The sequence below is a fragment of the Cryptomeria japonica genome, chromosome 2 (genome assembly GCF_030272615.1).
Source record: "Cryptomeria japonica chromosome 2, Sugi_1.0, whole genome shotgun sequence".
NCBI classification, from domain to species: Eukaryota; Viridiplantae; Streptophyta; class Pinopsida; order Cupressales; family Cupressaceae; genus Cryptomeria; species Cryptomeria japonica.
Genome location: NC_081406.1, coordinates 326471625 through 326759982, shown reverse-complemented (window position 1 = coordinate 326759982; position 288358 = coordinate 326471625). Strand labels below are relative to the sequence as shown.

Genomic DNA, 288358 nt, shown 5'->3' with positions numbered 1-288358 from the left:
TCATATGATCCCATACAAATTATCCTACGAGTCGATGAAAATTGTCATATGGTACTTTGTGTTTCTGGGTTAAAAAGCAAATTTCTTTCTTTGAGTTTTCTCAGTCAATTTTCATCATACTAACGCTGACCCTGGCTTGTTGTTCGTCTATTTGAGAAATTTTCACAGCCTAAATAGTTTTTGCAGAATGCTTGTCGAAGAATATGCTTGTCAAACAAAGACAATATGACTACTAATTCGTTGTCTTTGCAAGTTGCCTGAGGAGATTTGAGCAAACATTGTGTATTTATTAAATTCATTTTTTAGGCTCTTAACTTTCTATATGGTTAAAGAACAAATTTGTCTTTTGCGTTTTAAGAAAATTCTGCGAGGTAGGAGAGTATGCTCTTGTCTGCATAGACAATCAGAAATCCAGACCCTTGAGGCATTTTCTTTAAGTTTGAGATTTGTATATCTTTAGTGGGCCTACCCTCCCGAGGAGCTAATAACTCTAAGCCATTACGGTCAGTGAGAGGGGAACGAACCAAGTGGGAATGACTAAATGCCAAGTACTCCAACCCACTATAAAATAAATGTGATTTGATGAAAATCAAGTCAATGACAGTGCTCTGGAATAGCTCTCCTCTGTACGTTTGGGTATATTAAACCTTGGTTTTCAAGGCTGGGAGACCTCTTAATTAAGTTTATACCTCGACGTGCCGAATAGATCCCTTACTAATTCCAATTAAAATTAGAAGCTACTCGGTTCACCTCTGAAAGGGGGGATAATCTTTGTGCAAGAGAGATAGTAACTCTCCCAAGATACTTGTCATTTCATGCCCCCATTAGCGTTTGGAGTTAGCTAATACAGCATTGAGAATCCATTGTGTGAGACTCAACGACTGTATTCTGATTAGCTATTGGGTGTGTACCTGAGTCTACAAGCAAAGGTTTTCTTCTCTCACCAATTTCCATAGGGTTTGTATGTTGTGATTGGAGTCATTATACATATTGCATGTTTTATGTGTTTTCATCCCTGAAACTAAAACTAAAATTGAAATACCAAAACTGGAGAAAACACTAAATAAATCAGTATTCAAAACTCTGTCCGTGTCAAAAACTAGTTTATCTTAGTTGAAACTTTGTTTGTGTCAAAAACTAGTTTATCCTAGTCGAAATTCTGTCCGTGTCAAAAACTAGTTTATCCTAGTCGAAACTTTGTCGATGTCAAAAACTAGTTTATCCTAGTTGAAACTCTATCCGTGTCAAAAACCAGTTTATCCTAGTCGAAACTCTATCCGTGTCAAAACTAGTCTATCTTAGTCAAAACTTTGTCTATGTCGCAAACTAGTCTATCTCAGTTGTCCAAAAAAAAATCAGTCCATCTCAAAACTGGTCGTCGTTAGTCATTAAAAACTCAATCTGTAAAATTTTTTGTCTCTGTCCAGTAATCTTTTGTATGAGTCTTCTGACTTATCATCCTGCTACATATCTCTATCGTACGAAATTTAATCCGGTCTAACAATTTGTCATCTAAGTTTGCATTTTGTGTCGTACGAGACCTGAAAAACTATCGTCCTATTTAGAGAACTGTCATTTCACCTTTGATTCTATGTCGTATGATAAAAGTTTGCTTTCATCAGTTTGTCGTTTCAGACTTACCCATCTATCGTACAGTCATAGGAAGCAAATCGTACGAAATACTGCTAATATCATCCTAGAGCTATTAAACTATCGTCTGGTCCTATAAAACCTATCGTACAAATCTCTAATTTTGTCAGTCCAAAATAGTCAAACTTACCTGGAACAGTCTACAGCAAGCATAAAACTGGTTATCATCATTCTGAGCATAAACAAATCTAAACAGTGCACTTCTGTCGTAGTGTTGCACAATTTTTTCGATCATCTTTCAGCTAGTTCAATCAACCATTTATCAAACTTGAGTGACTTAGATAACGTCTTACACATGATAGATCGTTCCTAAAACTAGACCGAGTCTTAGTCACTTCTCTTAAATCAAACTAGGTAACTTAGATAAACATCTTACATAGGATAGATCGTTCCTGAAACCAGACTAAATCTTAGTTGCTTCTCTCAATCGATACGTTAAACGAACAACTAGCTTTAAATTTGATCTTGACTTCTGCATCACAAACAATGTTAGGTCACATCAGTCAATAAAAATGCCTATTCAAACCAGAAGTTCTCGTAAGAAGGCTGCCGAGGGCAAAGGATAATCCTTTTCATATCAAAATAATTCATTTTACGTAAAGGATCCTCTCACTTAAACCTTCATCATCAGATGTCCTAATTTATGATCAGTCATTGTCTCTCACCATATCTAGAACAAAACAAGAAAGACAAGCTGCTAAACACAAAATTTATGATGATATCAGTATCCATGATACCGATAGTGATTCCTCATCAAGTGAATCAGAAGCCTCTGAACCTCCATAAACTAATATACATAAATGTCAAAAAGATAAAAAGATTTCCAAAAAATGATGAAGGTTATCATGGCTAGAGAAAAAGAAGACTATTTTCTAGAACTGGCAAAGCAAGGAGATAAACTTCCTACTAGTTATAATGTTGAGACCCTAATCACTAAAGAGGAAGAGACACCATTAGCAATGGTAAACAAGCAATTACAAGCGTTACAAACTGAGATCATAGAACTAAAAAACAAGGATAAATCACCAAAACAATATTCTCTGGACACAATATGCCCATTTCCATTTGACAAAAAAATTTACATGCCTCCATTTCCTTCATGAGTGGAGATCCCAAAATTTGACAAATATGATGGTAACTCAGATCCCCAAGACCATATCAGAGAATTTTGTGCTTTATGTATGGAGTTCATGCACGACCAAACATATCTCATGCGCCTTTTCCTGAGAAGTTTAGGAGGGCAAGCTATGGAATGGTTCTCAAGCCTACCTATGGGAATAAAGACTTTTGAAGAATTAATCCAACTATTTCTACAATAATACTCCTATAACATTCATCACCCAGTCACTATGATAGAGCTTTGCAATACCAAACAGAAAACAAGAGAGCCCTTTCTCACTTTTCTCCAACAATGGAGAAAGTTGTTCTCTAGATATTCACGGCCTATTCCAGATTCTGAGAAGATGGATATCTTCATCAACAACTTAATCCCTAAATTGAAATACAGTATCCAAATGCAAGTTCATCCTTCATTTAACAAAATGGTAGATAATGCCCTTAGGATGGAAGATGTGCTTATAAAGAAAGGAGATATCTCACCTTGGAAAGAAACACAACAAGCTTCTAGCTCCAAAGAAAAGAACAAATATTGGAAATATAGCAAAGACAACAACAAAAATATTGTTAATGATGGAGTGGTAGACATTGTTAAAGCAAAATCAAAATCCATGATATTTAACTTGGCTAGTGGCACACAAGCACTCAAAGCAGCTGAAAACATAGCAGAAAATCCTTTGAAGAAAGTAAAAGAATGGTTTAAGGAGAAACCTTGGGTTTCGAAACCTAAACGTGACTTCACTCCTCTGGAGGAATCATACGAATTTGCTTTCAAATATTTATTGGCAAATGATCTGATAACCTTACCAGGCAATTCTAGGCCATATGATCCAGAAGTTAAACCAAAATGGTGGAGAGAAAATGAATACTGCGAGTACCATCGAAACAAAGGTCATAACACAAACAATTGCATGAAGCTTAAGCATGAGATTCAAGATCTCATTGATGCTAGCAAAATTGTTGTTGGAAATCACACAACTAATGCTGATCACAAAGCTTTCAAAGATCCCTTACCTGTTTATGAATAAGGTGATTCCTCAAAGTCAAAAGGAGGTGCCGAAGTTAATTACACTTATACCAACAATGACAATTTGATCAACATGATTGAGTCTTCTCAACCTGAATATTGCAATGTGATTATAATCAAAGATAAACAAAACAAATCATGAAATGCAAATGTTGTGACCCGCACTCAAAATAAAGTCACTCTCCAAGGAGCTAGTTCTTCAACTCTTTCTCAAACAACATCAAACCTACCAACCTTGTCAAACAAACAAAAAGATACAACATTTTATAAATTTAAACAGCTAACTTCATCATCATCCTCTGGATATAGCATTGTCGAGCAACTGAAAAGAACAAATTCTCAAATCTCCATCTTTGAATTGCTCAAAATCTCTTCTACTCATAAAGAGATCCTGGACAAAGCATTGGTCACAACTAATGTCCCAAAATATATAGATATCAATCAGTTTCAATCTATGGTGGGTCACCTGACTTCGCCTCATTATCTTACTTTTGTTGAAGAAGATGACAACTTGTTGAATCACCCACATAACCAGCCATTGCACATTGAAGCTATGATCCATAAACACCAAGTTAAACATGTTTTGATAGATGGAGGCGCTGGGTTGAATATTTGTACCTATAATCTTCTTACACAACTGGGCTTTTCTAAAAATGTCATTGATCCAGCCAAGAAAATAACAATTAAAGCTTATGATGAAGAAGAAAGAACCTTTTAAGGTCTAGTACTATTACCAATTAGAGTAGGACCTGTAGAAAGGGATGTTATTTTCTAGCTGCTAGATCTTCCTCTTTCATACAACATCTTACTGGTCAGGCCATGGATTCATGAAATGAAGGCAGTTCCATCTACATATCACCAGTTCTTAAAATATCCTTATAATGGGGTTGAAGTCACTATTTCCGCTGATACAAACTCCCCTTGTAATGGATTGGCAAAGAGGGATGATATCTTTGTGCCTCATAATAGAGCAGCCTCTACAACTGAAAGTTTGGAAACCTTGATGAAGGACTTAGAAAAGAAACTAAAAATCACAGATACTGGCATGGATGGATATAAGGTAGAACCAGTACTTTCACTCATTTCTCTTCCTCCCTCATCCAGATAGTCAAGAAAACCATCAGAGGTTATGAAGCCACAAACTTCCACTCCAAATGTCATATATGACGGTCTCTTTGTACAATCCTCTACTTCCCTTGCAGATGAAATAGAAGAGGTTGTTGTTCTCAAATGACTTTTCAAAGAAGTAAGACATTGTGATATTTCTTCGACACGGTATGGTGATTCAATGCATGGGATATTCGGGTACTGGTCCTCTGGGCAAAAAAGAAGAAGGCATTATTGAACCCATTCATCTACAAACAAAGTCTACAAATGACAAAGTTGGACTAGGATACAATCCAAGAAAGACATCAGACCAAAAATATGTTTCTAAGTCTAAGTGGAAGGAAAAGACACTGCCTTCACTAACACATGAAGTAAACACATAATAGACTCAAGAAGAGTATGAAAAAGAACAAAAATAAATTGCAATCAAGAGAGAGGAAACAACCAATGATCAAGTTCCAATGGTATCATCTACAACATTACAAGGAGTAGAAGTCCCAGAGGATATGAGAGAAGAGGTAGAAAGAATCAGGGAATTGTTTTCACCACTAAAAATTCCAGTCACATACAATGGTAGACACCAAGTGGATGATTCAGAAATGAACTCGAACGAGTATGAATGGGGTCCAGATCATCTCTCAGATACATCTAGTATAGAAACTCCAAAAGAGTCCAATGATATCATGAATGAAACTCAAGAATTGATACGCTTAAAGCTACAAATAGAGATAGAAGAAATTAGATTAAAAAGATAGGTAGACTATGAACGAAAGTTGAAAGAAGGAAGCACATAGGAAAATTCTTCACCTACTATGTCTCTCTCTAATAGGACAGAACAAATCAGGTATGGCACTACACAAGAAGAATTAGAAGCTACAGAAATAGAACCATTCATTAGTCCAGAAGAAGCTGAATGGGGTAGAAGACATAAATTCATAGAACCATCAAGGTTATGTAAACAGGTATGTTAGATACAAGTGATAAATGAACCGAATCATAAAGGAACTTGCAACATTAAAGATGTAGGTATTGACACTATACATAAATTCACTCAATCACTTGAAGAAGAGTCAAAAATTCCTCTTATGACTCTGATGACTTTGACAATAGTCCTATTGATAACAATATGTATACAACATCAAACTCTGACTCCTCTGTCATGGATGTCGGGAATCTATCTACTGATCTTGGTACTATCAAACCATGCTATGTAGTCCAATTTGGCGTAGAAAACGGTGCTACGAGTAGGTCTATTGGATTTGTTCAACTAAATATTAACATGTACTTCAATAATCATGTTGTAACTAGTCCTGGTCTGGAGACATTTACGCAAGGTAGTCTTCTAGAAATCGACTTGTCGGTCCGAAGCTATGATGATAATACCGTGAACTCTCTTGAACCTGTCCAAACCTTATCTTTGGTACATCCTGAACTTATTGACTGTAGTCTCCAAAACCAATCTATGAAAGTACCTATATTTGCCAATGATTATACGTTAGCCTACTACCTTAATGCAGTTGAACCAATGGACTATTCCACCAGTGAACATAGTGAGAACATGACTGAAACAGATATCAAATATCTTAGTCGCCAAAAAAAAAAAAGATCTGATGGCGAAAACCACATTGTGGTGGTGTCAGAATCAAAAACAAAAAAAATAAAGGACGTACCTAAGGGTGAAAACCTCTCTGAGGCACTTGAAGGTGAGTTACTTGATATACTGCCAAGTCATTTCCAGGAAAGGTCTTCTATATTGATTGAACCAACTCAGCTAGTGAATATTGGGAGTCAAGAGACACCACATATCATCCACTTAGCTCAATCATTATTAGCAGAAGAGTTGAGAGATTTCAACAATCTCTTCCTAGAAAAGAAGATCAACTTTGCATGGACATACTTTGATATACCAGGTCTAGATCTTGATCTTATCATGCACCATCTTTCTATTACACCAGGAGTTAAACCAGTCAAGCAAAAACTCCGCAAGATGCACCCTCAGGTGGCACTATTAGTCAAAGCTGAGCTATAAAAATTGCTAAAAGTTGGATTTATCAGAGCTATAGACTATGTTGAATGGATATCAAACATAGTACCTATGTCAAAGGTAGACAAGTCTATTAAGGTTTGCACAAATTTCAAGGATATCAATAAAGCATGTCCAAAAGATGATTTTCCATTGCCTAACATTGATATGATAGTGGATATGACTCCTAGATATGAGATGTACTCACTAATGGATGGATTCTCTGGTTATAATCAGATCAAAATAGCTCTTGGAGACCAAGAAAAGACAACTTTCACCTGTACATGGGGAACCTTCTGTTGGAACATCATGCCATTTGGGCTAAAAAATGCAGGAGCAACTTACCAAAGAGCAGTAACTACTATCTTTCATGATATGATGCATAAGAATATGGAAGAGTATGTTGATGACACTTTAGTGAAGACTATGAAGAGATCCACACATATTCAAGAGCTAGGCCTCATACTAGATAGAATGGAAAAATTCAAGCTCCGGCTAAATCCTAAAAAGTGTGCATTTGGAGTGACATCTGGTAAACTACTTAGTTATATTATTTCAAAGAAGGGAATTGAGGTTGATCCTGAGAAGGTCCAAGCTATAATGGAAATGCCACCTCCAAAGAATATCAGTCAAATGAGAAGTCTACAAGGACGTCTTCAGTCAATCAGATGCTTTATTTCTCAGCTAGCAGAGAAGGCTCAACCTTTCACAAAAGTATTAAGGAAAGGGGTAATCTACAACTGGGATCAAGAATGTGAACAACACCTTTAACAAATCAAAGAGTACCTGTCCAATCCACCAATATTGATGCCACCAATTTAGGGTAAACCATTGATCTTACACATATCAGCTACTGATTCATCATTGGGGGCACTTCTAGCACAACAAGATGAAAATAAATTAGAGAGAGCTATATAATACATCAACGGAACATTGGTGTCTTATGAAATGAACTACACTATAATAGAAAAAGCATGGTTGGCATTAGTCTTTGCATCAAAAAAATTGAGACGCTACATGTTAGCACATTCCATAAAGCTAGTAGCTAAGATTGATCCGCTCAAATATCTTCTTTACGAAGCAACACTTACAGGAATATTGGCTAAATGGGTCATGGTTCTTACAGAGTTTGATATTGAATATGTGGAACACAAAGCCATCAAAGGACAGATAATTGCAGATCAACTTGTTGATGCTCCACTTGAAGACACTCAACCGCTGCATATAGAATTTCCAGATGAATCAATAATGCACCTTACTCAACAATCATGGAAGATGTTCTTTGATGGGTCTTTCACGCAACATGGTTTTGGTGCTGGAATACTTTTTATTACTCCTCAAAAGTATTCAATCCTGAAGTCTTATAAGATTATTTTCCCTTGCACAAACAACATTGCAGAGTATGAAGCTCTAGTAAATGGGATCAAGTTGGCTATCGAATGGAAGGTTATGGAATTACACATCTATGGAGATTCTTAGCTAATCATCAATCAAATCAATTATACATATCAAACTCGAGATGAGAAACTAATGCCTTATAAGAGAATCGTGGATGATCTCAAGAATTATTTTACTTTTGTCTCATTCCAGTAAATTCCTAGATCAACAAATAGAGCAACAGATGCTATGGCTACATTGGAATCCATACTAGAGTTACAAGAATCTAATTTTTTCTTTGAATTCCTGGTGGAAGAGTTACATTACCCTGCCTATGATTCTCCTGAGTCCCAAATGGTCTATTCTATTATTGGACATGACTCATCTCGCTATAGCCATATTTACTCTTATCTACGAGACCAAATCATCCCAGAAAATCTTACCCGTAATGAGAAAAGGAACCTAATCTGAAATGCTTCACGGTACGTAATCATTGCTAACGACCTATTTAGGAGAGGTTTGTATAGTACTTTGCTTAGGTGTCTAGAAAGTGAAGAGTCCCAATGTGCATTATCGGAAGTCCATGAAGGTATTTGTGGATCTCATTCAAATGGTCTTACTTTAGCTCAAAAACTACTAAGGGCTGGCTACTACTGGCCAGACATGGAGAAATACGCTATAAAGTTTTCTAAAACTTGTGAGGTGTCAACTACATGGGAATCTCATACATGCTCCAGCAAGGGATCTCATACCCTTCATTACACATTGGCCTTTTCAACAATGGGCCTTTGATCTCATCGTTCAAATATATCTTGCATCATCCAACAGACACAAGTTTATCATAACTGCCACTAAGTACTTCACCAAGTGGGTAGATGCGGCTCCGCTCATCAAAGCAACCGATAAAAAAGTAGCTCTATTCATCCTTAACTATATCATCTATAGGTATGGGATACCTTCATCCATTGTAACTAATAATGGAGGAGAATTCAAGAATAAAGATCTAGATGAGCTCTATGAGAAATTCAAAATCAAATAGCACTTGTCATCCATATATTACCCTCAAGGAAATGGACAAGTTGAAGCATCTAATAAAAACCTGTTGACTATCTTACACATAACAGTGAACAAATATGGGAGGGATTGGCATCTGTAGCTCAATCTTGCACTATGGGCTTATAGAACAAGTATTAGAACACCTACTGGGGCTACACCTTTTTCTTTGGTGTATGGGTCTGAAGCAGTATTATCTATTGAAGTGGAAATACCATCTTTGAGAGTTTCTTTGCAAGGTCTTATTACTTATAAAGACTATAGAATATCTAGATTGCAAGATCTCGAGTTTCTAGATGAACGTCGACAAGTGGCGTTTGATCATCTGAGAGTATATCAAAAGAGAATATCTAAAGGATATAACAAGAAGGTTCGACAATGAGAATTTCAGGTTGGTGACCTTGTTCTGAGAGAAAATCCTAAAAATCAATAGTTTCGAGACAACAAAGTGAAGTTTGAACCCAACTGGCTGGGTCTCTGCATTGTTACTACAGTCTTTGGCTCTGGTGCCTATCATCTTTCAACATCGGAAGGAGGACAACTCTGTGAACCGATTAACACCATCCACTTGAAAAAGTTCTTCACTTAGTATTCTCTGCTGCAACAACCTATGTAGTTGAAAAATGTCCTCAAAAAAAAAAAAAAAAAATGATTTGCCAAGCAGGTGAAAACCTGGCAAATAGGTGCCTCTTGTACTCAAATGCTCCATCTATAAACGCAACGTTGGCATTTTCCACTTTCATACATCTTTGTTTTTGCTTGTACATATTCTAGTCGCTTTTGTGACATTCTGGTTCTTTTAGAACCCTCATGGCTTGAAACTGAGCAATGTCCTAGTCTCAGGGTAATCGACTGAGCAATTTACTTGTCCTAAGAAGTATCAACCAAGTCATCATTCTATCAGTGATACCCGGTTGTCCAATCTGAGTCAGTCACCTATCTCCTAACTACTGAAGAGTTTTATCACTGAGTACACAAGCAAAACAACATTACTGAAAACAATCACTAAACAGTTTGAGATATGCATGAAAATTTTCTTTTTGTGTTGTCTTTTATATTGGTTTTCGATTATTATTCCCTATGAGTAAATCGAGGAAGTCTATCTTGACTAAGAGGAGCAAGGATTGGGGGCATAATATTTTCTTTGTTTTTTGCTTGTAGGATTGAATCTGATGATCTGGAAACATCTAATCAGCTGGGTGTCTGTGATAAGAGCCTTCACATCAAGGTGAAATCACCACACATACCTCGACTCCACTTATTTGTATGCTATAGGGAGGTTGGCATCATTTCTTTGTCTGTTTTGAGGGAATTTCTTTAAATGTGCAATCTGGGTCCATGCGTAATCTGTCCAAGGATATGAACAAAAAAAGGGTCACTGCAGACAAGATAATTAATATTTCACATGAAAAAGGAAGGAACTCTAATCTTCCTGCTATGTTTGTAAATGCTCAGTGATGAATATTAAGCATTTCAAATCTAGTGACTAGTTTTGAGTTGCATTCATTTTGCATTTTCTGCATTCCGAGTGATTTCTGCATGATAATAATGATCTCTTTATCTTCTGAATGAGAGTTTGAAGTATCATCATTTCTAAGCTAAGTGGTTTCTTTTTCATCACTTCTCCGATTGAGTACTTGTGTATTGAGATGTTAGCTACATACATATGCATTTTATATAGATTTATACATATTCATTTGCATTCATATTATTGCATAGAAAAATAAAAAAAATTGGCATTAATCATTACTCATTTTCATTATTTATTTGCATATGAAAAGAAACAAAAATAACATCCATATCCATTTGCATTACATACATCTATACTGAAAAAGATATGCATACATATAGAATAAAGCATATAGAAAAGCATCTCATAAATCGATCGACACAAGTACAATGAAATCAAATCAAGATCTCGTATATATAATCATCAATATCTCGAAGTACGTGATATAACTATCATATACAATCTCCCATCAAAGCAAGAACCATATGGGCTACAAAAAATGGAGTATCTAAAAAAATCTAAGAGCTACAAAACAATCTATCTCTCTGCCTCTCCCTCATAGCCAGGTGGTGGAGGAGGTGGAGCCTATTGACTGACATCCTGTCTCGGTGCCTGAGCTCCCTCAGATCGAGCCATATACTAGGAATATGGAACAACCTGCTGCACTACAGGAACTGCTACGCTATAAGCCGCAACATAATAAGTTGTCCGACTAGTCTAGTGTAAGACCTCCTGCTGAAGAGCGTCTCGCTCTACCCTTGTATCTACAACTTGATGATCGCACTTTGCCCTAAGCTCCACCAGCTATCAGTCCCACTCTGTAAGTTGTGTCTAAGCCACTATCAACTATGACTGTAGGCCTACTAATCACGCTCTCATTGATCGTGCTACATCAGCTTCTCCCTGCTCCCTCACAGGCTCTCCGCCTCCATCTCCACCTTTGACCCCCCTACTCATCTCTCCTCTACCTCACCTACTTGGGAGATACTTGCTACTCCTCTCCTCCACCCTCTATTGTCCTAACTCCACTCAATCTGACACCAATGGCCCCTAGGGATTCTCCCTCTCCTCTCTGCTACTATCTCCCTCCAGCTGGTACCCTGCTACTACTAGCACTAGGATCACCACCTGCCCGCCTTAGAGCCTCTGCTCTCCATCCCTACCTTTGTCCCTATCTCGGTACCTGTGCAGGGGCATCATCCTCAATCTCCTCTATCAGAGGTGCCTGCTCTACTAGATCTATGAATCTAGGGAATGGATGCTGCTAGAACCAATCCCTGTACTGGGGCAATACCCCCGCATCTGCAATATCCTCCAGATAATCCCACCTAAGCCATGACAACCCTTTCAAATCCTGCATGCCCAAGGCATATGATAATCTAGGGCCCCATCTCCATCTCTCTTTGTCTGCATAACGCATGTATGCAATAAACTTATGCGAGATCCCCCATGGCCTACCATACTGCCTCATCACCCATGTAACAACAAGGCGCTCAACCACTGTCACTGATCTGCCAATAAGAGGACAAGTCATGAATAGATCTCTGCGCACAACTCTCCAGTTGTCCCAAGGCTCAAGACCCCTGTATGGTCTCTATATGAAAACTATCAAATCATATAGTTGTCATCTCCAGTACTTTGTCTTGCCTAGATGGGGCTGAGTAACGTATCCAAAGTATTTGTAAACAATGGGCTGCTTTGGATCTCTGGCATCATCTACAATCGATCTGCAAACTGGGAGGTGCTCCCAAGCCCATACCTATAATATCAAAACCCCTGCAACCATACTCTTTCCCTCTCGGTAAACTACCTCATGCATCTCATGATGCATATGCACCAGAATACAAGAACCCCATCCTAATCTCTAGGGGTGCTCCACAAGCCTCTCTAGCATCATGCCCCAGCCGCATAAGAAACCCTGTTGTCCCTATCTGGCATAAGGAAACAAACAATAAATCCTTCTAGGACACAAGCCAGTGGAAACTGCTCACTATACCTCGCCATCATGTCATCCCAGCTGATAGACTGTGTAAGGATGTCCTCATCATGAAAAATCTGCCTCAGAGCTAGTAGGCCAAGATGTTGTGCCAAATCATAATCCACCTTATCCCCAACGAATGGAATCCTGAGAATCCTATATACATCCTTAGGAGTGATAGTCATCTCCTCAACTGGAAAATGAAATGTGTTATGCTCAGAATGGAATCTCTCAACAAGTGCAGTGAGCATCTCGTGATTCACACAAATATCTGGTATTTGTAGAAGGTGAGTAAATCCGCACAAATCAATATGTGCTTTGTCTATATCAGATAACTCACACACTAGTCTCATAGTCGGTGGATAGACACATCTGAAAAGAACATGTGGTAGTCAAACATGCAAGAATCAAATAATAGAGCATCATAAAGTCCTTCAAATTGTGCTATAAGACAAGTTAAAAATCATGCAAATCCAAATACATCAATTGCAACATCAAAATTTCATGTTTGCACCCTTAAAAATGCTCACTGTTTATCATGCGACATTTCACAAAGTAGATAGAAAATCGTACGAATCAGGAATACGTATAGGACGACAAAAGACTCTAATATGATATAAAACAAGCTTTCGTAAGACAAAATAGTCTCTTTTACACACACTCTACGATACAAGGGGAGTCTTTAAACGACAAAACTAAGGGATTTAAATGACAAAACAATACAAAGAAGTTTGTCGTACAACACAAGATGTCATCTCACATGACAAAACGATAATGATGGACTATTACAAAGCTAAAAATTCAAAAAAATCAACAAAAAAATTCAAAATTGATGAAATAAAAGGCATAAGATTAGTCACTTACCGCTAGCTCATAGTTCTGAGGTCAATTATGATGTCTCTAGTGCTCAAATCGGTGCTCCTAGATTGGGATGACCATTTTTCTTCGCAGAAGGCTTTTTCAAATTTCAAACTTGGATAGGTTAAAATGAATTGAAAATGACACTTTGACCCCTTATATAGCCAAAACCCTAATTTTTCAACTTGCTCCGATGGACATGAAAATTGCACCCTTAGCTAATTTGCCCATCCTGATTCCATTTTCAGGATTGAAATCGAAATCTGAGATCGTTCTTCTAGTAAATTTTGCACAACTACAACCACTTAGCACTGTCCTCACATTCTCATTATTTTCTCCAATTTACGCTCAATTTCTCATCAATCATCGCTAAATCTTCAAATGTTCCTTTGACTCATTTTTTGTGCTCAAATCATTATCATCACCAACAATTGCCTAAAATTGTTAACCCTCACTATCTTTCACTTTTGCTCCCGAGGGGGCATACTCGTGACCTTATGACCTCACATCTTCAATGTCAAGAAATTTTTTCAAATCTTCATCAAAAGTCGAGAAAAAATATTTTCAACTAAAGAAAATCAAACAAATTCTTATTGCTAAGGGGCATCTCAGCTTCATTGCTTCATATCAAGTTGGGATTTCTCATTCATCTGAATCGAATCAATCGCTAGGGGCATATCAGTTTCATCGCTTCAAATCAAGCTGATATTTGTCTTCATCTAAATCAGTCTCTTAACATTAATCAATTTCATCGCTTTTCATCAAGCTGATTATTCATTTAAACTCAATCAAAAGTTTAAAGAGTATCTTCGATCACATGCTCAATCTAAGCAAGTGTTTAGTTTTATTGCATCAAATTAAGCTGGACAATTTATCTTCACTCATCGTGTCTTGATCCATCAAGTTCAAGATTGATTTTATCTTCACTCATTGTGTCTAGTTCAATCAAGTTCTAGATCAGTAAGATCCACTTCTTGATCAATCAAGTTCAAGTTCGGTATCTTTCCTCTTCATCGGTCCTAGTTCAATCAAGTTTAGGATCGGTTTCACTTTAATCAACTCTGTTGAGCTTCATCACTTCAAATCAAGCTAAACACCTCGCTCTTCATCTGGTTCGCGATCAATCAAGTTCAGAATTGGTATCTCCTAGACACATCAACTATTCTTTGAACCAACGCATTGCTCACACATTAATTCAAAGAGGGGCAAATGTAATACCCTAAAATTGGTCACCTAAACCATGGGCCCCTAATTTTGACAACATCACCAAGGTCCTAACCAAAGGCAATTAAATCAACTTTGAGCACACAATTAATTAATTCTTCAATTATCAAATATCACATGGCAAATGAATTATTCTATATTAATTAAATCATTCCAAGAAAATCATTTTGATCAATTATCCTATTTAATTTATTAAATATCCTAGCATATTTAATTAATTAATAAATTTTCCATTTAATCACAAAAAAGGAATTAATTTATTACAAAAGAGGAATTAAATCACAAAGCAAGAGTTAAATTGAAAATAAAATAAAAGAATTGAATTGAGAGAGAAATCAAACTTGAGATATTATTTATTTCTTCTAAATTGAGAACTTGAAATTAGAAAAGCAATTAAATTGAATTATTAATCATTCTCTAAAATTGGAACTCAAAGCTTTTGAGAAAAGAAGTTCAGTTGCTTTGAAAAGACTCTTTTCTTGAATAAATAAAAGAATTACCTATTTTTATCTCAAGTGCATGGAATTAGTTGAATTTTATCTCTAATGCAAACTCAAACTTCTTTTCTGAATTCATTTCAATTAAATTATAATTGGAATCTATCTCAAGGTTAACTGAATTTGATCTCTCAATTATTTCAATTATCCTAAATTGTGCTTTTTCTTGATCTCTCTTGTGATTCTCTATAAATTCAGCCTTCATCTCTCATTCAAAACACCCTGGAGATTTATTTTTATTATACAGTTTTTGCTCTAGAGTCATTGAAGATTTTTGTGCTTTCTTTTTGAGATTATTGCATCCTAGTTTAATTTCTTTTTGCATGTTTTCATGATTGCTTGAATTCATATAGCTTACTATTCATCCATCTAGCATAATCTTGCATCCATTTAGCTTAATCTCATACTCAAATAGATTAAATCCTTCATCTTGGTGAAGTCTAGTCACTGGTATTGCTTATACAAATATGAGAGCAATCTTATACTCGCATATTTTAGAAGGAAATTAGTCGATTTGTTATGGTTTTCATACTCATGCTTATATCTGTCTAACCATACATGTAATGACTTAATTGAAGTGTTGTGTCTTACAGCTTACAGACTTATTCCACTTTTTTCACACACACACCATTAAACATAAGAAAGTTCAATGTAATAAGGTTGTTGATGCATTAAGTAGAAGGTAGCTAACAGTTCAAGAAGTGCATATCAAAAGCATTGGAGTTTTTAGTTTCAAAGGCCTATATCAAGATGATGAAGACTTTTCTAACATCTACAAGGTTTTCCAAGAGTTTAAGAATCATTTTCATAATGAATATGCAGATTTTACTTTGCAAGATGGTTTTTTATTTAAAGGAGGACATCTTTGTGTGCCAAGAGGGTCCATGAGAGAAAACATGATGCAAGAGAAGCACAATGGTTGCTTAAGTGGTCATTCTGGGTTGATCAAAACCTTGGAACTTGTTCAAAGATTCTATTATTGGCCAAAGATGCAAAGGGATATCATAAAGTATGTTGAATGATGTGTTGTTTGTCAAAAGGCAAAGAGAACCTCTTCTAATGTTGGACTCTATTAGCCATTACCTATCCCAAACCGGCCATGGGCGTGTGTAAGTATAATTTTTGTTGTTGGTTTACCTAAGACCAAAACTGGATTTGATAGCATCTATGTTGTAGTAGATAGATTCAGTAAAATGACCCATTTTATTCCATGTAAGGTGACTCATGATGTAAGGTGACCCATGATGCTAGCCATATTGCTCATTTATTTTTCAAAGAAGGCATTAGGATTCATGGTTTTCCAATCAGCATAGTGTCAGATAGAGATACCAAAATCATTGGTCATTTTTGGAAAACTTTATGGTAGAGATTGGGTACTAACTTGTATTTTAGCTCAACATGCCATCCCCAAATAGATGGCCAAATAGAGGTGGTAAATAGGACACTTGGTAACCTTATCAGATGTTTGACAAAGGAGTATGGATAAGCTTGGGATCAGATCATCCATCAAGCTAAATTTTCTTATAATGACAGTGTGAATTGATCAACCGGTAAGAGTCCTTTTGAGGTAGTTTATGGGATTCATCCAAGAGGTGTGTTGGAGCTTAGAGACCTTGGAAGTATGGAGAAAAGGAGTGGACATGTTGTTGACATGGCTCAGTCCATGAATGAGATTCATGAGCAAGTTAGGAAGGCTTTACAAGAAATCTCTCAAAGGATCAAGGACAAAGTGGATGAAAAGAGGAAGAAAGTACAATTTGTTGTTGGTGACTTGGTAATGGTTCACTTGAACAAAGAAAGGCTTCAAAAAGGTGTCCCTAGAAAGCTTCAAATGAGGAGGATTGGACCTTGTAAGGTCTTGGCTAAGTATGGGAAAAATGCTTACAAAATTGATCTACTCGGGGACATAGCTTTGTCTCCTATTTTCAATGTTGCAGACTTGGTGCAGTACAAAGGCATAATTCCAGAGGAAGACACTAGAGTTTCAGATGTCTCTCAATAACTTTCAAACTTGTCTTTACCACCTCCAACCATGCTATAATCCGAGAAGGTGTTGGATTCAAGAATCGTTAAGAAGACTAGGCACACCACCTACATGGAGCATTTGGTTAAATGGCAGCATTTTTCAGAATCTGAGGCCACTTGGGTACCTAAAGAAGACTTTCCAAAGTTTGTAATTAATCTCTCTTTGTTTCCAAAAGGAGTCACTTGACTTCTTTCTCATTGGGGGAGTATGGTGCAGTAGCACCTACATTTCTTGATGAATTTTCACAATTTAGAGTGAATAATACTCATTGGGTCAATGAGTGAATAAAGGAATAATGAAAGGTCCAAAAGTATGTTTTAAGGTTGTTTGTAGTTTGATTGTCTTTAGTTTTATCTTATTTTCTCAGTTTTGGCCAATGTGCCTTTGTAAGCCTAAAATGGCATCATATAGAAAAATTGTGTCAAACTCCTTGTAAGGCCTCATAAGGCTTTTGGAAATTTTTGTTTGATGTTAGGAAACCATCCTAGGGGGTTAAGAGTGTGTAGATATGCAGAAGTTACAAAAATGCATTGTGGAGCAAAAGTTGTCATGTTTGCTTGACAACATTTTGCAACAATGTGTGCAATGTTTAAAAAATACTCAAATCTGTGGTTAGAAGTCCGATGGGTGGTTGGTTGTGAGTGAGTAGGTATATATAAGGCCTTTAAAATCATTGTAAGTGGGTTGGAAGATCCATATAATCAAATTACTCAATAAGCAACTTCAAGCATTTTCTTGTTTTTACAAAATTTGGCAAGTTGCTTATTGCAGTCCGTACTGGATGGATTAGATTTTATATTGTACTTTCATGGGGTACTTAGTCTATGCTAGTGTGGTGCTTAGAAAGTAATTGTGACATTTATTTGTGCAGATTTAACTAGTGTTTTGAAATTCTTTCTTATTTTACTGCTCTTGGCCCGAGCAAGGGGTTTAGGTCCAAAAGAATGGCTCCAACTTGAATTTCCTTTGTAGTTTCTCTATGCCCTTAGGGATTTGAGTGATGGAGTCTGTAAATAATGTAAATATTTCTTTTTGTGTCCTAGAAGTTGCTAGGGATCATTTTTCCATCATGCTCTAGGCGAGCTGTGCCATAGCCCGACTAGGAGCATGAATGCTATTGTCAATTTTTCTTGCAGGGGTGATCTAATCTAATAGTGCCAAGTGTTTGGCATTGAATTTGAGTATTATATAGTGCTCTAGTATGAGTAGGGAGATCTGACAAGGTGTGAAGGACAATAAACCACATTGGAGAAAGCTATTAAGCCTAAAACCCTTCAAAAGAGTGGATTTGGGGGTAGTACCTATACGGACAAATAAGACCACCTCATCCCCTAAATCCTGAAGAGTGTCCAAAAGGGTATCCGAATCACCAAATATTTTAGAGGGTCATTTGGAAGATTTTAGCACAAAAGAGGAAAAATCATGAAGATAGGGCTAAAAGGGGCTCATAGGGCTACTAGGTCTTGAAAATAAGAACCTATGAAAGCGATAGAGAAATGAATGGAAACAAACTTCAAAACCACATGGTAGGAGTTTTTAAACCATCTCAGACTCCTCCTAGTCCCCTACAAGTGAAGGATAAATAATTTGACATGTTGATGGTTGGATTTACTCCTGTGAGTCCTAACCTTGATTGAGTAACAAGAGAAAACTCACTGATAGAGAGTTCTCAAAAGGAGTTTGGGAGGTTGATATATGTTCAAAAAAGGAGAGAAGGGCATAGGACAAACAAGGAAGCCCACAATGAGACCTAATTCTAATGTATAAGTCAAATTGCACTTCTTTGTGAAGTCTCCCTATCAGAAGGCCTCTCAGATGCTCATCCAAAATTGTAAGGAGAATATCGGTGCCAAAGTGGTTGATTATTGGAAAGATCAAAAATGGGTGGACCTCAGATCTATTAATCCCAAACTCAAGCAAGTAAATTTAATGATCAACCATGATGTCTTAAATACCATAAGGGAAGACCACATGGTGTGGAGTGGGACTTCCTCAGGGATTTATTCGATCTCTCCTACTATCCTTTTACTGTCTCAATCCCAAGACCCTACTCCTTGCTGGGCTAAAGATTGGTATCCAGGTTTGATTCCTAAAATCAATACTTTTTTGTGGGTCCTTTTACCACTCCTATTTGGGGGATTTTTTTTTAAATGTGGGGGTTGAATTGGGTTTTCCCAGAGGAGATGCAGGATTGCTTCAAAAGATGGCACTATTCTACCAATAACATCAGCATTAGAAATCTGTGGAAGTTTTATTTTGCCCATATCCTCTGGGGGATATGAAAAGAGAGAAATAATAGAATATTCCATAATGATATTAACACCTCTAAAGTGGTGTGGGTCAAGATAAAAAATAACTGTGTTGAGAATGTGATGGCCAGGGGGGTGCATTGTTGTAGCAATAAGGAGGACTTTGATGTTCTCAAAAGATGGAATATCCCAGCCTTTTTGGGCTCCAACATCAACCAAATCAATAGAAGATTGTGTTGCTGGTCCTTTCCCCCCAATGATAGGTTTAAGGCCAACTTTGATGGTGTGGCGAAAGGAAACCCGAGACCTGCTGGTTGCAGTGGTGTTATCCGAAATGGGGCTGGCTTTTGCACTAGGGCAGTTGCCTATCCCTTGGGAATTCAGACCAATCATCTAGCGGAAGCTATGGGTGCCCTTCAATCAATTAAATTAGCCTATAGTTTAGGGGTCAAAATGCTATGGCTAGAAGGTAACTCTGAAAACATTATTAATTGCATTCTAGGTAAATATCAACCTTCGTGGACTATCAAAAACATCATAGATTCCACCAGGGAGTTGCTTCAGGGGTTTAAAAAATGCTACATTTCCCATTTTTACAGAGAGTCTAATAGGAGTGTTGACTCAGCTACCAATGAGGTAGTACGAAGCGAGAAAATTATTACCTAGAATGGCGAAGGGGAGCTACCGTGTGTAACACGTGATATCTTAACTTTTGAAAGATTGCATGGTAAGAAGGGTCAGATTTGAAATCATTTCCCCATGTGTAAGGAGAAGTCGTGGTAGAAGGAGCTAGTTTTGTAGGAAGCTGAGAAGGAGGTACAGTAATCATTGCAGGTTCACTTTGCATTCTTTATGGGTGTTTTTCTCCCTCTTGAACAAAAGCATAAGAAACTCCTACAGAATTCTAGTGGTTTTTCACAAAAAGTTTGTAGCGAAGAAAGGTATCAGTTGGAAATTACAGACAATTGATATTAGTATTATGGGTGGAAAATGAAAGAGAATGGAGGCTACCACCATTGATAAATGGAGAAATCGTTCGTAGGTCTGGGCGGTGCTTCAAGCTACCAAGATGACTGATTTTATGGAGCACATGCAGGAGAAACAACCCAAAATTACAAGAATCTTCAAGAAGGACTGGAACAAAGGCACATTAACCATAGGCAACAGGAAGCTCAAGGTGACTAAAACTATGATTGCGGAGGCAATAGGTCTCCCGATGGACGACATCAAGTTCTACAGGGATAGAAAGATTTCAAATGCTACCATGAAGAAATTTTCGAAGGATGAGGAGGAGAAAGCTAGACTAGTGAAGGGCAGGGATACCTAATTCTCACCAAAGGTAATTAAATTAATTTGGTGAAGGGTTTTTCTTTCTATAATGGAATTTATCACTCTCGATGGTAGATACTAGGGTTTACAACTACCATTTTGTCTTACATAATCACTTTGGGTATTGTTTATGGTGAAAATGGAATAACAATATTGAAAGACTAAATGAATCAACCATGAAACCCTGGCCTAACAACAACAAAGATCCACATAACATATGAAGATTACCTAAGACAATGAAAATAAACAAAATCACAAATATTATACCATCACATGTCCAATAGGGTTTGAATCTCCATTCTTCCTATCTCCATTGAACTTGCTTGATATATTTTCTCTCAGATTTTATGTGTGCTCAAGAGCTCAACAAAGAACGGAAATGTGGTTGCAAGTAGGTTTGATCGCATATGAAAATTTGAAAGCATGGTTGAGGAGGGTTGATAATGAAATAAGCATCTCCTTATATAGAAGACACTGTAAGAAATAGAGGGATAAGATTGAGAGGTGTAAAAGATAAATGGTCGGCTAGGATTAGAGCGTAGGTAGTGTAGGAATTAAGAGATGAATGGCATGTATCATGGGTAGAAAAGGATAATGAAGTAATTAAATAAATAAAGATTTAATTAATTAATAGAAGAAGTGGGATCAATTAAATAAATAAAAGTATTTATTTTATTTAGGAAAGAGATAATTTAAATAAATAAATGTATTTATTTAAATGAGAAATAAGGCTAGAAGAGGATAAATGAATTAATTAAATAAATAAAGATTTATTCAATTAATATAAGAATTGGGCTTAAATAATTAAATAAATTAAAATATTTATTTAATTAGACAGGACAATTTTAGGTGTCTATAGGTATAAAGATAAAATTTCTATTTCATATTATCTTTTATGCGCCCTTAATGCTGGGATCAAGGATGATATATCCAACCCCAATATAAACCCAACAATGCATGAAGGTTTGATGGTGATTCTGTATAATCACATCAAGAACACTACCGTCCAGTTGAATATACCTGAGGTCTCCGAGTCGAAAGAGGATTTTGATGACTCTGATGATGAGGAAGGCGAAGGCTATGACACGGAAGCCGAGACAAAGGATAACCCCCAAATTGTTGGGTCGAGCAGGAAAAATAGAAAAATAGAGTAGGGGAAACAGAATAAAGGGTCGGCCAAAAAGAAGTAGAGAGGGGAGGATGAGGATAACTGGTATGAGGAGGATAATGAGACTGACAACAACATAGATACTGAAAGCGAGGAGGTCCAAACCCTCGTGAGCCAAAAGCAGAAAAGGAAGACTCCTAAAACTAAGGATGTGGGAACCAAGGACTGGTCACCTCTCATGAATGAGTCTAAGGATAAAGGCCTGATGGGGGAGGATACGACCATGAAAGAAGCTTAGAGCTCTAATGTCAGGGAGGTGGGACTGGAAGTGAATCTTGAAACCGCAAGTGACAAGACCCAAGAAGAGCATCACCTATATATTGACCTCTACATCAATAATGACATGGATAGCTTCAAACGGGTGCTCCTCTGGATGCAAAAGGAAATTACTAGCATTAAAACCAAGCAAGCCCAGGAAATAGGGAAAATCGATACTTTACAAGCTTTAGGCTCAGGTAAATTGAAATTCCCTCCTAAATTGTCTCAATGAGCTTACCAAAGCTATTGGTAATGCAGAGGAGATTATCAATTCTAATCGAAATAGCTTTCTTAGCCTGAAGAACAGAGCAGGGGCCACTGATAGAATTGAAGAGGCTTATACCAAAATTTATTCGATCAATCCAATCCCACCATTGGGTGCCACATAGTGCCATCGGTGTGGACTAGATTTAGTGGAAGACGATTCAATGATATTGAACATGGTTTGTTTTGGCATTTTTTTCTTTTTCAATCAAATCCAATCCCACCATTGGGTGCCACGTAGTGCCATGCGTGTGAACTAGATTTAGTGGAAAATGGTTAAATCAAACCTATGTGATTTTGAACAAGGTTTTTTTTGGCACTTATTTTTTAATGTGGCCCAAAAGCGGGACTCCCTTATGTGATTTCATCCATAGCTAATGGAAGTTTCAAGTGTAGATCAAGAGGATCTTTCATGAATTGGAAGAGGCTTCAAACAAAAGTGAGTCAATCAAACCCAATCCCACCAATGTGTGCCATGGGTGTGTTGATTAGGTTCTATTGTGACCACATCACACATCGCCCCATCAAGATGGGGACCCCCCTTTTTTTTAGGTCTTGCCTTCTCAAGGAATGGTCTCTCTCTCAATGCTCTTTTCTAGTTAGTGGAGTAGAATAGATTAGCAGGATGAAGGATTCAAGATTGAGCAAGTCAAGCTAAGTTAGGTGAAAGAGTCAAGTCAAGAGTTAGTCGTGAGGTCGCCTACCTTTCCCTAATTAGAGGATCAAGCTTCCATTAAAAGTTGTCATTGGACTGAAATTCACCTAAATGCCTTGATCCGTACCTTGCTTAGACCCTAGAGCAAGATTTTTTGTTTTAGGGCCCATCCTTTTGAAGGTCACGGAGAGAATTTCCAATATAGGTGTTCTTAGGGGGTAAAATTGATGATGTTTTTACATCAAGGGTTGAAAAACTTAAGATGAGGTAAAAGGGAGTGGTGAGTTTTAGGTCCTTGTAAAAGTCATAAGGTGAATCGCCAAATCTTGTCATATAGGTCTTGTTCTTAGGGAGGTCATAGAGAAAATTTTACCCATCTTGACCTTGTCCTTGGAAAGGACGGTGAGCGAATTTCTCACACCTTGACCTTGTCCTCTCAAAGGACGGTGATCAAATGCATCTTTTGGACCTTATCCTTAAACAAGTCTTGGTGCGATCTGTTTTAGGATGTGTCCTCATCAAGGAATTAGAGCGAATTATGTTTTGAAGCTTGTCCTTACCATGGTCATAAGGCAAATTCACCTTTTGAAGCTTGTCCTTAGGAAGGTTTTAGAGTGAAAAATGGTATATAGGTCTTGTCCTTACAAAGGACATTGGGCGAAATTGATTTCAGTCTTGTCCTTGCTGATGATAGAGTGAACTAGAATGTGTTTTGGAGCGAACTTTATTAGAATCATGCCTTGTCCTTAGAAAGGTCATGGAGCGAACTTGATAATTATAGAGCTTGTCCTTGGAAAGGACATGGAGCGAACTGCTTGTTTTGACCTTGATCGCCCAAATAACATTAAGCAAATTAATGAGAACATACCTTGCAAAGGTCAGCCAATGAATCTTAATACAGGTCCTGTCCCTAGCAAGGACAGAGAACGAAAATTTCGTTTATATCTTGTTCTCTCAAAGGCCAAAGAGCAAATTTATCATGAATCTTATACTCTCAAAGGACGATGAGCGAACTTTATTTTAGGTCCTGTCCTTGGGAAGGACAGAGAGCAAATTTGTGATATAGGTCCTGTCCTTGGGAAGAACACAGAGAGAACTAAATTATAAGTCTTGTCCGTAGAAAAGACATAGAGCGAAGTCACTACATAGACTGAATTACATATAACTTGCATGAGATCCAAACCGAAATTTTACAAGGTAAACATTTAGGTGCCAAGAGTAATTCGAGTTGATGGAAGGGAGAATAACCTTTACCAAGTCGGCCAACATTAGGAAGGGTAATTTACATTTTTATTTTTACTATATCAAGTCGGCCTTGTATCCTAAAAGACATGTCTCTACCCTAGGCCACATATATAAAGGAGTTCATAAGATCATTCTAACATCAAATCAAAACATCATCTTGTCCATCAATGAATTTTGTAAGCAACTTGAGCAAACTTCTCCAACAGTCAGTGAATTAAATCATTAGTAAGGCGAATTCACCAAAGAAACAACATCAAAGTCGAAGTCTAGCAGATTGGAAGGCAAAATTCATCATTTGAGCAACAAGAGACTAAGGAGACAACGAATTTTTAAGTATTAGCAGTCACACCATTAATCACATTATGAGGTTAAAGTTCTCAAATCATAAGTAATTTCATCATTTAAGTTGATATAAGGTCAAGAGCAAGTCTGATTTAGGACTAGTAATGATTTTGTTAAAACCAATTAGACCCTCTTAATGCATGTAGTAATTGATTTTATACTTTAGATGCAAGGTTTAGTTCATATGTTTCAATGTATTAATAATTCACCAAGACCCTAACTTAAGCATCTCTCACAGGTAAACAATGGCAACACATAAGACAAGTGGATCATCCTCAAGGTAGGCCCTCATCAAAGAAGATCAAAAGAGTGATGACTTGGAGACCAAGATTACATCCCGGTGGAGCAACATTGGAGATACAAACCTTGGCAACTTCAATGTGAGGAAGTTTTGTGAAGCACCATACATTGGTAAACCATCACCTATAGCCAAGAGGATAATAGAGAGAAGAATCATCAAGGCAACCGAATTCCCTCCTGCAGTTAGATGTCATGAATTGATGATCAAATGTGCCAAACACTATGATTCACACTCAAGGACGATTGTAGCCGAGGATGGAACTGTTCTTGCCTACCTATCAGAAAGAGCCATAAGTGAAGCCTTCCATCTACTAGAACAAAGAGACATGATTTATAGAAGCCTAGAAGGAGCCAAATAAATTTATGAAGATGAGCCTGATGCATGCCTATCAATCATCAATAGGGATTGGTTGCAAAAGAGTAGACCTCACCTGAACAAGATACCTAATGGGCCACATCGAATTGAATTTCACGAAGAGTTTAGGGATTTAATCACCTTGCTTGGCCAAGTTGTAGGTGCTCCTCAAGCCTTTTGTTTTGACAAATGAATGTTCTTTTTCATTCAAATAATTATTCAAGGAAAATGAACGATTAATTGGACAAGAACCATTAGTAATTGCCTAGATGTACAATTGAGAAGGTTGATTCCTACCAAGTCATTCTGCATGAGCTCATATATCATATATTCTCTAGCAAGGAGCTATGAATATGTGGGGCTACCACATAGAGTCAAAGTTGGAAGAGGGCCTCGAGAGATAAGGGTTTGTGATTCTTATGAAATATTGCACCACCCACCTAAACAACACTATAGATTGGTCAATGATACTTTCACGATCCACATCATCGGGACTCTACAAGGTGGGATCCATCAAATATTGTCTTCGGAGGCATGAGAACTAGTCAAACAATATGGTGCATGTTTTATTCAGTTTCCCAAATTCACAAATATAAGGATCCAAGGATCTCCTTCTCCTCCTTATATGTTGCCATGCTATCCCATAGACATGATGGTACTTCTCGAAGTGGCAAGACAATTGTTAGCATGTACTAGATCCTTGAGGTACAAATATGGAGTTGTCATCACTAATCATTTCACTTGGGAATTCAATAGAAGTTTGTCCTTCCCTTCAAATTGTTGAAAGTGTCAAGCTAGACTTATCTCTCTATTTGTTTACTCCATTTGCTTCTAGAGATAACTTTGATCCCTATGGCAATGTAGAAGAAACGACTGGAAGAAAGCATAGGCATGTGTTCCAAGTAGAAGATTTTTGGATGAACGCACAAGATGACTTCGAGATAAAGAAGAAGATGCACTCTCGGTTGGCTCTTGATCTCATCAGGAAATGCAAAATCTATAGAGTGGTCGATCAAGCACATGATAGTGCTTGGTATATTCAATCTACCTATGAGATGGAAGATAAAGAAGTAAAAATTGATTGGAATGTGTATGCGGGAAAAGCGGGTCAATGAAACTTAAAATGTGAAAAATGAACCTCAAAGGGACTTATCCACACACCCACAAGACTTCTTGGTGTAAGCTATGGAGTCATGAAGGATGACTCAACTTCCCAAGGTTGGTTCCATGGTTCTCTATCTCACAAGGTCCCTCAAACCAATGTCTTTGCTCTCAGATTACTGAGCAAAGTGGTTTAGGGATGACGAATGCAAGAACGAGGGATGCTTTTGTTGATTTTAACATGAGAATGCATCCTATCTATGCATGATTCTATAAATGCAAAAAACTACATTATAAGATGACAAGATTAGTATAAATACTATCCTAACATGCTATATTAGTTGTATTATTTAAGCTAATGATAAAGGAATTATTCTAAGATGTTTATTAGATTAATTTCTATTGCAAAGAGAGAGTAGATGTGCTAAAATTGAGCATAAGTATGATACTAAAAGCTTGTGTGTAAAATGGAGGAATGAGAGCTCTATTTATAGCAAAAATAGGGCAATGGATGGTCAGGATTGAAAGAGTTAATCAAGGGTCAAGCTTGAAAGATGATCAATCCATGTTTGCAATTTGCACCAATGAAATGGTGACAATTGTCAACATAAGACTGGTTGAGAGAGGAGGGTGGAAATATTAAATGTTTGAGAAGACCTCATGGTTACCCTAGGTGGTAAGGGTTAAGGTTAGGTTAGGAGTATCCAATGGATAAAGCTTTTACCCAAAGGATAAACTCTTGTGCAAAGGTTAAAGAGATAACCATGGTCAAAGCAATGAATGCTTGATGAGACCCCTGGGTTAGATGTGGGTTGAGTTTAGAGAAAGTCTCTAATCATGTTGGGGGGTTGAGTTAACCATTAATGGTTTGGAAGACTTTCAAAGTTAAGTTGTTGAAGTCTTTAATGGTTTTCAAAGACTTTGAGGGTTTGAGAAGTGACTTCCCATTGCTTAGGGATGTGACAATAGTTAGGAGATGGGTTAGGCTAATTTATAAGTGATTAGAAGAGTCTAGAAGGGGGTTTAGGAGGCAAGTGGGAGATGTAGGATTTTGCAAGTGGATGAGGAATAAAAAGATTTAATTAAAATAAAATGTTTTATTTCAATTTAGTTGCAATTTGGGAAATTGAATAAATTAGATTTATTCAATTTGGGGTAAACTATTAATTAAATATAAATCTAATTAAAAGTAGAGAGAAGGGGTTTAATTGAATAAAATGATTTATTCAATTAAATGACATAAGTGAATTTAACTAAGTAAATTGAATAATTTACTTAATAAAAATAGAAGAATGTAGGTAATTTAATTAAATTAGATTTAACTAAATAGAGGAATGAAAATAAAATATTCATTTAGGAATATGGTCATTTTTATACGTCTAAATTTTGCCCCTCTTTGAAGTGACATGTGTGCACATGTTAATTCAAAGAAAATGATGTGTCATGTGATTTATGATCAATTTTTTTAATTTTTTTTTTATGTTGTTTTGAGATATGTCATGCCCCAATTTTGATAATCAATGCCTTAGATTAGATAAAATGATGTTGATAATGCTCCCTCGGGAGATGAATCAAAAATTTTGAAAATTTGATTTAATTTGATAATTTTGTTTGCATTTTAAAATTTTGTCAATGTGGAATGCGAAAAGTTGATTCATCTCCCGATAATAATGTTTGTTACGGTTAGACGGAGACCACGAGCAAAATACATGCCCCATCTCCAAACCCTAATTTCAATTCACCCTATAAAAGGGGAAAAGTGCGTTGTTTTGTCTCATTTGTGCTTGTTGACTTTGGAGATAGTGATTTTTGGAGAAGAGTCAACATGCCGATTCCATATTCTACTCATCGATTCGAGCGCGTGCGGAGGTATCGGAGGCCCGCCGCATATGGACCACCGGTAAGTCAACCTTTTGACCCTTTTTGGATTTTTTATTTTGTCATTTTTGGTACTTTTTTTGAATTTTTCATGCGAATTTTACGTTTTAGCGTGTCGCGTCAAAAGTGTAGTGCATACGAAAAATTTCGTAGCGCATAGGGTTTTAACGAATAGGGTAGCGTCTGAAATTTTTAGGCTAGCGCATAGTAAGGTTAGGGTAGCACTTCAGGTTAGGTTAGCACATCGGGTGCATAGGCTAGCGCAAAAGGTAAAACGGGTAGTGCATAGGGTAAACCTAGCACATAGGGCTTGTAGGAGGTCGCATGGGTAGGGTTAGATAGCGCGTAGGTGTAACCTAGCGCATAGGGTTAAATTTGTAGCGCGTGGAGGGGATCGAATAGCGTATAGAGGGTCTTAGCGCATAGGGTTTTTTAGAGGGCACTTTCAAAGAAAAGGATAGCGCGTAGGGTTTGTTTAGCGCACAGGGTTGGTCGGGTGGCGTGTAGACAAAACAGGTTAGCGCGTGAGATGTAGTTTGGTGCATAGATAGGATAGGTTAGCACATATAGAAAAAATTTTGATGGGAAAGTGGGATTTGTGAATGAGAAAATTTTGTAGGTTGATGTCAGGTTTGCTACGATAAGTGAATTGTTGCCAGTCTTTGTGTCTGCTGTCATTTATGTGATAAGTGTGTCCAATATGAGTTTTGATACAACTTGATTTGTTTTGCGATGTTGCAAGTTGATATAGATTTTGATATGATTTTGGATATGTTGTGGAACTTGATTTAAATTTGTTCAAAGTTTTTCAAGTTTTTGGATATGAATGTGATTGATATGAATTTGTGGAGCTTGAGTTGTGTTATAAACTGATATGGAACTTGAGTTGTGTTACAAGTTGATATGGAACTTGAGTTGTGTTACAAGTTGATATGTTTGTGAAACTTGAGTTGTATTACAACTTGATATGATTTGATGGAGTCATATGATGTAAAACTTGATTTAGATTTGTTCAAAGTTTTCAAGTTTTTGAGATGATTTTGATTTTGATATCCATGTGTTTTATGAGGGAACTGATATTGGACTTGCATTATTTTTTACAGGAGCGTCTTGGAGTAGTATAGTCGCGTGAGCAATTTACGAGACCATGGTCATTGATACCATGATTGACATAGGGAGACAGGGATATTATTGACAGGTGTGGTTTGACCTCTTTGCTAGATATGCCTCGGTTTATCGTAAACCAGGGTTTATTGACAGTGTTGGTAGAGAGGTGGCATAGTGACATGAACACCTTTCATTTGGCTACAGGCGAGATGACAGTGACACCCGAGGATTGCTACCAGATTCTGCGGATTCCTGTAGTAGGTGCACTGCTACCTTATGAGCAGACAGAGGAGGGTGGGACCGAGGCACTACGCCGGATATTCCAAGATGATACTATTTGTGGGTACGAGATCCCATGGCAGGAGTTTTTGGATTTGGATTACACTCCTCTGCCATCAGATCTAGGAAGTTCCATTGGTGGTTTTCTATGTCCCAACCGTAGGTCGAAGGGACTGTCCATTGGATGAGGATTAGTGTTGGAGGACATGGTGATGCAGGGTCGTCATTTTACATGGGGATTAGCTATGCTGGCCCATTTATATAGGGATCTGCATGAGGTAGTGTACCTGGGTAATGACAGTTTATTAGCTGGTGTGACATTGCTTTAGGTATGGGCATGGGAGCATATCCCCGCAGCGAGGCCATTGGCAGATAAAGATAGGCTTGTTGGATGTGCCTACGCATATGGGTACAGAGGGATAGTTGTCCAGTGCAAGCTGGGAAAACTAGAGCATTGGAGGAGAGTGCTGGATGATATTGATATGGTCATCTGGCGACCATATACAGGGTGTGAGGTATGGGTTGAGGATGGGATGGAGATGTCACATGTCTTCATGTCCAGGTATCTGATAGGGCGGACGCCCTTTGTTATAGAGAGATTTCTGCATAGTCAAGTGTTGTGGCAGTATGGGCGACAACAAGGCATACCACAGGGAGCATGACTATATGCTCGATGGAGACAGGATATCCTAGATTAGGGTCCTATGATTGACAGCACGACGGCAGTAGAGGAGTTCTTTCAGTTAGCTGGCCAGATTTGGGATTATGCCCCTGAGATCATGGATGCAGGGATGGCTCACGAGTTTGTAGGACTCTTTGCAGCACGAGTAGTAGCCAGGATATTTGATCTAGCTGAGATGATTCCAGCATTCGATGATGATGAGGAGGTAGATGAGGGGGCAGGTGATGGAGGAGGAGGGGATGGAGGAGATGATAGAGGAGGTGGGAGAGGTCGACGAGCAGTTAGAGGGAGATTAAAGTTGAGGAGGAGAGGAGATAGGGGTGGAGACGGTGGTGGGAGGTGATACGGGTAGAGAGAGTTGTGCGGAGGGTGGTAGTGGATAGAGGGAGAGGGGGTTTAGTGATCAGAGCTAGAGAGGAGGAGCAGGTTGAGGAGGTGATAGCAGCAGTTGGAGGGTATGAGGACGTGCGGCGACCGACTCAGAGGAGGAGGTCAGATGTGTTACCTCCACCAGCGCTGAGGATAGGTAGAGGGACAGGCGGTACCCCTGTAGATGTGGATTCCTACGCATGTGGAGGATGCACAAATTAGATCGCCATAGTTGTTAGTGTAGCATTTCCAGACACAGATGCTGGCATAGCAGCGTCAGATTACACAGCTGACTACAGAGCGAGATACTGCTTTGGAGCGGTTGGGTTGAGCTGAGGTTTTGGAGAGAGCAGCAATAGGTGGCTCGATGAGAGACACCTTGAGAGAGCTAGCTTTGACAGTCAGGGAGGCGGAGTATTATAGGAGGCGGTGTCGAGGGAGCACCGAGTGCAGAGTTTCATAGAGTCGAGATCTAATCGATCCCGAGAGACTGGGTCGCGGTCAGAGAGCAGAGGCGTGATAGGGCCTTCTAGACATGATCCACCTGGAGATCCAGGGGCTGGGACATCTGCTGCGAGACCGTCTCCTTCAGGAGATAGTCATACCCGAGAGACATTGTCTCTATTGCATTTTGATCATTGTATTGTATGACATATTTTGTATATTGACCATTTGAGATATATAGATGACACCATTTTCTTTGATCCTCATGTGATGTGTTATGGATTATGCATTCTATATGCTTTGGTTTATTCTATGATGATGTAATACTTAGATAGATGCATGTGATGTGATGGATATGATATGATAATGCATGATGCTGTGAGATGTTTCTTGAAAATAAGATGTATGATATGATATGCTATGAGATGTATTTTAAAAATGAGATGTATGATATGATATGTTGTGAGATGTATCTTAAAAATGAGATGTATGCTATGATATGCAACTAATTGTAAAATGAGCATCCTCATTTTGTAGTTGTCATCCCTGTATAGCCACATTTTGTTTGCTTTCGATATATGTATCATCATTAAGCATTGATTTATTTTGGGATATGTTGAAAATTTATACAAGCATAATGGTATAATTGAACCATAATAACTTGAGAAAAATTTACATGGTTTTTGATTTTGCAAGATAGCACAAGCGTCAAGGTATAATTGAACCAGAACGACCCGAGTGTGGATTGCGTATAAACAGGCAAGATTAAACCATTTGTATGCGTAAAGTTGATTCATGTCTTCAGTGATATGTTGTGAATCACGTCTCGAGACAAGTATTTACACAGTATAGATGATCGCCTCACAGACAGAAAACTAAAAAAAATATTGGAGTCTCCTGATGTTCTCTAGCTTTGAAGCATTGTGAAGAAAATTTCAGAAGATCCAATAATTTAAAAAGTTCAAGTGCAAAATAGTCAAAAATTTATGCAAGATTCTTTATTTGATACTTCAGAAAATCATCCATCAATTCTTTGTGAATTTTACTCTGCGATGAATGGTTTGCTTTGTGATTGTGCGAGTTTTGTTTGCTAGATGTGATGTTCTGAGTTTGCTTCTAGTTTTTGATGGCTTGAACATGTTGCAAGTTTTGACGAATATTGCCCCTAGCTAAGGGTGCCTCTTGATGTGGATATGTACAGTGATTACCAAGCCATGGTAAGATGTGATGAAGGAATATGTTGATAAACCGGGATAGTGACTACGCTAAGTATGTCCTGAATGGATATGATGATAAAAATGTCGGGCAACGACTGATAGTGTTTTAAGGATATGGATAGAATGGTATGGATATAGATAGAGGAGATGTTCTCTCACAATAGCACCTGTTGCCAAGTTTTCACCAGTTGCTTTTATTGTACCTTTTTATTTGTTTTTTCTTGATTTTTTGATTGTTTTTACTTTTTCTGTGCATTTAGACTACTCAAGTGTAGTATTTCTTCAAATGGATGTTGTTGGTGGGTTCATTGAGCACATCTCCTTCTAAGGTAGTTAGTTGATAGGCGCCTGATCCATAGGCTGATATGATGACATAGGGACCCAACCAGTTAGGTTCAAACTTCCCTTTCTTTTCCCGGTCCTGTTGATTTCTAGGATTTTCTTTGAGTACTAGATCACCTATTTTGAAGTTTCTAGGGATGACCTTGTGGTTGTAGCTTCTGCACGTGCATTGCTGATATGCTTTGAGATGAGTATAGGCACATTGGCGTCTTTCATCTAGAAGTTCAAGTTCTTGTAGTTGGTTAACTCGATATTCTTCATCTAGGATTAAGCCTTTTAGAGAGACTCTGAGAGATGGAATTTCTACCTCTAAGGGTAAAATAGCTTCTGATCCATATACCAATGAGTATGGCGTAGCCCCTGTCGGTATGTGGATGCTAGTTCTATATACCCAAAGTGCTGGATTGAGCTGTACATGCCAATCTTTGCCTGCATCATTCACTATTTTCTCTAGGATTTTCAATATTGTCTTGTTGGATGCTTCTGCTTGACCATTCCCCTGTGGGTAGTATGGTGTAGAGAAACGATGTTGTATTTTGAATTTTTCACATAGTTCCCGAACATCTTGGTTTTTGAAAGGTTGTCCATTATCTGTGATGATGGAACTTGGAATACCATATCTGCAGATTAGATAATTAAGGATAAAAGAGGCAATTTGTTTCCCAGTCACTATGGTCATGGGGACTGCTTCTATCCACTTGGTAAAGTATTATGTTGCAGTTATAATGAACTTGTGTCCATTTGAAGATTAGGGATGAATTTTGCCGACCAAGTCTAGTCCCCATTGACAAAAGGGCTAGGATGTCGTGAATGGTTGCAATTCCTGTGCTGGTGCATATATTAGATTGCCATGGATCTGGCATTTAGGGCACTTCTTTGTAAAGTGATAAGAGTCTTTTTCCATTATCGGCCCGTAATATCCCATTCTTAGAAGCTTTTTAGCAAGAGTAGTACCACTTGAATGTGTGCCATAGATACCTTCGTGAAACTCGTGTAAAGCGGAGTCAGATTCATTACGATCAAGGCAACGAAGAAGAGTACCATCTAGACCTCGATGGTATAAAGTATCAGCAGTGAGGGTATAATGGGCAGCTTGTCAGATAAAGTTACATTTTTGGTTTCGGGATAGGTCAATGGGTAAGATATTGTTCTTAAGGTAGTCATATATCGGTCCATATAATGAAGAATCCGATCTGGTCAAGGCATAGATAACATGGGATTCAGAGTGGTCATAGGCTGGGGAGAACAGTTGCTCTACCAAAAACTCGTAACGACTCTATTGCTCTAGAATTTGTAGTAATGAAGCGATAGTAGCCATTGCATCAGCTGCTTTGTTGTCCAACCTTGGTATTTGTGTGAAGCTGATGTGTACAAAGTACTATTTGAAGTCATCCACCATTCTTTTGTAGGGTAACAACTTGTCATCTTTCGTCTGATAGTCATCATTGATTTGATTGATAGCCAGTTGTGAATCTTCGTAGACCTTTAGTTCTGTGATTTTCCATTCTACAACTATCTTGATTCCTGTGACCAGTGCTTCATACTCAGCAACATTATTTGTGCATGGAAACATGAGCCAATATGATCTTGGTATAGTGTGTCCTTCAGGAGTGATGAATAGAATGCCAGCACCTGAACCATGTTGTGTGTAGGATCCGCCAAAGTATAGGGTCCATTGTTTGGTAGAAATAGCAAGAACATCCTTGTCCAGAAATTCAACCTCCATAGTTTGTTTTCCTGGTAGTGGCACTTCAGCCAGCTAATCTGCAATTGCTTGTCCTTTGATAGCTCGTCATTTTGTGTAGTGGATATCAAATTCACTGAGAATCATGACCCATTTAGCCAATCTGCCTGTAAGAGCTACCTTGTTGAGTAGATATTTGAGAGGATCAATTTTTGCAACTAACTTAATTGTGTGCGCTAGCATGTAATGTTGGAATTTTTGAGAGGCAAATACTACTGTTAGACAAGCCTTCTCAATGAATGTATAGTTTAATTCATATCCATTCAAAGTCCTGCTGATGTAGTATATAGCTTGTTCCTTGCCTTGTTGATCTTCTTGTGCTAACAATGCCCCCAGTGATATATCTATTGTGGAAATGTAGAGATTGAGTGGCTTCCCTGCTATCGGTGGCACTAGAACTAGTGGGTTCATCAGATACTGTTTGATTTGATAGAAAGATTATGCACATTTGGCTTCCCATCTGAATAGTACATTTTTATGTAGCAAATGGTTAAATGGGAGACTTTTATCTGCTAGTTGAGCGATGAATCGCCTGATAGATTGGAGTCATCCTTGTAGCGACTTGAGCTGGCTAATATTCTTTGGTGGTGGCATCTCCATAATGGCTTGTACCTTTGTTGGATCCACTTCAATACCTTTAGCTGAAACTATGTAACTGAGTAATTTGCCTGATGTAACCCCGAAAACACACTTCTTAGGGTTGAGTCTGACTTGGAATTTCTCTAATCGATCAAAAATATTTGCTAAGATGCTTAAGTGTTCTGCTGTGATGAAGGATTTAGCTAGTAAATCATCCATGTAGTCTTCCATGAAGGTATGCATCATGTCATGAAAGATTGTTGTCATTGCTCGTTGATAAGTTGTGCCTGCATTCTTTAGGCCAAAAGGCATAACATTCCAATAGTACATTCCCTGTTCTATCTTGATCTTCGGGGGCTATCTTGATTTGATTATAACCTGAAAAACCGTCCATTAGTGATAACATTGCATGGCCTGCTGTGAGGTCTACAATTATGTCGATACTAGGCAAAGGAAAGTCATCCTTTAGACAAGCTTTGTTGACATCTCTGAAATTAGTGCATATTCTGATACTACCATCTGGTTTTGATACTGGAACGATGTTGGAAATCCATTCTGCATAGTCGATAGGTCGAATGAATCCGACATCTAATAGTTTCTTTAGTTCAACTTTAACCATGAGTGCCACATGGGGATTCATCTTTCATAGTTTTTGCTTAACTGGCTTATCTCCTAGAGTAATGGACAAGTGATGCATGATTAATTGTGGATCAATCCCGGGTATATCTGCATATGACCAAGCAAAGTTGATTTGTTTTTCTTCAAAAAAAATGATAAATGCTAATCTTTCTTCCTCTGTCAGAGATTCTGCCAGGGGTATGTTTTTGGCTGCTTCTGTAGTACCAATGTTGATTGATTGAGTAGGCTCAATCAATATAGGTGATAGCTCATGATAATGCCTCAGAAGAGTGTCAAGTCTCCCATCTTTGGGTGCCTTAAAAAGGTTTTCACCCTTAGATGTGTCCTTTATTTTAACTTTTTTGTGATCCATAGCTGCCATTGACTGGTTTTCAGCAATAGATCCGTTATTTGATTCATTTTTGCAATTGAGAGACTTGGCACTCGCAGGATTGTAGACGTTGTTACTTTGTTTACTGGTAGAGTCTATTTCTGGGTTAACGATACACAAGTAATGGATAATGGATTCATCATTTGGGAAAATTGGTATATCACATATTTTAGGTTCGTCCCAGTCTATGAGGTCCGGAAAGACAAGTGGTAAGGAATCATTTGGCGGATCCAGTTCTGCTGCTGTAAGTGTCAGGATAGAGGTTTCATCGTGATTGGTTTGGGTGTTAAAGAAGTCAAGGATCCGTATAGACTTGTTCATAATAATGTTGCTCGTTTTCCTTGGCATCATAGATATTTTGTGGTCCAAATTCAAGTAGTCTAATTTCTGTGCTATGTTCTTCTTGAGAAATGGGTGTATGACTGCTATTTTCAGCAAAATCTTTAGTAATATTAGAACAGCTACCCCATTCATATTCATTGGAATCAGTCTCAAAGGTATCATCCCAGATTCTATTAGTGTTGTGAATTGGTATGTTATATGGTGAGAATAGGTCTTTGATGATTGATACAAGTTTGATAGTTTTCTCTGATTCTGTGTCAGATCCTGCTTCTACCTTTTGTATTTGTTCATATATTCTCCCTCCTTGGGGAGGAACGTTGTTATCAGGAAATGATGCTGCTTTGTTGGATATTGGTTCTTGAATATGATTGACTTTTGTAGATGTTGTCTTCTTGTGAATGATGGGCTCCCCTTGATATTGCTTCCTTTCTTGATGTTCACGTTCCTTACGAATTGTCTCTGCTGACTCAAATAGTGCTTCTTGCCAGGATTCTTCTTTGTACTTCTTCTTTGCTTTCCACTGAGGTTTTTGATATTTGTGTGGTACCTTCTTTGGTCGTAGAGTGAGTTCAAAGCCCAATCCCTTTTTGTCTTTACTGAATTGTGAAGGAGGATCCAATGGTTTTGTGACGCCTTCCTGGCGTTTACCAATAGGTCCTTTGCCATTATATCCTATTTGTTGCATGATTAAGTAGCCTTTTCCATACATGTGTGTTGGTATAACCACTTCCATAGCAGCTGCTCTGTTATTTTCTTCTTCATCCTTGTATAACCAACTGAGGATATCCTTTTCCTCGGATTCATGTGCTAAAGTGCCGAGTTGAATGAATGTACCATCGAACTTAGTGATGGGCTGACTTGCTTGATGTGTTGATGATGTAGGTAATCCATGAGATCTAGGTGATGCGGGTAAGTTAGCCAAACACATGGGTTCCAAAGAGTATTCCCCCATGCCTTGTTCTTTGATTTTCATTTTCTGCTTGAAATCTCTAGGTAATGATTTAGACTTCTCTTGTTGAAGATCTGGTGTTGAGGAATTTTGTTTCTCTCTATTATGTGGAACCAAACTATCCTGAGCTTCCCCCATTGCATTACAATGTTGAAATGGATTGTGATCAGCAGATATAGAAACCTCCTATCCATTATAGAGGAATTTGACACACTGGTGATACGTAGAAGGCACTGCTTGCATTTCATGTATCCAGGGTCGACCTAATAAGATATTGTATGTGAGGTCTATGTCTAAGACCTGGCACATAGTATCTCTTTGTATCGATCCAACTTGAATTGGCAACACCACTGTTCCTTTAGAGGATCTTTCCTCATCATCATATGCCTTTACAGTAATCTTTTTGCGTGGATCAATACACTCCTCTGAGAAGCCTAATGCACATATAAGTTTTAAGGTACATATATTAAGTCCAGCTTCTCCATCTATTAATACTTGTTTTACTCAGTGTTTATAGACTATGACTTCAATATGGAGAGGATTATTATGCGGATGGCTCAATGAGATATTATCGTGCTTAGAAAAAGTGAGATTATGAGGCCCTGTCATATGAGTGACCATGGCTTGGAATTTGTCAACATCCAGATCTTGAGGTACATTCGTTTCTAATAGCACTTGTTCTAATATGTCTTTGTGTTTTGGTGAAAGTTTCAGCAACTCCAGTATAGATATTTGAGCAGGATTTTTGTGCAGTTGGCTGACTAGATCATATTGAATTTTGGATACGGTGTTCGTTGTTGACATATGTCCCTTCAAGACATATTTTTGAGCTCGGGTTGTTACATTGACTGATTCATGATCAAGCTTATCTCGGATTGTGATGATGTTTACTTGATTGTCTACAACTGTTATATGATTGATTGTGTTATTGTAGATGTGATTGATACGAGCCCCACGTGTATCATTTAAGGTTGAAGCTCCATCTTTGTTGTAGTTTGAAAGAGGATTTTTAAAGGCTCCATGGTCACCATTTGTCTTGAGACCATCCACCGTTAAATCACCTCTATCAATCATGTCCTGAACAATGTTTTTCAATCTCATGCAATCATTTGTTTGATGACCTTTGTTGTGATGAAAATCACAAAAGTGCGAGTCATTCCACCAAGGTGGTTTGATTTGTGGTTCATAGTTGTAGATTGTTGGTAAAGAGATAATTTTGTTTGCCAGGAGTTCTCTGAATGCTGACTCCAGTGATTGTCCCAGTGGTGTGTAGACACATTTTAAAAAATTGTTGGTGTTACCTCGTGAATTATTATTAGGTCCTCGATTTGTGTGATTGTTTTGAGCATTGTTGGTGTTGTTGGTGTTGGGTTGACCTTGATTGGTATTTGGTGTGCAAGTGTTAGTGTCTAGGTTATCACCTTTGGGGTTCTTTGTAGCTTGAGGATTTCCTGATAATGCGAGCACGAGTTGCTTGGATTTTGGATCATGTGATTCATTGCCTCCTTCGTTTCCATTGTTTTTGTTTCTGGTCCAGAATCTGGATTTGTCTAAGTTGTTGTTGTTCTGATTGTTGTAGTTTGATGAACTTGTTCCTTCTTTGAAGAATTTTAGTGTTCCCTTCTTGACACATGCTTCTTCTACTTGAATGCCATTCTTAATCAATTTAGAGAAAGATGGTATGCATTGGAGTTTGAGCCTATAACTCATCTCACCATTCAAGTTGTCGATGAAGATTTCCATTTTCTCTTTTTCAGGGATATCTCGAGGATATCGTGAAACCATACGCCGCCAACATTGAAGGAATACCATGAATGTTTCATTGTTTTTTTGTTTGGTGTTACAGACGTCTAGCATGGTGATAGCATGTTGAATGTTATAGGAATCTTGAGTTATGAATTTGTTGACTAGTTCATCAAATGATCTGATAGGAGGTGTGATTTTGGATAACCATTCCATTGTTTGTCTTCCCAAGCTTCTTGGGAATAACCTCATCAAATAGGTGTCATCGTGAGTAAATTCAAGACTCATGGTGTAGAATTCTCGAACATGGTCACGGGGATCGCTTTTCCCATCATACTTATCAAATTTGGGAACATCTGAGTTTGGAGGAAAAGGTACCATGTTCAATCTTCTGTCAAACGGATAAGGACAAATTTTATTTAATGAATACCGTACTGTTGTCCCTTGTTGCATGTCTTGCATTTGTCTTTGTAACATTTGCATTTGTTGAGTAAGAGCAATCAAAGGCGCATTATTTTGTCGAGGGAAGATTTCTTCCCTTGCATTAATCCTAGGTTGAAATGGTGTATGGAACGACATGTTTTGCTCGGGGATGTGTTGCTCAGGGATGTTTTGTCCTGGTGTATTTTGTTCCGATATGCTTTGTTCAGGAATATCTTGCTCAGGGTCACGTGCTTCTCCTTCTCGTTGTTGTTCTTGATATTCGTAATGTTGAGATTTTGTTCTAAACATGTATGTGTCAAAGTCTTCAGGAAGTTTAACCCCTTTTCTTGTAAGCATGAGTAGGTATTTTTACTTGTCATTTTCCATGAGTCTTTCCAAAAGTTTTTGAAATGAAGCACTTTCTTGACATTCTTGAAGAAGTTCCTCAAAAATTTCTGCGTCCTCTAGATTCGAATGCTCGAAAGGATTTGATAATCTCGTATTCATGTTGGATTCTGATTGCATTTCGCTTTGTTTGTTTTGTTGAGAGCGAGTAACAATAGGCATCTAGTAGAAGCTTTCTATGATAAAGGGGATAAAATCCTCTTCGATGTGTTGCTCAAGGGTTGGTGGCTCAAATCAGGGTATGTTGTAAGTGATGCACTCATCGGGAAAGAATGTAGGATTGATCTTTCCTCCACGATTGATTTGTTGACTAAATGCAGATTTTTGGCAGAATGCTCTAGTCTTCAAAGGTTCTTTGTCAAATTCACTGGATTTGTTCTGAATATAGAGTCGTACACGGCGAAGAAATGTTCGATGAGATTTGAAGAGTTGGTGATTGATGTATAAAAATTTATTTCTTTTGGCAAATTTCGAAGGACTTGGTTGTTGTTTCTTTAACTTAGTGTTACGATAAATATTCTTTCTTCTCAGAATATGTGGATTAGTCATGCACAAGCGATCAATAGTTCCTTTTGAGTTGGTTTGGACTCAGTTTATCTTGTTTTAGAAACTCAAGTTTTACTTTATCCAACTGAAGGTTTAGATGCCCCCTCATGACAAAGTGTGTCAAATGATATGGAAAAAGTCTCCCAATATGGAAACTTGATTTGACAACTTGGAGTTTTAAAACAAGTGCGTTTAGGATAAAATTTGTGTGATAAAAAAGGACCTATTTTCTACATGTGATGATGTCTCCTAATTTTGATAGGATAGATATGTTTATCGTGCGACCAGTTTTAGATGTTTGGACAACTTTTGTTTGATACAAAATTTGCTTTTAGAAATAGCTTTCTAGGTCTGTTCTTGATATTTTGATCTGATGAAGTTTAAGTTGATGAAAAGAGGTTGTCAAAAATGTTTTCAAAATTTTCTAAATTTACCTCTGTTTTGCCCCTTGTTTTTCTGGTCTTGACCATGCGCTAAAGCAGAGACCCTATGCGCTACAAAAGTTTCTCAAAGCGCCAAGGGAAAGACCCCATGCGCTACGCTGCCTCAGTCTACGCACTAACTGTTTCTGATAATAACTTTTATTTCAGATCTTATTTCAAAATATCATGCGCTAATATGAGCCATCGATGCGCTACTGTTTATGTGCCACACGCTAAAGCTTAATTTTGACACGCTAAGCTGATGCTTCCACGCGCTACACTATTTTCAGAACGCGCTAACTGTAACTGCTTGTTTTTAAATTTTTGTGAAGAGCTACTGTGAATATTTTACGTGCTAATGATAAGATGTGATGCGCTAAGTTATGGTTGATACGCGCTAAGATGTTGCTCTTATGTGCTAAACTGCCCTGACTTGATTATTTTCTGCGATTTTGGTTTTTTGCCTTAAGCTTTTAATGCTGATGGATGATTTTTTGAAGTAACAAATGAAGACATAGCACCAAATATATAACCATTTTTGCCTATTCTAAATAGTAAGTGTATGTTATGCGAGGATGTGTTCAAATCTTCAATGTTTCAATAGGTTTGGTTACAAAGAATACACTTCAAAAAGACTCTTTATTCAAGGGTTGTAAGTAATACCATAGCCCACTAGTCTCGATACTCCGTCAGCTCAAACAGCCGTGTCACGCCCTAGAGGGCGCCCATTTTTTTGCCTTTTGCTAGAAATTAACTCAAAGTGAATTGCTTCACAATTGAGTAGTTATCTTGGGAGATATATGGTGAGTGATCTTGGGGGCAGATTCTTCCCCACCCTTGCACTATGATATTACAAATGTCTGGTTACTGACTTGGCTCAAGGTTTCTAATGCTAAAGTTCATAATCAAGCTTCTTGTTTGGCCGGTAGTGATAAACTCCCTCAAGAGGCTTCCCAACCTTTAGAACAAAGGCTTTACGTTCTCAAGGATACTGGGGGAAGGCTAATCGTTGCGCACAACCATTGGAAAGGACTTTTGTCACTTTCCACATTTGATTTTAGTGGGTTGGAGCACTTGGCGTCAAAGTCGTTTCCCACTTAGGTCATTCCCTTCACACAGGCCATGAATGGCTTTAAGAGTTTTTCAACCCCTCGGGAAGGCAGGCCTGCTAAAGGATGTAAATGCAGTATGATTGAAAGCATAAGAGTAGGCTCGCTTTTTGATCACCCAGTTACGGGGAGAGAATATACCTTCTACTTTCGAGACAAGGCAAACAAGGTTCTTTTTACCTTTCAAATCAATGATTTTCTAAGATCTATATAGAGATGTTGCTCCATGAAAAAATGGTGTTCTTTTTATTTCCTTCAAAGCAATGATTTTCTAATCTAGGAAAATAATTTGGTCAACAAAGCAAAATTTTGATCTTGGTGGTCAACAAAACAAATCGATAAAAGGGGAAGGACTTTCCTCTTTGATTGTAAACAAAAATTTAAAGTGAGGTTCCTTTTTCTTGCAAAATGTAAAATTGATCCTTTTAAGCACCAAAGGATGGTGAGATTCTGTTTAGCCTTTGCTTGCAAAAATAAAGATTGTTTTGTTCCTTTTAGAATCCAAATTGAGAATTTTTCTCCTAGAAAAGCAAGAAAAGATTGTTGTTGTGGTTTGTTTTACAGCCCAAAGTAAGATGAGTTCAATTTTATCCAACAAGAATTAAAATGACTCTAAATTTTAAATAACTTAACTAAGCTAGCAAAAATCTAAAACTATTTGTAATTCTACAAATAAAATCCCGCTCTACCTGCAAGAAATTGTCAGTCCTGCAAAAATTCCAATCAAATAGTTAGAAAAATCTGGATTTTGGTGGACTTCTACAAGTCTAAATTTAATTTCGGTTACAATTTTCTTTTTGTTTTCTGTCTGTGATGCGCTACAGAATAGACTGTACGTGCTACAGGATGACTATGATGCACTATCTGACAGACCCGATGCGCAGCTCTGTTTTTTGGATGCGCTACTCTATTTTTCTTTCGCGTCAAGAACTACAGGAAAAGTTAGTAAAGTCGATGCGCCCATCTAAGAACTTCACGCCCTAGAGTATAAACCCAACACGCTAAATAATGTACGGTATGCGCTATTATGTTAGCGAGATGCGCTAAATAATATTCTCCACGCACTAATTTTTGTTTCCCACGTACCTGCAAAAGTGTATATTTTTTAAAACCGATTTCATTAATGGGGTTTAACCCCACGGTGGGCACCAAAAATGTATGCGGGAAAAGCGGGTCAATGAAACTTAAAATATGAAAAATGAAGCTCAAAGGGACTTATCCACACACCCACATGACTTCTTGGTGTAAGCTATGGAGTCATGAAGGATGACTCAACTTCCCAAGGTTGGTTCCATGGTTCTCTGTCTCACAAGGTCCCTCAAACCAATGTCTTTGCTCTCAAATTACTGAGCAAAGTGGTTTAGGGATGACAAATGCAAGAACGAGGGATGCTTTTGTTGATTTAACATGAGAATGCATCCTATCTATGCATGATTCTATAAATGCAACAAACTAGATTATAAGATGACAAGATTAGTATAAATACTAGCCTAACATTCTATATTAGCTGTATGATTTAAGCTAATGATAAAGGAATTATTCTAAGATGTTTATTAGATTAATTTCTATTGCAAAGAGAGAGTAGATGTACTAAAGTTGAGTATAAGTATGATACTAAAAGCTTGTGTAAAATGGAGGAATGAGAGCTCTATTTATAGCAAAAATAGGGCAATGGATGGTCAGGATTGAAAGACTTAATCAAGGGTCAAGCTTGAAAGTTGATCAATCCATGTTTGCAATTTGTACCAATGAAATGGTGACAATTGTCAACATAAGATTGGTTGAGAGAGGAGAGTGGAAATATTAAATGCCTGAGAAGACCTCATGGTTACCCTAGGTGGTAAGGGTTAAGGTTAGGTTAGGATTATCCAATGGATAAAGCTTTTACCCAAAGGATAAACTCTTGTGCAAGGGTTAAAGGGATAACCATGGTCAAAGCAATGAATGCTTGATGAGACCCCTGGGTTAGATGTGGGTTGAGTTTAGAGAAAGTCTCTAATCATGTTGGAGGGTTGAGTTAACCATTAATGGTTTGGAAGACTTTCAAAGATAAGTTGTTGAAACTTTTAATGGTTTTCAAAGACTTTGAGGGTTTGAGAAGTGACTTCCCATTGCTTAGGGATGTGACAATAGTTAGGAGATGGGTTAGGCTAATTTAGAAGTGATTAGAAGAGTCTAGAAGGGGGTTTAGGAGGCAAGTGGGAGATGTAAGATTTTGCAAGTGGATGAGGAATAAAAGGATTTAATTAAAATAAAATGTTTTATTTCAATTTAGTTGCAATTTGGGAAATTGAATAAATTAGATTTATTCAATTTGGGGTAAACTATTAATTAAATATAAATCTAATTAAAAGTAGAGAGAAGGGGTTTAATTGAATAAAATGATTTATTCAATTAAATGACATAAGTGAATTTAACTAAGTAAATCGAATAATTTACTTAATAAAAATAGAAGAATGTAGGTAATTTAATTAAATTAGATTTAACTAAATAGAGGAATGAACATAAAATATTCATTTAGGAATATGGTCATTTTTATACATCTACAGAATGAAAAGGAAGTTACTGATTTGAGAGAATTAATGAATCAAGTTTTAACTTGCACACGAAGATGGGTAGATATTCTATTAGATAGTTCAAATAACCAGAAGACATCTGGGGGGGGGGGAGTGAATCAGTTGTCATAGATTACCAGAACATTTAGCAATTAAAACTTTAATACCAGAACCCAAAAGATCAATACCAGAATGCTTAAATCAAATACCAAAATAGCAGATAAACCAACTAAGCATAAACAATAATCAGAGAATAAATACCATCCACATGACACCAAGATTTATACATGGAAAACCCAGTAAAGGGAAAAACCATGGTGGGAAGTCTACCCATAGTTAGATAGTACTTCTGCAGTAAGTATGTGAATTACAATTGAGGGGCCTGCACTTGCAGGAAGGCCAACAACCTAGAGCGCATTGCTCATCACAAAATGAGTCTCACTAACTACATAGAAATCCAGACTACAATCCGAAAGAATGAATGAACTACAAAGATAACATCTCCTATGCCTTAGTACATTTTTGGTTAAGCTCAATATCAGAGGACTGAATCCTCTTAAATAAACCCAACTCGATCTCCAATGATCGATCAAATCCTCTGCCTAAATGATATTACATTATTCACATATTACATATCCATATCCATTTCCTATGACCATGATTATCTACAATGAGATCTTACATCATATATATACAAACCCTTGACCATAAACAATTAGGTTGGCCACCAGACAATAAACCAATTACATAATTACAAAACATGTCGGCCTTAGACCAAACAAATAATATGCAACCCATAAGACATCTCAGAAACACGTCGAGAGGTCCAATCCACACGTTATATTGCCGATCCATAACCTAGATACACTAGGACCCAATATAGGTCCACATGCTAAAGCAATTATCTCAATCTGCCAAGTCTCGAACATGATCACTATCAGCATCCTGAATCTTCACTAGAAGCCGCACCAACACCACTTATGCATATCATCAAAGATCTTCAATAAAGCTCTGTCAATGAAACCCTCGCCGGAACCACAAACCAAGCTTCTAAGCAAACAAGATAGCATCCGATCACCAGAACAAAAACCAACTGACTGAATATGAACATGGGGAAGTCAATTCCATAACCCAAACATATTGGAGCATACTGGATCATGCCGAATCCAAACCAACTAAAAACCACACAACCTACCGGGACCAGAAGAGTGCCGGTAAAGCATCCAAAATAGCTAGTGTTGACACCAATGACAAAACATCAATGCAACACATAATCAATTCCTCTAAATGGCCAACAATCTCCCCCTTTGGCATTGATGGCAACACTAGATGTGAAAAACATCTAAGTACCAAGAAATGTCAAACAAGTCTCCCCCAATGGAAGACAATCAACAATCTCCCACACAAAGATATAGCAATGAAGTTTTGAAACAAAGACCAATCTCCCCCTGTGAATGATATCTCTGTAAAGCTCGGTTTTTCACATATATCTCTCCCCCTAATGTATACAACTCCTTAAGTTTTTCACATCAATATCTCTCCCCCTTTGACATCAATGCCAAAAATCTGACAAAAATATCAAAGCAAAACATAAATCATTGAATCACAAGGCTAACTACTCCCCCAGAGCAGTAGCATCCCCACATCAGTGTCGAAATGAATAGTATCTCTGATAATGCATACCAGATTGATGCCAAAAAGCATCAACCGGTTCTCTATCGGAGGGGCACAAGCCCCTAACCTATCTCTCAGGTACTCAAATAATTATTTAGGCAAAGGTTTAGTGAAAATATCTGCAATCTGCTCTTTAGTGTTCACATAAACTAGTTTGACTTCATTTTCTTCCACCCTCTCCTTCAAAAAGTTATACTTGATAGATATGTGCTTTGTCTTAGAGTGAAATACCGAATTCTTTGATATGTCAATAGTAGCAAAGTTATCACAGTGAATAACTACCTGTCTAGTGCAATGCACTTTGATATCCTTCAACATTTGCTTCATCCATAGAACTTGTGTACAGTTAGTAGCAACAACAACATACTTAGCTTCAGTAGTAGATAAAGAAGTACGTGATTGTTTCTTACTAAACCATGAAGCCAACTTCTTTCCAAGAAAGTAAGCTCCACCAGAAGTACTTTTTTGATCATCAACATCTCCAGCCCAATCAGCATTTGTATATGCACATAAAGTAAAGTCATCATCCTTAGGGTACCACAAACCATATTCAGATGTACCTTGCAAGTATCTAAAAAACCCTTTTCACCCCTCTCATGATTTTCTCTAGGATCACTATGATATCTAGATGCAATACAAACAACATTCATTATGTTAGGCCTAGTTTGAGTCAAATAAAGCAGACCTCCAATCATATATTTGTATCTTGTAGGATTTACTAGTGTAGAAACATTTTTTCTTGTCAATTTTTCACTTGTAACCATAGGAGTACTTACCGATTTAGAATCTCCCATACCAAATTTCTTCAACAATTCCCTAGCATACTTAGTTTGACAGATGAAGATATCTTTATCAGTCTGAGTAATCTGCAAACCTAAGAAAATTTTCATTTCCCCAATCATAAACATTTCAAATTCTTTCTCCATATTCTTAGAAAATTCTATGTACAACTTATCTTCACCTCCAAAAATGATGTCATCAACAAATACATCAATATTCAATATGTCATCATCAGTGACCTTATAATATAAATTAATGTCAGCATTACCCTTAGTAAAACCAAGCTTCAAAAGATATTTATCCAACCTTGCATACCAAGGTCTAGGTGCCTGTTTCAATCCATATAAAGCTTTCCTTAACCTACAAACCATGTTTGCATCATCTGAAAGTGAAAAACCTTCAGGTTGCTCAATATAAACTTCCTCATCAATATCCCCATTCAAAAATGCACACTTGACATCCATTTGATAAACCTTGCAATTTTTATGGGTAGCATAGGTAAGAAATAATCTTACAACTTCAATCCTAGCTATAGGTGCAAAAGTCTCACCATAATCAATTCCTTCCTTCTGAGAATATCCTTAGCAAACCAATCTAGCCTTATTCCTTACAACTTGACCATCCTCATTCAATTTATTCTTAAACCCCCATTTAGTTCCAATAACATTCTTATTTTTAGGTCGAGGAACTAAAGTCCATGTATTATTCTTCTCAATTTGATCTAATTCTTCTTCCATAGCTTTCAACCAACATTCATCTTTACATGATCATATAGCTTCAATCCTAGCTACAGGTGCAAAAGTCTCACCATAATCAATTCCTTCCTTCTGAGAATATTCTTTACAAACCAATCTAGCCTTATTCCTTACAACTTGACCATCCTCATTCAATTTATTCTTAAAAACCCATTTAGTTCCAATAACATTCTTATTTTTAGGTCGGGGAACTAAAGTCCATGTATTATTCTTCTCAATTTGATATAATTCTTCTTCCATAGCTTTCAACTAACATTCATCTTTACATGATCTTACAGCTTCAATCCTAGCTACAGGTGCAAAAGTCTCACCATAATCAATTCCTTCCTTCTGAGAATATCATTTACAAACCAATCTAACCTTATTCCTTACAACTTGACCATCCTCATTCAATTTATTCTTAAAACCCCATTTAGTTTCAATAACATTCTTATTTTTAGGTCGGGGAACTAAAGTCCATGTATTATTCTTCTCAATTTGATCTAATTCTTCTTTCATAGCTTTCAACCAACATTCATCTTTACATGCTTCAATTATTGATACCGGTTCAACTTGAGAAATTAAACATACCTCATTAGTTGCTAGTCTTCTTCTTGTCATCACTCCATTGTTCTTATCCCCAATGATCTGATCTTCTAAATGATTCGATCTCACATACCTAGGAGTCTTCTGACTCCCTGTTCCTCTTCTCGGTTCTTCAGTTACTATTGAATTTTTTGATATTATCGGAGTATCTGGTTCAACATTTTGTTCTGGTAAAGGTGCTACCGGTTCAGATATAATCATTTCCACTACCGGTTCTTGCTCATAAACTCTGATTTGACCTCTATTAAGCTCATCCACCTTGACATTAGCACCCTCCATAATTATCTGCAATCTCTTGTTATAACATCTATATGCTTTTCTTTCATTAGAATAACCAAGAAGAATTCCTTCATCACATCTAGGATTAAATTTGCCAATGATATCATCTCTCCTGATATAACATTTAATACCAAAGATTTTGAAATACTTAACTATAGGTGTATTGCCAAACCATAATTCATAGGTGTCTTACCGGTTTCTCCTTTGATATGTACTCTGTTGAATGTATAAACCACTATGCTCTCTCTCTAGTAGATATGAGGTAGACTAGCTTCCATCATCATTGTGCTAGCAACATCCAAGATAGTTTTGTTCTTCATTTCCACAACTCCATTCTGCTGAGGTGTCCGGGGAGCTGAAAATAGGCTCCTTATACCATGCTTCTCGCAAAAGTTATCAAACTCACCGGATGTGAATTCTCCACCATGATCTAACCTCAAACACTTAATCTTCAATCTTGTCTCAGTTTCCACTTCAGCCTTAAAGATTTTAAACTTTTCAAAAGCCTCAAATTTCTCCCTTAGAAAAGTAACCCACAACATTCTAGAATAATCATCAATGATTAGCATGAAATATCTATTACCTTGAAAACTTTTAACTGTAGCAGGGCCACACAAATCAGTATGAATAAGATCAAGAACATCATTAGATTTATCTTGTATACTCTTAAAAGAAGTTTTGACCTATTTACCCATTTGACATTCTTTACATACCGGATTATAGGGCTTAACAATCTTAGGTATATCTCTAATTGCCTTAGTTGAACTGATCTTTACAATGCAATCAAAATTTACATGACATAGCCTTTTATGCCATAGCCAACTCTCATCAATTTGTGCAATCAAACATGTCTTCTCACCGGAATTCAAATGAAATATATTACATTTTGTTTGTGTACCAGTTGCAATCTTCAAACCAGATCTATTAATGATTTTGCATTTTTCATCCTTGAACTGTAATTGAAATCCCTTATCCACCAATTCTCTTACACTCAAAAGATTATGCTTCAAACCTTCAACAAAATAAACATTATCAGTATTGTGCTTACCATCCAATGATATAGTTCCTTTTCCTTTGATCATACAAGCTTTGTCATCTCCAAATCTAACTAGACCGCCATCAAATTCTTGCAAAGATAGAAAATTCTTTTTATCTCCATTCATATGATGTGAACATCCACTGTCAATTACCCATTCATCCTTGTCTTCAATTTTAGCAGCAAGTGCCTTCTCTTTAGGTACATTCTCTTCCAGTGCCGGAACATCTTCCTTGATAGCCAGTAACACCCATTCCTTCCCATTGTCGGAACCACTAGCAGAGTTTTTTGTCGGTTCATCATCAAAATCAGTCACACCTTCCTCATCCACTATGTAGCGTGATTTATCTTTGGTTTTCATGTACTTATACTTGTTCTGATATATAGGGTTAGGCTTAAATGATCTTCTAACTCTCTCTTTAAATCTTGAATTCCTTTCAGGACATCTAGATGCAAAATGACCAATCTTATTACATGCAAAACATTTAAAAGGTGTTTTTCCTTCATACTTATTTCCTACTGGTCCTTTACGTGCTCTTCTAGCAAATAGTGCTTCAAGTTGCTCAAACTCATCATCTTCTCTCTTCATATCATCCAATTCTTTTGTATATAAAATTTTTCAATCTTGCTTACTGGTTGATGATGCAGATATATGAAAAGCAGGTTTAGACTTCACAGCTCCAGAAGGTCCAAATTCTTCAAGCTCAAAAGCAGATAATTTTCCAACCAAGGTATCTTTGTTAATAGAAGTATTAGCCATTGTTCTTAATTCATTAATTACAGTAGCCTTCATCTTGTAAGTCAGTGGTAAGGCTCTTAAAACTTAAGAAACAATTTCATCTTCACTCTGAGTTCCACCACAACATTGAATTCTCATAACAATTTCATTTACCCTTTCCATGAATGCAGTAATCCTTTCATCTTCTTCCATCTTCAAGTTTTTATATCTAACTCGGTAACCATCAAGTTTAGCAATCTTCACAGTAGGGTCACCTTCATTAAGAGTCTCCAACTTATCCCATATAACCTTTTCAGATGATTTGTCAGTTAAACCCATTATTTGTTGATCAGAAAGTGCACACAAGAGGGCTTCTCTTGCTCTACAATCATTCTCTAACTCCTTATCTAAGTTTTCTGGAGGAGGATTGTAAGATGTTGGATTATAAGGTGTAACGCCATTCTGTGATCTCCCAAATTTCCTTGCCAAGACATCTCAGATGAGTCTCCATTTGAATCTTCCATAATGTGTAATTTGTTCCATCAAGCCTAGGAATATCTCTCTAAAAGATAGTTCCAGATGAACTAGATGAACTTGAACATCAAGCCTAGGAATATCTCTCTGAAAGATAGTTCTAGATGAACTTGAACTATTAGTCGCCATAGGATCTTCCTCAAGCGGTTAAGCTTTCTGTCGAGGACCAGAGCTCTGATACCAATTGTTAGACAGTTCAATAACCAGAAGACAACTGAGAGGGGGGGGGGGGTGAATCAGTTGTCACAGATTACCAGAAAATTTAGCAATTAAAATTTTAATACTAGAACCCAAAAGATCAATACCAGAATGCTTAAACCAAATATCGAAATAGCAGATAAACCAATTAAGCATAAACAATAATCAAAGAATAAATACAATATTCAGCTTTTGCGCCAATACCATGATGTCTTGGCATATTCATATGATGATCTAAAATCCTTTCAACCCAAGGAAGTGCAGCATGACATTCCTCTTAAGCTTGGTGTAGAACCTTTCAGACAGAAGCAATGCCAGTATAATCCGAAGATTTCAGGTACCACTTTTTGAAGTTCAAAAAATGCTTGATGCTTGGATTATCTTTCCCATCCATCATTCAACATGGTTGGCAAATATAGTGTCGATGCATAAGAAGAATGAAGAAATACGTATCTGTGGTGATTTCAGAAATCTTAATCAACTGTCACTCAAGGACAATTATCCTTTGCCAATCATGGATCAAGTTTTGCAAAGGGTGCCAAGTTTTGAAATGCTATTTATGCTAGATGGATTTTCGAGATACAATCAGATTGAGGTTAGTGAACCTGATCAACATAAGACTTATTTTACTACTCCATGGGGTACATTTGCCTATAGCAGAATGTCTTTCGAGTTGATCAATGCAGGGGCTATTTTCCAACGAGCTATGGACTTGACTTTCCGTGGTATTGTGGGAAGGTATATTGTAGTGTATCTTGATGATCTTACTATTTTTTCTAAAGACCGTGAGAATCACCTTTTTCATTTACAAGATGTACTTGAAAGATGTCGCAAGCACGACATCTCCCTTAATCCCAAGAAGTCAGTTTTTGGGGTGACTGAGGGAAAACTCCTTGGTCATATTGTTTCCAAGGAGGGGATAAAAGTTGATCCTGAGAGGGTTAAATCTATTTAGAATCTCCCTTTGTCGTCCAATAAGACTGTTGTTCATTCTTTCTTTGGTAAGGTAAATTTTCTGCAAAGATTCATTCTTGACTTTGCAGAAAAGACTCGTCATATTGTGGATATGATGAAAGGAAAGACTACTTTCCATTGGAATTCAGAAGGTAAAGCTGCATTCAATGAAATCAAAGATGCAATTGCTCATGCACCCATGTTGGTATGCTCGAACTACACCAAGGAGTTCATCATGTATAGTTATGCTTCCGAGCATACTATGTCGGCTATTCTGATGCAGAAAAATTCAGAAGGGATTGAATCTCCTGTTGATTTCATGAGTTGTCCTTTAAATTCTCATGAACTCAAGTATTCCTCTATTGAGAAGAATGCCTATGTGGTTGTTAAAGAAATTAAGAACTTCCGTTTTTACATCCTAAATTCTCATACCGTCGTGTTAGTTCCTGATACATCAATTAAGTCTATCTTAACACAACAGGAATTTGGCACAAAGAGAGGAAATTGGATTGCTAAGATCCAAGAGTATGATTTGGAGATTAAGCCTACAAAGCTTGTTCGAGGAAGAGGACTCTGTCAACTGATGGCGAAAGGTTTTCCAAAGGAGCGAGAATTAGATGTTTCTGAAGATCTTCCCAAGGTGTTGTTTGTCAGTACTACTGATGAATGGTACTCTAATATAGCAGTTTTCTTGACTTATGGTGAATGTCCACATTTGTCATTCAAGGAAAAAAGAAGTATCAAGTTGAAAGCTGTGAACTTTGTATTATGGGATACTGTTTTGTACAAAAGAGCAATTGATGGTACTTCCCTCCGTTGTGTTGATAAAGCACAACAAACTAAATTGCTGGAATCTTTCCATGACAAGGCTTGTGGAGGACATTTTTCTGCACCAATGACTGCTCACAAAATTTTAAGAGCTAAGTATTATTGGCCTACTCTCTTTCAAGATGCTTTTTGATGGGTGCGTAAATGTATACATTGCCAGCAGATTGTAGGCAAACCAAAGCTTGTAGCGTTATCATTGAAGCCAGTTATTGTTGAAGAGCCTTTCCAGCAATGGGGCATTGATTTCATTGGTGTGATCAATCCTTCTTCAAGTGCAGGTCATTCGTATGTCCATACTACTATTGATTATTTCACCAAGTGGGTGGAAACAATACTGGTAAAGAACGCTACCTCTGAGATAGTATGCAGATTCCTCAAGGAGAATATTATTTCTAGATTTGATGTTCCATTCAAAATCGTGACTGATAATGCAGCCACCTTTTCTTCCTCTGAAATTTCACAATTTTGCTTTGGATATAGTATTTTGTTAACTCATTCATCCGATTATTATCCCCAAGGTAATGGTCAGGAGGAATCTAGTAACAAAAATTTGATCACTATTATTCACAAGCTTGTGGAGGAAAATCAAAGGTCCTGGCATAAGGCTCTTTTTTTATGCTTTATGGGAGGACAAAATTACACCCAAAAGGGTTATTGGTATGTCACCATTTCAACTTCTTTATGGAATCAATGCAGAAATACCCATCACTTTGGAACTTCCTGCTCTCAAGTTGGCTAAAGCAATTGAAGATCAAACTTATGAGAATGCTTTAGACAAAAGGATCATGTATCTTTCTCAACTGGAAGAACAAAGAACACAAGTAGTGGACCGAATTGCTCAGCATCAACAACAAGTCAAAGTTCTTTTTGATAAGAAAGAAAAGCAAAGAGGATTCCAAGTTGGTGATCGTGTTTTGCTTTGGGATAAGCGAAGAGAACCGAAAGGTTTACATTGCAAATTTGATTCTCTTTGGCGAGGACCCTTCACTATTCACCGTGTTGCTGGAAAAGATAGTTTTATCTTGGCTTATCATGATGGTACACCATTTGCGTTGCCTTATAATAGTCAGCATTTGAAGCATTACTTTAAATAAAGGTTCGAGGTAACTTCTTGTAAATTGTCTTTTTCTTGTTTGTTTTTCGTCTTTTGTTTGTTTGTTTTTTGCTTTGTTTGACTCTGTGACCCAATGGATAAGAGGAAGGCACTTAGAGTTCTGGATTCTTTTCTTTCACAATCTTGAAGGATAAATGAAAGAATTCCCCAGTTAGAGCCAGTTATTATCCTCATTTTTGTTTCCAAAAATGAAGGACCATTACATAAAAATTTTGTGAAAAATGAAAAAATTTACTCTATGACACGCTTCCTCGAGGCAAAATTTCAACTAACCCCTGGATTGGCTTAATCCTCAGTCCATCCTCGAACTATGTTTGAATTTCGTCGCATTCTAGGTTCGTTTGCTATGTCTTTCCTTCAATTTCAAGTTTTAAAATCCCGACTGCAGGTGGAGAATTTTCTTCAAACTGCAAGTTTTAATGATGTCCATGGTTTTGGTCTTTGTAGGGGAATTTTCAGCTTATTACATGTGCACTTTTATTCAAGGATGAATACTTGTAATTTGTTTTAAATTTCCCCTTTTGTTGTTTTTATTATTTTTATTGTTTTTTTGGCTTGTTTAGTTAAAATAGGGATTTTTTGGCTAAATTACAAGTAAACTTGTAGTTCTCTCCAAAAACCCCTACTTTAATGGTTTTTACATGTAATAGGGATTTTAAACCCCTATTACATGTGTGCAAGTAAAATATAACTTGTTGTAGGGATTTTATTTCCCTTTTACAAGTAAAACTTGCATTTCTCTCCAAAAAACTTGATTTTGCCTAGTAAGTGAAAAAGTGCAATTTTAAACTTGTCTTTCTCTCCAAAAAAACCCGATTTTGGCTTTGTTGTTGAAAAAGTGAAAATTAAAACTTGTTATATTCTCCCAAAAACCCGATTTTTATTCCTTCATGCAAAATCGAACTTGTTGTTTGGTCCAAAAAACCCAAATTGCAAGGAAAAACGATTTTTGAAGATTTCAAAGCAATTTTTTGTGGAGAAATTCAAGGAATAAGGAGGTGATTTTATAGCAAGGTGATTTATGTGTCTTAAAGAACATGTTGCTACTATTTTAGTGATGATTAACCCTTATTTTTTGCCAAAACGGTTTACCACGTGTTTCTTTGGAGCTACATTTTGGGGGACCAAATCTCTACGAAGTTGCAATCTCCTAGTTCGTTTTTGCCTTTCATGCCAAGGCATTGAGGGTTAAGGAGGATTCAAGCATTTTCCATGCCATTTTACACTCATTTCCTACCATGTTTTTTCATATAAGGCATTTTTTGCAAAAAGTGGCAAGGGTTTGGGGATTGCAGTTTGTTTCTTTTTGTTAGTTTGTCTTCTCCATTCCAAAGATTGTTGCATTTTTGGAGAAGCATTTTCAGTTTGAAGAAAGGTATGTTCTCTTTCCTTTCTTTCCTTCATTTTATTATTTTCTTGTTTTCTTAGTTGCATTTTTGGAAATTGTTGTTTTTCCCCCCAAAAATCGGTTTTTGTGAGAGAGATCTTCCCCTTGGTTGCAATTTTTGGATTGCATTGTTCTTCCCATATTCCCTCTTTATTTGTATTCAGGATTTTTAATCCTGATTACAAGTTCGCTGGAAATTCTTGTTCTTCCCTTACAATTAAGGAATTTAATCATTTTTGGTTAAAATTCCAAGTTGAAAAGATGTGAAATACCCCTCCCTTTCAAATTCGGGTTTTAAAAACCGGATTACATGTTGAAGAGTTCTTCCCATCTTCATGAAAATGACATTTCCGGATTTTTTCATTTCTATCAATTCATGTTTCCCATATCCGTACTTTTCATTTCCATTATTTTTCGCAAATCAAAATCTCATTTTCCATCCATTTCTCCATTTGCATATTTACAAGTGCACTTGCATTTGGGTTTTAAAACCGCGATTACATGTATGTTCTTTCCAACTTGTATACTTACAAAAATTTCCCCAAGATCCGAAATTGGTCAAAGTCAAGATTTTCCCATTTCTATATATTTCCCCTCTTCCTCTCACAAAATCGTAAAGTTCAAGAATCGAAGTTTTTCCCATTTGAAGAAGGAAGAATGATATTTGCAGCTGACTATGATGTTGCCTTAACTCTTTTAAGTCTTCATCACAATATTCCAAGTTCTCAATCAATGTCAGATTTGTCGGCATCTCCAGTTTCAAAAAAGATGAAGTACAAATATGACAAATATCTGAACGAGGTAGCACCTTCCCAAGTTTCTTCCCCTTTGGATCGTATCAGAGATACAAAAATAGGGCACGTGGATATGTCAGAATTTGTTAAGAGGGTGGAAGATCCACAGGATAATAACTTGCAGTGGCTATTGGATAGCCATATCCATCATGCATCTTTTTTTCCGGTGGCTGCCCTAGAACCTGAGTTTGTTCTCGCCTGCGCCCATCATTTTGACAAAGAGTCGAGTCATAAAAAATGATGATGGCGAAGCTATAATCCGTCTTGATGCAGATACGATCGAGAAGGTCTTCATAATACCTCCTGCACTTGTTTACATGAAAATCTCCAAAGAAAGTGCAGCAAAGTATTACGTGAAGAGGGAAAAAGATTGCAAGCGACATATCAATAGGTAGATCCAAGAGCCACGAGCCTCCTTCTCAAGGTGGGCAAAGTTGTACCACTGCAATTTCAAATGGGAGATTGGAGACACCATAACCCTTCTCAGCAGGATGATGGGCCTTGAGCATTCCAATGGCTTTGAGCCATGGATGTACCAGTTCATCATGTTCATAAGGCAGTCTCATCACATTTCATGGGGAGAAGTCATCAACGATGCCTTGTGTGAACAACTTGCAGCAGTCCCTACTACCATGACTTTCTTCATGAATTCGTATTTGGTATATTTGGCAACATCACTTAGACACTTTCCAGGTCTATCTACCAAGGGTGATCACTCACTTATACCAGTTTGGGAATATTATGACCAGTTGTCGTTGAGACCCAGCAGACTGCATTTCAGAAGAGTCCAAGATGCATTCTTCGGATATTTCATGGGTCAGTTTGACAAAAATCTCAGGAACAAGAGAGTATCAGATGAAGCATGGGAAAGGGTGTGTGAATATGGGTGTTTGTTTCTACAGTTTCCCACCTTCACCTATATGAGAATCAGATGCTATAGTGGTCAACCATGTATGCTTCCCAGATACCCAACTAATAAGATTATTCTTATGGAGTTGGGAAGACAGATCATGGTTGTTCACACCTTTCAGTCTGCTAGACACAAGGTTGGAATGGGGATCTCTACCACAAATCCACTGAAAATTGGTCGGTATTCCCTTGTCACATCTGTAAAAGCTAAGGCCATGAGACTGAATTGCAGGAAATCAAGCTCAAAAGGTTTAAACCTAGAGCTGATATTGATTACAGGGGTATGAAGGAGAAGATCAAGAAATCCTTTGTGCATATGCATCGCATTGAGGACATCTAGGTAGATCTCCGCACAGAAGCCGAAGTTTATGAGAATGGATTACTGCACGCTCACTATTGAGCAAATTGTTGATTTGAACTTGGTGGATATCCCACAAGGGATGATTGATGATGGGCACATACTTGATCCTGAATACATTTCGCGGATGGTTGAGAAAGCTCCACTTCCTTTGATCTAATGGTCGCATAAAGAGTGCATATCCATCCTTGAGAGATTTCAGCCTATCTTGGCTAACACTAATGCTTGGTTGAAAAATAATGTTGTTAGACTTATAAAAATCAAGGTTGGAAAAGAAGATGATTCTATGGGGCCTCTTGGATGTAAGTCTGAGATTCAGGTTGACAACAAGGAGGGTGCATCATCTTCGAGTACAAGAATCAAGTTGCGAGTAAGTCATGCAGTAGTGCTTCCTCCTGAGGAAACAACAGTTAGTGGGAACGAAAAATTACGATTTCATGTTCAAGTGGTTGATCTAGATAATTCAGAAGAGGGGCAACAATTTGATGATGCTCCTAAGTTTCCAGTTTCAAACTCGCCTCCTGAGATTATTCCTCCAGTTTCCATTGAGACGCCTCTTTCTCCTCCTGATTTGTTTGTGGATGAATCTCCTCAGAATGCTATTCCCATTTCAGCATATGAGTCATCTCTTGATCATCAACAAGAGACCGTGTTGGAAATTCCTGAAAATATTCCTACTTGCATCCAGTTATCAAAAATTGATACTTCCACTTCTGATTTTGAAGAGTTTATGAGGCAATCTTCATGCCCATTGGTAATTGAACAAAACGTGGTCGCTATCCAAACAGATATTCCTCCCAGGATGACCACGGTGATTCAAATAGAAACTGCTTCTCCTTTGCCTACAACTGCTAGTGAAGGGGAGTTGATGACTTTGCCTCCATGGCTTAGTTCTTTTACTTCGAAAAGGAAGAAGCAAGAAATCTTACCTGATGCCTTTGAATATCAACAACTGAAACAGTCCAGATCCAAAGTTGCTAAGAAGGCCAAGACTATCTCCAGAGTAACTGTTGACAACAACAAGATGAAGGTAGCTGAAATTGTGGAACCTATTGCAAATAAGCCACTTGAGGAAATGTCAGCTGCCGATTATAAAGTTACAAGGATAGAGTTGGGCAAACAAACGCATGAGGTCATTAAACATGATGCTCAGTTTTCTGTTGCTTCGCTGGTGCAAAGGTGTGATGAGCTTCTAGCAAAGAAAGACAAGCTAGAAGAGGAAAACCGACAACTTATGGTAGTCGTTCATAAAATCACAAAACATGCTGCTGAAGGGAGTAACTCCATAGGTTCTTCTGGTTCCCAAGAATCAATTCGTGGAGTGGAAAGGGCTGCTCAGAAAGTACAAGCACTGGATTCCTAGGTTGATCAGCGTCATGATCTATGTGCACAGGTAATGAAAGACATTTTTCAGATGATGTCTAAGTTAGAGACCATTGATGAGAAACTGGATCAGACTTCTAATGCTTTCAAAAAGAATCTGGAAAGTGTTGAAGAAAGTTTAACAATCTAGCGTACCATGCCCCAACAACAGCTGAGTGTTTTGCAGGAGCATGCCATCATCTCTTCCAGGGTCATGTACTTGGAATTTGAAGAGCTCCTGGAAAACAAGGCCCTTGTTCTTAAATCCCTCATTGAGGAGATAGGTGATGCAAAGAGATTTCAGGGTGAATTTTTCCGAAATATTGTCTCACATTGTGAAAGGGCCTCTTGCAACATAATAAGTCGGGATGGAGAGTTGATTCCAGAAGAAGAAGTTATTGATGATTTACAGATGAGGATTCATAATGAATGGAGGAGCGAACAATACTCGGCCGCTTCAATTCAGATATTGATGAAACACCGAGCCTTTTTGCATGAAATCCAGACTATCCTGGATAAAAACAACTATGCGCTCCTCTGGTGTCATGACACTATTGTGAAGACCATGGTTGTTGCCAAGAACACCCATGAACCGAATCCCGAGGAACTACAAATGAGCATTCAGAAGTTTAAAGGATTTGTGTCTTCACGTAATGCAACTTAAGTGTTTTTCAACACTTAGTTGTATTTTACCACTTTTGTAATCTTTAGTTGTAATTTTGTTTTGACAAGTTACATTTAAAAGTATTTTTTGTAAAATGCAAGTTACACATTACTTGCACTTTTGTAATTACATGTAAGGCAACTACAAGTTGTGTCCAATCAGGACTGTAGTTGGAATAAGTCTTAGTTAGTTATTGAATAAGTCTTGGTGGTTGAGAGAATCTCTCAAGTTAGTTAGGATCCTCCCACCTTTTTTTCAAGGCTCTTCTTCTATAAATACTTGAGGGGTCTATTGTAATCTTTATCTTTTGGAAAGCAAGCAAAAACTCTGCCAAATTTACAGCAAAGAAGTCTTTGAGCTTTCATGTGTAAATTCAAGAATTGAAAGGAATAGAAGGAAATTGCTCAAGCTTTGAGTCTTTGCACTACATTCTTGAGTTAGTGTTCTATATTATCTTTCTTGCAAGTGTTCCTAAAGAGCTTAATCACATCTGATTTGCAGTCTTTGTGCTACAAGTAGTTGAGTTTAATATAGATTAAAATAAATATTTTGTTGAGAGAAGCTGCAAGTCTTTGTGCTTTCACTTGTTCTTAAGAGAATTTAGGAGTATATTTTGTGGGAAATAGTTGTGAGTCTTTGAGCTTACACTACGTCACATTGTTTTAAAGAAGAAAAGAATAGTGTTTTTCAATTTTTGAGCTGTCATAACTTGTTCTTTATATCATTAGTGTAGAAAAGGGTAGATAGGACTTCACCTAATCAAGTCTTTGAGCTTGATATTGTCGTCTCGTCCCGAAGGAAGTGACGGAAGTCTTTGCGCTTTCAGGAAACTTCATTTCCTTTCTCTCATTTCATTTGAAAGTGGTTATTGTTGTTTATATTCAATTGCTATCATTTTCTGTGAAGAAAAAAAGATATTGTCTTTCTTGAAAGAAGAAGAAAGATTGTTGTCCCATCTTATTTTATTTTCAAAGTTGTAGTTAGATAGGGGGATCCTTCCTTTAATTAGAAGAGTTTTTACTCATGTGTTGTGGTTGAAACCACAATTTTGTATATTTCCCCAAGTGCACGAAATTTTCAACCAATAGACCTCAAGAAGTTATTGAGAGAAGGAAAGCTCCAAAGATGTCTAAAATAATAAGAGATGATGCAGGTTCCAGAAAGATACAAATTGTCACTCCAGCGGTAGATAAATATAAAGATGAGATTATTGCAAAAGAATATGATTTGGAGACATTCGACTTAGGTCCACTCACTTCTAAGCAAGCCATGGAGGAAGCAACTGATTCAGTGAAGGCGGTCAATGAGAAATTAAAGGCCGAAATAGAGAAGAACAAAAGATTAGAAAAAGAGGTGAATGCATGGAGGAACTATGCACAACAATTTCAGAAACCATTGACACATCAAAGTCCAGTAGCCACACCACCTCCCTTGCTTCCCGTAGAGTCAGTTGATCACATGGAAAGAATGAATAACTCAGCACAACTTCTAGAGGTATGGATCAACAAATCCTTCACAATGGCTAATGAATTTGTAAGAACATGATGAAAATACTTGGTAGAGCCATTCGAGTTCTTGAGATAGTTCATAACCTCATGGTGACAGTTGATGCCTTCACTCATACTAAGGATGTCACCATTCCATTATTGCAAGCAATAAGGAAAGCACCTAGACAGATGTTGACACACAAAGGGATATTTAGAAAAGAATCAACTCCTAATCTATTGCAGTGGTCAACCTTGCTTCAAATGAAGAATCTCCTTTTTGAAGATATGAGTAATAGATGTAGTCAAGTCGAAGACACCGTTCATCCTATTCATGACAAGATAATTGAGGTGATATGCATCATTCTTGATAAAAGGGTGGAAATTGAAACAGATGTGGACATTCATGAACTGGAGGGTAAGATAAAAGTTATCTTTCAAGGAGAAGGTGGACCGATCATAGAGAGAGTTAGATCTTATGCATATCACTATGTTCCTTACTGATAAAACAAAAGAGCTTGAGCATGGATGGGAGGTCACACTTCTTGTAGCCTTCGACGAAGTAATCCACCTAGAAGAACGTATGAAGAATCTACTTGAGATCCAACTGCTAAGGTTGAAAGCATGATGTCTACATCCATCGAATATGCCAGAAGGGAGAAGGAGAAAGGGAACAAAATTCTAGAAGAAAGTTTGTTATGAGTTCACTTGGCATTTCATTTTTGTATTGGAGGATGCTTCCTCAATTTCCGTGTCAGCACATGTTGTCTTCTTATTGGTTGATTCATGATGATAATTATCTTGATAGGGTTTTCATTTGTATTAAACCCTAATTAGGGTTTAGGTGGCGAAATCTCAACCCTTGATCTTCATTCAATCTCGGCCCTTCATTGTATTTGGGAATCCTATATAAGCTCTAATCATTTCATTTGTAATGGTTAACAATAATAGAATAAGCAATAATAGCAATAGAGTAGAAGAGAGAGTAATAGTGCTAGAATATTGGCAAGAGAAAGACTCAAAGAATTGTTGTTGTTGTTTGGCTTTTGGATGAATGAAATATTGAAGTTATAGTGTTTTTGCTCAATCCTTGAAGCTTATTGCATGGTTCTTTTGTCATCTCCAATCAATCCTTTATGTTAGTTTTAGTGTTTAGATTACATGATGGAATGTTGCATTTGATAATATTGTGAACCTCGTTATCCATACCACTAGCTTTCTTGTTGATTGTAAGCAAGTCTTGTGTGGTCAACTGGAGCATTTGAAAGTTTTAAGTTCAATTATTGCTTAATCATTGATATGCATTCAATTGATGGTGTCTATGGTTAGCAGTGATTTGAAAATCTTCAAACATCCTTAGAAGATTGCACTAGTTCTAGTGGAGTTGTGTATGGCAAAGCTATAACTAGTTGAGTTTCACTTGTGTCACTTCTTCATTCATTCATAGCTTAGAATTCCTCTAAACCCTCATCCTTTTGTCATTTTTTTTGGGTAATCATTTAGTAGTCTTAAGAGAAAACACCATTGCATGCCATTTGCCAATCACTTCGTGAAATCTTTTCGAACCATAAATACCCCTTGAAGAAACAACACTCACAACGACCAACTAAGCTTATCCACGCATAGTGATCCTACATATATGAACCTTGGAGTCTTTTTGAGTGATCCTTAAGCTAAATCTTTAGCATCCAAGAGATTTTATTCAAGAGAGGATAAGATACTTATGGTATTTTATTCTGTGTTCGCATGTGCCTAAACAACACATCAACAGGGTCAAGTGAAAATGGTTCAATCACACCTATGTGATTTTGAAAATTGTTTTTCTGGACTTATTTTTATTTTGGCCCAAAAGGGAGTCCCTTATGCGCTTTCACCCAAAGCTAATGGAAATTTCAAATATAGATTAGGGAACTTTAAGAAATTCTCAACATCTACAAGATGAACTTGACAATGACTCCAGTATGAGTTATATTAATATGAACCTAGTTGTATTGAGGTATTCAATGATTTGAATAGCCATTTTCTTTTTGTCTTATTGTGTTGGAAAAACAGAGAAGATTATGGTGTTTTTATTTGTGTATTTTAAATAAGAACATGGTGTTCATATAACCGTTAATAGTATTTTGCATTCAACTATTGGATCATTCAAGTTAGATATAGAGGTTAGATATAACAAGATTTATGGTTACCCATATTTATGATAGTAGAAATTTGTGATGAAGTATTTTTAGCTTAAGAGCATTTTTGCTGAATTTGTTGACAGAATTAGGAGAGTTCCTCTGTAAGTTGTAACTCTAGTTTACGAGTCCAATTTTTTTCAAATCGTTCTCAGCATGCCTTCAATTTTATGGCATCCTCCTGTATAATTGGTGTCGTCCAACAAAATCTAGCCAAAATAAAAGCATCAATATATTAGAAGCCAAGGACTGGTAGGGGCTGACTTTTAAAAACTCCAGGCTTCTCAATTTTGGGTATAAATTTTCATTGATACAGTAATTTGTCACAACTTTTGTGAGTAGAGGCCATCCTAGTTATCTCTACCTTTAGAGAAAAGCATTTCAGATACTCTTAAATCAGCTAATAGAACAATATGTTAAAACGATAACCTGGATACAGTGACAGGTTCAAGTTGGTTCTTATCCCTAGGCAATCGCTATTTGTGAAAATTTTTCTCAGATTGGCTCTTGGAAAGCTTTAGAATTGAGCTTCACATTTATCAAATTGAATATTCTTTAAATGGACCTAACCACACCCAAATGTTTGATTTCCTGCATACTTCATGCATGCAGGAAATATTCTTTACCAATTTGAATAAACCACTTCCAAAGTTAACATTTTATCTTACAGCAAAAAACTTGCATAGACCTAAGGCTGTGGACTCTATGTCCTGCAATGCTCATCATGCTACCAGTAATTCTGCACTTAGGTCTGATTTCATTTCAGTGAGTCCCATTCAAGTGCCGAGATTCAATCTACTGCGACGTTTCATTGCCAGCACTTTTGGAAGGTAGTCCATGTCCTGCAAATGCATTCCCTTCAATGAGACAGAAATTAACGTTTAAAACAAAGAATTTCAATAGTTGATTTAATAGAACATGGTATTGAGACTTTTCAGCGAGTACCTAGTGTATCCATGCTTGTGTTCTCAGTGTCTGTTTTAATACGTTTCGCAGGTGGGGATTTTGATTGATCTTTGGACTCGAGAACTGACTCAAACAATATTTTTTTAGTGTCATCTTTCAAAGTCTTGCCAACAACTGGAAGTGATTCGTGCACAGATTTGGAATCTGGATGTTTTAGATAACTCTTCTCTTTCTGCACTGTCTCCATATTCCCAGCAGGAATAGTTCCAAAATCAACTACAACATCAGAAGACTGTACCAAAGAACCTATGAGAACAGAGAGGTTTTGACTCTTTACTGAGTCGTTTGTTTTCTGTTGCTCTTCAAGCATCTTCTGCAGATATCTTCCGTTTTCTTCTATCTGCAACTGCAACGACCTTTGGATCTGCACCAGTAAATACACCTCACTTAAAACTTAATCCGACAAACCTTTTATGTGGTACGTGCCCTACAATAACCAAAATATTATAGCCATAAATAGGTACCTTAAGCTGCTCGTGTAACTGCTTTTGGACCTCCATCTGCTCCCCCAATGTCTCCGTTATTTGCATTCCCCTGCCCCCAAAAGAAAAAAGGGTCATATGACATAAACTGCTATTAAGACAATTTCATGCGGAGACTGCACTACCAGTCAAGAAAACACATAGCAGAAAAACATTTCTATATACAACAAAAGTATATGCCAATATTTGCATTTTCAATAAACTGCATATTGGAAAACATTTCTACATGCAACAAAAGTGTATGACATTAGATACAATTCAAAAACATAATATATGAAAATAGTCAAAATTTTACTGCACAAAATTTACTTAAAAAGGCAGACAACCTTTAATATCAAAACACAGTAATTCCCTGCTTAAATCTATTTCAGAATCCTTTACTCAGGTATTCTCACCTTTCACTTGTTTTGAAGATAAATTAAAAATACATACAATAAATAGCACATTTTAAGCAGCGTTAGTATTCACATTCATGCTTACAGGCCAGATCAGATTTTGTTTGCAGTTCCTTCACCACATGTCAAGTCTTATCTAGCAAAGAGAAATGTAAATTGTAAAATACGTGTTCCATCAGGAAGAGGGTAAGAGAGTATCTCCGTAGATGTATGGGTGTAAACTCCATTTTTGCTTCACAAAGAGACTCTCAAGTTCTTAGAAATATAAAATTCAGATTTGCTGCATCAAAAAAAAAAAAAAAAAAGTGAAAATGAATACCATGAAAGAAATTTTGTTGTGAAATGTGTTTGGGTTATAGAGTTTTCAATAAGAATAATGAAACTAATCAACAAATGCAGTCAGAGGGCCTCAGGGAGAGGACCATGGATTGAACTTCTACATTAGCCAAGCACATTCGAATAACTAATTCAGATGAGGCTGATGGTCGAACCCAAGAACCCAAGCCATCCTAGAAAAACATATGTCAACATGTTAGGCAGCAGCCCCATCTATCTTCCCAACATAGGAAGAGAGCCTCAACCGTACTCTCTGAAAGAACATAAAGTTGAGGAAAGAAAGAAGCAATAAAACAATGACTAAAATAGTGAAAAATGTCATCCAAATTTGTAGCAAATAAGTGCTGTGCTGCAGGTACTTGTTAGCAGATCTTCAATGAAGAAATTTTGGATACCCTCATGATTATGTCCTAATGCTAAACAACATTGCATAAATCACACAATAATGAAAACTACAAAATATGGAAACATAACATATGATACACCTTCAGATCAGTTTTTCATTCCTTACAAATACTTAAGAGATAACCCCCACAAATGATTTTAGTCACAGCTGCACAGAAATTCACTGTATTTAATATGTTACAATCTTTCTATTCTGCAATTATCTTTACACTAATTCAGCTAAAAATCTAATCCACCAAAAATCAGCCTTACAAAAAGCATCCTTATCACTTATAAGGATGAGATGGAAGATAAGTCTAAATATTTATCTACAATTTATTTAGACTAATTAAGCTAAATAAAATACTTCAACTTTAATCCTCAAAAGTGAAAAACAAAATAGAATAACTCGAACTACTTCAACTCTTTCCACACGTTGACACTAAAAACCTATGTAGAAGTTCCTATCCAAGCTTAAAAACTCAATAGTAGACAGCCTATGATCACAATTTTTATAGGATATCTATGTCAGAGAACTGCGCTCTTTTAGCAGTCTATTTTTATGGTTGCTAGAAGTTTTCGTATTCCATCATAATTTTTATCCTGTCTGACTTGAAAATGGCACCATTCAAATGAAAATTTCTCACTTAAGTTAAAAAGGGTTGTGATAAAAAAATTATTTGGCATAGTTTTTCCCAGAAATTGTGTTTTCAATAAGTATGTACAATAAAGCTTGGGATCTCTAACTTAACCCCTTACAAGAGATACCTGATTACCAGTCTCTAATTTTTAGTTAATTTTGTAGAAAAAGTCAGTTCCCTATTTTCATTTGATATTCTGTTTGCAAGTCATCTGTTACCACTGTTGAGAGTTAATTGACAATCTCAAAGTAAATTTCTGTTAAGAATGGGGTGAATTTTCAGTTTAGAGAACCTGTGATGGAAAAATTGAGGTAGAAAACCCTATTTTCATTTGATATTCTATTTGCAAGTCATCTCTTACCACTGTTGAGAGTTAATTGACAATCTCAAAGTAAATTTCTGTTAAAAAATGGGGTGAATTTTCAGTTTTGAGAACCTGTGACGGAAAAATTGAGGTAGAAAAATCCAGTTCCCTATTTTCGTTTGATATTCTGTTTGCAAGTCATCTCTTACCACTGTTGAGAGTTAATTGACAATCTCAATGTAAATTTTGTTGCATATTTTGTCATTGAAGTCAAAGGATGATAATTCAAGATCGTATAAAACTCAGAGGATTACTCAAAGTAATAGATTGTGCTGCTTGATTGTCTGCTTGAGGTGATTGAGCTGCTTAAGCTAGTTGAGCTGGTTGGTTGTGTGTTTCAGCTGCTTGGTTGGTTGGTTGAGGTGCTTGGGTAATTGCTTGAGCTGCTTGAGCTCCTTGCTAGTTTACTTGAGCTACTTGGTTGGTTTCTTGAGCTGCCTGGTTACTTGCTTGAGCTACTTGGGTATCTACTTCAGCTGCTTGTCTGTGTGTTTCAGCTAACTGCCTGTCTGGTTGAGCAGCTTGTGTGTGTGACTAAGCTGGTTATTTGTCTATGTCAGCTGCCTACTTGTCTCTTCTCTGTCATGTTAGCTCAACATGCCATTGGTTGAATTTTCAAAGAGGACAGTTTCTTTGGAATTGTATTTTTATTTGGTATGTTTGTTTGTGGAAATGGAGTCCAATTCAAAATATGTTTTTGATACATATAGTTCACGTTTTTGTCAGTTTCAGCTTAATGATATTACTCGCATTAAAATCATTTATTTCTCATCTCCTTTTTCGGTGCGGCGGCTTGAGTTGTTTTTGTAATGTTTTCGAATGGGGCATTAAAGTCTTCCACAGACTACTTATGTGCTCTATTATTAGTTCACGAGTAATAGAAATATTCAAATATTTTTTTTCTATTCCATCGTGGGCATCCATCTCTCCACGTTTTTTTATGTATGGGCTGAATCAATGCATAGTTTTGATATTTAGTATTGTGAGATGATGCACTGCTACTTTTAACGTTAAAAGGTAGAGAGGCGGACATGGTCAAACTGCGAACATATAGCTTCTCCTTTTGAAAAGGTGAGACGGCATTTGCAGAAGGGCGCATTAGAAAGCACGAATTCTATGTCATAAAGAGAATGCTAATGATAGGAATTGCGTCTACCAGGGGAAGTGATGATGATCTTTACGAGCTGCTGACTGGGCTATCTCGTCTACTGAAGATAGAGGCTACATTTTAGAACATAGTGTGTAATTTTTTTAGTGTGAAGTCGGGTAAAGTTTTTGACTGAAAAAAAAAAACTTAGTAGTGCGATATTACGTCTGAGAAAAAATAGTGAGCTAATAATATAAAGCAAGAGTCAAGGCTGCGATTGATCATGTATGCAGAAATAGTGTTTTCTTTAGGGGTGGAGTGTAACATTTTTAAGGAAGATATCAAAGCCTTTTGGTGAGATGAGACAGTTGAGGACAGAGTGTGTGTGTTGTAGATCAATGAAATTCTGTACAGACATATAGTCTCTTTGCAGCATGACTGAAGAATGATTTGTTGCAATTTTGAAGAAGGTTGTGAAAAAGAACATGTGATACTGTGCCAAGCATATAAGTTATAAAATCAAGCTTATTAGGAGTCAATAACTGTTTTCAGAAAGGGTTTGTAATATTTTTGTATGTGTTTAACACATCTTAGTTGGTGCTCAAACTGTGGTTGGTGCCATAGCTGATCGGAGTTGGTGCTCTCTATGTAATTTGGGTTGGTGCCCATTTTGATAATAAATCTTTTGGTATGCCGTGGTTTTTTACTCGAAAGGGTTTTCCACAAGAAACTTTGGTGTGCTCGTCTTTTTATTTGCTCTCATTTCTTTATATCAGTTTGATGTGGTTTTACGAGTTAAAAAATTTAGAATACTGATTCATCTCCCCCACCACCCCGCCCGCCCCCCCCTTCTCAATATTCTTTGTGTGCTCTTCAATTGGTATCAGAGCGAGTTACCTTTGGAAACAAAGTTTAAAAGCTTGGAGGTTGATCCTGACAGCACACAATGAATTCTCTTTAAGGACTTGCAACTAATAGAGTGCCCTTGTTCGATGGCTCGAATTACGCTTTATGGTGTGTGCGGATGAAAACCTATCTCATGTCTCTTGGTTTTGATGCTTGGAACAACATAGTTTCTAGTTATACATTCCCTCTAAATCCTCCAACTGATGTTGATGGAAAGAAAACTTTTGAAAGCAATGCCAAAACCATGAATGCAATCTTGTGTGGATTATCGGAGATAGAGTTTGTGAAGGTTATGCACTATGATACAACTAAAGCTATGTGGGAGAAACTCCAAAATGCATATGAAGGAGATGAAAAAGTTAAGAAAGCCAAACTTCAGACTCATAGAATGCAGTCCTGAAAGTTTGAAGATGAAAAAAGAAGAAAAGGTGGCTGCTTACTTGTTTAGAGTTGATGAAGTTGTGAACTCTCTTAAGGGCCTTGGTAAAAAGGTTGATGACAGTGTTGTTATTCAAAAAATCTTAAGGTCTCTACCTTTAAGATTTGATGCAAAAATTTCAACTATAGAAGAAATGGTTGATATTGACAAAATGTCTATTGACAAGCTTCATGGCATTTTGACAGCCTATGAGATGAGGACGAATATTGAATCTTCATCAAAGAGGGAGACTGCCTTCAAAGCATAGAAGAAAGGTAAACAAAAGAAACAAGTATCAAGTGATAGTTCAGATGACGATTCCGATTTTGAAGAAGCATTGTTCATGAGAAAGTTGAAGAAGGGTTCTGGTAAATTCAAAAATAAGATGCCTCTCAAGTGCTTTAACTATGGTAAGGCAGGTCATTTTGCAGCTAAGCATCCATTTGTTGATGACAACAGTTATGAGAAAAAATCTAAATAGAACAACAAAAAATATAAAGGAAAAGAGAAGAAGACTCATAAATCAAAAAGGAGTCTATATTCGAAGGAAGAAAGTGATTCATTTGATGTGAGTGATGAATAATCTCAGAGTGAAATTATTTTTCTTGCCATGGAAGAGGCACCTGCTAAAAATCATATTCAAGAGAATGAAGAACCTGGTGAAGAAGAAGAAGAAAGAGTTGATTTTGAGTTAGAGCTGATAGTTGCCTTAGCTGACATTAAAAGATTAAAGAAGAAACATCAGAATTTGAAGTTGTTGCTCCATGAAGAGAGTGAAGAAAAATTAAGGAAATTTCAAGCACTTGAAGGCATTGAAAAACTCTTGGTTGATTTGAGAATCTAGAATGAAGAAGCAAAGAAGATTGAAGAACTAAAAAATCAGATCAAGCTAAAAGAGGAAAGCTATGAGAAACTTGAAGCTGAGATTGTTTCTCTCAGATAGCTAGATAAATCTTCTACATTGCTGAACCACAAGAGTATTAATCAGAAAAGCTCTATGTCATTAGATGACACATTAAATTCACAAAAACAGTCTTCTGATAAATGTGGAGTTAGCCTTGAAGAAGGTCAATGTTCCATATTTGCAAAAGAGGAACAACAGACAAGTTTGGGTGGAACTTCAAAGGATTTGATGTCCAAAAACAGACATAATGCTCTCAATATGTCTCCAATCTCAAGGCAAGCACATCTAACTAGGTTTAACAATTCTTTCTTTTATGGTTATTGCTATGCTTGTAATTATTTTGGACACAAAGCAATTAATTGTAGAGTGTCTATTAGAAATGATTTCAGACTCATGAGAAGAAATCCTTTCGCTCCATTAAGAAATTACAATGTTGTATGTTACAATTATAATAACCTTGGTCAGAATGAAAGAGATTGCAAAAGTGGTATGGCAGATTTTTCTAAGGAGGATTCGAAGGTCAAAGCAAAGGGAAGTACCTAAGTTTGGAGGAAGGAGAAACAAGTTCCAACAGAATCCCTAATTGTGCAAACAGCTCTTCTTGCACAAAATGAAAAAGATATTTGGTATGTTGATAGCAGCTGCTCTAGACATATAACTAGAGATAAGAGTAAGTTCTTGACTCTCAAGAAATCTAATGAAAGCAAGGTGAGGTTCGGAGTTAATTCATCAGCAAAGGTAGCATGTAAAGGTACACTCATGTTGAATGATGGCAAGACAAAAGTTGAGAATGTGTTGTTTGTAGAAGGTCTGAAACACAATTTGTTGAGTGTTAGTTAGTTATGTGATCAGGGACATAGCTTAGTTTTCAGTTTAGATTGTTGTAAAATCAATAAAGATGGTGTTCATATTGCTGATGCTAGTAGGGCAACTAACAATTTGTATATTCTTGATGATGTTCAGAGTGAAACATGTTGTTTAAGTCAGCTTGATGAAACATGGCTATGGCACAGGAGATTGGGACACATGAATTTTGATTGTCTCATTCAGATCGGTTGAAAGGAAACCGTTAGAGATATGCCTCAGCTACTAAATCTTTTGACACTGTTTGCAAAGAGTGTCAACTTGGCAAACAAACAAGAAGATGCTTAAAATCAAAGGAGTATTCCAGCACTAAAGCTCTTGAGTTGATACACACTGATTTGTGTGGTCCTACAAGAACTGCTACTATGCAAGGTGAGAAAAATTTTATGCTCTTGATTGATGATTATTCACATATGACTTGGGTTAATTTTTTGAAGGAGAAGTCAGAGGCTCTTGAGAAGTTCAAGGCTTTCAAAACCTTAGCTGAAAATGAGAAGGGTCTGAATATCAAATGCCTACATTCAAATAATGGAGGAGTGTTTACCTCCAATGATTTCATAAGCTTTTGTGAAAAACATGGAATAAGGAGACAATACTTAGCTGCTAGAACACCTCAACAAAATGGTGTTGTTGAGAGGAAGAATAGATTGGTCCAAGAAATGGCTCGTAGCATGATGAACGAGTCCAAAGTGAGTGACTCCTTTTGGAAAGAGGCAGTCCATACTGTTGTCTACATTCAGAACATAGGGCTGATTAGAGCAAAACATAACAAGACACCATATGAACTATGGAATGGTAAGGCAGCCTTAGTTAAATATTTTAAATTTTTTTGGCAACCCTTGTTACATTAAAAGAGATGAAGACAATCTTGGTAAGTTTGATCTTAGAGAAGATGAAGGTATCTCTTTAGGATATTCTTCCAAAAGAAAAGCTTATAAATGTTTTAACAAAAGATTGCATAAGATTATTGAAAGCACTAATGTTAAAGTTCATGAGATTTCTAATGCTTGTGAAAAGTTGTGTTGTCCTCATTTTTGTTTCCAAAAATGAAGGACCACTACGATGGAATTTTTATGAAAAATGAAAATTATTACTCTATGGCACGCTTCCCGAGGCGAAATTTTGACTAATCCTTGGACTAGCTTAATCCTCAGTCCATTCTCGAACTACGTTTCAAATTTCGTCCAATTCTGGGTTCGTTTGCCATGCCTTTCCTTCAATTTCGGGTTTTAAAACCCAGACTGCAGGTGGAGAATTTTCTTCAAAATGCAAGTTTTAATGATATTCATTGTTGTGGTCTTTGTAGGGGAATTTTTTATCACTTACATGTGCATTTTTTATTTCAAATATGTCACTTGTAATTTATTTTAAGTTTCCCATTTAATGTTTTTATCTTTTTGTTGTTTTTTGGTCATTTTTAGTTAAAATAGGGGTTTTTTAGCTCAACTACAAGTAAACTTGCAGTTTGTCCAAAAAACCCCTACTTTAATGGGTTTTACATGTAATAGGGATTTTAAATCCCCATTACATGTGTGCAAGTGTTTAATACTTGTTGTAGGGATTTTATTTCCCCCTTACAAGTATTTTTAAACTTGCAGTTTGTCTTTTAAAACCCGATTTTAACATAAAGTTCATTTTTGACAATTTTTAAACTTGTCATTTGTCCAAAAAAACCCGATTTTGGCTTAATGAGTGAAAAGGTGAAATTTTAAACTTGTTGTTTTATATCCAAAACCCGAGTTTAAGCATGAAAGAGGAAAAAGTGCAAATCGAACTTGTCATTTTATATCTAAAACCTGATTTGCTTCCTTTTGAAGAAATCGAACTTGTCATTTGTTTTTCAAAACCCGAAATGCAAGAGGGAAGCGATTTTGGACTTTTTCAAAGCGAAATTCATGGATGAATCGTTGGATGAATGAGGCGTTTTGGGTTTGTATCCTATCTTCTTGCATTTTTGGAAATCTATCATGCCATTCCAAGGACAAATTCGCTGGTTTTTACCCTAAAAACAGCAACCACGTTTTTTCCTAACGTGAATCATTAATGCCACGTTTTGAGGGGTTGAATCTTTAAAATTTCGCACACTCCTAGATCGTTTTGATCTTTCTTCCTAAGGCGTGGAGGGTAAGAGAAGGTTCGCACCATTTAATGGTGCATTGAATGTGTAATGTGTAATGAATGCCACGTTTTTCACAAAAACGTGACTCTCTTGGCTGCGTTTTAAATCCTTTGGCATTGATACCTCTTCAAACACCTTTGGTATTATTGCTTTAGCAAATACCTTGATCGTTTTGCTGCAACAAACTTGAAATGAACACTTTCATTGGCATTTTACTCTTGCAAGTTTAAGATTGCTACCATTTTTGGGGGCATTTTCACAAAAACGTGATAAGGGTTTAAAAGTTCAGTTTTGCTTCTTCATCTCAAGAAGTATTGCATTGTTGGAGAAGCATTTTGATTTTCCAATCAAGGTATGTTCTTCCTTTCTTCTCTTCTTTTTATTTTCATGTTTTCTTCATTTTTTGTTATTAATTGCATTCTTCACATGTGTTGTTCTTCCCTTAAAATTGGTTTTCATAAAACAAATCTTCCCTTTGAAATGCAATTGTTAAATTGCATTATTCTTCTCAAAATTCCATCTTAGCTAGTATTCGGGATTTTTAATCTCGATTACAAGTTCGCTGGAAATTGTTGTTCTTCCCTTACGGTTGAGAAATTTAATCATTTTTGGTTAAATTTCCAAGCTTGAAAAATGTGAAATACCTCTCTCTTGCAAATTCGTGTTTTGAAAACCGGATTACATGTTGAAAAGATCTTCCCATTTTCATGAAAATGACTATCCCGGATATTCCCATTTCTATCCATTCACGTTCCCCATATCCGCACTTTCCATTTCCATCATTTCCCGCAAGTCAAAATCCCATTTTTCATCCGTTTCTCCATTTTCGAATTTACAAGTATACTTGTATTCGGGTTTTAAAATCCCGATTGCATGTATGTACTTTCCAACTTGTATACTTGCGAAAATTCCCCCAAGATCCGAAATTGGTCAAAGTCAAGATTTTCCCATTTCTACATGTCTTCTCTCTTCTTCTCACAAAACCGTGAAATTCAGAGATCGAAGTTTTACCCATTTGAAAAAAGAAAGAATGATATTTGCAAATGATTATGATGTGGCCTTAACCCTTTTAAGTCTTCATCACAGCATTCCAGGTTCGCAATCAATGTCAGATTTGCCGGCATCGCCAACTCCAAAGAAAATGAAATACAAATATGATAAATACCAGAATGAGGTTACACCTTCCCAGGTCTCCTTGCCATTGGATCGCATCAGGGACACAGAAATAGGGCATGTTGATATGGCAGAATTCATTCACAGGGTAGAAGATCCACAGGATAACAACTTGCAGCGGCTGTTGGACAGCCATATCCATCATGCGTCTTCTTTCCCAGTGGCTGCCCTAGAACCTGAATTTGTTCTTGCATGCGCCCATCATTTTGACAAAGAGTCAAGAGTCATAAAAAATGATGATGGTGAAGCCATAATTCGTCTTGATGCGGATACAATCGAGAAGGTCTTCAAAATACCTCCTGCACCTGTTTACATGGAAATCACCAAAGAAAGTGCAGCAGAGTATTATGTGAAAAGAGAAAAAGATTGCAAGCGCCACATCAATAGGTGGATTCATGAGCCACGTCCTTCCTTCTCAAGATGGGCAAAGTTGTACCGTTGTGATTTCAAGTGGGAGATAGGAGACACCATCACTCTTCTCAGCAGAATGTTAGGCCTTGAGCACTCTAATGTCTTTGAGCCATGGATGTATCAATTCATCATGTTCATACGGCAGTCGCATCACATTTCATGGGGTGAAATCATCAGCGATGCTTTGTGCGAACAACTTGCAGCGGTTCCTACCACTATGACCTTCTTTATGAATTCTTATTTGGTATATTTAGCAGCATCACTTAGACACTTTCCAGGTCTTTCTACCAAGGGTGATCGCTCTCTCATACCAGTTTGGGAATATTATGACCAGCTGCCTTTGAAACCTAGCAGACTACATTTTAGAAGAGTCCAAGACGCATTCTTTGGATATTTTATGTGTCAGTTTGACATGGATCTCAGAAATAAGAGAGTATCAGATGAGGCATGGGTCAAGGTATCTGAGTATGGGTGCTTATTCCTTCAATTTCCCACCTTCACCTACATGAGGATTGGGTGCTATGATGGACAACCATACATGCTACCAAGATACCCGACCGATAGGATAATTCTTATGGAGTTGGGTAGACAGATTATGGCTGTTCATACTCTTCAGTCTGCTAGACACAAGGTTGGAATGGGGATCTCCAGCACAAATCCGTTGAAAATTGGTCGATACTCCCTTGTCACATCTGTGAAGGCTAAGGCCATGGAGGTTGAATTGCAGGAAATGAAGCTTAAGAGGTTCAAACCTAGAGCTGATTTTGATTATAGAGGTATGAAGGAAAAGATCAAAAAATCCTTTGTACATGTTCATCGCATTGAAGACATCTGGGCAAATCTCCGCACAGAAGCTGAAGTCCTGAAGATGGATTACTGCAGGCTCACTGTTGAGCAAATTGTTGACTTGAACTTGGCAGATATCCCACAAGGGATGATTGATGATGGGCGTATACTTGATCCTGAATACACTTCACGGAGGGTTGAGGAAGCTCCACTTCCTTTGATCCAATGGTCACATAAAGAGTGCGTCTCCATTCTTGACAGATTTCAGCCTATCTTGGCCAACACTAACGCATGGTTGAAAAGCAATGCTGTTAGACTTATCAAAATCAAGGTTGGTAAAGAAGATGATTCTACAGGGCCTCTTGGACGAAAGTCTGAGATTCAGATTGATAATAAGGAGGGTGCTTCATCTTCAAGCACAAGGATCAAGTTACGAGTTAGTCGTGCAGTAGTGCTTCCTCCTGAGGAGACAACTACTCGTGGGAAGGAGAAATCACGGTTCCATGTTCGGGTGATCGATCTGGATAATCCAGAAGAGGGGCAGCAATCTGATGATGCGCCTAAGTCTCCAGTTTCAGACACGCCTCATGAGGTCATTCCTCCAGTTTCTATTGAGACGCCTCTTTCTCCTCCTGATTTGCTCATTGATGAGTCTCCTCAGAACGCAGTTCCCATTTCAGCATACGGGCCTTCTCCTGAGCAACAACGAGAAAGTGTGTTGGAAGTTCCTGAAGATAATCCCACTTGCATTCAGTTATCAGAAATTGATACTTCCACTTCTGGTTTTGAAGAATTCATGAGGCAATCTTTATGTCCGTTGGTAACTGAGCAAAACATAGTCGCTATTCAAACAGATATTCCTCCCAGGGTGACCACAGTGATTCAAACAGAAACTGCTTCTCCTTTGCCTACAGCTGTTACAGGAAGTGAGTTGATGACTTTGCCTCCATGGCTTAGTTCTTTCACCCCGAAAAGAAAGAAGCAAGAGATCTCACCTGATGCCTTCGACTACCAGCAACTCAAACAGTCCAGATCCAAAGTTGCTAAGAAGGCGAAGACTATTTCCAGGGTAACTGTTGATAGCAACAAGATGAAAGTAGCTGAAATTGTGGAACCTATTGCAGATAAACCACTTGATGAAATGTCAGCTGCTGATTATAAGGTTACAAGGGTAGAATTGGGCAAGCAAACACATGAAGTCATTAAACATGATGCTCAGTTTTCTGTTGCTTCACTAGTGCAAAGGTGTGACGATCTTCTTGCAAAGAAAGACAAGCTAGAAGAAGAAAACCGACAGCTCATGGCAGCCATCAATAAAATCACAAAACCTGCTGCTGAAGGGAGTAACTCCATAGGTTCTTCCGGTTCCCAAGAATCGATTCGTGGAGTAGAAAGGGCTGCTCAAAAAGTACAAGCACTGGATTCCTGGATTGATCACCTTCATGATCAATGCGTGCAAGTGATAAAAGACATTTTTCAAATAATGTCTAAGCTGGAAACCATTGAGGAGAAATTGGATCAGACTTCTAACACTTTCAAAAAGAATCTGGAAAGTGTTGAGAAAAGTCTGGCAATCTGGCGTACCATGCCCCAACAACAGCTGAGTATTTTGCAGGAGCACACCATCATCTCTTCCAGGGTCATGTACTTGGAATTTGAGGAACTCATGGAAAACAAAACCCTTGTTCTTAAGTCCCTCATCGAAGAGATCAGTGATGCAAGGAGATTCCGGAATGAAGTTTATCAAGGTATTGTCTCACATTGTGAAAGGGCCTCTTGCAATATAGTAAGTCAGGATGGAGAGCTAATTCCAGAAGAAGAAGTTCTTGCGGACTTACAGATGAGGATTCATGGTGAATGGAGGAGTGAACAATTCTCGGCAGTTTCAATTCAAGCATTGATGAAACATCAAGCCTTTTTGCATGAGATCCAGTCCATCCTGGATAGAGACAATTCCGCGCTCCTCCGCTGTCACGACACTATTGTGAAGACTATGGTAGTTGCTAAGAACACTCATGAACCGAATCCCGAGGAACTACAAGCGAGCATCCGGAAATTTCAAGGATTCATGTCTTCACAAAAGGCAACCTAAGTGTTTTTCAACACTTAGTTGAATTTTCTCTCTTTCGTAATCTTTAGTTGTAATTTCGTTTTGACAAGTTACATGTAAAAGTAATTTTTGTAAAATACAAGTTACACATTACTTGTACTTTTGTAATTACATGTAAGGCAACTACAAGTTATGTCCGATTAGGACTGTAGTTGGAATAAGTCTTAGTTAGTTAGAGTGACTCTTAGTTAATTAATGAAGTCTCAGTTATTTATTGAAGGAGTCTTGGTGGTTGAGAGAATCTCTCAAGTTAGTTAGGATCCTCCCACCTTTTTCTCAAGGCTCCTCTTCTATAAATACTTGAGAGGTCCATTGTAAATATATCTTTTGGGAAAGCAAGCAAAAACTCTGCCAAATTTACAGCAAGAAGTCTTTGAGCTTATGTATGTGGATTGAAAGTTTTTGAAGAAATAATAAAGAAGGACTACTCAAGTTTTGAGTCTTTGAGCTACATGTTTGAGTTTGAATCTTTTATTTCTTCTATGCCAAGTGTTTCTAAAGGAGCTTAGTCCAATCTGATTTGAAGTCTTTGAGCTGCAAGTAGAGAAGATTAATTAAAATAGGAAAATCTCTAGAAGGAGCAGCAAGTCTTTGAGCTTGCGTCTATTCTTGAGGAAAATTACTGTTTGATAAGAAATAGCAGCAAGTCTTTGAGCTTGCATTAGTTCTTGTCTTTGTGTTAAAAGAATAGATTATTTCAGTCTTTGAGCTTGCATTAGTTCTTGTCTTTGTGTTAAAAGAATAGATTATTTCAGTCTTTGAGCTGTTATCTTTTATTCGTTGTAAAATTTAGTATAGCAAAGGGTAGATAGGACTTCCAATAGTCAAGTCTTTGAGCTTGATATTGCTGTCCCGTCCCGAAGGAAGTGACGGGAGTCTTTGAGCTTTCAGGAAACTTCACTTCCTTTCTCTCATTTTACTTGAAAGTGGTTACTGCTGTTATTCAATCGCTATCCTTTTCTGTGAAGAGAAAAAGGATATTGTCTTTCTTGAAAAAAAGAAGAAAGATTGCTGTCCCATCCAATTTTATTTTCCAAGTTGTAGTTAGATAGGGGGAGCCTTCCCTTAATTAGGAGAGTTTTTACTCGTGTGCTGTAGTTGAAACCACAATTTTGTATATTTCCCCAAGTGTACAAAATTTTCAACCAACAAGTTGCAAGATTGTGATGATAGTTTGCAAAATGACAAAGCTGAAAGTGTTGATCAACAACCTTCTTCTAGTATGCAAGCTGAGACAAAAAATAATAATGCTGGAAATACTACTGAAAATGGTCAAAATGAAGGAGCTGATACACATCCAAATAGCGAAGCAGCAGATAATCAGTTTGGAACAGCAGATATATCAACTGGATATACACCTTCTCATGATCAAAACAAGACAACGATCAAAATCTCTCTGAAGACTTCTTCCAAATTTGTTCAAAAGAATCATCCAATCAATCAAATTATTCAAGAGAATAGATCTAGAGCCACAAGAAGGAATGTTAATTATTATGAGGATGAAGACATCTCCTTGTTGTCCATGATTGAACCAAAGAGTTTTGAGGGGGAAGCAGAAGACAAGTCCTGCTATGAAAGAAGAGCTAGATTAGATTCAAAAGAGTGAAACTTGAGAACTAGTCCCGAGGCCTAAAGATAAGAATGTGATTGGTACAAAATGGGTCTACAAAAACAAGTTAAATGAGGATAGCCAAGTTGTGAGAAACAAGGCAAGACTTGTGTGTAAAGGATATGCCTAGAAGGTATTGATTTAGATGAAATCTTTGCTCCCATTGCTCGTTTAGAAGCAATCAAAATGTTTATAGCCTTTGCTTCTTTTAAAGGTTTTAAAGTTTTTCAAATGGATGTCAAATCTGCCTTTCTGAATGGTAATTTGAATGAAGTTTATGTAGAACAACCTGATGGATTTGTGTTATCAGAAAATCAGAAGTATGTTTGCAAGCTAAAAAAGGCCCTTTATGGCCTTAAACAAGCACCATGTGCTTGGTACGATAGGCTTGATTGTTATTTACAGCAGCAAGGATTCAAAAGAGGAATAGTATACAACAACGTATATGTGAAAGAAGAAAGTAATCACATGCTGTTCGTAGTACTCTATGTTGATGATTTTATTTTTGGGAGTGATTGTGAGAACATGTGCAAAGTGTTTGCTACCAACATGAAGAAAGAGTTTGAAATGTCCATGTTGGGTGAATTATCTTTCCTCCTTGGCTTACAAATTCATCAATCTGAGAAAGGTATTTTTATTTCTCAAACCAAGTACATTAGAGAAATGCTTAAAAGGTTTAAGATGGAAGATTGTAATCTAGTAAGCACTCCTATGGTGACCGACTGCAAACTTAGTAAACACGATGTTTCTCCATATGCTAATCAACACTTTATAGGTCTAGGAAGTTTATTGTATGTTACAGCTACTAGACTTGATATTATGCAAGTTGTTGGTTATGTTGCTAGATTTCAAGCTACTCCTAAGGATACTCATGTTCATGTCGTTAAGAGGATCTTTAAGTACCTTAAGGGTACTATGGATTATGGGCTTTGGTATTCTAAAGGCAAGGACTTTACACTCACAGCCTATACTGATGCAAAATGAGGTGGTTCAGTTGATGATAGGAAGAGCACAAGTGGGGCTGCATTCTTCCTAGGTGGCTATCTTGTCTACAACTGAAGCGGATATTGCAGTTGTGTCTTGTTGTACACAAGTTCTTTGGATGAAGCAAACATTGAAGGATATTAAGGTAGAATTTAACCATCCTATATTTATTTTATGTGATAACACGAGTGCCATTAATATTTCTAAGAATCCTGTTATGCACTCTAGGACTAAACATATTCCTATTAAGTATCATTTTCTGAGAGAACAAGTTACTAATCAGGAGCTTAAGTTGGAATATGTTTCAACTAAAGAGCAAATTGTAGATTTGTTTACCAAACCTTTGCTAAGAGATGCTTTTGAACGTTTGCAACAGAAGTTGGGAGTGATCTCACTCCACCATTGAAGTATTGTTTTTCTTAGGGGGAGTATTTATTGTCACATTTTATGCTCCAGTTCAATTTTGCTGATTGAAATCAATCATTGATGTCAAAAAGGAAGTAGTAATTAAAGGGGAGAAGCACTGTTTTGTTTTCAAAGTAGTTGCAGTTCAAGTTGCCATCAATGACAACAAGGGATATTGTTGGATATTTTGTCATTGATGTCAAAGGATGATGATTCAAGATCGTATAAATCTCAGAAGATTACTCAAAGTAATAGATTGTGTTGCCTGGTTGTCTGCTTGAGTTGCTTAAGTTGTTTAGCTGCTTGCTTGGTTGGTTGAGGTGCTTGGGTACTTGGTTGAGCTGCTTGAGCACCTTGCTAGTCTACTTGAGCTACTTGGGTGTCTACTTCAGCTACTTGTCTATGTGTTTCAACTACTTGCCTATCTGGTTGGGCAGCTTGTGTGTGAGACTAAGCTAGTTGCTTGTCTATGTCAGCCGCCTACTTGTCTCTTCTTTGTCATGTCATCTTGACATGTCATCGGTTGAATTTTCAAAGAGGACGGTTTCTTTAGAATTGTATTTTTATTTCATATGTTTGTTTGTGGAAACGGAGGCCAAATCAAAATATGTTTTTAATACATATACTCCACGTTTTTGTCAATTTCAGCTTAACGATATTACTCGCATCAAAATCATTTATTTCTCGTCTCCTTTTTCAGTGCGAGGTCTTCATTTGTTTTTGTAACGTTTTTGAATGGGGCATTAAAGTCATGCGCAGACTACTTATTCGCTCTATTATTACTTCACGAGTAATAGACATATTTAGAGATTTTTTTTCTATTCCATCATGGGCATTTATTTCTCCACATTTTTGATGTATGGGCTGAATCAATACGTAGTTTCATATTTAGTATTGTGAGATGATACACTGCTACTTTTAACCATAGTTTTAAGACTCGTGGACTCGCCACGGACTCGCGAGTCCGTGGGAGCCACGAGTCCATATGAAAGACTCGCAAGTCTTTTGCTCGGACTCACGAGTCTTTCATATGGACTCACGTAGCCTAGAAAACACGCCATTCAAGCAATAAAATTCAGTTTTTTGTTTGTTTTTTTCCCCTCATTTGGCATTTTTGCTTGGTTATAACAGGTTTGTAGGGTTTGAAGGAGAAGAGGAAAGAAGATAAAATCAGAAAAAATTGAGCTATATTAGGAGAAATACAAAGAGGAAGATGTCTTCTCTTTAGTTTGTTCATTGTTGTTTTTCACATTTGGAGTTGGACATATCATTATATGTAATTTTGTAAGCATTTATAAACTTATGCTGCTATTATACATTTTAGAGTTGAAACTATGAGTATGAATGATGAAATTTCAAATATTGCGTGTTTGTAGATCATATGACATGTGTAATGTTTTAATTATGGCTCTTATGTTCTCTAAATGCATTAATTTCTTTATGTTTTTTTTGTAAAACTACGGTTTTGTTTTTGCCGAGTCTTTCACGAGTCTTTCACAAATCCGAATCCGAGTCCAAATTTTTGGTTTGCCGAGTCCGTGGCGAGTCCGAGTTTTAAAACTTTGCTTTTAACGTTAAAAGGTAGAGAGGCGGACATGGTCAAACTTCGAACATACAACTTCTCCTTTTGAAAAGGTGAGACGACATTTACAAGAGGGTGTATTGAAAAGCACAACTTCTATGTCATAAAGAGGTTGCTAATGATAGGAGATGCATTTGCCAGAGCAAGTGATGATGATGTTTATGAGCAACTAACTAGGCTATCTCGTCTCCTAAAGATAGAGGTGGTGTTTTGGAATGTAGTGTGTAATTTTTGCAGTGTGTGAAGTCGGGTAAAGTTTTTGATTGAAAAAAAAACCATAGTGGTGCGATATTACATCTGAGTAGAAAATAGTGAGCTAATAATATAAGGCGAGAGTTAAGGTTGCGACTAATCATGTATGCAGAAATAGTGTTTTCTTTGGGTGTGGAGTGTAATATTTTTAAGGAAGATATCAAGGCCTTTTGGTGAGATGAGACAGTTGAGGACAAAATTTGTGTGTTGCAGATCAATGAACTTCTGTAGAGACATATAGTCTCTTTGCAGCATGACTAAAGAATGATTTGTTGTAGTTTTAAAGAAGGTTGTGAAAAAGAACATGTGATACTGAGTCAAGCATATAAGTTATAAAATCAAGCTTATCAAGAGTCAATAATTGTTTTCGTAAGGGTTTGTAATATTTTTGTATGTGTTTAGCACATCTGAGTTAGTGCTCAAACTGTGGTTGGCGCCATAGCTGATCGGAGTTGGTGCTTCAAGGAGAGTTGGTGCTCTCTATGTAATCTGGGTTGGTGCCTATTTCAATAATAAATCCTTTGGTGTGTTGTGGTTTTTTCCCTGAAAGGGTTTTCCACGAGAAATTTTGGTGGCCTCGTCTGTTTATTTGCTCTCATTTCTTTATCTCAGTTTGACGTGGTTTTACGAGTTTAAAAATTTAGAATATTGATCCCCCCCTCTTAGTATTCTCTGTGTGCTCTTCGAATTTCTATTAAAAACGGGGTGAATTTTCATTTTTGAAAACCCGTGATAGTAAAATTGAGCTAAAAAATAAACCTACCTATTTTGATGTTTTTATTAGGATGCAACTACATAGTTTTTGAGTCAAATTCATTGTTAATAAACTTACCTATTTCTGACTTCAAAACAATAGGTATCTTGTGTCCAAGTTAGGCTAAATTAAAAAGTGGATTTCATTAATGGTAAGAACTGAGGTCTTGTTGATGTGTTTTTTATGCACATACGAACACAGAATAAAATACCAAGGTATCTTATCCTCTCTTGAACAAAGTTTCCCCGAATGCTGAAGATTTCGCCGAAGGATCAATCGGAGCAACTCTAAGGTTCTGATATGTAGGGTCTCTACGTGTGGATAAGCTCTTGCGGTATGATGTGATTTTTGCTGGAATCACAAGGGGACTTACATTCGATGTCCCGAGCATCTGATTTACTTTGGATATCACTGGAACATGCAATTTCACTGGTCCTTGATTTTTAAAAAGGAAAAAAAGATAAGGGTTGGAGAGGAATCTAATTCTAACACTAAGAATGTAGGAGCAATGGATGACCTTTGATGAAACTCTAACTAAGTCTTGCTTTGACATGCTATGATCATCTCCATAAGGTTAGTGCGATCTTCTAAGGATAGCTCTATGATGTTCAGATCACCGCTACAAGCATAGACACCGTCAAGTTGATGCATATCAATGAAGAAGCAATAATCGAAGTTAAGCTTAAGTTGAATGATTCCAGTTGACTACGCAAGGCAAGTTTGCAATCAACAAACCGCTAGTAGTATGGATATACAAATTTCACCATTGATCATACAAATTTCTTCCATTCATCTAATAACATGAAATTAAACTTGAGAAGTATAGAGACCATGCAAATTGTAGAATCGACACATAGAATTCACCATTCCTTCAATGAAGTTTAGATGTCTTTTGCAACAATGTCTTGACAACAATCTTTGCTTTCTCTTTCTACTCTACTCTAAAATGCTATCTACTATTGAGCTACTAATTATTGACTATCTCTCTTTTGCTAACTCCTAACTATTCTCTGACCATTAACCTTTACAAATGAAGAGCCAGGGCTTTATATAGAGAGCCCTTTACAAATTGACGGCTCTGATTGACTTAGAATCAATGGCTAGGATTATAGGATAGAAACCCTAATTAGAGTTTGTTATAAAAAACTTCCTTAGCCAATGAGAAAATTACATTCCAGGAGTGAGGACCAATAGGAAGCAGGGTTACGTACACCGAAGTTTGTGCCATCTCCGATGAGTCAGGTACATTGAATCTGGACATGCTGAGGTGGACCAATCTGGCTAGAGGAATGATGACTGCGATGCCACCTTGTCTGACATTTGTGTCTTGGTTGATCCTCCTTTGTCCTAATTTGATGAATGATGTACCTCCTTTACTCCCATGTGCTTGATGAGGCTTCCTTACTGTCAAGTCTTCTTTCTCCTCTGGTAGCTCATATTGCTTTGAAGAGCCTGTAAGGTCCTCCTTTGTCATCATATGGTTCCTTTGTGTAGTAGAATGAGGTCTTGAGGCTAGCTTGCAACTGCTCGAACACTTGAAGTCTTCCAACGTTTTAAAACACCTTGAGTCCTCCTTTATGCATTTGGAACGTCCTTGATGGTGATGGGCTTAGAATAGGTCGTCCTTGTCCTGGCCTAATTTTCCTCCACCTGCAAAACAAACCAGAAGATGATTAAGTACACATGATATATTTATCTCACAGAGCATTTTCTACCTTAAATCATCAACAAAAGGGCATTAGAATGAAATTCGCTCAAGATCCTCCCTAGGGACAGGCCCTATAAGAATTTCGCTCTGGACCCTTTGGAAGGGTCAGGAGCGAAATTTGCATTTGAGCTCAAATTTCATCATCTCCTTGCCTTGAACTTCTCTTGACCTTTGAATCGCTTTCTCCTAAAGACATCATTGATTTGACCTCCAAAAAGATAAAAAAAGAGGATTTCGCTTTGGACCTTGGCCAAGGACAGGACCTATAAAGAATTTCGCTCTGGACCCTTTGGAAGGGTCAGGAGCGAAATCCATGTTCTAGGCTTGACTCTTCATTCCTTCAACTCCAATCCACCTCAAAAGGCAAGGACACATCACTCCACTCCCATCCACGCCATAAAAATCAAGGACTTGACCTTCTCCAAGGGAAAAAATAGGTGTTTGCAAGAATTTCGCTTTGGACCCTTTGGAAGGGTCAGGAGCAAAATTCTTGTTTTAGGCTAAAATCCTTCACTTCTTCACATTCCATCATTTCAAAAGGTAAAGACATGTCAATTTACCCCCATTATGCCCAAGGAACTAAGATGTTGGTCTAAACAAGGAAGAAAATGAGGTTTATGGAGAATTTCACTCTGGACCCTTTGGAAGGGTCAGGAGCGAAATTCCCAATCTTGGACAAAATCCTCACTTTTCAATGCTTTCATTCACTTCCTAAGGCAAGAACATGTCCATTTACCCCCACTATGTCCAAGGAACAAGGCTTTTAGTCTAAACAAGGAAGAAAATGAGGTTTATGGAGAATTTCGCTCTGGACCCTTCCAAGGGTCAAGAGCGAAATTTCCATTCTAGGTTGATTTTCACCATTTCATCACCTCAAACCTCCTTTCAAAGGCTAGAACACATCAAAGCCTCTCAAACCATGCCTTAGAAGTCCAAAACTTGGCCATGACAAGGAAGAAAATGAAGGTTATGTGAATTTCGCTCTGGACCCTTTGGAAGGATCAAGAGCAAAATTCTTACTTGGGCTCATTTCTCACCTTTTTCCTCCCTTCTTTGGCTTGGATATAACTTCTTAGGCCTCCTTCCATCATGATCAAGTGAATTTTCTCCTCAAGTTGGCATCTAGTTCAAGATTTTGTGAAGAAATAGGGTCTTACAAAAATTTCGCTCTGGACCCTTTGGAAGGGCCAGGAGCGAAATTTGCATTTTGGGTTTATTTCTGACTCCATTTCCCACATTTCTTCATTTAAACAAGTGAATTGCCTTCAATAATACCTAGGACATGGATTAGCTCATGGCTTTAGGGAATGTAGAGTGTCTTATAGAGGAATTCGCTCTGGACCGTTTGGAAGGGTCAGGAGTGAAATTCCTATTCTAGGCTCAATTCACCTTCAAACTAACTTGACTTTGTCTTAGACTTGATCCTAGATCCATATCCTTGCAAATTTGCTCAACCATTCAATGATTTAGGTGAAGACTTTAGGTCCTTTGTGAAATTTCGCTCTGGACCCTTTGGAAGGGTCAGGATCGAAATTGAAATTTGCTTTGGACCCTTTGGAAGGGTCAGGATTGAAATTGAAATTCGCTTTGGACCCTTTGGAAGGGTCAAGAGGGAAATTTGACATTTTTAGCCTCTCTGTCAGGATTCATATATGGAATATAACATTTAAGTCTTCTTTCTTATACTTTAAGTTATATTCCATATATATTGTCAAGATGTTTGAGAGTGGTTTCGGACCTCTAGGAGTTATAATGCAAAATCTTGTTTTTGGAGGATTCTTCAATTTTCTAGACTTAGTCAAATTTCAGGATCAAGATGACATTCCAAACTTAGCCAAATTTCAGGACATTTGAGGATCAGGATGACATTCGAGACTTCTTAAGGCGAATTCGCTCTGCCCTTGATGTAAGGGATGGGACCTAGGAGGACATTATGCATTCAACCAAGGTTTGATTTAGCAACTTGAAGTGCGACCGGATAGTACACAAAAAAACACCCTAGGAATGATCTAAATTACCCCTAATCACTCAATTGACCTGACCTCTTGAGGAGATCCACCTGACTCAAGCAGAGCCTGCTATCCTAATGATCTCTCTGACAACTCTCCAAATGCAAAGGCTAATAGACAAGACCAAGCGACCAAACAAACTAAACTAACCCTAGAAAGCAGAAAGTAGGGGTCCCCATTTGCAATGGGGCGATGTGTGAATACGTCACAACAACTCTATAGAAAGAGAGATTCGTGACTCAAAATTGGTAGTTATATTGTTTCCAAGTAAGAAATCAGTTCAACATAATCAAAGACTGAATTTCAATAATAATAAGCTTTGTATAAAGAGAGATTCTTGAGAAGAATGTATTCATTCAAAAGTGAGAGTAGCTAAACTCTCCTTACACACATACACACCCACACATGTACACAACAACACATGCACATGCACACATACACACACCTGTGCAAATGTGCATGCCCACACACCAAACACACCCACCCACACACAGGACTGAAACCAAGAAAGTGGGCACATAAAAGCAGTTAAGCATCTCTGAATTTCAAGAAGTTCAAGAAACAAAATCACGTATGGATTAGAAGACATTTTTGGTCACTATCACCATGTAAGCACCAAATTTCATTTAACTGCTAGCAACTATCTAAACAATCCATAGAAACTACTACCATGAAGTGCTACACATTCTATAGTATAGCTATTGACATTTGACTGATTTTCAGAGCTGACAATAATTTCGTTGTGGCCTTGCGTAGAACTACAAAATCTTTGATAGTTATGGTTGCATGCAAGATTTTATCTATGTGAAAGAAGACTAGTTCTTTAAAAAGTAACTTTGTAAAGTGTAATTTTAGTAGAGTATGTTGAGATTTGCAAAATGATGGGCCATCAAGATTTGTGTAAATTCCCAAGGCATCTCCCTGTGTTGGGGATGTTGGGATTGTCAAAATTCCATGGTTCACTTGTCCTAAATTTACCCTAGAATTGATCCCTAAAGGTCAAAAAGATCATATTCAAAAATTGCCTAAGACCAAAATGTAAACCCTTGTCTCTTATGTTCAAGCGTTATAATCCTTCATTGATTTGTTCACCCAATTAGGCTCCTTTTAAGTCCTGTTTTATGTGTGCTTGATCGTCTTCTTACCGGCCCCATTTATTAGCCATACTATTTTCAGCTGGTTTCCCTTTGTGTCAATAAAAAGTCTAAGTGTTGGGGTATTTATCTTTGTGATTATTTATGAGGACCCCTTGACCTCCTTTTCCTAGTTGAAGTCTTCATGTGTGAATAGAAAATGATTAAGGCTTACCTCGCGCCCCCACAGGGGGTAACCCTTAACGGTTTAGACCCCATGGGAGCGCGGAATGAACATTCATGCACTGGCTGACAATCAACCCCACGCCCCCACACGGTGAACAATGATGATTGTGGATAGACCATGGGGCTGCAGGGTAAGTAGTTAATGTTGAGTCCATCCCACCCCGCGCCCTCGCACGATTGTTGACAGATAGGATATGAGGATCACGAGACTGTGAGGTGTTTGTGGTGGGACCAGTGAGTGGAAAGGATAGTCTTACCCCACACCCTTGTGGGGGTAATGACTAAGTATGTAGGTAGGCCACAGGAGTGCGGGGTAAACGACACGTGTGTGTGTGCCCGGCTACAAAGGATGGTTATGCAAAGGCTACCACGATGGAATGCAACCGCCAACTCATAAGGTCAAAAGAGAAGTGATTAATCTCAGTTGTTCAACAAGTCATCATCGACGGTCCAGATTTAAAAAGCAAGCACGGCTACTAATTTTAAAAAAGGGGAGTTTGTGTGCTTCGACATTAATTGTGACATGATTGAGTCTTGCACTGTTGTTTGAAGGCACCAAATTCAAAATCTGATCGCTTCTTTGTTCACTTTGCATGCAAATGATTTAAGCGCAAAGCTCTGCATCTTCGAAGGCGTTTTTAGATATCTAGCCAATGTTTCAAAGGACATGCCAACCAGTAAGTGATTCTTATCTTCTTTGTGGCATATAGAGTTGAAATTGTTGGTGTTCTTTGGCTCTGTATTTTGTGTAATTGTTGAGTTAGATCGATAGCAAACCCCTAAACAACTTAATCAGCCATAATGCCTAAAAAGGATGAATCCTCACGCAAAAAGAAAGAACCCATAGTTAGTAAGGATGAGTCCACTGGTGAGAAGGAAAAGAAAAGGGCATACTAGCAAGATATAATGGATATCCTACCTGATTCAAGTTGGGAGTTGGGAGCAAAGAAGGAATTTAAGGATAACTACGCTAGTTGCAGAGATGCTCATGTACCTATTTTTGGGTGGAGCTTACTTTTGTACTTTTATAGAAATATGGATATGCCTATCCTGTTGTCAAACCCTTGGTATTTTAACGTGGCCAAATTAATTGTTCCAGATGTATTCATTGAGGTGGATATGATTATGGTTTTGGCAAGAAGGTATGACCGTGCCACTAAAACCATTAGGATAGGTGATGGCATAGTCTTGATAGACATAAAGAGGATGGCCATTATTGCAAGTTTTGACTTAAGTAGACAAGCTTTGACACAAGTTGATCTGGTAAAGTTTGAAAAGAATTATGAAATGCATAGAAAAACCCTTAGAAAGAAGTGCCGCATTACAAAAAGGAGGAATGGGATAACAGAAGGGCACCAATATTTGATTCAAAGAAAGAGCCTTTTGAGCTCACAAAGTTTGAGGGATATTTTGTCAAAACATATTATGCCCTGTGTCAAATATCAGGGATAGATGCACGAGATAGGATGCCAACAAGGTTAATCCTAACGGCTATGAGAATACAAAATTCAGAGGTCAACATTGAATATGACTTTGGTTCCTATATTGAGAAGAAACTTCATGAAGGACTGATGAGGATAAGGGAAAATCACAATGTGATAAATTTTAAGCATTATTCACTTTTGCACCATTTGATACTATATCAGAATAGGTTTGAGTGGAGTAAGGAGATAAATCTGAAATGTTTTGATGATAATGGGAAGCCACTACCTCTAGAATGTTAGAGTTATATTTTGGATAGTAGATGCAGTACTGTAGAATATGTAACATTTCATGAATATTTTGTGACAAAGGTAGTGAATTGGTGTGTCTTTGTTTTTGAGAGACTGTCTTTTAAGATTATGCAATTGTTACGGCCAATAGTAGAAAGGCTTGATTTGGAGAGTGAGCTTAATTTTAGTGACTGCTTTTTATTCTCTGGTTACACAATCATTCGGGTGTATGGGTGTCCTCAAGCACCACATGTATTGCCAGCAATTGTTTCTCCCAGCTTGGCATTTTTGGAATTTATGTGGAAGCTAATGTAGATGGACAAGTAGTTCTTGGAAGGACAGAGAAAGGGTACTTACATGCCTCGTTGCTCAAGGTACTATGACTTCTCCATTGGATCAAAGGCATTGGAGGAAGTGCAAAATCATTTCAACAATGTATATAGCTTGAAGTTTGGAAAGCTTAGGAATTATGATCCTAAAGGATTCATGGATTGGCTAAAAAATGTGCATTTGAGCAGAGATCCCTACTTTCATGAAGTTTACTATGCAGAAGATGTGATAAGGAGTTGCCCTTGTATCTCTAAAGTAGTACAAAGAAAAAAAAAGTGGGGAATACTCTTAAATATTGAAATAGAAAAGAAGAAATGGGATTCAAGCTTCTTGGGTTTTTATTCTGAAGAAAAGAATGAAGTTAAACGGATAGAGTTCATGTTGGATAATTTTGAGCAGATATATAATGAAGGTATGGTAACCAAGCAAAAGGAACCAATAGCAGAAGAAAGACCCGAAGTTGTGCCTCCTATGGTAGAGGAAAGGCTAGAGTATGTGCCCCCATGGTTGAAAGAGCTAATGGATAAAGGCATTAAAATTGTGATGATTGATGACCAATCAGTACATGAGCCACTTCAAAAGAAACAAAAGACTATACCACAGCCTCCCATAGTGCCCTATGAAATTTCTATAGAAAAGGGAGAAACCGAAGAAGTTACCCATATAATATCTGACACGGTACCAAAAGAAAAGATTGATCAACCTCAAAAATCACCTCCAAGGGAGAATGTCATAGGGCGGGTACCTCAAGACTGAATAGATGCTCATGCATCGATGATGAAAAAGTATGATAGCATCTTCTCGATTCTTAGTTGATGATGAATTTATCAAGAATTCAAAGTTTAAAGGCTTTTGGTTAAAAATGAAAATGAAAAGGCGGAGTGAGACGGAGAAAACAAATAGGTTGGGGTTGGAAGAGTCAGAGCATAATGAAGTAACCACTCTTCATGAGATGAATATTGATGATATAACTCCTGAAAGGCCAAGGAAAATGGTGCAGGAGAGTGGAATGTTATTAATTCCATCCAGGAATTTGGAGGAAATGTTCTTGTTCAATCAAATTAGGCAACAAAAGGATCCATTATTTGCTGCAGAGTTTAATGGTGAAGAGGTGTTAGTGGCACAAGATATCACCCAACACTTAAAGCATTATCTCAATGGGTAAGGGCCAAAAGGACACAAAAACCACAATTGTTGATAGGTGTGGAAGAAAAAAGAGAAAATGTTGTTATAAGGACATTGAAAGACACCACAATTGTGGAAGTGTAAAGATCTCCCTTAATTTTTTTTTATTTTTCCCAAATTACAACCAACACAACACTTGTTAAGGTTAGGAAATGAAAACTAAATGCTGCTGAAAGTAACCCTTCCACTTTCTAATCACCGAAAGCCCAAACTGGGAGGGTGAAAGCATACAATGTCGAGGGGATAGTTAGATGACAATAACTGAAAATGATTACAATACTCAGGCAGCAAGCCAGCCCCTTCTGCTTATACAGCAGGATAGTGAGAACAATGCAATCACTTGGCAGTAACCAACCAAGGACAAGCCCAAAGAACTGAAGAATGCAATCACTCAACCGCTTGTGCAGCGGGAGGACTAGTATGGAAATTAATATCAAATCCACTGCTTATTCAGCGGGAGGACAACATTACAATCAACTCAACTACTTATGCAGCGGGAGGACAAAATTGCAATTTCAAGATAGGTGACTAAGCCAACCTCTTCCACTTATGCAGTGGGACAGCAGAAAGCCAAAATGTTGTTGTTAGTACTACTAACCAACATTACAATGAATATAGAATTTGACAACCAAGTGCTGATTAAGAACTGAAAGTTGCAACAAGACCTCCAAACATCCTCTAACAACTCAATCAACTCACACTTTTCAAAAACACAACCAAAATCCAACTTTTGAAAATCTGATATATAAGACAGCAAGCTAGAAATGCATAACCAGCAACACCAATCCACACCAAAATGCTCCTAACTCACTTAAATCACCCCACACCGCACCCAAATTGACAATATGCACTAAGAGACCAAGTACAAACTGGAATACAGCAACAACATGACCCAAAACCAATTGCACGCATCCCAATGCACCTCCCTAACAGGTACGTCTAGGCTGGAAAATATGATTTGCATTTGAAATTTGAAGACTCAAAACAAGGGGCTAAAAACTTACAAATCTTATCGCCTAATGCATAGAAATATTTAGAGCCAATACCCAGAATCATCAAGAGCCCGCACAGAGACTTAGGAGTGAAAATATGCTTCAGCCATGACGCCATCTAGCAACTAGGAAACACACAAACTCATACCAAAAACAGAAAACCAACTGATGCAAACCATTCTCAATATGCTCTATCTATTCCTCTGAGCGAGAAATAGTCTCTCCACAGCTAGGTGCTGTATCTCAAGCACGAAACTGACACAGGCTAGGAAGCTCGCAACTTCAAAGCACAAGTCTGGCACAATTTCGGCAGCACTTTGTTATACAAATTTCATGGATAGCCAAAATGAAAGCCTAAGGCTCCAATTTATAACTTTTGCCAAACCAAATTCAAATTCAAATCCCTTAACATGTCGCCCAAATGCAATTCATTTCATTTCACCTCCTAGGCAAAGTTCGCCCAATGCTAATTCCACCACAAAATTGCCACTTTTTGATAAATAATGGTTTAATAAAGTATAAAGTGGATGCTCAAAAAAATGACTTTAGAGGAATAATAAAGTACAAAATCGCCCCATTCACTTAAGTTATATTTTTCAATAAAAAATCATATCGAACCCCATAAATCAAAACACCAATTACACCTAGGCCAAATATAATCAATTTATTTATGAAAAAATACTATTTCCCTTCCAAATATTGATCACTGCCAAAAAGAGCTGAGACTAAGTCAACTAACTTGAACAACTAAACCTGCCAAAAATAGAACTATCAGAAATAGTACTTACTAAAAATAGAAAGTCTAGGAAACTTCACCAAAAAGATTGTTCTTCGAACCCCGTGGCTCAACTCGAGAAACCCATAAAAACCCAGTAGTCATGACAACTGACATCGACTTACTAAAAATAGTAAGTTTTGCAAACTCCCTTGAACTAGTTGCATGTCAACCACTGCGAAGCTTACAGAAAACCCAGAAGGAAACCTCAATCCATTCTGCCAAACTCTCACTAGAACATCCCTGAAAACTGCGAGAAGTCCTCCTAGAAAATAGGAAACCCTAATTTCTACTTCTAGTTAGCTTATGGGTCTCCGAAATAGGCTAATGGCTCACTAAGCTACCCCTCACTGAGAAGGGGACATTATAGGAAGCTGCCAATATTACAATGCATTCAACAATGTTTGCTAAGGATGCAACGAAGCAACAACAAAAGGAATTCGAAAGTATGAAGCAAGAACAAGTTGAAATAAATGAAGCATACAATAGATTGTATATGGAGAATATACGGTTGAAAAATGCTTTAGGACTCAAAGAGCCTTCTCCAATTCCCTCAAATGTAATGATTGTATATCAATCTCCAATTGCCAAGGGAGATGTTGAGAAGCTTGAGGAACAAATTAGTGATTATGAAAAGAGATTGAAGAAAAAGGATAACTTATTTTTTCAGACAAGAGTAGTGGCAAAGGATAAAGCTCTATATGTTATGAGGAGTACTTGTTGAAGTGTGTTTTGTGACCACACCCAACACAAAATAAAGTTTACAAACGGCTACTTTATCCTTTCTTGATCAAAATCAAATGTATGCTAAGATTGCAGGAAGATCATACATTGACTCCAAGCTTCCAACTACGTACTAGCGACTTTACTGCGGATATAGACTCGTTTGGCTTTGATGTGTGCTAGTAATCCAAAGGGACTTACATTTGAATCATTCTTTCACTTCTTTGTTATCGTTGGAACTTCATCATCAGATATAGCAATTCTGTGGTGCTTCTGCTTCAAACGAACTGAATTGGAATAAACAAAAAAATTGAAGGGGAAAGGGTTTACAAAGACTAAGCTAAATCTAGGAACTCAGTAGATAGCAATGTTTAGGATAGGATCAACCACACTTCACTTCTCCAATAGGAGACAACTACATGAAGTAGGTGCAATCTTCAAGGGTTGTCGAAAGATTTTAAATCATTAATGAATACCATCAAAGAACAATACTCATTTCATAATTTAGATTAAGCACACACATAAAATAGCTCAGTCCAACCTTGCACTATTGGTAACATTCAGCTATCAACAAAAGGTATGAGCAAGCAATCTTCTCCTTAACACACTGTAATCAACCTCATTCATCTAAATGCTTGGAAAATAAAATCCTAATCTAAGTGAGGAAGGAGAAACCATGCAAGTTTTGCAAAATAACTTAAGTGAACACCATCAGAGAAAAGTGCATCACTGTTATTATCTCAATAACTTATCACAACAATTTCAAACAAATCTCCCTGCTTCACAAATGAAGGGGTCACCCCCTTATATAGGCCTCCAACCTTGATTACATGCAAACCCTAATTAGAGTTTGGCCCAAAAGATTCCACACACATGATGCAACAAGGTGGGAATAAACATTAATGACCCATTATGCCCATTATCAATTATATACATTCCTACCAAAAATGGCGTCCATTGTGCATTAAATGCACCATTTCTTTCAAATTTGCCCAACATGTAATAAATGCTCCATCATGCAATTAATCACCCATAATGCTCTGAATGCTCCAACATCTACAAAATCAGCCAAATGCAATAAATGCTCCATTATTTCGCCATGCATTGACTCAGCGCCACTTGGTCAAACACTTGCCAGCAGTAAATGTGCCATCATGTCACCATGCATTCAATAGATTCTCGACATGCAGGTGGACCCCACTGTCATAGGAACTTCTATAATCTTTGGATTGCGCTTCATTAATACAGAATATTATCTTTCCATGTTGCCAACTTATCCTTTACAAGAATCTTTCCATTCCATGCTCAGAAAAAAGATATTTCGGAAGATTTTCCTATCTTGGAAGAATTTTAACAATCTTCCACTTCTAAAGGATTCCTACACGTCCAAAATTTGAGGAGAGAGAAAATCCCTGGAGAGAATTTTATCCTAGAAGAATTTTTTTGTGTTTTTGAATTCATCTTGTCCTAAGGGAGATTCTTGATCAATTTGCCACTTTTACTATTTTTTAGGATTTCTTTTAATTGTTAGTTCTAGAATCTGGGAGAGAAAATTCTCTCTTGATCATTTTTTTACCTTGATCTTGAAATTTCTTCTTTCTGGGCGTACTTTGAGAAAGGAATTTTCCAATTTTTTCCTTGTCATGGATTTCACTTACAATTCATCCTTGGGTGTTGAATCTAGATGGTGAAGGAATCTTAGTCTTGGAGGAAAAATCCTCCACATCCTTATTCTAGCACTCCCATACTCACCTTGAGTGCATTTTCGGTGTGCAGGAGGAATATTTGTCTTGGAGAAAATTCCTCCAAGACCTTGTTTTAGTGCTCACAATCCATACTGGGCATGATTTTGATGTCCTGCAGGAATTTTGTCTTGGAAGTAAGATTCCTCCTAACCCTCTGTTTAACACTCCTATCAAGACTTGGGTGCTAGAATCATAGCATGCAGGAATTTGGGGTTGGGGGGGGAATTCCTCCACAACCCCAATCTAGTGCTCTAATCCCTTGCATGGGTGCCAAAACCATGGTGTGAAGGATTTCTACCTTAGGAGGAAAATTACTCCATGATGTCTCTTTGGCACTCATCCTCCTAGATTGGGCGCTAAAAGCATGGTGTGGAGGATTTTTGGAGTTGAGGAAAAATCCTCCATGACTCCATCTTGGCGCCTTGACCCTATCCTTGGGTGCTAATCATACCATGTGGAGGATTTTTTCATTTTTCTTGCTTTTTCCTCCATGAGGTCACTTTGGCGCCTTCTTTTGACTTGGATGCCATTTTTGCCAAGGTAACGGATTTTCTTGACTTTCTTCCCTGACTTAGCTATTTGTTTGCTCATTTTCTAGATTTGGATGCCAATTTGGGATTGAAGTGGATTTTCCTCTACCTTAAAAGATTTTTCGTGCTTTTTCCACTTCAGGACAGAATTCCAGACTTTCGCCATTTGATAAACTATCTACTTTTTCAACTTTCCAGATTTAGACAAATATTATCAGGAATGCGCTAGCTCCAGTGTCGAGACCCCTACCTGTTAAGAACTCGCCAAAAAAAGACTTACTAAAAATAGTAAGTACTTCAAAACGTCAAAATTAGGGCAGATTGGGATAGGATGACACTTACTAAAAATAGAAACTGATAAAAATTGTAAGTTTGATTTTGGCAAAATAAAGACAATCCAGGAGGCAATGAAATTTTCTAAAAATAGAAAGATGCTCAGAATTTGCTCAAATTTCACTAGTAGCTTCCTTGAAGAGTCCCGATTTCATTGCAACACTCAGTTTTTCCAAAACCCTAAGGAAAAGACCTCAAATCTAAGTCTGAAGGGCAAAATCCTAAAATAAATCAAACGAGCTCTAGACTTGGCCAAATTTACTCAAACGACTTGCAGACTTGATCAAATTTCATCAGAAACACTTGCAAACTGAGGAGACCGTTGTGAAAAGACCCAAAGAACCAAAACCAAAAGACCAAAAGGACCTAAAAAGTAGGGGGTCCCCATTTGCAATGGGGCGATGTGTGAAAACATCACAACAATACTATTATGCATTTGTTCAACATGATTTTGAGTAAGTTGGATTAGGTGCATAATTGTTATCAGTTTGTGTTACTGTAATATTCCCTTAATTTTTATTTTATTTTTCAATAGCAAGATGACAATCACACCAATCACCCGTTAGGGTTAGAATAATGAAATCCAAACAACTGAAGCAAACCCTACACCTTTTGATCACCGAGAGCCCAGACTGGGAGGGTGAGAGCATATGGTAGCAGGGGGATCGTTAGTAATAATCTGCTGAAGTGTTGAATACAATAATGGGTGGCAAACTAGCCCCTTCCTCTTATCCAGCGGGTGAATCAAGAAGCTTGGCGGTAAACCAGCCAAGAGAACAACACTCCCAGAACACGAATCACTCAACCGCAATGTTCCAGCGAGAGGACTGAATACACCAAACAAGCTCAACTCAACCACTTATGTAGTGGGAGGATCATTACAACAAACATCACTCAACCGCTTATGCAGCAGGAGGACCATTACAAACAGATATCACTCAACCGCTTATGCAGCGGGAGGACTGAGTAACAAATAAAAAAAATATAGGCGGCAAGCCAACCTCTTCCACTTTCCAATGGGAATGCTTACAATCCAGAAATGGTTAGTAGTACTACTACTTAACCTTACAATATAAAATAGAGAGATAGAATAGAGAAGTAATGTTGTCCAATGCTAATAAATTTCTTCAACAGTTACTAATTCCCAAAAGATCCTTCAACAAAAAATTTATGAAATCCTAGGATCAATAACGCACAGACCAGAAACTTCAAGAAACTAAGAAATGCTCAATTCTCTCTCCAAACTCACCCAAAAACACCCCAAATCACTCCCAAAACAACTAACTTACACTACAAAAGGCACTCCCAAACACCAACTTCTGGAAATCTGTAATTTTATGACAAGTTCAAAACCCACCAAATCACTCATATCTTTCTCTATACTCAACGGAAAACCCCCAAACTAGATGCAAATGAAAGATACAAAGAAGGCGATAAGGATAGAATAGATAAACAGCAACTAACAATGCCCCAAACCCAAGACACACAACCCAAAGCACCTCCAACATAGGGTGTATCAAAGCAAAAGTTCGATTTGCAAGATAAATTCCAATACACCACGAAAACCAATGCAAACTTACAGGAAGAATTGCCTAGGGCATCGAAAACCAAGGAGCCAATACCCAGAAGCAGCAGGAGGTCACATGGAGGCTTATGACTGAAAATATGCTTCAGCCATGACTTCCCCAGCAGCCTGGAAACACACCAAAACTCGAACTACAGCAGAACCAACAATTCCACACTTCAACAAACTCGCAAATATCACTGAAAGGACAAGTAAAACAGCTAGCTACTGTCTTGCAAGTACGAAACTGCACTTAGCTAGGAAGGCTCACTTCGAAGCTCAGATTTCAATTGCCAAACTGGCCGCATAACGATGCAATTTCATAAGATACCAAATGAGAGGCCAAGCACCTATATTTATAGATTTTTCCCTTTGAAATTCAAACGTAATTGCTCCCAAATTCGCCCAAATCTCATTGCATTTCATTTCACTATCATATGGCGTCCAATTTACATTTCATTTCATTACCAAAATGGGTGCCCAATTTGTAATTAATCAATAATTAGACAAGTTCGAACTTGCCTAAGTCCTCAAACAATAACTTAAGGCATTCTTCAAATTTCAACGCCTAACTTAGGAAAATAACAATATAGATGGCAGATAAATATTTTCCCCTAAGTTGCCCACAATACAAATAATCGGTAATAAAAATAATTAAATATTAAACCTTAGGATAAGGAATTAATATTTAATTAAATAACTTATAACTCCAATACTGATCAATACCAAAATCAAGGATGAAGTTGTGCGATGAAGACCACTGAACTGTGCTGAGTCAGGACCCTGTCTGAGGCTGCTAAAAATAGAAATGCTCAACACAGCCACTTACTAAAAAATAGTAAGTCAAGAAATACTGCTCTAAAAAACATGATCTTCGCACCCAGAGAAAAACCTTGGAAAGCTCAATAGAACTACATCATCCAAACAGCAACCCTAACTTACTAAAAATAGTAAGTCCGTACTTCACCAAAGAATCAAATGCACGTTATGCCACCTTGGAGTTCATGGAAAACCCAGAAGGAAACCACAGACAAAAGTGAAGAATTCCCTCTTGATAAACCCTAAAAAGCTCGCGCAGAACTCCACAAAAGTTGGAAACCCTAATTCTCCTTTCCAAATAGCCTACGGGTCTCCGGAATAGGCCAATGGACCACTGAATTCACATCACTGAGAAGGGGACATTACAGTTACAGGGCATGCAACAATGCAAGAGCTTGTTGTTTATATTAAGGTTAGTGTATGACCAATGGCAGCCACAGGTTCATATTCTACAAAACTTGGTTATGGCTACACAAAATCTGCCAATTGCTCCTGCTTCAATCATGCCAACAAATAAAATGGTGACCATGCTGATAAAAGAAGTTCAATTTTTAGAAGGAACAATCAATTAAGGATAAAATTGATTCATTTCACACATTTCAACATTGGTCCATCTCGAGAGTTGCTTCATAAAGAAGTGAAAGATCTTGAAGAATGGAAAAAGGAATTTGATATGGTCACTACAATCCTTCAGGCAATTGATGAAGGTCATCAATTGCAAATGCCTGTATATCATAGTGTCTTGGATAAAGTCATTGCTCCTGATATCAAATATGGAAATTTTGTAGCAGATACAAAGAATGTATTGGATAGCAAATGTAGAGAAAGTCCAACCCGAGTACAACAGATATAGGATTACAAATTGCCCTCTAATTTTTCCATAGCACAGTGGCATGAACAATATTGTGTCATTAATGATGACTAGGATAGGCACCATAAGGTAGGAGGGAATGACTACACTCTCAATTACATATCAGCTATTTACATAAGGACCTTGCTAGATCCAAATATGATCGCAGGTGCCTTACAATCATGAAATGGAGTTGAGTGCGATTTGATGTGTAGAATCAATCGGTCACTAGATTTCAATGCCTTGGTGATTAAAACTCAAGTTACCACCTGTCAGTTCTCTTATTTTCTTTGCCTTCTAGTTTCAATCGCTTTTAGTTCAAGTGTCCCCACTGCAACATTGTAGTTCAAAGAGTAAAAGGGGAAATGAATCATCAGAAGGAGCTCATGTTTCAAGGTTTCAGAGTACGTCTTTCGATCCAATTCAGTTAATGATGCAGCATCAACTTCGAGATTTGCAATTTCTTTGCATTTTATTTCCTTTGCTTCTTCAAGCGGTGCTCTCATTTTTCGATCACTAAAAATGCTTCAAAGAATATCCTTCTATTATATGTAATTGTCAAATGTAAATGTGACAAGTGTACATTGATCCGAAGCTTGTTTGCTCCCATGTTGCTATAAATGGGAATTTAGGATCAATTGTATGGGTTCTGAATTTTTTATCTAGGTGGGTAGATATAGTGCTTAGTATTAAGTCATAGAGAATAGCTGTAGAGAAGTAATATGCTTATGTGATATTGCAGTCATTTTGAAATAGAAATGGAAATACTGCAAAATTGTATCCGAATTGTAATCTCAATTCTCATATGAATCAATATATCAAATATATCTTGATTTGTCGTTGCAACTTCTTTGTGATTGTGCAATGTGTTTATGGGTTTCTTTTAGTGAAAGAACTAAATTCCGTTAACACGTTGTGGTTTTGAGAGAGAAAATCAAGATCTGTAAGTAGAATTTTGTGGTGTTAATTGCAAATACATTTATGTAATGCATGAATGTACGAGGTCAAATGATTTGAATTAACTCTATTATGTGAGGATGTTTTTTATTTTCTTCTAGACTCTGTTTCCCAAGGATTTAGGCATCGATCTCTTTAGGGGTTCACACTATGTTTAGAAACAATTCAAATCATAATCTCTTTTAATTTTTGTTGTAGAAGTAGGTTTAAAGTAGATTTCCTACTTCCAATTATTGAAAGAATGTTGATAAACCAAGAATATTACCAAATTCAGAGTTATTCAAACTTTCCTTGGTATATTTTCATTAGAAGTTATCTTCTATAAAAAGCAATGTCTATGCATGATTTGAGTTAGATCTTAAGGCATTGTATAGGGAGACCCACCTTGGTTCTACAGAGCATAAAGAGTAGGAGATATCAACTTTGGTTTGATTCTCGTTCGTTGGCCATTGACCTTAGAACTTGTAGATTGAAGATTGGTAAATTCATAGGTGTTTTAGGATCATCAATTGGAACAACCAGCTAACTAGCGACTTTGATGTGGAAGAGATTTGAAATAGTTTGTTAATTCTATCCTAGAGTCTCTGGTATAAATTTGTTGAATCATTACATCGAAAATTGGCCCATCCGTATCAACAACAATTTGGCAACTCTATTGGGGAATTTTTATGGTAATTGTTCATTTTCACATCCAGTAGTTTGCCATGGGTTGTAAGAGTTACATTTAAGTCGTCTGTTGTTTAGTTTATAAGGGTTTCAAAAGTCTAAAGTCTTTTTTGTAAAATGTCCCTTTATGAGGGTGGCAACTCAAGTCATAATCTTTGTGCCGGTGATGCTTGAGCATATTATAATATTTTCATGAGTGAGAACTAGGTTTATGTGTCAATGGCGTCAAATCCTAGACACCTAAGTGTTAAGGTGCTTTCTCCTATGCATGGTCAAAGGTCTCTACATCAAGGACCACCAATCAAACCGCTGAATTAGAAAGTGATGACCAAGAGATGGGCAGCAAACGAAACAGGTAACCTTGCACCCTGTACATCTTTAGATCTACCTTCCAATAGTATAGAAGTTACTTTATATACACCTGCAATTGAGAATGACCATCCTCTTTTCGTTTCTGACAAAGGGAAAGGAAAGTTTGATCTATATTTTAGTGAGTCTCATCATAATCCTTTATTTGGAGCTGATTCAGACAATAGTGAAGATATGGATATTATTAACCCTCATTCTAGATACCATACTTTCCCTGACGCTAGTAGGGGAGAACCACGTGAAACCATGTTTCCTTTTCATTTTGACCCTAAGAGAATTAGGCAGTTCCAAGAAAGTATAGAGGAGAAAGCAAGACAACAGAGAGCTCAACAGGAACTTGAAGATAATATGCTTCAGGAAAGAGCTGCTAGTATTTTACACAGATCTGATGTCCAAGAAATCCCTTGGATGTCAAATATCTCATCATTCATCCCATCTGGTTCACAACCTCCCACTTTTGCTAATTTTGCAGATGCTAACACATGTTTTGTGTCTAGTAATACTTCCAGAGAACTTGCAGATGAAGAATTGAGAAAAGTTGAGGAAATCATAGCTCATGTAGAAAGGATGCAAATGTCGAAAGAAAAGGAATTGCTTAGAAAGTTGTTGTCCTACAGTTCTATGCCTCCTGTTTTACCACTTCAACTGAATGCACCTTTTGTGAGTACATCTAATGTTTATATTGGGGTGGTGAATCCTTCAGCACCTATTTCCTCAAGTGTTAGTGCACAAAATGTCTCACAAACTGTACAAAATGTTCGACACGTTCCTATCACTAATGTTGTCACATCTAGTCAACATATACCATTAGCCGGTCCATCTTCTTCCCAGCCACAACATCATAGTATTCCCACATTTGCTCCTACTGTGAGTGTTACTTTAATTTCTACACCCACATCACAACCTCTAATAGTTACTCAAAATCCAGCATCTAGTCAACCACCAAACATGAGTCATGTTGGGTTTGGGAATCAACAATATGGGTATAACCCCTATACAAATCCTGCGTCAATGTATTATCTGAATCAGGCCTGGGTGAATGCCCAACAGCAGAATGTCTCGCAAAATGCCCCAATGCAATTCCAACAAAATCCACTAACTGGTCAAAATATCCCTCCACCTCAATAGAATGTTCAAGGTGTTGTTGCCCAAAATGTTCAGCCGCCTCAAGCTAACCAACAACACCAAAATGCACCTAACAAAAGGCAAAATCCATTTGCTAGAGCACCTATACAATTAGATAGGTATAGGCAAATTGATTTAATAGGGATACCAGGGTATCCCAATGCAATAAGTAATGAGCCAAGAAATGCTGTTCCTAAGTTCTCTGGTGATAATGCTATATCTAGTGAAGACAACATAAAGGCATTTGTAAATGTCATGGACAATTTTGAAGTTGAATATGAAGATGTGTTCATGAAACTTTTTATGCAATCATTAACAGAAGATGCTAGAGACTGCTATAGAAGTTTGCCTGATGGGTGTATTGGCTGTTTCAATAAATTTAAAAGGATGTTTAGGGATCGGTATGTGGATCATTCAAATCCTAAGTTTGCATTGCATGAACTTACAAATATCAAAAAGGGGCATAATGAGGAAGTGGTAGATTTCAATGTAAAATTTATTTAGTTATTTAACAAAATGCCTATTCCTTTGAAACATGTTGTTCCTATGTGCTTAGTGTTTTATGTTGATGCATTTGATCCAAAAGTAGGTTATGGGTTGAGGGCAAGAAATCCTCCAACTTTGAATGATGCATTTAAGGCTGCTCTGAATATTGAAAATAACAGAAAAGTTAGGAAAGGCAGCAAGAAGTGATGATGTCAAGATTCTTCAAAATGCAACAAGATATCACAATAAGCAGCCTAAGGAAGAGGATAAGATGGACAAGGTAATAAGTGCTTTGAAGGATTTAAATTACAAGGTATCCAAAAATGAATAAGGTTTATCCCATGATAGACCAAACCATCAAAGGCATGACAGGCCAAGGTTGCATGATATGCCTTACAATACTACTTGGTGTGATGGAAAGCCTTCAAATATCAACCAAAAGGCCTCACCTAGCAAAGAAACATTTGATCCATTGAAGAGGCCCAATGCAAATGTGGTTGAATGTGATAACCCCTAAGGTATCACCTGATATAAAGTTATTTAATAATGTTAAGATATGAACCAATTATCTTAGATTATTGCAAATACATGGTTAATACGATAATACAAGTAATATATTAAATAGAGAAAAATATATTTAATATATAATAAAGGAAAGTGTGATTTAATATGTAATGTATTTAAATATATATATATAAGAAAATGTTATATATTATTTAAATATATAATAAAGAAAGTGTATTTATTATACATGTAAAAATATATAATAAAGAGGAAATTATTCATTATTTAAATGCATTCAAAGAAAAAAGGCAAAACAATGCATAAACTCCTAATAGACTATTAGGAGCCCTCCCGATCACCCAGCATGAAGTGGTGCGAGGGTAATTGCAGCCTGGGCTACGATTACCACCGCACCCCTTCATGTGGAAGGGGACCTATGGAGGGGTACAACCCTTCACGGGGTATTAAGGAGGGGAGGCAGCCACAGCAGTAAGAAAGCAAAAGGAAAAGATGGAAGGTAGAGCAGGAGTAATATTCAAGGAGCGGGACTTCTGCTATGAACCAATAGGTAAGGGGTAAAGTATTATCATTTACTAAGTATTATTATTACTTAATATGTTAATGTTAATTAATATATATTGTTCACTGAACATAGGTAAGGAATATGTAAGGCAATTAATTAAGTATTATAATTAATTAATATGTTAACGTTAATTATATATATTGTTCATGGAACTTAGGTAAGGAATATGTTAAGGCTATTTATTATATGCATTAATGGATACAATTAATCAATATACTAATCTACACACTAAAGAATGATTAAGGAATATAGATGTGAATAAACAAGATGTAATGCATATGTTAACAATGGTAGGGTACATTTGATATATATATGTTAAAGAATACATTAGGAATACATGTTAACATAAAATGTGGATTATGAAATAAAATAGTACTAAATTATCAAAATGTATTATAAATGTAAATGTAAACACATGTTGGAGGCCATAGGGAGGAAACTCCCTTAGTCTAAGGGAGGGATTATGATAATCCCTAGGGCAATATATATACTGAAGGTTGATATGCATATATAGGGCTTAGTTGATTAAACACCAACTAAGAAGAGACGGATCTGGCCGGTCCCCTCTGAGGACTTGGATGATGAAGGCATCACCCAAGGCAAGGAATAGACAAGGGTCTTCCTTGAAGGGCTTGGGTGTAAGAGGTTACACCCAAGATAGGATTCGAACTCAACTTCAATTTCCTGAAGGGCTTGGAACCAAGGGGTTCCAAGAAGGCGAGCTTCACAGTCGCCTAAGGACATACTTTCATATGGCATTCGTATCCTTTTTTTAGATAAAAATTATGATCATGCTAATTAAGTATTAAAAATAGATTGTGAATTAAAATGGTTTATGTATATATATATATATATATATATATATATATATATATATATATATATATATATATATATATATATATATATATATGTTGTGTTCTAACAATCTGTTTTGCAGGTTAATGATCTCTAACTAGTAGGGACATTACAGTGGTATCAGAGCATAATCCTGCCATCCTGTGGGAAAGGTTCTTAGTTTATGATCACCTATCAAAGGAAGAAAGGAGCAAAAGCGATGGCTGATCAATTGGCCAAACAGTTCCAGATCTTCATGGAACAAACCAATGAGAAGTTTGAAAGGATGAGCCAGTTAATCCTCCAAAGCACCAACAACAACAGTAGAGATATGACAAACCCTAGAAGAGAAACACACTCTAATCACACAGACAACGAACGATCACCCCAGAGTTCTAGGCAAACAATTCCCGAATTTCTCCCTAGGGAAGAACATGAGAGGGAGGAGGAGGAACCAGCCACACTTGGGGTAGAAGAAATCGCCCAAATTTATGCTAGATTGGAACCAGAAGTTCAGAGGGTGGTATCCTTCAGGGACTTCTGTGAGTCCAAGACTAATGAAAGTAGGAAAAAGAAACCCATGGGTAAAGACCTCAGAGCTAAAGTCAACAAAATGTCCCTACCCTGTTTTGACGGATCAGGGAAGGATGTTGCTCAAGCCTGGGTACAAAATCTAGACACCTACCTTTCATACAGTCCCATGACCGAAGGAGATGCCATAAAATTTGCCATACTACACTTAACCGGAACTGCCCATAATTGGTGGCATAACGGTCTCATCACCCTAGGACATAAAAATGTCTCCACTTACAATGAGTTTACCCAAAGGCTCATCAGCCGTTTCAACCAAAAAGACTCTGAATGGTACTTCCAAGAGCTAACATACCTTAAGCAAGCAGGGACCATTGAAGATTATATAGATCAATTCCAAAACTTGTCAGTAATGGTCCTCGACCTATCCCAGAAAAGACTTACCTACATGTTCTTAGAAGGCTTGAAGGACCCCATTAGGAATTTTGTTAAACCCCTAGAACCACAAAACTTAGGGGAAGCCATTAAGAAAACTAGGATGGTTGAATTTAGTGCCCCCAAGAATGCCTCAACCAAAACTCCACATAGGAATGAGGGACCCTAGAGGGACCGCCGGGAAAAGCCTTGTCACTTGTGCAAAAAACCCTGGAGTTATAATCACCGATGCAAAGAAAGAGATGAACTCAGGGAGAAGGGGCTATGCTTCAAATGCAAGACCCCATGGGTGAGAGGCCATGAGTGTAAAAGAGGACAGTTAAATAACACCGAGGAAATACAGGATGAAGGAAGACCCTATAAAAGAACCAAGTTTGAAAACAACATACCCAGTACCCTGGCAGTCATCACTCAAGGAAATGAGAATAGATGTTTCAAACTCAAAGGGATTATCAAGGGACAGAAAGTAATCGCATTAGTAGACACCGGAGCTTCACATGATTTTATTAGCAAACATTTAGCAACAAAGAGAAGACTAAAAACCCAAGAGTTTGAAGGTTTTGAATTGATCATGGGCAACGGAGTCATAGACAAATGCACTAAAGTTATACCCCAATTCGAAGTCACCTTGGGAGGACATACCATCACAAGAAACTGCTTTGTGGTAAACCTGGAGAATGACATCATTTTGGGCATGCCATGGATAAACTCGTTGGGACGGTTTACCATGGATAGTCCAAATCGGGAGATATGCTTCCAACATGAAGGGAGAGAAATAATATTGAAGGGAATTCCTGACGGCTCTCCAAAAATAGTATCATGCAACAAAATGGAGAAAAATCTTAGACACGATCAAGGAGAGTGGGTCGCACAATGCGTGGTCTTGGATAAATCTCCAACCGAAGACCAGATCATTCAAAATGATATACAACCTATCCTGAGAAGACACAAAAAGGTCTTCGAGGATATTCCCCCGGGATTACCCCCAAAAAGGGGATTTGAGCACTCCATTGAATTAGAGGACGGAGCAAAACCTGTCATTACCACTCCTTACCGCCACCCCCACAAGTTCAAAGAGGAGATTGAAAAAACCATAAAAGAGTTATTAGAAATGGGACACATCCAACCCAGCAGCAGCCCTTTTGCCTCGTCAGTAGTATTGGTCAAAAAAAAAGATGGGACACTGAGAATGTGCATAGATTATTGAGCCTTGAATAAAAAGACTATAAAAAATAGATACCCAATTCCGAGGATCCATGAACTAATGGATGAACTCCATGGAGCAAAATACTTCTCCAAGATCGATCTAAGGTCAGGGTATCATTAGATCCGAATGAGGGAAGAGGATATTCCCAAAACAGCATTCAGATGTCACTATGGACATTTCGAGTTCCTGGTTATGCCATTTGGTCTCACTAACGCCCCGGCCACTTTTCAGTCATGCATGAATCATACATTCAGACAACAATTGAGGAAGTTCCTTCTAATATTCTTTGATGATATACTCATTTACAGCAAAACATGGGAAGAGCATCTCCTGCACATCGAAGAGGTATTGAATATTCTTGAGTCAAAATCGTTGTACGCTAAAGCCTCCAAGTGTGAATTTGGGATGAGAGAAATCATCTACTTAGGACACAAAATTAGTGAGGCAGGAGTAAGTTTGGACAAAGAAAAGATCAAAGCCATCAAGGAATGGCCCACCCCTAGAACCTTAACCCAATTAAGGGGATATGTGGGGCTATGCAGCTACTGTAGGCGCTTTGTAAAGGGGTTCTCCAAGATTGCAGCACCCCTCACCGACCTAACTAAGAAAGGGGCTTTCGCATGGAATGACCAAGCCCAAGGGGCCTTTGAACAACTTAAGATAACCATGAGCTCTTGCCCAGTATTGGCCATTCCTAATTTCTCTATTCCTTTTGAACTACAGTGTGATGCATCAGGGGAAGGAATTGGGGCCGTACTTATGCAAAAGAAACATCCCATAGCTTTTGAGAGCCGAAAACTCACCGACGCAGAAAGACACTACTCTGTCTATGACAAGGAGATGCTGGCCATAATGCACGCATTGGCTAAATTTTGCCAATACCTGGTCTGTGGTAGGTTTGGTGTAAAGATTGATCATAACAGTCTACGCTTCTTTTTGAGCCAAAAGGATCTAAATGACAGGCAACAAAAATGGGTGAGCAGAATACAAGCCTACGATTTTGATATAGAATATGTGAAAGGGGTGAACAACGGGGCAGCAGATGCACTATCCAGGAGAGCTCATATCAACACCATTACCAGTATCTCAAAAGACTGGAGGGAAGAGATCCTTAATGAATATGACCAGGATCCCCAGACAAAGGAAATTTTAGCCGAGAATCTACCCAATGAAGATTTCAGGATTAAAGGAGACCTCATTTTGTATAAAGGGAGGATATACTTGACCCCTCAGACCAAATTCAAAGGCAAAATTCTCAAAGAATTTCATGATAACCCCCTTGCAGGACACCCAGGATACTACAAAACATATAAGCATATTAGGGAACAATATGCATGGAGGAACCAAAAGAGGGATATCCAAAAATATGTCCAAGAATGCTTAACATGTCAACGCAACAAAACTGAACTTACCCACCCAGCTGGATTGCTTCAACCATTACCTATTCCTAATCAAAAGTGGGAGAGTATTTCTATGGATTTCATAACAAGGTTGCCAAGGATACAAGGGAAGGATAGCATTTTCGTGGTAGTAGACAGACTCACGAAGTATGCCCACTTCCTCGCAGTCTCCACTGAATATAAAGCCCACCAGATAGCAAACCTATTCTTCAAAGAAATTTTCAGACTCCACGGCCTCCCTCTAAATATTATCAGTGACGGAGATAGCAAGTCTATTAGCCAGTTTTGGCAAGAACTCTTCAGAATGGCGGGAACAGATTTAACCCCTAGTACCAGTTACCACCCTCAAACCGATGGGCAAACAGAGATAGTAAACAAATGGATAGAGGGCTATCTAAGGAATAATGTTACAGGACAACAGACTGCTTGGATTAAGTGGTTACACCTAGGAGAACACTGTTACAACACGACTCACCACATGTCAATAGGGATGAGTCCTTTCCAAGCCTTATACGGCTATGAGGCCACAAGCTTTGGGGAACTAACAAACCAAGAAAGAAAAGTACCTAGAGCACAAGATTTTGTGCAACAGAGTAAAGACATCCTGAAGATCTTGAAAGAAAATTTACAACAAGCTCAAAATCAACAAAAGCTCTACGCCGACAGGAAGCATGTAGAACGGACATTTGAGGCTGGAGATCTAGTATTCCTAAGGTTACAACCATATAAGCAATCATCCCTCAAGAAGAATGGGACGGAGAAACTGAGACCTCGATTTTATGGGCCCTACCAAGTCATTCGAAGGATTGGGGAAGTAGCTTATGAGATTGAACTTCCCAAAAGCAGCAAAATACATAATGTGTTCCATGTCTCCCGACTCAAAAAAGTTCTTGGGCAACACGTGCCTCCTTGCAGTGAACTACCACCCCTAGATGATGAAGGGAAACTCACCTTGTACCCTGAGATCATTCTAGATACACGGCAGAAAGAGCTTAGGAACCGAACACCTGATTAAATGGAAGAATCTCCCAAACGAGGATGCTACTTGGGAAAAAGAGGAAGATCTAAAGATGCTTGAGGACAAGCAAAATTGAGACGGAGGGACTGTGATAACCCCTAAGGTATCACCTGATATAAAGTTATTTAATAATGTTAAGATATGAACCAATTACATTAGATTATTGCAAATACATGGTTAATACGATAATACAAGTAATATATTAAATAGAGAAAAATATATTTAATATATAATAAAGGAAAGTGTGATTTAATATGTAATGTATTTAAATATATATATAAGAGAATGTTATATATTATTTAAATATATAATAAAGAAAGTGTATTTATTATACATGTAAAAATATATAATAAAGAGGAAATTATTCATTATTTAAATACATTCAAAGAAAAAAGGCAAAACAATGCATAAACTCCTAATAGACTATTAGGAGCCCTCCCGATCACCCAGCATGAAGTGGTGCGAGGGTAATTGCAGCCTGGGCTGCGATTACCACCGCACCCCTTCATGTGGAAGGGGACCTGTGGAAGGGTACAACCCTTCATGGGGTATTAAGGAGGGGAGGCAGCCGCAACAGTAAGAAAGGAAAAAGAAAAGACGGAAGGTAGAGCGGGAGTAATATTCAGGGAGTGGGACTTCTACTACAAACCAACAGGTAAGGGGTAAAGTATTATCATTTACTAAGTATTATTATTACTTAATATGTTAATGTTAATTAATATATATTGTTCATTGAACATAGGTAAGGAATATGTAAGGCAATTAATTAAGTATTATAATTAATTAATATGTTAAACGTTAATTATATATATTATTCATGGAACTTAGGTAAGGAATATGTTAAGGCTATTTATTATATGCATTAATGGATACAATTAATCAATATACTAATCTACACACTAAAGAATGATTAAGGAATATAGATGTGAATAAACAAGATGTAATGCATATGTTAACAATGGTAGGGTACATTTGATATATATATGTTAAAGAATACATTAGGAATACACGTTAACATAAAATGTGGATTATGAAATAAAATAGTACTAAATCATCAAAATGTATTATAAATGTAAATGTAAACACATGTTGGAGGCCATAGGGAGGAAACTCCCTTAGTCTAAGGGAGGGATTATGATAATCCCTAAGGCAGTATATATACTGAAGGTTGATATGCATATATAGGGCTTAGTTGATTAAACACCAACTAAGAAGAGACGGATCTGGCCGGTCCCCTCTGAGGACTTGGATGATGAAGGCATCACCCAAGGCAAGGAATAGACAAGGGTCTTCCTTGAAGGGCTTGGGTGTAAGAGGTTACACCCAAGACAGGATTTGAACTCAACTTCGATTTCCTGAAGGGCTTGGAACCAAGGGGTTCCAAGAAGGCGAGCTTCACAGCCGCCTAAGGACATACTTTCGTATCGCATTCGTATCCTTTTTCTAGATAAAAATTATGATCATGCTAATTAAGTGTTAAAAATAGATTGTGAATTAAAATGGTTTATATATATATATATATATATATGTTGTGTTCTAACAATTTGTTTTGCAGGTTAATGATCTCTAACTAGTAGGGACATTACATTGAAGGTAACCCACGGTGTGTTATTTGTAATACGCCTCATTCCCCTGCACAATGTGCCATTGATCCTAATGAAGCATATGCTAGCCACAGAGAAGATAATTATGAAGAGGATCATAAAGTCAACATGCTCTCTGACCGACTTTTTGTTACAGAAATGGATATGCATCATCTGAGGAAGATGGGATGGTGTTTGATGTTGATAGTTGAAGGAAATGGATTCAGGGTTTTCATCAAGAGATTTTTTCAAATGATAAGTATAGGAGATCCAATTGGATGATCAATGCCACTGGTTTTCAACCGAAAGATGTTAATCTGAGGAGACCTTCAGAAGAAGAGATCAAAGACCTTACTATAGCTGCCATTGCTCAAGTAAGAAGTGACTATAATATGAGAAACAAGAATGTTAATGTTGATCAAGGTAAGCCTAGTAGCTTGTTTGTTAGAGAAAATCAGATTATGAAAAAAGCTCCACCTACAGTTCAAAAGGAGGGAGATAAGGGCAAGCTGCCCAAAGTTCAATAGACTCAGCAGTATGTTCCAAAAGTAAACCAAAAGACCAACAAAACGGACAAAGAAATCTTTGTGGATGTTGTTCCAAAGCTTGAAGTCTCCATTGAGAAAGAACTTTTTTCTAAAACTCAGATAAGTAAAGCAGACCTTCAGTCTATTCCAAATATTCCTGCATTTGATATAATTCCGACTTTATCCTAGATAAAAGTCTTAGTCCCTTTATTGGAAACGATGAAAGTTGAAGAATATAGGAATAGTGCAGTACCTTTGATTTCAAATATTTCAAGTAAACCTTTAGGAAATCAAAGTATTGTGAGTACATCTGAACAGGTTAATAGACATATTAATGATGTAGAAACTGAAGTCATGAGAGTCCCCGAGGTAAATTTAGGAACAACTATAGCTAAATGCCCTTCCCAAATTGACCCATTCTATTTAACCTTATTAATTAATAACAAGCTAGTCAAGAATTGAATGATTGACTCAGGGGTTGCCATTAACATAATGCCTATGTGAATCATGAAGGAGTTAGGATTATGGGTTGATAGTACTTATGGGAAATGCTATACAATGGATAATAGGACAGTCCCTATCATTGGTCTCATAAAGGATCCTCAAATGAAGTTAGCTAAATTCCCTGAAGCAGCATATAAAATTGGCATCACTGTTGTGGATATCCCTCAATATGGGATGCTATCATCAAGACAATGGACAGCAGCAGTGGGTGGCAATGTTCAACTAGATTTATCTTATGCCACAATACCAGTTAATGGGAGTGAAGTAAAGTTGGATAGAGAGTCAAGATTCCCAGTGATAGCGGAGCATATTGATCCAAATAATCTGGTTTGTTTTTGTGACATTGATATGGGTAATTTCGGCATTGAGCCCTCGCAACCAATGCTACAAAATACTGATCGGATCAGTAAAGAAGTTTGAAGTGATCATGAAGGGTTGTGGCGGATGTATTTTGATGGAGCTTGCAGCAAAGAAGGGTCAAGGGCAGGTGTTATTTTTATTGCACCAAGTGGAAGAACGTTAAAATACTTCTTCTTGTTGATTTTCACATGTACCAATAATGTTGCAGACTATGAGGCGCTGCTGTTAGGTCTTAACCTGACAGTGAAGCATGGAATTAAGTTGTTGTCTGTCTATGGTGACTCAATGTTAATTATTTCACAGGTAAGATCAAAGTACTCTTCAAAGAACAAAAGGTTAAAGTAATATAACTTTGTTGTTTGGGATTTATTAGAGTTTTTTGACACCTTCTCCATAGATTGGGTGGAAAGGTCAAAGAACATCATGGCAGATTTCTTGGCAAACATTGCTTTAAAGAGTGATGACATTACTTTAGCAGGGATATCAAAGATTGAAGCTAAATCTAGACCATCAATCCTTGATAATATATGTAACTGGCAAGTTTTCAATGATGATGATGATCTTTTAAAGTTTCTTCAATGCATAGATGAGTATGAGACTCAAGAAATTGATTTCAATGCTTTTGTAGAAGTCATTGATGGCAAAGAGATTGTTCTTGGGAATGAAATAGTACAGTCGAAAACAAGCAAGATCCCTAAAGATTTGGTAGCACTGGAGAGGGAGTTTGATGGGAATGATAGCCAAACAATAAAATCTGCATCAGTTAACAAGGAAGATTTGGAGGAGGTAAACTTAGTGACTAAGTCATCTCCTAAAAAGATATACATTGGTAAGAAAATCAGTCCAAAAATTAGAACAATGCTTATTACATTGTTAAGAAAGTATAAACATGTCTTTGCCTAGTCATATGATGACCTAAAAGCGTATAGAGAGGATGTATTCCAGCATTAGGTCCCTCTTAATCTTGAGGCAAAGCCTTTAAGGCAAAAGAAAAAACCTATTAATCCAGTATTGACACCAAAAATGCAAGAAGAGCTTATGAAGCTAAGAGATGGTGGAATAATAAAGCCAATCAGACATTCTACTTGGGTCTCAAACTTGGTGCCTATCAGAAAGAAGAATGGAGACATAAGACTGTGTTGATTTCAGAAATTTGAACATATCTTCACTAAAGAATAATTACCCACTCCCTAACATGGAACCTGTTGATTCCCAAAACCATAGATTGGAAAACTTAAGGGTTTGCCAAATCCTCAACTAATCCAAATAGCCTTGGCCAACGAACAGGGATGGTCAAAGACCAAATCCCTCTACACTTACGGCTCCACTGAACCTAGGTGGGTATACCTCTTCCTCTCAAGCACAAAAGAGATTATTTAAAGTGGATTTAAACCTTTTAGCAAATTGCAAAAATGGCAATTGTTGTTCTGCAATTTATGCTTTATTGAGTGCTTTAAGTAGATGCCTTTGAAAAGAAATGAAAATGATTATAATAATGTATTGAGAATAAGAATGCTTTCAGAACTTAAAAGAAATATGTAAAGATTAGTTCATATAGAAATTAGGAAGAATGTTTCTTTATCAAGGACCTTGAATGCATGGCCAACCAAAACCTTAAAAGATAAATAGCATACCAGTGCCTCTATCCAAGGGTATTTATGACACTTTGTGGATAGAAAATCCTATCAACTCCTAAGACACTATTAATCATCAACTATGAAAGTTTCAGTATGTGTTACACAACAATGAAGAACCCAATCTCACATTTAACGTAACAGCATGTGATGGCACATAAAAGCAAATCATATGGCAGATTTATCAAGAGGACAAAATAACTCATCAACACAAAAAGTATGCACAATACTTAGGAAAAGAAACAATGAACCTTCATATATTAATGCTTAAGAGATGATTGTATACACAAGCTACACTTGAAAATACTCCATTATAGTTTGTTTGCATAAAAAGATACCCCTCTATTCTATAGACTTCCCTATTACATATAACTTACAGTCCTGCCAGGCAGTATGTCTTTTTGAATGCTAGGTCCCTTTACATACAAAAAATGACTCATTATAAATACTCATGCTTAAGAAATACGAATGAAAAGACACACCCTTTCATTATCCTAAACAATTAACTGAACATTAACTAAACAGCCTAACTAAAACATCAATTATACTACAAACACAAAACTAGACAATGACTTAAGGTTTTCGATCCAGCCGCTGTCCCCACTTCTGAATGTGCCGCAAATAGCCTGGGTCTTCGCAAGTTGTTGCGTTGAAGATCGCATCCCTGGCTGAATTCTCGATCGTGTAAAATTTCTCTAACTGGTCAACCGTGTCATTCATATCAAGGATATCTGTTTTCGCAATGGTTTGGGCTGCACTAAGTAAAGACTTACACTCAGAAAGCCAGATGGTCTTATCTTTAATTACTCCTGCATCATCTACCAAACGGGGAACCCCACGTTGAACAATCTGCTGGCACTCATCAAATTCAGACTTCAATTCCTTTGTAACTTCCTCATGCATAGCAAGCAAACCTTGAACCTTCTTCTTTACCTTTTCTTTAGTTGATGCATCCTGTAACAACAGTTTAAGTCTACCACAAATTCTGGTGTGTGAAACCATGTTGTCCATGCTCATCTAATATACACCCCAGAACTCATCCAACGCCTTCTCCATATTGTCATATCTCTTACTCAGCAAAACACAAGCAATGTCAACCCTGATGCTCTTCATCTCCCTCTTCAACTTGGTATGCTCATAAGCTAATTTTTCAAATTTCTTCTTCCATTGACCTCTTGAATCAGTAATTTGAGGGATCGGATGCCCACTCCTCTTAAGGGTTTCTTCATATAAGGCCTTGTATTTATTCTTCTCTGCTATCTCATGCTTCATCTAGGCCTTGTTGAATTTTGAAATATTAATACCTATGTCAGTCGTGACCATAGGATCTACTTCTCCGACTTTCAAGGTCATCATGTGACCAAAAGCTTTATCCACATCTATGATTTTTGGCCTCTTATTTGGAGGGTATAAGGCCCACAGCAACATTTCTTCCTCATTTGGATCATACCTTGATCCAATAAAAATATCTTTCACTCCTTGGATATTCAATTTCATATCCTTATTGTCCGAGTTCAACAAAGAATCAAAGATGAATGAAGCGCTCAGGTCCCAACCTGGAAACACAATTATTCCAGCCTCTACTAGTAATTGCCTCCCCTTTTGTGGGGTCATAGTCTCAACTTCTGTGTCGATATCTTCTTTCAACCTCTTCTTCATTTTTGCCTCATTTTCAGGGGTAATATTTGGCATTGCTTCCCTTAATTTCTTACCCCTGAAATGGTACAGGAAAGATTTGAACTCTTTAGACTTTATAAATTGATCATCCGACACAAAAGAAACATGCTCTGTGATTCTTTCATCTGTTTCTGCATTCAGTGCAATGATGAGCCTATCATGTGCTTCTGGATCCTTTTCTTTCTCAGGTGCCCAGAGCTTGGAAACAACTTCGTTCTCCCCTGAATCACTTTGGGCTGGTTCTTCCTCTATGTTTTCTAATCTCTGCCTTCTCTCCTCTAGTTTTTTCTCCAAGGTCTCCATAACATCCGCCAGCTCTACCACCTCCTTATTTCTACACATGTCTTCAAATTCATCCTCCTGATGAAGATAATCTCCCAACTCTTGCCTCTTCCTCCTAGCATGGATGTAACCCTCGGGATCATAGTGTGTTCTAGATATGTGCTGGAACAGGTTGTATTCATCCACCAGCTTCCTGTCAATAACTTCATATGCTTTGGTAGACACAACTTTAAAATCCTGAAAATGAAGTGTACCAGGGAGGAAAGCTTGCTTGTGTGCACCTCCAAAATGCTTAGCATTAGAAACACTTAATTGCCTTACAATTTCCAAAAAAGCAATCTTGTCTAGTGCAGGCTTTGGTAATACATAGGGATAACCCTCAAATCCGTAGCATCGAACAAAAGTGAAGTTTTGGCATGAGTACCAATCACCCCAATTGTGATTAACCTTTGGACTCTTGTGCTCGTGAGGCCTAAGAAACTTCTTAACATCCTCAAAAAATGATCCCTGCAGAGGCTCACCAAAGAGTAAGAAAATTGGTTTAACAAAGAATTCCTCAAATTTTAGGTAATGAGAATTCACATATCTGTAATCCTAGACAGAAACCCACAACTGCACCGGTTGATCTTGTCCATTCTTCCCTATTGTGTTTACATTCAAACCCTCTGGCCACTATCCCCTGAATCTCCCATAAAATAAAATAATATGCATTAACAACGAATAATGCTTGAAATGCTTGTCTGGATTATCTTTCAAGTTCATGAAGCCTTCATGCAGTCTGTCTACCAGGTACGAAGTAAAATCAAAAGCTGTAGGCTCATGTCTCTAGATATCTGCTGCTAAAACCAATGGTCCTATGTTTGCCACATCAGGAGCTTCAACTCCTCCAACCTGGCCACAAGCCATATATGTATACTGTAGATACTTCTTGAAAATAGCCATATCATAAGGAGGACCATCTTCCTCTATTAGCCTCCCCTTTTCCGCTTTGTGGATAGCGAGGTTCCAACCCTGATATGTAGTATCCATCTTTTTATATTCCTCTTCCAAATCCACAAATGATAAAGGCACACTTGCCTCTAGAACCACTCCAAAAACTCCCTGAATTGTGGCTATTGCAAAGTGAACAAAAGCAGTCCCATCGGGCAACAAAATGCATCGTTTGTTTGCATCATAATGTCTTACCAGGAGCTTCAATAAGTCAATATTTACAAAGACATTAGGTACCACAAGTTTACCTAAATCGGTGCTCCATGGGTTTGAAATTGGCATAGGCTCATCCCTGTGGAGGTAATGAAAGAGAAACAACTCGTGCCCACGCACCGTTGTGAGCACATCTCCAATCTCTTTGTATCTGTCCTCCAACTGGTCGCGAATAGGCAAATTCACCTTAGCTCTGCGTGACCTAGCTCCTGGAGAGCCCATCTGATCTATCATATCTTGGTTTAATTTTTTTCGAGCTTCACCAACTTCACCCTTCGATTTTTTCGTCGTGGTGTTGGACACTTCAATAACCTTTCGCTTTCCTTTTGAGCTTGACCCCTCCATCTCTATAAATTTCTTTGCTCTATGCTCAGTAGCTCAGAATATTTTCTCAACAAACACCTGATATCTTTTGCAATAGCTCTGTGCGAAATGCTGTTATGCAACACTGGTTATATATTCCAGGAAGTCCAATCTTGTACTTAATTACCACAATCTTGATGGATTTGCTTCGTGTGGCAACAGACCTACCCAATAGATGCATTTAATGGAAACCATTCTGTAAATTTTTCACATCAAGACCTCCAACGGCTAATCGGCGAGACTTTTCCCGATGATTCAATTGCTTGGCGCCATTTGTTATGACTTTACTGCTTTTCACCTTCTGATCGGCACAAGTTATCCCGACCAACTTATCGGGTCTCGGGATAACAATTTTCTTTCTATCCCGATGGTTCACTTTATCTCGATGAGCACTCCTTCAGCTTCGGCTGTGCCTTTTGATTTAATACTCCATCGGCATAACTTTCTCCGATGCTATCGCCTTCGGTTTTCTTTTACTTGACCTATCGGGTATCGGCATATCTCATCTTATGTCTCTCCGATGCCTCGATGATCTTAGTATACCAATCCGCATTCTGACTAAGGCCCCTGCGTTATCAGCATAACTCACTCCGAACGACTCCTAGCAACTCACCATCCGCCTTAACAGTCCTATCAGGACTCGGCATAGCATAAAATTTCTTCTTCCGATGTCCCGATGAGTCCCCACTTAATGTTGCTTTATCGGTATAGCCTATGCCAATATCTCCGCAGGCAATTCTATCTTCATCGAGGATCGGAATAGCCTTTTTCTATTCCTCCCGAAGTCCGGAAAAGTCTCCGATGCACCTTTATACTTTATACCTCCGGGTTTGCTTTATCGGTATAGGTAATACTGATAGTTCCGCACTCCGATTCTTTAAGTCATCAGGGATCGGCCTAACCATTTTTGGACTACTCTGATATGGTCCTTTTCTCCAATGGGCCCGCCTTTGGTTCCCCTCAATCATCGGGTATCGGGATAGACTTTTCTCATTACTTCCGATCTCCCGATACTATAAGTCCATGATCCGCTTTGCCTCATCGTCACAAGTTACACCGATGGCTTCATAGGTTATTGGTATAACAATTTCTACGTTTTGTCGATAAGCCGATAGAAAACAACCTTCTGCTTCATCGGAACAAGATATTGCAATGACCCCCGATTAAATAAATATACCCCGGTACTTAAATTTGTCAAAGACACATTGATCAGTGTCAATTAAAATAATAAATCATTAATCATGAATTATTATTTGTAAATATTAATAAATGATAAATAATAAGTATTATTATAAATCAAGTAAATAATAAAATGTTATATATTAATCATAAATTATTATTTATATATTAAATCATAAATTAATGATTAATGTTATATATTATACATAAATAATAAAATGCTATATATTAATCATATACTAATGTTATATATTAATCATTACTATTTTACATCAAGTAAATAATAGAATCATAATATTTTTGTAGATAAACAATAAATGATAAATCAAGTAAATAAATAATAAATCGTGATTCTTTTAATAAAGAGTACCTTATAATAAATAATAAAATAGAAAAGATTAAATGTTAAAATATAATGATAAAGGTAATGGATAATAATAAAAAGCATGGATTAATAAACAATCATAATAAATCAAATAGGAGTATAACAAAGGATGCACGTAAAAGATAAATTAAAACAAACACAGCAAACCCAAAGCGTGACATCCAAAGGTCACGACCACAAGACATGGCCGCAAAAGCATATGAATAGCACGTCTGGCAAACACGGATAGGGAAAGAGGAACAGCACGGAGGAGGGTGGAAGTGCGAAGACCAAGAAATAGCCATCTCTACCAGCAAGGCAATCACGCGACCAGAGCACGGGGTGTTCGACGCACACAGGCAGACTCTTGGGAAGAGCGTGGTCAATTCTACACCTAGCCACTACCAGTTAAAACGCAGGGAAAGAAACTCAGTGCGGACGCCCCAGAACCTAGTGACAAGGGAAGGAACAAAGGGTATACGCCATTTCCAGAATCCACAAGTAACTTAAGCATTAAATATGAAAAGCATGGTTACCTTAGCCACATTAAAAATCCAGAGGGAGATTCGTAACGAATCTATTAGAGGCAATATATATTGTAGAGGTTAGTCATATGCATATGTCAGAGATAGGGAAGCTTGAACAGAGGTGGGATCTCTATCAGGTTTGAGAGCACTCATTAATAGAGATCCTCTAGAGGCTTTAGGCAGATATTACCAAATTGTCCCAACTGAGAAAAAGTTCTCAATAGAGGGTTGGGTCAATTAAGGTAAGATCAACCTAAGAAAGATTTCTATTTCTTATGTAGATAGCAATAAATCAAAGAGCATTTAATGGTTGAATATGTAGAATAACATATATTTACTACTGTATAAATAGCACACATGATTACCTATCCAGCATATTCTGGGAATACTAACGTTTATTTGCAGGTCTTAACTATCGAATAGGCAACTCCCTACTAGGGACATTACAGTGGTATCAGAGCCTAATCCTGCCATCCTCTGGAGTTTATGTTAGTCTACCAGAGGACAAAGAAACCCAACATGAACGAATTCGCCAATGAGATGAGATCTTATTTGGAACAAACAAATCACACCCTGATTAAGGAGATGAAAGAGTCTAATCAGGCCATCCTACAAGCTTTGAAATCTATGGGAAATTCAACCAATAAAGGGCATACTACCGATAAAAGGGATACTAGCTCTAATCATTCAGAGAATAATAATGAATGCTCAACATCCAGGGTGCCTCAACCCCAATTCTTACCTCACAATGAACCATCTCAGGAAGAGGAGGGAATAGAACAACACAGAATTAGCACGGAGGACATTGCCAGAGCACATGCCGATCTAGACCCTCATATCAGGGAAGTGGTATCCTTTAGAGATTTCTGTGAGGACAAGCGTAGGGAAGTACCCCGGAAGCATAAGAATAAAGGACTCCAACACAAAGTGAATAAAGTATCCCTTCCCAATTTTGACGGATCAGGGAAACTCACAGCCCATGCATGGTTACAAAAACTAAATACCTATTTCACTCTAAGCCCCATGACAGAAGAGAACGCCCTCCAATTTGCGATTCTCCATCTAGAAGGAGCAACTCATGAATGGTGGCATAATGGACTTGTTTCCCTAGGTCATCAAAGTATTAACTCCTACGGGGAATTCTCTCAAAAACTTACCAACAGATTTGATGAAAAAGACTCCGAATGGTATTTTCAAGAATTAGTGCTCCTCAAACAAACTGGCACAGTGGATGAATTTATTAGCCAATTCCAAGAATTATCTGTTATGATTCCTGACCTACCCCAGAAGCGACTAACTCATATGTTTATAGAGGGGCTCAAAGACCTAACCAAAAATGTAGTGAAACCATTCGAACCCCAAAATTTAGCCGAGGCTATCAGGAAAGCAAGAAGGGTTGAGTCTAACCAATCCAAAGAAAAGGCAAAGGTCTACCCCTCCAAACCATCCTACCGAAGAGATGGTTCAAGGAAAAACAATTTAGAGAAACCATGTTATTTATGTATGGAGCCCTAGAGTGCAGGACATAGGTGCCAAAAGAGGGATGAATCAATGAAGAAAAATTTATGCTTCAAATGTAGAGAGCCTTGGGAAAAAGGGCATCAATGTAAGAGAGGCAGAGTAAACCAAATAGAAGAATTTAGCAAGAGGGCTAAGACCGACGAAACAGAGGGATCACTAGCAGTCATCACTCAGAACATGAATAGACCTTTTTGAATTAAGGGAACTCTTAAAGGACAGAAGGTGGTTGCCTTAGTAGACACAGGTGCTTCGCATGATTTCATTAGCCAACACTTGGTGGCAAAAAGAAGACTAAAAACCCAAAACTTTCGAGGATTTAAGGTCGCCCTTGCAGATGGATCCATAAATCAATGTACAAAAATAGTCCCTCGAGTAGAAATCACTTTTGGGAAACATACAATCAAAAGAGATTTTTATGTAGCAAACATACAAAATGATGTTATCCTTGGAATGCCATGGATAAATTGTTTGGGGCGGTTCGTTATGGATTGCCTTAATTTAGAGATATGTTTTGAGCATGAAGGGAAACAAGTAATCTTAAAGGGCATGCCGGATGGGTGTCCCAAGCTAGTGTCTTGTAATAAAATTGAACAAATCCTTAGACATGATCAAGGTGAATGGGTAGCCCAATGTATGATACTAGGTAAAACTCCTTCAGATGAACAGAGAATTCATATAGATATCCAACCCATCCTTGAAAGATACAAAAAGGTTTTTGGAGACATTCCACCCGGCCTTCCCCCAAAAAGAGGTTTTGAACACTCTATTGAATTAGAAGAAGGAGCAAAACTAGTGATTACCACACCTTATAGACACCCCCACAAGTTCAAAGAGGAAATTGAGAAAACCATTAAGGAGCAATTGGAAATGGGTCACATTCAGCCCAGCAGCAGTCCTTTTGCCTCATCAATGGTGTTAGTCAAAAAGAAAGATGGAAGCATGAGAGTGTGTATTGATTATAGAGCCTTAAATAAGAAAACCATAAAAAATAGATATCCTATTCCTAGGATCGACGAGTTGATGGATGAACTACATGGAGCTTGTTATTTTTCCAAGATTGACTTAAGGTCAGGATACCATCAAATCATAATGAGAGAGGAAGATGTGCAAAAAACAGCTTTTAGATGTCATTATGGGCATTTTGAATTTTTAGTGCTTCCATTTGGACTTACGAACGCTCCAACCACCTTTCAATCTTGTATGAATCACACCTTCAGGCAACAATTAAGAAAGTTCCTTCTCATATTTTTTGACGACATTCTCATTTACAGCAAAACATGGGAGGAGCATCTCAAACATATTGAGGAAGTGCTGAATATACTAGAGACAAAGTCACTATATGCCAAAATCTCGAAATGTGAGTTTGGCCTTAAAGAAATACTCTACCTAGGGCATAAAATTAATGCAGAAGGGGTGAGTGTGGATGAAAAAAAAATCAGAGCCATCCAGGAATGGCCCAGACCCAAAACTCTCACACAACTTAGAGGTTTTGTGGGGTTATGCAGTTATTACCGACGATTCGTAAAAGGATTCTCCAAGATAGCAGCCCCACTCACAAACTTGACCAAAAAGGGAGCTTTTTCATGGGGTGACAGAGCCCAACAAGCCTTTGAACAACTCCAGGAAGCCATGAGTTCATGCCCAGTATTGGCCATTCCTGACTTCTCCATACCATTTGAACTACAGTGTGACGCATCAGTGGAAGGTATAGGGGCTGTTCTTATGCAAAGGAAACACCTGATAGCCTTCGAAAGCCGCAAGCTCACAGAAACAGAGAAACATTATTCCATCTATGATAAAGAAATGCTGGCCATAATGCACGCCTTAGCAAAGTTTTGGCAATACCTGGTATGTGGAAAGTTCCTGGTGAAAACAGACCATAACAGCTTGCGCTTCTTCCTAAGCCAGAGGGACCTAAACGATAGACAACAAAAATGGGTGAGTAGGGTCCAAGCATATGATTTTGATATAGAGTATGTTAAAGGGGTTAATAACGGAGCCGCAGACGCCTTACCCGAAGACCTCACATCAACATTATCACTAAAATTACAAAGGATTGGAAAAGAGATATAATAGCAGAATACACCAAAGACCCCCTGACCGCCGAGATCATGGAAGGGAAGATGCCTAGTGAAGAATTCAGAGTTTGGGATGGTGTTATCCTCTACAAAGGTAGAGTATATCTAACACCTCAATCTAAAATAAAAGACACCATTCTGAGAGAGTATCATGATAGCCCTCTAGCTGGACACCAAGGGTAATATAAAACATACAAACATATAAGAGAAAAATACTCATGGAAGGGATTAAAGAAGGACGTTTACAAATATGTACAGGAATGTATGACATGTCAACAGAATAAAACAAAATTATCACATCCGGCAGGACTATTACAACCACTCCCTATCCCAAGCCAGAAATGGGAAAGTATATCTATGGATTTTATAACAAGATTACCCAAAGTTCAGGGGAAAGACAGCATTTATGTAGTGGTGGACAGACTCACAAAATATGCTCATTTTTTTCCTACCTCCTCAGAGTTTAAAGCACAGCAAATAGCAGAACTATTCTTTAGAGAAGTCTTCCGCCTCCACGGACTTCCCCAGAACATTGTAAGTGATAGAGATAGTAAATTCCTTAGCAAGTTCTGGCAAGAACTTTTCAGGTTAGCAGGAACAACATTAACACCAAGCACCAGTTATCACCCCCAGACTGATGGGCAGACAGAGATAGTAAATAAATGGATAGAAGGGTACTTAAGGAACTATGTCACGGGCCAACAAACAAGTTGGATTAGATGGTTGCATCTGGGAGAATATTGTTATAATACCACCCACCATTTGTCTATAGGGATGAGTCCATTCAAAGCACTATATAGTTATGAGGCCCCATTTTCTTGGAGGATTGAACACCCAAGATAGCAAAGTACCTAGCTCTCAAAAGTTTATCCAAAGGAATATTGACCTCATGAAGGCACTCAAAGACAATTTACATCATGCCCAAAATCAGCAAAAATTCTATGCAGACAAGAAACGGGTGGAGACATCATTTGAAATAGGGGATCTAGTCTTCTTGCGATTACAGCCATATAAACAAACATCCATCAAAAGGAATGGAGCAGAGAAACTCAAACCCCAATTCTATGGACCGTACTGTGTAACACGGAAGGTAGGAGAAGTCGCCTATGAATTAGAGCTTCCCAAAGATAGCCGAATTCACAATGTATTTCATGTATCCAGGTTAAAAAGAGTTTTGGGACAACAAGTGGTACCATGTGAAACATTACCCCCACTTGACGATGAAGGACAACTTATTCTAGAGCCAGAAGTCATCATTGATACTAGAGAAAAAAAGTTGAGGAACCGAATCGTGAAAGAGGTCCTAATCAAATGGAAAGGACTACCCAATGAAGATGCTACTTGGGAGAAGGAAGAGGCTCTTAAAATGCTTGAGGACAAGCAAAGTCGGGAGGGAAGGACTGCAATGACCCCCGATTAAATAAATATACCCCTGTACTTAAATTTGTCAAAGACACATTGATCAGTGTCAATTAAAATAATAAATCGTTAATCATGAATTATTATTTGTAAATATTAATAAATGATAAATAATAAGTATTATTATAAATCAAGTAAATAATAAAATGTTATGTATTAATCATAAATTATTATTTATATATTAAATCATAAATTAATGATTAATGTTATATATTAATCATAAATAATAAAATGTTATATATTAATCATATATTAATGTTATATATTAATCATTACTATTTTACATCAAGTAAATAATAAAATCATAAAATTATTTGTAGATAAACAATAAATGATAAATCAAGTAAATAAATAATAAATCGTGATTCTTTTAATAAAGAGTACCTTATAATAAATAATAAAATAGAAAAGATTAAATGTTAAAATATAATGATAAAGGTAATGGATAATAATAAAAGCATGGATTAATAAACAATCATAATAAATCAAATAGGAGTATAACAAAGGATGCACGTAAAAGATAAATTAAAACAAACACAGCAAACCCAAAGCGTGACATCCAAAGGTCACGACCACAAGACATGGCCGCAAAAGCATATGAATAGCACGTCTGGCAAACACGGACAAGGAAAGAAGAACAGCACGGAGGAGGGTGGAAGTGCGAAGACCAGGAAATCGCCATCCCTACCAGCAAGGCAATCACGCGACCAAAGCATGGGGTGTTCGACGCACACAGGCAGACTCTTGGGAAGAGCGTGGTCAATTCTACGCCTGGCCACTGCCAATTAAAACGCAAGGAAAGAAACTCAGTGCGGATGCCCCAGAACCTAGTGACAAGGGAAGGAACAGAGGGTATATGCCATTTCCAGAATCCACAGGTAACTTAAGCATTAAATATGAAAAGCATGGTTACCTTAGCCACATTAAAAATCCAGAGGGAGATTCGTAACGAATCTATTAGAGGCAATATATATTGTAGAGGTTAGTCATATGCATATGTCAGAGATAGGGAAGCTTGAACAGAGGTGGGATCTCTATTAGGTTTGAGAGCATTAATGAGTTCACTCATTAATAGAGATCCTCTAGAGGCTTTAGGCAGATATTACCAGGTTGTCCCAATTGAGAAAAAGTTCTCAATAGAGGGTTGGGTCAATTAAGGTAAGATCAACCTAAGAAAGATTTCTATTTCTTATGTAGATAGCAATAAATCAAAGAGCATTTAATGGTTGAATATGTAGAATAACATATCTTTACTACTGTATAAATAGCACACGTGATTACCTATCCAGCATATTCTGGGAATACTAACGTTTATTTGCAAGTCTTAACTATCAAATAGGCAACTCCCCACTAGGGACATTATAGATATCCCGATGGTATGACTTTTTCAAGAACGCGCACCGTGTTGAGTATTTTTTAAGCGCTCCAATGCATCCGCCCTATGTTTCATCGGTATAAGATATGCCGATAATCCTTCCTTTGCTTGCCAATACTGTTTCATCGAGATTACTTATGTCGATAATTGAAATTTTGCAATCCAACACAAATGAGCCATCCATCCTGAATATTGGTGATCCCAACTTTTCCCATAGGGCCTGATATATACCAAAAGGCAATTCTAGATCATACCATAATGACTTCTCTGCTGACAAACATTTCCATAATGGGTTCCTTGTGCAGTCTATACTTAGTGCATGCCCTTAGTGTGCCCAAGTGATACCTTGATACTCCTGAAACAACTAATCCTTTTAGAGAACCTTTACCTGTGCTGATAAAGCTCCTGCACATACAAACCAGCAATAAATGCTCATATAATAAAAGAAAAAGGCCTCCATATAGCATAAAATATTTTGTAAAAATATGTGCTAACAGAACCCATGCTATAAAAGGTGATAGGGTGTGAGTTATCTTCCATGATGGATGGCTTCTTTGGATACAATCAGGTAAAAGTCAAGGAGTTTGAACAATATAAGACTGCATTCACAACTCCTTGGGGAACATATGCATACATAAGGATGCCATTTGGGTTAACAAATGTTGGTACAACATTTCAGAGGATCATGGATGTTGCATTTTCAGATATAATTGATATTATTATGGTGGTTTTTCAAGATGACCTAATTGCTTTTCCTAAGAAAGTTGAAGACCATTGTTTCCATCTTGAGAAAATATTCACTAAGGCTCTAGAGTACAGGATTTCATTAAATCCAAAGAAGTGCAACTTTGCTATTACAAAAGGTAAGTTACTGGGTCATATTGTTTCAAAGGAAGGAGTAAGAATAGATCCAAAAAGGGTAGCAGCAATAGACAAAATACCCATCTCAAAGTCCATGAAAGCTATACAATCTTTCTTTGGTCAACTTAATTTTGTTAGAAGATTCATCTTTAACTTCGCTGAAATTGTAAAGCCCATTTCCAAGATATTAAAAAAAGGAGCTAAAATAGATTGGACAGCTGAAGCCATTGATGCTTTTGTGGCTATCAATAGAGATATCAAGGAAGCGCCAATTTTGAAATCTCCTGATTTCAGTAAACCATTTCAGATCTTTTCAATTGCCTCATTTTACACAGTTGCAACTGTCATGCTTCAGAAAAATGATTAAGGGTATGAGCAGCCAATAGCATTTTATGGTAAATCCCTTCAAGTTGCAAAACTGAAATACAATATAGTAGAAAAACAAGCTTATGCTTTGGCCAAAGATATCAAGAATTTTAGGCCTTATCTTGTAGGTGCAAAAGTTGTTGCTTATGTGCCTAATGCAGCTGTAAGGACATTTTTGTTCAATCAAAGGTAACTGGTAGAAGGTGCAGATGGATCAATAAGATCCAAGAATTCAACATTGATATTCAGATCACCAAATTGGTTAGAGGGCAGGGATTGGTTAAGCTCATGGTAGAGGAGAATCTCGAAGCTTCATAGGTAAATAGTGTTTTAAGTAAAGAAAATATCTTTTGTAGTTTGGAAATGACTTCATGGTATACAAATATTTTGTATTTCTTGAAGCATATGAGGTGTCCAAAGGATTTGACTGATAATCAGAAGAGGACATTGAAGTTTCAAGCATTAAAATATGTTTTCATTAATGGGGACTTATTTTGGAAAGACAGGGATGGTGTATTGTTGTTACGCTTAGATGTGCATCAAGATAAGGCTATGTTGAAGGAAATGCATTTCGGTGTCTGTGGAGGTCACTTCACTACTAAAACTACTACTCATAAGATTCTTAGGGCAGGATAATATTGGCCTACATTATTTGTAGATGCACAAAAATATGTGAGGAAATGTCAGGCATGTCAAAAGTTTTCAGGAAAGCTAAAATATGAAGGTGCATTGCCTCTAAGACCCATGCAAGTAGAAGCTCCTTTTCATCAATGAGGAGTTGATTTTATAGGAGAGATCAATGACAAATCAAGTGGGGGACACAAGTGGATTCTGGTTGCAACTAATTATTTTACCAAATGGATAGAAGCTATCCCAACAAGAAAAGCAACTAGTAAGGTTGTAATTGATTTTTTAATAGATCATATCAAAACTAGGTTTGGAGTTCCAATTAGGTTGATCATGGATAATGCTATGTGCTTTAGGTCAGAACATCGCATATGGTATAGCTGTGTCTTATTCTTCGCCATATCATCCACAGGGGAATGGCCAAGCCGAGTCTAGTAATAAGGGTCATGAAGATTATAAAAAGAGTGTTAGAAAAGAATAAAAAGAGTGTTAGAAAAGAATAAAAGGGCATGGGACTCGAAACTCGAGATGGCATTATGGACTAACAAAGTGAAGTAAAGAAAGTTGCAGGAAAGTCGCCCTTTGAACTTGTATATGGAGCGCAAGCTAGAATGTTGATGAACAATTTGTTACCTGTTTATAAATTCATTCAAGAAGAAGACATTGACATCCCCAAACCTTTGGAAAAAAGGATGGAACAACTAGCGGAGCTTGATGAGATTAGATCACAAGCACAGAGGAAAAATGCTAGGTTACATCAATAAGCAAAGTACTTATATGATAAGAAAGCTTCAGACTAGGATTTATTGTTGATGATTTGGTCCTAATGTGGAATGCCAGAAGCCAAGACAATGATAAACATGGTAAATTTGAAGCCTTATGGCCTGGCACATTTGTGGTTACTAAAAAACATGGTGAAGACTCATATTACTTGCAAAACATGAGTGGAGAAAACCAAGAACTGCCAGTGCATGGCCAATTCTTGAAGCAATACTTTGCTTGAAATCATAATCCATGCATAGTAGTTTTAGTGTACATGTTTGTATATATTCCTATGTGTGTCTGGTTTTGCTTGGTGTTCTTTCGGTCTAGTATGTCCCCCAGAGTCTTCTGGAACCTTGCATTGATCTGAGAGATCAATCACTCCCAACTAGAGCCACTGTTGGGATTGTCAAAATTCCATGGTTCACTTGTCCTAGATTTACCCTAGAACTGATCCCTAAAGGTGAAATAGATCATATTCAAAAATTGCCTAAGACCAAAATGTAAACCCTTGTCTCTTATGTTGAAGCATTATATTCCTTCATTGACTTGTTCACCTGGTTAGGCCCCACTTAATTCATGTTTCATGTGTGCTTGATCGTCTTCTTACCGGCCCCATTTGTTAGCCATACTATTTTTAGCTGGTTTCCCTTTGTGTCAATTAAAAGTCTAAGTGTTGAGGTATTTATCCTTGTGATTATTTATGACAACCCCTCGACCCTTCCTTTTCCTAGTTGAAGTCTTCACAATCCCATAGACAATGATTAAGTAAGGTTTACCCCGCACCCCCGTAGGAGGAGCGTGGGGTGAACATTGATGTAGTAGCTGACGGTCTACTTTGCACCCCTGCGTGGTGAACAATGATGATTGTGGATACACTGTAGGGCCATGGGGTGAGAAATTAATGTTAAGTCCATACCACCCCACACCCTCGCACAATTGTTGACAGATAGGATATGAGTACTGTGGGACTGCAAGGTGAGGTGTTTGTGGTGGGGCCAACGAGCAGTAAAGATAGTCTTACCTCGCACACCCGGGGGGGTGTCATAAGAAAAGTCAGCCATCCTTTCATTACATTACTTGCTGATTTAGTGTTTTATTTATACTATTAATTATTCTCATTGCTTCTTTATGAACAGTTGTTGTCCTTGTTGGTAAACACAAAGCATTGACTTTCATCTTTTAAACAAATCACTATCATTAAAAAGATGTCCACATTATCATGAGTCGTCGCACATTGAAGTGTAACAGCCATTCTTTATGAAGGGAACTCGCCATCTTGATGGAAGATAACTACACACATAAATTTTGATTGTTGCATTATGATATTAATTACTTTATACTAACCGCTGTCCAAAGCTCAACATAGTATAATAATGCCTATGTTCTTAAACTTTCATCAATGACGGTGAATATTGTTATGGTATTCATTATGACCTAATCGGGGTCATGACAATAGCATTCAAAAAGAGTTCAAACTTCGGAGCTTGGATCAACAGGTTGATTGGGTGAAGCATAGGGATATTGTTGACCTTCAGCTTATTGATAACCCACTCTTTGAAATGAGTGTTGACTGGACACTTGATAATCCACTTTTCAAGTTGGGTGAAGGAGTTCTTTCTGACTCCGATGATAAGAGTGAAATTGATTGCAAGATTTGGGACCCGAGTGTAGTTTTCAGTAATGTTTGGTCTCAAGATTGGAGTAGTGGGTCAATTCCTAGAGTTAGTACTACTGCCCACTTTCCAATCAGCTTACATGAGTTCAGATTCTGATCTACATATGAGTTGGATGGTTTCTTCAGTACAACATATAGGTAGTTCATGGTCAAGGATTGATGGTAGAGATGATTTCATCATAGGAGATGGGTTTTCAGCTACTCCCATATTCATGACTCCTATGTGTTTAGTGAGATTTCAGATTATTTACTGTTGTCTTAGTTTTTTCACATTGCTTATGTTGATCTTAGTCTATGGGCAGATTGATTTTGAGCTCTTGCAGATTTCAGTACAGTTAGTTGTGGGAGATCTTTCGGGTATGGTTCAGTTATTTTACACTTCCACTTAGGAGAGTATTGGCCATTGCAGTCACTTTTATATGTTAGTATGCATGCTTCCAGATGATGATTGGTTGATTGCAGCAAGTTGGGTTTGTTGGCATATTCGAGTTGCTTCCCTTGACACTTGGAGCTTGTCGATGATATGATTTCAGTTGGTGATCACAAAGACACTACTTGATTAGCTGATTTCATAGTTGGATATGTTTACATCTTCTTTACTAGTCCCTTGACAGTGATAGATCAGTTTCTTGTTTGGGACTTCATGAGGAGATATACTAAGGATTATGGTTTTGGGCTGAGCATATATTCCTTTTAGTTGCCCAAGATCATGTTAGTTACCGGGATTGCAGTTATGGATTTTTCTGGAATGCCCCAACAAGAGATGTTTCATGTTGTGATCAGAGTGGCGCAGCGTCAACATGGTGGCTCCTTCCTGAGGATGACTTTGGACCTTGGGATCATTCTTGGTTACAGTATAGATAAATTTGATGATTTGGGAGTTGTGATAGCATTGCTTGAGGACAAGCATTCTTTAGGAAGGGAGGACTATAATGTCCTCATTTTAATGCCTTCCTATTCTTCTAGGATCGACCAATTTCTAGGGTTTCATGGAGGTTTCTTCACAAGGAGTTTTCCTATATTTTTGGTGAGCTTAGTTCTTAGTTTCAACGAGTTTTGTTGACAATTGCTATTTATAGTAAGTGCTTCTATGCCACCAATCTTTCTAGGTATTTTTTGGTTTGTTCATTTTGGTACCCAAAGAACATTGCTATTTATAGTAAGTGCTTGCATGGCACGAATCTTTCTAGGTTTTATCGAGTTTGTTCTCTAGTCCCCAAAGAACACTGCTATTTATAGTAAGTGATTGCATGGCACCAATCCTTTTGGGTTCTTTCTCTTTGGTCCTTAGAGAACACTGCTATTTATAGTAACTGTTGCATGGCACTAATCTTTTTGGGTTTTTCTAGGTTTGTTCTCTTTAGTCCTTGGAGAACACTGCTATTTATGGTAAGTGTTTGCATGGCACTTATCTTTTTGGGTTTTTTCTCTTTGGTCCTCGAAGAACACTGCTATTTATATTAAGTGCTTGCATGGCACTTATCTTTCTGGTTTTGTTCTCTTTGGTCCTCAAAGAACATTGTTATTTATAGAATGAGCTTGTGTCGACATTAGTTGTCACCTTACAGATTCAATTGGTTTTGGCAATGTTACTATTTTGGGATAGTCGATGATTACGTTAATGATCTTGACGACTTATGGTCCTCGGAGAACACTACTATTTACAGTATGAGCTTGTATTGGCATCAGTTATCTTCTAATAGCTTCAGTTGGTTTAGGTAATGTTATTATTTTGGGATATTTGATGATTTCATTGATAATGATATCTTGACAACTTATGGTGTTTTGAGGTATTATTTGAATAACGTTAAAGTATTAAAGTTAAATTGTATATTCAAATTAACGTTATTTAAATTTAATAAAGTAACTTTGTATTGGTGCCTAGGAAGTTATAAGGTTTCAAGTGATTTAATGAAGTAATTTTTAGAAATGGGCACAAACATAGGGAGACATAAGGAGTTGATAAAGTTAAATTTAAAAGATTGCACCCTAATTAGGGAATTGAGCTTGGAGTTTATAAAAAGGTATTTTGGAGCTCATTTGCTCTATGTTGAAGATTATTATCTCTTGTCTAAAAACTCTTGTGGTTCTGGAAATTGGACTTGGTTCATCTCAGCCTTTCAAAGGACGAAATCCCTCCTGAAGAAGTTTGACTATGGTAGTGGAAGATCTACTTTGGCTGATTGTTGGAAATATCATATAGGTATTTCACATGTGCATTTAGTTGAGATATTTTAGTGGTTTCTTTCAATGAATGAAGTGCAGGTTTATGAAGTGCAGGTTTCAAACAATCTTTCTTGGCACTGAATATTTTGACGATTTGTGAACCTCTTTTTGGCGTGAATTTTGGAGACTTAATGACTTCTTGTTTGGAAATTCTATACATATTTAAAGAGCTTAGCAAGTTTACAAAAGCCTAAAGAACCTATGGCTTCCCTAGGATGCTTGCAAAAGCTATTGGATATTGAAATATCTTATGTGGCTGATGACTGATAGAAATTTGTACTGCTGCAACAAATCAAGTGTCAATGAATGGTCATTTTGAGGGGTGGGCGTATAGGGTGAATATCTTTGAATGATTGAAGCAACTGTCCTACATTTCTGAGAAAAAAAATTATATTTACTGATTTATGTTTGTGAAGTTTATCTGCTGATTTATGCTTCTGAGTGTTGTATGTTCTTTATAGCTTAGTCTCACAAATAAAAGGTCAGATCTGTATCTTATTTCTGTTTGCAGCCATTTTCTATTTCATTAGTATCTTGAAATGATTGAACCAGAGCAACTGCAATTCGATTAGTTCTGGAGAAAATTCTGATCTCATCAGCATTGGTGTCATTTGAAACATTGTCCTTTTGGTGTTTTGCAAATGTTATTTATTGCTCAATCATTTCATGCATAACTGGGAAGAGATCTGTTTAAATACAAACAAACATTGTATTGTAAGCATATTGTTTGACAAAATAACTTTGAGTGGGAAAGGAAAAAGAATTAGTGGTGAACAGGGTAGGCAATTACAGTGCTATCAGAGCTCAGAATTTCCTGCCATCCTGTTGGTCAGATTCAAAAAGTAATTTTCAGATTTTAATAAGGCATCAAATGATAGATTGGGGTTGACCAAAGTAATTTATGAGACAGGCAGCAACTTAGTTTGGAATCACAAACAAGGAAAAATGTTCTCATCACTTTGGTTTGATTAGAGGGATGCTTGACCATTGTAGAGCAAGCACCTCCTGATTTGATGCAGATTTCTCTTGCTCCTACAGTGACTACTTTGAGTCAACACAAGTGGTTGAGGCATTCGGATAGTGAGATAAGGCTATTGGTTACTAGTTTGATGGAGATCACCACAATCTCAGCACCTCAATAACCCTATGAAGATAACACAATGAAGGAGGTACTTCAGCTAATTGTGATAGTTTCCAAGATCTTGGGGACATCAGAAGTCATCACTTTTCTAGAAGGGCTGCCATACTAAAAACATTTGCAGGAATCAGATTGAGTAATCTTATGCTAGATTTGGGATTGCATGATTTAATACATATAGCATGTTTCACCATTTCTTGGTCACAATCAAGATAGAGCACAATGATGATATGATTGCAGCCATGAAGACTATTATGGTTATATCGATTAATGAGACTAATACTATTTTCCAACCCCTTATGCCTATTTTGGTAGCTATTTCAAGGCAAGAACATGATATTTCTAAAGCTGCTTATGAGTTGGTCAACAAGGTGTTCAAACAATGCGAGAGAAAGCTGAAAACCTTCTTGGAAATTAACGAGGCTAATGCAGCAAAACTTGATGGAGAGATTAGCATGGAGCTCGAAGGCCTTCAAGATGATTCTTTAGTTATGTGTGCAACTGCTAAGCATGAGGAAGTGTGCAATGACAATGTCTTCACAGCAGTATTTGATCCAATTTCAGACTTATCTAGTGATGCTACTGAGACTAATGATTTCCATGTATCTTGTAATGAGTTCACTAGAAGAGCATGGTGAAAACAAATTTTCAGATGAAAGGGATCAAGAGAACAAATGTAATGATGATTCCAAATCAACTTTGGATGATGGGCATATTGAAACATGTATGATGATGCTCCCCAATCAGCTAATGGTGATGATTCTATATCTTATTCTAGTGATGATGCTTATGATAGCATAAGTACTTATGAGTTGAAGAATAAGTTGTTCATAGGGGCAACCAATCACGAGGAGTATGGTGAGCACTTTTTAACTGAACAAAGCAATCAGCCCTTTAGCATTTGGGATCCAGGTGTGATAGCACCTAAGTATGATGAGGATCCAAAATGGGATGAATTTTCTTTTGATCCTAATAATGTTTTGGTTTTAGAGCACAATGTTTACATGGAAGATGGCATTGATGGTGCTGATGACATGACTGATTTATCATTGCATGTTGTGGATCTTCAGCATGGACATTGTGGCATTGTTAATTTAGATTCACAATTCATTGTTGAGGATGATAAGGAAGAGGCATAGCCTAGAAGACTTTGATGCCAAGTATGATAGTTCTGATTTTGGTATTCATTATAACAGCAATACATTTAAATACCTTGCATGGTTATGATTTGAAGAATGAATTGTTGGTGACAGCTGAAAATGAGATACACACTTTATCCAGATTGGATGACATTAGAAGCCTAACTGAAAAATTCATATTCACAACACCAAGAGACAAATCTGAACAAAATGTTCCCCTTGCAGATTTGCACACAGTCAAGAACACTATGGAAGGAGTAAAATCAGTTTTCTTACACATGATGCATGATAGGGATGTTGCCACCAAGTTTGCAAATGAGACTTTGTCTTTGAATAAGCAATTAAGGGGAGAGGTTAGTGAGCTCACCATTGAGTTTGATTCCACTAGGCTTTCTTTTAAAAGTGTCCAAGAGGCACTTCTTGAAGCAAATGATCAGCTCTATGAGGCCAAACATTTCAAAGAGCTTGAGAACAGAGAAATGGCCAAGAAGATCAGTTAGGTAACAGAGGATTTTGATAGCATTCAGGAAGAGTTTGAACTTGCACATTGTCCCATTAAATCTGAAATTAGGAGCTTGGATCAGAAGGATGATTGGGAGGAACATAGGGATATTGTTGACCTTCAGCTGATTGATAACTCACTCTTTGAAATGAGTGTTGATTGAACACTTGATAATCCACTCTTCAAATTGGATGAGGGAGTTCTTTCTGACTCCAGTGATGAGAGTGGAATTGATTGCAGGATTTGGGACCCGGGTGTAGTTTCTAACAATGGGTTTGGACTTAAGATTGGAGTGTGGGTCAATTTCTAGAGTCAGTGCTACTGTCCACTTTCCAATCAGCTTAGACATGAGTTCATATTCTACATGAGTTGGATGGTTTTTTCAGTCCAGCAGATGGGTAATTCATGATCAAGGATTGATGGTGGAGGTGATTTCATCATAGGAGATGGGTTTTCAGGTACTCCCATATTCATGACTACTATGTATAAGTGAGATTTCAGATTATTTACTGTTGCCTTAGTTTTTTCACATCGCTTATGTTGACCTCAGTCTATGGGCAAATTAATTTTGAGCTCTTGCCCATTCCAGTGCAGACAGTTGTGGAAGATCTTCTAGGTATAGTTCAATTATTTTCCATTTCCACTTGGAAGAGTATTGGCCTCTGCAGTTACTTCAAGATGTTAGTACGCATGTTTCCAAATGATGATTGGTTGATTGCAACGAGTTGGGTTTGTTGGCATACTTGACTTGCTTCCCTTGACACATGGAGATTGAATGTCAGTGATATGATTTTAGCTGGTGATCACAGACACTACTTGGTTAGCTGATTTCAAAGTTAGATATGTTGACATCTTCTTTACCAGTCCCTTGACAGTGATGGATCAGTTTCTTGTTTGGGACATCATGAGGAGATATACTAAGGATTATGGTTTTGGGCTAAGCATATATTCCTTTCATTTGCCCAGGATCATGTTAGTTACAGGGATTGCAATTATGGATTTTACTGGAATGCCTCAGCAAGAGATGTTTCATGTTGTGATCAGAGTGGTGCAGTGTCGACATGGTGGCTCCTTTATGAGGATGACTTGAGACCTTGTGATCATTCTTGGTCACCATCTGGATCAATTTGATGATTTGGGAGTTGTGATGGCATTGCTTCAGGACAAGCAATCTTAGGGAAGCAAGGATTGTAATGTCCCCATTTTAATGCCTTCCTATTTTGCTAGGGTTGGCCAGTTGCTAGGGCTTCCTAAAGGTTTCCAATTTCATAAGGAGTGTTCCTATATTCATGTTGAGTTCAATTCTCAATTTCAACGGGTTTCATCGATGGTTGCTATTTATAGTAAGTGCTTGTATGCCACCAATCTTTATAGGTTTTTTTGGATTTGTTCTCTTTGGTTCCCAAAGAACACTATTATTTATAGTAAGTGCTTTCATGGCGCTAATCTTACTAGATTTTTTTGGGTTTGTTCTATTTGATCCTTGGAGAACACTACTATTTATGGTAAGTGATTGCATGGAATTACTCTTTCTAGGTTCTTTTGAGTTTGTTCTCTTTCGTCCTTGGAGAAAATTTCTATTTATAGTAAGTTCTTGCATGGCACTTATCTTTCTCGGTTTTTCTAGGTTTGTTCTCTTTGGTCCTTGGAGAACACTACGATTTATCGTATGAGCTCATGTCATCATCAGTTGTCACCTTACAGATTCAGTTGGTTCTAGCAGTGTTACTAATTTGGGATAGTCGGTGATTGCATTAACGATCTTGACAACTTATGGTCCTCAGAGAACACTACTATTTACATTATGAGCTTGTATTGGCATCAATTATCTTCTTATAGCTTTGGTTGGTTTAGGCAATGTTACTATTTTGAGATAGTCGGTGATTAAATTTATTATGATATCTTGATGACTTATGGTGTTTTGAGGTATCATTTAAAGAACGTTAAAGTATTAATGTTAAATTCGATATTTAACTTAGCGTTATTTAAATTTAATAAAGTAACTTTATATTGGTGCCTAGGGAGTTATAAGGTTTTAATGATTTAATAAAACAGTTTTTATAAATGGGCACCAACATAGTGAGAAATAAGGAGTTGATAAAGTTAAATTTTAAAGATTGCACAACCCTAATTAGGGTGCTGAGCTTGGAATTTATAAAATGTTATTTTGGAGATCTTTTTCTCTATGTTGAAGATTATTATCTCTTATCCAAAAACCCTTGTGGTTCTAGAGATTGGACTTGATTCATCTTAGCCTTCTAGAGGACAAAATCCCTTTTGAAGAAGATTATCTATGGTAGTGGAAAATCTACTCTGGCTGATTGTTGGAAATATCATATAGGTATTTGACATGTGCATTTAATTGAGATATTTTGGTGGTTTCTTTCAATGAATAAGTGCAGGTTTCAAAAACTCTTTACTGCCATTGAATATTTTGAGGATTTGTGAGCCTCTTTTTGGCATGGATTTTGGAGACTCGGTGGCTTCTTGTTTGGCAATTCTATACATATTTAAAGAGCTTAGCGAGTTTGGGAAAGGCTAAAGAACTTATTGCTGTCCTAGGATGATTGCAAGTGCTATTGGATATTGAAATATCTTATGTGGTTGATGACTGATTGCAATTCGTACTACAGCAACAAATCAAGTGTCAATGAAGGCTCATTTTAAGGGTTGGACGTAGAGGGTGGATATCTTTGGATGATTGAAGCAACTGTCCTGCATTTCTGAGCACAACAATTATATTTACTGATTTATTATATGAAGTTTATCTGCTGATTTATGCTTCTGAGTGCTGTATGTTCTTTACAGCTGATCTCGCAAAGAAAAGGTCAGGTCTGAATCTTATTTTTGTTTGCAGCCATTTTCTATTTCATGAGTATTTTGTAATGATTGAACCAAAGCAAGTGCAATCAAATTAGTTCTGGAAAAAATTCTGATCTTGTCAGCATTGGTGTCATTGGAAATATTAATGAAACATTGTCCTTTTGGTGTTTTGCAAATGTTATTTATTGCTCAATCATTTCATGAATAATGGGAAGAGATCTGTTTAAATAATAAATACAAACAAACATTGTATTTCAAGCAAATTGTTTGACAAAATACCTTTAGGAAAGGAAAAACAATTAGTGGCAAACAGGTTAGGCCATTACAATTTAGTTCGAAAAAAAGGACATTAAATGTCTACCCTTGTACTACCTTATCTTCTTATAATACTCAATCAAAAGACTAACATTATTATGCCAGTGTCAACCTAAAAATGTAAAAGGCAACCCTCTATTTGTAACATGAAGAGGTGTGCTTGAGAGTGATAATAAAAAATTTCACTCACAAAATAGATCATATTCCCAAGTTAAACATGGTAAACTCAGCTAAAAAGTAAACAATGCAAATAGATGACTGAAGCCTAAACCATACTCAACTATGACACTAGTATTATATCACACATCATGCTGAGAATTCAGAAAATTGTCTGAGTATTTCGTTAAAGCATGCAAGCAGTAGAAGCATTAAATTATAGGAAAGGAAACAATCACCATGACATAGTTTGAAAACTGAGACTCAGCTAAAATTCAGCAGCCCAAAAATTTCACTTGGACTCAGCCTTCAGGGAAAAAACTCTGCAAATAATATAAATTAATTAAACACACAAAAAACATAATGCAAGAGAAGCATAAAGAATGAATTTAGAAAATACATAAATCTAGTCTAATGACAATAGCATAACTCATAATCAGGACTGGCTCAGCAAACAAAAAGCATAAATGAAATTCAATTAATCAAAGATTCAACAAAGAAAAATTGATGAAACTAAACAACATGGAAATACTAATAAAAATAGGGAAAAGAACGTTGTTTTTGTCATTTCAAGCCAAACAAAGTGAAAAGAACTCTTCTTTTCTAACCAGTGTAGGCCTAAAAACAGTTTTTATTCTTTTCTTTTTTAGACCAAAGCAGGGATCTGAAGGCAGCCACTGCCAACAGAGCCGAGGGACAGCACCCCCTGCATGATCCCTATCATGATACAAGGTGAGGTAAAAGGGTGGAGCCCCTACCACCAAACCCAGGTTTAAGGCATTTGAGGCCACAAGGACCTTCATGGTGCATGCCACTTTTCATTATTTTACCACTTTTAAGTTTTAAACAACCATCAATAAATCAATTCAAACTGCTGAGATCCAAGTTGTTGAAGACAAACATGACAAAAAGTAAGGATTTTTTGTAGGGTTTTCAGCAGATTCTTTAGCAGCCGAGTTCTCTTGTCAGACTCACTGAGCCCAAGCAAGTTTCAACAGAGACCTGCCAAGTAAATCACCAAATACTTGAGTTTCTACAGTGGACTCATCTTGTGAATTTTGGGCAAGTTACTCATCTGCTGCAGAAAATTGCAAGTCATGAGCAAGTTACTGCTCTGCTGCAGATATTCACAAATCATGGGCAAAGTACTGGCTAAGTTTTAAACACTGATATATCCATATTGATAATAAATTTATTCAGTTCCTCCACAAAATCAAATTGCAAAGCATCATCATAAATGATCAAAGTCTCTTCAATAGTTCCACCTGATAATCAAGTATAAATGAGGAATCAGCAATCTAGGATACTATGTGTCACCTTCCAATCACAGTGCTTCTCATTATACTTGGTTGTTGCAAATATAAAATTCCAACCTGATCACAACAGCATTAAGCAAATCTAGATCTTATTGAGGCATATCATCTCCACAAAGCTGGTAAACCTTTACCTGGTTCTACTTGCTAAGCAAACTACTCGACCACCTTTGACCTAAGTTGCCGGTTCTGGTTCGGGCTTGGGTTCAGGTTCGAGATTCGGGTTTGCATGTTCTGCCAAATTTTTTTGGGAGGGGTTTGGGTTTGTTAGTACAAAAACATATGAAATAAAAAATATATGCATACATGCAATAGTAGTTATGTTCAAAATACACCACTATGCTAATAGTCAACTAACATCGCAAAATACACCACCATATTAATAGTCAAAACTCGATTGTCATGATGTATATAACAAACTGATGGGTGCGATGTGTGAACATAGTAGCCTAGTTGCTGCCTCTTGGGGATGTTATTCCCTTCATCTTGTGGAGCCTTGACCTGAAGGTGGATCATTGATGGGTTTTGCGTAGGGAAACTCAAGAAAAAACCATGTTTTGATGAGCTGTACAGTTCCAGGCACGTTTTTTCAGCAGCAAATCATAAGCAGACCCATAGGTTGTTGTTTAGAGCTGCAAACTGACTGTTTTTGATCCTTCAATGAGTCTTGGTATGAGTTGGAGCTAATATTTGAGGTGCTGGTAAGGTTGAGGCTTTCTAGTGTGTTGTTGATAAATTTGGAAATTAGCTGGGTGAGCTTACTTGCTTTCCTACCTGATACAAAGTGTTCCCTATCATTTATTGGTCTACAGCTATCCATTCCTGCATTTGGAGGGGTCTATTCAATGCTGGGTGTGTTCAAAAACTTATTGCAGACTTGTAACTCACTATTTGCTGCATATTGGAGACTTTGGGAGGCATACCTTGAAGCATGAATGTCCTGAGGGGGTGTCATACAATTCATAGCATCAACTGAATTTAACATATCAGACCTTTTTGGCAAAAAAACACTCACAAAATGTTTAAAAAATTGACTTCAGTGCCAAATTCCTCTCAGGTTCCTTGAAATTCTCCAAAATTCTGCCCAGGTTCTTCCCGGGTTCGCAGGGCCGAACCCACAGGCTGTGGGCAAGACCCTGGCCGAACCCACAGGGAACTGGACCAGCACCCGGGGGGTCCACCTGCAGAACCTGGTAACTGAGCCTTTGACACCTCTGTGTGCCAATTGGTGGAAAGTGGTGTTATAAATTGATTTGGGAACACATTTCAGTAGTCATTAGACATTTTGGAGTAAAGTTCACATAGGCAGACCAAAAAATATATTTTTAAAAGCCACATCTCACAATAGACATTACAAGATGCATCTATCTTGTACAAAGTGCATCATAGCCAAACATGAAAATAAGAAACATGGATTATACACTCCTCAACTCCAACTAAAACTTCAGAATTAATCTCTATAAATTCCTATGCTTCTCCCACTACTAAGCATGGCCATGATTGTGTTCTTGTTCTTAGCAGAATTTCAATAATGGCTACAGTAGCCCTTGTCAAAAGTAATCTGAACTATAGATACTCCAAGATTTCCATTCAATATGGAAGGACTCACTTTGGTTTACAAGATACCATTGTTTTAAATTAAGGCACCAGATTTATAGGTCGGACACATTGTAGGAAAACCCTTAGAAGTTAGAACCATATGATGAATCGAAAGGTATCAGTTAACTGCACCATGTTTCCATCCCCAAATTGTCGACCACATAAAAGCAGTGAACATAATGATGGCACATTTCCTCATGATGCACAATTTCTAAATCTGATGCACGTGGAATTAAAAACTACCTTTCATTCAAAACAAATACAACAAAGCTCTGCACTGCTCTACAGAACACCACCATCATCAAGCTCATTTAGTGTTTTAGCCTCCAAAGCATGTTGCTGTAGCTTACCATGTTTTGCAGAAACAGAATCTCAATCAACACAAAAGGAATCTCAGAAAGCAACAAAGTTTAATGAGCAGCGCCAGCATATTCAACAAGTAAATATTTTTTTTATAGAAAACCAATGTCAAACTAAGCAGTGCCATGACCAATATTAAACACCACACCAATAATAGGTTAGTGCAGAGTTTGCTTCACCTGCAAAAAGTAAAGGAAAGCATGTCCTCACAAGAAGATAGTTCTTTGCTATGGACTATATGCATCACTACGCAGGTGAGAAATAATGCCTTCAATCTCCTTTGATAATGGGTCATCCCTTCCCACGGTCATCTGTAATATCTATTGTGCCTGGCTTTATCTTTTTAACAATTTATGGTTTACCCACATTAACTTCAACCCACTTGTTGGCTTGGCTCCTTTAATACTGTGCTTTTCCATAAAATTTAGCTTGTAGTTTGCTTTGAATCTTATTTTTGCTCCTCCATGCTGTTTCTGCTGGCTATACTTTCAAGTCTAGTTGACCTACTATGGTAATCTGTGGACATGATAATATATTTTCTCTAAATATAAAAATATTGACCTTTAGTGTTGTACATTTCTAGTCATTGCATCAGTATTTTTCAGCACATGATTCTCATTAACAGAAACCTTACCCGTATTCCTCAAATTTCTAAGGTTATCATATTTGATTGCAGATTTCACTTCACTTGCTACTGCTTTCTTATATAAAATATTGGGTAATCCATGAATAATATCCAATTTCTTCCTTTTTTTTACCACGATTCAATTTTTTTTCTAGTACATATATCATCATTAAGAACAACTTCTCTTGTTTAAGAAATATACATAAAAAATTGAATACTTGATACTCAGACGAATCCACTGAGGTACAAGCTTGAAGCAACTAACCATGTGGTTTTGCACAACTCATCATGTTCAAGGAAAACCAACAAAATCTATAACATGAAAAGCCAACGAAGAAATTTAAAAAACAAGGCTGAAAATGACTTCAACAGACAAAAGATGCACAATATAAGTCAGCATTGCTTTCATATCTACTACTTCAAAATAAATGAATAATGTACATCATATATGAAAATGAGTGCAGATTAGAGACACCGACACATATTCTAAAGAAACATACAGGGGAGCACGTGGTAAACAAGGTGAAAGACCAAAAAATTAGCAAACAAAATATGCTTACATTTTTAGGTCCAAAACTGCTACATTGTCAGAAGAATTGTTTTCCTCATGTCCAGCACTGCAAGAAGTTTTGACTGGTACCAGAAAAGATTATACGGATAAGCATTCTCAGTAGAAGTAGCAAAATAAAAATAATTTGGTGTCACAACCCTTTTTATTTTCATATCTATTATTATCTACCAGTCTAATTGATTTTTAAATTTATCAAATCTTATTACGTAATTTAACCTTAGTTATTTATTAATGACTTCAAACTAATATTCTTTTATAATTATCAAATAAAATACTTTTAACGCACAGTTCAATAAGATATAATTTTAACCTGATCTTTATATTTTTTATTTATTTATTGCCTTGCACTTAAAATTGGTGGTGGTGGAGAAGTGTTAACAGTATCATGGAATTTGAAGGATTTTCTATTTTAAGGGGGGAAGAGCATTTCAAATAAAGAAAAAGAGTTTTGGGGTGCTTTGGGTTGATGACATTTATAAATGGAGATCCCAACAATAGTTGAGGGAAGGGGGCTATTTCTTTGAGGTCTTACGCTCTGCTGGAAAATGGCATATACTTCTGCATTTTCTTTCAGAGGTGAGGAGATGAGCATTAGAGTAGGAATCTTTTTGGTTTATAGTGAAATTAATATCAGATTATGGATCATGACTGTGCCATTAGTCAGAAAAAGGTTTATGGAGAAGGGAGAAAGGGTGCGCGGTCCTTATTCATTTCATAGAGGTACTTTGGGAATATCAATGAGGATGGAGATATAGTGTCAAAGATATCTGTACAAAAGATCTATAGATCGATTTGTGAGGTAGGCCAAAGTTATGTACTAATGCATGTCAATAGGAAAGGAATGCTTTGATTTTCCCTTTCTTTAATTATTTTAGGCACTTTCAACAGCATACTGCCTTAAGTGCTCTGGGTTAGTCTTTAGACAATGTAATGCTTTTATTGTTGCTTAAAATTTGAAGATTCTGTTTTATCTTTTACTTGTACAGATCCTTTAAATTTCTAAGACCTTATCAATAATTTTCATTTGTATGAAAAAAAACAATGTCTTCCAATCAATCTAGCTGCATGCAATACAGAATGGGAAGTTTAGTTTAGAAAGATAATTAGTCAAGGTTAAGTCTTCATGCATTCTCAGTTTCAAAACTTGTAATTAATTCCAAGGGTATGGACGAACCTTCTTACTTTTCAATTTTAGAATAATTGCATTCTTCATTAAGAGGAGAATGCTGGTTTAAGTAAATGCCTGATACGGTTTCATATTTCTTTCATTATCATAGATTGCATGAATACCAATTCTCTTCAGTCATAGCAAGATTTCTGCAACCAAACCATTCTCAAAGGGATTTTGAGCTGCCACTCACTATCACCCTCATCAAACTGAAATCTAGATAGTCCAGACTGTATCATTATTCCAAACTAGAAAGACAAAAAAAATGGCATAGGGCAAATAGTCTCTAAACCAATTTTACTATTATTAAGTCACGTAAAGCACCTATTTCGTATTACAAAATTAATAATGAATGGTAACATTATTTGAGAATTCTTTATTGAATATATATAAGAATTGAATAATATTAATTGCTCAGATGGTTTTTGCTCTGCTTGGGTTTTTGGCTTTTTTCTGCATACTACTATTTGTTTGTGTCAGTCTTCCATCATACTGCATCGGTCTTGCGTCACACTGCATTTGCTGCAGGATTTTAGTTTTATAATGGCCTTAGCCAGCTTCATACTAGCAGTTGATGTTGGTGTTGATGTTTTGGCATCTGGTGTTAATGGCTCCACTGAACAAGCAACCCCAAAAATTTGTGCCGAAAGTTTTCCACGAGGTACACCTTCTGATAACCCAACAGATGTGGCTTTACCCATTCTGGAATTTGATTCTACATGTCAATGGAGAGCCATACACTTATAGGTTATCTTGTTGGGAGGGTCTTGTTGATGTGTGTTTTATGCACATGCAAGCATCAAAATAAAATATCAAAGTACTTTACCCTCTCTTGAACAAAATGACCTCAAATGCTAAAGGTAAGATCAACTAAAATGATTCCAATGTTTCTACAGTCAGGTCTTGACAAGTGCGTAACTCAATGGTAGATGTGAATTGTTGTTTTCACTTGGGGACTTACACAATTGTTCGAATCAACTTTGCTTATCATGAATGTGGAATGGGTGTGTAGATAACTTAGGATTTGGCAATGTAGTTTTGAACTTAATTCTAACAAGACTTTCTAAAAAAGGGACAAAAAGGAACAGGGATAGGAATTCTATTCTAAACCTAGAATGCAAGAAGTGAGGAATAAATTCAGTGGAACCAAACTAGGCAAGCTCTCACCATCAAATCGAACAGATTTTGACACAAGCGTAGAGCAATCATCTAAGGTGTATTTCATAGATTTTCAAATTACTACCATCAAACATTGATACCATCCAGGTTGATGCATAACAATGGACGTATAATAATCGAAGTTAAGCTTACATAAATTTCTAGTTGACCACGTAGGGCGCACTTACAATCAGCAAGAGGCTAGTGGTATGGATTAATGGATTCCACACAAATACATTCAACAAATTCTTTCATTCAATCTAACAAACATTGAAAGCAAATTCTAATATAACTTGGAGGAATTGAGAACCTTGAATGCAAAACAATACTTAAACAAAAATCACCATCAAGTCAAACAATGATTTATATTCAAATCTGCAACATCTACCAACAATTCTCAAAAATCTCTCTTACAAATGAGAGGCAATGAGGTATATATAGAGTCTCGCACAAAATGGATGGCCAAGATTAAATCAAAATCAAGGGCCAAGATCATGCCAACAAAACCCTAGAGTTGCCCTAATTAGGGTTTACATAAAAAATGGATCCACCAACATATGGCCCAATAGAAAGATATCTAGTCATCAAATAGGGAATCTTCTAGAAGATTCCATCCTGCATCTCTTTCTCTCACAGCATAATCCAAGAACCTAGCTAATACAAAATCTAACTCCTCCATGGAAATGCAGGGTAAGGTATCCTGTTGTAAATCAATCACGTCCAACTCATCCGAGCAAGCATCCAATGTGTTCTCCTAATCTGGCATGAGCTTTTGTGAATTGTGAACATGAATCAACAAAGAGACCAGGTCATCTATCGGACTCTTCTTCAAAGAGTCCAACTGATTGAAGTACATGAACTTCATTTTGTCTCTCAATTCTGCTAAATGTAAACCAATGGCTTCACTGACATCAACTCCCAATAACTCCTCAATCGAGGCAAGGATCTTCGACTGAATATCATGAATTGATCCTTCCATCTCTGCACAATTTTTTTGTGCGCTCTCATAAGTTGATTTCTTTATGGCTAATGAACAGTACCAGCCATGGAAATTGTATCTATCTCCATTATGCACAATATTCTCCCTGATCAATGTGGACAAAGGAATCCTCTTCAAAGCTCTAAGGCGTGGAATAGTGTTCTCCTGAATAAGTCAGAATTCCTCCCAAACTCCCTCCAAATACTGTATCCTGAATATGAGTCATGTTGTCCTGTCAAAAGCTTGGACAAAATGAGTAAGGAAATCATCCACCTGTCTCTTTGTATCCTCAATCCGTTTCTCCACCTCCAAGAGTATCTCTCGCTACCTCATAATGTGTATGTAGTCCACGATCAATTGCAATAGAGGAAATAAGGGTGGGATTCTCATGCCTTATCCCTGCAATATACTCTCTAAGTCTGATATTCTCTTCTTCGCACTTCTCTCTCTTCTCTATCTCCCTATCCAATCTCCCACTGATTGCCTTGAGGGTATCACCAACCTCCTGAAATTCCCGCTCTTTTGTAGTACGGCCAAGGGCAACTGAAGAAATATGGAAATCCATGGGAGTAGCAATGTTCGTCGTCACATCTCCAATAGTAACGGCCACCTACGCAATCCGCATTCTTGTCTCATCTCTAGCTATGTGTGACAAAATCTCATCTTTCTTAGGTTCTTTCTCCTTGTTTCTCTTAGCTAAGAAGTCATCAATGTCGTCAATAGGTTGTGCCTCTACCATCTTCTTACTTTTCTCCATACTCTTTATCAACCAATCAGAAATAACGGCACTCTCCATACCATCATCGAGACACATCTCTCAATCAAGCTCTCTCAATGCCGAGATAACACCATCATCATCATCATCAGGATTATCCCTAGTCAAATCATATACATTCTTCCCCAAACTAACCTCCAAAAGGACAGTAGGAGATCCCGACTGATCATCATCCTCATTAGGTGGAGCAGATGTAGCTGTGGCATGTAAATCCTGAACATTCTCTAGTAATAGCACTGTGTTGGAACATTGCTCAGACTCTTTGCTCTGTTCTGGCACTTCAACTTCCTTGATTGATGAGACACTGAGAAGAGGTGAAGGAATGATAGTCTTGTGTTTCTTCTTCTTAACCTCCTCAATCTTCTTCCCTCTAGCCTTGACTTCCCCTGGAGTGTTCTTCCTTCGTTTAGGAATTTGACTCTCCTCATCTGCATGAATCCTTATATCGTTGATAGTCCTTTGATCATCTTCGGAAGCGGATTCCTCCTATTTCATCCTTTCATAAGTGAAGGTAACACCCATGTCAACTAACTTGTTCATCTGATGGTCTACCCATCTTCGGGAGAAACTCAAGACCTTTCTCATCAATACATTCAAATCTGTCACTTCTTGTTCTAACCAATTAGGCAATAGAATCGCCTTCTTCATTTCATTCTCATATAGTGGATGCGTGTAATGTCCCCATTTTCGGAAAGAATTAATTAATTAATTAAGTTGTCCAAATAATTATTATTTTTCATGGATAGCTTAATTAATTATTTTAATTAATAATATTAAGTTAATTATATATACAGTTATCAAATAAATTAAAAATTAAAAGATGACTTTATATTTAATTAATTTAATAAAGTGACTAATTAAATATTATTTCATAAAATCACTTCTAGAAGCTTCTAGATGTTGGAGTGAAAAAGTATAAAGGGAGATGTAGAGGAAGCTTCAAGGCAGCTTGGTTGTTGAATTGAATATTGATTGGGTTTTGTAGAACCGAGGGGTTTCTGCAGATCTTCATCTTTGGGAACGAAAACTCCCATAGATTGTTTGAGGAGGTGATACTTCAGTCATCTCATTGGTACTTAATTGAGGCTAAGGGCCAACTAGCTAGGGTACAATTTTGGAGGAGACAAAGGAAGATATTTTGGGTGTGAAGTCTTCATTGGTGGTGCTACATATTTGCCGATTACACCTTCCAGTTCACTGAGTTTATCTCAGTCATTTCAGACCTGCCACAGCTAAGGAGGAACACACGATTTTGCTCATAGAAGATCACAAGGGCATCGTCTTCACTTTCACATTGGAGCGCTTTCTTAGTGATGAATCAATAATGGTTTTTGAAGCTTGAGAGGGGCATGGAAGTTGTTAGTTATTTATCATTATTGTCTGAGGATATCGGAATAGGGGCGGCTAGGAGAAGGCCACGATTTGGCTACAGGCAGCTCTCTCTCCATTTGGTATCGCTTTCTTCTTCAACAGCCACCTTAGGCGATTTCGTTGAAGCATTTTGTGGAGATTGAAGGCACTTCTAAGGTTATTTTTCATGTCTGCCATGAGGGTCGATCAGACCTATTGATCATCTGATTTTTATTCATTACTCATCACTGGAGGATCAGAATTATGTGGGCATTGGTGCATTGACATTGTGTGATCGAGACTATCAGTCCAATAACAAATTAGGAGCTGAAGACTGCTGGATCACTTTATTTTTACAGCTGCAACTACAAGGACAAGGCGTCAAACTCCAAGGAGGGCAATTTTCATCTTAGAGTTCACCAAAATTCCTAAATAAATTCTGCCATCATTGTTGGAGGTATCTCTTCAATTCGCCATCAGCAAATCAGGTTCTTAATCGTTGTTTGCCTATGAAATATCAATTTTTCTGAGTACCTAGTCTTCAGAAAATCAGGGGGCAGCCATTAGAATACCTCATATGTCTATTTGGGTTGAGTAATAAATGCTATGGTGCCATTTGCTAAGTCTAAAATTGTAATCAGAACTTATTTGACAGTAGTATTGAATATTTGCTTATTCTGAAGCATGTATGGCAAATGTTTGTTAAAATGTCCATTTCCAATTTGAAGTACATTTGAGGTATATTCTTAATGATTTGTTGCTTATACATCTTGTACATCAATTGCAATTAGTACATCATGGATTTCAGTATGTATGAGAGATGTTTGACCATTTTCCTTTAAGTTTTACACCTATATTAGCAAGGAACATTACAGGTTAACACTCTTAAGGAAATCTGAAGATTTCATCAGTCATATGACAAGTGAACACTGCATAACATGCAAGTTATTCTTGTTGTTCAGACTGCATAACACACAGGTATACAAACTAAGTCTTAGATCAGCAGGTTGTCCGCCAATTGTTTGAAAATATTCCTTGCATTTGGAGTCTATCTACTGTAGGGGATATTACAATGCGTATGATCCTTGTCATCTAATATCTGATCAGGAACGAGGAAACGTCCACACTTCCTCATAAAATCCACTAACATTCTGGACCACATTCTTCTTTTCACTGCTTGCTCATCCATCAGGCTGGCCCAATAATCCTCTATGTCTACCTTGTGGATGAACTTATCTCCCCTGATCCTTCCAACTTTCTTATCTGGATCAAATCTTTCTCTTTTCTTATATGTTGCAAATCGATAGAATGCAAGTTCTTCAACTATTGTGCTAGCTGTCATGGCAGATTGGCAAACCTCTAATGTCTTCCCTACAGAACTAGGAAAATTTTGACATGCCTATTCTATGTTTATCCTTCTGGATGAAATCAAACTCCAGAAGTTGTCTCACCACTTCAAGTAATATCATTCTGTTTGTAGGATACCTAGGAAGCCTGTAAGGTTCGGATTGAAATCCATGAATCCTTAGGTATGTGAAAGTGGGAAATTGTATGTACCATGATCCATATTTCTCTATCAGCTCTATCGCCTCCTTGGACAACCTCCTGTGGATTCCACCTTGCAACATCCGCGTTATGTACATAGTGAATGCATCATTCACTCTCTTATAATCTTCAATTTGATACATGTTCAACTGTGGATAAAACTCATAACTCCTAAACTGTCCTTGTCCATTCCCGACTTCACCTCTACATATCAATCCTTTGTAGGTAACAAATCGTGCAAGTAGGTACCAAATAGGAAGTCATGGCGAATGACCTAGATCTCTCCACATTCCTCAACTGAATATCCAGATTGTCACTTATAATTTTTGACCAATTGATCAACGTTCCTTTCAAACAATCCTGGATGAAATAGAACATCCATCCATCATATATTGCACCCTACGGCATCCCCATCACTCAGTTAAGCAGGAATACTAAATCACTATATTCATCTTTGAAATCTATGCACATGAGTGTCTTGGAAGCCTTGGAATGATGATACCTAGGATCGAACATCCATTCCTTGTTCACTACGGTTTTGCACGCATCCATCTTCTTATATCTTTCTTCATATTCATCCTTGGTTCTATCTTTCATGTCTACTCCACGTGGAATTCCAAACACCTCAACAATCGCATCCTCAACAAGGTAGGCAATGATGGCACCCTTAGGAGTCTTGATCATTCGGGAGCGAGGATCATATCATCGTGCACACTCCGGGATTAGCTCGCTACACTGTATGGACTGCAGAAATCCAGCGGCCTGATAAATGCCACTCTTCATAATGTTCACATAAGTTGGGGAAGGAATCTGGCTTCCAAATCCGACCATCCATTGTTGCATCTAGCCCATGTTCAAGAAATACATGTTCATGTCTGTAATCTCCTTCCATCTGGATGACATCTTGGATTTTGGATAGAATCTCGTCTCAACTATCTTTTGTTGTTCCTTCCATATGCTAATTCCCGACTTCAACATTGCACCTGTATGAAGCTAGAAGTTAGACAAGTTTATAGATGGAAATCAGGTATTTTATCCATATTTAAAATGAATTCTGAAAATAGAACGAAAATATGACAAGGTTAGGGTGTGAAACCCTCATGAAGTTCATTAAAATCATCAATTTTCAAACTTAGAAAAGTCTAAAGACACCTCCTTATACTTAGAAATTTTATCCAAATTAGAGTGCAAAGGAGTATACCGGATCGGGAAATGAACTAGGAAAGGTGTGAAAAGTAGTGTTTTCACACAAAAGTTGTCTGAGAACACCTTCCCAATTCAACAATGGCTGCCAGCAAGTCTAAAGACAACCTGCAACTCTATAAATCAGTCATTAAGATCATGTTGCAATCGTGTGTTTTGCAAAATTTGATGAAAAACAACTTTCTCATGATGAAAACAATCAATTTCGGGCATACATGTGTGGCTGGTAAAATAAAATTTTCTGAGGACAAGTCTGAAAATGGTGGTTTCAGACTTACCAGCACCTTGTAAAGTGAAAAAAAAAACCCTGAAAATGACCGCGAAAAGTCAAAGGAATGAGCTCCAAGCAAAATCACCAAGGTAGGTAAGTGCATGGAAATGGTGTTTTTTCTTAAGACAGCCTGCAACAATGGATTCTCAAGCCTGCAACAGCACTAAAAGGTTCTGAAAATGCACTCAAAGTCCTTCCAAACAGCCTCTAGGCAAAATCGCCAAAGACACAAATGAGCTGTCAATGAAATACATGTCTGAAAATGACGTGCCCAGCCAACAATGGAGGTAGAAAATCTTCAGCAACGAAGAAAAACGTGCAGGTATAAAGTCAATAATGGTAATTTCCAGCAAAGGCGCCACCCAACATGAAGAAATTCATCCAAAAATGAAAGCAAATGACCTCCAAACAAAAATCGCCCTTCTCCAAAAATGGCGCCACCTTTAGTAAAATCGCTAAGTCTGAAAATATGTCTTCAAAAGCTCTCTAATGGCTGCCAAACTCAAATCTGGAAATTAAGCTTTCAACAATGGCGCCACCAAAGACGAAGGAGATACACCAAAAATTGTGTCAAATAAATTCTAAAATAAAATCGCCCCCTTCCAACTATTGCGCCATCCTCCACAAGTCTGAAAAATCTGCAAATAACCTCCTCCGATGGTCTTCAAAATAAATCGCCTAGGCTGGAGAAAAAATGAGCAATGGAACAATCTTCAGCCTCAATGGTGTCAACTTGACATGTTGAACAAATTCGCCAGCTGGAGGAAAAAAACCGCCTAAGTAAGCAACACACTTGGCAAATATAATATTACTATAATGCTGGTCACCTTCCTTTAAACTTGTTTCACCTTGAGCTCTTACCACACAAGCAATGTGGGATAAAACATTGTTACTTATACTTGCTTGGGGAAAATTGATTTGCTTCTAGAAGGTGAAATTCATTAAATGTTCATTGCAAATGATTTATTAATTGTTTTTATTTTTTAAATAATCGTCATCACTTTTAAAAACAATTAAATTGGGTCACTTTATTAAAAGATTTTAAAATTTGATCCAAAATTGACCCATGGGCAAAATCGACCCCTATTTGGATTAAAAATAATTAAAATATTCAAAAATGCACATCTAGGGGAAAAACAACCCCTATTAGGATAAAAATCCTAACAATAATTTAATCAAACTTGCACAAAATTGTCTCCAAGGGAAAATCGATTCCAATCTGGAGTGAAAATTCCAATTCAAACTTGCCACTTAGCACAAAAAATCACCTTGGGGGAAAATCGACCCCTATCTAGACAGTTATCCAGACCCAAAAATCATCAAAATCATCATGGTGGAAATTCACCTAAAGTCTGGAATAACTATCCGGATAAAAATCCTCAAAATCTCATCATAAAAGTCCTGGTGGAAAATCGATAGGCATCAGGAATCATCATTCTAGTCCTCATTAAAGTCATCCGCAGTCCTAGTGGAAAATCGTGGGTTGTCAGGAAAAATTCCCACTTAGTCAAATTTTGGGCATTTTGGTGGAAAATCGCCCCATGTCTGGACAATGAGTGGGGGCAAAATTAGGTCAATCTGAAATCCAGTGGAAATCCACCACTAGTCAGGATTTTGAGTGGGGGAAAATCATGGGTCATCAGGAATGTGGGGGGAATGTCAGGAATTTTGACATTTTGACCCTTAGAACATGGATTTTCATCCAGAATTTAACAGTTTAACCACTCAAAATCATCTAGACACTTACAATTTTCAATAAAACGCTCCGGAACTTAGGCAAATTTACCAAAATTTGAGCAAAACATAAGGGAACCTATCAGGATAAAGTGCAAAATCAACTTGAATAACTTCCTAGGAGCGAGAAAACAACTCATAAAGGTTCTGAAACGCTTAGGCACTTAAAAATCACCGACAAGAACATTCAAAAACACGTTAATGCTCAAAAGGTTTATACTTAGACAAAATTAGGATCATTTAAAATCTCAACTTTACGTACTTGATCTTATAACTTCAAAAACCCTAAACGACAATTAAGCATGATCAAAAATCCGAGACTCGGGCACGGGAAATCAAAATTGCCCATTATGCTACCAAAACCCTAAACTAACCAATGCAGAAAGCAGGAAAGAAGGGGGTTCCCCATTTGCAATGGGGCGATGTGTGAAAAGGTCACAACAGGTCCCCCATGAAAGCATACTTCGGGATTGGGTCACCAAGGCATGGGCCCCTCATGATATCCGTCTTGATGATGTCCAAAACCTTACCAAAGGCCTCTTCCTTTCCCCTTTCGTTGAGGTCAACCATGTTTAGGCCATTTTCCAAACTGACCCACAGTATGTTAGGTCATCTTTGCTTGTGTTTCGACCATGATCTTGAGATTTCTCTGTCTCTGATGACAAGTAGCTTCAAGTACCCATTTGGATAGATTTTCCAGGTCTTCCATTACCATGTTGGCATTTTCTTTATGCTATTACTTCTTCCCTTGAAAAGGTTATTTGTGTCGAACCAAACCGATTTTATCATGCTCGACCCCAAAAAAGGGCCTATATTGAAGTAGATTTGTTTCATGACCTCAAAGACACGATTGACATTCAAATAGGAGGTCTTAGCCACACCCAGAGTGTGCTCTATCTAAATTTGTCTAATACATGATTTTGTTGTCAATCATCTGAGCACAAAATTAAAGATTGTTCGCTAGTTGTTCTGAGGGCCAAAACCCCTCTTAGGGTTCCAGACTCTCCGCATGCTTCTAAGGTTTCTAAACCAGAAGAAAAATGGATGATGATGATGCGCAAGGGGAAGGCTACCTCATCTAGCAATGTGCCCAACAAACCCCAAGAGCCTACTACTTTGCAGCCACTGCCACTAGTTTCACACCCTTCTGAGAAGGGGAAAGAAAATGTTAACATCATCACCGCTAAGGTTTTTGTTCATCCCTCTATTGTGTGAACTCCTCGGCCAACTTCGGTGTGTTAGGAATCCCACAAATACTGAGAGGGGGGGGTGAATCAGTATCTAACCGGTTATAAGATTTTCTTAACTTAAAACATGTAAAGCATATCAATACTGTATACCGGTAAATAATAAATAATGCAATAAACAGAAATAACAGCAACCACATGAAAAACACACCATAACACAGTAGTTTAACGAGGAAACCTGGTGTGGGAAAAACCTCGGTGGGATTTGTGACCCACAATATTCACTTACTGGCCAATAAGAGAATATTACTGCTACAAGAGGGGCCTGCACATGCAGGAAGGCCAAGTGCCTAGAGCTCACTACTCAATTACAAAATGGGAAGTCTCACTGACTTACAAAATGGATTATATAAATCCAATGTCTTGTACTGCTTCAAAATAGCATCTACTATGCCAGATCCAGCACCGGTTTATAGCTCTGCTTCATACATAAACCCTTAACCTATAATTCGCATAATAGGTCTGCCTTATTTCGCCTATATTTTTCCTCCCTTCTATTACAAAATGTTCTACAATGATCTCTTATATATATGAGTCATTTTACAACTTGCCAAGTCGGCTTACAATGATTTTACAATAATTAACAAAATATATTTCAAACAAAATTCCTCTCGGCTTCAGTGCCAGTATGCTTCATTTTACTGTCGGTGGTCTTTGTGCCAGTGTAGAGTCTGTCTATGTTGGTGCCGGTAAATTGTCTTGCCAGTGTCATAGGATTGTAAGGTTGCCATCTGTTGTCCTCATTTTTGTTTCCAAAAATGAAGGACCACTACATGAAATTTTTGTGAAAAAATGAAAAATTTTACTCTATTCACTCTTTATCCAGGTTGGAATCACTGTTATTGTAATCTTCCTGGAATTGTTTGGAATCATTATCTGGATAATTATTTGATTTAAATAATCAGAAATCTGCTTGGTACGATTCTGATTTGGCTATGTATGAACATTTATTTCCAGTACTCTTTTCATGTACTTGTTCTTCAATTATTACTTGCTGAAAAACTATCAAAAACACAAAAATAAACAAACCTTCTGCAACTTCTGTCTATTCTCTAAAACCATTAAAGGAAACACAGGAAAATATAGTTTATTAATTTAAAAACTACAGCAGATCAGCAAGGGGATCCATCAGGGATCTTTCAGTGGTATCAGAGCTATCATCTTGCCAGCCTGTAGGGTTTGTGTGGAATTTTCACATTAGGGTTACATTTTATTCTATGCATCCGAGTAGAGAGGAAATACACAGGTATTATACACGCAGGGTAGCTCAACAAGAGCGTGAGAGTGGAATTGAACAGGTACCCAGTATGGCGGATGAACAAGGGGATGCTAGACAAAATCGGATTGAGGATGAAGAACGGGAGATGATGAGAACTCTCATCACTACACAGCCCAAGATAGTCCAGACACTTGACAGATTACAGGAAACCTTGGCACGAATGGAGTTGGATAGACATAGGTGCAGACATGGGCGGAGCAGATCAGTTTCAGTGGCAGGCAGTCAGCATAGCCATCAGTCCCATTCATCATTTGGGAGCTCCCTTCATTCCTCTAGGCGGGAACGTCGTTGTACACCTGCTACGGATAGACCTTTGCTTCCTCAGTTTGTACCAGGTGAACAGCCAGCACAGGTAGATCCACCAGAGGTTGGGTTCCACGAGTCAGTTTTGGCAACCACAGCTGAGTGGAGAGCCCTACCCCCACAGGTTAGGGATGTTTTCCCTCTTCCCCAGTATTGTGCACAGCGTAGAGATACAGCTAGGTTCAGAGGAGATCGTGGTTATAGACCACCACAGCAGGAGAACTATGACCTCAATAGAGCTACTGGGAAGATCACATTGGCTACATATGATGGCTCTGGTGATACGAGTGTACGAGCTTGGGTGCACAAGCTGGACATATATCTATCCTTGAGGCCCATGCCTGAGCGTGAGGCTATTCAGTTTGTTGTGTTTCATTTAGACGGGATTGCATATGATTGGTGGCACCATGGATTGGTCACCCAGGATCACGCCTTGGTACGTTCCTATGTCGAGTTCACTGAACGACTCATTACACGGTTTGACTGTAAGGATACAGAGCTCTACTATAGAGAGTTGGCACATCTTAGACAGACTGGGAATGCAGAAGCTTATATTAATGAGTTCCAGCGTATTGCGGTTATGGTACCTGATATGCCCCAGAAGCGGAGTGTGATGTTATTTACTGAGGGATTGCAGGATAGACTTAAGGGATTGGTACGTGCTTTCCAGCCAACCACTCTTAAGGAGGCCATTGATGTGACATTGAGACTGGATACCGTTCCCACTTCTTATCAGGCAGATAAGAAGCCATTCAGGGACTCTCGGCCTGCACGGAAGGCCAATACTTCACTAAATAAAGGAGGGTCATCATCTAGACCCCCTTGGATGAATCAGGAGACGAGGAACGAATTGAGAAGGAAAAAATTATGCTTTTCCTGCAAGGAACCTTGGGAACCAAGACACCGTTGTATGGGTAAAGGAAAGGTTCATTTGATTGAGGTGACATCTGAGTTAGGGGATGAGGAGGTACCCGACACTGACACTGAGGATAGCATGGAGGATGTTGAGCAGGTGCAGACATAGTTGGAGTTAGATACCCCTGAGCCTTTGGCGACAGCCAAAGTAACTATGGCTACCCTCTCCAATTATCCTAAATTTCATGCCTTTCGGTTGAAAGGTACATTGAAGGGCAAGCGGGTCACGAGCTTGGTAGACACAGGTGCCACGCATAACTTTATTGATAAGAAGTTAGTGGAGAGGCGTGGATTACAGTATGAGGAGTTTGGTGGTTTTGGAGTGAAGGTGGCAGATAGTGCAGTTTTGGGCTGTACTAAACGGATTCCACAGCTTAGTATTCAGATGGGGGATTACACTCTGACCGATGATTTTTATGTGCTTCCATTAGAGGATTATGATGTGGTCTTGGGCATGCAGTGGTTACAGGGTATTGGGCGTTACATTATTGATCACCACCGTATGCAGTTAGAGTTCCTTTCTAGGGGGAAGAAGACTATCTTGAGAGCAGCTTCAGATGGTGGACCTAAGGAGGTGTCTTCTCGCAGGATGGAGACTATTATTAGACATAATGATGTGATTTGGGCTACACACTGTTTGGTGAAGTCCAAAACACCTACACCTCAGGATGGCAGGGTATTTCATGTTGATATTCAGTCAGTGATGGACCGTCATGGGAGAGTATTTGGTGACATACCTTCTAGGGTGCCTCCAGATAGAGGTTTTGAGCATGGTATAGAGATGGAGGATGGAGCGAAGCTAGTGATTACTACCCCATATCGTCATCCTAGAGCCTATAGGATGAAATTGAGAAAACTATTCATGAGTTGTTGGATATGGGTTTCATTCGGCCTAGTTCTAGCCCCTTTGCTTCTTCTGTAGTGCTTGTTAAGAAGGATGGGACTCTACGGATGTGTATAGATTACAGAGCCTTGAACAAGAAGACAATCAAGAACAGATACCCTATTCCACGCATTGATGAGTTGTTGGATGAGCTTCATGGAGCTATCTACTTCTCTAAGATTGATCTTCGTTCAGGTTACCATCAGATATGTGTACAAGCAGAGGATGTACACAAGACTGCCTTTCATTGTCACTATGGGCACTATGAGTTTCTGGTAATGCCTTTTGGCCTTACCAATGCACCGGCCACTTTCCAGTCTTGTATGAACCATATCTTCAACAAGCAGTTGAGGAAGTCGGTTCTAGTGTTCTTTGACGACATATTGATTTACAGTTGTACTTGGGAGGACCATCTCAGACATGTTGAGGAGGTGCTTAACGTTATGGAGAGCTAGTCTCTATTTGCTAAGTTATCCAAATGTGAGTTCCGACTTAGGGAGGTTTTATATTTGGGCCATGTGATCAGTGTTGATGGGGTGAAGGTGCATGAGGAGAAGATTCAGGCGATTCGGGATTGGCCCCACCCTCAGAACATTACGGAGTTACGTGGGTTCCTTGGTTTATGTGCTTATTACAGAAGATTTGTGAGAGGTTTCTCTCAGTTGGCAGCACCTTTGACAGACCTCACAAAGAAAGGGGCGTTCAGATGGACAGAACAGGCACAGAGAGTCTTTGATAGACTCAAGGAGGTTATGAGCACTTGTCCAGTTTTGGCATTACCTGATTTCTCGCAGCCATTTGTCCTAGAGTGTGATTCGTCAAGTCTGGGCATGGGAGCTGTGTTGATGCAGAAGAGACATCCCATTGCCTATGAGAGCCGGAAGCTGCGAGATAATGAGAGGTTGTACTCTAACTATGATAAGGAAATGTTGGCTATTATGCATGCTTTAGCCAAATTCAGACAGTATCTTGTTGGCAGCAAATTTGTGGTAAGAACCGACCACAACAGTTTGAAATATTTCCTAGATCAGACAGAGCTCAATGATCGACAGCAAAAATGGGTGAGCAAGATTCAGGCTTATGATTTCAATATCGAATTCATAAAGGGGAAGAATAATACTGTGGCTGATGCACTCTCTAGGAAACCCTCACTTGCTGCCCTATGTTCATTGAGCGAGATTTCAGCAGATTGGAAGGCTCAACTTTTGGTTGAGTATTCCAAAAATCAGCATGCTTGTGAGGTCATGGATGGTTTGATAGTGGATGATAGATATGGTGTGGTAGATGATATTATCTATTACAAGGGCAGGGTTTATCTTGTTCCGGGTTCACAGTTGAAGGAACAAACTTTGCATGCTTTCCATGATACTCCTACGGCAGGACATCCAGGGTATGTTAAGACTTACAGAGTGGTTCGACAAAGATTCTCTTGGAAGGGTCTCAAAGATGATGTTGTGCGGCATGTCCGTGAGTGTATGATTTGTCAGCAGAACAAGTCAGAGCATACTTATCCTGCTAGGTTGTTACAGCCCTTGCCTATACCGGAACAAAAGTGGACTGGGATTTCTATGGACTTCATTACAAGTCTTCCTCGGGTGCAAGGGAAGGATTGTATCTATGTGGTCGTGGATAGACTAACAAAATATGCCCACTTCTTTCCCATTGCAGTTGATTTTACAGCATCTCAGGTGGTTGAGCTATTTTTCAGAGAGGTGTTTAGACTCTATGGTCTTCCCAAGACCATAGTGAGTGACAGGGACAGCAGATTCATGAGTTCCTTTTGGCAGGAACTTTTCAGGCTAGCAGCCACTAAGTTGACACCTAGTACTAGTTACCACCCTCAAACAAATGGACAGACCGAAATAGTCAATAAGTGGGTTGAGGGATATTTGCGTAATTATGTGTCAAGGCAGCAGAAGGCATGGGTACGTTGGTTGTATTTGGGCAAGTATTGTTATAATACTACGCACCATATGTCCATTGGTATGACGCCTTTCAGAGCTCTCTACGGCTATGAGGCATTATCCTTCATTGACTTAGCTCTGAGTGACAGTAGAGTTCCTTTGGCTCGGGATTGGTTACAGGAGAACCAGGATATCATGAGATCTCTCAGGGAGAATTTACAGTACGCACAGAATCAGCAAAAGATATATGCTGATCGGCATAGGGTTGAGAGAGCATTTGAGGTGGATGACATGGTTTTCTTGCGCTTACAGCCATACCAGCAAAGCACCCTTAAAGGGGGGGGAGTTGAGAAGCTCAAACCACGTTTTTATGGACCATTCAGGGTGCTCAGGTGAGTTGGAGAGGTTGCTTATGAGGTTGAGTTACCACCAGGCAATAAAATTCATAATGTGTTTCATGTATCTTGCCTGAAAAAGGCCCTTGGACAGCATATTACAGTTTCACCCGATTTGCCTCCCATGGATGAGGAAGGTAAATTGACTTTGGTTCCTGAGGAGATTCTTGAGGTGAGGGAACGACGATTGAGAAGCCGAGTGATTCGTGAGTATTTGGTACATTGGAGAGATCTTCCCATAGAGGATGCCACTTGGGAGGGTGAGGCCATTTTACAACATCCAGCATTACAGTTGCTTGTGGGCAAGCATCTCCGAGAGGGGAGGACTGTCATGTCCCCTCTTTAGCTTTGTCTAGTAGAGACGTGAGTCAGCTTATTATGGGGTCTTGTAGGCTGACAGTGATGGATAGAGGCTCAGTGTGGTTTTTCAGTGTTTGGGACTTGGTCAACTGGTAGTAGTTGATCAGTTTGGAGCAATTCCTTATTTTTAGGAGGCAGTTCCTACGTTTATGGAGGGTATCCTTACTATTTAGGAGGTTATGATCATACCCAGGGTTGGGTCTCCTTGAGATTATTCCTTGGGTTTAGTTTCAGAGGATTTGGGTTTGTTTCCTAGTTTCTAGGAGCATCCCTAGATTTTAGGGATGAGATTGTCAGTGGATCCTTGATTTCCGACTTCAGTCACAGACAGGTGGCAGGTTGGCTTTCTGGTTTGTGGTGTCATTTGAGCATTTTGCAGCTATTTGGGTTATATTTTTAATATTTCCTAAGTTAGCGTTTATTATTTAAATAAGGCTATGTTTATAGCCATTTTGGTATAATAAGGGGTTTTTGGCCTCATCTGGATGCGTATCCCTTGGTGTAATAGCTCGTTGGAAAGGTCTTGGACTTTTCTAAATATTTCTCTTTTGACTCAGATCCTTTTGGTGAACGGATTTCTTTATATTTGAAAAAGGATCGTTTTTCTATGCACTTGACAACTTAAAATGAGAAATATAACATTTTAACCCTAAACGCCACATTGAGTCACTTTTAGGGTTCGAGCTAAGTGGGAATGTGTTATAAGGAAGTTGAGACCTAATTCTTGGTAATTTTTTACACATTTTCATCTTTGATTTGGAGAATTTGCTCTGGAGAGCGATTCAGCATCTGGGACAAAAACCCCAGGGTCTTGCCTGTCTGGGATGTAGCCCCCAACACAGTGGTTATTGGTTCTAGCATTCAGTTTCAGTGCCTTGGAGTTGGTACGACATCTTTCTGGAGGATTCAGTGGACAAAGTTAGGGTTCAGTGTGGAGGTTGGGGTTTCCAGCTTGGCATCACCTAACAGCCATACGGTTGTACCTTTCAGCCATTTCTCTTCCCACGTGGAGCTATGTAAGAGCGTTGGACATTTGCAGCAGCTTCATTCTTGATTGCAGTATTCACTCTTTATCCAGGTTGGAATCATTGTTATTGTAATCTTCCTGGAATTGTTTGGAATCACTATCTGGATAATTATTTGATTTAAATAATCAGAAATCTGCTTGGTACGATTCTGATTTGGCTGTGTATGAACATTTATTTCCAGTACTCTTTTCATGTACTTGTTCTTCAATTATTACTTGCTGAAAAACTATCAAAACACAAAAATAAACAAAACTTCTGCAACTTCTGTCTATTCTCTAAAACCATTAAAGGAAACACAAGAAAATATAGTTTATTAATTTAAAAGCTACAGCAGATCAGCAAGGGGATCCATCAGGGAGCTTTCAGTCTTTCCTTCAATTTCGGGTTTTAAAACCTCAACTGCAGGTGGAGAATTTTCTTCAAACTGCAAGTTTTAATGATATTCATTGTTTTGGTTGAAATAGGGGAATTTTTAGCTTATTACATGTGCATTTTTATTAAAAGATGTTACTTGCAGTTTGTTTTAAACTTCCCTTTCTTGTTTTTGTCTTATTTATTGTTTTTTGGTCTTGTTTAATTAAAATAGGGATTTTTTGGCTCAATTACAAGTAAACTTGCAATTTGGTCCAAAAACCCCTACTTTAATGGTTTTTGCATGTAATAGGGATTTTAAATCCCCATTACATATGTGCAAGTATTTCTAACTTGATGTAGGGATTTTATTTCCCTTTTACAAGTAATTAAAACTTGTAGTTTGCTCCAAAAAACCCGATTTCATGCATAAAGTGCATTTTTGACAATTTTTAAACTTGTCGTTTGTCTAAAAAATCCCGATTTTGGCTTGGCAAGTGAAAAAGTAAAAATAAAACTTGCAGTTTGCTCCAAAAAACCCGAAATGCAAGGAAAAATGGTTTTTGACCATTTCAAGGCAAATTTTGTGGAGAGATTGTTGGAGGAAGGAGGCGTTTTGGTTTGCATCCTATTTTCATGCATTCTTGGACACCTTTCGTGACATTTGGAGGATGCATTGACTGGTTTTTCACCCTAAATCAGCAACCACGTTTTTCTTTAATGCCACATTTTGGTTGATTAAATCTTCAACAAACTGCAAACTCCTAAATCGTTTTGCCCTCTCTCACCTAGGCGTGGAGTTTGGGAGGAGTTTCAAGCTATTTAATGATACCCTCCAATACGCAATAGTTGCCACATTTTTTCCTCCACGTGAATCATTATGGCTGCATATTGGAAGTGTTTAATACCATGAATCTTCAAGGACATGAATCGTTTTGGCTTGGAGTACCAAGGCGTTGAGGGTTAAGGAGTATTCAAGCATTTTCTATGACATTTTACTCTTGTTTGCGGCCACGTTTTTCCATATAAGACGTTTTTTGCAAAAATGTGTTAAGGGTTTGGCATTACGGATTACTTCTATTTACCGGTTTTCCTTCTTTCCAAAGATTATTGCATTTTTGGAGAAGCATTTGCATTTTCAAGAAAGGTATGGCTTCTTTCCTTTCTCTCCTTTATTTCATTATTTTCTTGCTTTCTTAATTTTCTTTCTTAGTTGCATTTTTGTAAATATGTGTTGTTCTTCCCCCAAAATCGGTTTTTGTGAGAGGATTTTTCCCCTTGGTATGCAATTTTCGAATTGCATTGCTCTTCCCAAAAATTCCCTCTTTACTTGTATTCGGGATTTTTAATCTTGATTACAAGTTCGCTGGTAACTCTTGTTCTTCCCCTACAGTTAAGGAATTTAACCATTTTTGGTTAAAATTCCAAGTTGAAAAGTGTGAAATACCCCTCCCTTGCAAATTCGGGTTTTTAAAACCGGATTACATGTTGAAGAATTCTTCCCATTCCACGCAAATGACTTTCCCGAATTTTCCCATTTCTATCCATTCATGTTCCCCATATCTGTATTCCCTCATTTTGCGCAAGTCAAAATCTCATTTTTCGTCTGTTTCTCCATTTTCGAATTTACAAGTGTACTTGTATTCGGGTTTTAAAACCCCGATTGCATGTATGTCCTTTCCAACTTGTATACTTGCGAAAATTCTCCCAAGATCCGAAATTGGTCAAAGTCAAGATTTTCCCATTTCTACATATTTCCTCTCTTCCTCTCATGAAATCTATAAGTTCGAGAATCAAAGTTTTACCCATTTGGAGAAGGAAGAATGATATTTGCAGCTGACTTTGATGTTGCCTTAACCCTTTTAAGTCTTCATCACAGTATTCCAGGTTCACAATCAATGACAAATTGCCTGCATCTCCAACTCCAAAGAAAATGAAATACAAATATGACAAATATCAGAATGAGGTTGCACCTTCCCAGGTTTCTTCTCCTTTGGATCGCATCAAAGACACGAAGATAGGGCACGTTGATATGGCAAAATTCATCAACAGGGTAGAAGATCCACAAGATAATAACTTGCAGCGGCTGTTGGACAGTCATATCCATCATGCATCTTCCTTTCCAGTGGCTGCCCTAGAACCTGAGTTTGTTCTTGCATGCGCCCATCATTTTGACAAGGAATCAAGAGTCATCAAAAATGATGATGGTGAAGCTATAATTCGTCTCGATGGGGATACAATCGAGAAGGTCTTCAGAATACCTCCTACACCTGTTTATATGGAAATCTCCAAAGAAAGTGCAGCAGAGTATTATGTGAAAAGGGAAAAAGATTGCAAGCGACACATCAATAGGTGGATTCAAGAACCATGACCTTCCTTCTCAAGATGGGCAAAGTTGTACCGCTGTGATTTCAAATGGGAGATAGGAGACACCATCACTCTTCTCAGCAGGATGATGGGCCTTGAGCATTCCAATGTCTTCGAGCCATGGATGTATCAGTTCATTATGTTCATACGGCAGTCACATCACATTTCATGGGGGGAAGTCATCAGCGATGCCTTGTGCGAACAACTTGCAGCAATTCCTACCACCATGACCTTCTTCATGAATTCTTATTTAGTATATTTAGCAGCATCACTTAGACACTTTCCAGGTCTTTCTACCAAGGGTGATCACTCACTTATAACAGTTTGGGAATATTATGATCAGTTGCCAATGAGACCCAGCAGACTGCATTTTAGAAGGATCCAAGATGCATTCTTTGGATGTTTCATGTGTCAATTTGACAGAAATCTCAGGAACAAAAGAGTATCAGATGAGGCATGGGTCAAGGTGTCTGAGTATGGGTGTTTGTTTCTGCAATTTCCCACCTTTACCTATATGAGGATAGGATGCTATGATGGTCAGCCATACATGCTTCCGAGATACCCAACCGATAAGATAATTCTTATGGAGTTGGGAAGACAGATCATGGCTGTTCACACTTTTCAATCTACTAAGCACAAGGTTGGAATGGGGATCTCTACCACAAACCCATTGAAAATTGGCCGATACTCCCTTGTCACATATGTGAAGGCTAAGGCCATGGAAGTTGAATTGCAGGAAATCAAGCTCAAAAGGTTTAAACCTAGAGCTGATTTTGATTATAGAGGAATGAAGGAGGAAATCAAGAAATCCTTGGTGCATGTTCATCGCATTGAAGACATTTGGGTAGATCTCCGCACAGAAGCCGAAGTTCTGAAGATGGATTACTGCAGGCTCACTATTGAGCAAATTGTTGATTTGAACTTGGCGGATATCCCACAAGGGATGATTGATGACGGGCATATACTTGATCCTGAATACACTTCACGGAGGGTTGAGGAAGCTCCACTTCCTTTAATCCAATGGTCACACAAGGAGTGCATCTCCATCTTTGACAGATTTCAGCCTATCTTGGCCAACACTAACGCATGGCTGAAAAGTAATGTTGTTAAGACTTATAAAAATCAAGGTTGGTAAAGAAGATGATTCTACGGGGCCTCTTGGACAGAAATTTGAGATTCGGGTTGACAACAAGGAGGATGCTTCATCTTCGGGCACAAGGATCAAGTTACGAGTCAATCGTGCAGTAGTGCTTCCTCCTGAGGAGACAACTGTTCGTGGGAAGGAAAAATCACGATTCCATGTTCAGGTGATCGATCTAGATAATCCAGAAGAGAGGCAGCAATCTAATGATGCTCCTAAGTATCCAGTTTCAGACTCGCCTCATGAGGTCATTCCTCCAGTTTCCATCGAGACGCCTCTTTCTCCTCCTGATTTGCTTGTGGACGAGTCTCCTCAGAATGCAATTCCCATTTCAGCATACGAGCCATCTCCTGATCATCAACAAGAGAGTGTGTTGAAAGTTCCTGAGAATATTCCTACTTGCATTCAGTTATCAAAAATTGATACTTCCACTTTTGGTTTCAAAGAATTCATGAGGCAATCTTCATGCCCATTGGTAATTGAGCAAACCGTGGTCGCTGTCCAAACAAATATTCCTCCCAAGATGACCACGGTGATTCAAACAGAAACTGCTTCTCCTTTGCCTACGGCTGTGACTGGAGGGGAGTTGATGACTTTGCCTCTGTGGCTTAGTTCTTTTACCCCGAAAAGGAAGAAGCAAGAAATCTCACCTAATGCCTTTGATTACCAGCAACTCAAATAGTCCAGATCCAAAGTTGCTAAGAAAGCCAAGACTATCTCTAGGGTAACTGTTGATAGCAACAAGATGAAGGTAGCTGAAATTGTGGAACCTATTGTAGATAAGCCACTTGAAGAAATGTCAGTTGCTGATTATAAAGTTACAAGGATAGAGTTGGGCAAACAAACGCATGAGGTCATTAAACATGATGCTCAGTTTTATGTTGCTTCATTGGTGCAAAGGTGTGATGATCTTCTAGCAAAGAAAGACAAGCTAGAAGAGGAAAACCGACAGCTTATGGCGGTCGTTCATAAAATTACAAAACCTGCTGCTGAAGGGAATAACTCCATAGGTTCCTCTGGTTCCCAAGAATCAATTCGTGGAGTGGAAAGGGCTACTCAGAAAGTACAAGCACTGGATTCCTGGGTTGATCAACTTCATGATCAATGTGTACAGGTAATGAAAGACATTTTTCAAATAATGTCTAAGTTGGAAATTGTCGAGGAGAAACTAGATCAAACTTCTAATACTTTCAAAAAGAACTTGGAAAGTGTTGAAGAAAGTTTGACAATCTGGCGTACCATGCCCCAACAACAGCTGAGTATTTTGCAAGAGCATGCCATCATCTCTTCCAAGGTTATGTACTTGGAATTTGAAGAACTCCTGGAAAACAAGACCCTTGTTCTTAAATCCCTCATTGAGATCGGTGATGCAAAGAGATTTCGGGGCGAAGTTTACCGAGATATTGTCTCACATTGTGAAAGGGCCTCTTGCAACATAGTAAGTCAGGATGGAGAGCTGATTCCAGAAGAAGAAGTTCTTGCTGATTTACAGATAAGGATTCATAATGAATGGAGGAGCGAACAATTCTCGACAGCTTCGATTCAAGCATTGATGAAACACCAAGCCTTTCTGCATGAAATCCAGTCTATCTTGGATAAAAACAATTTTGCGCTCCTCCGTTGTCACGACACTATTGTGAAGACTATGGTTGTTGCCAAGAACACCCATGAACCGAATCCCGAGGAACTACAAGCGAGCATCCGGAAATTTCAAGGATTTGTGTCTTCTTAAAATACAACTTAAGTGTTTTTCAACACTTAGTTGAATATTCCTTTTTTGTAATCTTTAGTTGTAATTTAGTTTTGACAAGTTACATGTAAAAGTATTTTTTTGTAAAATGCAAGTTACACATTACTTGCACTTTTGTAATTACATGTAAGGCAACTACAAGTTGTGTCCGATTAGGACTGTAGTTGGAATAAGTCTTAGTTAGTTGGAATAACTCTTAGTTAGTTAATGAATTCTCAGTTAGTTATTGAATGAGTCTTGGTGGTTGAGAGAATCTCTCAAGTTAGTTAGGATCCTCCCACTTTTTTCTCAAGGCTCCTCTTCTATAAATACTTGAGGAGTCCATTGTAATTATCTTCTTTTGGGAAAGCATGCAAAAACTCTGCCAAATTTACAGCAAGAAGTCTTTGAGCTTATGTATGTGGATTGAAAGTTTTTGAAGAATAATAAAGAAGGATTACTCAAGTTTTGAGTCTTTGAGCTACATGTTTGAGTTTGAATCTTTTTATTTCCTCTATGCAAAGTGTTTCCAAAGGAGCTTAGTCCAATCTGATTTGAAATCTTTGAGCTGCAAGTAGAGAAGATTAATTAAAATAGGAAAATCTCTAGAAGAAGCAGCAAGTCTTTGAGCTTGCGTCTATTCTTGAGGAAAAATTACTGTTTGATAAGAAATAGCAGCAAGTCTTTGAACTTGCATTAGTTTTTGTCTTTGTGTTGAAAGAATAGATTATTCCAGTCTTTGAGCTGTTATCTTTTATTCGTTGTAAAATTTAGTATAGCAAAGGGTAGATAGGACTTCCACTAAGTCAAGTCTTTGAGGTTGATATTGCTGTCCCGTCCCGAAGGAAGTGACGGAAGTCTTTGCGCTTTCAGGAAACTTCATTTCCTTTCTCTCATTTCACTTGAAAGTAGTTACTGTTGTTCATATTCAATCGCTATCCTTTTCTGTGAAGAGAAAAGGATATTGTCTTTCTTGAAGAAAGAAGGAAGACTGTTGTACTATCCTGTTTTTATTTCAGTTTTAGTTAGATAGGGAGAGCCTTCCCTTAATTAGGAGAGTTTTTACTTGTGTGTTGTGGTTGAAACCACAATTTTGTATATTTCCCCAAATGTACAAAATTTTCAACCAACAACATCAATGACAAAACCTTCAATCACCTACAATATCTCATTGGAGTGTGCATTTGCCAACAATCTCCCCCTTTGGCATTGATGGCAACACTCATGAGAAAAATCCAAAAATTTGTTATCCAAAAGAGTCTGCCAGAATTGTCTTACCAAAAATTTGTGTACCAAAAGAATATGTGCTCCCCCTAAGCTGATGAGTCATTTGCTGGTTATTTTTCTCATTCCACTACCCCCCCTTGGCATCAATGACAAAGGTTGTCAAAGTGTCAATGAGTGTGGTTTCTTGTTTCATCCTTGTAACCAGTTGGTTACAATCTGAAAAAGATCTACCAAAACCAGATTCAAGCTCTCAATGAACTTTTTGTTGTCTTTTATTGCAGCCTCAGTCCTCTGAACTGTACCAGGTGTTGCATTTGCTCTGCTGGTGTTTTTTGTCCTTGAATCAAAGCATCAGATATTTCTTTTCTTAAGGAGGCAAGGTAGTCCAATTTTGGACTAAGTCTCCATTTTAGATCTTTAGACTTTCCTTTTATTCTTTCCTTCCCTCTTTCCAACTTTAGTAGTTCTTCCTCAAAACCTATTATTTTCTGCTCAAAAACTGATAATGAATCAGATGAATTAATGAAGTTATCAGCTAGTTGATTTATTTCCTCCTGTACCTTGCTGATTTTCTTGTCTATATCTACTGTCAAAAAGTTAGTTTTACATGTATCCCTGTACAGAGTTTTAAATTCCTTCAGTGTACTACATAGTTCCGGTAAAAGAGTGTCAAATTGTCTTGTACACTTCTTTATTTCCTCCTCAAAAAATTTGTGTTTTTCTTTCTCTAGTCTCTCCTTGAATGCTTCCTCTTTTATTTGTTCAACTGTCATAGTGTTGTCAATAATATACTTAGACAAAGTGTCAAGTTGACCTAAAGAATCTTTATTATCTATATTACACTTGGGTGCTATCATTTTCAAAATTGGAATTGTGTTATCAATTGCCTTGTATGCTTGTGAGCTACACTCTGTTATCTTCTTGATGGAATCCAAAAGAACTTCTGTTACATTTGTTGATTTGAAATCTGCAATGGAAGAACCAACAATCTGTATATCGCCGGTGGGAGCAATTTACTTGCTTGTGGTGACCTCTGGTAGGTCAGTTTGTGTTTGTATTTCTTTAAGCAAAGGTTTGGATTGCTCAGCTAATGTCGGTGGCACTGTCTCTGTATGAACCTGTTCTTGTGAAGGAGCCTGTTTCTCAGTGTTGTCACCTGTCGGTTTACCTTCTAAGCTATCTGTTACCGGTGGCTCATTAGCCATATCTGTTTTCCTTGTTGAATCCTTATCTACCACAATATTGATTTTTTGAGTGTCAATGTCCACTGTGTATAACACCTCAGAACTGGGATTTGTGTCCTCTTGTGGTGTGTCCATACTCTCATTAGCCGGTTGATTGTCTGTGGTAACTACCAGTGGAGTATCAAGAGGCGGTGGGGATAAGTTATCTGTTATTTTTATGCTAGGTGGTCCACCAACCTTGCCTTTTCCCTTATCCTTATCCTTTTGGTATACTTTGATGGGTTTAGGATTTCGATATTCTTCCTGCTTTTCCTTTTCTACAAGGAATATGTCCCATGCATTAGCTGTTTCCTCTGCAACCTCATTCACTCTACCAACCATAAGTGCTACATGCTGGTGTGCAGTTGAAAATACTGACTGGTTAGCCTCTGAGATCAGTTTATCTATCTCATTTGGTGAGTTAACTGGATATACAGCAAGAAGTTTTTCAATTTTTATTTTCTTATCAAGCTCTACAACATCTTGCCTTCTAGCTTCAAGTCTTTTGAACAGTTCTGTCGGTAATTCATCCACAACTTGCATTAGAAATTTCTTGTAAATGTCCAAGTGTAGGATTACATTGTTTTCAACTTTTTCCTTGTCATCAGTTGATAATGAATCATACAATTTATTGATGTTTTTCAGCTTTCCATCCTCTGTTATTTCATTGAGAAGTTTGTCAATTGGAGCAATGGTTTGTTGAGTCTTCTTTTTGGGGGTTAACTTCTTCTTTGGAGTCAATTTCCTAGCTGTGGGCCTTACTGCCTGTTGTTTTTGTTTGGTTCTTCTAGGAGAAGGTGTGGATACCGGTGAAGGTTTCCTTTTTCTCACAACTCTTTTAAATTCAGCTGGTATATCACTTTCTGAAGAATTTCCAACCGGTGAAAGGTGAGTTTCTGGTTGAAGTGTTTCTAACTCATCTTCAGTAATACCAGTTTGTTTGAGTACATCATCCTTAATAGCTTTTGCTTGCCTGGATCCTCTTCTAACTGTTGCTTCAACCTTCTTAACCCTTTTCTTTGATTGAATTTGGTTTTCAATAGTCTCAGCACTGCCAAATACCTCTTCTTTAGGTTCCTTAGGTGCTTCCAGGAGGGCTTTTGCATATGTTTCTATTATGTGGTCATTAGTTTCATACCCCATTTCAGAAACCCAAATGGTTCTTGGGATAATTGCCTCCATCCAAATTTCATCCTTCTTAATAACAAAACAGATTTCATCCTTATACTTATTTACAATTTCTTGTGATAGTCTGACTCTTGTCTTCATCCGGGCCTTCAATGCCTAAAAGTACTCATCTATGTTCTTTTTTCTGTTCTCTTCCATGTTGTTTAGTAAATCTGGCAACGGTTTGCCTACCGATATATCAAAACCAAGATTTCTGTTACCTATACCAGGTACTTGTTTGGTTATGTGCAGCATTAAACAGACAAGTAGGTTTCCAAATCTGAATGTCCCCTTTTTGTCTTTCTTAATCTTTCCCAACTTGTCAATTAGTTCATCTTTCAGCCATTCACACACATCTATTTTTGCATTATCATTAATCATGTCATAGGCACTCTTTATGCATAGGCTTTTAACCAATTTGCATGTGTGGTTTTGTAGCCTAAGATCATACTAATGAATCTGACATTGATATCTGTTACATCATTTACCCTTAAAGATCTCTTGTCAGATGTTGCGTCAGTTAGGTTAATCACTAGATCATTTGAGACCTTCTTTGTTTTATCAGGCCTGTTACTGGTGGAAGGTAACCCTGTCACAGCTTTTACTGCCTCTTTAGTGATTTTGTGAACTGAGTCCAACCAAAAGAATGCACCATGTACCCTGCTTAAAACTATCCTTATAACATCCTTAGGGAAATCTGGAATACTGAGAATTTCAGTGAAACCTAGGGTTTCTACTATCTTGTGTTCAGGTTTAACTTTACCGGAATCGTCACAGATTACTGATTTATACATCTTCTTGATTTCCTCATCACCTTATTCTTCTATGTGACGATGTATGTACATTCTAGGGTCTTCAGCAAAAACTACTCCTTTAGGGATTTGAGAAAAAGCACCAACATTATCATCTTTCTTGGCAATTTCGAGAACTACTGAAATACAGGTCTAGGGCGTTTAATCACTTCGACAACAGTAGGGTTTGCTATGAATTCAGGAACAGATGAAAAAGCCATGATTATAAAAACCTTTATCTGCCTTAGGAATGATTGCTTGCTGAATTGCTTCACTTCTTTGCTCGGAATGCCTTTGCTCAGAATTTTCGCGCTCTCGAAGGTTTGAATGCTCGGTTACATGAAATTGGAGCCAAAACACTTGATTTATAATGTTAATTTGCCAACCACCACATTTAATGCTTGCCGGTTAAGTAATGACTTAACTTATCTGCCGATATAGAAGTAATTTCAACTTCTCACCATCAATCGAGGGAATAATAGCATATTTCACATTTGATTGCCAAACCCTCACTCAAGGGAATTTTCTTCAGTTAGATGAAGAGTCTCCTGCTGGAGGAGTGTTACTTTCTTCTGCCGGTGGAGTGTTACTCTGTTCTGCCGGTGGAGGAGTGTTCCTATCACCATTTAGATTTGATTTCCCGATCCATTGTTTTGAGAATTCCTGCTTTACTTCTTCAACCTTTTATTTACCTTTCAAACTAGGACCTTTGTTATTTACCGGTGAGGACTTGCTTCTACAAAATTTTGCAATATGTCCAATCTTGTTACAGGCATAACAAGTCACATTATTTTTCTGAATAGCTTTTCCATATCCTATGCCGGTTTGTGTTCTGCCTTGATTAGATAAGTGTCCAAATCTTCCACAAACATAACATCTTACATTCATTCTGCAATTCTCTGAATTATGACCAACTTTATTGCATTTTGAACATTGACCGGTGGGTGTATTGGTATTTTGATAATTTCTAGATCTACATTGATTTGCTCTATGACCATACTTGTTACAGTTAAAGCATTTGCCATTAAATTTATAAGCAGTAGGTTGTCTTACCGGTTTGCCTTGATCCTGTGTGTTTGCAGTACTGTTGACGTGTCTGAAATCGCATTGCTGCAAACTCCATACGGCCAACGCAGAATAGAATAGCCAACTGATTATCCTACTGTCTCTTGAGATAAGGAAGTCTAATGTTGTTTTCTAAGTTTGATCAAAGGAGACAACCTCAAGGTTTCTTTTGTCAGGTCTTGACTGCGGGATCTCTCAGTGGCTCGATGTGTTTATGCTGGAAACACAAGGGGGACTTACATTTAACTGGCAACAAGCTAGTCTGCTGTGATTCGCGAATTATGCAATAAAGAGCAAAAGGAAAGGGTTAGGAGATCTAAAACTAACAACACGAGTATGCGGGTAGACAGATTCAACATAACCAATTCCTGCTTGGCCAGAATAGCTCACAACCTTGCAGGAACGGTGCAATCTTCAAAGGGACTTGGAATATTTTCAGATTGGAGACGCACGGCTAAGCACCCAATTCTGGCGCAGCTCAGACGGACACCTGCAATTGAACTAAGCACAATCGAAGGCTCAGGTTAACCACACAAAAAGATACACAATCAATATATCCTCAGTGGTATGAGCCCGAATCTATCAAATACCTGCACACCCAAAATAGAAAGATCTATCTAAAATGCCGAAAGAAACCATGCAAACAGGATGAAAACAAGACAATAAACACCAAATCAACGTTTATATATTGATCTCATCTGCCTATTACAACAATTTCTGCAGCATCTCTATGCTACTGCTAAGATCTAACCTATTCTAACTCTAAAATCTAACTATCTAGCAATTTCTAACCCTTTCTAACCTTTACAAAAGAAAGGCCTCTACCTTTTATAGATATTACAATTTTGAATTAGAGGCCAGGATGGACTGCATCCAAGGGTCCTGATCTGTCTTCCAGAAGCTGACAGCCTTGACCCATGCCTAATTAATTCTCAGTTATCTAACCAGCAACTATCTCAACTACTTGCCACTTTTGGCTTTAATTCAGGTTTATCCGGTCTTCTTGGTGGTTGGGAATAGTTATCCACAAAAATATCTTGCACAGGACCCATAGGCAGTTTACAATAAAGCAATTTCAGCTTTTTAGGAATTGAATTCCTTGAATTAAATCCATCTGTCTCCTTTTCTCGAGAATGCATAGACTGAGTGTTCTTTTGCCTTTTGCCTTCAATTTCGCCAGTGGACTTCATCTATGTTCAACGGCACGGTTCCCAATGCTCGGTTGCTCTTGCGCTCCTGCATCTTTTCTTTTCCAATCTTCAGCCCCTGGCCTTGAATTGCGATCCTTCCTCAATTTGCGTTTCAAGTCTTTCTCCTGGTTCTTCGATGACGTCCTGCGATCAACCAATTTCATTTCATTAAATCAATTTGAAAAAATTAAATATTTTAATTTTAACAAACATTAAATTTAATTACGACGTCTGGCTTGAGAAGCTCTTTGCGGGATGTATCTTGAAAATGCTTCTCTTTCTCTTCGATTGTGAAATCTGATCCTTGGTCTTTTACTTCTGCGTGATTTTACCTTTGGAGTCTTGGATGTTTTAAATGGGTTTATGGCGCGATTCTGGAGGTTTGGAGAACTTCTGCAGATTTTAAAATTCTAACTCTCATGCTTTTCTGGTAAATTTCGGAGAACGGAGGGCACCTTTTGAAATTTGCAAAAACTTCGGACCTTTGCCATCCTTCTGCAAATTTCGGAGCTTACATATATTTCACAAATTTGCGATTTTCAAACATTTCGCCCCTAGGGTCCGAAAATGGACACTTAAGTGTATTTTCAGAGCTTTTCACGTTTTTGGCAAACTCTCATTTTCGGAGCTAAACCACCTTTTGCAATATAAGTGAACTTCGGACCTAAACATGTTTACAAAATCGGAGTTTGAAGGCGTTTTTACAAATTTCTGAGTTTTCGCGATTTTAAAATGAACCTCGGAGTTTCGGATGCTAAACGTCTTTGGCGAATTTACCCAGATTTCGGACCTGAAAGCGAGTTTGGAAATTTCGCGATTTTAATGCGAACTTCGGAGGTAGGGTCCGAAATTGGGCGTTTAAGTGTTTTTCGGGGCTTGAAGCGCTTTCGTCAATTTTCGGACCTAGTGCATCCTTTTATATTTCGCGTTTTTAAACCCAGGGGTCCGAAAATAAATATTTCAGGTTTTCGGACCTGAAGCGTCCATTTTAAAACTTCGCGCTTTCTTTTATTTTCTTCCAAGGGTCCGAAAAGAGGGACTTAAGTGATTTCGGACCTGGAGGCGCTTTTGTAAAATCGCGTTTTTTAACATTTCGGCCCAGGGTCCGAAAATGGACACTTAAAGTGTTTTTCGAACCTTGAAACACTTTTTTGCGATTTTGTCATATTTAGAAATTTCGGCCATAGGGTCCGAAAATGATGTTTAAAGTGAATCTCAGACCTTGAAGGTCATTTGGCAACTTTAACTTTTTCAACTTTGGCTTCTAGGTCCGAAATTGAGCATATGGAATATAACATTTAAAGTATAAGAAAGGAGAAAGACATATGGAAATGACATTTCCATATGTCTTTCTCCTTTCTTATACTTTAAGTTATATTCCATATATACTTTCAGGATGTTTGAGAGTGGTTTCAGACCTCCAGGAGTTATATTGCAAATTCTAGTTTTTGGAGGTTTCCTCAGTTTTCAGAGTTAGCCAAATTTCAAGATCAGGATATTCCAGACTTAGCCAAATTTCAGGGCAGGACAGAAAGGCACAAACTGGGGGGTCCCTATCCAAGACGGGGATGGGTGTGCGATTCGCACAACAAATGGCGACTCGGCTGGGAAATGTTCCTGAACATTTCAAGGATGACTATCCGGATCGAACCCGAGAATCTCTGGTATATACCCCACAAACAACCCAAATGACAGAAGATAGATTCAAAGTAAAAATGAGGTCGCAAACTGAATCAAGTCACCAACCTTGAAAAAATCGAGTGTGTGCAGTGAAGTTCATTCAAGCCTAAAGAAGGTTGAGATATCATTGTTTAGTTAATGCAAGTTACGTAGAGCGACTCTAACTTCAAAAGCAACCTGGATAGAGCCCCACTGCCAGCAAGCGTCTACAGCCCCGACGGAGTTATCGCCTGTAAGCTCACAGAGATTGCTCTGTTTCCGATAAATTTTCTTTTTGAAAATCGGCAGAGGTGTCTGCATTCCCAAAGCCAAGCAACTTGATATTTCTTTGCTTTTCAATTTCTTTTCTCTTGATTTTTCTCTTTTATTTCATTTTTTCACCTTGGCTGGTAAGCAGTAAAGCCTACGTGGGATTGAGCGTTACAGTGGTCGCTGAAGCAGAGCTTCAGAATTTTTTCACTTGCAGTGACCTCCCTTTGATAAAACGACAGACTTAAGCGCTTTTAAGCGTTTAAAAGTGCAGTGAACACAACGTTGGCAACAAGACGTAGTAAGCAACTAAATTTTTAGACTGACTAAGCCTTAAACCAAAATGGACTGACTACGGGGGCAACCGTCAATTAGGCGCTCTACCAAAGTTGGCATCCAAGAAATGAGCCGGAAAAAACTTCCTGACTTCGTACACCAGAGCTGGGAAAAGCAAACAAACCCCCATTCAAAAACTGACAGGGAGACAACCCCCTTCCGAAAGGACACCTACGCTACGGAAAGCAAACTAAACCAAAGCAGAAAACAGGGAAACTAAGCTAGAAGTGAAAACAAACTATTCACAAAACAAGAAATAAAACCTAGACTAACTATGTACAAGAAAAGACCGACTGTACAAAAGGCGGGTTATATACATGCGTTCCCGACCCGGGGTGATTTTTCAGTATATGCAGCAGTAACAGGGTAGTGGGAACAATTCTCAGTTTAGCGTGCTTGTCTTTGTATTCTGAAAAGAAAATTTTCAGTTGGCCATTCTCGAATTTAACCAGGACATCGAGCAAAATTATTAATTGAGGGAGTTCATTAGGTCCGTGGTTAATCCATTTACAGGTTGTTTTTCCAGAAAATTCAAAATTAAACGGAAAATTTTCAGAATTAACAGCAAGAGGGAAAGAAACAACCTGGCGGGTTTCCGAGTCATGCAGAGTTTTGTACGGTGAGTTGTGTGGCGGGAAGGCTTCAACAGTTGTATCAGGAGGTCGCCATTGGTGGTGCAGCATCTCGATAGCGTCCAAAGTGTGCAAATCAGCATCAGATTTTTCATTGGGTGGCGGGGGCTGAAAATTAGTCTTGAAACCGAACTCGAACTCAGGAAAGAGAGGCGCATTGTTCGTTGGTGCATCTTCATATCGTGTAAACAATGCAGCCTTATGCACTTCTGCCAGCACGCCTTCAAACAGCAGGGATTGTTCAATTAATTGGCCCTCAAGAACATCCTCGACGAACTCTTGGACTGCATCGTCCATTTGTGGGGCTGCTGCAAATTGCTCTTTAACTTGTGGCTGATCCATAAAGCTCCCTTGATCGTCCTCTTGAACACTGTTCTCATCAGTTGCAGGGATAACAAATTCATTTGCTGCCTTGGTCTGATTGACCGGTTCATCTTGCTTAGCAATTGGCAACTCCATCCTTTCACCATCGAGGAGTGCGGCGCTGCATGGATTTTGCATTCATCTATACTCGTCTGCAGCAAGGTAGGCACTCCACACTTTGCTGGTGGTTCTCTCCTCTGGTTCTTCCGGTAGTCCAAATTGGGCTTTGACTTGACTAACTGCTTCTATGCATAGCGAGCAGGTGAACTCTGAATGTGGGGTCCGGTGAATTCTGCACCACCAAGGTGACAGCACGTTCTCCAAGCATAACTCCTCTTCGAGACCAAACTGATTCTCAATCAAATTCTTGAACCTTGTAAATTCTTCGATGCTGGACGGAGGACTCAAGATATCCGGCTGTACAGTTGCCTCTGGTTTGGGGACATCCCAAAAGAATATCTGCCCCTGCAATGCGAGCTCGACCCTTGACAAAAATGTCAAGCAATTCAATTCATCGTCCGCTGTGGTGTCATGAATTCTGCAGTGAGCCGCAGATGCAAATTTGGACAGCTGCCTGGGATATAGCTGCAGACTCAGCTCTTGCTGGATTTGAAAAATTTCGGACTACAAATAGCCTTCATGAAGCGACTGACTCAACATACTGACTCAGAAATATTTTTGGTGTTTTCTGGTTTTCTGATTTTTTGGCTTTTTGGGTTTAACAGGGATCTTGCATATCCCGAATATAGCATTTAAAAGGTCGATTTGACTCAACTTGCTGCAAGGAACTGTTAAGGCGCCCTCCCCAATTTTGTTGTGTGCGGAGGGTAAAAAAAAGCTGCAGGGTTACTCTTTACAAATGCAGGCTGATAATTCTGTTGACGTGTCTGAAATCGCATTGCTGCAAACTCCATACGGCCAACGCAGAATAGAATAGCCGACTGATTATCCTACTCTCTCTTGAGATAAGGAAGTCTCTAATGTTGTTTTCTAAGTTTGATCAAAGGAGACTACCTCAAGGTTTCTTTTGTCAGGTCTTGACTGCGGCATCTCTCAGTGGCTTGATGTGTTTATGTTGGAAACACAAGGGGACTTACGTTTAATTGGCAATTCTATGAATAAGTTCCTCGGAACCTTTTACGGTCTTTCCATCAGGTGATATTGGCTAATTTGAAGCTGTTTTAGCAAGACTGCAGATTTTCCGAATAGATAAAAAAGGGGAAAAGGGAGAAAGGATAGAGAGAGAGAGAGACATGAACTGTAAATTCTAACTAGGACAGCAGATCCAATTAAGCAGACAGACACCTCCAGGAAACTAGATTAGGCATCATCAGTCATTCAAACGCAATGCTTGCATAAACTTAGTGCAATCTTCAAAGGAGAAACCAGATTTTCATATTACCAAATACGATATTAGAACTTCTACATTCATGGTATATATATTTGATAATCGAACTGAGCATAAAATGGTCCAGATTAACCATGCGGAAAGGAAAAGCAATCAGCTATCCTCTAATGGTATGGACTGTGAAGGCTCTATCAGATGCTTGATTAAAAAAACTGCTATGCAAAATGAATAGACATAATTAAAAGCTTTCAAAATTAAGTGAAGAAGGAGACCATGCACTCACAAGGAAACTTGAAAATAGTCTTAATCCATTGTATTAATTCTTGCAAATTCCTTCAGAGCTTTCGCAACAATCCAAGAACTTCTTACAAAATGAGGGAAAACCAGTCCCTTAAATAGGCCTCAAAAAGGGATGAATGGCCTGGATTAAATCTAAATAAGTGGCCCAGATTCACCATAAAGCAGGGCTGCCCATACCCATAAATGGGAGGCAAATATCAACAACTACCCCAAAATGGGCAATAACTACCCAAAAAGGGATAATTACAACAATTGGAATAATCCAAAAAAAAGGTGTATAAAAAGCTTTACAATTTGTTGACCAGAAGTCAACTGTCACCCTTCTAGGACAAAAGTGCACTTTTAAGATTTGGAGGGAAAAAAGCACTTTTGAGAAACTACTTTCTCTATTTTGCTTTCACACTCTTTCTTTAGAAACTGGTCCTCGTCATGCAGGTATTCCCGCCATAAATCACGACCTGCCGTTCATTCCTTGCGAACGTACTCCTGAAATTTGATACATAACTGGAAGAGGAGACTGAAAGGTGGCATGGGAGGGTGGCGAATTTTGTACTGCATGCCCTCGAGATACTGGTCTACGTGCCTTAAACCGTCCTTCCAGCTGGAGCGATTACGCTCGAAGCACAATATGTCTGAATGGAACTGACCAGCAAAACTCAAGTCTCCAACGGAATAAGAAACCCTATCTCCCCCCAACCTTTCTTCCCAGTCTGGCCGGATTACACTGTCGGATAGGTCATTTATCCATCCTGAAACCATTGATCGGAGGATGGTCTTACCTAGTTCTTGCATGTTCCCCAAAATTACCTCACATGCGTCATTTTCTTTGTCAATAATTTCCTGGGCGTCGTTCTTCATGGTGACGGTCCAGTACCATTCCTTGAGAACACTGATGCCATGGGGATCTAGGATGTCGGACAGTGTGGGAATCTGCGTATGTGTCCAAAAAAGAGCTCTCATCCAAAAAAGAGCTCTCATGAGGGGAAGGGTAGAGGCCGCTACTTCGTGCATGTGAAGGGATTCCCTCTTTACCTCCAACAGCCTGACTAGAGTGAGCTCTCGATGGAGAGCCATTTCCTTCACCTCCCTAAGGATCTATTCTCCCTTTTTCTTGATGTCCTGCATCCATTCCTTGACGGCCTTTGCGGTATCCCGAATTCCTTCAAATTCAGTTGTGGTCCTTTGTGCCAATGCCATTGGGGGAATATGGGATTCGGAGGGGTTGTGTAATGGCCGTAGGAGCTTATCGATGTATCCCTCGGCTTGTTCAGCACGGGCCCGATACATATCCTTTTCCGCAGTGATCTCCTCGAGCTGTCTGAGTATGTTCTGCACTGAATCCTTAAATTCCTCCTTTTCCTGCTCTTTTGTAGCTCGTTCGATGGGGACAGTCGTAATGCTATAATCTGCCAGTGTTATTTGATCTGCTGGCTTGTCTACGGGCGGGGTGGCAATATGAAGAGTGCGGTTCCTTTGCTCATCCCTGGTTACCTTAGAATATGCCCTTGGTTTCTTCTTCCCTTTAGTTTTTGCTTGATCCATTCGTGAGAAGATATCCTCTAGATCGATGGGTGCTTTGGTGGCGGCCCTGCGCTGAGCTCTGGCGATCAACCACTCTTGAGGCACTGTCTGGGTTGATGATAGGGTCAAGTTAGCACCCTGTTCTCCTATGCTCTCAATCGGCTGACCACAAATTAGCAGCTGCCCCGCCATCGGAGGGGTGAAAGAAGGAGGAAGCTCCTTGCTTGCAGCTGAGTTTTCCCCTATTTCGCTGAACAATTGTCTGACATCCTCCTGTGAAGGCTTCTCCTCGGTTCTCTCGGGCTCATGAATTTCGTCTATCCTTTGTTCTCCTTCGACGGTCGAGTCGTCCTTGGCTGTATTGAGGAGTAGCAATTCGTGATGGCTCTGCTGGGTAGGTTCATGCACTTCGACCCCCTAGGTGGATGGGATTTCTCCTTCCTTTATTTGGTCACCCAGTTTGGTCAACTTGGGGCCTTTTGGCTCGGTGTCCGGTATATCAGGTGCAGGAGGATCATTGGCCTCAAATGCATCGATGTCGCTCTGGGAAGGCGGAGCAGGTACGCAATCCAACTCTATGGCATCGTCGAACGAACTGGGTTCCTTTGAAGATGAAGTGGCCTCTGGCCTCCTTATGGGAATCTTCTCCCTTCTTGTTCTTTTGGACGTCCGAGTCCCTCTGCAAGCCTTAGCTTTCTTTCTTTTCTCTGGTTTCTCAGTTGATGTCCCTTCGTCTTCGGAAGACTGAGAGTCAAGACTGCCCATCAAATGGTAAGTGAACTGGACCCCCTCATGGACTAGCCTCTCGATCTGATGATGTAACCACTGATCTGTGTATCTTGCTGGGGCTACCATAACTGATTCGAAATCCGTGATTGGGTCCTGAGACCAATCAACGTCTGGCAAGAGGTGTCTTACTGCTTCGAATTCTCGGACTTGGAGGCAATTCCCTGAGTCCGTGAGCTGATCTAGGACCTGACGGTATTCAAAGAGTCGCATCTGCTGCACACTTAACCTAGAATATTCCCGTCGCCTGACTTCGTAGTCATCGAAGCAATTTTTCCAATAGTCTTCAACTGACTCCTTTGCTCTGTATTTTCGACCATAGGCCCTTTTTGCCAGATTATCATGATCGAAGTATTTTCTTGGGAAATGGTCCTGGAGGCCATAAGAGGCTAGCTCTGCAAGGGACTCCTCTGCTAGGGTGGGGGTTCTCAATTGGACATCATGGCTGCCTATGATCATAGGAAATGTGAATCCAGCCTGCTTGCTCTCTCGAAGTAATATGCTGGCGGGGCATGATTGCCTTGCCACCTCCATGAGGATTACTTTATCGGTTGGGTATCGTGGAAGTCGAAGGGGGGCACCATCGAAGCCAGCTATTTGGATGTAGGAAAACCTTGGGAACTGAATGAACCAGGCTCCATACCTCTGCACTAAAGTGGTAGCTTGCTCCGAGAGCCTTATGTGTAACCTCCCTGCATTAGCCTGACCAGGCGCATTGTGAAGGCGTCATTGACACGTTCATACTGACCAACCGCGTAAGCCGGGCTGTTCTTTTCCATTTGAGCTATATCTTGGTAATGCAGCTGCGGGTAGCAATCATAGACCTTCACCTGACCAGGCCCATTCCTGATCTCACCTTTCATTATTAATCCTGGCAGTGGCTGGTTCTTTGCGAACATATAGACCAAATAGGAGGTCATGGTGAAGTACTTCTTTGTTTCAAGCTCAATCAGCTGAGCATGGATGTTATCGCTTATGATCTGGGCCCAGTCAAACTTAGACTTTCCGGCAAAGACCTGCTCTGTAAAATAGAACATCCACTCTTCAAAGTAGCTGGACTTAGGAAGTCCCATGACTCGGCTGAGTAAGGTGACCATATCCCCATGTTCATTATGAAAATCACTTCTGGGGGTCTTTTTCACAATCCTGGTGTTCGGAGGCCTTTTCTCCTTGAACCATTCTTCGTTAATCAATGCCCTGCATCGGGCCGGATTCATATCATATGCCCCTTGTGCTTCGTCTATGGTTGTAGCTGTGGGATTATTTGGAAAGGGGATATCAAATGCATCACCGATAGCCTCAGGGGAGAAGTCGGCGATAGTCATATTTTCCAGAAGCACTAATCTGGACTTTGGTTCGTAATGCCGAGCAGCCTCTACTACTAATTCATAGTTCTAGATTGCTGGAGGAAAACCTGCCGCTTGGGCGATGCCACTTTCCACCATCTGCCTAGGCCTGCCATATGCGTTGGGTGAGAAGACCCAATTCCTGAAGTCCTGAATATCAATGTGGCCAAGGTCGGTGTCACCAATGTTGTCCCAGACGCTCTGGACCTTCGACTCCCTTAATCCTCCCCTCTGATATTGATACTTCATTCTTTCAACCTTCCGCGGGATGTCCGATTTGGATGCTCGTGAGGTTTCGGCTGCAGCGGGTGTTTTTGATGATTCCACCGCCGATTTAGGCATCTATCCTGCACAGCCGGACGTGGATTACAAGGTGATATAAGAACGATAATGCGGGTTAGATAACAAAAGAAGTGCTCCAGCAGGCCGAGATTAGTTTAGAGTTAGTCCGGACATGGAGCAATATCATTTTAGCTAACAATTTGATTAACTTTAACAGCATCATATTCTTGAAGATTTGTGACTACGCATTATCACTTTCGGATTTTGGATTAATTTTCAACAGAGGCAAAACATGAGAATTTTCTTGAATTTGAAAAGAGATGCAGTTTTTGGCTAAACCTCGGGAGTGAATTCTAAATTTCGAATGTTTCGAACAACGCTTTATGAAAAAAGAGATGTAGACTTCAAGAATTCAAGCATTGCGATCAAATTTCGCGCATTTGCCTACTTGATTTACACAATTTCAAATGACCATACGCGATAAAGCGTACTTACCTAATGGGAGCGGATGGCGAGAGATTACCCGACCTCGTCGCGTGAAGTGAACGGACGATCCTGCAAAGTTTGAATCCCAACGGTTATCCCTTTGATTTAATTTTTCATGGTTTGGCGGATGAAAGGGAATTTATCAATTTTAAATGGTTTTATCCTTGGCAATCTGAATTTAAATGGTCGAGGGGGGGGGGGGGGGGGGGTTGATGCAGCGTCTTACCTTCTTGTTTTCGGATCTTGGAGAGTTCTTTCAAATTTTGAATTGCATTCTCTCTTCAACTTTGGATTTTGACGAATTTGGAGGTTTCGGAATTTAAACTTGGCTTCACTCGGCCTGCACGAAATTCGGAACTTGGACGTTATTTGCAACCTTGGAGATCTCAACCCGCTGGCGAATTTCGGAAGTCCCTAGGGTTTAGGCGAGCTAGAGACGCTTTCGGAGCTGGAAACACTTTCGAAGTTCTTCAAAAAACCTTGGACCTGAGCGCCCACTTTAACTTCGGCGAGTTGGAAAACTCGGAGGACTTGCCGCCTACGTTGGGTGCCCGTTCAAACTTCGGAGGTTTGGTTTTTAAAGCCTCTCGCACTTCAACTTCGCGATTTCGGACCTAGGGTCCGAAAATAGCACTTCGTGATATTAAACTTCGGACCTGGGGTCCGAAAATAAGCTTTGCGTTTTTAAACTTCGGACCTGGGGTCCAAAAATAAGCTTCTTAAGTGATTTCGGGTGTTGGAGGCGCTTTCTTCGCGAGGAGAGCTTTCTTTAAATTTCGCATTTCACTTCCCCAGGGGTCCGAAAATAGGCTCTTCGCGATATAAACTTCGGACCTGGGGGCGCTTTTAAAAGATGTCGTATTAACTTCGGACCTGGGGTCCGAAAATAAGCTTCTTAAGCGCCTTTTCGGACTTTCGGACCTAATGCGTCCTTTTTTGCTTTTCGCCTTTTGTTTAAGCTTTCTTCGGGGGGGTCCGAAAATAAAGATTTTGAGTTTTAAACTTCGGAGGTTTTGGCACGTTTAAAAGATTTCACGATTTAAGCTTCAAACCTGGGGTCCGAAAATAACACCTAAGTGATTTTCGGACTTTCGGACCTAATGCGTCCTTTTTTGCTTTTCGCCTTCTGTTTAAGCTTTCTTCGGGGGGGTCCGAAAAGAAGATTTTGAGTGATTTTCTGGGTTTGAAGCACTATCTTCGCAACATCTTAAAAGAACTTCGGATTGCTTTCGAACCGAGCAGGGAGCATCTGCTTTGAAATTTTCGCTCCAGGGCCCAAAATTCGGCCTTTTAGACAATTTTGGAAACTTGCACAGAACGTCGGACCTCCCACTAGCTTCGCCAGGCTCCACAAATCTGGATTTGGGAGGCATTAGAATACTAAGGCACTTGGCTTGGCGGGATCCGTCAATTCCTACCATCCTATACCTATCCAAGGCAATCTTCAAAAAAATTGGAACAAAGCTCTTGGCGCTCACGCCCGAGAGCTAGACTAGTCAGGAGGACTCATCGCCTCATTACTTCAACGTCAATCAGTTTACGGATTGGTCACGAACTCGCTCGAAGAGACACGAGAAACTCTGCTTGGAACCTCAGGACAACGATCAAAAGCTTAAAACAGGAAAGGGGACCCTGTCGCCGACAGGGAGCGTGTGCAACGCACAACAAGTACCGGAGCTTTCACCAGCTTCAAAGCCAAGACCATTAGTGTCACCATTAGGTTTCCGATTCTTCAACAAGTCACCAAGTTCTTCTGAGCTTTTCTTGAATTTTTCTTTGTGTTGATTTGCAGCAACCAGTTCTCCTTCCAAGATACCTTTTTGTCTCATGAGTTCATTTGAGTCATTCTGTGCATGCATCAGATCTGTCTTCAACATATCATTTTCATAACTAAGTCTTGTGTTTTCATTTGCAGCATCATTCAGTCTTCTAGTCAAGTCTTCTTCATTCTTCTTTCTATCTTCAATTTCTTTACAAAATCTCATAGTCATATCCTGCATCTCATTCTTTGTTGTCATGTTTTCTTGTTTCAGCTTATTCATCAGATCACTAAGAGTTTCCTTTTCATCATTCTCATTTTGCATCTTTTCACAAAGTTCTCTTCTCTTGTTCCTTGCAATGGTAAGATTTTCTTTAAGTGCTTGAATAATATCATGTGCAGCCTTTAGATCATCTTCAAGTTTGATATTTTTCAATTTTTCTGCATCATAGTCTGAGAGAGCTGCTTCTAATTGCTTCATCAAGTTTTCCATCTCTACCGGTGTCAAGATCTTCCTCAAGCTGTTAAGCTTCTGAAAATAGAGGACCAAGCTCTGATACCAATTGTTAGGATTCCCACAGATACTGAGAGGGGGGGGTGAATCAGTATCTAACCGGTTATAAGATTTTCTTAACTTAAAACATGTAAAGCATATCAATATTGTATACCGGTAAATAAGAAATAATGTAATAAACAGAGATAATAGCAACCACATGAAAAACACACCATAACACAGTAGTTTAACGAGGAAACCCGGTGTGGGAAAAACCTCGGTGGGATTTGTGACCCACAATATTCACTTACTGGCCAATAAGAGAATATTACTGCTACAAGAGGGGCCTACACATGCAGGAAGGCCAAGTGCCTAGAGCTCACTACTCAATTACAAAATGGGAAGTCTCACTGACTTTAAAAATGGATTATATAAATCCAATGTCTTGTACTGCTTCAAAATAGCATCTACTATGCCAGATCCAGTAGTGGTTTATAGCTCTGCTTCATACATAAACCCTTAACCTATAATTTGCATAATAGGTCTGCCTTATTTCGCCTATATTTTTCCTTCCTTCTACTACAAAATGTTCTACAATGATCTCTTATATATATGAGTCATTTTACAACTTGCCAAGTCGGCTTACAATGATTTTACAATAATTAAAAAAATATATTTCAAACAAAATTCCTGTCGGCTTCAATGCCGGTATGCTTCCTTTTACTGCCGGTGGTCTTTGTGTCAGTGTAGAGTCTGTCTTTGCCGGTGCCGGTAAATTGTCTTGCCGGTGTCATAGGATTGTAAGGTTGCCATCAATGACAAAACCTTCAATCACCTAAAATATCTCATTGGAGTGTGCATTTGCCAACATGGTGCTCTCTGCTCAGCCACATAGCTTGTGTCATTCACACAACCTTTTTGGGCGTGCGGAGGAAGGCAAGATTGTTCTAAAAATACGAACGAATGGGTTGCTTGGTTTCCAAAAGGCTTTAGACTTCTTGGAGAACCAATTCACCTCTCTTGAGGATGAAGATGGTATGCAAGACTTCAAGTCATAAATTTTATCTCATGGAATGTTTGAGGTTTCATTGACCTTACCAAGAAATATTTTGTGCAGGACACTCGACAAAATTATCCTAGTATTGATGTCATAAATCATGAATCTGGTCATGGAGGGGTTGTTACCCTTCTTGCGCCATGGTGGCATTCTTGTGTGCTTGATCATGGGTTGGATCCTACTCAATAGTTTGTGTGGATCCTCATGTCAATCAAAAATCATTCTTTTGGGATCATTAATGTTCATGCTCCCGATGGTACTATGGAGTGATATGCCCTTTGGCGATGGAATGTGGATTCAATGCCTCCCGCCACTTGGGTTTTGTGTGGAGACTTTAATATGGTTGAGGTGTGTTGTGCGTTGCACACGCCCCCTGTCGCCGACAGGGTCCCCCTTTCCAGTTTTGAGTTTTTTGATCGTCATCCCGAGAATCGAATCAGAGTTTCTCGTGTCTCCTCGAGCGAGTTCGTGATCAGCCCGTAAGCTGATCAACGTTGGAGTAATGAACCAATGAGCCCTTTTGACTGATCTGGCTTTCGGGCGTAAATACCGAGAGTTTGTTCCAAAATTTCAAAACTTAACATAATGCATCTCCTTTTCGGACCCCAGGTCCGAACTTGGCGAAAGTCAAGTTAAGGTAAAAAAAAAAAAAAAAAAAAAACGTTATGCGCTCCTCTTTTTGGATTTAAGTGTCCGAAAGTGAAAATTCAAAATTTAAAAGCGTAAGGTGGAATACCATTTTCGGACCCCAGGTCCGAAATGTCCAAAGTCAAGTTAAAACATTGTGCAAACATCCATTTCGGACCTCAGGTCCGAACTCCAACAAAGTGAAGTTTTAAAACACTGTTCAAAAAACCGCGTTTTCGGACCCCCGCGTCCGAACGAAAAGGGCGAAGTTAAAGTTTTAAAAACACACGAAATGCATACTTCGGACCCTAAGCTCCGAAAAGGGCGAAGTTAAAGTTTTAAAAACACACGAAATGCATACTTCGGACCCTAAGCTCCGAAAAGGGTGAAGTTAAAGTTTTTAAAAGCAACATCAAAAACAACGTTTCGGACCCCCGCATCCGAATGACAAAGGGCGAAGTTAAAGTTTTAAAAACACACGAAATACATTCTTCGGACCCTAAGCTCCGAAAGGGAAAGTGTGGTGTTTCAAAAACAACATCGAGACGCACTTCGGACCCCCGCGTCCGAATGACCAAGGGCGAAGTAAGTTTTAAAGGCATTTCTCCAGCATCGAAATACATTCTTCGGACCCTAAGCTCCGAATGAAAAGGGCGAACTGAGGTTTTAAAAATGCAGCGCATGGCACACTTCGGACCCCCGCGTCCGAACGAAAAAGGCGAAAGGTAAGTTTTTTAAAAAAAAAAAACGCATATCAAACATTCTTCGGACCCTAAGCTCCGAAAGGGAAAGTGTGGTGTTTCTAAAACAACATGCATGCTTCGGACCCCCGCGTCCGAATGAAAAGGGAGTGTTAAGGCTTTAAAAGCAACCATATCAAACACGCATACTTCGGGCCCCTGCGTTCGAGCTTCAACAAGGTCGGGCAAGCAGCGTTTTCGGACCCTAAGCGTCCGAAATTCCAAGATGAAAGTTTAAAAACGAAGTCCAAAAAGCAAGCAAAACATTAAACGCAGAAGGCACAGTGTGTAACGCGGAGGTCAGGACGAGCACACCCGCGAAGGTTAGATTCGAGAACCTCCAATTCAAAATTCGAAAGGAACTCTTAAATCCGAAAACAAGGAGGTAAGACACTGCATCATCCTCCCATCAACCATTTAAAATTCAGGTTGCTAGGCACAGAACCATGTGAAATTGATAAATCCTCTTTCATCCTCCAAACCGCGAAAATTTAAACAGGAAGGATAACCGTTGGGATTCAAATTTTGCAGGATCATCCGCTCGCCCCGCGCAACAAGGTCGGGCAATCACCCATCATTCGCTCCGATCAGGTAAGTACGCCTTATCGCGTACGGTCATTTAAAATGTGTGAATCAAATACGCAAATACGCAAAATTTGAAATGCTTAGAGTCTGCATCTCCATCATTCGAGCATCCAAAATTTAGGACTTATTCCCGGAGTTTGGCCGAAAACTGCATCTCTTTTCAAAATTCTCATGTTCTGCCTTTGTTAAAATTAATCCAAAAAATTCGAGAGTAAGAATGCTTAGTCATAAATCTTCAGGAATATGATGCTGTAGAAGTTAATCAGATTGTTAGCCCAGAGTGACATTTAAGCTAATCTCGGTCTGTTGAAACACTTCTGTTATTTTCTAACCCGCATCGTCATTCTCGTGTCACCTTGTAATCCGTGTCTGGCTGTGCAGGATAAATGCCTAAATCAGCGGCAGAATCATCAAAAACACCCGCTGCAGCAGAAACCTCACGAGCATCCAAATCAGACATCCCACGGAAAGTTGAAAGAATGAAGTATCAGTATCAGAGGGGAGGGTTAAGAGAGTCAAAGGTCCAGAGTATCTGGGACAACATTGGTGACACCGACCTTGGCCACATTGATATTCAGGATTTCAGGGATCGGGTCTTCTCACCCAATGCATATGGCAGGCCTAGGCAAATGCTGGAAAGTGGCATCGCCCAAGCAGCAGGTTTTCCTCCAGCAATCCAGAACTATGAGTTAGTAGTGGAAGCTGCTCGGCATTACGAGCCAAAGTCCAGATTAGTGCTTCTGGAAGATATCACTATTGCCGACTTCTCCCCTGAGGCTATCGGCGATGCATTTGATATCCCCTTTCCAAATAATCCCATAGCTACAACAATGGACGAGGCACAGGGGGCGTATGATATGAACCCAGCTCGATGTAGGGCACTAATTAACGAAGAATGGTTCAAAGAAAAAAGGCCTTCAAGCACCAGGATTGTGAAAAAGACCCCCAGAAGTGACTTTCATAATGAACATGGTGATATGGTCACCTTACTTAGCCGAGTCATGGGACTCCCTAAGTCCAACTACTTTGAAGAATGGATGTTCTATTTTACAGAACAGGTCTTTGCCGGAAAGTCTAAGTTTGACTGGGCTCAGATCATAAGTGATAACATCCACGCTCAGCTGATTGATCTTGAGACAAAGAAGTATTTCACCATGACCTCCTATTTGGTCTATATGTTCGCAAAGAACCAGCCACTGCCAGGATTAATAATGAAAGGTGAGATCGGGAATGGGCCTGGTCAGGTAAAGGTTTATGATTGCTACCCGCAGCTGCACTACCAGGATATAGCTCAAAGGGAAAAGAGCAGCCCGGCTTACGCGGTTGGACAGTACGAACGTGTCAACGACGCCTTCACAATGCGCCTAGTCAGGCTAATGCAGGGAGGGTTACACATAAGGCTCTCGGAGCAAGCTACCATTTTAGTGCAGAGGTATGGGGCCTGGTTTATTCAGTTCCCAAGATTCTCCTACATCCGAATTGCTGGCTTCGAAGGTGCCCCCCTTCGACTTCCGCGGTACCCAACCGATAAAGTAGTCCTCATGGAAGTGGCAAGGCAATCACGCCCTGCCGGCGTATTATTACGAGAAAGCAAGCAGGCTGGATTCGCATTTCCAATGATCATAGGCAACCATGATGTCCAATTGAGAACTCCCACCCTAGCAGAAGAATCCCTTGCAGAACTAGCTTCTTATGGCCTACAGGAACATTTCCCAAGAAAATGTTTCGATCATGACAATTTGGCAAAGAGAGCTTACGGTAGGCGCTACAGAGCAAAGGAGTCGATTGAAGATTACTGGAAAAATTGCTCCGATGACTACGAAGTCAGGCGACGGGAATATTCTAGATTGAGTGTGCAGCAAATGCGACTCTTTGAGTACCGTCGGGTCCCGGATCAGCTCACAGACTCGGGGAATTGTCTCCAAGTCCGGGAATTCGAAGCAGTGAGGCATCTCTTGCCAGGCGTTGATTGGTCTCAAGACCCAATCACGGATTTCGAAGCAGTCATGGCAGCCCCGGCGAGATACACAGATCAATGGTTACAGCACCAGATCGAGAGGCTAGTCCATGAAGGGGTCCAGTTTACTTACCATCTGATGGGCAATTTCGACTCTCAGTCTTCCGAAGATGAAAGGACATCAGCTGAAAAACCAGAGAAAAGGAAGAAAACTAAGGCTTGCAGAGGGACTCGGACGTCCAAGAGAACAAGGAGGGAGAAGATTCCCATAAGAAGGCCAGAGACCACTTCATCTTCAGACCCCAGTTCGCCTGATGGTGCCATAGATTTGGATTGCATACCTGCTCCGCCTTCCCAGAGCGACATAGAGGCATTCCAAGCCAATGATCCTCCTGCTCCAGATATGCCGGACACCGAGCAAAAGGGTCCCAATCCGACTAAGCTGGGTGCCCAGATGGAGGAAGGAGAAATCCCATCCACCCAGGGGATCGAAGTGCATGAACCTACCCAGCAGAGCCGCCATGAATTACTACTCCTCCATGCAGCCAAGGACGACTCAACTGTCGAAGGGGAACAAAGAACAGACAAGATCCATGAGCTCGAGGGAACCAAGGAGCCACCATCACAGGAAGATATCAGACAATTATTCAGTGAGATAGGGGAGAACTCAGATGCAAACAAAGAGCTTCCTCCTTCTTCCACCCCTCCGATGGCGGGACAGCTGTTAATTTGTGATCAGCCAGTTGAAAGTATGGGAGCACAAGGTGCTAACTTAACCCTATCCTCAACCCAGACAGTGCCTCAAGAATGGCTGATCGCCAGGGCTCAGCGTAGGGCCGCCACCAAGGCGCCCATCGACCTTGAAGACATCTTCTCGCGAATGGATCAAACAAAAGCAAAAGGGAAGAAGAAACCGAGAACATACTCTAAGATAACCAAGGATGGGCAAAGGAACCGCACTCTTCATATTGCTACCCCGCCCGTAAACAAGCTAGCAGATCAAATAACCCTGGCAGATTATAGCATTACGACTGTCCCCATCGGACGAGCTACAAAAGAGCAAGAAAAAGAGGAATTTAAGGACTCGGTACAAAACATACTCAGACAGCTCGAGGAAATCACGGCTGAAAAGGACATGTATCGAGCCCGTGCTGAACAAGCCGAGGGATACATCGATAAGCTCCTACGGCCACTACACAACCCCTCTGAATCCCATATTCCCCCAACGGCATTGGCGCAGAGGACCACAACTGAATTTGAAGGAATCCGGGATACCGCAAAGGCTGTTAAGGAATGGGTGCAAGACATCAAGAAAAAAGGAGAACAGATCCTCAAAGAAGTAAAGGAAATGGCTCTCCATCGAGAGCTCACTCTCGTCAGGTTGTTAGAAGTAAAGAGAGAATCCCTCCACATGCATGAAGTAGCGGCCTCTACCCTTCCCCTCCTAAGAGCTCTTTTCTGGACACATACACAAATTCCCACACTGCCTGACATCTTGAGTCCCCATAGCATCAGTGTTCTCAAGGAATGGTATTGGACCGTCACCATGAAGAACGATGCCCAGGAAATTATTGATAAAGAAAATGACGCGTGTGAGGCGATTCTGGGGAACATGCAAGAACTAGGCAAGACCATCCTCCGATCAATGGTTTCAGGGTGGATAAATGACCTGTCCGACAGTGTAATCCGGCCGGATTGGGAGGGAAGATTGGGAGCAGATAAGGCTTCTTATTCCATTGAAGACTTAAGTTTTGCTGGTCAGTTCCATTCAGACATATTATGCTTCGAGCGTAATCGCTCCAGCTGGAAGGACGGTTTAAGGCACGTGGACCAGTATCTCGAAGGCATGCAATACAAAATTCGCCACCCTCCCATGCCACCTTTTAATCCCCTCTTCCAATTATGCATCAAGTTTCAGGAATATGTCCGCGAGGAACGAGCAGCAGGTCGTGATTTATGGCGAGAATACCTGCATGGCGAAGACCAGTTTCTGCAAAAGGAATGTGAAACCAGAATAGAGAAAGCAGTTTCTCAAAAATGCTTTTTTCCCTCCAAGTCTTAAAAAGTGCACTTTTGTCCCAAAAGGGTGACAGTTGACTTTTGGTCAACATATTGTAAAGTTTTTTTTGTGCACCTCCCCTTTTTGGATTATTTCAAAGTTGTAATTATCCTTTGGTAGTTATTGCTCCTTTTGAGTAGTTGTAGATATTTATCTCCCTATTTATGAGTGTGGGTCCCTCTTTTTGTAAGGATGAATCTGGGCCACTTGTTTAGATTAGATCTTGGCCATTCATCCATTTTTGGAAACCTATTTAAGGGGACTGGTTTTCCTTCATTTAGGAGGAAGTTCTTGAATTGTTGCGAAAGCTCTGAAGAAATTTTGCAGGAATTAATACAATGGATTGAAATTACCTTCAAATTTCCTTGTGAGTGCATGGTCTCCTTCTTCATTTAAATTAGAAAGCTTTTAATTATGTCTGTTCATTTTACACAGCAGTTCTTACCAAGCATCTGATAGAATCTCCACAGTCCATACCATTAGAGGATAGCTGATTGCTTTTTTTCCTTTCTGCATGGTTAATCTGGGCTATTTTATGATTCAGTTCGATTATCAAAAGCACACATATCATGAATATAGAAGTTCTAATATTGTATTTGGTAATATGAAAATCTGGTTTCTCCTTTGAAGATTGCACTAAGTTTATGCAAACATTGTGTCTGAATGACTGATGATGCTTAACCTGGTTTCCTGGAGGTGTCTGTCTGCTTGGGTAAATCTGTTGTCCTAGTTAATATTTACTGTTCTCTCTCGCTACCCTTCCTTTCTTTCCTCCCAATTTTATCCTTTTTTTAGAAATCCAGTCTTGCTAAATCAGCTTCAAATAAATCAACATCACCTGAAAGAAAACCAAAAGAGGTCCCTGGGAATTCGCATATGAAATTACTAATCAAACGTAAGCCCCCTTGTGTTTCCAGCATAAACACATAAAGCCACTGAGAGATCCCGCAGTCAAGACCTGACAAAAGAAACCTTGAGGTAGTCTCCTTTGATCAAACTTAGAAAACAGCATTAGAGACTTCCTTATCTCAAGAGAGAGTAGGATAATCAGTTGGCTATTCTATTCTGCGTTGGCCGTATGGAGTTTGCAGCAATGCGATTTCAGACACGTCAACAAGGTGGCATCTAAACAAAGAAGGGTCATTGCCTTTCGTTAGATAACTAGTGAACCAGGAGCGTTGTTCTATATGTGCAATAAATTGGGTCTTTATGATCTCAATTCTAAACACCGCCACCCTCAAGTAGTTTGGCTACATGGAGCAATTTCTAGGTAGGAAATGACAGAGTCCTTAAACAGCTTGATTGTGCCATAATTATGGCACAATCTTTTTTCTCTTTTGCCTCCCGTCAAAATCTTCCAAGAACGCCTCTCCCAGAGGTTACCTTGTCAAACTACTTTCCTATTAAGTTTGGCATTGAATGGCAAATGGATCTGACATAGCCTTCTAAAACACAGTTTTTTCTAATTACCTCTTTGCTGAGTCACAAGTCCACATTGGCCCACATACAAAGGGTTTGGAACCTTGAATGTTGTCCTACTCAGCAATCTGGGTGGATTGCCTGTGAAACTGTGCTATCCAATGCACGTCATGCATCCTTCGCAATTATGGCTGCCAACTTGCTATTTTATGTTGGCAGTCCTATGAGGCTAACATCTCGGATCTCCATCGTGCCACGGAAGCACTTGTCACCGACCCTTTCTCTCCAAGTTTACAAGTCTGGGTGGTGCAACTTTGTCATTAGAAGGAAATTGTTAATGTTCATTTTGCCAGAGGAGCTTAGATCAAAGCCAGATTACAATGGTTAAAAGTTGGTGACCAAGCTTCTAAAGAGTTTTTTTTGGCTCTTCATACTCCTCACTCTTCACCAGGCATCAAAAAAATCAAAGAAGGCCAGACAGTACTCTCTGAGCTACGAAACATTCTCCAAGTGTTTGTGTGACATCATGAGAAAGTCTTCACTGCTCGGGAAGCTTCCCTTAAGCAAGAAAGAGCTCTTCAAGATTGCCTCAAGGTTGTTCTGTGTCAACTTTTTAAGGCTCAACATGCTTTCTATGAGTAATTGCTCACCCCCGATGACCTAAAAGAGGGAGGTTGTCAGTTCCATGGTAGATGACAAGGCCCCTAACTGCGACAGTTTCTCATGCGAGTTTTACAAAGCCCTTTAGCCTTGTGTGGGTTTCAACCTTCATAAGGTCTATCTTGAAGCCTTTCATAACCAAACATTAGATAAATTGATTAATAGAGGCAATATCAAATTCATACCTAAACCTGGTGATTCGAAGGACATTTGCAATTGGCAGACGATCGCATTGCTTAATGTCTCTTACAAGATTATAGCCAAGGCCTTAGCTTTGAAAATCCATCATTTGCTTCCGCCGATTGTTTGTCCTGAGAAAACTAACTTCATTAAATCCAAGTTCATTTTGGATAATATCATTCTTGTTAGGGAAGGCATGGAATGGGCCCCTTGGTCTAAGCAACAAGCCCTCTTTTTGAAAATTGACTTTGCTAAGGCTTATTATTGCATTGAATGACCTTTCATTTTGGCTATGTTGGGCGCTCTTGGGTTTGGCTCGTGCTTTATTCAATCTATACAAATTCTTTTCATGGATGCCTCTACGTGCATCACCATCAATGGTCATCAATCTCCAGCTTTTAGGCTTCATTGCTCCATTCATCAAGGATGTCCTCTTGCTCCATCTTTGAATGTTCTTGTTGTTAAGGACTTGGGTATTTGTTGGCAAACTCTATCTCTTCTAGGAGAGTTCGAGGTATTGCCCTACCTGAGTCATCTACCCAACTGGTTAATGATCATTTTGAGGATGACTCTTTTCTCATGTTCATTGAAGAGGAGCAAAATATCAAGGAGGCTCTTTGTTGCCTCGAGACTTTTTGTCTAGCTTCAAGTTCTGCCATCCAATGGCATAAAACACAATCCTACAATCAATCCTTCCTCCACACACCTTCCTAGCTTTTGGGGTATGGGTGGAAGTGGATTGGGCATAGAAAAATCTTTCATTTTCTAGGCATTCCCTTTGCCTTCCAAGCCTCTCTCGTGGACCTTTGGAATGTGGTCCTTGCCAGTATTGAGAAGTAACACTCTTACTGGATTACTAAGCTTCTTGGTCTGGTACAGTCCAGGTTTTCTCTAAAATTCTTGCAGCCACCCATGTGTATTATTCTTCTTGTTGGGCCCCATCTAATGCTTCTTATATGAAGCTGGAAAAGCTCCTTTGAGATTTTTCGTGGGCTTCTTCTAAAGACCACAAGGGATTTCACCACGTTGCTTGGGAGTTTTGTTGCCTCCCGTGAGATTCTAGTGGTCATGGTCTCCTTTCCACCTAGAGATAAGGGTTGGCCCTTTGTGCCAAATGGCTTGTTCATGCTATCTTTGGTAATGAGGCCTAGAAGGTTCTTCTTAGACATTGCATTTCCTCTAGTTTCCCAGCTCATAGACTAGCTTGGAAGGGGACTGACTTTCAAACCCTTCTTGTTATGAAAGAGGTTGTCCATATTTGTTGATGGTGTTTTTACACACTATGCAACAGAAAATAAAATATTAAGTGTTCTAACCTCTCTTGAACAAAGACTCCCCAAATGCTAAGTTGCGTGATCAAATGGGATGACTCCAAGGTTCTAGATGTTAGGTCATGACGTGCTCCTGGATAGACTCAGTTGTTTGATGTGATATTGCAGGAATCACAAGGTGGACTTACGATGAATCTTGAATGCTTTGAATATCGCCGGAACATGGAAATTTCACTTAACTAAGAAAAAAGGATGAGGGTTAAGGAAGCTACTCTAATCCTAGCAATGTGAGAGCAATCGATGATCTTTGGTGAAGCTCAAATAAGCTTTGCTTTGACATGCAGCAAACATCTCCACAAGGCTAGTGCAATCTTCTAGAGATAGGTTTATGTTTTTCAAATCACCACTACAAGCATAGATACCCTCAAGGTGAAGCATATCAATGAAGAAGTAGCAATTGAAGTTCATCTTGGCTAAGATGGATCCATCTAACTACATAATGCACTTTACAACAATAAGGTGTTAGTAGTATGGATGTATGATTTTCACCACTAATTATGCACAAAGTTCTTCCATTCATCTAAACAACATGAAAATCAAATGAGAAGTAGAGAACATGCAAATTGTTGAATCAACACATAAAGTTCACCATATCTTCAATGAAATTAACATGCTTCTTACAACAATGTCTTGGCAACAATCTTTGCCTTCTCTTCCTACTCTACTCTAACTATTTGCTTGCTATCTACTACTTTCTACTATCTATTAACTACTAACTATTAACTATTGTCTATTAACCTTTACAAATGAAGAAGTGGAGCCTTATATAGCACTCATATTACAATTGAGTGGCTCAGATTGATTCACAATCAATAGCCAAGAACCCTAATTAGGGTTTCTTACACTCATTACAAAGCATTTAATGTTTGACCAATGACAAAATTGCATTTGATCGGGCACATGTCCTTTGAGTTTTGACCAATGAATGATGAGGGTAGGTGCATCGAACTTTGTGTCCACATGTGGTAGTTATCCTCTTTGATGGATGAGCTAGGTACATTCAATCTGGACACCTTAGCTTGAAATAATATAATTGGATAAGTGATGACTGACACCACCTTAGCTTGCATGATCTTTGCAACTCATCACACTTCTTTATCATTTCACTTTTCATCTTCTTGTTTGAGAATTCCACCTTAGTGTTGCATTTGATGTGGACCTTGTGATGCTTATGCTTGATCCTTCCTTTTTGCCTTGAATGCATTGATCTTACTCTTTGTGTGATTTTGTGAAATCTTTTCCTTCGAGCAACTTCCTTGTATCCTTCTACCCGTTGGTAAGCCTTCTATGTATGTCCTGTCACATGTTGCAATTGAAGTGTGCTGGCGTATCATCATGTTGATCATGTTCTTTGCATTCGCTGCCATCCTTGTGATGAAATCTTGATGTTCTATGTGAGCTGATGACCCTTCATCCTGGAGCTGATCCTCATCACTTGCATTGTTGTCTTTGTGTTTGATTCCTTGAGCCTGCATATGATTGATGTTCCTTCCACGCCCTGAAGTCTTGACCCTCTTCACATTCCTTTGCAGGTTCATTCCACTTGCATTAAACCTGGAAACAAACATGATTCAAATCAAGAACATTGTAAAAAGTACTTAATCAAACTTCCTACTACCTTCTCTAAATCTAGAAATGAATTTTCTGATCATAGAAACATCTGATTTTGGGTCTGATTTTGTGTCCAGGGCTGATTTATGTCTGATTTCTCACTTTATATGCCTGACTTGATAGGTTTCAGGTCTGAGTGAGGCCTGATTTGCATTGGTTTCAGGTGGCAAAGGAAGTGGAGGTGGAAGGAAGTGATCCATCACTTGCTGATCGGTTTGGTATTCCATTTTCTTGTCATGGATCAGACTTTGACAGCCTCTTGGAAGTGTTCTAGCAAATGTTTAAATGCCTCCCTTTATCTTGAATGCAAGATCGCACTTCCTATCCTTAGTTTGCACATTTTGGGGGTCATAGGAAGTGGGATCCTTAAGTCGCACATTTGGGGTGTCAAAAGAAGTAGAATCCTTAAGTCCCACATTTGGGGGGTCAAAGGAAATGTAATCCTTAAGTCGCACATTTGGGGGATCAAAGGAAGTGGAATCCTTAGGTCATGGATTTAGGGTGTCAAAGGAAGTGGAATCCTTAAGTCGCACATTTGGGGGGTCAAAGGAAGTGGAATCCTTAAGTCACACATTTGAGGTGTCAAAGGAAGTGGAATCTTTAGCTTGCTGATTTAGACCATCAAAGGAAATGGAATACCTTAGTTCATGGATTTGACTTTCCGTTGGAAGTGATCGATTTCCTTCTACACTTGCTATCGATTGAGCTTCTTAGCAACTCACTTGGCAAAATCATGATCTCATTCAAAATAATGCAATGCAAAACCTTAGTTCGCTGATTCAAGGTGTCAAAGGAAGTGAGAAACCTTAGTTTGCGGATTTGGAGGGGCAAAAGAAGTCCTCCAAAATGGCAACTTTCGCTGTCTTGATCCATTTGCTCCAAGCTTCTCATGATAATTTGAATTTCAGCTCCCTTTTTCCTTAGAATATTGACCCTTGAAACCAACTTTCCTTAGCAAAATTCACATTTCATTTCCATTAAAGAAAGCAAAAGATGATGATCAAATGGAATGATCATTGTGAATCATTCATTTCATAAGCCTTGAATACTAGCTGACCTCAACCATCCTAAAAAGAGAGACCTGACTCGATTACCTCCTGGCCACTTAAGATACTACACCTCTTCCAAGTGAAAGGCTAATAGCCAAAAGACTCCACAAGTAACCTAGAAAGTAGAAAAAAGTGGGGGGTCCCCATTTGCAATGGAGTGATGTGTGAAATGGTCACAACAATATCAAGGGCACTTTTGTTGCCAAAAGTATCTGGCGTGCTTGGGAAGTCGTTAATCCTTGGCTTCGGTGGGCTAGCTCTGGCTTTTGAGATCGATTATCTTTCAACTAGCATAAGCTCCGGTGGTTTCCTCTTGTTTAGATTCAAAGTCTTGCCTTGGCTTGTGTGCCTTGGGCTCTGTTGATGTGTTTTTTATGACATCATGCAACACAGAATAAAATACTAAGTATTCTATCCTCTCTTGAACAAAGACCTCTTGGATGCTAAACAATGTGATCAAAAGAGATGACACCAAGGTTCCGATAGTCAGGTCTTGACTTTATACATGGATAGACTCAATGATTGTGATGTGATTTGTTGGAATCACAAGAGGGACTTACGTTTTTCATCAACTCTTGCTATCAACTCTTGCTTGAATGCTGCTGGAACTTGGGAATTTAATTGATTTGAAAAAAAAAGATAAAAGGGTGAGGGTTTAGAAAGCTAGTCTAATGTTCGGAATATAAGAAACTATGAATGACTTAGTGAAATTCTAGTAGATTTTGTTTTGCCATGCAAAGAACAACTCCACAAAGCTAGTGCAATCTTCTAAGGTAATCTTATGATGTTCAAATCACCACCACCAACAACATAGACACCATCAATGGGATGCATATCAATGGGTGATTAGCAATCGAAATTGAGCTTATATAAAGAGTTCAGATGACCACGCAAAGTATTCAGCAATCGGCAAAATACAAATGGTATGAACATGCAAATTTCACCATTAATCATCCACAATAGCTTCCATCCATCTAATCAACATGAAAATAAATGAGAAGTAGAGACCATGCAAATGTTGAATCAACACATGAAGTTGACCATATCTTCAATGAAAACAATATGCTTCTTGCAACAAAGTCTTGGCAACAATCTCCTAATCTACTCTAGCTATCTGCTATCAACTACTGATCAACTATTAACTATTATTGAACTATTAGCCTTTACAAATGAGGAGAGAAAGGCTTATATAGTGCTCAATACAATTGAATGGCTAGGATTAAATCCACATCAATGGCCAAGATTGAAAGATAAAAACCCTAATTAGGGCTTGTTACACCCATTAGATAGCATTTAATGCTTGACCAATGATAAAATTACATTGAATAGGACACATGTCCTTGCTTGAATGTTGACCAATGAATGATGAGGTTAGGTGGAAATCATCCAAACATGGTCAAGCTTTTAGGGGGGCACTAGAAGTGCAACCTTAATCATTAATGTCACTTGTTCAATAAATCATCCAAGGCATCCTTCTTTTCCCTTGCTAGGTAAACTTCACCGGCCTTGATCAACATTATCTTTCAAAATCATCAAATGTTCAACTTCTACCAAGCGTGGATCTCAACGAGTGGAGGGGCATATGCATCTAAGCCATGCTTTTGATTGCCAACTGGAAATGAAACATAGTTGTGGATTTGACCACTCACTGGAAGTGCAACATAGGAAGTTTGTGGATTTTGGGTGCAACTGGAAATGCCTTGGCTGATTCCATTTTGCTGATTATAACACTTGTCTCATCTATTTCAAGGGCTCCCCATTCCATTCATCAAGGTAACATCATCATCATCACTTGTGCCTACACTTATCACTTGAGCATCTAGAGCTACGAAGACCTCAAACTAGCCTAGAGGAAGACCTGACTTGATCACTTCTTGACAATCTAAGGCACTGCACCTCCTACAAGCAAAAGGTTAAGAACACTAAAACTATTGACAAGCCAAACAACTAAACTAAGACAACTACACTAGAAAGCAAAAAGTGGGGGTCCCCATTTGCAATGGGGCAAAGTGTGAATACGTCACAATAGGTCCATGCCTTGCGGTTTCATAAAAAGGGCATTTGCACGCCCCATGATTTGTTCTCCAAAGCTACTATGAATCTTTGTTCTTGGGAAGATTTGAGAGTCTAGTACCGTCTTTTAAGACTAGATCGATAGATACTCGCCATGATTGTGTTGGCTCTGCCTCTAAATATGCTACACAAACTTGGCATTCACTCTGCCAGGCCTTGGTGGAAGGATTGGCATTGGCATCCTAACACTTCCTTCTCCAATTATAAGCCGCATTTGGGTTACCGTTGGCTCTCTTTGCACCTTCCTATGGTGCCTACTCTCAATTTATAGTGGCATTTGCAGTCCCCTCTGTCTATTTGGCAATAGCAGTTTCACAACATTTGATCAACCATTATTGAGCCTAAACTTGCCCTTTTCGCCTGGTGTATTCCTTTTCAATTGGGGTCTTGTCTCAAACATATGGGAGTTTTGGACCCTCGTTGTCTGTTATGTGGCCAACCAAAGTCTTTCGAACACCTCTTCTAGTTATGTTGTCATGCTCAACATTTGTGGAGTTGGGATTCATGACTACTTTCGCCCCTTTCAACAAAAACCTGATTGCTTGGCTCAATGGTGCTCTGCCTCTCCCCCCACATGAAGTTTTTACCTCTGGGTGACCTACAGGTGGGGGTGGTGGCAGTCGTCAACTAGTGGTGGTGGTGGTTGGCTTCAAAGTGGCTCCCTCAGTTGGCTCTAGCAATTTCACCGACAAGGAATGAAGATAAAGAGGGAGAGACAAATACTAACAAGGGGTGGTCCCTTCCTGAAGTCACCTTGGACCCGGTTGATGTATGGGGTAAGCCAAATGAGAGAGATCCCACTGGTGTTGCTCTTGTTGCTGAAGCAACTTTTTTGTTATTTCTATTATCTATCTTTTTGGGCACTGCCCGTGTGACTTCGAGGGGTGACCTTGCAAGTCCCTCTATATTTTTTTGTGGATATTTGTATATTATTACAAATTAATTGAAATTTATGCACGTATTCATCAAAAAATAGTATTAATTAGCTTAGTATGTAAAACATTGTTTAGTATAATTAGATGTTCTAATTTAGATAATGCATGAGTATATTATCTAATTGTTGATAAGGGAAGGTAAATTATAGAAATGAGATTATTTCATAGATTGGTGTTATAATGGTATTTGTTATCAATTATTGATAAGAATAGTTTTTGATCAAATGAATTTATTATTTGAAAAGATTACAATTTGCAAAGAAATGTAATATTATTCTATTCTAATTAACTCAAGAAAAGTAGTTTAAAAGGGTCATTATCACCAATTATATATAAATAAAGTCTAAATGGCTCTGCCAAATCTCGCAAGACCAAAGAATGCGAAGAGCAGCCCGCAAACCCTAAAGATTAATGTTGCCAATATTGTGCATGATGACATACGGAGTCTGGAGAAAACAGCAATGATTGCCTGCATCCTAGGGAAGCATCAAACAAGGGAGGAAATACGGAGGTGGGTCAAAGAAAATTGGGATAATGATAGGGCAGAATTATAGTTTCTGCCAAAACAATTTTTCATGGTCGATTTCAACTCTGGCAATGATAGAGATGAAATTCTTAAACAAAAATTATGGAAATTCGGGGATCAGGCAATCTACATACAGAAATGGATGTCTGATTTTAATCCTAATAACACTGATCCCTATGATTCACCAATATGGTTTCGAATGTACAATCTTCCTTTCGATTTCTGGTCAGAAGAGGTTCTAGTGAGAATTGGAAACGCCCTTGGAAGAGTAGTGGAAATCGACATGGGAAATGAAGACTCAATTCAATATGCTAGAGTTAGGATCATAGCAATTCATTCACTCCTGAAGGAAATCAATTTATCATCCTCTTTTGGAGAATGGATTCAGGAACTGGAAATCAAGAAAGAAAAATTCTTTTGTTTAAGATGTAGGAGCCGAAGACACAGTGAAGCATCCTACCTGGTACCAGTCGCCAAACGATGGACGCCAAAGAAGATAGTATCAGCCAAACCAGCTGAAACACAGGAAATTGAAAGCCAACCTCCACCAGAAACTAAATCCAATGTCCCATAAAATGAAGGAAAGGATGGAAAGGAAAAGGAGACAATGGCAATTGTTCCATTCAATGATGTCAGCATTCTTGAAGATGAGCCATATCAAGATTTGGGCGAAGATGAACTTGATATTGTTGATCCTAGGGCAATTTCACAATCAGCAGCCAAAATACTAAAGTCTGAACAATGAGAAAGCGTACTAGGAGGAAATCCAACAGGCAAAAGAGAGAGGAGGCACAAGTAAAGGAACAAACATCCACTAAAACGTATCTTACTCAATCCAAGGTAGTCATGGGCCTCCCTTGGAGGGCAATGAAGATCCTCATTTGGAATAATAGGAGCTTAAACACCCCTAACAAAAAACGCATGATCGAGCGTCAATTGGACAACTTGTCATGCGATATTGTCCTTATTCGGGAACCAAAACTCTCTGGGACCGAAAGCAATACTTTGATCTGATCCTTTAAAGGATGGAATGGCGCTTTCAATGAAGCAAATGGCACTTTGAGTGGTGTAGGCTTCTTGTGGAAGGATAATAAGGTGAAAGTTGAAGATATAAATGCTGCTCACAATTGGATATCTGGGGTTGTATCCAGTATAAACTCAAGTTTAAAATTTATAGTTTTTAATGTTTATGGACCAATCAAAACAGAAGAAAAGAGGCTGCTATGGGAGGAGATATCAAGCTTATTGCCCCAAAATGATGAAAAATTTATTGTGCTGGAGATTCCAATGCGATCCTATCTACTTTGAAAAAGTCAAAAGGCTTAAACCGAATTGGTCAATCACAGATGGACTTTAGGAACTTTGTACAGAACAATGATTTAATTGAAGTGGAACCAACCAATGGAACCTTCACTTGGAACAATCGATGCGCTGGCTTCACAAACATCTCTAAGAAACTTGACCGTTTCTTTGTCTCTAATAATTGGGTGACAAGTGACAACCCTTTCAATGCCCATGACCCAAATCTGTCTGGCACCCATATCAAACCACTTTCCAGTAGAGATGACAGTTGAGGAAATGTTAGCACCACAACGCACTCAATTTCGCTTTGAGAAAATGTGGTTAATAAACGTGGAAATCATGGACAAGCTGAAACAATGGTGAGCTGAGTCTGACATTTTCTTAGGAACGAAGATGTTTAAATTCAGTAAAAGATTGCGTATGACAAAAGAGAATTTGAAAATATGGAACAAAACGATCTTTAAGAATGTCTTCACGGAAAAGGAAAACATCGAATTGGAAATGGAAGAGCTAAGCAACAGGGGCATTTGTAACAGAATGACAATCAAGGAATACGAAGAAGAGAAGCAACTGATAGCAAAATATGAAGAAATCTTGGCCCGTGAAGAAAGTTACTGGCGATCCAAGTCTAGGGAAACATGGTTCCTTGAAGGAGATAATAACACAACTTTCTTCCGTAATACAGCCAAACTGAAAAAATCATGGAATAGGATAAGTCAAATAAAAATTGCAAAGGATAGATGGACATCGGATCCAATTGAAATTCAAAATCAAGGGATCGACTATTTCATGAAGTTGCTAGAGAGAATGCCTCAGAACGGATTGATATGGAATACTTACAACACATACCAAAAAGGGTAATAGAGAGGTAGACAACCACATGCTATATGCTAAAGTCACTAAGGAGGAAGTTAAAAGTGCACTTTTTCAAATGCACCCAAATAAAGCCCCCGGCCCAGATGGGTTTACTTCCCTATTCTTTTAGAAGTGTTGGTCATTTAAGCACCATGATATTGTTAATGCATGATAGCTTCGGTAAGATAAATGATTGAATGAGAGATAAATGAAGTCTCTCATTCAATCATTTATCATATCGATAACTATGATAAAAACCTTCAAGCAATTAATTCCTCTTTGATAGCCATTCTACATTTGCATATAATATTAACCTATTCAGTTCGATCAAACCCTTAACATTGATAATCATACTATATCTTTTGTTTATGTTCATCGATTACTAAATCTTGCATTCCAATTTGTATCGATTAACATAATTGATAATAATAATAAATGATTAATCAAACACCGATTGATATCGGGTTATATATGCTTCAATGTATATCGGGTGGCATGATAAAGGTTACCGATAGTTATCGGCTGTTAAGGCTAACCACATGTCGATAACTATCGGCTGTTAGTATTATGCAAACACCGATAGTCATCGGGTGTTAAAGTATTACATACCGATTGACATTAGCAATGAACATGCATTTGCTTGGTATTAACAAAGAGGCACGATCAAGTAATGTCTTGATCGGTCATGACCGATCAAGGCATTGCTTGATCGTACCCCACTTGTTATATACTTATATTGAATGGCATTCGTGAGATAGGACATAGAAAATAACAAATGCTCCTCTCACCTGCCACAAAGAAGAAGATAGTCAGATTCATATATTAATTCAGTAATATATATATATATAACTAGGTCATTTTAAATAGAATATAACTTGCATATTGAATGTAAATTGAACATCATTTACAGCTATTGTGAAGTTAGTTGAAGAATCAAGATGAAAGCATATAATACTGAAGGATTTGAATAATACAAACATTGCCCTAATTCCTAAATGTTCGGAGTGCACCACATTTATGGATTATAGGTCGATTTCGCTTTGTAACACTATATACAAAATCATCTCCAAAGTAATGGAAAATCGATTGAAGAAGATCCTATTAGGAATCATCATGCAGGAGCAGAATGGAATTGTACCTGAGAGGAACATAAGGGATGGGGTAATTATTACCCATGAGATCCTTCACTCAATCATAAAATCAGATATGAGGAGTATGCTTCTAAAATTAGATGTCAGCAAAGCGTATAATAGGATTCGGTGGAATTTTCTTTTCAAAGCAATGAGAAAACTAGGATTTTGTGAAGAATGGCTAAAATAGGTTCATGCATGTATTTCTACGGTGAGATATTCCATTTTGATTAATGGCCAGCCATACGGTTTCTTTGAGGGAGCAAATGGATTGTGCCAAGGTGACCCCCTGTCACCATTCCTGTTTGTAATAATGGCAGATGCTCTCAGCCATTTAATTAGGACAATCGTTGCTAATGGAAGATGGTGTGGCATCAAAGTGATGAATGATCTACCACCTTTCACCCATCAATTTTTTGTTGATGAAACGTTGCTCATGGGCAAAGCTTCCATGGAGGAGGCCAAGAAGGTTTTGGATGAATACTCGGAGACATTAGGGCAGAGTATAAATGAGAAAAAATCCAGAATATATATTTTTAACACAAGCAATTCAATTCAGAAAAGGATCATAGGGATTCTTAAATTTTAGATTGAGCGACTCCCTGCCACATACCTCTTTTTTGTGGCTCGACAAGGGATGGGCTATGGAAAGAAATAGTGGAGAAATGCGAGAAAACGACCTCATGTTGGAAAAGTCGATGGTTGACCATGGCCAGTAGGATAACAATGCTCAAATCGGTTATATTGGCTATACCGATCTACATGTTATCTTACATCGAAATAACCTCTAGTATGGCAAAAAAGCTAATAGCTCAACAAAGGCGCTTCCTATGGGAAGGGGCGAATGAGACCAAGAGAAATCTGTTGGTTGCTTGGAGTGATGTCACTAAAGGGAAAGAGGTCGGGGGATTGGCCATTCGAGATATAACACTGCAATATAGAGCGTTGGGAGCTAAATTGATTTGGCGAATGTATAGAAATCCAGAGGCGCTATGGTGCAAACTCCTACAATATAAATATCTTGATATAGAGGCACGGTCAAGAATTCTGACAATTGCAAACCCGCCAAAAGGCTTGTCAATCTAGAATTTTATGTGCAAATGCAGACCTTTGATCACTGATAATCTAACTTAGAAGGTGGGAAACGGGCATAATGCAGGATTCTGGGATGACTCATGGAACGGGTTCAAAGAACTGTCATCCATTGATGGCTTACAAGATGCCAAATGCTTGGTGGAGCCAATTTATGGAACCTGTGTCCGCAATTATATAATATCAGAGACAGATATGACTAACCCAAAATGGAAATGGAAGAATTTCGAATTTTTTAGTGAAGACCTAAAGAGGAATCTTATGGATATATTAGAGAAAAGGGATGTGCTGATAAACAATGAAGAGGATTCAATTGTTTGGTGTGCGGAAAAATCTAGTGAATACTCGACAAAGTTGGGACACTTAGTATCGAAAATTGATAGAGATGAGTGCAATTGGCTGATTGAATTGGTCTGGAACAAAAACATATTGCCAAAGACTGGCGTCTTCGCATGACTGGTCATGAAAAGGAAGGTACTCACAGGGGACGGATTGGAAAAGCTTGGCTTTTGCGACCCTTTTAGGTGATTGTTGTGTAGAAATGGGGAAGATTCATTGGATTACATTTTCTTACAGTGTGACTTTGCAAATCATTGTTGGAGGTGTATGCAAGAGAAACTTAAAATGGTACGGTCCCCTTCCCAATACTATTGGGGATCTGTTTCGATGTTGGCCTACTCTTGGTAATGGCTCTCTATGGAGCGAACTATGGTACTCAATCTCGGCCATGGTATTATGGCATCTATGGAGGGAACGGAACGCACGTATATTCAAGGATATTGAGTCAAGCATGGAGGCAGTGCTATCAAAGATAGAAATTGGCATATGTGAATTTTAGAATGTGATAGTAGCCAACAAGAAATGTAGATTTTATTCAACTTGGGACAAGTGAATATCTAAGGTATGGCTACATACAATCATACCTAAGGGAGATATCATAAAACACAAATGGATCGCTCAACGGTAAAATGGAAATTGTCCCCCGCTAGAAGATTGAAGCTCAATTTCGATGGGGCACCTCAATCAAACCCTGGTTGTTCTAGATGCATATTTATAATAAGAAATAGTGAAGGAAATGCTCTTTGGTTGGGGGCGATCAAGCTATATGAAGGAGCAAATAACAATCCAGAATTTCGTGCTTTGTATGAAGGACTAAGATGGTGTAATAAGCTTGGCCTTAACAATATTGATATTGACGGGAATTTGATGTTCGTTGTTAATTCCATCATCTCAAACTATCAAGAGAATTGGAAGTTCAACCCATGGATCAAGGCAATCAAGGAAAACCTTAGCAATATAGATTATACACTGTCGCACGTATATCGGGAGGCGAACCAGGCCACAAACTTCCTGTCCAAGGCGGCACTTGACATGGAGGACAGTCAGATTATGAATTGCCCGAAGTAGTCGTTAGGTATCAAAGCTATCTTAGGAAATGAAAGGGCTAACTCAAAATTTTCGGAATGAATTATTCAAGCGAGAATGAAGGCTTATATTCATGACCACGTTTGCATGTTACTATGGCCGCGACGAAGGACTAGTGACATCGATGAGGGGGTGGTCTGGAACATTGTCGATGAGAAAATATTGGCACAGGTGCATGTGCACAATTCGGAAGTATTGGAGAGGTTCATTTACAATGTTTTGAGAACAACGGATGACAAGGATGCCATGGTGAAAGCCATACGAAGGCTGGTCCACCCACAGCTTCGAGGGAAGGCAAAAGCTGCCCTCAACCATGGATCGCTGCACCCTAAAACAAGCTTATTGGTGGTGCGGTCTACATTGAGGAAATGAAGGAACAAATGGTTGTAATCATTGGTGGAATGCAAATTGGTCTTCTACAAAATCAAATGGATACTTATGCATATTTGGTTAGAGTTAATAAAAACGTTTTGTCTCCTACACAGATCGAGAGGCTCCAAGAAATGGTGGATGCCATCTGATTTCTGTTGCACACTTTATGTAATTGATCTTTGCTATTAATAGAAAGGGTGCCACCCCCATGGTAGCAATTTGCAATATACATATATAATGTTAAGTCATACCAATTTAGTTAGTCATTCTATCTATTCTAACATGTTAGCTATTCCAGCATTGTATACCTTAGATATGGATAGAATGTTAAGTCGTACCAATTTGGTTAGTCATTCTATCTATTCTAGCATGCATAATTGAACTACTCGCCAAAACCAAAAACTCGCCAAGGCCCAAAAACTCGGCCAGTACTCGGCAAAAAACTCGGGAACTTAAACAATTGCTTAAATTTAATTAGAAATGCATTTTTTTTGCAAAATTCAATGAGTAGATGCATCCAATGAGTCAATAAATGAGAACACAATAGAAACAAGCTGAGTCTAGATATATTTAAATGCAAAGTGCGTACAAAATCGCATCCTCGTGAGGAATACTGATGGTTGGAAGCAAAATAGTAAATAGTTTTTGTATAACTAAAAGTAAATACATCATTACAATTACATCTTCCTCTTCCCAGCTCTAGCAAAAACTAGGGGAGAGGTAGAACTAGAGGGTCTAGTCCTAGAAGTTGGCATTGGGCATGAATGTAGCTCCTCGCTCAATATGTATGGCTCAGGCTATGGCTCATCCTCCATCCTGGATGTGGCTCTGCCTCTAGCTTCTCTTGGCACTAGCAATGACTCCTCATCCTCCTCAATGTCATCCAATGTGAAACCAAATCCACCCCCCTCCTCCTCCATAGCTTGCCTCTCCAAATCAGTGATGTCATCCTTTGTAAACAATGGAGGTTGCTCCTGTGATGTCTAATCACTGTAAGGATCTATATCATCCAAGCCAAGTGGACCAACCGGTGCTTCCTCTACCTTCCTTATGCGCAACTGAAGATTATATTGCACAAAGACAAGGTCATTGAGGCATTTGTGCACTAACTTGCTCCTCTTCTTTGTGTGGATGGCTTCAAACAAGCTCCAATTGTGCTCACAACTGGATGAACTACAAGGCTGACATAAGATTCTGAGGGCAAATTTTTTGAGATTTGGGAAATTTCCACCCCAACTTTGCCACCAAGCATCTGCAAAATAAAATATTGAAAAGTTAGAAAGCAAAGAAAAAAGCGAAAATATAATTTATCAATCACTCTAGACCCCAAAATTCAAATGGCAAATGTTATACCTGGGGTTTGAATGGTTCTTCCTCTTACGGCTAGCTCTGAAGAGAATAGCTTACCCCTTGCTTCCTCATAATTTTGGAGTTCAGCCACAACGAGATCTCTCACCTCAACCTCGGGTATCATCCTCTGAATGCATGTAGTGAAGCCCTCCATGACCTCTCCATTAGGATCTGAGTAAGAATCCGAGAACTTAAAACGAGGGTTGAGGAAGTACTCTATTGCATGAATGGGTTGGTGGAGCTGATTGTTCCACCTCTTATCAATAATTTCTCAAATTGATCAAATTTGAGTATATCCCCCTTGTAGTAATTTTTGATAGACTCCTTGGCCCTATCCATGGCCTCATAAATATACCCCATTGGGTTTTATCCCCATCTACCAAGCAGAGAACTCTAACCAAGAGCTCTGATACCTACAATTGAAAACTACAAATTACAAAAAAGATTAATTAATGAAGTTACAAATTAATAATGAGAGACTTGAATCAAAATTGATTAAAAATTCAAGTTTTGAAGTTACCTTCACAATCTCTGCAGCCTTTTGTGCAAAATGGTTGTCGAAGACTATGCATGCGACACCCTCTCCTTCAGCCTTCTTTGAATAAGGTGAGTCTAGCCATGCTTAACTCACAAACATTTGTTTCAAAGAAGTCAATGCACCAAGAATGCTTTGCAACGTCAAGAAAATCGTTGCAAACCTTATGACACTGGCTCTCACCAAATCTCTCCCTTGGGTGTGCTCTCTCATCAAATATTGGGTGATTGTAAATATATTTCGTGATCCTCCTTGCATCTTCCACAACTGGAGTCACCCAGTCAACTTTTCCTATGTCCTCCAAAAGAAGGTCAAGGACATGTGTTGTACAAGGTGTCCAAAAAAGAGTGGGGTGCCTATCTTGGAGGATTCTACCTGCAAGGAAAAACTTACTAAGTTACTAAGAGAAAATCTTACTAAGTTACTACAAGTGAGATTACTCCAAAAGAAGAAGTTATTGCTAAGGTGATAAATCAAAAGGATTCTACATGTTGCCACATATGTTGTTGCATTATCTATGATTATCTACACCACATTCTCTACTCCCACCTCCATGACAATGTGCTCCAACATTCTAGCCAATGTTTTTGCATTTTTCACCTTATTGGAGGCATCAACCAATTTCAAGAACACCACATTGTCCTTGCAAGCAGCCAAAAAATTAATAATGGTGCGGTTTTTGCCATCTATCCACCCATCAGAAAGAATGGTGCAGCCATATTTTCTCCATTCATTTATTTGGGCTTTCACCACTTCTTTTGGCATGTCAACTCCATTTGTGAGAAACCTACAAGAACAAAGTGAAATTAGGTCTTAGTACACAATTTTGATTTAATAAACAAGAAAAACAATTAAAAATGAAATCAAGTGGACTATTTACTAACCTCCCACTCAAATCCTTTCGAGAAGGGGCTTTGTTCCCTTTTTCCCAAAACTGTCATTGCGGTCACCAAATTTAGCCAATAAGGATTGTCTGCCACATTGAACAGGATGTTGTTGAAGTACCAAAAATCTGCAGCTACAATGTTTGTTTTCTCATGTGCCTCATGTTGACGTGTCCGAAATCGCATTGCTGCAAACTCCATACGGCCAACACAGAATAGAATAACCAGCTGAGTATCCTATCCTCTCTTGAGATAAGGAAGTCCCTAATGCTGTTTTTTATATTGGATCAAACGGGACGACCTCAAGGTTTCTTTTGTCAGGTCTTGACTGCGGGATCTCTCAGTGGTCTGATGTGTTTATGTTGGAAACACAAGGGGGACTTACGTTGAATGGGTAATTAATAGATAAGTTCCCTGGAACTTTCATAATCTTTCTATCTAATGATTTCGGTTAAGTTGATACTGTTTTAATGGGACTGCAGATTTTTTTTTTGGATAAAAAAAAGGGGAAAAAGGAGGGAAGGATAGAGAGAGAGAGAGAGACATGAAATGCGAATTCTAACTAAGATAGCAAATTCAGTCAAGCAGACAGACACCTCCAAGAAACTAGATTAAACATACCCAGCTACTTAAGCACAATGTTTGCATAAATCCAGTGCAATCTTCAAAGGAGAAACAAAATTTTCATGTTATCAAGTACAGTGTTAGAACTTTTACAATTCATAGTATGTGTTTGATAACCGAACTAAGCATGAAAGGTCCAGATTAACCATGCAAAAAGAAAGGCAATCAGTCGTTCCATAATGGTGTGGACTGCGAGGATTCTATCAGATGCTTGCTTGTAAATGCTATGTAAAAGAAATAAACATAACTGAAAGATTTCTAAATTAAGTGAAGAAGGAGACCATGCACTCACAAGGAAACTTGAAAACAGTCTTAATCTTTTGCATTAATTCTTATAAAATTTCGCCAAAGCTTTTGCAACAATCCAAGAACTTCTTACAAAATGAGGGAAAACCAGTCCCTTAAATAGACTTCAAAAAGGATGAATGGCCTAAATTTAATCTAAACAAGTGGCTTAGATTCATCCATAAAGCATGGATGCCCATACCCATAAATGGGAGGCAAATATCAACAACCACCCCAAAATGGGCAATAACTACCCAAAAAGGGATAATTAAATCAATTTGAAATAATCCAAAAAGGTGTATCAATAAAGTTTTACATTTTGTTGACTAGAAGTCAAATGTCACCTTTTGGTGCAAAAGTGCACTTTTAAGATTTAGAGGGAAAAAAGCACTTTTGAGAATTTACTTTCTCTATTTCAGTCTCACACTCCTTTTCTAGAAATTGATCTTCGCCATGCAAATATTCTCGCCATAAATCACGACCTGCTGCCCGTTCCTCACAAACGTATTCCTGGAACCTGATGCATAACTGGAAGAGTAGACTGAATGGAGGCATGGGAGGATGGCGAATTTTGTATTGCATGCCTTCGAGATACTGGTCCACATGCTTTAAACCGTCCTTCCAGATGGAGCGATTACGCTCAAAGCATAATATGTCTGAATGGAACTGACCAGCAAAACTCAAGTCCTTAGTGGAATAGGTAATCCTATCCGTTCCCAATCTTTCTTCCCAGTCCGGCTGGATTGCATTATCGGACAAGTCGTTTATCCATCCCGAAACCATTGATCGGAGGATGGTCTTACCTAGTTCTTGCATGTTTCCCAGAATCACTTCACATGCGTCACTCTCTTTGTCAATAATTTCTTTGGTGTCGTTCTTCATGGTGATAGTCCAGTACCATTCCTTAAGAACATTGATGCTATGAGGATCTAGGATGGCGGACAATGTAGGAATCTGCGCGTGTCCAGAAAAGAGCTCTCATGAGGGGAAGGGTAGTGGCAGCCACTTCGTGCATGTGAAGGGATTCCCTCTTTACCTCTAATAACTTGACTAGAGTGAGCTCTCGATGGAGGGCCATTTCTTTTACTTCCTTAAGGATTCGCTCTCCCCTTTTCTTGATGTCTTGTATCCATTCCCTGACGGCCTTTGCGGTGTCCCGTACTCCTTCAAATTCTGTTGTGGTCCTTTGCGCCAATGCCATCGGGGGAATATGGGATTCGGAGGCATTGCATAGTGGCCTTAGGAGCTAATCGATGCATCCCTCGGCTTGCTAAGCACGAGCCCGATACATGTCCTTTTCAGCTGCTATCTCTTCGAGCTGCCTGAGTATATTCTGCACTGAATCCTTAAATTCTTCTTTTTCTTGCTCTTTAGTGGCTCGTCCGATGGGGACAGTTGTGATGCTATAATCCGCCAGTGTAATTTGATCTGTTGGCTTGTCTACGGGCGGGGTGGCAATGTGGAGAGTGCGGTTCCTTTGCTCGTCTTTGGTCACTCTGGAATATGCCTTGGGCTTTTTCTTCCCCTTAGCTTTTGCTTGGTCCATGCACGAGAAGATATCCTCTAGATCAATAGGTGGTTTGGTGGTGGCCTTACGCTGGGCTCTGGCAATCAACCATTCTTGAGGCACTGTCTGGGCTGATAACAAGGTTAAGTCTGCATTCTGTTCTCTGACGTTCTCAGCCGACTCACCACAGATTCGCAGCTGCTCTGCTACCGGAGGAGTGAAAGAGGTGTGAAGCTCTTTGCTTGCAGCTGAATTCTCCCCTATTTCGCTGAACAACTGCCTGACATCTTCATGTGATGGTTGTTCTTTAGTTCTTTCGAGCTCATGAGTCTCATCTATCCTTTGCTCTCCTTCGACGGTAGAGTCATCTTTGGTTGTATTGTGGAGCAGCAACTCGTGGCGGCTCTGTTGAGTAGGTTCATGCACTTTGACCCCCTGGGTGGATGGAATCTCCCCTTTATTTGGTTGCCCAGTTCGGTCGATTCGAGGGCTCTTAGTTCAGTTTCTAGCACATTGGGCGCGGGAGGATCATTGGCTTCAAATGCATCGATGTCGCTCTGGGAAGGCGGAGCAAGTATACAATCCAATTCTACTACATCGTCGGACGAACTGGGGTCCTTTGAAGAGGAAGTGACCTCTAGTCTCTTTATAGGAATCTTCTCCCTTCTTGTTCTTTTGGACGTCCGAGTCCCTCTGCAAGCCTTAGACTTCTTTCTTTTCTCTGGTTTCTCAGTTTCTTCCCGAGGTGCACTAGACGTTCCTTCATCTTCTGAAGACTAAGAATTGAGGCTTCCCATTAAGTGGTAAGTGAACTGGACTCCCTCATGGATTAGCCTTTCAATCTGCTGATGTAACCATTGATCTGTGTACCTTGCTGGGGCTGCCATGACTGCCTCAAAATCAGTGATTGGGTCCTGGGACCAATCGACGCCTGGCAAAAGATGCCTTACTACTTCAAATTCTCGGACCTAGAAGCAATTCCCTGAATCTGGGAGCTGATCTGGGACCCGACGGTATTCAAAGAGTCGCATTTGTTGCACACTTAGTCTAGAATATTCCCGCCTCCTGACCTCGTAGTCATCAGAGCAATTCTTCCAATAGTCTTCAACTGATTCCTTTGCTCTATACCGCCTACCATAGGCTCTCTTCGCCAGATTATCATGATCGAAATATTTTCTTGGAAAATGGTCATGTAGGCCATAAGAGGCCAGCTCTGCAAGGGATTCCTCTACTAGGGTAGGGGTCTTCAAGTGGACATCATGGTTGCCTATGATCATGGGGAATGTGAATCCAGCCTGCTTGCTTTCTCGGACTAAGATGTCGGTCGGGCGTGACTGCCTTGCGACCTCCATAAGAACTACTTTGTCGGTTGGGTACCGTGGAAGTCGGAGAGGAGCACCATCAAAGCCTGCTATTCGGATATAGAACCTTGGGAACTGAATGAACCAGGCTCCATACCTCTGTACTAGAATAGTAGCTTGCTCTGAGAGCCTTATGTGTAATCCTCCCTGCATTAACCTGACCAGGCGCATTGTGAAGGTGTCATTGACGCGCTCATACTGGCCAACTACATAAGCTGGGCTGCTCTTTTCCCTTTGAGCTATATCTTGGTAGTGCAGTTGCGGGTAACAATCATAGACCTTCACCTGATCAGGCCCATTCCCGATTTCACCTTTCATTATCAACCTTGGCAGTGGCTGGTTCTTGGCGAACATATAGACCAAATAAGAGGTCATGGTGATGTACTTCTTCGTTTCAAGCTCAATCAGCTGAGTGTGGATGTTGTCGCTTATGATCTGAGCCCAGTCAAACTTAGACTTCCCAGCGAAGACCTGCTCTATGAAATAGAACATCCACTCCTCAAAGTAGTTGGATTTAGGGAGTCCCATAACTCGGCTGAGCAATGTGACCATATCCCCATGTTCATTATGAAAATCACTTCTGGGGGTCTTTTTCACAATTCTGGCACTTGGAGGCCTTTTCTCTTTGTACCACTCTTCGTTGATCAGTGCTTTGCATCGGGCCGGATTCATATCATATGCCCCTTGTGCTTCATCCATAGTTGTAGCTGTGGGATTGTTTGGAAAGGGGATGTCAAATGCATCGCCAATGGCCTCAGGAGTGAAGTTGGCGATGGTCATGTTCTCAAGGAGCACCAGTCTGGAATTCGGCTGATAATGTCAGGCAGCCTCTACCACTAGCTCATAGTTTTGTACTGCTAGAGGAAATCCTGCCGCTTGGGCAATGCCACTTTCCACCATCTGTCTAGGCTTGCCATATGCGTTAGGTGAGAAGACCCGATTCCTGAAGTCTTGAATGTCAATATGGCCAAGGTCGATATCACCAACATTGTCCCAGGCGCTCTGCACTTTGGACTCCCTCAATCCTCCTCTCTAATATTGATACTTCATCCTTTCAACCTTGCGTGGGATATCTAATTTGGATGCTCGCGATGTCTCGGCTGTAGCGGGTGTTTTTTATGATTCTACCGTCGATTTAGGCATTTATCCTGCACAGCCGGACATGGATTACGAGGCGATACAAAAGAAGTAGGGCGGGTTAGATAGAAAATATTCCAACATGCCAGGATTAATTCAAAATTCAGATTGGTCATGGAGCGACATTTCTAGCTAAAAGGGCTTGATCAACTTTAAACCAAAGTATTTATGAAGATTTTTGATTGCGAATTTATACTTAACGCTTTGTGGATTTTGGATTAATTTTCAACAGAGACAAAGCATGAAAAATTATCCTAAGTTTGAAAATGCAATTTCTGGCTAAACCTTAGGAGTGAATTCTAAATTTTGACTACTTTGAACAGTGTTTTACAAGCGAAAGAGATGCAGATTTCGAAAATTGAAGCATTTTAATCAGATTTCGCAAATACGTCTATTTGATTTATAAGCATTTCAGATGATCAAGGAAGACAAAGCGTACTTACCTGACGAAAACGGATGGCGAAGAATTGCCCGGCCTTGCTGCGCGAAGGCGAATGGATGTTTTTGCAAAGTTTCGAATTCCAACGGTTATCTCCTTGATTTAAATTTTTCGTGGTTGTTGGATGAAAGAGAATTTATCATTTTAAATGGTTTTTTACCCCGGGTAATCGGCAATCTGAATTTGAATGATTTGGAATAGCTTATGCAGCGTTTTACCTTGAATTACCTTGGATCGTGCGAAATTAGCTTTCTTTCCCTTTCAAAATCGGACGTGGTCTCCTTTATATGAAATGCAGCAGCGTGGAGGGGGTTTATCAGATTTGCATGGCGTTTATCTTCTTATTTTCGGACCTTGGAGAGTTTTGGAGGCCCTTTGAAATTTAAACTTGGCTTTTATTCAATCCTAAGGGCAAACTTCGGACCCAATAACGCCTCTTGCGAGCTATGCATACCTTGGAGCATTCATCGCCTCTTGCGATTTCGTGATTTTAACTTTGGCGAACTTCGAAGCATTTAACATGTTTTGCAACAGGAAACTTCGGACCCTAAGCCCAATCTTGCAAGTCGAAGAAACTTCGGAGTATTTAGCATGTTTTGCAAATTTTGCGTCTCTAGGTTTTGGCAAACTGGAGGGATCTTCGGACCATGCATCGCCTTTAGCATTTCACGATTTTCAGGCTTCTAGTGAATTGAAAGAATTTCGGACTATTTAGATGTTTGCAACTTAAAAAAAACTTCGGACCCTACACCATTCGTAAAAAACTTCGAACTAAAACGTGCTTTGGCAAATTCGCACCAACTTCGGACCTCAACGCGCTTTTGGCAAATTTGATATGTTTTGAAATTTCGGAGCTAGGGTCCAAATTTAGGGGCCTAAAGCGAATTTCGGACCTGGAGGAGCTTTTCGCAACTTTTAACACTTTTCACATTTTCGCCCCAGGGTCCAAAAATGGACGCTTAAGTGTTTTTCGGAGCTTATAACACATTTTGCGAACTTTAAAAGAAACTTCGGACCTAAACGCCACTTTTCCAACTTCGATACATTTTCAATTTACCCCCCAGGGTCCGGAAATGGACGTTTAAGTGTTTTTCGGACCTAAAGGGTCTCTTGGCAACTTTTCACATTTTATCACATTTCGCCCCCAGGGTCCGAAAATGGACATTTAAGGCGGATTTCGAACCTAGACCATCCTTTTTGCAAATTTTAACACACTTCATATTTTCTAATTTTCCGAGCTAAGGTCCGAATTTGGGGTTTAAAGTGAATTTCGAACCTGGAGGAGCTTTTTGCAACTTTTCACGCTATTTTGCATTCCCCAGTTTTAGCCCCAGGGTCTGAATTTGAGCATTTCAAGTGAATTTCGGACCAAATAACATATTTTGAAATTCGAAATTTTCGCCCCAAGGTCCGAAATTCGGCCCCCTGGGCGATTTTAGCAAATTCCCAACCTTGTGAAATTTTAATCTTTTGGCCTCTGGGTCCGGAATTCAGCCCAGAAGGCAATTTTGGGAATTTAAGTAAAATTTCGGACTCCAGACCAGTTCTTGCCAGATTCTACAAATTTGGATTTCGGAGGCTTCGGAATTCCAAGGCATATGGGCAAGTTTCGCAGCCTTGGCATTTTGGCCAGGAAATTCGTTCCTTCACCAACAGGCGAAAATCATCTTTTACTCAAATCCCACAATCATCACGGAGACAAACCTTATGCAATCTACTTCATAGCTCTTCGTGCAAAAAAAAAAGGGCGACTTTGGTCCTCGTGCGACCTTTAGACACACTGCTCTTGCTTGGCGGGCTTCACCAATTTCCATCACCTTACACCTATCCAAGGCGATTTTCAAAATTTCGGACAAGCTCTTAGCATTCGCGCCCGAGGGCTAGACTAGCCGGGTGGATTCATCGGCTCTTTTCTTTGACATCATCACTTTACGGACCAGTCGCGGACTCGCTCGAAAGGACGCGAGACACTCTGTGCAAAACTCAACAGAGCGAGGACGAAAGGCTCAAAAACAGGAAGGGGGACCCTGTCGGCGACAGGGAGCGTGTGCAACGCACAACACCTCCCTATTCCATCCAGTGGCCTCTAATGATGGTTGTGCTCCAAGTGTGTTCCTGGGCACAAAATAACTACCTATAGACTATGTCCCTCGTGGTGATGCAGCAGGTACTCTACTAGAGGAAGCAAAAGTGGTGGCCGAGGTGGTGCTGAGTTTGCGAATACGTGGGCCATGACAAGAGCCCACTATGCCCTAAAGTGCTTCTTCTTCTTCTCTAATGTCAACAGAAGCACCTTGAGATTCAACTATGGTTGCTCTCATGGCTAGTTTTGCCCTCTCCCTTTGCAATTTCTTCTCTTCCTCATCTGAAAGTATGGCATTAATGTCTCTTTTTATTCCCTCTGTGGCCCCAACACATACCCTAGCATCATGCTTCTCGATGCCTGCAAGGTGGTATTTGAGGCAGTTTATGCCTCCATGAAATACTTTTTCACATTTAATGCAAATCACCGACCCAGAGTCCGGTCCTTCATAGGCTTACCTCGAAGCCCTTTCTCTAGCACCTTTAGGACATGTGCCTATATATCCAGATGGGCATGGTTCTAGTAGCCAATCATACCCTGAATTTGCCATATTGAATCAATGGTTAACTATTAACCTACACATACAAAGTGAAAAGACAAAGTTAATATTTTAGTTTAACAATTTAGCAAACTATCTAAATTAGTTTAAATAATTTTAGACATCATTCAAAGTTAAAAAAATTTTAAAAAACTAACTAGGGTTTGAATTTTTTTGAAAAACTAGAAATTCTTGAAAAAAATAGTGAAAAATTCAACAAAACTTGTCAAAAATAGTGTTAAATCTTGTTCCAATCACTCAAAATCAGTTTTGTCTACTTAGGAATGATTTTTAATTCATCTAGATGCAACAAAAAATAAATAAAATGTTTTAAAAAAACATAGAAAAATTAAAAAACCAAAAAACCTACCTAGGAATCTGATTTTTCTTCAAAAACCACCTCAAATCCGCTTCAAATCCGCCTCAAATTCGCTTCAAATCGATGGAAATCATTTTGCAAGTGTTTGGAAGAATATTTTTCCCCCTCAACAAAATACAAGTTAAAAAATGATGAAATGAATGTGTTTTTGACGTTTTCGGCTTTTATTCCCAAGCGGCCGAGTTTTTAACACGGACTCACTGAGTTTTAGCCAAAAACTCGGTGAGTAATTTCTGCGAGTAAAAGTGACAAAAACTTGCTGGGCATAATTACACGCGAGTTTTTCACTACTCGTCGAGTAGTCCATTTATGCTAACATGTTATTAGCATTGTATACCTTAGAGATAGATCAAATAATCATTAGTAACACATAATGATAAATATGATAGTTTTGGTTGTGTAATTATCCTTATAGTAAATTATAGATATTGCATGATTACTTGTGTATCAAGTTAGCCTTTATTAACATTTCATTAGGTTTGGTTAACACTTCCTATGGTTTATAATATTGCCATGTTGTTATCTTTTATCTTGATAAGTTAGTTAACAAAGGGTATACGTGTTAAATGTCATTTTCCCTATTATCACAAGGTTATAATTTTTAATTATCAATTGTATAGTTGATAGTATGAATAGTCAATGGCATTGCATAGTTGTCTTATTGGTACTCACTAGTATATTAAGTTGCATTGTTTGGGTGTTAGCATTGATTTGCAATTAGACTTTAACCAAACCATTATTGAGATTTGTCTCTAATCAAGTGTTGAAGTGTAGTGATTAAGTCATAGGCTAGATCTTTTTGGGCTAAAGGTTATTGCTTTCCATTCTTATAAAGGAATACGCAATTTAGGATACTTTGTTATTTATCTATCAACATGATCCCTAGAGTCAACAAAGAGTAAGGAAACCTTTAGTTTGGAAGGGCAAGTTAACTTATCTTCATATGGTGATGTTTAACATAGTTTAAATTCTTGGTTGTAATTGGTAAGATATTGATTATCCATTATTATCACATGTTGACAAGTTCTTTCTTGACTTAAGATATTGTTATTATGGATATCTTTTAGAATAGTTGAGATTGAAATGGTGTTCTTGATGATTATTGTAGATTATACTTATGAGTGTGTTGGCTAAGGAATTGGATATCCATTAACAACGCATGTGGATGTCTAATGTTGACTTTTGATTATTGATTATGCGTTCATGAAACCTTCTGTGAATGAATGAATTATGGTCAAACTTCTTTTAAATATGCAAGGTATATACTTGTGTGCTTGTTGTTTAATATGTGGGTTTAGATTTAGTAGATTTTGGATAAGTGTCGACTATGGAGCAACAGAAAAGGGTAGATTTCTACTTCAAATCTACCTGTCGATAGTCGGCCCAAAAAATAAGCTTTGGCCAAAGTTAACTGATCAATTGTAAAAGCTTTTTATTTGATTGTTTATTCTCGCTCTGCCATATCATGATATCCTTACATTAGCATTTAGAATGTAGATATATCATGTTGCACTAGATTCCATCACTCTTGCCGGTTTCAGATTGCTAGGCATCCTCATGCAGACTCAAGTACTCCTGGTTAAAAGGATTATGGGGAACCATATGCTTTATGGTTGGGTGGTAATGCGGAGGTCACATGTTAGGGGTATGTTGGGTGAATATTTTGTCACTAGCATACCAATGACAAAATATATAATTCACACATAGCTATGTCGAGAAATTAATCTCTCCTCTCATCAAGGGGAGGTTCCCTTTGAAATTTCTTCTCTAATTAACAAGAAACTAAAATCTGTGGGTAAGTTTCGGGCATATAACTCTCTTTTTTCAGAGTTTATGTATTTTCCCTCCACTTGTTACAATTCTCTATCACTTTTGATACTTAAAGAAATGAACAAACTAATCCAACAAATTACACCAAAACTTAAATTCAAGAAGCACAAAGTCTTTCTTGAATGTAATTCTAACTAAGCTAATGATTACAAATGATAAGAAAATTTAACTTGCAGCTCAGAGTCTTCAAGTATAAATTCCCAACTCCTTAAACTACAAGTAATAGCAGCAATACAAAGCCTACCACTAATCACTTAACATCAGAAAATTTCCCAAATATTTTGTTAGCTCAAAGTCTAATCAACACACTTGGAAATCTCTTTCAATAACATAGACAAATTTGCCAACAAGATTCTAATATATATAAGAACGATTGTGAGAACTAAACATAGGAGTAATTCCAATCACAACCACAATCTTCTACTCACTCAAAGTTGAGGTCTAATGGATTGCTTTCTTATATTACTTTGAATCCAATTTTACATCCAAAAAGCTCAAAGTCTTATTTGGCACAAAATCTTAGCAGAGTTTTGCTAAGCATATTAAAAGATAAATATTTACAAATGAGGCCCTCCTTATATAGGAAAAGAAGTTGAGAAAAAGGTGGGCACAATTGACTAATTCAACTGCACAGTCCCACTTGACTACAACTACTACAAAAAATAAAAATGCAATTGCAAGAAAATTTGCAGTAACTAAGAATGCAACTACATGAAAAGATAGTGTCAATGAGGACACTTTATTCTTCATTTTCTTCCCTCTGGATTTACTTGGAGAAAGATCAGTTATTCGCCAAACTATGCAAAATTTTCATCACGAAAATCGACATTCACCATCAAATCGCAAGCTTCAAAGATCCGGAAAGATGCCTGAAAGATCAAAATTACCCTTAGACAAAAAGGCAGAAAAATCAGCAGATCAGGTTTCAAAACCCGATTTGCACTTGGGTAGGTCAAGGTTGCAGGTCTAGTTTTAAAACCCAATCTACAGTTGGAAAAAACCTAGGTTGCAGGTCAGGAAAAAATTCCCGACCTGCACATGGACCTGCAGGTCGGGAAAAATTCCCCGACTTGCACATAAGCAAACTTGCAGGTCGGGAAAAATTCCCCGACCTTCACTTAGACTTGCAAGTCGGGAAAAAAATTTGCCCAACCTGCATATGAGCAGACTTGCAAGTCGGGAAAAATTCCTCGACCTGCACATAGGCAGACTTGCAAGTCGGGTTTTAAAACCCGACCTAGAAAACTTCCCCGACCTGCACATAGGCAAGCTTGCAAGTCGGGAAAAATTCTCCGACCTGCACTTAGACCTGCAGGTCGGGTTTTAAAACCCGAGCTGCATTACTTGGCAAACCAAAACTGCACTTCGGGTTTTAAAACCCGACATGCAGGAAAACACAAGAAACACTGCATTTCGGGTTTTAAAACCCGAAGTGCAGACAAAAGATAAAATAAAAGATGAAGGCAAAAACATGAAAATGACAAAAACAAATATGCAAACCGACACGACTTATGAGGGAAGTCAACCGACCTTGGAGGACGTAGGCTATGAAATGGACAAGTTTCATAGGGGTTGGACCACAATTAAGGCCATGCCGAAATCGAGGACAACAGGGTATTTGTCAAGATTGATTCAGTTATGTGCTTGTTGTAATCAACTTTATGGTCTTTATGTAAAGGAAATAGTTTCCTTATGTAATGCCTGATCATTGGGCATCTGTACTCAAGACATTTTGTCAAAATCTAATAACATGTTGTTATTATTATGTATTGAACATGTTGGTTCAATTTTAATGTTGATTATGTGCATTTTGTGTAATTTGTACTTTTATTATTATGGAGATCCTTACATTGGACTCTCTATGCATGCATTCATCTGACTGTTCCTATTTCTAAAGTAGAACTTAAATTTTAAATGAATGATCAATGAAGTCAGTCACAAATTAAAAACTAAGACAAGCATCTAGCAAGAAAATATTAAATAAAATAGTTTCTCCAACTACTGTAAAACTTAACCAATTACTGACAAACAGCAGGGCATTATAATTAGGAAAATTGAAACCTAAAACAAAAGACAACTGTTTGAGCTATATCCTGATAAGTGGCAGATATTCAAACGATGCTACCTTTACCCATCACTTTCGTTGCTCCTAACACTCTCAAAATTAGCAAAACAACATCAATAACTCATTTCCAAGTCCAAAAACTGTGAATACTATTGCATAAATAATCAAAAAGTACTATAGTTAAATATTGGGAAAACTAATAAATAGCAAAAGCTCAGAATAGAACTTTGTTGTGGCTCTTAAGGGGGTATAACAGGGAGCACTTTAGACTCTGAATGAGAATTTAGCATATACTCAGCATTCTTATAACAGCACAATTTAGTCTTCTAAAAATCGATTACCTTTTTATGACATGCTCTGAATATTTACCTCCTAATCTGTTTGATGAAGCAATCCAGCAGTCACAAACAAAACAAGAAAAGATGGATTTAGAAATCCACAAAGCTGATATCTTCATTAAGAATATAAAGCAAATTCACCTGCAAGTGCAGAAGGGATTAAAGGTGTTTGAACTTTGAAGCCAAGTCGAAAGCAAGCCTAACCAGCACCGGTTTTAGCACAAGTCCCAAGTTGGGTAAAATGTATGGTTGTATTTGGGCAAGAAAAGACTCCAAAGTAGAGACAAGAAATCAAAGGCATTCAAGTGTGGTCCTTATACAAAAATTTAGTCAATTATGAATTTTGTGAATTTACATCTCTGAGTCCCTGACAAACAATTAAGAGGGAGACCTTTTGTTACCTTTGCTTGAAGATATTGTTCCTAATGCTCAAGAAAATAAATGAGAAAGGATATTGTTTAAATGGAAAGTGTGAGAACATCAAGGAAAGGAGAGCAAGAATGTCAGCAAATTAAATTACAAGGACAGAAACAATGTCAGCAAATTAAATTGAACGGACAAGTACCAAGCAAAGCAAAGCAAAGCAATAATTTAAAGAGAAAATGGTGGAATTATTTCTCATTTCTTAAGTCTCTAAGATTTTTGGGACAAAAAGCCTCCGAATTAGGAAGGTGTAATCCAAATTGGATAACAAAAGTGAAAATCATCTTTAAAACTCAGTATTTTCGTTATTAGTCAAATTGGTTCAAACTTCAATGCAACTTGAAACACTCTCTTAAACAATCAAATTCAACTGAGAATGAGGTATGACAGTTGTATAGGAGTCTGAAGGAAGTTGCAGATAGTTCTAAGGTGGACTTTAAATCTCAGGATCAACCACAATTGAAGCAGGTTCCAGCGAAAAAACAATAAAAAACATGAGTAGTTGTGCAAATGAAAACTGCCAATTGCAGCAAGTGGCAATTTGGGAACCACCACATATAGTAAGTGATGGTGCTGAAATGGCCAGATGGAGCAGGTGGTGGTTTCAGATATGCCAAATGCAGCAAGTAGGAGCAGCAAAACCACCATGATGACTTTTTCCATAAGTGATGGTTCCACCCTGTTTGATCTCAAGGTTTCCCCATAAGCAACTAAATGGTCAAACGACAGTTTCACACATGTCTTTTCTGCTGCTATAAGTTTGGGGCTTCTGTTTTCAAAAATACTTTGTTGCAGTAGGTTAAATACACCCTCAAGGATTTTCAAAAATAATCTAGAAGCAATATCCTTGAGTTTTAATGGGAGTGGATTGAGGAAAATTAGTTACTTTTTCATGGTTGAGTGCAGTAGAGTAGTATATTTCTAAACAAAATGCAAAGCATTGCAAGTGTTTAGATATTTTAAATTTTGCTGGTTGGTGTCTTTAAAGGCCTCAAGAAGGAAATAAGCTTGTGTCTTTTAAATTGCCCCATCCCACATTAGGTTCTCCAGGGTACTCTCTTGTGTTTGTGTTGAGTTTCTTCTGATGTTTCAACTCTTATTATTTCATTGCATATTTCAATTTGAGCTCTCTAATCAGTTTCAGCACATAAACCTGTTCTCTAAGCAAACAAAGAGAAGAAAACGAATTTGTCAACCAGTTTCAATGTGAACAGGTTAAGATTTTTGTGGCTAAATTAGTAATGGAAGGTCTAATTATGCATCAAAATGTGTCACTTAAAATCATGTTTTACCTGTGCCAAAGCTTGTTTTTTTTTTTTGTTTATTCTTTGTGAGCCTAATTTTTTCAGAAGGTTACTAAAAATTTAACTTCAACAAAACTTAAAACAATTAAATATGTGTTTTTAATTTTTATTTCAAATCTTAGTACATTTTTCTTTGTGAGAAATGGTTTTCACTTTTTTTTTCAATTCGTTCAAAACTAAGGGCCAAAGGTTATTTACCAATATAGGGTCTTAATGGCATCTAGTCCTTCCATCTCAAAAGTTTCTAGCAAAAGTTAAGGATGAATTTTCATTTCACTAGTTTTACAATTTGTGTTTTCCATGGAACATTCAATAACTTCTCCTTTATGTCTGGTGTTTTCTCATATACATCCCAAGCTTCATCAAATTTCTTTATAGTTTTAACTTTTTTCCTTTTTATCCCTTATTAATATATCATAAATGTCTACGTCTTTTAGCATAGTTCAGTCTATGCTTGGTTATTTGTCATTTTGTTAGTTTATTTAAAGACTCATTTGAACTATATGCCTCCTAGGTTATTGACTATGCCAATTGCAACGTCAGAATGGCACAATGTCTTTCTAAGTTATAAATCTTACCTATCTGCAAATCACAAAAAGTGGACATTAGAGATCCACATTGCAGACACTCTGCAATACTTAAAAGACGGGACATTTATAAAATGTTATCCACATTTAAGATGTTTATACATGATCTGTTAGTATTGACAGTAGTAGCGACAATTCTCAAATTCAGAAGAAGAAGAAAATGTTTTTTGTTCTTTCAAATGTAGAAATAAAATGCTCCTCTTTTGTGAGAGACTGGATCATTATTTACTTACTCTCTTTCTCTCTGACCTTAATTACCTTTAATTTTTTTCTTTTATGGCACCAGATTGAAAAATATATATGAATTTATTAGTAGACCGTATAGATTTTGATATGTTAACTAGAACAAAATTATCCACATTCTTTCACATAAACATATTTTACATTGTTTTCACTTCTTGCTTTACATTGTGGCTGGTGCTAATTTAGATAAATAATGGACAATCATGGTTATAACAATCTGAACAGAAATATTAGTCAAACTTCAGACATTAGATTGTTTTTAAGTCCAAATGATAAGTCTGAGCTTTCTGCATATATTTTCATTCTATCACAATATACTAAAAACAAAAAAATGTTTATGATGATTGGGCTTGAATTGTACATTTTCCAAAAAGGAGGATTTATATATATTTACCTTCTGTTTGATCTGGAATGTGTTTGGCAGTCCGATATTTCTGCAAATTAACACAGCATAATTTATGTTCCTTAAAAGAGAGTCCTTTAGCAAACAAATTTCCACATGTATGGAAATCATCGGTTCAAGCAGCAAACCTGCAAGTGACTTTTCACGTGATCTGCTTTCAAGCCCTCCACCTTCATAATCCGTAAAACACCTGTTGGTGTTGCTTCTACATGCCAGATATGATTCATCAGTAGACTAGCTTTCAACTTCGTTACTGACGAAAAACATAACAAATGGTATTGTTCACTCCTTAATAAGATGCCAATTACTCACTATTAGCACCACCTAGCTCTGTAACAGCTTCCACAAATCTTTGATGTAGTTCTGGAGTCCATCTCAACCGCGGCTTGTTAGAAGACCCAGTTTCAGAGGATGTCGAGCTTGAAGCCAATTGATTGCCATCCGTACGGACAAGGAACTCCTCGGGGTGCTGCCTCTGGGATAAAACCGAGGCTGCGTTTGCAAAATTTTGGACCTGATATATTGTCTGTTAAGAGATTGAAATTTTACCAAAAGAAATCAGTTTATAAAGCTCAAAGAATTTGTAGCAGCAAGCAACTGTTCCAAATTGAATGAAATATGAGAAAGTACAAGCATTCAGGCCACCTCAACATGAAGCATGATGGAGATTATACGAAAAGGATACATACATTCAAGCCAGGATCTCCACCACCTTCCACAAGAAGGAAGTTGGGCCAACTGGCAGCCGAAGAGGAGTCCTCAGGAACTAGTTGCTGCGCCCAATCTGACCAGTCTGCAGTCTCAGTATGATCGCCAACAACCAGTCCACTATTAGCAGCGCTTTGATCATACTGACTACATTCAGAGTCGGCCTCGGGGAAGTTCAAAAAATCTTCTAAATGATTCCCAGAATCTGTATCAAGATAGCTTTGTTGCATATAATCCCCACTAAACATAGACTGAGCAAATGCAAATTCACAGGGCGGCATCACAGAAGAGCCCGGTGAAGAATCTGATGGATGAGCAAGGAAAGGGAGGGCAACAGTTGGATGTTGATGTTGTAAGATTAAGGAGGGAGAGAAATGCAAATTAGTACAAAACGTTGAAGGGGAACAAACGTTCTCGACATCAACAACATCTGTCAAAGCAGAGAGATTTGGGGACTCGGGTGCAGAATTCAGTTTCTTCTCTAGCGGGGATAATGAAAATGGAGTAAGGGATTTTGTTCCGCGAAAATCCATTGCTTCGGAAGAATTGGATGATAATGCCTGCAGGGGAGGCTGTTGAACAGAAGTCGGATACTCACACTTACCGGCATTGGAGATTTGATGATCAACGAGAGCGGGAACACTTTGGACAGCATTTTTGTGTCCTGTAATGAACCCTTCAAGCTGCTCACTATCCAATTTCCGAGAGCTCATCAACTCTGCCAAAAACAAAACAGTTTGTCAGCAATCCTAATCACCCACTGTGCTCCAATCAAAATATATTTCTCTACAAAATCAAACAGCCTGCCCAGACTTTTCTGCATTCAGAACCTTGATTTTTTTCTGAAATTGCAGTCAGCAACTAGAGGCTCTACTGAAACTCAGCATTCACAAGCAACCTTTCACAGTACTGTTTTTGCTTCCCAGTTTAACAAATCCCGAAGCTATAAAACAGCAACCATGAAACCTTAAATCTGCAACATTGGGTGCAAATTTTTAGTATTTGTCCTTCCCAAATTTCCCCCCTCGAAATTATCAATTATGGCATCACCTATGCACGCCATCTAATACTTGTTAATTAGGCCTATGACCTGTCACCTAGTTCATGGCTCCTCGTTAAAACAGAGAAATTTTATGTAAAAGATGTTCATATATATCATATCTATTTTTACTAGATTTGTAACTTGATTAGAATAGGTATTTTGACAATGATATTGTTAGATTTCTTTTATATAAGATTTTGATATTCAAAAAAAAGTTAGATATGCTGGTAACATCTTTTTAATATTAATATTATTATAAGTAATAGTAAAGGTAAGTCATTCTTTCATACATCTTATGTCTATAAAAAATCATTAGATCAATATTTCAATTTATAAGATGGCAAATTATAATATTAAAAATTAGATTTAAAATTGTAGACAATTAAAATTACCATGTGTATTTGGTCAATTTATCTTTCTTTTTTCTATTTTCAACTTACATATTAGTTAAATAATATTTTTTTTAATTAATAATTTTAACATTTTCACTATCCTCTTCTTCATCCAAAATTATATTTTTGTTCCCCTTTAAGTTTAACCTTTAGTAAATAATTATAAAAATTAAATACCTATATTCCTCCTTCCAAAAAAATTAAATAAATATTTATTTTATTCAATTGATCTTTTTTATTTTTCATAACCCACTCTTAATCTTGTAGTGTCTCCTAACCTCCTTTTTATTATTTACGCATAAGATAATCAATTATTAAATTCGGATTTGACCAACCTAAACTACCATGAAATGTATTTGTCATATAAAGTACTTATAAGTAATACTCCAATACATAGTTGATGCTTTTATTTTTCATTATTAATTTGCCCATGTTACCTTGGAGCATTCAACAATCTATAGCTTTTTCATAAACCCAATTTTAAATTCCCCATGTACTCCCAAGGTATGGGCCAAGACAAGTCCTACATTTTGGTAGATCCTTCTAAGGTACTTGGTAGTACCTCATCTAATCCTACCCTTCACTAACTCCCATGGCAAACCTCATTTGTTAGTTTCCCTATGATCTTGGAGACACCATCCTCAATCAATCCCTTATGCCACTTATCAAGCTCTTCATGCTTGTGAGCTCTTAAGCATTGTGAACCCTTCAGCTTATGATTCTAATTATGCCCTTCATCCAATCCCTCAAATTTATATAGATTACATAGACTAGCTCTAGCAATTGTAAACAACTACATGAATGCAATGTTATGTTGTTGAAATTTGAGTATACATCTTAATAAATTTGGGTTAATTCATTCTTTGAGTGCAATTGAGAGTTTAACATAGTTTATATTATGGTATTTTGTACATTAAATTAATCTTCTAATGGCCTAATCCAAATGTCCATAAGTTATTATGATAGTTCAATTTGGCTTAATCTAGGTCGTCCATCATTGTCACAATTCAAAATGCACACATTTTTGGCATACCTAGTGCGACCTACATCCCTTTTTACTACTAATCAAATTTATCTTATTTGAGTTATCCATGCACATGTTACAATTCAACAACTTTGCTCCTAGATAGACAATTATGTAACTTATGGTCATGGTTTTGTCTAGTGATTTGTAACAAACTTCTTATCATCTTTTGGTCATTTAATATTTGATTTTTTAATATAGAACTAACATTTAAGGGTGTCGTACTAACAAAACATGCATGTGATTCACCCTTGTTGTAGAGTTAATATCTTTGGTTGCAATATTTTCACCTTTCAAGCCTTTTATTATATTTCAACGATTTTATTAATGACCAATTTACTTTTTTCTACTTGCTTTCCTACATTTTCATTGAAAGCCACTCTCTATTTTTTGACAAAAAGTTTACTTTGCAAGACTACATGATGTCTAATCACCTACCAGTATCAAAATCTAAATTCAATCAACCTTCAACTAACCAAATTTAACTTTATGCCCAAGGATTCTAGTTTGATGGAAATGTGCTTTCATTAATGATTTTGTGACCTACAATGGTGGCTACAACATGAAGGCAAAATTTTCAATATCTGAGGTAATGGCAATTCTACTAGTGGTGTGATGATTATGCTCTATTTTTTAGTGATTATGTTTCCTACAAATTTTTAGCTACTTTAATTTGATTCGACTAACTTATTAATGAAACTATTTTAGGTGTGGTGTTTATATTCATCTTTTTCCTGTAGTTTCAAGGTAAGTCAAAGAACAAAACTTGAAACTACTAGTAATTTTCTTGCAACCACGCTTGTCAAAGGTCTTGATTGTCACTATTTTTAGGCACATTAATTAAAGTAGGGAAAAATGAATATGTGTGCTTCATTTTGAGATCCTATATAATGTATTATCTCCCCTCGCACCCTTCGATGATCTTAAGGATCAAGATTTATATATCCTCTCCTCTATTTAGTCTAAAACCCAATAGCACTAGTGCCACATATACTTTCTCATTGTGCTTCGTGCAACCTTGGATATAAAAGGTGTTTAGTGTCTCGTTCCATTTAGGAGGCCTACTTAGGAACTTCATCACCCCAAAGGATGACCTCAACCAAGTTTTTTGATGAGGTATATAAAAGGCATAAATTGGGAGAGATCCTCCTAGTTTCATGCATGTAGATAAACCCTTAATTCATGGATGTCCCTAGAAAGATTGTAAATAAAACCCTATGACCTTTGATTTTCATTTAGTGTGGTGCAAGGAAAGAGAATCGCCCCCTGAACTTACTCATGAGTACCTATAGGTGTCGATATAGAATCAACCTTGGGTAAAGCCTTTGGATATACCTGGTAAGGGATTTTCATGCAATGCAACTATCCCTAGCTCCCCTTCATCTATTAGATGGTATTAGCCTTATGTTATGGGCCCACCTTGCCAAACCTAGTTTATTAATCATGAGCATGTGAGTGTCTTTGAAGTGTATTTTTTTGATATACTAGTAAGTTCAACATCCAAAATTTCCTAAGTCCAACAAGTGTTTTTTCATGTGTGTTGTTACTTTAAAACACCTTAATATCACTTTTTGCCAAAGATCTATACCCATTTGTGCATGTTCGAGTCAATCTCAACATCTCCATCACCTATTTTGGTAGATTCATTTTGTTTTCCTATATCACAAACTAAGAGTCAAATCTTGGTTTGATGTTTTTTCCTTTATCCTTGAATATTTGTTGCTTGTATTGATAGATTCATTCTATAAGTTTCCATCACATTTTCAAAGTTCAACTTTGAATCAACATTTTTATCACATGTCTACTAGTTTTGTAATTTTCATTGATGGTTCCATCATATTTATTAGCAATTCTATTCTATATTTTCATCAACTAATCATCTATTCTTTTCACCTTTCAAGGGTCTCATATTATCCTTCAATGGTTCTATCCTACTTAGTCTCTAGTCAATTTTTTACCAATCTTTGAGTCAACAAATTTGTTTCCTTCTAATGGCTTAGTATTGTCTTGAAGTGGTTCTCTTCATAGTCTATCTTTTTCATCAATAAAATTTGATCATGAATCAACAATCTAGGTCTATCATTCAACAATTGTGTTACCCGTACAAAAACCAAAGACTAAATTACTTGGACATGAACATAGTTACAACTCCAAACACTGAGACAATAAGAAAGAACCATATACCCAGCACACAAAGACACAATAAGTCCCATTGTCCACCATACATTCAAGAAAACAATCACACTTTTCTTTAACAAGGACAAGGTTACAACACCCACTAGATTATTTGAATATGTGATATTATACCACCTAAGCTAACAAAGCAAATCTTAAATACTTAAATCTATATATCTTACATCACATTTCAACACCACTCAATGATCTATTGAGAATGTAGCCTATCTCAAGTTATCAATCCCCACACCAAACTATTCACCTTGAGCCAAACACATAGTTCATATCCACGCCTTCATGCTTTAGAACATAGTCTATTTCAAGTAGGAATTAACACCAAACAAACATCAACTTAATTTCATGCCTAAAGTTTGAAAGGATATATTTATAGTCAGCCATCCACAAAACACTCATTACCCTAGATTAACCAATTCCTTGGAATTAAAATTTAAATAATTAAACCTAACCACCTCCATATTGGACCACATTCCAATATTTTAAAATTTTATGGCCCTCGCATGCTTGCAAGAAAAAAATAAAATAAACCAACAACTACCTTCTACCACAAAATTCCATGGCATGGGTACCATGATTTATCCAACCTAAGAGGGTCATTAACCCAACCCAATCCACAAGAATAACAAAGTGAAACCAGGAGACATGATATTGCAAATAGAGTTCTCCCCTAGGTTTCATAATTTCATGCACAACTTTAAAAACTTAGACATGATTGACATGGTAATAAACTTTAAAAAAAAGACATCATCCCTAAACAAATCATAAACTAAGGTGCAAAACTTCCTTTCAAATTTGACATGTATAAGTTCAGGGATATAATGAGACAAGAAACCCCCATGTTCACTTTTGAAAATCTATGGGGTACTCTATATTCACAAGGATCAAGCCTTGGTAGTAGTATAGTGGAAAGCCTTCCACATACTACACTCCATTCACTTTCATCGCATACTAAACCTATCCAAATTCTTGACCATAATCTCATACCCACCTCAAAAATCCACCTTAGCATAACATCTTATTTTTCTCACCCTACTACATCACACACTGTGGCTCATATTCCAAATCCCAAATTCATCACTAACATATTTCTTCATTCCTCTATCTCGCCTATACCAAATTTATTTCCATAGTACCATCTTAATCCCCTTTCATGCATCACATACTCATTTCATCCTGCATCCCTCACCCATCCTTCTCATACATCACTTAATCATCTTCTTCATGCATCACCCAATCATCATCTTCTTATATCCCCTAAGCTCCTTCCTCTTTTATCCCACAAGTTTCCAACTTTTACCTTCCCCAAATAGCCCGCATATCTATCATCTCATGTTCCCTTCAAATAACTCAAACATCGTTCCACTTCATATCTCCACTCGTTCCAATATTTCACATGATATAACTAACAATATGTTACCCTAACCTAACATTCACTATATTACACACCAAGGTGCACCTTTTAACATAGTAAGACAAATAGTCGGCACTCCTCCAATGCAACTTGATTAGGAATGGGAAAAAAAGAATTTGTCCCTTAATAGCTTACAGTAAGGGAAAACAATGGAACATTGTAAGCTTTAAGACTTGTGTCCCTACCCATTTGACCAATCTATGACAATGGTGCCTTTTTTTCTCAAGATTTTGAAATGCCAAAATTTGACAAATACAAAGGGAAAGCCAACCCATAAAACCATGATAAATTTCTCATGACATATACCAAAAGGTTACATAATCAAACACAAGCTATGAGTATGTCAAAATAAAATACTGAAAATAATCCCAAAAGACAATTTATTTCTCTTGGGGAACCAATGAACATTGAGTTTAGAAAAATTGTACAAGAAAACATGGTCACATGTCATATGACGCGACCCTTTAATAAATCCAAATCAAAGCCATATTGGTATAAAGAAGATGAATATTGTGACTAAACAGGATTTAAGGACATATAAAAAATAAGTGCATAAAGCTAAAAAATTACATCCAAGATCTTATTGATCACAAAGACATAAAGATTAAAGCATCCCCATTCTTTTCACTAAATTGTCCATTAAGAATCTATCAAAATCAACTCCCAAATAATTCTCAAGGCAATTCATCCACATCCACCAATCCCAATAAAGCTCTAACCCAAAACAACCACACATATAACATCCACTATAATAAAACTCCCTCATAGCTATTGTATGCTCAGAATGTTGCACCTGCATAATAGACACAAACAAGACAAGCACACCAATGGGACATTGCATTAGAAATCAGAATCAACAAAACATGTTAGTCAATCTAAATCTCTCAAAATCGTCTCATTGTCCTCTATCTCCAAGGATCTTCAAGATTCAAGGTGGCCCTCACTTGGAAGATTTAAGATGACTACCTAAAGAACGAAATTTGGATGATGAACTAGAATCAAAATGGATGCAACTAAGATCCTAGTTGATTAAATGATTGAAACTATTGATACGACAATGATATGCGAGATGAGGTGTATTTCCAAATTCAAAGATTAGATGTTGTAATTAAGCTAGGATGAAGATGAAAATGCTATGGAATTGATATGAAATTAAGCTAAATGATTGATCTAAAACATGATAAAACCTAGCTATGATGCAATTAGGATGGCCTAAATGCTTAAGAGAGGTACAATGAGATCTCCTTGATAACCTGCAAAAACGACTATAGTATGGATGCATAAAGTGGATATTGGGATCTTTTGATATGAGACAAGAGCTCATCTTATAGAGTTGAAGGCTTATAAGTGGATGGCAAAGATTGATTACAATCAAGAGCCAAGATTGAAGGAGAAATGTGGTCCCAAGTTGGAAGCCTTAGCCTTGTGACAAATGTCACAAGGCGGAGAGGGTGAGGATCAATGTGGTCCCAGATTTGCAAGCTTAACCTTGTGACAAGTGTCACAAGAGGGAGTGGGGTGAGAAGTCAATGTGGTCCCACTTTGGGAGAAGAGGGATATGTGCTCACACATGTGTGAGCAACCTTGGGAAGCCCAAGTGGATTAATTAGGATAATGAGAGGATTAGATAGGTTCTATAAGGATATTAAGATGCTAATGAGAAATGTAGGAGAATGCAAGTGGGGGGGATAATAGGTATTTTCAGATAAAATAAAAGGTTTATTTTAGCCAATTAGGTGCAACTTGCATTTGTAGGATTTTGCAAGTGGGGGATCATTTACAAATAAATATTGATTTATTTAAATGCAAAGGGTATTTTTAATCAAATGTGAATTTAATTAAAAGAGAAAAGGCTATTAATTAAATAAATAAGATTTATTCAATTAAGTGGCTAAAGGGTACCTAATCAAACCTTAGTTTAATTAGTGGGTTAGATTAGAAGAAATGGTAATTAATCAAATCTGTAATTTGATTAATAAGTCAATTAGAAGAATAGGGATGTTAATTAAACCTTAGTCTAATTAATAGGCGATTAAATGATGATTAAATGAATAAAATCCATTTAATTGATTATGGGATGCATCACCCCTAACCCCTCACAAGTTGCAACTATCAAAATCAAAGCCAAAAATATTAATTGTGTTCTCACTACTAGATGTGGAAGGGTCACTATTCCAGGTTGATTCACTTCATCATCCCAAGCTCCCAATACAATCTCTTACAAAATATTAGGAGGAATTTTTCATATATATCCATCCTAGAGCTCCCCAAGTCATCGTAAATCCATAGAGATATATTAGGGTTGAAACTTATAAAAATCATTTTTTCCTAAAGAATTTGATCCTAAGAAATTCTAGGCATTTGTAGGTCACTTCTTGAATATCTATCAACTTTCATTTAGCTAAAATTATATGCCTACCGTAGAACCATCCCATAATAAGCCCTTGCACATTTAATTCCTTATAGAAAAACATAAGGTAAAGCAAGTCATCCTCAATAATAAATCTACCTTAACTTTATGTGCATCTAAATTTATTAAACAATTGGATATTATACTATGAATTTAGAACCTTGATTTTAAAACATATGGTAATGCAACATGAGATTTTGAGATGAGATTTTGAGGGAACCTTATGTCTTCCTATACAAGTGGGTTTAGTCTTGCAATTTATGTTAATCAACATCCCTTTGAATATTTTCAATCTTTAGAGGCCTCCTATCAATAATACCATCATTGTTCAAGTACTAATGTTGTGAATTCCAATGTAACTAAGGCTTTACCCTATATAAACCAAAATAATTTATCCTCTTCATCCATCCCACCAGGTTCATTCCAAATCCAATAAATCCTAAGGTCAAGATCGCTAACACAGATTATGGAAAGTATGAGTTACATAGTGCCTTTCACATTGAAACAATTCCTCTCTCTCCCGATTTATATGGCTGGCCCTCTTGAACAAGTATCTCATAAATAAATCAACACCAAGGAGTATGTACCTATTGTTTATTGGTCATTTGATACATTAGAAGATGAGAAAATTGAAGAGGATGTCAATACCTAGATGCACAAGGATGAGTTAGATACAGTTGATACGAAAAATTCCTTACCCCTCCATATTAGTCGAAACATGTGTTAGGACTAGTGAGCATGTGTCGGTTGCCCAATTGCCCTATTCATCGCCATGTTCCCAGTTGCCCAATTGCCCTATTCATCGCCATGTTCCCAGGAATGTAACCTTGGAATCTCCTAAGTGAATGTTTGAGATATGTCTCTTGAATGACCTTTCGTTATATATGTTCTTTGACCTGTTCAGCTGGTTATCTGTCACTTTAGTTTTGTTTTATTTTATGGGTTCTTCTTCGTGCGATAATCGGCCATGTCTTCGTCTTTAGGATGCTTTTCCGATGAGTCGCCTCTCAATCAGTCTTTTGACCATGATTTCATGTGACAAAGTCGTTTACCTTTTAAAAGGGCTAGCCCCGGTTACCCGCGCTAAGTTTATGATGGTCACGTGGCATATAACGGGTTTTCGAGATGCGGTCTAGTTCCGAATATATGCAAGATGTTGAGTCCCAAGTTCCCGCAATGTCGTCAACCTCTCCCAAAGGGAAAGTAAAGTGAAGTGATTCTAAGCATTGATGACCCCGACCTCCCGCAATGAGATGATTTTGTTGAAAGAAGCCTTTTGGGTGCACGGAAGATAAAGATGAGATAGTAAATGGCTCGTATTCATGTTAAGTTTTTTCACATGGATTATCACACTCTCCAAGTTTCAGGAGCTAACTTATGTCGTGAAGGTTAAGAGGCAAAATTGACCGTTGGATTTGATGAGATAGTGTAGATCCACGTTCAGGTTTTAAATTTCTGCACGACTACCTATAGTCATATGAAGTCGCATGCCAATTAATGGTGAAGGGACATGATATCAAGCTAACTGCAAAAAACCTTAAGTGATAACCTTTGAGGTGATGTTTGGTGTGTTGCACTTAGAAATTCAAAGAGAGAGCTAGCTAGGAGCATAGAGCAAAGATCCATGATCACATAATTTTGGAGAGTGCGGGTTATATGTAATTGTTGAGTTAGATAACAGTAAGTAAACCTCCTTCTTTGCTTCACTAAGAATTAAGCGTTCTTTTAAAGGATTGAATTTTGTAAATTTGAAGCGAAAATTTAGAAAATCTTCGTCTACTCTAGTCTATAAAATGTCGAAGAAGGGATAGCCTTCTGTGACTAAAAGAAAGGGGAAAAATAAGGAGATAATGAATACGCATCTAGAAGCTCCTCCTGTTGTGATAATATAAGAGGATCCTGAACAACTAGAAAGTATTAGGGTTGAGCCTGTGGTTCATGAAGAAGTAATAAAACCCATGACTTCCAGGAAATGAAAAACAAAGCAGGGAAAAACATCTATACCAAAGGAAAAGAAGCAAAGAGCCCCTAGAAAGAAAAAGGATGTGAGGACTATTGAGAAGAACCAGGCAGAAGAGGTTCTAAATGATGAGCATAAAGTCCTTGTAGAGAGATTAGAAGAACATGCCCGAAAGCTTGAAGTAAATATGGAGGCTCTGCCAGCTCCGCCAGCTCCTACTAGGACTAGAGGGGTCTTGTGCTAAGATCTTTTGGAGGTTTTATCTCAATCCACCATGAATAATAGTGACAATGATAGTTTTATGGATATTTGTGTTCAGTGTGGAGATGCAAATATTCCTAAAAGAGGATGGAAGTTGTTTTCCTACTTCTACAAGAATAAGGACGACCCTATCCCCAAATGCAACCCATGGTCTCTAAACATGGCTAGACTGATTGTGCCTAATGTATTTGTTTAAGTAGAATTGATCAGGTATTTGTCTACTAAGTATTATCTAGCTTCATGAGCAATGATAAATGCAGAGGGTCGTATCTTAGTATAGATATATGTGAATTCACAATCATCAACTATTTTGGTTTGACTGGACCAGGCTAGGTTGAGATTGACCAGGGCACCCTTGAGGCAAATTATAAAAGGAAAATAAAAACATACGGAGATAGTGAGGTACCTCTTTTCAGACCTAAGGATTGGAAGTTCAATACTCTTCCCATTCCACCTTTTGAAAAGGAGCCCTTTCTTGTTGGCAAATTTGAGGTGTACTTCATTAATACATATTATGCCCTATGTCAAATTCTAGGAATCGATGTCAAGGACAAGATTTTGGTGTGGATGATGTTGATAGCAATGAGAGTTTAACACAAGTATGTCAGTTGGGATTTCAATTTCTCATCATACATTTTTAGGTGAATTCATGAGGGGATGTTCAGGATGATACAAGACCCTAGGGAAGTCAAGTTCAAGTTCTCCTTATTGTTGTGTCATCTTATTCTATTTCAACATAAATATGAGTGGACTAGAGAGCTCCGGCTAAGGTTTTATGACAATCGGGGTATCCCATACCCAATCCAAAGGTGGTGTTATATATGGGAAAGAAAATCAAATATGGCAAAATTACATCACCTTCCACCAGCACTTTGTGATGAGAATAATGCATTGGATGGGGTATGAAATGGATAGGATACCAACAAAGGTCATGGACTTCATGAGACCCAAGGATAGAAGGATGAATGATGAATGATGAAGGGAGGTTCAACTTTGGTTATTGGTTCTTATTCTTAGATTATACTCTTATTAAGGTATATGATTATTGTCAACCACCTCATCAATTGCCAATGTATGTTTCCCCAAGGTTGGCTTTCCTCGAGTTCATGTGGCAATTCTTATGGATGGAGGTGGCATACATGTTTGGTCATAGAAATGGATCCTTCCTCCCACGATCAACTAGATTTGGTGAAATTTCCATTAGTGACAAGGTTTTGGAAAGATTACAAACTTACATCATTGCAAGATATGCTTTGAGGTTTGGATCCTGGAGGAATTATTACCCTAAGGATCTTATGAACTAGCTAAAAAGTAACCATTTAAAACATGACAATTATGTTCACGAGATTGATTACCATGAAGATGTCATAAGAAGTTGTGTTGATACTGCTATTGTTATCCAAAGAAGGAAGAAATGGGCTATCCTAGTTAGAATTGAGAATGAAATGAGGAAGCAATACTCAAATTTTCATGTGTTTTACAACAGTAAGAGGAGAGAAGTAGAGAGAATGGAGGCTATGTTGTATAATGTCCAATTATTTATGAAGGAAAATATCCAGATTAAGTGAGTAGGAGAGGGGACAAGAAGCAATTCAAGAGCAATCAGTTGAAGGATCAACAGAGCATTTACCAGAGGAGATACAAGCAAAGGTTGAAGGTGAGGGAGTGTCATTGGTTCATCAAGAAGATTCTTCTTGAAGGGGAGAAACCAATGAAGTTGTGAGTGTCCTAAGGAAGTTGAATATTTATGAAGGGGAAGTTGAGTAGCCACTTAGATCACCTCCAAGGAATGAGGGCCCTACAGAAGAGCTTGACCATATCATGGAGCTCAACAAAGAGATCCCCATTGAAGAATGTGAAGATGAGCAAGCTATTGTTGCTCATGTCATTATGCTAGAAGATGATTTCATTAAAAGACCGGAGTTCAAAGCTTTATAGTTGAAGGTAAAAGGGCTTGAAAAGGGATTATTGGAGAATGCAACCTTGGAAGACATAAATTTGGATCATCTTACTCCTAATGAAGCAAGACAAATTGTAAAGGAAAGTGGGATGTTGTTGATCCCAGGATGGAACTTAGAGAATGTGTTCTTATTGGATCAGATAAGGCAGCAAAGAGATCCATTATTTGCAATTGAATTCAATAAAGATGGGATGTTACAGGATCTAGTTACCATCCAACCCTGAAAGCTCTTCCCCAATGGGTAAGAGCACCAAACACTAACAAACCACAATTGCTTGTAGGAGTAGAGGAAAAGGGAAAGGATGGTGATATAATAAGATCATTCCAAGATATGACTGCACTGGAGGCTGCCACAGTAACAATGCACTCAGTTATGTTAGCTAGGGATGCAATAGAATTGCAACAAATTCAGATCATTTCCCTCCAAAGACAGAGAGCAAAAATTCATGCTTCAACACAAAGGTTCTAGTAGCAAATGCTCGACTGAGAAAGGCCATTGCAAGTAGAACTCTTGAACCTCTTGTTATAATCCAGCTACGTGAGTCTTCATTTGTACAAATGGAATTGGTTACTCTAAAGAGAGAGATATAGGATGTGCAACATCAATTAAAGTTGAAGGAGGATGAGATACCCCACGTAAATGCAATGGCTAAGGATAAAGTAATCACATTAATAAATAGAAATATCTTTCATCTTTTGAAGTCTATTTTAGATAGATCAGAAGAAGTGTATAGATCCTTCCTTATTCTCTTTGAGGGAGTTACTCATTTAGAAAATGCTCTAAAGGAATTGAAAGAACTTTACCAAGATTGGAGACCATTAGGTCCCAATATTCACAACCTCGGAGTAGCTGCCCAGTATAGGCCTTAGCCCCCTCAGCAGGTTTTTAACATGTGCAAAACTTATGAACTGATGGTTAATGAAATTCAATATCTTGAAGGAAGGGAGAAGGTGATGAAAGAGAAGACAGAAGCGTTCAAAGAGATACAACATTGGACCATACCCAACTCATGCAATAAGATCAGACGTAATACCTTTTTGGGATTGGAAAAGGGAGTATGAAGTTGTTGTTGACTTAGTTGTGAAAAAAATGGAAGATGGAGATTATCTTGTTGAGTTAATCTACTATACTGCTATGGACAAATTTGATCTCAACTGATGTAATGTATGTGAAATTTATTATGGATGTAAGATCAGTTGTGGATAGTAGGTACAAGGATTCTCCTAGCAAAGTTAATGCTATCAGACAGTTTGATTGGCCAATGGGTTTCAATGTGCACAACTGGCGTGAAAAATATTGTACTGTTAAGGCAGTTGAGGAAATAACAAACTCATAAGGATAGCCAAAAGTATGGATAGAGACCTTACCAAATCAATGATCATGGGTTGTCATGGGACTCCTTAAGAAGATACAAGTGTCCTTCCTATAGTCTTAGCTAGTTATTTTCCTTTGCTTTAACCGGTTGTTGTTCCTGCTTGCCTTTCTATCAGTTTCCTCATTTTCTGGTCGCTAAGTGTTTAAGTAGTGAATTTTCTTGCAACATGAATGTAATCATGAGATGTTAATTGGTTTTCAATATTCTGTGTTCCCTTTCCTAGGAGTAGGAATTTTTGGATTTAAGGAATATCTTCGGATCATCCGCTCAGTTAGGAGAATGACAAGTGGCAAAATCGACCTGAAGCTTGGTGCTTCCTTGTTTTTCTATAAAAGGGAATTCAAGGTCATTTTGCACGGGGTTTTGAAAATATTTTTGAAATGACATAGTAAGGTTGTTCTTGGTACAAAAGTTTGTTTTTTGGCAAACTGAACTATTGCATATGCAAGGAATTAATATAAATGTTCTCTTAAATTGTCTGATATCAGTTGTCTTTTGGTTATATGATTTCATTTGTCAAGGACGATTGAAATTGTCTCTGCAAATTTCTAGCTGACGTGTGATGTGGTAGTTAGGTTTTCTTTAAGGAAGAAACTAAATTTTGACTACATATTACAATGGATTTAGGATAAATGTGTGATTGTTAAAGAATGATTCATGTGAATGATAATGGAACATATATGTAAGGTATATATTCAGAAGTGTGATTGTAGCCTATGTTGATTTGTTTGAAGTATGACTATGTGCCCATGAACAACACACTTGTCCGGAGATATGTAGTCTAGTAACCACGCCAAGTTTAAATCATTTCTTTCTATTTGTTTAGTTGTTTGTTTTTATTAAAGGATTTCGTTCTTAGTAAAAAATATCATATGTAAACAACAAGATAGGGCCAATTTTGAATATGATCATTTACATTTTATTTCAAAATTACTAAGAATCTTTTGTTATAATTCAACATCAATTGAATTGATAGAGGATCCATAAGTATTGTAAAAGGTTGTCCCACCTGGGTTTTGCAGAGCCCAAAGTGTAGAAGGATTATTCATCCTATTAATGAATCCTCGTTAATTGGCCAATTATCTTAGATACTTGTTGAAAGAAGAAGGCCAATTCCTAGGGAAATATGAGAAATCACTTGGAACAACCAACAACATGAACTAAAAAGGGAAGGGGTTGTGTCTCAATGAACAATGTATTGTACTACCCATTTGTCCTCTAGCTAAATTATATAGAAGGGGACTTTCATATATACCTCCACAAGCACAACCCGTAAAATCATCAAGCACCTTCAAAGTGAAAGGAAGCTAAATGCAAAATAATTCTTCCAATGCTAAAGCTAATTGGAGATGCACAAGTTTCTTACAAACCCTTAAATCGGTTACAAAATAGATTCTCATAAGCAATATCAAGTTCAAACAAATAAACACAATTCTAGTTATATGTGGGAAAACCCTTATAGAAAAAATACACACTCCAAAACAAATAGCTCAATTGTATTATGGTAACAAAGATTACAATAAAATTCACATAGCCAATGCTCTTCAGGAATTGATACAATAATAGAGAAATTAGAATAATTTTGGCAATGTAATGTTGTCTCAAAAAAAAAGTGTCTCTCAAAACAACTAAGGCACCAACATATTTATAGAGATCACATATGAAAGGTAGGCACCCATGGTTTTCAAAACCATCTCCCATGCCTAAGTAGTAAAGTGATGTTCAAAACAAAAAACTTGCCATATCCTTGACACATTGCAAATAATTTTTTTCAAAGCACTAACACTTGTCCTTCCATAACAATAAACTTTCCAGGTGCACTACACCCACTACATAGAAACTACCAAATGCATAATTAGGCATACTCTATACACATAGAAACTTGCTAAAAAGAACTCAACAATAAATACCATCTATCAAACATAAATCCCCATGACTTTTTAGTCCCAACATAACAATTTCCAAATACTACTAAGAGCTAACTCAACATACAAGGACACATGTCACCAAAGTACACCTCTTAGGAATTTTACAAATTCCTTGACCAAAGATGAGTGCCTAGGTGACAAGTGACATAGTTTCTGTGAACACCTAAATTTGACAAATTAATTTAATCAAATTTATATCCCTTTCCTCTAATTAATTAATTAGTTTTCCTATCCTGTTCTTCCAATTAATTAATTGATCCTCAAGCCTATCCTTCTAATTAATTAATCTCCTAATACCCTTTCCTCCAATTAATTAATTCTTAATTAATTAATCTCCCAATCCTATTCCTCTAATTAATTAATGTCTATTTTCCCCCTTTTGATTAATTACCTTTAATTAATTAAATGCATCTTTCTTTCCCAATCCCATGAATTAATTAAATCAATTAATTGAATTAATTCTCTATCCCATTTGAGCACATGGCTCCTAACCTTAACCCCCCATCTAGCCTAACCCTTGTCCTAACCAATACTAACCTAGTCATCCTCCAAACCTCCCAAGCAATCCTATCTATCTTAACCTCCCCCAACCCAGTCATCCTCCAAACTTCCATATGTGCACATCCTAACCTCTTTTCCCCTTTTTGGGGGAAAATATCCTATTTTGGGTGGCTTTGCCCAAAATAGACATGTGTCCTTAGGGACACATGTCACCCCTTTCCCTCTAGTTGAGCCACTTGTCCCCTTTGAGGACAAGCGTCTCCTCTTCACACCCCCTCTCCTTCCTCTCATCTTCTATATAAACCCTCCATTTCTTATGCAAAGCATCCACTATTCATTCAACGCATCGTTACTTTGTTGAAATCACTACTCACACTCACACATCCAATATCATTTGCATTGTCATCTTCATCAAATCATGGAGCACAATCGAGCATTTGAATCGACATCATGAGCACACATCCAATCGTGAAATAATTGAATCGAAGCAAGGATTTGGGGTTTGCATAGCTTATCTTTGAGTTTTTGCTTTGATTTTACCATTTCGATCTTGAGGTGCATGATGTCTTGTGCTTGTTTTGGTTAATTAGTTTATCTTTTATCTTTTGTATTCCCACACACATTTTTTGGCATGTCAAGTGGGACCCACTTCACGAGTCATTCTAACATTTTTTGTTGTTTGAGTGCGTTTATTACAGATTTTGAGCATTTGCAGGCAAAAAAGCAGATCTACAAGCTAATTTCCAGCTTGGTGGAAGTCTATTTTCTCAATCTCGCAATTTCATGAAACATCAGGTTTGCGCCTTGAAACAACGGGTTTGCGCCTTGAAACGACGGGTTTATGCCTTGAAACAGCGGGTTTGCGCCTTGAAACGATGGGTTTGCACCCTGAAACCGCGGGTTCGCTATTATCATTTTCATAAGACAACGAGATCGCCATCATGTTTCATACGGAAGGTAAAAGTTTCATTCTAAGTTTCGGGTTTTTAAAAATGATAATTGGCTTCTATCTATGAAACAACGAGTTCGCTTTCCTACACTAGCAGGTTCACATCCTTGCATAAGCGGATTTTCTTAAACCAACACGGTTGCATCCTTGCACCAGTGGGTTCGCTTAAAATAGCAGGTTTGTGCCACACAATACCGGGATTGCTAATGATCATTTACATGATTTTACTGAATGTTATTTTGATACCAATCAACTACACTTTCTATGGGGAGGGGATCCTTCCTCCTTATATTATGTTGAGGGATTGACCACTGCCTGAGCCATGGAGGCTCGGGTTTTTTTAGACGCTGCTTCTGCCTTGAAATCTGACCTCTACTCAAAGGAGGACCTGCATGATATTGTTTTTGGTAAAAAGGATGGCATTTGACAAGCCATCTACCCCTTCAAAAACCCATTAGGGTTGATACATACCTGATTGGTTTCCATCATGAGGCAACAGTGGGATCTGAGACCTTTCTGAGTTCGAGGTCTTCCTTTTTTCTTTCGTCACCAGATCCTGGATGGTTTCCATGGGGATAGCCTCTTCCACCTCTTGTACCCAGATGCCCACATCACCTTGCTTCGCTCTATGCCCGTTGCCATTCTTCGCACTGCAATCGCCCTGCTATTCCTTTAAGAACTGTTGCCGATTCAAATTTTTGGCGATTCGCGCCATCTCCCCTTGGTCCATGATTTTTAAGCATTTTTTTAATTTAATTGATATTAAGGTATGTATTATTTATTGAAATAATTTTGAATGATTCTTACATAAGACGTCTCGTATCAAATATTTAGATTTAAAAATATTAAAAATATTTTATTAATATTTTTTACATTATTTTTATATAAAAATATGTTAATTATAATTTTTCTATTATAATTTTTTTATTATCATAACATTTTTATTGACAAGATATACTATAGTTTGATTAATGTAGCATAGGGGAGAGGGAGCAGTAGTCGTTAGGGCTAACTTCGTCAACATGTAGTCGTCACATGATATATCGTAAGACCTCCATTTTTTTTAGGAATGCAATATGGACACTTAACTATCTACAACTAAGGTTTGAAGACGTGACTCATCATGCAAGTCGTCAAAATAACATGTCTAGTGTGAAGGGTAAAAAAAATGACTTTTTAAAGATTCGACCAAAACTTAATCTAAAAATCCCTAGTTGTTGAATAAAAAAAATATCATTTGTAATTAATAGAATATCACATTTTTATGTAAAATATAACTTATATGAAACTTAAATGGACCAAATACCTATTAGTAATCATAAATGTATGCTATCTCTAACTTTTATATCCAACACTAAAGGACCGATAGTTGAAAACAAAAACAACATATTATGATATAAAATAAAACTTATAGGAACACAAAGGGACTAGTTGTTGAACACTTAAATATTTGGACAATCCCTCACATTTCATGGAGAAAAACAAGTTATTTATTGTGTTCATCTTTTAATTTGTGATAGGACAAATTACTAATATGAAATACTCCACTGCATATACATTGCTACCCCAATAGTTGTACACATAAGAATAATATTTTTACACTATGATAACAGTTTTTGTTTAAGTGAGTATCTTATTTTATATATGACATACTTATAGTGGATAGCTATGATATTTTATTTGAAACAAAAAATGATCTTTTTCACTTGTTAATTAATGTATTTATGTCTTTTTTATATAACATTTATGGGTTCTCTTATGTTCAAGTATTGGTCCATTTTTATCAACATTTAGTAATTTTTTTATTTACATGTGAATTGTTTATTTACATTATATAGTATAAATATGTGGCAATACTGGATATTATATGCACAATTGCTATAATGACTATTGGACCCCGTACAACTACTGGTCCCTCTCCCCTAATATAGCTATTATTATAATAATATTATTATGACTTTTAATCATTAAAACACAACTAATATCATAATATTATTATGACTTTTAATCATTAAAACACAACTAATATCATAAAATATACATTATTTAATATCAATTCAACTTATTCTATTTATTTTTGTACTAAAAACCTTTTTTTAAATTTTTAATTTTTTTTGTTACAATCTAATAAAAATACATTATAGATGCAAAATAACATCCATTTATATATTTACCTATCTTGTGGAAGTTTACCAAGAGTTGGGCACCAACAGATTTTAAATAGTACGTCGAATTTTGACAATTTTTTGTTGTTGTCTTTGTATGCAACTTAATTGCCAATACTTGTGTACAAATGTCCCAATAGCTATGCACAAATGTCCTAGTAGTCATGCACAAATGGACCAGTTATGATTAAATTTTAAAAAAAAAACTTAAAAACTAAAAAGCGTGGGTTGGATGCACAAGGAATGCACTGGAACTATAATGGCTACTATTGTATTTCCCCTAGGGGAAGAGCACCAATAGATAACATAGTTCCAATAACAGTCACCTTCTTGTCATGTTGACCCCCCAATAGTCGTCATAGTGAAAACACCATTAATAAATTTGTTTTGTACCAATAACCGATCAATTTTTGTAATTTTTTGTTCATAATTGGCCCATTTGTGCACCACTATCGGAACATTTGTACACCACTATTGGGACATTTTTCAACAAGTACTAGCGATTTTGAGTTGACGGTTACTAGAACATCTTTAGTTAGGTATCAGGTGACACTTTGAAATGTGTACTTTTTGACCTTTGTGCACATAACTGATTCCACAATGTGCATCGTTACTACCTAGAAGCTAGATCAATAGCTATAAGCAGTTAAGTCGCATACGAAGACAACTAAAAAAAAAATCAAAATCCAATAAACCGTTTAGGATTTGTGGGTGCTTGAAGTTAGCTATGACAGCTACTGGTGCTCTTCCGCTACCATCTTATAGCTCTTACAGATATTTTTACTTATTTAAACTATTTTTTAAGAAATACAATTATTTTATGTATTTTAACTATTTTTTAAGAAATACAATTATTTTATTTTTATGTGTAACTTTTAATTATGTCGAGACATCGGTGAAACAAAAATGAAACTGAGACAGTTACAACTAGGGGAGAGGGACTAGTAGTCGTTAGGGCTAACTTCCTCAACATGTAGCTGTCACATGGAATATCGTAAGACCTCCGGTTTTTTTTAGAAATGTAAAATAGACACTTAACTATCTACAACTAAGGTTTGAAGGCGTGACTCGTCATGCAACTCGTCAAAATAACACGTCTATTGCGAAGTGTCCAAAAAATGACTTTTTAAATATTCGACCAAAACTTAATCTAAATGTCTAGTAATTGAAAAAATATATATCATTTCTTGTTAGTAAAATATCATATTTTTATTTAGAGTATAACTTATGTGCAACATAAATGAACCAAATTCATATTAGTAACCATAAATAATTGTTATATCTAACTTGTAAATCCAACATAAATGAATTAATAGTTAAAACAAAAAATAAAATTTGTTGTTATAGAAAAAACACATTATTATATAAAATACAACTTATATCCCACACAAATGGACTAATAGTTGAACACTAAAACATGTTGAAAATCCTTCTTATTTCATGGAAAAATACAAGGTATTTTTTGTGCTCACCTTTTATATTTGTGATAGGACAAATTATTAATATGAAATACTCCAATGAATATACATTGCTACCCCAATAGTTGTACACATAGGAATACTATTTTTTCACTATGACATTTTTTCACTATGACAACAATACTTGCTTAAGCAAGTATCTTATTTTATTAAATGAACATCTTATTTTTTAAATGACACACTTATAGTGCATAGTTATGATATTTTATTTCAAACAAAAAACTATTTATTTTGCTTGTTAATGAATGTATATTTGTACTTTTTATATAACATTTACAGGTTCTTATGTGTTCAAATATAGGTCTATTTTCACCAACATTTGGTTATTTTTTTATTTACATGTGGACTATTTATTTATAATGTATAGTAAAAATTTGTTGTAAGATTGGATATTATGTGCACAATTGCTATAACAACTATTAGACCCCATTGTAAAAATGGATATGAAGTGTTTTCTTTCCGTGGAGCGTTTTTCTTTAAACATATTTAAAATAAATGATGACGGGTTTCTTCAAATCGTCCGGCTACCAAAAAAAATTTGGGAGCAAAAGAATTGAATGCTTTGATTTTGGATTGTCATATGAATTTAAGGGTAAAATTTCTGGGCAAATGTTGGGCCTGAAACGTGTGAGGCGTTTGGCGCCGAAAAATAATAATCTGTGCAATGAATAATCAAAATAAAAGGCTGCAGGTCAGTAAGGATCTGGGATTCGAACCCCCCAGGTTGAGTTCTATTTCCAAAATTGCAGGTGACTCATGAATTCGTAATCGCTGGCTTTTTCAGCAAGGTTTGGGAACTTTTAGTGGCTTGATTTGAATTGAGTTTTTCCTAGTGCAATAATCATTATGTCAATGGAAATGGTTTACCCGATATCTTCGTGGACATGGTAAATCCCTAAATCTCAACTTAATGTCTGAATTTTTAAAATAAATTGTTATTACGGCAATCAATACTGGTCTGAGAAAAAAATTCATTCAAGTATCTTTTCCTCTGGTTTAGATGCGGGAGATTTACTTCCTCGAGAATAATCATCTTTGCAGTGAGATTCCTCGGGGAAAGCCATTTTTTCTATTTAAATTTAATGCTTTTCTTCATAATGATTGTTTCTATGGACATCCTCTTCCACCCTACAAGAAATTAGTGATGTAATGATAGAAATCGATTTGTTTCCATTGCAGCAAATCTTTCTATTTGGTACTCACAGCTCTGAGCCAGAATTTTTTTTCCATATAATATTTTTATCTATGAAATCTTTATTCAGCCAGACTTAGGTCCAATATTTCGACAACATACAAAAGATCCATGGCACCTCTGTTTTCTTCATTCCGCGAGAAGCCATGGAGAATTTCAAGGGGAGCGACAATTGTTTCAAGTTTTATGATCCCAGTTCCACTGATGTTTTATGCCAAATACAACAATTGTTTGATTCAATTTTGTGCAAATGTTTCATGCCAATGTTGGAGGACAAATAAACAACAGTTTCTTTTTATTTTTATGATAAGAGATCTCAATACCTGTCATGGAGGTTTATGAGAGATGCTTATTCTAAATATTTAATATCAATTGTTTATGATTCAATTGGTATTAAAAAAATTTAATGTTTAGACATGGAAGGATGATTGGAATAACATGATTAAACATCATCTTATTTTAAAAATTCAATTGTAAAATTGATTTATTTTAAAATTAATTGTTAATTCATCCAACAATTTTTTTTTTTAAATTATTTTAAAATTCAAAAGAATTTACATGTTAAAAGAGAAAAAAGAATATAAATATTGCTTATGTATTTGAAAAAATATAAAAAGGTTCCATTTATATCTAGATTTAATTTTAGATTTATTCTAAAAGATTGAGAATTAATTTAAAAAATAGAATTTATTTTAATTTTAAAAATTGAAATGATTTATATATAGATTTTACTTTTAGATTTATTGTTAAAGATTGATGGTTCATTTTTAAAAAAAATTTAAAAAAGAGAATTTATTTTAATTTTAAAAATTGAAACATGAAAAGTACAAAAAAGTTTCATTTATATCTAGATGAATGCCTTAAAAATTAGAAAAAATAGAATTTATTTTTTTAGAATTCCAAACGATTTCCATTCAAAAACATAAAATAGAATAAAAGTGTTACTTAGGAAAAATATAAAAAATATTCTATTTATATCTAGATTTTAGTTTTAAATTTATTCTAAAAGATTGATGGTTCATTTAAAAAATTAGAAAAAATAGAATTTAGTTTAATTTAGAATTTGAAACAATTTACATGCTAAAAGGAAAAAAAGAATAGAAATGTTGCTTAAATCTTTAAAAAAATTAGAATGGTTCTATTCATATCTAGATTTTAGTTTTAAATTTATTTTAAAATTAATTAATTATTTAATTTTGTTTAAAAAGTCAATTTTATAATTTAAATTGATTTGCATGAAAAAAAAAAAAATTGTCATAGAATTTTGTCTTTAATCATATATTTATGGATAATTTATAAAAAAACAACCTTATAAATAATTGAAAAATGTAACTAAAAGAAAATAAAAAGATCAATGACTCTTTAAGTTAAGAGAGGTGTAAAAGGTAAAATAAGCTTTTAGAAATTACTATTATAATTTAGGGTTAAGTTCATATTAGGGTTTACTTTAAGGTTAGGTATGGTTTTAAATTTATTTTATTTATTTTTTGAATAAAGGGGTAAAAGCTTTATTGAAAATCAGACACAAGAATTACAAAGAGAACCAGAGCCCCGAGACCCTAGAAAAGAACCACCAAACCAACCCCAAATCATTAAGCTTCATAACCATCCATGTCCTCCGTAAAAATCTTTTGCAAGTCCTGACCGTAATCCGCAGAGAGATGCTCCCAACCTTCAACTTTCCAATCACTAACATGTTTCGAGGCCCACTTGGCCAAACAATCAGCTGCTCTATTCCATTCACGAGGGATGTGGATGAAAGACACTCGCTCCATTAAAGAACTAATTTGGAGAATCTTTTGAACAATCTCTGCCAACTACCACTGAATCCCACTCACCTTCTGCCCAGTCAACAAGTTAACAACAATTTTTGAATCCGATTCACAAATTACCTTCCTTCGTCCCAACTCCCAAGCATGCTCTAGGGCATAGAGAATCACAAATCTCTCCATAAAATTATTAGACTGCCACCCTTTATGCACTGAAAAGAGGAAAACTACCTCCCCCATGCTATTCCTGCCAACACCACCAATTCCAGTAGGGTTTGGGTTACCCCTAGATGAGCCATTAGTGTTAATCTTGATAAACTCATCCTGAGGGGGTATCCACCTTCCCAACCTTTGCGCCTTGTTCATAGCTCGTCTACCTCTCCTGACACAGACTGAGGCAGGAGACAACTCCTGCAGACCAAACCTACTCACAATATCTGCCTCATCTCTACCCAAAGGAAAATTCACCTCACATTTAGCTTCCACTGTCTCCCGGATCATAGCAATGGTCCTATTCCAAACTTGTTGAACAAGCAATCTGACCTCACGAAAGATCCTCCAGTTCCTCTCAAGCCAGATCTGCCATAGAATGAAGATGGGCCCAATATACCAGACAGTCTGGAGGAAGGAGGACAAGATAGGAGGTCTGCCCGAACTGCTCTAGAACTCCACCAGAGAATCCGCGTGGACACAAGGATGCTTCCACACCCCCCACCAATAATGCCAAATAAGCATAGAGAAGGGGCATCTAAAGAACAGGTGTGAGGAATCTTCCTAACCATTACCACACAAAACACAGATAGAAGGCCCCAAGAATCCCCGATTGCGGATATTGTCCCAAGTTAGGCATCTATTCAAATCCAAAGTCCAAGCAAAGCAGTTACACTTCAGCCAAGAAACATTATTCCACACCTATTTCCACCAGTTCACCTCTCTTCCCTCAAGTCTTTGGTTCAACAGTTCCCGGTATCCACTAGCCACAGTAAAAACACCCTTAGGATTTGGAGACCAAGCAAGCCCATCCCTACCCTTGAGGGAGCTATAGTGTCTACTCGCCAAAATGCCATGCAACTCAGCACACTCTTCCTCCATCCCAACAACCGACCACTCATTAGGAGCCTTCCATCGCTCCAAATCCAACTCACCTTTGACCATCCTGCCTCCAAAAACTTCTGGCACAGATTCCCAAGGTTAGGAAACTGATCAAGGATGGGAGGATATCCATCCCAAGAGTCGTTCCAGAAAAGGACCTCTTCCCCCCTCTTGCAAATCCAATAGACTGCCTTAAACCAAGCCCCCCCAACTGCTTCGGGCTACACACCAAGTCCCAATTGACAAGACTCCATTTGGAAGAGGAAAGATTGCCTAGCCAGAGAATCCAAACCCTTCAAGAACCACTTAGGAGCCACATGAAGCATACATCGATAGATCGGAAGAGCCTGAACCATCGACTGAATCAGTTGAACCCTCCTAGCAAAGGATAGCCATCTATGAGTCCAATGTTCAACCTTCATGCGAAATTTATCCAAGATACCTTGCCATGATTCCCTAGGAGGGTTACCTGGAGAAATAGGATTACCCAAATAATTCAAGGGCAGGGAGCCAACTTGGAATCTCAAGATAAGAGAAATCCTCTTTTGAATAGTTTCAGGAGTGTTGAAAAAGAGGATAGAAGATTTATCCTCATTGATCAACTGGCCCGAGGCCGCAAGATAAACATCCAAAACCTTACGCAAATTAGTAGCTTCTCTGATCCGAGCAAGTCCCATAAGGGTCGTGTCATCCACAAACTGCAAATGAGACTGCGGCTGTAAGTCATTACCCCATCTCCAACCCTGAATAAAACCCTGGCCCACATTATGCTTAATCAACCTCTCCAGACCCTCAGCCAGAAGAATGAATAAATATGGGGAGAGGGGGTCCCCCTGGCGGAGGCCCCTAGAAGCCCCAAACAACTCAGTATGGTCTCCATTGATAAGCATAGAGAAAGAAGTAGATGTAACACAACTCATAACCCACTGGATCCACTCATCAGCAAAACCAAAAGCCCTGAGGATCTTCTGAAGGAAGGACCACCGAACTCTATCGTAAACCTTAGCCATATCCAGCTTGATAAACATAGTTTTTTCCTTGGAGGTTGCCATAGAATGAATGGTCTCTGTAGCAATGACCACACCATCCAAAATTTGGTGCCCTTCCACAAACCCACTCTGCTCCTCAAAGATAACACTCCCCAGGCACTTCTTCAATCTATCCGCTATCAGCTTAGAGATTATCTTATAAATCACATTGCAGAGAGAGATAGGGCGGAACTGGCCTAACCAGTCGGCCCCATCACACTTGGGGATTAGAGCAATGAAAGTCGCATTCAAGGCTCGAAGCATCTGCTGATTCCTCTGGGATTCCTGGACTACTTCCAGTAAATCCATTTTGCTAATATCCCAGAACTCTTGAAAGAATTCAACCGAGAACCCATCTAGTCCAGGAGCTTTTCCTTTCCTCATGTGGAAAACAATCCTCTCAAGTTCTTCCAACAAAATAGGACCCAAAAGCTGCTCATTCATCTCCCCCATGACAAGAGAAGGAATGCAAGCAAGAACCTGATTCTCCTCCATTGTTTCCTCCTGAGAGTTCTCCCTGAAGAGGCACCAGAAAAACTATAATGACTCCCTAGATATCTCCTGCAAGGATAGACATTGCTCACCTCTATCATTAACCAGAATAGGGATGGCATTACCGTGTCTTCTTGCTTTCACTGAGTTGAAGAAGAAAGCAGTGTTCTTGTCCCCCGCCTGCAGCTAATCAATACGAGCTCTCTGCTTCCAGTATATTTCTTCCCTAAGCTCCCATTCCTCTACCACCTTGACAGCCCCGTCTTCCTCCCTAAGCAAGGCCTCAGACAAACCATGCTCTCTGATTTCACTGGTGATCCCATTTAGCACAATTTGAGCAACTTTCTTAGCATGAAAGATGTTCCCAAAACCCTGGCGGTTCCACTGTTTAAGTTGAAACTTAACAAATTGCAGTTGCTTGGCAAAAGTGTACATGGCAGTGCCAAAGGCCGACCTCCCTTTCCTCGACCACTCCGCTACAAGAACCTGCAAAGTAGGATCCCAAAGCCACATAAGTTGCAATTTGAAAGAAGGCAAGCGAGCTACCCGAGCCGAAGAAGAAACCATCTTGATGGGCCAGTGATCTGACCCTCTCCAGTCAAGAATCTCAGAACTCGTGGACCACCCCCCACCAATCCAAAAACTAGAGACCAGAAAACGATCCAACCTCTCTGCAATCCAATACTCTCCCAGCCTCCTATTGTTCCAAGTGAACAAACCATTACCAGGCTTAATGTCAACAAGTTGCAACAAAGATATACTATCCCAAAAAAGGAAAGAAGAAGGTTCCAACCGCAAAACACCCCCCTTCTTTTCACTCAACTCAAGGATGGCATTGAAGTCTCCTGCCATAATCCAAGGATGAAAAAGGGCCAGCCTTCGCATACAAGAAATATGAGACCATAAGTTTTGCTTACCTTGAAGATCAGTAGGGGCATAGATGTTAGAAAACAAGATGAATTCCCTAGTCTCAAGACTAGAGACAATCCGAATAACGAAGATCTGGAGGCAACCCACTAGACAGGGCGAAACCTTAAAGGGTTCCAAAGACAAGCCACCCCTCCAGAGGAACCAGCTGCCCCAATACATTGACACTCACCTTGCCCCCACAACTTTGGCACCAGACCCATCATACTCTCGACCGAAAGCTTATTTTCTTGCAAGAATAGGACATCAGGTGAATGATTCCTAATCAAATCCTGAACAACTTTTTGTCTAGGGCCACTGTTCAAGCCCCTCACATTCCAAGAAATCACAATCATTTTGGAGGATTGGAAAAGTGAGAATCCAAAGTCTTTATTGACCTTGAATCAACCAAATTCTCCCCCATCAATTTGATCTTATCCAAATCCTTCTTTCTGCCAACCTTTGAGCTCTTCTTTGAAGCACTTTTCTTAATATCTTTCTGATGCAGACCTAGGTGAACAGATGACTTATTACTTTAACCCCAGCCGGTTCCAATTTCAAAGCTATCAGAGAACCCTCCCCCTCAACTAAATTCACCTCCAAACCAGGAGTTAGTCCCAACTGGACCCCTACTGGCTAATCCATCTCCATCTGCTGGCTTCCAACCATTAGCAAGGCCTGGGTGGAGTCCTCAATTACTCTTTCTGGAGCCCCCCCTGATGCACCTTGATCCAAAGGGGTTAACCCCAGATTTACTTCCTGATGGCTAAGGTCATCCAAGGCCTCAAATCTGTTAAAGGTATCCTCCTCTTGTCTCTCCTGTAAGGGCCTCTTTTGTCCTCAGTTCCCATTCTTTATCTTAACTGAGACAAAACCATCAGCACCCGCAACCTCGATTGACATAGTAGCTTTCCCTTTATCAGCCCTATCTAGGCTCGAGTCCGACTGCTGAGGTTGGCGCACCACCGGTTTATATCTAGGGCACTTACGTTGTAAATGACCATACTCATGACACAGATGACAACAAAATGGTAAAGTCTCATAATCTAACCATTGAACCCAAGAATAAGAGCTTGCACACATATCTATAGCATCTGACAAAGGTTTACTAAGATTAATTTCAACACAAATACGCGCAAAGGTCATTACCTTTCTCCCCAGGGTTTGCGTTGAAGATCCCACTGACTTCCCAAGCAGAGCAGCAAGCATCTGTAGCACGTCTTCCTGACAACATTCCATTGGAAAACGTGGTAAATGAACCCACACTGGAACCCTGTTCAGGAGCTCCTTCGAAGGGTTAAACCCCGCATGCCAAGGTTTGATAAATAACCCCACTTGGTTGTAAAAATACGGGCCTCCTTCAAAGACCCTATTGCGATCCTCCATACAGTTGAAAGTAACCATGAAGTAGTTGTTTACCAGCAGCATAATCTCCATTTCCCCTTCCGGAGCCCAAGTCCTCTGCGCCCAATTTTCCAATAACTGCAAAGAAACCCTCATTTCCAAAAACTTGCAATATAACAAGTGTTATGAAAAGTATTCAACGTCTTCAACTATCATCTCAAGAGGAATAACCAGCTTTGGCCTCTCACTGCATCTCTCAAGACAACCATTAATCTTCATAATACGAGAGCTACCAGCACTCCCAGACCCCGACTCAGAGGAGAAAAGATTATTGTTAAAAGTCTTCATACTAAGGGATGGTGACTTTGAGCCCACCGTTGCACGAAAATCCATGGCAAGAGGTGCCTTCGAGGCCTCACCACCATTACCCGATATTGGATCTCAAAAAAACAATAAAAAGTAATGAGCACACCCCCCAAAGGGGCACACGAGAAGGTACGACACCCAAGACCTCACCCCTTCCAAACACCACCGAGAGAAATAACTAGCCGAAGCCCCTTGCCCCACTGGAAACCCTCGGCCTGTAGCAAAACCGGACCCCCCCCCCCCCCACGCACAGGAAACCCCCACCCGCAGACCACCGCTTCACCCCCACCCCCTCAACCGCTCCCTGCCTTGCACCGTCCTCCACTTCCCTCCCCCGACGCTCCTGCACACGCATCCACCCACGAGCTAGGGCATCGATGCCCTAGCTCGGCAGCCCGTAGACCCACGCACGCACAGCGCCATCCGATATAATTTTAAATTATAATTACAATTAAAGTTGTGATTAAATTAGGATTCAATTAGCCTCACATTTTAACTAAATTTATATCACCGATAACCCTAACCCCAAGCTTTTTCCTAGAATAGTAACTTTAGTCATAAATAGTAGTCATGAATTCCTTAAAATTTTCTTTATGATTATATTTCAGTTTAGTTATCTAATTTTAGATTGTCTTAATTTAATGATAAGAATCCTATTAATCTTTGGAGATCCATAAAATGGTAGAAATATAATTAATATCTAAATTTTAGAAAATCAATTATTAAAAAGAAACATCTATAATTTATTATTAATCCATCATTAAAAGTAATCCATTTGCTTAAATTAATATAGAATTTTGTCTTTAATTATATATTTATGTATACTTTATAACAAAATAACCTTATAAATAACTAGAGAATCTAACTAAAAGGAGAAAAAAAAATCAATAACCCTTTGGGTTAAAAAGAGGCGTAAAAGGTGAAATAAACCTTTACAAATTACTATTATAATTTAGGGTCGAATTTTAATTAAGGCTAAGCATAATTTTTAATTATAATTACTATCAAAGTTATAGTTAAAAAAAGGATTCAATTATAGTTACACTTCAACTAAAGTTAAATCAACCCTAACCCCAAGCTTTATCCTAGAATAGTCACTTTAATCATAACCTAACATTGATGCTATCTATAACCTAACATCAATTCTATCCCTAACCTAATCTTAACCATAACTCTAATCTAACCCTAATTGACCCCTAACAATAACCTAACCCTAAAATTAATCCTAACCTTAATTAAACTCTATCTTGAACAACCTAAACCCTAACATAGTCCTAACCCTCAACTCAACCTAACATTGACCCTAACCCTATTTAAACCTCTGCTAATGTAACCCATAGCTTAACCCTAACCCTAATTTAATGGTATCATTAACCCTAATTGAACACTAGCCCTTACCTTAACCCTAATTTAATGGTATCATTAACCCTAATTGAACACTAGCCCTTACCCTAACACTAATTCTAATTCATCCCCAAAGCATTAACCTAGAAGATTAATCTTAATTATAGCCTAACCTTAATCTCAACCCCAAACTGACCTTATCCCCTTATCCAACTTTAATTGAACCCTAAACTTAACCCTAACAGTAATTAAACCCTATCTTGAACTCAAACCATAACCTAACCATAATTAAACATCAACCCTAAAATTAACCCTCATCCTAATTGAACCATGATCCTAATTGAAAGCTAACATAAACCTCCACCCTAATATAATTGAAGCATAACCCTAATTAAACTATAATCCTAACCCTAACTGTAATTAAACCCCAACAATAATCAAACTCTTAACCATAACTGAACCCTAACTCTAATTAACTCTGACCCTAACCATAACTCAATATTCTCCCCTAATTAAACTCCAATCTAACATCAACTTCACATTGACCTTATTAGGGCTGATGTAACCTATAACTTAACCCTAACCCTAATTGAATGACATCCTTAACCTTAAACTCAACTTTATTACAAAGCCCTAACCCTAACATCTTTTATCCTTAAACCCTAACCCTATTTAAATCCTAACACTATTTATAACCCTAATTGAATTGTAATTCAAATTAATTGAACACTAACCTTAACCCTAATTAAATATTAAAATTGAACACTAACCTTAACCCTAATTAAATATTAACCCTAACATTAATACCATGATTTTTCTTTAAACTCTAACCCTATTTGAACCCTAACACTAACTATAACCCTAATTGAACACTAGCTCTTACCCTAAAACTAATTATAATTGAACCTCGACCCTAACCCCAAGAATTAACCTAGAATATTAATCTTAATTATAGCCTAACCTTAATCCTAACCTCAAACTACCCTTATCCTTAACCCTAATCTAATAATTGAATCCTAACTATAACTCAACCCTAAACTTAACCCTGACACCAATTAAACCCCACCTTGAACTCAAACCATGATCTAACCAAAGCTAAACAAAAATCCTAATTTAATGCTATCTCAACCCTTAACCTATGTGAACAACAATCCTAATTGAATGCTATCCTAAACCCTAACACTAATATAACTGAAGCATAACCCTAATTAAACTCTAATCCTAACTATAATTGAACCCCAACCATAACCAAACTCTAACCATAATTGAACAATAACTCTAATTAACTCTAACCATAATTGAACCCTACCTCTAATTAAGCCTAACCCTAACCATAACTCACATATTCTCACCTAATTGAACTCCAACCCTAGCCTAATCTTAACCCCAACCCTAATTGTGCATGAACCATAACCCTAATTGAACTATAACTCTAACCCTATTCGAACCATAACCCTAATTAAATTATAACTCTAACCCTATTTGAACCATAACCATAAATCAAAAATTGTCTATACCCTTATTGAATCATAACCCTAATTGAAATCTAGCCCTAAATATAATTGAAACCTTATGACAACCTAACTCTAAAATTAACCCTAACCATAATTAAACCCTAGCTTGAACCTAAACCCTAACCCTAAACTAACCTTAACCCTAAACCCAACCTAACCTTACCAAATTTCTAATCTAAATCTAATTGAATCCAAACCATGATTTGAACATTTATGCCAATGTAACCCATAACCCTAATTAAACCTTAATCTTAACCCTAACCTTCAAACCAAGCATTATCCTTAAACCCCAACCATAATCAAACCATAATTCTACCCAACTCTAACCATAATCAAACCCTAAGCCTAACCCTAACCCTAACCAAACCCTAATCTACCTGTGATTAAAACCTAGAATTAAACTCTACCTCTGCCTTGAACCCTAATCTAATTGTAATTATAATGTAATAATATTATTATATATTAATATAGTTCTATTTAAAAATACAATACTATATAAATATATATTGACTTCTTTAATGCCTTCCATGTTGCGTTGCTACTACTACTAGCTTATATAAATATATTTAATTTTATAATAACTATAAAATATGCTAAAAAGTTCTCGAGGCACCTTTTTTTTTTTTAATAATTATATTTGTAAGCATTCCTATATATTTTTAAAATTTGGAACTTCGTATTTAAAAATATTCAGAATCGATGTCAATATTCTAATGATATGTAAAGTACAAGTAATATAGAATGAATATATATGTCATGAGTTGGATGATGAAAACGAAGTATTTTAGGTTGCAAATACATTTTCATTCTATCAAAACTTTCAGCTTTTAGTAAATTATAGCGGCAATTGCGAGGATAACTCATCTACGTATCTTGTGATTTGATGATAGAAATTTGTAAAGTATTTTAGTGTAAAAAGCATTTTTCGCAAAATCCATCAACCGAATTGACACAATTAATAAGTTGTAAGTTGTAACTACTAATCTAGTTTAAGTCCAAATTTGTTCCAATCATCTTTGCACTCCAGCTTTATGACATCATCCGCAAAATCTAGCCAGACCAAAAGCTTCAACACATTGGAAGCCAAGGCCTGGTAGGGGCTGACTTTCAAAAACTCCACGCTTCTCAGTTTTGGGTATATATTTTCGTTTATTTTGGCATTTTTTCTTAAGGAAAGACGGAAGTTATATCACAAATACATGATAAAATAATTTGTCTCAACTCTTATGAGCAGAAGCCATCCTAGTTATCTCTGCTTTAAAGGAAAAGCATTTCAGGTACTCTTAAATCGGCAAAGTAAACTATATTTAAAACTATATCTGGATAAAGTAATAGATTCAAGTTGGCTCTTATCCCTAGGCAATCATTATTTGTGAAAAAAAATCTCAGATCGTGGCTCGGAAAACTTTAGAATTGAGCTTTAAACTCACGTAAATTGACCATCCTTCAAACCAACCTGACCATAACCAAATGAGGCCCCAATTAAATTTATACAAATTGACTATCGTTCAAACCAACCTAACCATATACCCAAATGAGGGCCCAATTAAATTACCCAAATGAGGCCCCAGTTTGATTGCCGGCATTCTTACATGCATGCTGGAAAGATTCTTTACCAATTTGAATAAACCATTTCCAAAGTTAACAGTTGTTCTTACAGCAAAAACTAACATAGACCTAAGGCTGTGGACTCTTATGTCCTGCACTGCTCATCATGCTACCAACAATTCTGGATTTAGGACTGATTTCATATCAGAGAGTGCAATTTCAGTGCCAAGATTTAATCTGCTGTGATGTTTAATTGCTAGCAACTTTGGAAGGTCCACGTCCTGCAAAAATATACCCCTTCATGAGAAAAAAAAATCCACGTGTAAAACACAGATACGTTAATAGTTGATTAATACAGCAAGATATTAAGCCTTTTCAGAGAGTACCTAGCATATTCATGCTTGTGTTTTCAGTGTCTGTTTTAATACGTTTTACAGGTGGGGATGTTGATTGATCTTCAGACTCGAGAACTGACTCATAAGATATCTTTTTAGTGTCATCTTCCAAAACTTTCAAATTCTTGTCGACAACTGGAAGTGGTTCATGCATAGAATTTGAATCTACAGCCTTTAAGTCACTCTTCTCTTGCTGTACTCCCTCCATATTCCCAGCAGGATTAGTTCCACTATCAAGTGCAACGTCAGAAGACTGTACCAAAGGACCTATGGGAGCAGAGAGGTTTTCAATCTTAACTGAGTCACTTGTTCTCTGTTGCTCTTCAAACATCTTCTGCAGATATCTTCCATGTTCTTCTATACGCAATTGCAGTGACCTTTGGATCTAAACCAGTACATAAGCCTCAGTTAAGAACTTAATCTGACAAAACTTCTACTTATATGCATTACAATAATCAAACTACTAGAGCATTCAATAAGTACCTCAAGTTGCTCGTGTAACTTCTTTTGGACCTCCATCTGCAACCGCAATGCCTCTGTAATTTGCATGCCCCTGACCACAAATTTTAAAAAGCAGATCATAAACTGCTATTAAGACAATTTCATCAGGAGACTGCACTACAAAATAATAAAACAGATGGCAGAAAAAATTGTCTATATGCAACATAAGTATACGCAAATATTTGCAATTTCAATAAACTGCATATTGGAAAAGCATTTCTATATGCAACAAAAGTGTATGTCAGCATTTGCAATTCAAAAACATATGGCAACAGTCAGAATTTAACCGTACAAGATTTAATATAAGGCAGACAACCTTTAATACCAATACACGGTAATTGCCTGATTAAGAAAATTTCAGAATCAGTTACTCAGCTAATCTCATATCTCAGTTGTTGTGAAGATGAATTAAAACCACAACCATGAAATGGCACTTCAGAACAGTCTGGCCAAGTACTAAACTGAGTCCTGCTCCAAGACTACCAAGTCTTAGGCTCAGACTCCTGAGTCCTGAGCCTGGACTATTCTAGCGCCTGAACATAACAGACATAATATACACAGTTGAATCCAGAAGCTCAGCATAATATAACAGATATAGCAAATGAAATTTCAAATTTTGAGAGTTTGAGGGTCATATGATAGGTGTAATGTTTGAATTATGACAAATTGATAGTCAAATTAGACTTTTATACTCCTGAGTCCTGAGCCTGGACTATTCTAGTGCCTGAACATAACAGACATAGCGAATGAAATTTCAAATTTTGAGACATTTGAGGGTTATATGATAGGTGTAATGTTTGAATTATGACAAATTGATAGTCGGATTAGAATTTTATGTTCTCCAAATGCATTGATTTCTTTTTGGTGTAATTATGAGGTTATCTTTTGCTGAGTGTCATGCCCCCATCTTTGACCTAGAAAACAACAAACAGGTTGTATACCTTTTGTTAACTAACAAACATTGGGGAGATCATCTTATTCCCATAAGGATTAAGACAAATAAGAGATTGATATGTTATCCATCCGTCAAGGCTTAAAGACTTGCAAGCATCTAGCATAACATCGATAAATGATGTGTGGAGACATCATAATCAGAGTAAGGAAGTATGCGAAAGAGATGGAGGACACATCAATATCATGGAGTGGGCCACTGTTTATTGAACAACCACAGAACAGACTTTCATGGAATCCATCGTCAAGTTTAATGAAGGAATAATCCAACATGGACGATATCTATCCATGTTCTATTTATCATCTTTGGTGCTAACATGAAGTTGACCGCTGTCTGGAAGGAGATATAATACTTTGCCGGAGGTGCGCTTCCGATCAAAACACACAAGTTGTCCATGTTCGGAGGTTCTACTGAGGGCTATCAAACATCATCCAACCAAAGCAGGAGCCGATGCACAGATATACATTGGCATTAAGAAATTAGTGATTATCGAGTGAATGACAAATGGTGATATGTCAGCCATATTAATTCCTACTATATATTTCAGAAGGAAATAACGCAATGGTGGTAATACAACAGTTAGAATTAATTGGTGATATTGGAGATCATGCGATACTATAAACTTCAGCGATAATATTTGCTTGTTACTTAATATAAGGGCATCGATTCAACTAAGTCAACGATTAAGCTTAATAGCAGCGATTAAGATTAATAAGCATCATTAACGACAACAGTTGAAGTCTCATGATGCGATACTATCCCAACAATCATATTATCGCTATCCCAATCAATTATAAACCCATGATAATTACTGATTATCATAAGGAAGCTATTAACAGTAACGAATTGATATGGAGAGGTGTGATATTAAGGGTTACGTATTGACAAAGGATATGTCTATTCCCCATAAGATGCAACCATTTGGTACCTAGAATATTTAATGATGAATGAAATCATTCCTTTGATCATCGACGGTAATTTATCTTATTTTCTTACTCCAGTTGGAAGAGCTCGAAGTGGGCAAGGCCAAAGGCTGCATATACCAATCAGATTTATATCAGAGACAGCCCAATTGTCATTGCAAGTATTAGATGCCAAGTTCAGAAACAGCTTGTCATGTAATTGTAGCAAGTAATTATTTATATATGAGAAACAACAACTATATCGCTTCAAGCGATATTACCTGGAATACATTTGCATGAATTGAGAGTCATATTAGAGAAAGAAAAATACATATTGCTTTCAGCAATATCATATCTCATTGTATAATCACATTGCCATACTGGACATAGCAGAGGCCCTAAGAGATCATTGCACTTAGAGCAAATCAAATCGATTCACTTTCAGCATATATATATTATTGTATTTATCAGAAATAGCAAGTGGTATTGCTCTTATTCTCCTTTACATAGTTCAATTGCAAAGATTAGATAGTGAAGTGTGAGAAATTGAAGTAATTGTCCCAATATCCCAAGATATTCTAAAAGAGGGCATTACACTGAGCCCTGAGTCCGAGTCAATTTTGGGCTGCTGAATCGAATCTGAATCCAAGTCCAAGTCCTAGTTCTCAAACTTTGATGGAAAGCATAGGCAATTACAGAAACTGTGTACTTATTTTGAACTTGTTACCAAGTAAAAGACATACTAATTATAAGAATTAGGTTTCCACTTTCCACAGTCCATTACAAGTGAATTTCAAGAGTTCTTGGATAAAACTACCTAGTAATTTTTAACATCTATGTTCTGAATCACACTCCTGTGATTCATTTACCTAAGTCATCCTGATGATAGATCACAGAGTGTGAACAGAAAGATTGATGTAAAAAATTACGACAAAATTTTATTGAAAAGCTTTTCCATATCATTAAAAATACTTATACTTAATCAAAAGACTAACATTATAATACCGATACTCAGCCTGAAAATATACAAGGAAACTATCTATTTGTAACAATGAAGAGGTGTGATTGGGAGTGACAAAAAGTTTCACTCCCAAAATAGATAATATTCCCAAGTTAAACATAACAAACTCAACTAAAAAGTAATCAATACAAATAGGTGGCTAAGGCCTAAACTGGATTCAACTATGATACTCTAAAGACACGATGGAGTCTTAATTAGAGATGTGGATATTCAGGGAACTATCCACATATACATTAACTATTTCCATGATAATACAAAAATTACTTAGGAAACAACAAATTAAACAAGTATGATATACAGGTCCCATAAAGGCCTGTACAACAACAAAAATATATGTTCCACTCAATAGTGCATCCTTATTATGCAATCAAGCCTTTCAATGATGTGGTCATTTGTGGTGTAGTGCCATTGGATGTTTGTGAAACCTACTTAGACAAAATGTCCTATAGGTCCATTAAGGTTTTCACAAATCGAAAGCTAGAGCTTTATCCAACAGGCATAGGAGAAGCAGATGAATTGAATGTATGCATATTACAATGTCATTTTCAAGCCACCAAGAAGAGTGTCACCCTATTGCTAAGTAAAACACTAAATAGATCTCATTCCAAAGGCTCCTTTACTCATTGCTCCTCTAAATAAAAAAAACACATTCGCACTAGTGTTTTAGCCTATGGATGGCAAATGGCAACTATGTATATTATTGACTAAAGAGCTTTGAAGAGGATCACCTGGAAAGAATTACTTTTGTGTTCCTAGGACAGAAACTGGTTGCATCAGCCACGAGATGTCATATATTTCACCAAACGAGCCTAAATCTAGGCTAATTTTGGGTGCCTATTGGCCCTTCTAAATTTTAAATAACTGCTTTCAAATCAAAAGGTGTTTCAAATTTTCAATGATTTAGTCATATGTCCTTGCTTGACTGATGCAACTTGCAACATGGTTTATTTTGTTTTGTATTTTAGCAAGATATAGAAAGAATGCATGAACCACGTCTAACAAGTTCTCCAAACAATTAAGCAGCATAAGCCATATATCAGATCAAAGACGCGTTTTTTTTCTGCAAATCAGATTAAATACTGGAGTAAACTATTTATAAAAAGGGATTTTGTGCTGTTATACTGGAGAAATCTGAAAAGATTCAATAATGACCAACAGCAAGGACCCTAACAATGCTCTGCCTGGCTTAGCAAACTACCACGATGATCGATGGAATAACTCTCACATAATATTTCCTATGAACAAAGGAACAAAATGTGGCATTTAATGTAACAATTTTGATTCTTTGCTTTTTAAAACCAAAGAAAGGGTCTCCAGGTGGCCATCCCCAGAAGAATCAAAAAATAGCACCCCTCGCAAATCCCTATCATGAAAGGAGGCAAAGTCAAAGGGTGGAATCCCCACCGCCAAGCCCAACAAGAGGCATTCGAGGCAAGTGCATGCCACTTTTCATTATTTTATTGCTTTTAAGTTTTAACCAACCGCCAATAAATCCTTCAAATCAACTGATAACAATCAATTCTCAGAAAAGAGATCCAAGTTGCTGAAGACAAGCATGACAAAAATTTAGGGTTTTATGCAGTTCAGCTGTTTCTGTGGTGACTGAATTCTCTTGTCAGACTTGCTGAGCCCAAGCAAGTGTCAGCAGAGACTTGCTGACTAACTCGCAAAATACTTGCAAGTTCTTATGCGGTCTCATCTCACAAGTTGTGGACAAGTTATTCATCTGCTGCAGAAAATTGAGTTGTGAGCAAGTTACTCCTCTGCTGCAGATACTCGTGAGTCATAAGTGAAGTGTTTCCTGAGTTTAAAAAAACTGATATGTCATAAAAACTTATTCAGTTCCTACACAAACTCAAATTGCAAAGCATCATAATAAATGATCAACATCTCTTTAATAGTTTCACCTGAACATCAATCATAAATGAGCAAAAAGAAATCTAGTATACCATATGAGACAACCACCAATTACAGTGCTTCTCAATATTCTTGGTTGTTGCAGATATCAAATTTTAACCTGGGAACAACTGCATTAAACAAATGCACTCACTGAGGCATATAAGCTCCACAAAGCTGGTAACTAAGTTCCTGATTCGATTTCCTAAGCAACCTACTCTTCTTTAAATATTGAGTAATCCATAAATAATATAAAATATCCAATAACTCCTTCCTTTTTTTCTACGCTTCAATTTTTTTCTAATACATATATGATATATCATCATTATGGACCATTTCTCTTGTCTAGGATATAGACATAAAAATCTAATACTTAATACTCAAACTCTTGTCCATTGAAGTATAAGCTTGAAGCAACTATGCATGTGGCTTTGCACAGCTCATTATGTTCAAACAAGGAAAACCAACAAAATCTACAAAAGCTGAAAAGCTAAGGAAGAAATTGCAAAAACAAGGGTGAAAATGACTTCAACAGAGGAAAGATGCACAATATAATTTAGCGTTGATTTCATATCTACTGCTTCAAAATAAATTAGAGACACCAACAAGTATACTAAAGAAACATACACAGAAGAACATGGTAAATAGATGAAAAATCAAAGAATGAGCAGAGAAAATATGCTTACGTTTTCAGGTCCAAAACAGGCACATTGTCAGAAGAATTGTTTTCCTCCTGTCCAGCACTGCAAGAAGCTTTGACTGCACCAAAAAATATTGTAAAGATGAGCATCCTCAGTAGAATAAGCAAAATAACTCTTTGGACTCTCCATACATGCATTCATCTGACTGTTCCTAAGTCTAAGGTATATCTTAAAATTTAAAATCAATGACCAATGAAGTCAGTCGAAATTAAAAACTAAGACAATTGGCTAGCAAAAAACTATAAAATACAAAAAAATTATCCAACTACTGTAAAACTTAACCAATTATGAAAAAACAGCAGACCATTATAATTAGGAAAATTGAAACCTAAAACAAAAGACAATTATTTGACCTTTTGTTTTAATAAGTAACAGTTATTCAAATTAAGTTGCCTTCCACCATCAGTTTCATTGCTCCTAACAATCTCAAAATTAACAAAACAATAACAATAACTCATTTCCCACGTTAAAAAATTGGAACACTATTGCACAGATAATCAAAAAGTACTGTAATTGAATATTGGGAAAACTAATAAATATCAAATGCACAAGTAGATATAAACTTTCTGACAGCTATTTTTAAGCATTTCAAAAGTTTGCACTTGCAAGAAAAAGGCTAATTTTGTTGTCAAAAGCATTAAACCTTACTAATTTCTTATTATATTTATTTGCAATGGCGATATCTCAACAGATCACTAGGTTCTGACTTCTAGGTTTTTAAATTAGCCTGCTACAGTCATTAGCAGACACATCAACCTGTCAATGCTGCGATATGTGTGTGGCTAAGCCCAATAACTGCTATACCTGTATAATTGAACAGTAGCATTCAAGCATGCGAAACTGATGAAATGGAGTTTGCAAAAACCAGCTTTTTCAAATGCCTTGGTTTTTCACAGCCATCCCTCAATGCTAATATTTTCACCTGCATATTTTTTATCAATTATTCTGTTATTTGGTAACAGCAACAACACATAAATGACAAGGTCAGGCCCATTGACTGAATTCTCATCTCCTTTGTTTCCTATCTTGATTCGTATACTATTGATCATACATAATTTTCCAGCTGACATTTCTTTTCTTCATAACTTAAAAGAAGGATTGGTGAAATGCTTTTCTTTTCCTAATAGAAGCACTGATTTCTCTTGTTAAACTAGTTTAATGTCTTTTCCCTTAAAGTGACGTATGGGAAATTGGTCATGGTTGTTCCGTCTATAGTAGGCTTGTAAAGAATAAAAAGGTAAATGTACTACAAAAGATTGTAAAACCCAATTGCATTTGCCTTCAGGTGTCACGAGAAGGAATTGATGATCATCTAATTTAATTCCGTTTTAGCTTCCTTTTACGATTTCAATTAGGTTCACAGCCTTTTGGCCATGCATAACTTTACTTCACATCTTACTGCTACATTTTGAGGTGCAATATGCACTCTTAATAGCCAGTGATTAGGATTCAATGATAATACCAATATTGCATTTCTGGGTATTATTAGATAATAATGGAAAATCCATTATTTCCTATGATTCTCATGCTTGCTTTAGTGGTTGAGGTTGCATATTTTTCATATCCTAACATAGTTCAACCTTCGACCATATCATGTTACTAAAGTATTTGTAAACAAATATTCTCTATGGAAAAAGAAGGTTGTCCAGCTCCCTCATCAAATAAAGCTCCTAGCTCTAAATGACTTGGAGGGTGAAATCACAAAATTTGTTATTCCCGTCATATAAAATTATTAGCTTTCAAAAATTTATTGAGGCTGTAATGAAAATAATATAATCAGCCTTCCTTGGGATTAAATAAATTCTAGAAAAGGCCTTCAACAATAGAAGGTAGTGTTAAGATAGAATATAGGTTTCTTATAAGCAATAAATAATAGTTGGGTCAGGATAAGGGAGATGATAAGGTTGCAGAGCCTCAACGGTTTAGAAACATCCATATTCGAGTATTTCTAATGCATTACTGCTTCTATCATAACTAAATAGCTAGATCTGTGTTGTAAGTTATATTACAGCTTAAGGTATTTGTTGCAAGTGTTCCCATCGAGTAGCAAGCCTGCATAGTTTGGATTTGGAAATCTTATTTCAGAATCAAGGTGCAGAAGTTTGTTGTTGGGAAACATGTCTCAACCTTGCATTCTAATGTTTGTATTTACTCATTATTTTGTCATTATATGCAAATGGAGCATCCCACTTTGTGTTGGCATTATGCAAATGATGCCATGTGTCAAATACTTTGGAAACTGTGTACGAGGTTGATAGTAGGGGCCCTCCCAATCCTAATGACCAGCCTAACCTCCTAATCCTAATGACCAACCCAGCATACTAACATGATCTGATGAATCTATAGAATATGAAACATGATGTGTGCACCAATCACGTTACGTATATATGTGTATCATGTATTATAGGGCAACAGAAAACCCTACTCTAGATAGTTTGGAGGAAAGGGAAGATCACATCAAATATAGCTCAAGTTCAAGCTCATGAGACCTGTTACTGTGCATGCTCTAAGGTGGGTGAGAGGAGAGTTATAGTGGATCGGTAAAGTACTTACTAGGCTCGACCTTCCTTGCTCCAACCCCCCTATTCTAGATTAGGCCCCCACCCCCCGACTATAATTTAGTTTAGATTAGGCCCACCAATATCTCCACACCCACCCAAGGTTGGCACCCCGAAAGAGAAGTATGGTATGGTGTGGTGATTCTTGGATACTAATCATAATGGGTCATTCATTCTTTTCCTCTCAGTGTTCCATCACCAAGTTTATTACAAGATGTATGGTGATCATTTTCTTGTTATCACATTGTACATAGATGACATGTTATTCTTTAGTAATAGAAAGGAAGTGAGTTGTGATTTGAAGTCTCGACTTTCACAACATGACATGGACTTGGGAGCAACCAAATACGTTATGAGCATGGAGATGAGAAGAAATAAAGAAAACAAAAACCTGCGGCTGAGCCAAGGCAAGTATGTGAACTAAATAATGGAAAGATTCAACATGCTAATTTCCAAGCCTTTTAAGTGTTGCTATTTCAATGGGAACAAACTCATTTGCAGAGCAATGTCCATCGATACCTAGTGAAATGGAAGACATGTGTAAGGCCACCTACCTCATTCCCAATAACGCATTTAGGGATTTTTATTTTAGTGTAAGGTAATAAGTTTTCTCCAATTGTCTCTATGTTGTGTTCACTAATTTATTTATTTAAATGTTGAGAAGGGCCACTTATACATAAATAATTGATCTCGACAACAAGGTCAAAAATATGACATGACTTGAATGGTTCAACTATACCAAGTAGGTCCAAATCACCTACTCAATTTTCAATCATTCACAAACAATAAATTATAATAGACATCATAACTAAAGGTAGCATAAGCATGAAAATATGAACATAACAAAATCATTGATTGTGGTATGTATATATATATATATATATATATGTATGTATGTATGTGTATATAATAATATATGTACATATATATACATATACAAACATATATACATATATATATACATATACGTATACGTATATACATATATATGTATGTACGTATATGTATATGTATATGTATATGTATATATATGTATATATATATGTATGTATATGTACGTACATACATATATATATGTAAACATATATATGTATATATATGTATGTATGTATGTATGTATGTATGTATATATATGTATGTATATGTATATATATGTACATATATATACATATACAAACATATATACATATATATATATACATATACATATACGTATATACATATATATGTATCTACATATATATATGTATGTACGTATATGTATATATATATGTATCTACATATATATATGTATGTACGTATATGTGTATATATATATATGTATACATATATATGTATATATACATATATGTATGTATGTATGTATGTATGTATATATACATATATATATATGTATGTACGTATATAGACATATATACATATATATATGTATATATATGTGTATGTATATATATATGTACGTATATATACATATATGTGTGTGTTTGTATACATACATATATGTATATGTATACATACATACATATATATATAGGCACAAGTGTGCTGTTAACAAAACTACTACTATGTGGAAAGAAATGGGAGGTGGACACTACATATGGTGATAAAATGAGATGTGTTGACAGGTTTGTGGACTGTTTGCCAGGAAGCCTCAAGGAGACATTCCCTATCTATGCTTCCACATTTTGCACGCATGGGCTGCAATAGGGTGTGTGGCACCCTAAAACAATTCACGTGCCTTTTTCTATGCTTCCACAATTTGCATACAGGAGGACCATGGTGCTTGCAACAGGAGATCTGTCAAAATTCCTTTATTCTTCACGCTTTTGATGGATGTCCATCCCCTGTGGGAAAGAGGCTCCCAAATGCTGGCACAAGCTGAGGGTACTGACCTTTTGCTAGAGCTAGACATTACACCTGCCAATTATGTTTGCGTGTAAGTTCTAAGCTTTTTCCCACAAAACTTATTGTGCATTTACTGTAATTAACGTATTCATGAGACCATATTTCTTTGAGGGATTTTGTCAAACAGTTCAGTGTCTGATCTTTGCTTCCACTTTTTACATGTTTGTCAAAATTCATGTGTGCATAGCCTGCAATCGTTGCATTCCACAAGACCACATTTCTAAAGGGCATTTTGTCAAACAGTTCACGTACATTCTCTATGGTTCCAAATTTGTGTGCATGTTGCCAGGGCACTTGCAGCTAAAGCACTTTATAAAATTCCTCTTCTGTTTAGGTTATGAAATGCCTTACAAATCTTGAGGAGTGAATTTACGGGAAAGATTAATGTTATCTGTGAGCATCACCTTCTGTGTGCTTTTTGATCATTGCATGGGGAAATTCTCTACATCATTTGTATGCATCTAAGTTGCCGGTTCTGGTACCGATCCTGGTTCAGGTTTGGAGATCGGAGATCCAATTTGTGGTTTCAGCTTAACTTTTTGGGGGGGTTTGGGTTTGTGCATATATATATATGGGAGACCCTCATACATCAAATTATCATGGATGTTGCAGCAATTCCAACAATAAAAAAAGGTTGCTATAATGTGACAGCAGGTCGCAACAAGCAGATTATCACAACAATAAATTATGAAACCATTACATATCCAAATAATATGTCTATTACTGATATTTTAACAAGGTACAACAAAAACCCTAAATCATTAATAATATTCAACTCTGATTATAACTTAGACCCCTGCTGGAATGTAAAAAAATATTTTTTGGCCAAATTGCAGAACCCTGCAGGAACCCACAGGCAAACCAAACCAGTACCTGGATCTGGTGCAAACCAAACCTGGATCCAGCCTGGCAGTAGGCAAACCCGGTAACATAGGTATGCATGTATATCAGAATCCAGACTTTGGAGATATGATAACTCAACCATGTGGTGGAAAAAACATTATTTATTGGTTAAGAGTACGGCATAAATCCCAACCCAAACATGTATGGTTGTTAAAATTCAAAGTTTTCCAAGAATAGCAACTGCAATATTACTTCAAATAAATTAGGTCTTATTGTTCTCATTCTCAGTTAAATTTATGTTTTCCTTGTCATGAGCATTATAGTAATCAATATCAGAAATAAAACAATAAGCAAAAACATCATTGTCAGTATACTAACCAAATATTAGAAATGGAACTTTCAGCAAGAGATATGTACGCCTCCAGTTAAAAAAATATTTCTTTTTCTTATTTTTATGGGCGAATGAACTTGCATGTGCTCCATTTCCTCTGTCATGCTGATAAGCTGCTAGGTTGGCCAACATATAATGCAAAAAATCCTCTTATGTATGGGATAGATAATCAATAACACTTCATCCAGACACTGTTTTACGCCAACATTTACGTCCTTTATTGACATAAAAATGACTATCAATTTATTCCTTCTGTCCATCTGCCATCTAGTTAGCATCCTTCATATAACTCCCATAAATGAGAATGTAAAGATAACATGCTGCCTTGTGTATGACAGCATCCTGCAGAGACCTTTAAACTAGATTTTCTCAAATATGTCTGTAACCATCCTCGAAGATACTTTGATTTTTTTTCTTATGCTAGATGCATATTTCTGTGTATTTGGTTCATGACATGAGTGTCGTCATCAACTAGAGGGATCGCAATGAGAACATTGAAGAACTTCAGAATGTTGTCTGCTTCTTCCCAAATATGGATCTTACATTCCAATATTTGATAGGTTATGTGTTCTCATTCACTGGCCATACTATGTAAATCCTCTACATGTGCATTAAGTCTATCTAATATGATGAACTTGTTAACAAAGATAGTTTCAACTGGAGGAATTAAAACTCTTGAAGCAATTGAACAGTATCTGTACAAGCCGCACCCGTGGTTGTAATAAACTTTATAACTGTTTTTGTATCTTCCACTTTGCAACCTTCTGCTTCCTGATACCAGCTACATGTAGCTTCGGTATTATTTATCAGGTTTCAATAATGTGGTGTCCCACATTTCAAAAGTGCAATCTGATTAATAGATTGAAGGAATATCATTTTCTCAGTAATTAAGAGTCAAGTAAAACATCTAATTTGTAGCTTAGGTCCCAATAACATGTAGCTTGGGACCTAATAACTAAACGACACCACAGTCTGTTTATTAGGTCCCAATAACATGTAGCTTCAATATTGTTTATTAGGTTTCACTAACATTTAGCTTCACATTTATTCAGAAAAATCAAAGTTGATTAACAGACTGGATGATATTATTTTCTCTGTCATTTAGAGTAACTGTAAAAGCTTGCAAACTTTAATATTTATACTACCGCCCATCATACATATAGAGAGAGTGCAAGGTTCCAGCCTAAAGAGGTCAACTTCATTGAAGGGTGACTTAGGGAAACAGTTAAAATAACCTTAACATCTGGACAATTTAAATAGGCTGTTCTTTTTTTTCCATTGTCTTTACTGAATGTACAGGACCATATCCTGTTACAAAGCTCTTGTTTTGGTAAAGGCTAGTTGCATGCTACCGATGGTTAACTGATCAAATTGGACACATATTTAATGAGTTAGGTGAAGGAAATTCCCGATGCCAAATCTATAAGACCATCCACCAAATTTTTGTACTTTGCATGCATGTTGATAAGCTTACTAAGAAGAATTAAGCATATAATACATGCAAATTTCCTCTATTTCAGACTTCCGACATACCCTATAAAATTGCAATTGCCAAGTGATTGCCATATTATTATTTAAAAAATATTTCTGTGAGATTGCACATCAACTTAAACAGGAAGTTTCTTAGCTTCTCCACAATTTCTGTTAATGTTTGCTGAGTCCAGTTAATTGATTACAGATAGTTAGCGTGGTAGATTGAAGAAACTTCTAGGTGTAAAATCCAAAGATTTTCAGTATCTCCATAAAAAGTAAAGACCCGTATTACAAAAAAGCCTAATTTAACAGTTTCTGACAGAACTTGTACTTGTTCATGAAAGGGTATCTTATTCAATCTGATTTCTTCACTGCATACGTAACAATTCCTGATCTTCTTCAAGTACAAACTTCAGTGATCACAGGCATCCGTCATTACAATGTCCTTCACAGTTCTTATAACTCTCTCCATTAAATTTGTAATTCGGTAAGGATCAATTGATTCAACCCTTTTGGAGTAGCATTTGTAGAGTGGTTGTGACATAAGTACTATGATGATTTGAACAAATATTTTTTCCTTGCAAATTAAATTGATGTTTCTTAAATGTAAATGAACATTTTAATGAAATTTATTTACAGTTCTAATTAGGATTATATTAAGTTAATTCTTGATTATATAAATTCAAATTTAAAGAATGGTTTAAGGTATTGACTTTTTTATGACTCTGAGTTAGCCTAGTCAAACTCGAAGGATTGTACATTTGTGCTCATAGAACTTTGTTATAACTTTTGGATGATTTGAAAGGACTAGAACCTTGAAAGTGTTATTCTCTTTATTTTCATAGAATGTGTAACTTATGTTGGTAATTTGTATTTTATGTTAGATAATGTTAATTTTCTTAAAACATCTAAATTGAATACCATCAGATGGATCTTGTAATTGTATTTTACACCTGTCCGTATATTGGAAATGCTAAACAACGTAATTAAATCTAGTGATTGGAGTTCTTACCTTCTCTTAACCAATGGTGGTTTGTGATAAATAAAATAGATTTAGGGTTAAAGGTTACTTGGGTTGGATTAACTCTAATCATATTATTGCAATTTTTTTAGCATTGATGCCTTGAAACATAAAAACTTATAAACAATCCTATAGTGGGTTGGTTAGACTTACACTTTAATCTACATTGTTATACTTTAGCCTTGCCTTGCGTAAGTAAAAATGTATGTATTATACTGCCCTCAAGTGTCTAAAAGGTCGGTGTCTAGTGGACTAAGTCGCAAATGGAACTGCTTGCGTGTATTGAGAACCCTGATAAAGTTTTCTAGGTTTGTTGTAGACTCCTTCACTTTCCAAGACATGAAATTTTAAAAATTTGGCCAACTAACATGAGAATCATAACCATTTAAATGCTACACCGTTTTGCTGCAATCAGCAAAGTGAAAATGTTCTGAGTCGAACTATGAAGCCTCAAGGCCATCTTGAATGAGCCCCTAAAGCATAGGCCTAGCCCTTAGGTCATGTCCCTTATTAATTGTTACGAAACTTTTTTGTTAAGTCTCTGCCTTGAATCTAGAATTTAGTTTTGTAGCTCAAAACCAATTGTATAATCTCAAGTAACTTTTATAACTTGATTTGATGATTATTTGTTTTCTATGTTCTAATAATGTTCATGCATTGCAAGAAAAACAATTCATAAGAGGGTCAAGTTTTTAGTAAATGGTAATGTTCATGTGTCATGTCCTTAGTTGTATGTTTAGGGCACTACAACATGGCAGAAGTGCCTTATGCTAGTGTTTTCAGGAGTTTGATGTATGTTAAGGTCTAAACAAGACCAAACATTTCCCAAACAATGAAGTCCCTAGTCAATCATGGCTAATCTTAGATGAGATCATCAGGATGCTATTAAGAGGATCTTCAGATATTTGCGGAGTGCCTCTAAGTATTCTATTTGTTATTATGGTAATGTTAGAGAGAGATGACACTTTGTTGATATCTGTGGATTCAAGGATTCAGATTGAGCTAGAGATGTTGACAAAAAAAAGGCCAAACAATGGTTATGTTTTTAAATAATTTGGTGGTGCTATCAGTTGAATGAACAAGCGGCAAGTTGTGGTTGCTTTGTCCACTACAAAAGCCAAGTAAATGGTAGTTCCTCACACTTGTAAGGAAGCAATCTAGCGTAAGAGATTGTGTCGAGAGTCGAGACTGAGTCAAGGAGCTATCAAAGTTCTATGTGATAGAGTGTCATATGTCTAGCAAAGAACCTAACCTTTCATGTGAGGATAAAGCACATAAATGTCCAGTACCATTTTGTTAGAGACATGGTAGAGGATGGGAAGGTGATGCTAGAAAAGATTTAACACTTGCAAAATATTGCAGAAGCATTGATAGAGCCAATGACCACAAAGAAGTTCGGATAATGCAGTGCATCAATGACCCTCATGGCCCGTAGCAATTAGATTTCAATTTTGGACTTCCCCTTTGCTCACTTGCAAGGTATTCGACAAGTAGAAATGTTGGCAAAGGTGTCTTAGCCTTGCATTATTTGTATTTATATGTTATTTTGGCCTCATATGGAAATGAGGCATTCCACTTTGTATTGGCATAATTTTCCATGTGTTGGATGCTTTGGGAAGTATGTAATAGGTCGTAAGAACATCTGATGTCATTATAACATTGTAATATAGGAGTTACCTCTTATAGATTCTTATGATGCATTGAAAAGTGTGTAATAGGTTGTCAGAACATCTGATGTCATTATAACATCGTAAAATAGGCATTACTTATAGATTCTTATGACGCATTAGAGAATAATAATAGGAGAGTTACATGGGAATCTTAAACAGCATTATTACAAGTCAAAAAGCATTATGGAGCCCCCAATTTGAGCAGTCAATTATGACTCATCACATCTTATGACGGGTGTAAGGAATCTACTATTTTTAGATTGGTAGAGTCTTTATGGATATAGATTGTTGAAATTTGATCAATTTTGGGCACCAAGGTGGCATTTACTCATCGTATTAGGATTCCATTTGATGGTTTCTTGTAATGTCTCTTCTATAAATTAGTTGCCTAGGTTGGAGCTACATATGGTTGATTTGCAAATATTGTTATGCTATGAAAATTGCTCTAGTTTTATATTTTGACAATACTCATATAAGGGCATGTTCTTGGATATTGTATTGTAATCTTGTTCTTGATAATACAATTAGCCCATGTTTTGGAGTGTGGAAATTTGTTTTTCCCAAAAGGGTTTTCTGCACATAACCCATGTTCTGGTATAATTCTCTTTTGTTATAATTTTTGTAATTATAAATAATTGCTTTTTGCAAATACCTCTCCTCAAAGTTTAGTGTAGGAAGCATGTTTTGCAATTGTGTCTGTCAGTGTGGCTGGTGTGGCTGGTGTGCATGTGTACAAACAAAAACAACTGTGTGTGTGTGTGTGCACATGTACGACTAAATAATTATACAATGGCTATGCAAGTTTTAAAAATATAAAAAGCTTTAAAATTAAGTCAAGGCACAAAGCAGCAGACATTCCCAGATTCACAAAAATGAAGTAGCAAAGATTTGCAAGGGGCAGTGCTCAAGCAACACAATTGGAAGCCTAGTTGAAGAATATGTTCAGTTCATAGGTGATCATGAGGCTACTAATGGAGATGAAGAGCAAGGGATTTCACCAAACTAAGTATCCATTGACATTATCAGAATTCAACTTTCCATGAATATTCCAAATGCAGTTGCGGACTTATATGAGCATGCCTTGATTTGCAAATTCATTGGTCTCCAACTCTTTGACCTTCAATTAATAGACTAAAATCCAAGATGGGGCAAAACTGGAGGATTGCCCTGGGCTCAAAATCAGATTCTTGGCTAAAGGCTTTTTCCAAGTCACTTTTAAATCCAGATCTAAAGTTTATCATCAGATATCCTACCATCACTTTCTATACAGATTCTTGCTCAACATTAACTCTTTTTCCAATTTTTTTTGTATAAACAGTGTCGTGTTGATTTTTACTTATATGATAAGGAAATGATGGCCTTTCGAGGTCAGCTATGTCTTGCTCAATTTTGATGGATTACAATTGTAATAATTCTCCACTCATCTCAAATTCAAAATCCTTATCCAAACATATTTTGAGATCTTAACTATATGAAACATCATTTCTCCTGCAAGTTCTCAAGGTACATACAAACAGTAACGAACAAAGAACTGTAAGTCACAATAACAACTTGAGCCTATAATGTCATATACACATATCATGATGGCATAAAGAAGACTTGCTAACTTATGTCCATTGACATAACATGTTCAGGTGGCCATCACTTGCAAACGGCAGAACTGTTCAGGTGGCTATCACTTGCAAATGGCAGATGTTCTGTGATATTTTATGCAGGAAACTTGTTTGTAGATCTAACATTTGCCAAAACTACCGAATTATGTAGTAAATTGACTTTGTGTAGAGTAACTTGTTTTATGTTGTGTATCACAGATATCTAATAAAATAGCAAACAAATAATAATTTGTTAGATATATAGTGTTCTATTTAGATAGAGAAGACCACAGTATTCCACTATTACCAGCAAGTACTCACCAAGTCAGGAGCTGAGGCAGTCTCAATGCCAAGTTTGCTTAAAAATTTGGGATAATAATAATAAAAAAAAGTTGGAAAGAACATTAAAAACAATTCCTATATAGTGTATGCTATCAAAATTCCAAGTTTTGGCCAAACTATAGCAAAGACTTTTTTATGAGTCAAAGTTCAAGTCCAAATCAATATCAGCCTGTCAAGTACTCACCAAGTCAGAGACTTTACACTATGGAGAGAACCAACATTTCTTGTAATCGTATTTTTAAGAACAAGTTAGATCTATGACATTGGATTTTTTGTTGAAAATTACGTGAGTCCGCAACTACATTGGAAGTTCTAAAAATGAAATTCAAATTTAAAAACAAATATCTGGTCACTGAGATAGATGTAATAATAGTAAGCATAATGGAATCTTCCGCTTAATAAAAAATTTCATGCCACATGTTAGAAATTAAAGTTCATTGAGTACTTAATAAAGTAGGTCATCCCTTAAACCCATGGGTCTTTGCCCATGTTTTTATGCTATGGTGGATTAAAAAAGTCATTTTCTGCATAAGCCCAATGGCTTGTTGGGCAGCAACACACTATATATATGTGTGTGATTCAATTTGGATCATGAAAGTAATAATCAGCTAACTAAATCACTACTCTCATTGTTGGTCAAATTGATTAAATGCAACTTGGATAATAAGCAAGCTAAAAAATCAAGTTTGACTGAGAAAAATGTATGACAGCTGTAAGGAGTACACAGAGGTTGCAGATGGTTTTCAAGTGATCTGCACACTTTGGGGTCAAACACAGTTAAAGCAGTTTCCAAAGAAAAATAATGGAAGAGAGGGGCAGTCTGTAAGTGGCAGAACCACCAGTTGCAGTATTGTGGTGGCTGCAGATAGATGTACAGGAACCCACGGAGGTTGCCGATGGTTCTTAAGTCATTGGAACACCTATAGATCCCAGGAAAAAATAATAGAAAACAAGGGCAGTTCTGCAAATCACATAACCACTTGTTCCAGTGTTTGGTGATTGCAAAACAACCAGTTGCAGAATCATCTGATGTGGCAATAATTGTGAGCAAATATGTGCAAAGAACAAAGCCATTCTGGGAATCATCTTGAACACTATCTCCATGATCATTGCTTGAGGACAAGCAATCTTGGGAAGGGTGGACTGCCATGCCCCACCAAGCTAGGGTTAGCACAAGTTAATAAATATATGAATGACAGTATGTAAAATGGGAAAACAGCTAAGGATGACCGACTTAAGAGGAGTATCCTAGCCTTTCAAAACAAAACAAGGGCCAACTAGGGTAAATATTTACACACAAGGCTGACCCAATATAGGGTAATAAATTCTGACAAAGAAGGCCGACCTCATTGAGGATAGTGATCTCACAAAGGGAGCTGACTAGGACTTACCCTACACCTTGGTAGGCACTTTCTTAGTTAGGGCAGCGGGTATTAATGAAAAGGCACCAGGTAGCGGGTGCATACGAAGGGTAGTGTCTCTTCATTGTTAAGAGATGTGACACTCCGACTTTGAGGGCTATAAAAGAGAAGAAACCAATTGGAAAAGGCAGAAAGGAATCGAGCAAAAAAAAGATCAAACTGGATAAGAAAGACAGCCAGAAGGAAATCTTAAGAAGTAGAGCAGGCCTATTACAGCAGACATATTGCATTATTACAGTAGACATATAAAGATATTATTACAGCAGACATATAAAGACATTTTTACAGCAGACATATGAATATATATATTATTGAGCACAATTGAAAGGGGAGATATGCAGATCAGGGAGTTCCGATCTGGAATCAGACATCGAGCCAAATAAGAACACAACAGATATAAGCAGTTTCAGAACTAATACAAATAGCCAGCAGACTTATATATCTCCAAGTATTTGTCCTTAAATCAAGACTCAAAATTAGCAAGCTACATTTCTTTAATATACTTCATATCTCATTTGGTGATTCTATAGCAAAATAAAGGAACATCCCAATATAGGACATTATAAATATGCATCTAAAAACACTCCCTTGGATTAGAAGCAGAAGGTACACACCCTTGCTTCCAGGGAGCTAAAATTTTCATTCTGGAGTTTTAGGGCTCGGAATTTAGAACAATAATCTCTCTGTGGTCTAAAGATTCACTTTTGTCTTAATGGGACCTTCTGCATGTGACCATTAGACATAACATGGAGCCCTGTTCTAATTTCTAATTTCTAATTTCTAGTACTCTCTTATTTTTAAGTTGTAATATAATTCATGTTAATTATATCACAATATACTAAAAAACAATTATGCTTATGGTGATTGGAATTAAATTGTAGATTTCCAAAAATGAACGATTTTTTGGCCAAGCATATGCCATCCATAAGTCTCTCTAATAACTAAGAATTCTAAAGAGAGTCTAAAGCAGGTATTACATTACAGAAAACATTAGTTCTTAACAATGAAGGACAAACTTAACATGACATGATGATATATATATTTTTACCTTCTGTTTGATCTGGAATGTATTTGGCAATCCGGTATTTCTGCAAATTCAACACAGCAGAATTTATGTTCCTTTAAAAAGAATCATGTAGCAAACAAACTTCCACACGAATGGAAATCACCATTTCAAACGACAAACCTGCAAGTGGCTTTTCACGTGATATATTGTCAAGCCCTCCACATTCATAAGCTTTAAAACACCTTTTGGAGTCGCTTCTGCATGCCAGATATGATTCATCAGACTAGCTTTCAACTTTGTTATTGACAAAGGCATGACAAATGATACCGTTCACTTCTTAGTAAGATGGCAATTACTCACTATCACCACCACCCAGCTTCTTAACAGCTTCCACAAATCCTTCATGTAGTTCTGGAGTCCATCTCAACCGTGGCTTGTTAGAATTCCCAGTTCCAGACAATGTAGAGCTTGCAACCAATTGATTATCGCCCCTGGGGGCAAGAAACTCCTGAGAAATCTGCCTCTGGGATAAAACCGAATCCGCGTTTGGCAAATTTTGAGTCTGATATATTGTCTGTTAAGAGATTGAAATTTTACCAAGAGAAATCAGGTTATCAAGCTCAAAAAAATTGAAGCAGCACGAATTAAGTGAAATATGAGAATGTGCAAGCATTCAGGCCACCTCAACATGAAGCATCATGGAGATTATAGAGAAAGGATACCTACATTCAAGCCAGGATCTCCATCACCTTCCACGACAAGGAAATTAGTCCAACTGGCAGCCAGATTTTCCTCCTCAGGAGCTAGTTGTTGTGCCCAATCTGACCAGTCTGCAGACTTGGAATGATCGCCACCAACCAGTCCACTATTAGCAGCAGTTTGATCATATTGACTACATTCAGAGGCAGCATCAGGGAAGTGTAAAAACTCTTCCAAAGGATTCCCCGAATGTGTGTCGCCGTAGCTCGGTTGCATATAATCCCCAGAAAACATAGACTGAGAAAATGCAGATTGAGAGGGCGGCATCACAGAAGACCTCAGTGAAGACTCTGATGGAGGAGGAAGGAATGGGAGGGGAGCAGTTGGATGTCGATGTTGTGAAATTGAGGAGGGAGAGAAATGCAAATTAGTACAAAACGTTGAGGATGTGGAAGAGACATTCTCGACATCGATGACATTTGTTAACGCAGAGAGATTTGAGGACACAGGTGCGGGATTCAGTTTCTTCCCTGACGAGGCCAATGAAATTGGAGGAATGGATTTTGTTCCGTGAAAATCCACTGCTCCGGAAGAATTAGATGATGCAGCCTGCAGAGGAGGCTGTTGAACAGAAGTCGGATACTTAGACTTACCAGCATTAGAGGTTTGATGAGCAACAAGGGCAGGAACACTTTGGATAGCGTTTTTGGGTCCTAAAATGGACCCTTCATGCTGCACACTATCCACTTTCTGAGTGCTCATCATTTCTGAGTAAAAAAAACAGTTTGTCAGCAACCTTGTTCTCCCACTGTGCCCCAATCAAAATATGCTTCTCTACGAAATCAAACAGCCTGCCCAGGCTTTTCTGCACTCAAAATATTCAATTTTTGAAAGCGCTGCATCAACAACAGATTCACAAAACAGCTTTCACGGTACTACTTAGTCTTCTGAGTTCAACAAATCTCGAAGCTCTAAAACTGCAACTATGAATCTTTAAACCTGCAACAGAGGAGCTTCCCATAAGTCTGTCCAATTTCTCCTTAATACCCTTAGCTATCTCAGACAGGGACTGCATAAATTGATTTCTGGATAACTTAGCATCCTCTGAAAAAATAATTTGACGGCCTGGAAAACAAAAAAAACGACTGCACTTCTTATTGCTTCAACCTTGAAGATGGCAAACCTGACAATCTCTGTTCCCCAACAAATAAATATCCTCGTCACTGTTGTTATGACTCAATCTAGAAAATCCTCAGTCGACTGCATGTAATGAAAACGATGAAGTGGGCAACAGTGAAAAACCCCCAATCTGATAGGCTATGCGAAAACCGTATCACAATTCCTTCCAGCAAATAACTAGGCAGCCCTCACCTACCAAGAATCCCTATTAATTCGCAGGACAACTTCCCAGAAGAAAAACCTTGGGGTTTTTCAATCGATTCTTCTGAGCTCAAAATACCAAGAAAAAATCTGCAGCTGTGGATCAAAAACAAGACAATACATGCATAAACCATGCCAAACACTCAACTAAACGAATACTCCCAATAAAACTTCTGCATGTGAAATCCTAACTAGCCCTTAACTGCTCCTGCTTGTATCCACATGACTATTGAAGAATCCAATCCCCTTTCTATATACCGCAACTTCAGCTAACAATTTTCAATTTTGATAATCAAACAACAAATTTGTCCTAAAAATAGTTTGCGTCTAAAATAAAAATTCTAAATCTCGTTCTTTTAACCGGACAACCTACAAGTTCCGGCACGCCCGAATTTTTAGTGGAACTAAATATGACAGAAAAGAAATTGTTCAAACCTGGTTCAACTGCAAACTTCCATTTCTCCCTGCAATTTAAATCAAACAATAAACACGACACTTTTTTTGGGCATCGATTCTGTGGAGAAAGCATTGATATAATCCATTCTTCTGTGGACGATAGCCAATGTAATAAATGGATTAAAATTTAAAGAATGATTTCCGCTAATAAATCCGGGATGAGAGAAAATAGATGCAGATGAAAAGGAAAAAGATTCCCTGGCCTTTGAACACCTGGGCAGCCAATCGCACACGTCCTGCTTGATATTCCCGGCTTTTCCATCCAACTGTTCACGAGCACCCTTGCTAAAGTCGAGGATTTTTTTATTTTTTAATTTTTCCGGCATTGAGAAAAATAAATTCTTCAGTAGTAAGAAATACATTAATTTATTGGGGTGTTATTGATGTAGGTAGGTTCATCTTGGCATGAGATTTTCGTCTCACTAATTCATAGTTTCGAACAAAACCATTTATTTTTAATTTTATTATTGGTATAAAAGAGAGAATTTTTTAATGTTCATGAGGTTACAAAATAGTTTAAAGACATTAATTTATTGGAGTGTTATTGATGTGTTCATGTTGGGATGAGATATTTAAGCTCACTAATTCATAGTTCTAAACAAAATAATTTACCTAAAAGCTTGGTTAGTATTTGTATAGAAGATAGAACTTTTTAATGTTCATGAGATTACAAAATAGCATATGAGATAACCAGCTTTGTTATTTTGGTCTTTTGTAGTTGAGTTCTTTATCTATTCAAGGAGATGATAAACATCCCCATTTTCTCAAAACTCTCCTCTTTGAATAACCTATTAGTATAGTAAGATTGTTAATTGTGGTGTTGTGTCCTTCTCACCAAGGTTCAAACTTCGTTGGGATGTTATTGTTGAGTGTGCATGTCAAAGATGAGGTCCCTATTTGTAACTTCATTGATCCATAGCTTCGAATCAAAAGTGATTACCCCTTTCAAAAAAAAGCCATTAGTTTACTGATTTAATTGAAGACGTGTATATGAGGAGATAAATTATGTGCATTTAATAAATTATTTGAATCAATTTGGGTTTTACGATTTTTTTTTTTTAATTAGAATTGAAATTGAAATAAAATGATTAAATGAATGTGTATTCTAAATTCGAAGAGGAGGGGATTGATTTGAGAGTGGGTTTACAAATAGTTGATTGTAATGAATGTATTTTGTGAAATCTAAAATTACGTGAAGATTTGAATCAAGGTTGTGAGGATGGTCTAGAATTTTGTAAATCTAAAATTACGTGAATATTTGAATCAAGGTTGTAAGGGTGATCTAGAATTTTGTAGGGATTGTTTTGATTCTAAAATGGTAGTATTTAACTTTTGGGTGCCTTGAACTTTTTACAAGGCCTGAATTATGATAGGTTACAATGTTTGCAACAAAAAAATTACCCACTTTTGTGTCTATAATTAGAAAACTTGGTGTTGATGAGAAGCATTATTGGAACTTGCTATGAGAATGGGGAATCCTTTAGAATTTTTCGATTGTAGTCAAATCTCACTACACTGATTCAACAATATTGTAATTAGTTTTAACACACCAAGTAACACATAAGTAGAAAATAATAATATGGTATAATGGTCTAGTGATTGCTTGGGACCTAATGTAATGAATGAAGTGGAACAAATGCCAAAGTAGTAGACTTGGTATAAAAAATAGGTTTTTGATGATGTTGATGAAAGAGCTAATGAGAATGAAACAATTAAAGCAAAGATATAGTTATGAATTAGGTGGTAGTGATTTTGTTTATATTAGTAGATGAGAAATGGTGATCTTCTTGTGATACTTAATGATGAAATGACTTAGGAGTGATGTCCTTTTATACAAACTCCTAGACATACAATTTGAATTTTTTTTGCCACGTGAGTCAATGGGCAACAATAACACTAGGTTCAACCAACCTATCTCATAATAAAAAATAAAAAATAAAATAAAATAAAAAACTAGATTGAGAGGGTCAAGGTCACTTATGTGGTCCTAACCTAGGCAAAGAAAGTGATGACTCGAGCAAAGATAAAATGATATTTTTGAGTGTGAAATTATGAGTTGGGTCAATGAGTGTGACAACACAAATTGCAAAAACTTTATGTGTTATGATTATGTACTAGACACCCATGTAAAGTGGCATAAAACAATAAGTAGAAGTGTGATGGGATGCACTTTTCACTCTACATTTTATCGCTACTTATATGTAAATTTATATGGGAAGAATAAAAAGTAAAAAGAAAAAGAGAAGCATAGCTAAAAGCATATAGTTGGAGTAGGAAATAGAGTCAACTTGTGGACTTCACAAAAATAAAAAATAGTATGTCCCTTTGATTTTTTTGTTCCACTAAAGGATACACACAAATAAAAGAAAGGCAAAATGTGAGCATGATAATTTTGGATATGAAAGCTGATTGTAAAACATGATAAGAAGGAAATCAAATGAAAAACAAATATACATACATGAGATACTTATATATGTGATCAATGTATATATGATATGTAGATAAAAGATGCTCCTTGATCTAGAGCAATCATGAATACATATAAACTTCAAAAAGAAAGAAAACGACCACTTTATTCTCATAATCTGAATTTGACGATAGACCCTACTTATCAAACATTTTTTTATAATATTCATCTATTTAAAGTTGCCCTTCAAACACAATAAAAGATCTTATCATCTATAAATTGTAAATCAAAATAATTTTATAGAAATTTTGACCATTTGTTTTACATCTCTTATTAATAAGATACCTAAATAAAATCATACTTACCCTAAATGAAAGCCTTCAAATGATAACTATTGGAACAACACAAAATATGATTTTTAGTAAGAAATATAAAGAAAGGAATGGCTTACCTTGAAAACAGCTGATGTAACTTTGTAGTACAACTTTGAGTGCAAGATTCTATAGATTCAATCAAATTCCCTTCCTCATAGCAATAGAAGTACAATTAAATTTGACTTTGTAGAGTAAATAAAAAACAAATGAGTGGTTTTCTTTATCATTAAAACACCCGGTTGGAAAATGACTGGGCCTCAATTATTAGGACGCCACACTTATGGGCTCCATTTGGTTTGGTGGAATAATTAGAAAGCAACTCAGGTTGGAATAAAAACAAATTTTTTTTTTGGGTCATTGCTCAAAGAAATTTATTTATGTCTTATTTTAATATTGTTTTATGTGTTTGTATGATTAGGACATTCGTTTTTGTTTTTTTAAAATATATATTAGATTTATTAATAAAAAATAATATATTTAATTCGTAGTTATAATATGTCGATATAAATTTTTAAATACAGATGTAAAATTAAATCGATAAAAGCAATGAAGAAAATAATAAGATTATATAATTTTTTTGCTGTTAAAGTAAAAGAAGGATTTTGAAAAGATTCTATTTTTTTTTTACAATGGATAGTTAATCAATAAAAAACATTTCAAAGATCAAACAATTAAAATTAGAATTTTATAAGAGATAGCGACTACCCAGACAAAAACAAGAAT

At 37.7% G+C, this 288358-nt stretch overlaps 2 protein-coding genes and 1 long non-coding RNA gene across 5 annotated transcripts; all 3 read right to left on the bottom strand.

Annotated features, from left to right (window-relative positions):
• Positions 1–63727: 63727 nt before the first annotated feature.
• LOC131033873 (protein PHOSPHATE STARVATION RESPONSE 1) lies at positions 63728–229205 on the bottom strand. 2 transcript variants are annotated; one of them, XM_057965171.2, is made up of 9 exons: positions 228915–229205; positions 228066–228802; positions 227689–227902; positions 227505–227581; positions 227368–227407; positions 143737–143809; positions 64877–64946; positions 64392–64776; positions 63728–64303 (listed from the first exon to the last, which is right to left on the bottom strand). In XM_057965171.2, exons 2-9 carry the CDS (start codon positions 228795–228797, stop codon positions 64242–64244), a joined length of 1653 nt encoding a protein of 550 aa, XP_057821154.1. In that variant the 5' UTR covers positions 228798–228802; positions 228915–229205; the 3' UTR covers positions 63728–64241. The 2 variants fall into 2 exon arrangements, with proteins under 2 accessions (XP_057821154.1, XP_057821155.1); XM_057965172.2 differs by having other exon boundaries at positions 63728–64288; positions 228915–229203.
• On the bottom strand, positions 209669–211315 carry LOC131033874 (uncharacterized). The gene is made up of 3 exons (XR_009103692.1): positions 210932–211315; positions 210415–210837; positions 209669–210313 (listed from the first exon to the last, which is right to left on the bottom strand). It is a non-coding gene; the product is annotated as an uncharacterized LOC131033874 (long non-coding RNA).
• Positions 229206–261574: 32369 nt separating the features above from the next.
• LOC131033875 (protein PHOSPHATE STARVATION RESPONSE 1) lies at positions 261575–285113 on the bottom strand. Of its 2 annotated transcripts, XM_057965173.2 has the most exons (9): positions 284834–285113; positions 283046–284494; positions 282680–282893; positions 282500–282576; positions 282362–282401; positions 268083–268155; positions 262608–262677; positions 262116–262509; positions 261575–262010 (listed from the first exon to the last, which is right to left on the bottom strand). In XM_057965173.2, exons 2-9 carry the CDS (start codon positions 283781–283783, stop codon positions 261979–261981), a joined length of 1638 nt encoding a protein of 545 aa, XP_057821156.1. In that variant the 5' UTR covers positions 283784–284494; positions 284834–285113; the 3' UTR covers positions 261575–261978. The 2 variants fall into 2 exon arrangements, with proteins under 2 accessions (XP_057821156.1, XP_057821158.1); XM_057965175.2 differs by lacking the exon at positions 284834–285113 and having other exon boundaries at positions 283046–284827.
• Between the last annotated feature and the right edge of the window lie 3245 nt (positions 285114–288358).

What these genes read in the sequence shown, in the direction of transcription:
- LOC131033873 (XM_057965171.2), bottom strand. Translation starts at nt 228,797, where the DNA reads ATGAGCTCTCGGAAATTGGATAGTGAGCAGCTTGAAGGGTTCATTACA. An exon ending in GCAGTTTTGGACCTAAAAAT is followed by an intron (nt 64,947 to 143,736) that starts GTAAGCATATTT and finishes TTTTGGGGGCAG; the next exon opens with GGGAATGCAAATAACGGAGA. An exon ending in AGTTACACGAGCAGCTTAAG is followed by an intron (nt 64,777 to 64,876) that starts GTACCTATTTAT and finishes TTACTGGTGCAG; the next exon opens with ATCCAAAGGTCGTTGCAGTT.
- LOC131033875 (XM_057965173.2), bottom strand. Translation starts at nt 283,783, where the DNA reads ATGATGAGCACTCAGAAAGTGGATAGTGTGCAGCATGAAGGGTCCATT. An exon ending in GAAGCTGGGTGGTGGTGATA is followed by an intron (nt 282,577 to 282,679) that starts GTGAGTAATTGC and finishes TCTGGCATGCAG; the next exon opens with AAGCGACTCCAAAAGGTGTT. An exon ending in CATTCCAGATCAAACAGAAG is followed by an intron (nt 268,156 to 282,361) that starts GTAAAAATATAT and finishes TTTTTGGTGCAG; the next exon opens with TCAAAGCTTCTTGCAGTGCT.